At 40.3% G+C, this 288,358-nt stretch overlaps 4 protein-coding genes across 4 annotated transcripts; 1 reads left to right on the top strand and 3 right to left on the bottom strand.

Annotated features, from left to right (window-relative positions):
• Positions 1-150,270: 150,270 nt before the first annotated feature.
• SUDS3 (SDS3 homolog, SIN3A corepressor complex component) lies at positions 150,271-163,880 on the bottom strand. The gene is made up of 13 exons (XM_053473410.1): positions 163,710-163,880; positions 161,508-161,884; positions 161,129-161,198; positions 160,728-160,783; positions 159,766-159,837; positions 159,081-159,100; positions 158,840-158,996; positions 158,052-158,147; positions 157,421-157,482; positions 156,262-156,283; positions 156,043-156,148; positions 151,522-151,606; positions 150,271-150,966 (listed from the first exon to the last, which is right to left on the bottom strand). The coding sequence occupies exons 2-13, from the start codon at positions 161,629-161,631 to the stop codon at positions 150,868-150,870; spliced, it is 969 nt and encodes a 322-aa protein (XP_053329385.1). The 5' UTR covers positions 161,632-161,884; positions 163,710-163,880; the 3' UTR covers positions 150,271-150,867.
• On the top strand, positions 163,676-235,517 carry TAOK3 (TAO kinase 3). The gene is made up of 21 exons (XM_053473354.1): positions 163,676-163,803; positions 176,551-176,642; positions 177,233-177,441; positions 178,149-178,220; positions 178,309-178,410; positions 178,988-179,033; positions 181,147-181,243; positions 183,224-183,337; positions 184,083-184,174; positions 184,907-185,000; positions 185,679-185,760; positions 191,340-191,507; positions 193,595-193,801; positions 197,467-197,601; positions 216,436-216,672; positions 222,897-223,025; positions 223,748-223,951; positions 224,436-224,675; positions 225,290-225,502; positions 229,967-230,149; positions 234,038-235,517. Exons 3-21 carry the CDS (start codon positions 177,295-177,297, stop codon positions 234,197-234,199), a joined length of 2,724 nt encoding a protein of 907 aa, XP_053329329.1. The 5' UTR covers positions 163,676-163,803; positions 176,551-176,642; positions 177,233-177,294; the 3' UTR covers positions 234,200-235,517.
• A 10,383-nt stretch (positions 235,518-245,900) lies between these two features.
• Positions 245,901-250,743, bottom strand: LOC128503353 (phosphatidylethanolamine-binding protein 1-like). The gene is made up of 4 exons (XM_053473422.1): positions 250,536-250,743; positions 248,185-248,294; positions 247,479-247,579; positions 245,901-246,731 (listed from the first exon to the last, which is right to left on the bottom strand). The coding sequence occupies exons 1-4, from the start codon at positions 250,668-250,670 to the stop codon at positions 246,517-246,519; spliced, it is 561 nt and encodes a 186-aa protein (XP_053329397.1). The 5' UTR covers positions 250,671-250,743; the 3' UTR covers positions 245,901-246,516.
• Positions 250,744-255,022: 4,279 nt separating this feature from the next.
• LOC128503363 (phosphatidylethanolamine-binding protein 1-like) lies at positions 255,023-261,857 on the bottom strand. The gene is made up of 4 exons (XM_053473434.1): positions 261,495-261,857; positions 258,889-258,995; positions 257,712-257,812; positions 255,023-255,588 (listed from the first exon to the last, which is right to left on the bottom strand). The coding sequence occupies exons 1-4, from the start codon at positions 261,627-261,629 to the stop codon at positions 255,371-255,373; spliced, it is 561 nt and encodes a 186-aa protein (XP_053329409.1). The 5' UTR covers positions 261,630-261,857; the 3' UTR covers positions 255,023-255,370.
• Positions 261,858-288,358: the final 26,501 nt, after the last annotated feature.

Raw genomic sequence — 288,358 nt, 5'->3', positions numbered from 1 at the left:
GGGTGCGGCCTATAATCGGGGTTTAGCGTAATTCATATCGCGGTGCAGGTGTTTTTTCTTTTCCTTTTCATGTAGCCCTGCTGTGGGCAACCAGCAGGGTGAGGATCCAAATCCCCCCACGGCGCTGCAGGGGACCTGGATCCGCCTCTCCGGCAGCCGGTGGACGTCTGTGCAGACAACCCTGTTGCTTCTGGCATAGAAGCCCCGGCGGATGTGACGATAAGCAGCAGATGTTGTTTACGCGCATCGTGCAGACGTACACCAGCTGCCCTCACTAGACACCAGGGAGCCTGGGGATGCATTGGTAAGTTGGGGGGTTAGAGTGGCATATCTGCGGGGGCATAAAGCATATTGGGAGGCAGAGTGGCAAATCAGGAGGTAGGGTGGCATATCTATGCTGACTATGCTGCATAATAGATACCAATAATTTTAAAATACATGTATTCCTGTTCATTAGATGAAATACTGTTTAACATTCCACTAATGTGTATATTTTCTTTAAAAATAAATGTATCTTTAAAATAGCACCAACCTTTAAGAGCCAATACGGTATAATGGTAGTAAGCATTAATTAATTCATTAACGGTAATTAAAAGTATGCACTGGTGCTTATTAGATTGTGATTTTTTTGGTATTGATCTCTGGTATTACTCTGGTAATAATTTGCTTATGTTTTTTTTCTTTATTTATTATTAATCTTTATTATGTGATCTTGGCTGCCGATCTCACGCGGGCCGCACCTCGAGGTCACGCGGGACGCATTTGGCCCGCAGGCCGCATGTTGGACACCCCTGGCATATACTCATTTGTTTCTTGATGTCCATGCAGTTTTCACCTTCTTTAAATGTTTTATTGATGTGTTTGTGTGTGAGAGAGACTGCCTGAGCCTGTGTGTGTGTTAGAGAGACTGCCTTAGTCTCTGTGTGTGTGCGAGACTGCCTGAGATTCTGTGTGTGAGAGAAACTACATAAGTCTATGTGTGTGTGTGTTTGTGCGTGTGTGTGAGACTGTCCGAATCTGTATGTGTGTGAGGTTTTTTTTGTAGTAAGGAAACTTGGAAGTGGTTACTAAAAAAATTGAATCCTACTGCTGTAAATATATGTATGAACAGAAGTTAAGAACTTAGCATTAAGCAAGTAACTATGCAAGTTAATTTTTAAGTGCCTTTTTTTACATTAAATTTTACTTATTTGTGTGACTGTCTGAGTCTGTGTGTGTGTGTGTATGAGATTGCCTGAGTCTGTTTGTGTGTCAGAGAGACGGCTTGAGTCTGTGTGTGTGAGTGAGACTGCCTGAGTCTGTGTGTGTGAGAGAGACTGCCTGAGTCTGTGTGTGTGTCAGAGAGACTGCTTGAGTCTGTGTGTGTGTGAGTGAGACTGCCTGAGTCTGTGTGTGTGTGAGAGAGAAACTGCCTGAATCTCTTTGCGTGTGACTGTCTGAGTCTGTGTGTGGTAGAGAGACTGTCTGAGTCTCTGTGTGTGTGAGACTGCTTGAGTCTGTGTAAGAGAGACTGCCTGTGTCTCTGTGCGTGTGTGTGAGATTGTCTGAGACTCTGTGTGTGTGAGAGAGACTGCATGAGTCTGTGTGTGTGTGTGTATGAGACTGCCCGAGTCTGTGTGTGAGGTTTTTTTTTTGTAGTGAGAAAGCTTGGAAGTGGTTACTAAAAGATTTGAATCCCACTACTGTGTATATATATATATATATATATATATATATATATATACACCTATATAAAAACAGAAATGAAGCAAGTAACTATACAAGTAAATTTTCTCCATACTACACACGAACAGCTTCAGATTTGTATCTAATAACTTCTATTAGTGGTCTGGTCCAAAACACTGAGTTATCCATAGTTAAATGAATGTACTACCCAGGAAAAGGTTAAAAATTCATTTTAAAACCCATTACTTTGTGCAGAGAATTCGCCACACGCATAGTTAAGGTGTCAATGAGCTCTCACCTTGCCAGATTAATCCTTTTCTCCTCTAAAAGATCACATTCTCCAGCACAGCTGTCTGTCAATGGTGAAAGAAATGTTAGTGAGGGGAATGCAAGTACCCATGACAGAAGCTCAACTGATGGGATAACCGCCCTTGGTTTTGTCATCTAAGACTCTTGATGAAGCAGAACTGGACAGTGACAAGTCAAACTGATGAAGTTGTCAGTCAAATGAGACAAAGTGTGAGGGATGCATACAAAAACACTATAATATTTAGGTAGCTAATAACAAAGTTGGGCTTACACTCTGTTTTAATGAAACCATTTAGGTGATCTGCAAGGTCATATATATGGGTATAATTCAATCACAGTTGTTAAGCCTGTGTACAGCTCCACACCAGTTGAGTTGCTAACCAACCTGATAGCTGCTGGATCTATTTGGTCTTATGGAAAGGCACAATTACAGATGTGTTCAAAATTTTGCATACCCTCGCAGAAATTGTGAAATCTTGTCATTCATTTTGAAAATATGGCTGATCATGCCAAAAAATAGTCTTTTTTTTAAGGGTAGTGATCAAATGAAGCCACTTATTATCACATAGTTGTTTGGCTTCTTTTTAAATCATAATGATAACTGATATCCAGGCCTGGACTGGGACAAAAAAATAGGCCCAGGCATTTAAAACTGAGCAGCCCATTTTAAATATATAATAAATGAATCATAACGTCATCAATTTATAAAGTGCTATATCTTTAATGAAAGATTGAAAACAGTAACTAATCTTTGACCGTTTAGTGTGGCACTCCTTGGGCCTTGGCTGGTCAGATCACCCTTACGATGAGTGAGTCTGCCAACCCCAACTGGGAATAGCGAGATGGCCGTCTTTCAAAATGAAAGACGGCCAAAACTAGCTATGGATTTATTTATTTTTTTGCCAAATACAATTTAGCTGGGCCAACTGAGCGCAACTGAGCACCGCAATCGTGGATGTGATCGCATATGTGGCTGGCTCAGTTGGCCTGATCTGAAGTCTGAGTTCCTCCTTACAGTGCTGTATGGCCCAACTGAGCCTGCCACATCACGCTCAGCCAATCCTCTACTTCCCTCATTCATATTTACATATACTCATTCACAAACATTCATTCACTCTGTCACAGATACTCATTAATTCACTCACTCATTCAATCTCACATACTCCTTCATACAGCCTCCCCCACCCCTTACCTGAACTGAAGATGTATGTGCCTATTGCAGGGGCCTTCTGCTTCACTCTGTGCAAACAACCTGTTTTACTACACAGGGGAAGCAGACGCGCGGCAGGGTCATGTGACGTACATAATGTGACTTTGTTTGATTCCTGTGCCCCCCTGGCGGTAGAAGAGATGTTGCTCGCGCGCATCTACCAAGTAGCAGGCCCCTGCGGAATTGATCGTGGGGTTGCCCGAGCCCCCTAGAGTGGCGGGCCCAGTCTAAGTTGTGGCGACCGCAGTTGCTGCGGGCTTAAGGGGCAGGTACCCCTTTTGCCCTGCGTTAAGGACAGCCGTAGAGGCCGCAAAGGCCCAGTCAGTCCGGTCCTGACTGGGCCTGTTTTAAGGTAGGGGCCTGGAGCTGCAGCTCCATCAGCCCCTACGTTAATCAGGGCCTGCTGATATCACCCAAATGGCCCAGATCAGAAGTTTATATCCCCTTCAATGGTTAGCCTTGTTACAGACACACAAGGTGACACACACTGGTTAAAATGGCAATAAAAGGTTAATTTCCCACACCTGTGCCTTTTTAAATTGCAATTAGTGTCTGTGTATCAATTGTCAGTATGTTTGCTAGCTCTCACCATTACAAGGTAATGGAACTTTATAATGATGGAAAAGGATATAAAAAGATATTGAAACCCTTGAAAATGCCAGTCATTACTGTTCAATCAATTATTAAGATGTGGAAACTTAGCCAAGATCAGGTAGACCAAGAAAGATTTCAGCCACAACTGCCAGAAGAATTGTTGGGGATACAAAGAAAACCCCACAGGTAACCTCAGGAGAAATACAGGCTGCAATTATAATAATACTTGAATAAAAATGAGCTGCATGGTCGAGTTGCCAGAAAGAAGCCTTTACTGAGCCAATGCCACAAAAAATCCCAGTTACAATATGCCCGACAACACCTTGACATGCCTCACAGCTTCTGGCACGCTGTAATTTGGAGTGACAAGACCAAAATTGAGCTTTATGGTCAGAAACATAAGCGCAATGCAATATAAAATACATCTTAATTACCTATAATACCAGTACTCCAGTGCCAAGGCTGCTTGCACAGTATATAACTTGAACTCAGGGCAATATGGCGGCACCCCCGGTGACATAATCTGCCCAATCCTCAGTCAAGGAGGGAGCTCCTGCCTCTGAACCACGGATTCTTCTACCTGAGGAATTGTCTGGGGACAGATCCCAATACCAGACTTTTATCACTGCCTGCTGAGTAATGTTTCTTTAATATTCCATTTGGGTCTGTCAGATAATTAAAAAGACAAACTTGCCAGAGTGGGGGCACCTTCCTTCCTGGAGGCACTAGTTGACCTTCCCAAACAGATATGGGAACACAGGCAAGAACGTGCTATGGGTTACAGTACCCTGACACACTGTCCACAGCTTTTCACAAACCATTCAGCTTTTTTCCCTCTTCTGCCTCTACAGAGAATACTCTGAATACAGAGGAAACCCATGCAGCTTGGTCTCTTTAGAAGCTCCCTTTGCACACCAGGCATTGCACTCTACATCTATACCTCTATTCTGGCAAAGTAGCTCTGCAACTGTCCAGAAAGACCATCTAACTCTAGAGGTAAGCTGTTGACCTGGAGAGTCCCCCTGGCACTTCCTATATTTCTCCTCAACCGTTTGTCTCTCTCTTGCTGCAGTGGAAAGAACTTTCTATGAGAACCTCCTCTATGAAAGATTCAAGAGCCAGTGTCAATTTTATGGATCTCTCTTTTGCCACACAACATCAAATACCATGCCATAACAAGTAGACAATGTTTCTTATCCACCTCGTAGATGGTAACCCTCTGGTGCACCTGGGAACTGGGCATATGGACCTGTTACAATTCAACTTGGTCTAGTCTCCTTTGTTTCCAGTTATTCTGGGCCTCCTGTGGCAGAAATGCCAACAATCTTGCATCAACTGGGATACTGGTTCCTTGTCCTTTTTATTCTACTATTGTAATAACTACTCATGATGGAGAGCTCCACAGCTACTGATATAACTCATCCTACTCAGGCATAATTGAGCTTCCACCATACAACTAGGGCTGCCCCATAAATCTCCTATCCAGTGCACCACTTGCTTATGGTCGTATAGACCCTCTATCTGGACCAGAGTTACTCCACTTTAAATAATACATAGATGATTCCCTGCAAAAAGGCTTCATTCATCCTTCCGCTTCTCCGACTGGTGCTGGGATCTACTTTGTAAAAATGAGTCTATGCTCATGTGTTAACTATCAGGCTCTTAATGCCATCAGCGTAAAGAACAGCTATCCATTATTCCTGATATCCGAACAAATGGATCCCCTGTGTCCTGTGCACATCTACTCTAAGATTGATCTACAGGGAGCCTACAGAATCTAGTGAAAATATGAGAAGGGAACCAATGGAAAACAGCATTCTGCTCTCGTTATGGTAACTAAGAATATACAGTGATGGCTTTTGGGCTGTGTAACACCATCGCTACTTTCCAGAGTTTTCTGAAAGACATGTTTCGGGACTACCTTGATATTTTTATGATCACATATCTTCATGACATTTTATGGCACTTTCAGTAATGTCCTCTGATTGGAGGATCAGGGTGAGAAGACATCAACGGAAGCGCTGCCATTTTGCCCTATGGTGAACTTCTGCCAAAATCATGGTGCTTTCTGTTAGACTTGTGCATTCGTCTTTGGGCGAACATGGAAACGAACACGAAGAGTGCGTTTTCGTGTTCGTTCCGAAGACACGCCGAAGAGAAGACGGCGGCGGTAAAACGTAGGCGAAGACGAAGACACACACCACGAAGATCTTCGTGATTGTCTTCGTCTTCGTCTACCATTCCCCCCTTCTATCTTACCTTGTCTTGTCTTCGCGGCTTCACGGCTTCACGGCAGTTCCCGGAAGTGGAAATCCGCAGGTTCGCCGTCACGGGTTACAGGGCAGTGCGAATGAGCCTATTGGTCTCCTACAGGGACCTCCTCTGGCATCAACCAATTGGTTGATGCCAGAGGAAGACCCTGCAGGTGACCAATAGGCTCACTCGCACGGTCTTTGTAACCCCTGACAGCGAACCTATGGATTTCCGCTCCCGTTAACCCCTTCGAAGCTGCGTTAACGGGAGCGGAAATCCATAGGTTAAAGGGCCGTGCAAGCGACCAATAGGCTCACTTGCACGGCCCCTTAACCCTTAAGTTAACCCCTAACTAATTGAACAGGGAGGGAGACCAGTGGCATCGGTCTCCCTTCCTGTTCAATTAGTTAAAGACCAGTGGCATCGGCAGGGCAAGTTGCAGCATTGGGGTTTTAAAACCCCAATGCTGCAACTTACCCTGCCGATGCCACTGGTCTCCCTCCCTGTTCAGATAGTTAAATGTCCGTACGAGCGACTTTATTGGTCGCTCGTACGGACATTTAACCCGGCACAGACTAACTTATTGAACAGGGAGGGAGCCCAGTGGCATCGGTCTCCCTCCCTGTTCAATTAGTTAAAGACCAGTGGCATCGGCAGGGCAAGTTGCAACATTGGGGTTTTAAAACCCCAATGCTGCAACTTACCCTGCCAATGCCACTGGTCTCCCTCCCTGTTCAGATAGTTAAATGTCCGTACGAGCGACTTTATTGGTCGCTCGTACGGACATTTAACCCGGCACAGACTAACTAATTGAACAGGGAGGGAGACCAGTGGCATCGGTCTCCCTCCCTGTTCAATTAGTTAAAGACCAGTGGCATCAGCAGGGCAAGTTGAAGCATTGGGGTTTTAAAACCTCAATGCTGCAACTTACCCTGCCGATGCCACTGGTCTCCCTCCCTGTTCAATTAGTTACATGTCCATACGAGCGACTTTATTGTTCGCTCGTACGGACATTTAATTAATTGAACAGGGAGGGAGACCAGTGGGATGTGCCGGGTAAGTTGTAGCATTGGGGTTTTAAAAGTCTGCACGAGCGACCAACAGAGTCGCTGGTGCAGACTTTTAAAACCCCAATGCTGCAACTTACCCGGCACATCCCACTGGTCTCCCTGTTCTATCAGTTAAATGTCCGTACGAACGACTTTATTGGTCGCTCGTACGGACATTTAACTGATAGAACAGGGAGACCAGTGGGATGTGCCGGGTAAGTTACAGCATCAGGAGCCTAAAAGTCTGTACGAGCGACCAACTGAGTTGCTCGTGCAGACTTTTAAAATCCCAATGCTGCAACTTACCCGGCAGATCCCACTGGTCTCCCTGTTCGATCAGTTAATAAATGATAGAACAGGGAGACCAGCGGGATCTGCCGAACAATTACGGCACCAGGAGTATAACAGTCTGTACGAGCGACCCTATTGGTCGCCAGCAGGGGGCTCGTCTGCCATCAACCAATGGCAGACGAGCCCCCTGCTGACGACCAATAGAGTTGCTCATACGGACATTTAAACTCCTGGCGCCAGAGCGGCTTTAACCCCGTTTTAACCCCTTAACCGGGGAAAACGAAGAAAACCCGAGCACGAAGAATGTCCGTGAATATTCGCCCGAAGAGAAGACAGGACCAGGCGAATATTCTCGGAATACGAAGTTTTTTTTTGCCGAAGACGAGCACGAAGACGAACACGAAGAGCCCCCTGGTGCCCAAGTCTACTTTCTGTGACATAGTCTCCTCAATGCTCCAATCAGGGGAGGGGATGTCGCCAAAAGCACCGCCTAAGGTGAACTTCTGCCAAAATGATGGCGCTTCTGGTGACGTCCTCCTATGATTGGAGGATCAGAAAGAAGACATCACCGAAAGGGTCGTCATTTCGATTCACGCCAGGTTATGTCAGCGGAGATGCAGATGAAGATAGATGATTAGAGATAGCAGATGAAAGAGAGAAAAGAGAACATGAAGAACAAGAAGATGTGGAAGAGGAAGCAGAGGCGAAAATTGTAGGCAGAGAAGGTAGGGAAACACTTAGAGAGTGTAAGGGTTTTTCTGTGGATGAGGTTCAGGTTAGAGGGTAAGAGGGTGAGTTTTATCACAGGTCGCCAGGGAGAGATTCATGTTGTCAGGGACAATGATTTATCAGGTGTTTCTTTAGCGTGAGATGTTAAATGTCACCTGCTGCAGCAGTGGACATGTTTTCTTAAGATTATTATGGTTGCTCCAACAATACCCCTCAATTGTTCAGGAGGGTCCAAAGTCATTATAATGTGTCAACAGGGCTAGAACAAAAATGAATAAAGAAGTCTCAGGTTTGTGAGTCTTTCTGGGTGCTTTGTTATAGCACATTGTGGTCTGGATGGTGAGGATGCCTCCAGTTAAGAAAGCATGGGTTGCTTTGATGAATATTAGTACAGATGTTTGGCTTCTGGATGTTAGGGAGAGCTTGGAAAAGCAGTAGTATTGTGAAGGAGTCATGCTATATTCTGTGCATAGGTTGGCTGCATGTGATGTAATATTCTGTGCACATGCTACGTTCTCTGCACATTGATAGTAAGTTTTTCTATTACTTTGTTTTCACTGGTCTTCAAAGGGAAAAGTATACTTTATTGCCCCTTTAAGAGTGATAACCAACATTGTTTAAAATTAGTTTTGGCTTGTGGTATTTTATCACATTTATTTACGTAACCCCTATAATTTGTCATTGATTTTAAGAAGCAGTAGGCATTAGGGATAGAAGGCCATAAACTCCTTCTGTCTCCTTAACTCAAGGCATATTGTTTTATAAGACAGAATGAAATATGATTAAAAAAATATATAAATGTTGCAAAATACAGAGTGCCCTGTTGACCCAATCTGATGTGTGATAAAACAACTTTATTTGCAGCATATAGAAAAAAGATTTGCTTACAGGCATCCTACATCCTTAGTGAATACTGTTTCAAAAGCAGAGATTCTGTGTAAAAATCCCCCAAGTAACTAAACATATTCTGCTCTCATAACATATTTTAAAATTCCCATCAAATATATTCAGCAACACCTTCTATTCATAATGTGATCACTAAGGAAATGAAATCAATGTAGTTTCTTACAAATAGTGACAAGCTTTTAACCCCAACAGAGTGCCAGAACATGATTCATGACTGACAATTTAATTTAATATCTATTCACATAGGAAAAGAAAGTGATAGAGATGTCATAGGCTTAAAATCTTCTACCCCTTCTCTACAAATTATGTCCTCTTGGAAATGGCACAGGCAGGCTTTTTGAGGGACAAAAATGTCACAGGTATATAGTTTGGGGCAGAAATGGCACAGGCAGACTGAGGCTGCAATGGCACAGGAAATCTGTTTGGAGGGCAAAGATGGCACAGGCAGACTGTTTGAGGGGCAGGCGTGGCACTCAACTGTTTGTGGACAAAGATAGCAGTTTCCACAGGTACTCATTAAGGCCTTTTAATACTTTTGGTTCCTGATATTTTAAAAATAATGTGGTACTCAGCCATCATCAAAGAACTTTAATATTGTTCTATATAACGATTTATATGTAAACATAACGATTTATATGTAGAAACATAACGATTTATATGTATAAATATAAAAATAAATATAAATATAAAATAGTGTTACTCAAATAGGTATGAATAAAGTGTGTGACAGCAGTCTGCCCATCAGAGTGTATAATTCAATCTCAAAATGGAGGCTGCAGTTATTGAACAGGTAAATAAGTACAACACCTCCAAATCAGTGTGCTTTGATCGGATCTCCATGGGACAGCAAGACAACATGCCAACAAATGTGTGGATGACTTTCGGTATAAAATCAAGGCATGGAAACAACATACGTGCAGGAAAATCGCACTATTGCATATTCACAATTTGATAAGGCAAGGGCAGGGTAAAGTATTCCTAGAAACCTAATTTAAGGCAAACAGTGCCTCACATCATGTAAAATACCCCAAAAACTTAAAATCTCAGAATGTAATATGAATTGTTGTCCATTTAAAGAAGAATTAAAATATTTAAATAAATGTATCTATTTTATTTTATTTTATTTTGTTTTTACATTTTTTTATTGGCAAGTGGGGATGTGGAATGCACCTATATTGTCACAATCACTGATTCCTGCATTTTTGCAGGGATCAGGTTTATTGTCATCATGCTAGACAGCTAATCTTATAATAGAGCAGCTGGCAGCATCCTTCCACTGCAGCCATCAGACTTTACTTTTAAATCTAGTTGTAGAAGCTACCAATTGGCCTGTTACTGATCAACATCTTTCTTATTTAAGGAAAGTCTTGTATATACCAAAAAGAAACGCAAGACTCTGTCTGGGAGAGGGAAGATGTTAACCTCCCATGGTATAGAAACATTTTTAGCGATCGCAGAGAGGGGACCACTATATATGAAATATGTGGTTGTCTTCATGCGTCCACTTTGCCAATCATGTATCACATACTTGGCAAAAGAGTTAAGAACTATGTTGAAGAGGAGACCTTGGCTTTAAGTGTGTGGATTGGTCATTTGGCACACCCAACTTTTAATCCTAAGAGGTAACGCATTTCCACCTCACCTTATGTTGGGAAGACAGTATAATATCGATTAGTATACCTGTGACCCCCAACAGACCCATTAACACTATGGAGGATTGTGTTGAGTTGACTCACCCTACATAGATTACATCCACCTGGCAATGTGAATATCGACTGTGATCGCACTGCCCTGGGCCTTTAGATTTGGATTGCATGTTAAGGCAATCATGGAATTATGTAACGCTAATTAAGGAATGTTGGCACTGTTTTTTATAGCTTCTGCTTCCATAATTGATTAAAGTAGAACATAGACTTAAGTAAATGAAGAAACGCAGTGTTTAGCTTTGATTCTTACTCCCCAGGTATCTACTGGTCCTTTAATTTCATCTAACTAAAAAGCCATTTTTCAAATGGATATATTTTTCTAGAGGGAGCTTTCCGAATCGCCCATACTTGGCAAGCAGTACCTGCTAGCATAACAAGGGCTCTCATATTGATTATAAAATTGGTAGAGCAGTGAGCCAAGACACAGGTGGAAGTAATGAGCCAACAGTGACAAACATTAGACTTTAAATAATCTCTATGTGCGGGCTAAAAATATACTGAAGAAAAACCGAAGAATTTACAGACACAATTTCACCTTACCAGATACAAGCTCATTGTAAAGGAGTGAAACATAAATACATCTTTATTTTTCTTCTCGATGGTCCCATCAACTATAAACTGTGTTTAAACGTTTTCATGTTGCCTAGCAACAATGCCCTGTCCATCAATGGTATTTGTTAGATCACTGCAAGAATGCCATTTGCAATTCTTCCCACTTGCCCCATGCATGTAAAGATTAGTTCCATGTTGCTGTTTAATTAAGACCATTTCATAATGTATTTAAACTATCACACTTTTGCAGATTCTTTGTTAGACATTACCTGGAGTACTGTTTAGAGTTCTGTAGACCCACAATTCCAAGTTTATTGGGATTCATTTTCATTATCAGTTCATGAAATGCCCCCATGTTCTTGTCTGGGCTTTTATTAAGGGTATTTTTCACGCTAAAGAAATCAGTCAAGAATTATGGTGGTCCAGAGGATGAGCCTCCTTCAGTAACATATGAAGGCAGTTCATTTAGAAATGCAGAACATAGTTGTAGAGTTAATGTATTAATTGAATAGAACATTTTTGCACATGGAGTTTAATGCTAGGCATAAAGCAATTTCTATTAAATGAATAAACAACTTTATGGATACACATAGCAGATACTTTCAAAAAGGTCTTAAAAAGTAATCATAGAAAAGAGATGTAAGCTTTCGCTTCATTTGAAGTATAAGCTGGTTCTATGGCACAGTAGGAGATACAGCACGATTGAGTACTTATAAGATAGAAATATGCCTCATATTCGGATGTTTTTCCAAGCTTTCGTACAGACCAATGATCTGGGTTAAATAATGTCAATAGTAATTCTATCCTTCTGATGACCTGGGATTGCATAGACCCAAAGACTAGATGTTAGAGGTTATAATAAATCAACGATATTTCACATGTACCTCATGTAATGAAAAACAGGAAGTGTCACTAGCTGCCAATGGCCTTATGAACCCTTCTTGCACTAGGGCTCAATTCATTTCTTCATAGTATTTCAAAGGTCTCCTGCCTATTGAAAGGTTGGGGACCCCTTAAATCAGTTTTAATGGAACTTACAGTTATGAAGAGGCCACATGTTATTGGTAACTCGTACACAACCGTGCATAGAGCCTGAGAAGTGTTTGTGAATTGGGAGTACCAATTTTGATTTAGGTCATTGAGTCAGTTATTACCTTGTCTCTTCCCCAACACAGCAAAGAACTTAAGACGGTGGACTGATGCTACAGTTGGCATGACACAAAAAACATATCATCTAATAACATATTAAAGCGTAGCAGACCAGGAAGCTGGAAGCTCCTGAGGTGAAATGATTTATTTGTTCATGGATTACTGTTCCTAAAGAAGAATAAAGATTCATAGTGTAGAAAATATTATACATTGCAGATCATACTTGTTTACATGTTTTTAATCTTTTTGCTGTTTTATAATAAGCACATCCATACAATATGCATTTGATAGCTAAGTGTTCCATTTAAATTATTGTTTTCTATCCCTTGCATGGAGTGATTGCACAGAATGTCCCCAGCAACTTGGCTTACAAGACATGCACACTTGCCATATTCCCAGGTTTGGGAGCTTTTCCCAGTACTTCAGTGTTATATTTCAGGAATTTAGCAGTTGTGGGTGTCAGATCACAGCTCTCCCTCTACCCAGCCCAAAATTAAGGAAGCCCTCCCTAACACTGTATGCCGGTGATTGATGCTGAGCACCCGGATATGACATCATATCAGCATGGAGGTTGCGCACACAGGCAGGGAGTGCTGAAGAATAACAGATCTTGCCCTCCCACCACAGCTTGTGACACAGCAAGAAGAAAGGAGAAAGGTAAGATATGGGAATAGGGGGTCCAGGGAAGAAAAGTAAGAGATTAGTGAAAAAGGGGAGGTAGATGCTAGAGAGAAAGCTACAAAGAAATGAGAGAAAGTCAGAAGGAGAGATAAAAAGTAAGGAGAGAGACAGTGAAAAAGGGAGGCATTAATGAGAAACAATGGAGATACAAGAGATAGGGATAGAAAAAGAAGAGAGATAAAGAAAAGGTGGAGGGGTAATGTGAAAGAGTAGTTGCCTGACAACGTGTGCCCCATCTGTGGGGTTCCAGCCATGTTCCTGTTATGGACCCTGCCAGAGGAAGGCTTAAGGCTCATGTCCTGCCAGAGGGCTTCAGTCGAGTCCCAGTCTGTGTGGGCTATTCAGTTTCAGCAGCCCATTCGTGGACTTTCCTAGATCTGTATCATGGACCGGGTACACAGGTAGGGCAGGAGCCCAGGTGCAGGGGATACTACAGACAGACGGAAAGAAACGAACAACAGACTGATTATGATAATATGGTTTGTATTGCCGAAGAGAGTATAAACATATACAGATGGCAAGCCTCCAGGCTGGAAGCCTGCTAGCGGGGCGCACTTATAGTAGCACGCTGGACGGGACGCATGCGGCAGGAAGCCCTCTGGATGGGGCGCACACGGCAGGAAGCCCTCTGGATGGGGCGCACACAGCAGGAAGCCCTCTGGATGGGGCGCACACGGCAGGAAGCCCTCTGGATGGGGCGCACACGGCAGGAAGCCCTCTGGATGGGGCGCACACGGCAGGAAGCCCTCTGGATGGGGCATACACAGCAGGAAGCCCTCTGGATGGGGCGCACACGGCAGGAAGCCCTCTGGATGGGGCATACACAGCAGGAAGCCCTCTGGATGGGGCGCACACGGCAGGAAGCCCTCTGGATGGGGCATACACAGCAGGAAGCCCTCTGGATGGGGCGCACACAACAGAAATCCCTCAGGATGGGGCGCACACAGATAGTAGCCCTCTGGGTGGGGCACACACGGATAGTAGCCCTCTGGATGGGGTGCACATGGATAGTACCTCTCTGGATGGGGCGCACATGGATAGTACCTCTCTGGATGGGGCGCACATGGATAGTAGCCCTGTGGATGGGGCGCACATGGATAGTAGCCCTCTGGATGGGGCGCACATGGATAGTAGCCTTCTGGATGGGGTGCACATGGATAGTAACCCTCTGGATGGGGCGCACACGGATAGTAGCCCTCTGGATGGGGCACACATGGATAGTAGCCCTCTGGATGGGGCGCACATGGATAGTACCTCTCTGGATGGGGCGCACATGGATAGTAGCCCTCTGGATGGGGCGCACATGGATAGTAGCCCTCTGGATGTGGTGCACACGGATAGTAGCCCTCTGGATGGGGCGCACACGGATAGTAGCCCTCTGGATGGGGCACACATGGATAGTAGCCTTCTGGATGGGGCGTACACTGATAGTAGCCCTCTGAGTGGGGCGCACACGGATAGTAGCCCTCTGGATGGGGCACACACAGATAGTAGCCCTCTAGATGGGGCCCACACAGATAGTATCCCTCTAGATGGGGCGCACACGACAGGTAGCCCTCTGGATGGGGCGCACACAACAAGTTGCATACTTGCAGGGCATACGGCAGATTGCCCACTTACAGGGTACTCAGCTTGGGAGTCTGCTTGCAGGGCACTCGGCTTGGGAGTCCACTTGTGGGGCGCTGGACGCAACCCAGGAACAGGAACAGATCAGGTACAGGATCAGAACAGATCAGGTACAGGATCAGAACAGATCAGGTACAGGATCAGAATAGGTAGTCCAGAAACATTAATGTCAAGGCCCAGACTGAATGGCTGGGCAGGTTGATAAAGGCTGTGTAATACAGGAAATAAGGTGCAGCTGGACATGTCAATCAGGTCTGAGTGCTGCAGAGCGACAAGGGCGGCCACTAGTGGTTGGCAAAGAAAATGAGCAGCACAGAGTGTAAAGAATTTCAGACAGTGAAGGGTGAAACGTTACAATCTGTGTACCATGCCTGTGCCAAGTTCCAAAATCGGCTCCAAAATCTGTACTCTCTCGGCTCCAATATCCGTCTCCGAAGTCCGTATCCTGCCATTGTTTGTTCGTTATCCCCACTGTGTGAAACAGTTCTGTTTGTATTTACCCGATCTGCCAGCATACTCCAATATAGATTGTTGCCTATATACAGAATATCTCCAGCTTCATGTGTTTTCTATTTGCCTGTCTGTACCTACCTACCAGTCATTATGCATCAGACAGAGCCCCTAGTATCCCCTACAACTGGGCTTTGACTCGACCTACTTACTTGAATCCTGACGGTATGTGATTAAGGGCAGTGTACAGGGTGTGTATGGGCAGGCATGTGTAAGGGCAGTGTATATGGCCAGTATATGTGTATGTGTGTGTGTACATGGTCAGGCGTTTGTAAGGCCAGTGTATGTGTATCTGTGTGTATTTTGACAGTCTATCCATACTATTACTGGTTTGTTCCTAAAGTGTATATAATGATTCACTGTAACACACGTTTAACCTGTGGTCGATATGTAGTGTTGTTTAAAGAAAAAAAGTCCATCAACTGTGAAAAAGTCCACTGTGAACCATGTCTGTGCCTATCATTGGTTAAAATGAGTGTGTGACTGTGGGTGTCAATGTACAAGGTTAAAATATGTCAGTATACAGGATTAGAATAAGTGTGTGTACTGACACACTGTGTTAGGTGTTAGTGTATGTTGTTAGATAAGGGTGTATAGGGGTGTCAGTGTATTGTGTTAGACTGATTGGTGTCCATGAACAGTGGATAAGTATATGATGTAAAAGTGAGTGTGTTTATTTGCATATCGTGTTAGAGTGCATGGTCAGAGTGGTAGAAGCCAGCCTGGAGATTACTGGCCTTCTGCCGCCAGAGGAACTTACTCCAGCTACAATAGTCATATACAAAATTAACATCTACACTGATCCATTTGATGTTACTTTAATGGGTAAAATTTATTCACTCATTTTGTTAAATGATAATGAATAAACTATTAACATGTCTATTTTTCAAAGCAATTTTACATACCTGCCAAAAACTTTTTACAGTATTGTATATATTACAGTTGTCATAGTGTGCAGTTCAACATTTAGTAGGTCCTTTGTATACGTTGGAGTTCCCAGAAAACATGAGTCTTTATTAGAATCAGAACAGCTTGCCTGAAGGCACTAAGAAAAAGGACAGTTTACAATTTGAGGGATGGATCCTTCAGTATAATTTCTTAGAAAATGCATCAGCAACATTACTTGTCTTTTTTCTTCATTTGAAAGGGTTATTAATCAAAGTGTCACAGACTGTCCTGTTTCATAAGTCAACTTTATGATGAAAAAGCAGAGTAGATTTTCTCTCACAATCACCATTGCACTGAAATTTGAGATGTTCTGATGAAGTTTATTATTATTATATTATCTAATGTTTTATATAGCACCATCATATCCTTCAAAGCTGTACAAAGGGTAAATAGGACATAAGTAACATATAACATAACAATTTGACAAGAGGTAAGGAGGGCCCTGCTCATACAGGCTAACAATCTAAATTGAGTTAATGTGTATTACTAAGCAGTGTCGTTAGTCCATCCCTAACAAAAGTGCCACTAACTAGCAAAGGTTTACTAAAGGAAGATGGGAGTCCTGAAGGATTGAAGGCAGGTATAAAGATGAATAGACTGGGAGAGGACATTCCAGAAGATAGGGGCAGCCCTTGCATGTGTGCATGAGAGCTAGAAATCAGAGCTCAGAACAGACAGAGATTATTGGATGAGCAGAGAGACTGGATAGGAGTGTATTTAGAGATGAATGAGGTGATGTAAGTAGGGGACCCTCTATAATGCCCTTTGAAAGTAAGAGTAAGGATTTTAAAATGAAGTGAAGAGACTGACAAAGGGGAGAGGTGTTAATAAATTGATGGGTGAGGAGGATAATTCTGACAGCAGTGTCTATGATGGATTGAAGGGGTGAAACAGGTATGAGGGAGACCAGCTAAGACAGTCAAGGCAGGAGATAATGAAGGCATGAACAAGAGCTTTAGTGGCATCTTGTGTTAGGAAGGGACAAATGCTGGCAATGTTGATACGACGGAGATGGCATGGCACTGGATGTGGTGGGTGAAGGAAATGGAGTTAAGGGTGACATCAAGGCAGCAAGCATGAGGGGACGCGGAGTTGATTGCACTATTGACATTGAGGGAAACTTGGAAAATGTTAGCATTGGAGGGAAGGAAGATATAAAGTTTGGTTTCAGTGAGATTGCGTTTTTAGGAATCCTGCAGACACCCAGTCAGACAAAGACAAGGCAGTTAGTTACATGATCTAAAGAGAGAGGGAGAGAGATCAGGAGAGGATAAGTTGATCTGGGTGTCATCTGCTTACACTTGGTATTAAAAGGCAAAGATTGTGATGGTCCGGTAGGATAAGCACAGAGTAGTGGCCCTTGTGTAGGTCATTAGTAACATTAGTAAGGATGTCCCCAGTAGAATATCGAGAGCAGAATCCAGAGTCATAGAAGCCGCAGCGGAAGTACTGTCCAGCAGCAGCGGATGTCTGCATTGCACAGACCTTCACTGGCTGCCCACTAGACACCAGGGAGTCTGAACAAAACAGGGGGTTAAAATGCATGTCAGGGAGGCAGAGTGGCATATAGTGGTGTATAGGGCATATCTGGGGGGCAGAGTGGCAAATAGGGGGTTTGAAAGCATACATGGGAGCAGAGTGGCTTATTAGGGAGGCAGAGTGGCATTTAGGGGTTATAAGGCATATCTGGGGGGCAGATGTGCAAAATTGGGGCAGAGTGGCAAATAAAAGAAAATAAAAACAAAAAATTTTTTTTTCAATCATAGTTTTTATTAAATATGAAAAAATAGTTTTACATGTGAATTAATATTTTCTACTAAAAAAATTTCTTATAGGATAGTCTTATATTCAGGCTTTTTCTTTTTTCCCTAAATTAATATTATTAATTAATATTAATATAATACCGTATTTGCTCGATTATAAAACGGCCCTGATTATAAGACGACCCCCCAAAATCTGAATATTAATTTAAGCCTGAATATAAGACATGTTAATTCATGTAAACTATGTGAACATTTTTTTTAATAAAACTTACGATTGAGAAAAATATTTTGTTTTTATTTCCTTTTTTTCAACCTGCCCCCCCAGTTATGCACATCTGCCCCAGAAATGCCTTATACCCACTATATGCCACTGTGCCCCATGATATGCCTTTTGACCCCCTATGTGCCACTCTGCCTCCAGAATTGCCTTATACCCCTATATGCCACTCTGGCATTTAGGGGGTAAAAAGGCATATTATGGGGCAGAGTGGCATATAGGGAGGTATAAGGCATTTCAGGAGGCAGAGTGGCGTATAGAGGGTTAAAAGACATTTCTGGAGGCAGAGTGGCATTAAGGGGGTTAAAAGGCATTTCACAGAGCACTCTGCCTCCAGAAATGCCTTATGCCCCCATTTAACACTCCCTCTCCCCCTCCCTTCTCCAAACTTACCGGTGCTTCTGAGTCCCCGGTGCGTATTCCGGGCAGCGTGTAGAGCTCTACGCGATTCGCGTAGACAACTTCCGCTGCAGCCAGGAGGAGGTGCGGGGAACTCTGATCTCTGACAGCCGGGGAAGGTCTGCCCGATGGACGCAGACAACCCCCACTGCTAACCACACCTCCTCCTGGCTGCAGCGGAAGTTGTGTACGCGAATTGCATAGAGCGCTACACGCTGCCCGGTGCTTAGACCAGGCAGCGTGTAGAGCTCTACGCGAATCGCGTAGAGATCTACACGCTGCCCGGACCAAGCACCGGGGACTCAGAAGTACCGGTAAGTGTGGGGGGGGGATCCAGGTCCCCTGCATCGCTGCGGGGGATCTGGATCTTAGTCTCATAGTCAGACCTAGTTGAGGTCTGATTATAAGACGATCCCGATTATAAAACGAGGGGGATTTTTCAGAGCATTTGCTCTGGAGAAAAACTCGTCTTATAATCAAGTTAATACGGTACTTAGTTGGGTGTATGAGAAGGGCATTGAAAGTACTAAAGAGGCATTCAGGTTTATGAGCAAGGGTGAGGCAGAGTGGTAGGAATATAGCATGAATTCAGTGTGGTGTGCCAGGGTTGGAAAGATGAGTATAGTAAAAAGTAGTAGTTGGGGCTACATCCTCAAGAGCAGATGTGAGAGTTGAGTTATATAGAGAGGTTGATAGGTTAGGGCATGACACGTTTTGAGATGGGAGAGAAGAGAGGAAGTAAATCTCTGGTAAAGTCTCTGGTTTGGCGTTGTTGTTGGGAAAAAAATAAATGAGTAAGCGCCAATGCGAGACAGCAGGATAGAAAGTAATGATCAGTGAGAGGAAAATCGGAAGTTAATGAAAGAGCACATGCTAAAGAAAAGGTACAGAGTGTGACCATCACCATGAGTAGGGCAGTTAGTATGCTGTATGACCTCAAAGGGGAGGTAATGAAAAAGAATTACAAAGCCACGGGACTCAAGAGGGTGTCTACTGGGATGTTGAAGTCTCCAAGGATGACAGAGGGGACATCAGATGAGAGGAAGTGGGGATACTAAGGAGAAGTCGTCAAGAAAGATATTAGGATGGCCAAAGGGACAGTATACAACAGAAATGCATAAATAGATGGGATTAAATGACCAATGGGCATGAACTTCAAATGAGAAGAAAGAAAGTGTGGTGGAGGCCACCATGAGTGAGGGTAGTGGAAGAGGTAATGTTAGATGAGGTTTCAGTTAGAGTGAGATGGTGCAGGGAACAAGAGGTGGAGTGGTTGTGTATGGCTGTTAATTTGTAACACGCAGGACGTGCATGCCAGAGATACGAGAGAAAAGGATACGATTATTAAGATTTCTGGAACCTTGAACGACAGAACAAAGGGAGCACTAGGAGTGATTTTGAGAGTTACCCCCAGCTGCTAAAATCATAAGAAGACAGAGTGGGAGACAGTGGGAAAGGGACTTGTGGGAGCTGAGAGATTGCTGAGCACAGGGGGAGGTGAGGAAGGTGAAGGTGAAAAGTTTCTAATTAAAATGAAAAATTAAAATACTAAGATGCAACCATACTCAAACATTGAAGAGCCTAGGGTTATCGCATACACTAACATGCAAACACTAACACAGTCTAACACCATACACTAACTCTCACTTTCAGCATACACTCACACATGTTAACATCCTATGTTTAAACACATGGTAACACAAGATAGTTACATACATGCTTTAACACCATACAGAAACACAGACACACACAGACTTCCACCAGAAGTAACAAACTCTCACCACACACTTACATCATCATAATCACTTCAGCTCTTACAGCTCCCAACTCCTTACCTCTCCCAGAGCCCCTGTCTTAACTGCATCTTGCACTCTGCAGCCCTACTACTGTGAAGTCACCTGCAGCACCCGGGCGCCTTAGCGTGTCCCTGTGTCCAAAGGTAGGCAACAAGATCAATGATGGACTTTTGACTCAAACATACCAAATTCACTATGGGCATGCATAGGCCTTGTCACAGACGCTGGTGTCCTTGTACAGTAACAATTGCCCACCTTTGCTCAGTCACTTACCTTTGTCAGTGCTATGTATAAGTCACCGTCACATCACTTAAACTAATCATACACTGTGGTGTAATAAAAGGGTTTAAATCGTCTGCACGTCTCCTAAATGCTTGTTTTACCCAATGACAGTACGATGACAGAGTTTGGACCTATCTACAAATTTTTAAACATGGCTGTTGATTGTCTGAAAGATCTGGCTAAGATGTATTAGTTCTACATGAGCCAATTTCTATTGAACAATTTAAGTGCAAATACTTCCACTGTAGTATTTTTTTAGCAGTCGTCTGGATTCTACCCCTAAGAATTTTTTTAGACAGGTCATTGAATCAAATACATAAAATACGTAAGGTGTAGCTAGGTCATTGAACTGAGCCCATTGTCTCTGGATGAATAATTTAGCCATCTAATTTTATTTACACTAAACAGTATTAAAATAGCCCATGCAACAACATAGCTTTTCCCTCTGGTGGTTTACTTTAATGGATTTATTTAGAAATATTATAGCAGGAAAAATCCAGGAGCCAGGTAGCTGCAGGGAGACAATTTTTTAGGTTTGATATTTTATGCATTTTTGTATAATTTTCTATGGGTATGTCCCATCTAAAAATTAAGATGGCTAAAAGAAATGTTTCATACTCATTGTAAACATTACAGACTACCACGGGCTTATCGGGGGATTTCACCCCTAACCATGTAACATTGATTAACAACCTCAAGGCATATAAACAACAGGGTCTGGGCATTCAAGACGGAAAGAGCTGGAACATGTGGCATGCCCAAGCGAGGCCTTGCCTACAGTGTCAAGGCATAGTTCATAATACATTTCATTTTACTTAAGGGGTGTTAGCATGTTGTGTAGTACCAATACAATACTACAGCTATCAATCATTTATACTGACCTAGAGTATGTGTAATGTAATGTAAATTGATGGCTGATTGGCAAGTGATAGATAATACCAAAGCTATAAAATATACTGCACTAATGCAAAAATATTTCATTTTGCATCTAGACTTGATAGTTTACATAAAGGTTCATGAATTTGCTTATTTGGTTCTTATTTTATCTTACAATTTTTTAGACTTGTGCACTCGTATTAAGGCGAACATGAAAACGAACACAAAGGGTGTGTTTTCGTTGTTCAGCACAAATATCGAAGAAACGAACATGGCGGTGGCAAAACGTTTACGAAGACAAAGACATGAAGAATTGTCGTGTTTGCCTTTGTTTATTAACCCCTTAAGGACAATGGGCGGTCCCTAAACCCATTGAAAACAATGCATTTTGAGCCTGTAAATATACAGGCTGGAGCCAAAGCTGCTGCCTAGTGCGTACCGCATTAACCCCGTATTAACCCCTTCTACAAAAGACCAACACGAAGAGTTAGCCGGCACCCAAGTCTAGTAATTATTAATAAGTTGCACACATTTTACTCAAAAATTACATATTCTATATATTGTGCTAAGTGCTGGTTTTCACCATGCATATAGCAGCTGTTGGGTGAATTACAAGTCTGTGTTCTCATTTAATAGTACAAAACAAGATGTAATTCAGTGTTAAATTAAAGCTTGCAGCGACCTGCTCCCAAATTATTTCTGCTTTCTGACATTGTCACCAGATACACTTTAACTCCCAGAGGACTTAGCAGCAGTTTAAGCAGTGGAGGTAACAATTAGCAATAAACTTTTGCCAGCATGTCAGGCCCAAATTAGGCATTGATTTTTTCATTAAAGTTACACTTGGGAGCATTAAACATGTCTGTAAAGACTGTTTTGATGACAAAAGATAGGAAAGGGTTGGCAAGGGGGGAAAGGGAAGTAACTACTACCCAAGATGGTCTGATTTGAAAAATTTGGATCACAGCCAGAACCCCTTTTTTTATTAGTTGCAATTTCATAAACAGCCAATAGGGTGCCTGGAATAATAAGCACACTGTGCTGCAGATACACCCTAACTTTTTTTCCTGTGCCTTTTTATGAGGTTTCCTTTTCCTTTTTTATGAGGATGTGTATTTGACAGGATTCAATTTTGAGCATTAAGTGATTTGTCTGCAACTATTTGGTGATTTATCTGGCTGGGCCACTAAACTAAACCTACCTACTACCCTCCCCTAAAGACAAAGAATGTTTACAGACCACTTCCCATATATCAACCTTTTATTGTGTTAGTACATTTGTAGTTTCATACCCTAACAGACTTTGTCCTTTTTTCAGATTTTTGTCATTTTAAATCTTAGAAAATGTAGAAAATGATTATGTAGAAAATGATTATGTAGAAAATGTGATTATGTAAGAAAATTCTTACCTGGGAATTCCTTTTCCTAGTGCATCCTTAGGCAGCACTCGCAGACGAGAGATATCAACCTGAATGTAGGACAAGAAGAACAAACCTGTAAAAGACACTTGCCCATAATAACCATATGTATATACTATGTACTATTGTGTGGGAAAATAGTGCTGCCCAAGGATGTGCTAAGAAAAGGAATTCCTAGGTAAGAATTCACAGTTTCCTAGATATCTTATCTCTTAGTTAGGAGATATACGAAATATAAAAAGGCAGATAATATATCAGCTTGAAAGATAGGTCCATCTGGTAGTGATTAACAAAATAATGGATATATTTCCAAGTAACTGCTTTGAAAATCTGCTCAGGAGAAACTTAAACATTCTTAGCCCAAGACAGTGCCATGGCTCTAGTGGAATGAGCTATGGCACCATCTTGGGCCAAGAAGGCGCAATGGCTCTGGAGGGATGAGCTCTAATAGCACGAGGAAGTTATTTTCCAGCTGATTTATAGTTTTTTTTTTTGATGGCAAGAGCTATCCATGGACATACAGTGGATCTAAAAATCTTAACCAGGTTAGAAGATTCAGGATCCAGTCCTCAATAAATGTATATCCAAGGACCACTTCACGAGTGTGTAGGCAAGAACAACATCTTGCCTTTTAAGTATGAGCACACATTAGGAATTAACTCCATAGGCAGAGATCTGAGTGAAATTGCAGGAAGGAATAAAGCAAAGTAAGTTAAGTTAATTACTGTATGTGGGGGAAAAGTTTGGGGTCTCAACCATAAATCTCACAGGAGGCCTGAGTAGAGAGGCAGTGGCGCGGCAACTCGCATAGAGAATGCGAGCTGCATACGAGAGAGAACTCATCTAGGTAAAAGAGTGCGTTTGTGTGTGTAGGTATGTACTGCACTGTAGTATATGGTGTTAGATTCAGTGGTTGTGTGAATGTATGATGTTAGTGTATGTAAGTGTATGGTGTTACTGTATGGTATTAACATGAGTGTGTATATCCACATGTAGTGATGTGTATATGTATTGGTGTTTGGAGTTAGCATGCCTGTGCATGTGTGTAAGGTGTATGTGTTAGTATGTATGTGTGTTACTATAAGGTGTTAGTTTTGTAAGCATATGAGTGGGTGTCTGTTACTATATAGTGTCAGAGTGTATAAGTTAGCGAATGGTGTAAGCATGAGTGCATGTTTTCGTATTTGGTGTGGGTGGTTGTCAGTGTATAATTTTATCTTATGTTTGCGTATCAGAGTTTGATATGTCAGTCTAAGCCTAGGGTTAGTGGTGGAAGAAGAAGAAGAGCAGGGGAAAGAATGTTTATGTATGTAAGCGTACAGAGTGACCAGGTGTTAGATCATGTTTGTGTGTTAGTATGTATGCATCTTAGTTATAAGGGAGCCCTTGAAGAAACACTGCGCCCATGTACCACTAACCTAGACTTGCCCCTGTTCTCATGTGTTCTCCTTATGGGAGGATCTTAAGACTAAGTGATGGGTGGAACAATGCTTGGGACAATGGGATGAAAATCGGGTGGGCTGATGGGAAGGGCATGCTGAGAGGCATCACTTTATAAATCGTATCTACATAAAATGCTAAATATATGTTTTGCACCTAACATTTTCACCACCATCCAGCTTTTTTTGTTAAAGTCACTCTTTAGGACCCAAATCCTTCTAGGCCTGCTGACCAGCCAGATTTGCAAGTATTTTAGTTCCTTTCCTTGTGAATGTCCTTTTTCTGTTTACCATTTATGATGTTATTACCTCAGTGAAGTCACTTACCTATGCTTTTTTCCTAGCGTCCTACCAAACATTATTTCCTATTCATACACATACAAACTCTCTCTGATAACAGCAGCCACCAAGACACCATACAAAAGACCTGCACTTTTTTCATGGGGTTTCAATCTGTGCCCTATTGATAGGTATCTTTGTACCTGCCATGAAGCATTTACAATAAAAATAATGTATTTCATTTGCACAATTTTATTCTAAACATATCTTCTTATGATTTTTACCCTAACTTTATGGCTGTAGAATACAGATATAATTATGCTCAACATATATTCTTAGTTCATAGAAAAGAAGGACAGAGGCATATGTGTACCAAAAATGGACACTTTGCATGTGTGATGCACACTAAGTCTGAGGTACATGACGCTCTCTCTCTTTAACATACATACACACACTCTAGCATACATAAAAATACCTTCATAAGTAACATAAAATGAAACCTTCATTGGTCATGAAGCTGAATTCGGGCCTGCCTCTTTTGGTATGGTCCACATGTACCTCACATAGCCAGGCTTATGTCATAAAGCAGTGGAGCCATTTTTTCATTCCGGTACACTGTATGATTCTGGAATAAGGTTACCCAGGCGTAGGAACAATGTCTCTCATACCAGGACTGTGCTGAGCTATCAAGATTGTATTGGTCACTCCAATGCCTCAGTACTTTGGATTATTGTAAATGTTTGTCTCTGTACCCATGAATCGCTGCAATAAAGCTCATTCTGCCACAGAATGAAAAAGACAAGCCAAATTCAGCAGATGCTAATTTTAAAAGCCTATTTTATTAATTGCTAATTAAAAAGGGGAAAATTATCAGCTTATAACGAAATTAAAAGTTAATATCTAATCAACGGTTCATTGTGCATAAGTTTAGATTTTGTGCTCTGCATACCAGTCCTGCTATCAGAAAATTGATAATCTCCATCAAGAGAGTTCTTGCAAACAGTTTGTCTCTCTGCTTCCTCTAGGAGACCACAACCATCAATGATAGTAATATATTTTCTCCAAGCAGGGAGACTAAGATATGTTATAATTTTAATAATAATTTAAATTTCTGGTAAGAGGAGGTTACTGTCAAAATGTTAATTTTATATTTTATACGATAATGCTGACACAAGTTATTTTGAGTCCTCAAGAGCTATTGCTGTGCATTATTTTTCTTTGACAGATGACTGCAAGTCAGCATCTGTCTCTAGCAATTTCAATAAATCATGAAACAAAGAAAAAATTGTTTACAGACGTAATTACTGCGTGAGTGGCTCCTTTGATACCACATAAGGTAATTTGTAAGAGTCTAAAAAGAGACTTGGCAATTATATAAATATATATTAAACTTGTGTAAATTGCAAATTTACAGAATTTTGGTAAATTCTGCCATTCATACAAAGCCTCAAAAAATAGGCCACACACCCCTGAATTGGATTCAGTCTCTCTCTTATGCTCTCTAAATGTTTCTGTCACGTCTACCACAAGCCAGAGCACTCACCGCGGAAGTTCTTCTCCTGGAGGAGTGCGCAGAGACGCAACCCCAGGTATTCGATGATCCCAACAGTGAGGAGGCCCCAGAGTAGGTAGATATGGAGAGGTAGATAGTCTCTGGGTACAGCTGGAGAGATCTCCACCAAAATAGTGTAGGAGGAGAGCTAAACAAGCGCAGAGTCAGACGAGCCAGGGGTCATACACGGGACAGGTAGTCAGCCAGAAGGTGAGTCAGATCCGAAGCGGGTAGTCAGACGAGCCAGGTCATACACAGGACGGGTAGTCAGCCAGAAGGTGGGTCAGATCCAAAGCAGGTAGTCAGACGAGCCAGGTCATACACAGGACGGGTAGTCAGCCAGAAGGTGGGTCAGATCCAAAGCAGGTAGTCAGACGATCCAGGTCATACACGTAGAGGAACAAACACAGCCAAATCGTAGAGCAGAGGGTAGTCAGGACAAGCCAAAGGGTCAGATAACTCATAGAACGCAGAACAACGGTAACCAGCAAAAGACCACACCAGGGTACCGGTAACAGGGCTTCCGGATTTTTAAATTTGGCGCCAGTAGACACCACGCCCCCAACGCTGACGTCACACGCGCCCCCTACCTGCCAAAACGCAGCAGCTGCAGCTAAACCTAGCGTGACCACAATGCCGAGCACCCGGCCGACGCTTCCTCCTGACCTCGCCACGAGGTAAGTGTAGCGGCGAGCCGGGAGCCGAGCGGACGGACGCAGGACGACGGGGGACCGCGGGAGCGGGTGACAGTTTCCCTACCTTCTCTGCTGACTTCCGCTTCTCATGACCACTACCGCTTCTGCATCTTCTTCTTCTGTCTTCTCTCATCTATCTTAAATCTTCAATCCTTAATCTTCTGCCAAAATGGTGGCACTAGGGTGACATCCTTCCCGATCCTCCAATCGGGGAAGAGGATGACAAAGAAAGTGCCAACTGGGAGTAATATGGTGACACTTGGGCTGAACTTCCAATCGAGCAGAGGACGTCGCATGAGGGCAAAATGATGGCGCTTGCAGTAACGTCCTCTCCTCCAATTGGAGGACTGGGGAGAGGACGTCACCACACTGCCACCATACTGCCCTCAGTTGAAGATAGAGAAGAGAAAAGGGAGAAGAGAAGGGAGAAGATAGAAGATGCGGAAGTGGTCGGCAGATGCAAAAGTGGTCGGCAGAGAAGGTAGGGAAACATTTAGAGAGGGTGAGAGAGACAGTTTGAGAGAGTAAAAGTGTGAGAAAGTGAGTGAATGTGGGCACCGGGCAAAAGATTTCGGCTGGACCCAATGGGCAGTGAACGAAAATTGTTGCCCGAAAATGAATGGGCCAAAATGAAATTGTAGGGATCTACACAAGAAAAAAGGACCAATGAATTCAGATTTGATACTTCTTTACTAATAAATACATTTGTTCCCAGAGAAGTCTGTATGTATCTAGTGTTCTTATCTTGAGAATAGAGGTTTTTGCTATTTTGTTTATTACTGTAATATAGATAACATTTCTTAGAGCCGACAGATATAAATGCACAGTATATCATCTGTTGGGAAATGAACATGTTTGTCATACATAACAAGATGGACATCAGTTAGTAGATATGTGTATAAAAAAATATAGTGATTAATGTATGTATTTTTTTCTAACTTTGCATATTGAAAGTTAATCACCCACTGTTTTCAGAAATCTGTTGTCACCAATTATCAGTCTTACAGTCATGTATTGCTGGTCCTGTGTACATGTTAGTTCACAAAATGAGCAGTTGTGTATTTACCATGGACGGGAGAACTGCTGGCATCCTAGTTAACTGACTGAAAACCTACTACAGCTCTATGTTTAATGAGAGTTACAGATTATTTATTGATTTATAAAATGCTATCCCATTCCACAGAGCTGTACAATGAGTAAACAGTACACTTGTGCAAACGAACCAAAAATGATTCAGATTCATTATTTTGGCCACAACCTCTCCCCTTTTCCTCCAGTTGGGGGAAAGTGTGTGCCCAGAGGCCCTGCCCTTTTGCAAAGGTGCCTCAGGAGGCCAAGTTCACAGAGAATCGGATGAAGAAAGAAGACATGAGGAGAAACAGATTTGGAAACTCGTACAATTTGACAAAATTGGAAAATTTTCAGACAAATGTTTTGTTTCTTTTTTTAGTAATTAATTCTCGGGGAAACAAATCTCATTTTCTGACCGTTTGTTTTGGGGGCCTTTTTCAATTCAGAAATGAAATCCAGGGGACAAAAACATGTCTCTCTGTCCCCTAATACTATCTGTGCCCCCCCCCACCTGCTTATTTACTTTCTCCAGCTGTTTCATATCTTCACTGATTTTTTAGCAGACACAGAGATCATGCTAACAGGGAGCAGGAAGAAGGGGGTCTGTAAGTACAACAATGTCCTGCTGCATAGGAAAAAAGTGTATGCATAAGTGTGAGGGTTACACTTGACTTTACCTGCTCCCTCGGCCAGAAGGTTCCAGCCCTCCCTTGAGCAGAAGGGTAATGTAAGGAGTATAAACGTAAAACAAACCTTATTTGAAAGTGGTAAATTAAATGTTCATATTAATATTTTATCTGGTACATTTATTAACTTAAATGGAGTACTGACTGGAGGAAAGAATGTATAATCAAGGTGTGAATGGAACAGCATAGGAAAGTAGTAGTAATTGCCTAGCTTCCGGCTTGTACACCATAAAGGCTCTGAATAAATTTAGCCCAGTGAACAGGCATAATATATTTGCAGCACACCAGGCTTGAATTTTCATATGAGTTTACATTCTCACCCCAAGCAGCAGCACCCCATACAGGTGCATCATATCCTCTGCCTTTAATGCATTTTGGGAAAATGGAGACCATATTTCAAATACAAAGTAGGAAACAAATTCCTACACCTAATATTGACCCTTTAAAAAAACTGATGCCAATACAAGGCTTCACAATTGAAATAATATATTTTTATTCCTTACTGTTAGAAAAGGATGGTATTATAATAACAATTAAATTGTAAGTGAAATGGACATGATCCTCTGTACTTCTCCACTCCTAGGAAAAAGTAAGTAAGTACTTACACACTGGCCAATATCAGTTAACCTTCAGTTACTGTGATATTCATTTAGGAGAATTATCCACAATTGACATATACACTATATGGACAAAAGTATTGGGACACTTACATCAACAGGGACTTTGATGACATAACATTGACATTAATATGAAGTTGATACCCCTTTGCAGCTATAACAGCTTCCCCTGGGAAGGCTTTACACAAGTCTTTCTGTAGGATTTTTTGCCCATTTATCCAGTAGAGCATTTCCGAGGTCACACACTAATGTTGGACGAGAAGCTCTGGCTCGCAATCTCCATTCCAGTTCATCATAAAGGTGTTCTATGGAGTTAGGGTCAGGGCTCTGTGTGGGCTAGTCAAGCTTTTCAACACCAAACTCATCCAACCATGTCTTTATGGACCTTGCTTTGTGCGTGGGGGGACACACAGTCAAGCTGGAATAGAAAAGGACCCACAAACTTGGAAGCATAGCATTGTCCAAAACATCTTGGTATGCTAAAGCATTAAGATTTTCCTTCACTGGAAAAAAAGTAAGGGGTCTAGCCCAAAACCATGATTTCAATAATTAAGGTAATAAGATAATATGAGGTGTGTCCGAATACTTTTGTCCAGTGGTCCTCAAAGCAAGGTCCTATGTCTATGCATTTAGAATGCAATGTCATAAAAGTCCATGTGAGTGTAATGATCAGGTGTCCTGATACTTTTGTCCATATAGTGTACATTGTTTCACAAATGGTAATAGGAAGAAGGAGGGTAAAATGTTTTTTTTCAGTAAAGAAAATCTATTTCTATTAATTAAGTGCAGACTAACTATTCTTGGTAATGATGAATAATTGATCCATAGAAGACAGTCTCCAGCTTCAATGGAATAGAGACAATAAACCCTCTCTGGTAATTTAAGGGTAAATTCAGAAAGGAGTGATTTTTCTAGAAAGATAAGAATCAAAGCCGGAAAAACAGAATGTCTAAGGATGATGAAAGCTGTGATCTAAAATCAATAAGCCATTTTATGCGCTGTTATTGCTGGCAGTGATGTGTCTGTACTTTTGCTGGCTGATGGTTTGGAAATATAACATAACACATAAGCACCAGTGAAGGACAGGGAAATATTTTCATCCCTGGGGTTTAGGTGCCCCAGTCAAACTCAAGAACAAACTGAGTTACTGAGGTGATTTCAGCTTACTAGTGATCTATCCTGCAGTCAAAGGGGATATTTACTAACAGAAATGCTGTATGGCAAATAAGACCAAAAAGCATGGCAACATTATTCACAAATGGTTTTATTTACAAATTAGAGGGGAGTAATAGGTGCAAATTGGGCACAAGTATCTAGGAACTAAATGCCAGAAAGCTGTTACCTTAGGGTTTCTGCCCTAAGATTTTTTCTACTGGCTACCTCTTATTTCTTTCATAGTTTCTGCCCTAAGCCTAAACCAGTGCAGCTGCCCCAAAGCCTGCAATTACATGTGGACCCTTTACTGGTCTTCTTTGAGTAGAGCACCCAACTACTCGGCTAGTTTCAGAGTAGGTCTTTGATCTCTCTAACCTTTAATTTGTCTCTATCAGTGATTGGCACTCTAACCAGTGGTTCCCAACCCTGTCCTCGAGGTACACCTACGGTCTTGGTTTTATGAATTTGTTTATTGGACATGAATGTGGTAATTATTAAATCTTGCTCTGTCATGTGGAATGGGTTGGGAATTTCTATATTTGTATAGGTTAGTAAGCCAGGCTATTTTACTTATGGGGAAACTGATCCTAAGTGATGTGCCCAATAAATGATTATAATGTTCAGAGGAAAATATGAGCTGATCTGTATTTAAATCAAGTAAAATATTTATTTCATACTGTGGTAACTTGTCTTGTCTTAATGATCTCCATAAACAAAGCAAACCGGCTTAGGTAGGTGGTCTAAGAATCCTTCCTTCACTCCCACAGTGCTTAAAGGAACTAATGCATGAATACAATGGAAACAGGATGTGATGTGAAATGCATCATATCAGCTAGCATATAATATAATACCACACAAAATTTCCTCCTGTTTTCATTTTCCTCCATGGTGGATGAGGTAAGAGTCAGCTCCCAACAGTGAGCTATTCTCAGATGTGGAGGCCTAACAATGGGTGAGATGAAAGTGTGTGGAATGGATGGAGCTGGTGATGGAAATGGGCTGGGACAGGACTGGAAGTAGACAGGGCTTGTACCAGAGGTGGGTGGGCTCTAAGTGGTGTTAGGGCAAAAGACTACCTGTAAGGACTTACCTGCCTCTCCGGCCCCGCTCCATGGCTGCTCCCACGACGCTTCCTCAGGCGGCTTCCCGGGCAGCGAGTACCACCGCTACCCGGTCGGCGTCTTCACCGCATGGCCGACCACGCGGTAAACGGGTACCACAGCGCCACCGTGTGGTCAAAAGTTAATATTGCACGTTACATTTGTAACATGCTTTTATAACCTTGGCTGACCTCTTAATGCAGGACACGCCTCCTCCTCTCCCTATTTAAACCCGGAATTCCTCTTCTGGATCACCCTTGGTTGGTGTATTTTGCTATTTGCTTGTGCATTGCTTGTGACTACTGCTCCGGTTTGACTTGGCTTGTTGACCTCGTTCCTGTCTCCTGATTCGGCTCCTGATTCCTGCTCACCTGGTATTGATTCGGCTTGTTGACCTCGTCTCTGGATTCTGATTTGGCTTATCCTGATTACCTGTCTGACCCGGTTGGTTCTCTGACTTTCTGGTTCCTGTTTGGCCTGGCTACCTCCGCCATCTGGGGTCCTGCCTCATCATACCATTACACTACCACAGATGGAAGTCTATTTGATCGTTTGCACAGATTTCTTCAATAACCCTTCATCTCTCATGGCCTCCACATCACCTGCTGGGCTCCCAGCAGCAGGTGCACTCGGATTGCAAGAGAGGACACATTAGTTGAGGTATCTGCAAATGGCTGCACATAGCTCCAATTTTATGGTCAAAGGTACATTTGGGTTGGAAGCAGATGAGTGAACTATGGTGATTAACCAGTTACTGTTAGACAAAACACTCTGTAAGGGTGTGAAAGAAGTAGAGAGGACTAACTTACTGTCAGGGTACCAGTGAATCAGGGCGGAGGCAAAAAGGTACTGGTCAAAATGTTTATTAAAATAAAATAATAACAAGGATCCAAAACTTAAGACAAGCGGGTGGTCGTAGAACAAGCCAAGGTCAGGAGCCAGAACGGGTAGTCATACGAGCCAAGGTCAGGAGTCCAGAAATCAAAGTAGTCCAAAAGCAGGCAGGAGTCAGACAGGCCGGGTCATACACAAGAATCAAACACTGGAAGGAAGCACACACTCACAGGTCCGGAACCACGAAAGGGCAACCAGCAACTGAACTAGCTGGCTAATATAGTCACAGCCTGCAGGAAGAGGAGGGGTTAACTTGGACATAAAGTTGGAAGAGGAAGGGGGCGCGGCCTAACAAACAGAGAGCCATGAGGAGGAAAGCCAGTGCAGGTAGGCCGAAACCCTGACACTTACTTAGTGATGCCAAAAGCTGTGCTGGTTATTCCACTTTAAAGTTGGAACCCTTAATATGGATCCTCTCACTGGCCTTAGTGTAAATTTGCTGATCCTCTTACATTCATTAATATTACTACTATTAAAATGATCTTCATTCGTTTTGAGATAATTCTGATAATTATGTTCCCTGTCAGTCTTAAAAGCTTGAAAACCAGCCACGTGTCATTACATTCCATCTACCTCATGAGAATCTATTTCTTTTCATTCCTGGGCAGCAAAACAAATGCATACAGTTTAAGCACAGATAATACATGCATTAAATATTAAAACGATTTTCTGAATAAACATTTCTATAGATAAAGTCACTACTTTTGGAGTCACAATTAAAGTCTGCCTGCAGTTTACATAACCAAATTCTTTGTTCTGTTGTCTGCAAACTCAATTTCATTTGCTGTAACTCCTTGGAGTCCTTTGGTAACAACCAATCAGAATTAAGATCCAGATATCGATAGAAAAATTCCATAGCAACCTGGAGGATATGCAATAAATCAATGTACAATGTTTTTATTACCACATATTTTGCAGCTCAATGAAGAAGAAGAGCCAACGTTAAATGTTATATTAAACAAATAGTGCCTTTGAAATATTATTTATCTGGTCCACTAGGACACTACTTACATCAAAAGAAACCTGTATATTTTGCAAAAATGCCACAGAATGTAAAAAAAAAAATATGGCACTCCAACAGGAAAAGGTATTCATGAATTCAGAGTAACCAAGGAATGAATAGTCTTGTTTGTATCCATGCAATACGACTCACTTGGACGCTGGTGTTAAGAGACTCCAGTACACAGTACTACACACACAGCACACTGTAGTAGGTAATGCAAAGGCATATTCAGATGACATGCAGGCATGGCAAACATGAGCAAAGAACCAGGATACAGGCAAAACAAGGATACAAACAAACACACATGCTATCTCCAGGACCTGACACTAACGAAAACATGTGATGGTTTTTGTTCATCATATGGCCATAAGATGTAAGCTTGCCACCACTGCACAGTACTTCACAACAGGCAAGTACTAACACTAATCGTAAGCTAAAAAATAGAACACCACAACCCAAACAGGGCTAACAAAACCAAGGTCCTGAACTGGAGTGGAAAGATGAACAGGGTGGAGAGAGTAACACAAAATAAGGAACAAACACACAAGGAACTGGATGCACATTATTCAATACATGGAGCCTTACACCAGGCCTCCCCTGACAGCCAGGGTGTTCTTACTTGTTACATGACTCTGTAAGGATTTCTAGGTCTCTGTCAATATTAGATGGCACCTTGGAATTTTGGAAAGTGGTTCCTCATTCCTGAACTTCATGGGCTCTGCTCCAGGTGTTACAGACTCTCCATTATCCATTTCTCATAGCTTCTGGAGCCAAACGCAGTGCACATAGGCAACTGCTATGGAGCACAGCTATCATAATGTTACTGTACCTCAGAGGTAGCCCCTAATCAGCTACCAGAGCTATCTGGTTACTGTTCTGCCTGACAGCTAGGCAGAACAGTAACACCATGGCAAGACTTGCTGGAAAGGGGTAGGCAAAGTGTCTGTGGATTGATTACTGTGTCTGTAACAAGGCCTATCCAACTGATATACCATCTTTCTGTTTATATAGCCTCATCATTTTTTAATCCAAAACCAGATGCATTCTCCATTGTCTTTCCAGTGTTATATTTACATAATTATTGATGAAAATCCTAAACCGTGCATGATGCTGCATGGTGCTGCATGCCATGCCCCCTTCCTCTCTCATACACATATTCACTGCTCGGCTGTTTTAACGGTTGAGCTCACTGTGTTACCTGTGTTACCTGATACATGATTACTCTCTGCCTGATACCTGTTGCCGGACCTTGCTTGTTACCTGACTACTTTCTGCCTGATACCTGTTGCTGGACCCTGCTTGTTACCTGACCACTCCTTACCTGATACCCGTTGCCGGACCTTGCTTGTTACCTGATTACTCTCTGACTGATACCAGTTGCCAAACCTCGCTTGATACCTGACTACTCTCAACCTGATACCTGTTGCCGGACCTTGCTTGTTACCTGACCGCTCTCTACCTGATACCTGTTGCTGGACTTTGCCTACATCAGGCTACACTCCTCGCTCCTATCCCTGCATACTGGTTTCCTCACCTGTCCCCTTGGTAATAGAGACATTCAGAGAGGGAAAGTGGGAAAGAGCTTTTTGCTTAGTTTTCATCCCTTTTGTGGCGGGTCTGGCCTTGTTTTCTGAGACTTGTACGATTTGACGAGAATTTTTGTTAATTTTTGCAATTTGTACAAATCCCAATGCACACGTTTCGTGAGTAAGAGAAAGTGTCACGAACCGGGTGAACAGGTCTGATAGGAGCCCAGGTGCCGGGGATACAAGGGGCTCCATCTGTACCCCACGATGCATGATGGCTTGGGGTTGTTCCAGACAGGCGCAGGAAACAAACCACAGACAGAATATGCAGATAAGATCTATATTGCAGATGATGGTAAAACAACATATACAGATGGAAAGTCTCTTGGCTGGAAGCCCGCTGGCGGGGCGCACGGATAGTAGCCCTCTGGATGGGGCGCACGCGGATAGTAGCCCTCAGGATGGGGCGCACACCGATAGTAGCCCTCTGGATGGGGCGCACACGGATAGTAGCCCTCTGGATGGGGCGCACACGACAGGTAGCCCTCTGGATGAGGCGCACACAACAGGTAGCCCTCTGGATGGGGCGCACACGACAGGTAGCCCTCTTGCAGGGCACTCAGCTTTGGAGTCGACTTACAGGACACTCAGCTTTGGAGTCCAGATCAGGAACAGATCAGATCAGGAACAAAAACAGGTGGTCCTATAACGTTAATGTCAAGGCCCAGACTGAAGGGCTGGGCAGGTTTATAAAGGCAGTGTAATCCAGGTAAAAAGGTGCAGCTGGACATGATAATCAGGTCTGAGTGCTTCAGAGTGCCAAGGGCGGCCACTAGTGGTTGGTAACGGAAAATGAGCAGCACAGAGTGAAAGGAATTCCAGACTGCAAAGGGTGGAATATTACAGAAAGTGACTGAGAGAGTGAATTTAGTTTCTAAATTGAAAACAAATATGGCCAAAAACTAAAAATTTGCCTAAATCGTTTTTGGTCTATATACAAAAATCTACAAAATACATCTCTGTATTAAGTATGCAAGTACCAAATAACCACATTAATTTAAAGCATAAGAAGCATAATCTACAGGTAGCTTTAATAAATGTAATAATGCTAACAGTCATGTAGATGACAGTTCTTGTTTAACCTCCTTGTTTAACTCTAGTGTGTATAAGCAAAAACTTAAGCAGATAGAATTATAAACACATAATGCAATCTAAGAAGCTTTTTATATTGATATGACAACAAGGCAATTTAAAATATCAAAAACCTTGTATTTGTCACATGAATATAGTCAAGAAGTAAGCACCTTCTGAGAAAATATACATTTTACAAAATGCAAAATGATCAATGAACTTTTTCTGCCCATAGTTTAATACAAATTAGCACACTTAATGTGTGCATTCTATAAATGTTAATTATTCATTTCCAAAATGCACAGCTCAAGTAAATTTCCCCATATCTAAAAGATAATATTATGTGTTGTCGCACAACTGCTCTTGTTTTAGGGTTTTCAATGTGTGTTTAAGGAAATTGTCAAGAGATTAAAGGATTTACATTCATATCACCTGTGCCCTGTTACACATCACAACAGTAGATTGATTTGTCACTCTGATTTCTTAAGTCTAGCGTTCCAAGGTAGGTCTCAGCAAAGCGAGTAAAAGGTCACCCTCTGACGAGCATTAAGCAGACACACTTCTCTTAAGCTCTTTTCACCATTGTCAGACCTTGCTGATAAGTTCACTTCAATCACCCAGTTTTACTGTATCGTAATGTCATTATTTAGCCATATGATTCCTGAAGGAAATATGATTTCTGTGCCAATTACCAAGACCAAATGGCCCATGGGATGTCTGCAGAGACACCAAGACTTTGCCTTTCATCTTTGATTTTGCTAATATTACATTCTGAGCACATAAAAAGAGAACCGGAGCCAGATTTGAGATTGTGCTTCAATACTATACAGAAAATGAAAGTGACAGTGAAGCTTAAAACCTTGCATTGAAACAGTTTTCAATATGTCTGATAATTCACATATTGTATAAATAAGACCAAACCTATATAGTGGTGCATTTGTTTTTCTTTCAAAATTTAAACTGTAAGGACTTAGAAAAAGACTTACACGGTAAGTAAGGATAATGAGAAGTAGGGAGAGGGGGTAGATAGTGAGAAGGGGCAGAGGGGGGGCAGTGAGAAGGGGCAGAGGGGGGGAAGGCAGTGAGAAGGGGCATGGGGGGAAGGCAGTGAGAAGGGGCAGAGGGGGGAAGGCAGTAAGAAGGGGCAGAGGTGGTAGATAGTGAGAAGGGGCAGAGGTGGTAGATAGTGAGAAGGGGCAGAGGGGGGAAGGCAGTGAGAAGGGGCAGAGGTGGTAGATAGTGAGAAGGGTCATAGGGGAAGGCAGTGAGAAAAGGGAAGAGGGGTTAGATAGTAAGAAAGGGGGGAGGGGTTAGATAGTGAGAATGGGGAGAGGGGGTACATATTGAGAAAGGGGGAAGGCAGTGAGAAGGGGAGAGGGGGTACATAGTGAGAAGGGGCAGATAATAATAAGAGGAGGGGTAGATGGGGTAGTGTGAATGCATACGGGAATGAATTAATGTGTGGATGAATTGTGTGAATGCGTACGAGAATTAATTAATTAATGTGTGGATGAATTGCTTGAATGATTTGTGAGACTGCATTAATGAATATGTGTAAATGATTCATGTTAATGAGTGAGTAACTGTGTAAGTGTTTGTGTCATGGGCGTTTAAGTGATTTGGGGAAATGCAAAGATGGCACATGAAGGGTGGGCTGTTTGCCGACAAAGATGTCTTACACTGGGCTGTTAGGGGACCAGGTTGGTTCCGGCTTGACTTTAATATGTGTGTAATCTGGGTGCTGATCAGGTTCTATGTGGGCAATGTGGACACCAGGACTGGCTTTGGGGTGTGCAACCTGTGATCTATGCTTGTAATTTAGGGGGTTATCTGTACCTTAATGCTGAGTTTATATGTGAATTCCAATTGATTTATATCTGCAAAGCTGGGTGTGTGTTATTCTGTTGATCTGTGTCAGGTACGCTCTGTTTCCACACAGTATTATTGTACACCTACAAATAGAAGTTTTGTATGTCTGACTCTGTGTATTTGTCTTCCCCTAATCTGCAGTCAGTGTGGCAATTTTTTTTTTTGGTGTGGTAGCGGAGGGAGTGATTGCATGCTAAGGAGCGTGGATCGGGGCCCACGGAAATGCTTTCCGGGGTCCAATTTTTTCAATATTTAAAAAAATGTTTTTGTTACAGCAGATTAGCTGTTTTTTCCTTGCATTTAATGTATATTATTGTTTCCATTGTTTCCAGTTATATAGTACTGTACTTGTTTGCACTTGCACATCTTTAATGAAAGCTAGTTGTTTGTTACAAGATTTTTTTCCTTTCTTTTTTGGGGGGTTGGGGGGTGCCAGAGGAGTAGTCGGCACAGGGCGCGAGAACACTTAAGGCCGACTCTGACCCTGATTATAAGACAACCCCCCAAAATTTGAAAAGAAAAAGCCTGAATGTAAGACTACCCTATAGAAAAAAAGTTTAACTAGTAAATATTCATTCACATGTAAACTATTTTTTTCAAATGTAATAAATGCTATGATTGAGAAAAATGCATTTTTTGTTTTTATTTCCTTTTATTTGACAACCTGCCCCTGAGTTATGCACATCTGCCCCCAGTTATGCACATCTGCCCCAGCTTGCCACTCTGCCCCCCAGATATGCCTTATACGCCCTTATATGCCACTCTGCCCCTCAGTTGTGCCTTATACCGCTATATGCCACTCTTCACCCAGATATGCCTTATACCCCTATATGCCACTCTGCCCCCCTGTTATGCCACTCTCCCCCAGACTTACGTATGCATCCCCAGACTTGTCCCCCGTGCTTCAGACTCCCCAGACAACCTCTGCTGCTACCCGGCACCTCTGCCAGGGCTTCTATGACTGGGCACCGGAAGGTCATGTCATGCTGGCGCTCCGTCATAGAAGCCCCAGCGAAGTGTCGGGCAGCAGCAGAGGCTCTCTGCACACATCGCACAGACGTTCGCTGGCTGCCAGAGAGGAGGATCGAGGTCCCCTGCAGCTCTAAAGCTCTAAATTTGTGAATCCACATTCACTTATGTTCTGACTCATTCTCTCACACTTGCATTCTCGTTCACTCTCTCACGATCTCTAAATGTCCAGAAGCATAATTCAGCGGGAACTTCTGCCGAAATGGCAGTGCTTGTGTTGATGTCCTAGTCGATCCTCCAATCGAGAGAGTAGGGAAACATTGAGAGAGCGTGACAGAGAGAGTGAACAAGAATGAGAGTGTGACAACACCAGACAACAAATTAAAAATGCCGAACCGTATAGGCAGGGAACATGAAGTGTGGAATAACTCAAGTGTCTTACATAGAACCATGACCTTAAACCTATTGAACACCTTTAGGATGAATTGAAATGTCGATTTCAAGCCAGGTCTTATCCCAATATGTTACATTGACCAATGGAAATTTTTAACAAGACATGCCCCATGATACTATGGCATTATTCTGCAGTTCTATACAGAGGTACATTTACAGGAGAAAAGCTTCTGTTGAGTTTTTGTAATAGTGACCTCTTCAATAATAACAAGAGTTGCCAATTAACAAATTAATGCCTTACTGTGCTAGGAAAAAAGAATCAAATAAGTTTTGCCAAGAAAGTAAGTTACGTGCTGAGATAATTATAAAGAGCAGTTCCGCTGGTTTACTTGTGGATCTGTGAGCTTACCATGCATATTTCAGTCCGCAGCCTTTTCCTGTCTCAGAGAGAGAATCTTTAGCAGCTAGTGTCTTGTTGGCATTCCTGTTTTAATCATTCCTTGGGGTATGTTCCTGTTTAGTAACATTTGCATCAAAGTTCTCACCTTTGATCCTATTTTAAATAGTCTTTATATGTTCTTGTGTAAGACACTTATGAAACAACATCTCTGTGTTTGTGCATTCTGTTGAAGAGCAAGAGAGCAAGCTAGACTTGAGCTTATGGATGCACCAATCTTAATAAAGTTCATAGGAAGTGCAGAATGACTGTGCCCTTTTTGTGCTGAAGCATGCCTACTCAAAATTACCAACTTTCAGCTGTGCCACAGAAGAGCTTTCTTTGTCACTGTGGGAGTTTGTGGACCCTTTGAAGTTCCCAGCTTTGAGTGTAGTGTAAGTAAAGAAGAGACACATCCAGGACCCAAATCACATTAAATGGGATATGTCACTTTTACCAAATCCTGTATTTTATAGTTCTATACACTAAAAATAACCTATGATAGGATGCTTACAAATTAAAATACCGTATTGGCTCGAATATAGGCCGCACTTTTTTCCCCCACTTTAAGTCTTTAAAGTGGGGGTGCGGCCTATATTCGGGGTCTAGCGCCCGACTGCATGTCCCGGGCGCAGGGCAGGCAGCGGGGTTAGGATACAGATCCCCCGCAGCAGTGCAGGGGACCTGCATCATACTCCCCAATACGCTCAGACAGCCTCCCCTGCCAGCACTTCCCACGGGGGGGGTTGCCGGCACGGGAGGTTGTCTAAGCGCATCGTCCGCACGATGCGTTTTACCACCCCCCGGGGACTTACCGGAGCAGACTCCCGGGTGTCTTGCGGGGGCCGGCGGGGGACATCTACGCAATACGCGTATACAACTTCCGGTGCCGGCACATCCAGTGCCGGCACCGGAAGTTGTATTGCGTAGATGTCCCCCAACGGCCACGCAAGACAACCGGGAGTCTTCTCCGGTAAGTCGGGGGGGCAGAGGAGGACAGTGGTAGCATATCTCGGGGAGGGAGGACAGTGGTAGCATATCTCGGGGAGGGAGGACAGTGGCAGCATATCTCGGGGAGGGAGGACAGTGGCAGCATATCTCGGGGGGGCAGAGTGGCAGCATGTTTTTTTGGTGCTTTTTTAAAGAAAAAAACGTTTTCTTTAAAAAAGCACCAAAATTTTAGGGGGCGGCCTATATACGGGGGCGGCCTATATCCGAGCCAATACGGTACATACAGAGAAAAGTAGCTCTACTTTATTTTCTGGTAAACAACATAATCATTATGGTATTTTTCCCTATTGTTAAGGTGCTGACTGGTTAAGGCTGCCTTTACAAGGATGATCAGGCTGGACCTTGTTGGATGAAGCTGTTGCCGCCCTTAACTTCTATGGGGTTAACACTGGCTGAAAACAAAAAGTGCAGGCTATACATACAGTAGTTATATATTTCCAGTTCTCAAAAGTCTCATTCTAACCTACTAATATGTGTAGTAAAGGTTAAAAGAGCTCAGTTAAGCATACGGAGAGACACATTCGTCTATTTAGTACCTCCTATTCTGCTTTACTGATCTTAAAAACAGAGATGCATTGTAATACCTCCTGTTCTTTATGTATTTTTTTGTGGGTCAAATCTGCATCTTTTCTCTATTTACGGCAAGTCTGCAAGTCTCTTTATCACTCTAATGCCTAATCAGAGCCCGAAGAGAGACTGTCTGTGTTTTGTTATCTATGGAATAGGGAATTCTCATAACAGCATATTTTTATCTTTAAGTCCTGTTGTGTTGAATGGAGCTCTGAGTTTAAAAAAAACATGACCCACTAAGCTTGCAGTCTGAATTAATAGAGCCAACTCAAAAAATACAGAAAAAACAAATAGTGTTAATAATTGTTTAACAATAATTTAAGACTAAACCACCTTAAAAAGACTATTTCTTTACTGAGGGCATAATGTACCCAACAACGTAGAGGTTTTTTTTTTGCGTTTTTACATTTATTCAGCTGCTTTTTCATTTTTAATGTACCCACACAAATTATACATTGTTTTTTTTCCCAAGGACAGGTGGGCATTACTTTTGATAATCTTGTAGATGTTTAGTACAACATTTACTACTAAAAAACTAAATTTTTGTATGATTTTGGCCTATAAGAAGAGTCGTTTGGTAGAACAAAATATACCCATATATATTAATGTCTTGAGTTTGGAAATATCTTATATGTGTAGAATCCCCATATCCTTGTGGCATTTACTGTATAGAGCAAATCCTAGAGGGTATACATTGCTGTTTTCCTTGCATTATTTTTACAGTTAGTTTACCGGTTGTAATGGTAATCATGAAAAAAAACTATAAATAACCTATATAGTATATATATTTCTGGAAAGTAGACACTACTGGGGTGTTTCACTGTTTAGGCTCTTGTCATGCAAGCGTTTGGCCACCAATTTTGTCATTATTAATTTTTGTTTTTTTCACTTTGGTTAGCATTTTTTTTGTGTAGGTTATGTGCAAGTGCACAAAAAAATCATCAAAAAATATTATATTACAGAATTATCCCACGTATATAAGTTATTTTAAAAGACACATTTTTCCAAGTGTGCCAGCCTTTTGCACATCTGGTACACCAGCTTTTGTAGACTACAACTCCCATCAACCTCATCAGCAGCCTGGTTGATGTTTAGTTTTTACCAGCCAGCCTGCTACATTAACTACAAATCGTCTTGCAACCTGCTGATAAACTTCTTTTTTTTTTTTTTTTTTTTTTTTTTTTTACTTTTGCTGGCATGGTAGCAGGCAGCCATAGAAGGCTGTCTGCTCCATGTAATGATTGCTATCTTTAGACAGCAATCATTTAAAAACATTTACACATGATTGCACTAGACTTCTGATGCGAGGAGGGTCAGTAATGGCTGCTTTGGGTGAAAGTCATCCTCCTGCACCAGGATCCATTGGGTAGCAGTGTTCACAGACACACACCACTATTGAAGTCATGGTGTTCCATGCCATCATGGCAGGCTTTTTGGCACCCATTTCCATGCCAGTATCGAATGTCATGACTGTGTTAAGGGGTTAATGTCCCATTGAGTCCCACCAACAAAGACTGCATATTAAAGTATTTTTTAAGTAAGTAAAGGTGTGCCAACATTGGAGCTGGCTGGTGGTGATTATACTATGCAAGCACACTGGTAAGCAATGAGCTTGGGACAGGAAAATAGAGCAAATGCATAAAAGAGCTGCATTCCCCATGCACTAGCAAGGGACAAATGCATTAATTGAAAGGGAGCACAGCTATCATATGCATAAAACTGTAAATGTATGTATTGGTGCTTATTAGTACAATAGTTTGTAATGTTTTTAGTGCTAAAATGTGCTGTTTTACACCCTGATATATTTCCCATTCATATGATGTATTAACCCTGCTGGGCAATACCTTAAAATGGGCATTTGTGGAGTATTCCCTGCAGAATTAGCCCACAGCTTCTTATCACAACATCTCTCTGAGCAACAAAATCTTTGTGCTTGTTAATACATTAATCCTACTTGGTGTGCTGATGAACTGTATGCTGATGGCCTTGTTTGCAATCCCCAGCGTCATTGAAGAGGCAATATCTGTCCTTTTAAATTATCTTGTCAGATTCCCCCACTGGCTGCATTGGCTGCCGCAGGCATTGCAGAGCACGGCCTGACCTAGTTACAGTTTAGGAGGAAGAGAAGAAAACTCCAAAGGGCTGGGAGATTATGGAAGTGGGAGACCAACTGTGAAATGCCATAGAGGAGAGCTGATTTAACCCTTCCAACTGACAAATAGTCTTTACAAGTATGACAATTTACTGCAATGCCTAATAGGTGCATAGAACTATTTGGCTGTGATTTAGGAAGGGATAGAGGGGATATGTCAATTACTGCCCACATTTCAAATAAGGTGACTAAGTGACTATTTAACTGATTCTATATGTAACACACACTTTATATAGATAACAATATAAATAACATTTTATGTTTAAGAGTGTTGAGGTTTGTCTTAGGGGGGTGCAGATCACATTCTTGGATGATCAGGCTTCTGGTGAACTGCCTCTCTCCTCATCTATGCCAATTAATGCCTTAACAAACTGCTTTAATAGTTAATCTGAGTACATTACATCTATTTTCAAATATACATTTCATATTACTAAACAAGTCACTTTAGAGCATTGACTAGTTTAGGCCTAATTTTCCAACCCCCCCCCCAAAAAAAAAAAAAACTAGCAAGGAGGCACAGAGACATTACTCATGGTTATATAAAATACAGTGAGAAATACTTCATATATATTATTATTTACTTTGTCCTCACACCACACTTAAAAAAACAAACCCATCTTCCTCAAAAGAATGGCATACCGTACTTTAATTCAAAAGGAGAAATAATGTCGGAGAATCATTCACATTTCGAAAAAAACAGGAAGCTAAGATGATTGCTTCTAATGTATGCCCATAAGGGTTATTTTTAAATCAGTTGAAACGGTATGTAATTGTTATCCATGAATTTAGAGATGAAGATTATTGAAATTCAAAAAGGCAACATTGTATATAGAAAAGAAAAACAGTAACTATGAATTTGGAAAATATGGTACTTGCTGATTTCAGTCTTATGCCGGTTTAAAATATCATATTAGTGACCATACAATGTTCCCAAAAATATCTTCATATATAATTTTCGAAGTAAATAAAGCTTTTAAAGGCATACAGCTGGTAGATTGTGTTTATCAATTGCTAACAGATTTACTTTAACATTTTACAGTATAATAAGATGGGAAGTGCATTATGTACTGTCATATAATAAGTAAAAGAGTCTACATAATACCTAAAAGAGCCTACAGGCCTTTTGATTGAGGTATTATAGGTGTAATAGGTTAAAAAAACATATCTCTATACCCATAGACTTTAAATAAAATTCAAACTTTAAAATAAAAGCTTCTGAACCAGAAGATGGATTTAGTTTTGTTTTTTTAAGTCAAGTTACCCGAAAAGTAGACTATTGAGAGGAAATACAGTATGTACAAGAGTAAAAACATTAAAAACAATTTAGTACACCTAACACCTATATCATGATGTTAAAACATTAAAAACAAATTGGGCACGTCTTCATGATGTCCTGTTTCAGGATTAGTGCTGTCATTCCTATTATTTTACCCTTTGTGTTGTGTATAATTTGAGTTTAAATGTTGTTAAAGGCTTATAATTAGAAATAAGAAATGAAACTGCTAATCAACCAGTTTTTCATTCACTTTACTTTTTTATCTCTAAAGTGGTGCATTGTTGATTTACAGGCTTGTTGACAAAAGAAAAATAAAACGGCAAAAAAAAATAATGTAAAAAATCAACAAGCATAAGGAGCTATATTATGGTATGTACAATTGAAATGCTTCCACTCTAGAGAGCTATTTGATGAAAGTCAACCTGTAAATGCTGTAACATATTAAAGGGGATAAAAAGAACTGTTTCTGTCTGTGTATTCTTCTTATTCAAGCCTTTAATTTATTTGGACTATAAATAAAAAGTACATTTTAGTTATTGCTAAGTGATGACGACATATAGTTCTTCACTTCTTACAATAAGAGATTGTATTTTAGAAGGTTTGAGGGACAGTGGGTAGTAGTGCAAGCACTATATTTAGCATTTTACCCCATGGTCCTGATAAAATTGCTAATAAGCCGTGTTAAGAAATCCTGGGGCACTGAACTATTTTCCAGCACTACATATCCATACCTCTACACAGTCATGGTTTTTGTGGGACTTATTTTCAGGCAATCTCCCACCTTTCTGGGGAGATGATGTGACTATTCTTGCATCAACATACCTACACTTGAATCTATCAGGGACATATTCCCAAAAATGGAAATCTGCATGTAGATTTATCCTTTTCAGTTTACAATTATTAAGGCCAGCCCTAGAGTTTCTGGCAAGAAGAACTGGCCATGTTTGGTGTATAGTTAATGTGGTCTTTCTTTAAAGTAGCCTCACTTAATTAACTTTGTCTTAGTATCAGCTCAGCCTGTCTTGCGGAAAAAACTCATTAGAAAAACACCCTAATCTACATTTCCTCTCTATTCTAACTCGCCTCACCCAGTGTCTTTCTGGAATTGCATCACGGATGGCATCACTACCTGAAGCTAAACATCTCAAAGACTGAGCTTATGGTTATCCTGCCATCCTTTCAGTCCACAATTCCTGAAATTTCTAGTACTATTGATAACTCCACCATCCAACCAACAGGCCAAGTTCTCTGTCTTGGTGTCACACTTGACTCTGCACTCTCTTTCATTCTTTACATTTAGTCCCTCATTAAATCCTGCCTTCATCTGAAAAACATCTCCTGATTTTGCCAATTACTTACCTAAGAAACAACCAAAATGTTAATTTGCTTCCTTGTGATATCCCCCTCTACCACCTTTCACCTCCCCAATCAGACCTTAACACTGCAACTAGACTAAACTTTCTCTGTTACTGTTTCTCATCTGCTGCTTCACTCTACCATCTGCTCCATTGGCTCCCCATACCCTCCAGAATCAAATTCTATCTTCTGATCTAAAGCGCCATTAACAACTCCGCGTCCTCTACATCTTCATCCTCATATCCAAATACACCCTAACCGCCCTCTTAGTTCCTCTCATGACATGTGCTCCTCTTCTAAAATCATTACCTCTTACCACTCCAGTATTCAGAATGCTGCTAACCCTTTTATAAAATCTCCCTGACTAAATTGTGCATTACACATGGCTTAACCAAGTGCTTATTGCAGGAGACGTTCACTATAGTTAGACCTTCATAATGTATATTGTCAAAACGTATAAAGTAAGTAGAAAAGTATCACATCTCCTTAAAACTTTTCTGTTGGCTCCCATTTTAGAGAATAAATTCTAGAAAGCTCAGTCTTGCCAAGTCCTTGGCTCTAGATACTGTAGGGGAAAGCCTGCAAGGCAATTGAACAAAACTGGTGCTGAAGAAGGGCATCTGTCTCAGGAGCTCTTAATGTTCTTTAACCTATTTTATATACTGCACTAATACATAGATGCAAGATAGCTTCATTACCAAGCCACCCTAGACCTACCTTGACTTTGTCTTTTCTGTGCTGAGTGCTGAGCTATAACTTCACACTCCAGTTGTACTCTAACAAATATGTTGGTCTATGACAGAATATGTCACTGTAAATACCTGCAAACAGATCTGGTCCTGCACCCAAAGGTACATTAAACAAAAAAGCTTTATTAGAACAGGCCCTCTTTGCAACTCAATTAAGTTCTTCCTGGACAAATTTTGATATGAAAATGATCTCTTTCTCTTTTAAATTTAAAACATACAGATTTTCAAGATGATGTTCTGATCCATATTAAACATAAATATAGTGACTTCAATGCCAGTGTATTGCAGCACAAATGTTTGAAGCACTGAGTTACTTCTGATTTTAACTACTCTGTAGATCCCTATGGGGTATCAAATGTCTTGTTTCCAGCACAGAAAATATTGTAGCAGACACCAAAGGCTACAGTGAAACCATCTCCTAACACTGCCTCCGTTTCGTGTAATGAAATTCCCCATGTTAAGAGAACAGTATATTTTCTCTATAATTCTTTATATAGCATGTAACATGGCAGGCAATACGTCATGTATTCATTTACTCACTTATAATTATCTGCTGTTTGAAACAATAATTATGTGCCATGGTACAGTTATAACCAACATATAATTATTGTTTCTCCTGAAGGACTTCCCTGCTTTTGTGTGGCTCCACTAAGTTATAACTAGCCTTCTGAGCTTTTCACGAAGAAAATGTTACTTTCATTCTGTTTAATACACCAGGGATTTTTAAGCTTTTTGGTGGATAAGAAGATAGAGGAGATACGTTCTAAAGCAAACTGCTTGACATGTTTTATGCTGCTGCATATAGCACCCTTTATTATGTTCTGAATTATTAATTAGTCAGAAATACTCTGCTATTTTTTTCTTAATCACTATCTGAAAATAATGAAGTGAAATGTCAGACTTCTAGAAAAATAAAATGTATGACAGAATGCCAGAATAATATATGAATGTTTCCTTGATATGGTTTTTCCAGATGAGTGTTTCTCGCAATCCTTCAAAGTACCCCGTGACCTCAATACTCCAACCCAATCATCTATCCCGGATATTAAACATTTTCTTTAGTATGCACCTCAGGGCCTATACTATTTTTTTAGGAAATGCCATTAACTTAAGAAATCATATATATTTAGAAGTACCAAGGAACCCATTATAAGTACACTGATGGGCTCATCTATCATTATTATAGATTAGTACCCAATCTCTTTGACCACTCAACCCCTTGCAACAATCTAATCAATTTACAGAAAAGGGAACTGCGCCCAAATAACATAGTAAGGGTGATAAAGACACAAGTCAATTTAATTGAACCCATCTACTCTATACCTAATTGCATTGATCCAGATTTTAAAAGAGCATTTTCATGCCATGTTGTTTTCTTTTTTTCAACATCATTTGGTTTTAGTCCTGTTTTTACTCAATAACAAGGGTCATCTATATCTAAGACATTAAATAGTTGTTTACTAGTACTGGAGCAAACAGTAGCATATCAGAAAAACCAAGCAAGAATGTTGCTCATACCCAGCGAATACAGTTCATAAAACACATAAGGCATAAGTATTGGGGATTCCGTCACACTATATGGCCATATATTGCTTAGCCCGTTGCTTTAAATTGCTTGAGAATTTTATTTGGGTTAAAATGCACTGCAGTCTGATTGATTCAGCTAATTGGTAAGCAATATAGCCATGATCGATGGTGCCTTCTCCTGCAAATCTTCTAATGTGGTATACCTTATTATGTGGGCAAAGTTTCCAACAGCCCTCTATGTGAGTGAAACAGGCCAGCCATTGCATAAAAGGTTTAATTCACACAGATTCAACATCAAGAGAGCAGAGACACCAGTGGGAGAACATTTTTGCCAAAATGGACATAGCATCAGAGACATCAGACTGGCTGTATTAATGGGACTGTTCAAAACTCAGAGGGATAGAAAAATATAGGAGGTTAAATTAATACTCAAAATTAACTCTTTCAGTGCTGGCCTCAACCAGGGGAGGGCTGGCAGCCTAAGGCCTGGGGGGCAAGTCTAGTCAACTGGCCCATTGCACCATCAAAGCGGCTGCGAGCGACATTGAAAGCGGTCAATGTGTGCCTATACATTGAGCCAGACACCGACAACCCCTATCACTATATACTAAGCCAAACATTGATGTGGTGTAGGCTTACCACTTTAGTGACTGGCATAGTATATAGTAGGGATGCACCGAAATGAAAATTCTGTACTGAAACTGAAAATTCACCATTCACTTGGCCAAAACTGAAAAAAAACTTTAAAATACTTTATTAAAAGTAACACAAAAAATAAAACAAAAAAATCAACAACAAAATTAACATATTTATATATATATATATATATATATATATATACACACACATATATATATAACAACAATCACAATCCTATCATGCCCAGGTTCTAGCATGTGCTGGCTGACTTAGCATGATAGGAGTGTGATTGCTGTTTGCAATTATATATATATATATATATATATATATATATATATATATATATATATACTGAATTATTCTGTCCAATAAAAGTGTTAACACACCGAAGTTGGACCAAAAAATAATTTATAACAGCAATCACACTCCTATCATGCCTACGCAGCCACTACATGCTGGAATCTGGGCATGAAAGGAATGTGATTACGGACTCCCTATGCCAAGCTATCCCCCAACACTTACACATCCATGCTATCTGAAACCCTCATTCACAAACATTCAGCATAACACCCATCACTCTCACACACTTACATTTAGCATAACACCCATCACTCTTACACACTTACATTCAGCATAACACCCATCACTCTCACACACTTACATTCAGCATAACACCCATCACTCTCACACACTTACTAATCCACTCTCTCCTACCTTTTCTTCTTTCACTCTCACTTTTCTTCTTCCTCCTCCTCTTCTTCTTCTTCTTCTTCTACTTCTTCTTCTTCTTCTTCTTCTTCCTGTCCTTCCAGTGTACTGAGCGCGCAAGACGGTGGGCGTGGCTTCAGTGTTGTGCGCCGGGATTTGAAATCAAGTCCCGGCGCACAGCCACAGTTGCCGGCATGGTGGCACCCCTCAGATGAGCGGCAGCCGGGGCGGACCGCCCCCCCCCCGCCCGCCAGGTACGCATGACGGCCGCATTCAATCCTGCTCGCGGCCGCTTAGTTTTTAACTTTGCGGCCGCAGCCGCATTGAATGCTCATCTGCCCATCGTCAGTCCGGCCCACAGGCCCGGATTAAGGGCGGCCTGGGGGGCAATTGCCCCCCTGCCCCCCGGCCCAGCCCGCCCCTGGCCTCAACCCAGGATAGGGAATTTGTATCCCATTATCACTTTGTGGATCAACAAACCAGACATGCACACAACCTGACCCGGCTAGAGGTGTGAATACCTCCTGACACCTCCATTTGATGACTCCAATCCACATCTGATTTTAACACTATTGACTGATCAAAGAACCTTGCCTTAGACTTTTTGATGTTATCTGCTTCCCACTCTAAACCATGTTATTTGACTGATACTTAAAGAGAGGTTTTCCACATTTTTGTATAACATGCCTGATGAAGGGACCTGAGAGGTCTTGAAAGCTTGCAATTTATCTTTACTCAGTTAGTGTCATGTACAAGTAGTAGGAGACACCGTGGTCAGGTAGGACTCCAGAACAGAACAAGGTCAACAAGCCAAGGTCAGGATTCCGGAGAGCAGGATAGTCAAAAAACGTAGCCGAGGTCAGGATTCAGGAGATCAGGATAAACGGTAAACGTAGCCGAGGTCAGGATTCAGGAAAACAACGAAGTCACGCAAGCCAGGATCAAACACAGGAAAACAGTATAAAAAACGCTATCTGGGTACTAGCACAAGGCATAGACAACCATCGGAAGGCAACGTATGACTGAACTGAAGAGGTTAAAATAGGGAACCTCAAGGGAAGTTTGAATCTCCCGCCAAACTGTTATGATGAGGGGGATCTCCCTCTCCTCTTTGGCGGCTGCAGTGGAGGTGGCCGTGCGTTGGAGGGAGGTCTCCCTTTCCTCCGTGGCGGCTGCAGTGGAGGTGGCCGTGCATTGGAGGGGGGTCTCCCTCTCCTCCGTGGCAGCTGCTGTGGAGGTGGCCGTACGTTGGAGGGGGGTCTCCCTCTCCTTCGCGGCGGTTGTTGCCGCAACGTGGGAACCGAGGACAGGTGAGTAACAGTTAGCCAATAAAGGTATCGTTCAAACTCCACTTGTCTCATGAAAAATTAGATAGGGGTACTTTGATGTAGTGTAAATGCCCTGGTTTGTCTATTTTTTTTCAGAAATATATAGTTTTGTAAGGCAGTTTTAGTTTCTGTGGCAACTACTGAAGTTACAGCACTGGTATACTAAATTTGATAACTTTGCACCTTAATCATGTAATATGTTCCCTGTTATTGCAAACATAGATGGATATACTTTTGTGTATGGGGTTGTTTCCATATCCGGAAATGAAATTGAATATATCTTGGGGTAATTTTCTTCAGAAAGTTGTGTGGAAATATTAAAAGCAAAACTTTGAAAATGTGATTATTTTCTTAAATTTCTTCCATTTTGTATGTATTACTCAGTATTTGTTATGGGTTACATATACCTACACTGTATGACACCTGACCAGCACACCTATATGAGCTTGTGCATGGACCGAGGGCCCGGGAGGGTTGGGGGTGCGCAAGGGTCGGAGAACTGCGAGGGTCCCAGTCAGTGGCATCGGTGGGGGGACAGAGGGGGCCATGGCCCCCCTACAGCATGCTGTGCCCCTCCATATGCCCCCCAATTGAAATGCCATCCATTTTTTTTGATTGATACGGAAGAGAGAGAGGGTACTAATATATATTAAAGTAAACTATATTGAAATAAATAAATAGTGAAAATGAGTGAGAGAGTTAATGAATTAATGTATGGATACATTGTGTGAATGAGTGAGAGTATGAATTAATGTGAGTGAATTGTGTGAATGAGTAAGAGTATGAATTAATGTGAGAATGCATTAATGAATATGTGTAAATAATTTGTGTGAAAGAGTGAGAGAATAAATGATTGTGTAAATAAATTCTGTGAAGTGTGAATTAATGAAAGTGAGTGACTGTAAAAGTGTTTGTGTGTATCATAGATGTATAATTGATTTGCACAAAGGCAAAGATGGCACAAGAAGGGTGTTTAAGCCTTGGGGACCAATATGGCACAGGCAGGGTGTTTATGGGACAAAGATGGCACAGGTAGCATGTTTATGGGACAAAGATGGCACAGGGTGGGCTGTTTGGGGACAAAGTTGACTCATGCTGGGCTGTTTCGGGACAAAGATGGCAAATCCTATGTGTGTAATGTGGGTGCTGGTCAGGTTCTATGTTGGCAATGTGGATGCCAGGGCTGGCATTTGGGGTGTGCAACTTGTGATCTATGCCTGTAATTTAGGTGGCTTTATCTATACCTTTAATGCTGAGTTTTATGTGAATTCCAATTGATCTATACCTGCAGATCTGGGTTTTTGTGTTATTCTGTTGGTCCATATCTGCTATGCTATGTTTCTATACATTATTTATGTATACCTGCAAATACAGGCTTTGTTTGTCTTATTAAGTTGATCAATACCTGCAGTGCTGTTTCCATGTGTTGTTTATTTGATCTATACCCTCAGTGCTGAGTTTACATGTGATTTCCAGTTGATCTATACCTGCAATGCTGGGTTTGTGTGTTCTGTTGATCTATATCACAGTAGAGTCAGAAATAGGGTAGACTGCACTGACTCTCAGTCTTCCCCTAATCTACGGTCAGTGTGGCAAAAAAAATTGGTGTGTGGTATTGGACGGAGTGATTGCATCATAGGGAGCGTGGAGTGGGGCCCAAGGAAATGCTTTCCTGGGGTCTATTTTTTAATATAAAATATATTGTCAGCATTGGCAAATATTTATATAAATCGGCAGCAGGGGCTAATATTTATATGAATATATTGTCAGCAGGAGCTAATATTTATTAGACTTGTGCATTCGTCTTCGGGCGAACATGAAAACGAACACGAAGAGTGCGTTTTCGTGTTCGTTCCGAAGACACGCCGAAGAGAAAACGGCGTCGGTAAAACGTAGGTGAAGACGAAGACACACACCACGAAGATCTCCGTGATTGTCTTCGTCTTCGTCTACCATCCCCCCCCTTCTAACTTACCTTGTCTTCGCGGCATCGCGGCAGTTCCCGGAAGTGAAAATCCGCAGGTTCGCCGTCACGGGTTACAGGGCAGTGCGAATGAGCCTATTGGTCGCCTACAGGGACCTCCTCTGGCATCAACCAATTGTTTTAGAACGACTCTGTTGGTCGCTCGTGCAGACTTTTAAAACCCCAATGCTCCAACTTACCCGGCACATCCCACTGGTCTACCTTTGGTCGCTTGTACGGACATTTAACTGATAGAACAGGGAGACCAGTGGGATCTGCCGGGTGAGTTACAGCACCAGGAGCCTAAAAGTCTGTACGAGCGACCAACAGAGTCGCTCGTACAGACTTTTAAAATCCCAATGCTGCAATTTACCCGGCAGATCCCACTGGTCTCCCTGTTCTATCAGTTAATAAATGCTAGAACAGGGAGACCAGTGGGATCTGCCGGACAAGTTACGGCACCAGGAGTTTAGCAGTCTGTACGAGCGACCCTATTGGTCGCCAGCAGGGGGCTCGTCTCCCATCAACCAATGGCAGACGAGCCCCCTGCTGACGACCAATAGAGTTGCTCATACGGACATTTAAACTCCTGGCGCCAGAGCGGCTTTAACCCTGTATTAACCCCTTAACCTGGGAAAACGGAGAAAAAACGAACACGAAGAATGTCCACGAATATTCGCCCGAAGAGAAGACAGGACCAGGCGAATATTCGCGGAATACAAAGTTTTTTTTTTCCCGAAGACGAACACAAAGAGCCCCCTGGTGCCCAAGTCTAATATTTATATATATATTGTCAGCAGGGGGTAATATTAATATATATTGGCAGCAGGGGCTAATATTCATTTATGTTGGCAGCAGGGTCTAATATTTATATATATTGGCAGCAGGGTCTTATATTAATATATATATTGGCAGTAGGGTCTAATATTAAAGAATAAAAACCAACTGCCAGTCCAGCTGATGTTTTGAAATCATATTTCAATCACAGACTTTACTTCACAGAGATAAGTACATGTAGTTAAAAATGCATGTCTAATGCATATATATAGATATATATATTGTGTATGTAGCGTTTTATAATTTCCCCCTACTTTGCTCCCTGTCCCCCCATGTGCCCCCCTAAGTATGAAAGCTAGAGATGCCACTGGGCCCGGAAGGGGTATGGTCAGAATAGGATGTGGCTAAGGAGGGCATCACCACAAGGGGCCCATGGCTTTTTGTTGTCCAGGTCCCTGGATGGTCTCAGTCCTTCCCTGAATGCGTGCCCATTTAACAAAAAGAGCATTTGTGAGATCAGGCATTGATGATGAACAAGAAGGCCTTGCTCGCAATCTGCTTCAATTCAGTCTATGCAGCCACTCAAGTACCTTCCCGGGAAACAGGTCAAACCATGTCTTTATATACCTTGCTTTGTGCACAGGGACATAGTAATGCTGGAACTAGAAAAAGGCTTTCTTCAAATGTGTGCTTGTGTGCTATGGAAACCCATTTTATAGAGCTTCTGACCCAGGGTGCTTGTGCTGATATTGTGATGTTTTACGTGCTTCAGCACAAAGTGGCTCCATAGTGTTCATTGGGAAATTCTGGATGCAGGAGTAGGAATGATTGATGATGGTAGAAGAAAGACGAAGATCATTACATTACATTTATTTATAAAGCGCCGGCCGATTCCGCAGCGCTGTTACATTCATTAGAACAATTTATAAACACATACAATAACACATAAAAAAACAAACTGGTGCAAAGGAGAAGAGGGCCCTGCTCTTGCAAGCTTACAATCTAGTCGGTGGTTGAGGGGAGTGAGACAATAGGAGAGGACTGCTTGGATGGGGATGAGTTGATCTGGTTGTGATGATGTGTTGAAGCTGTTTGTTCCGATGGCTTTGATTAGGATGATGGTTGGGAGCACTGTAAAGGAATGTTGTACGCTTCCCTGAACAAGTGGGTTTTCAGAGAGGTTTTGAAAGTTGCGAGGTTTTGAAGACCATGAGAGGAATTAAGAGGGGAGGTTAGTGGTGTATTTGGATAGGAGGGTAGAGATTCAGGAAATGTTTTTCAGGTGAAGGTGTCAGGATTTGGTGAGGGACTGGATGTGAGAGAGGAAGGAGGGAGCAGAGTCAAGTGTGATCCCAAGGTTGCATAGTGAAGTTGGCAATAGTGATAGAGATGTAAGGAATTGTGGAAAGAGTGAATGTTGGGATTACCATAATTTTGGTCTTGGAGATATTGAACTTCAATTCATGCAATGCCATCCATGATGCATTTCCATAAAGATAGTTGGTGGGGTGAGTTAGAAGAGAGGGTGAAAGGTCAGGAGAGGAGATATAGATTAGGGTGTCATCTGTGTTTAGGTGGTATTGGAAACCAAAGTGAGATATAAGTTGTCCAATTGAAGAGGTGTAGAGTAGAGGCCCAAGAACTGATTCCAGTGAAGGAAACACTAAAAGTCCAGGCAGACAGGTAGGATTTGAACCAGAAAAGAGCTGTGTCATGAATGACATCAGCATGAAGGGTTTGTAGAAGGAAGGGGTAGTCAACTGTAGCAAAGATAGTAGAGAGGTCAAGAGTATGAGTAATGAGAACTGGCCTTTTGTTTTAGTGGTGCTCAATTCCACAGTTCAAAACATCTACATACAGAAGCAACTAATATAACAGTGCTTCTCAAAGATTCATCATTGGTGGGTTTGTGTTATAGCATAAGCTATAGGTAGTTTTAATTAATAGACTTAGACTAAAAGCTATGACAGCAACCATTAACCTTTAGGACAATCCTACAGTTATTATATAATCAGATAATGATTGATAAAAATAAATAGATAGATAGATAGATAGATAGATAGATAGATAGATAGATAGATAATTAAAGTTGCCATATAACAATTTGTATAAGGAACATTTTCAATAGAGTCTCTTATTAAGGTGAGTATATGAAAGCTCAAGTAAAAATGAACACATTTATCTGAAGATAACTTTAAACATGCATCCAGTTGGTCTGATGAACACATGGGCATGATGAATCCTTCTGTTTAACTGAACAGAAAACCTATGAACTATTGAAAAATAGTAAAGTAGAAAACCATTAGCAACAATTGAGCACTTTTGTTATAGCACAAATGTGGTCAATGTGTCTTTTCCATTATGATTTTATTTTCCATTTTATGTTGATATAAAGGAATATGAAATGTGAAGATGGGTGCTTTTTTCATATATATTATGTCAATTTAGATTCCTGGCTTCCTGCATCAGAACAGCAAAATCTAGGTCTGGATAAAATTTGCCAGTTAGTTTGAATGCCACTTCACATCTCATATGGGTGATTCTTGGAGACGTTTATAATGCAAACTATAAGAGAAGCACTTCAGAAAGTTCACTCAGCAATTCATAAATACATATCTCTTTCGTCTTTCCTCTTACACATATACACTCAAATTCCAAAGAGTTAGATAAAACACTATGATGACTGATAGTCTGCCCGCTAAGTGGTCTGGTGGGATCTAACACCTTGCCTGGGTAAAAGGATTTTTGAAATGTTTTATAAAGGAATGACTTAATGTTTGTATCTATTTATATGTGTGCTTTATGTTTTAGCATTTAACGCCCTGCATTTTGTTGTTGGTCAACATTATTTGTCCTGTAAATACAGTATTTATTTTTCATTTCTTTGGATTTCACAAACTTCACTGTGAGATACCTAAAACGGCGAAGTAGAGAATGTTTTCAGAGAAGTCTAACATAGATATAGAGTTTTATGAGCTGTTTAAGATTGCAGCAAAAACAAAAAGTGGTATAAATGAAACATTGAATTTATTTTTTATATCTTGAAAATATCTTAGACATGCTACAATCCAATCACATTGGATTAGTTACAGTAATGCGTGGAGAAACAGCATATGTGCTTTAAACCTGTATTTTTTTTAAATAAAATCTTTTATCAACAGGTTGCAAAAAATGTCTTGTTAAAGCCATGTTTACTAGCAATACCCCTCAATATGGCTTCAAAAAAAGTCTGTTCATAGCCATTTAAAGGTGTGAGGGATAGTAAACAAACATGATTTGAAACAAACCTTTCTTTTTTTCTTTAACCTGAATGCAGATACAATACTCAGGTCTTGCATTGCCCCAAGGTCTTGTTGAAATTGAAATGTCGTAATAATGATGAGGTTGAATCTATTTGTTTCTCACTCAGGAGTAACTTACTGTGATAATATTTGCTAATTTCTAAAAAGACTTAGTTTCATATTAGCAGCCTTTTTGTTAAATAGACCTTGCAAGAATTTAGAAAGTGAGGCCGAGAAGCTTCACACTTGAGAAGGGCCAAGTTGCCTCTACACTCTGTAGCGAATATCATTTTCCTTTGAAGTCAAGCTTCAGTCAAGTTGATGAGAAAACACAGGTGATAAATACCCTGACTGCGATGTCTGTTTAAACCACAGGTTGCAGGTCCAAATACTGACATGGTCAGATCAATCCTTCCTTCGGATGTTGGTAAATGAGTACTGTTGATTGCGTAATAATTAGACTTGGGCACTGGCGGAAAGTTCATGTTCGAGTTTGTTTTCAGGGGGAAATTTTCTTCGTATTTTTTCTAAATTCGTCCGTCTTTGTATTCGACAAAATTTGTCAACAATTTTTGCTTTCAAAAATCCCATTCATTCGTCTGGTTGCCACGGAGACAAGAAATAAACGTGTAAAATAAGTTCAATAGGGAATTTGAGACCAATGGATGGAAGAAAGAGGGTAAAAATTAGCTTAGAGTTATAGGGTTTAGGATAGTGGTGGACTGGTCAAATGATGTTACTTAAATTAATTAATTTAATTCATTAATTTTATTAAGTAATGATTTTAGACACTGTGAGTAATGGCAGGCTGAGACTCACCAAGTCTCACACAGAAGAATCTCACTCTGTAAAATGCTCAGATGCAGCACACCAGTGTCACATAAAGCAGTCACAGTGAAATGAGCAAATCCCCTGCCTACTCTGCTCTTATATAGGCTCTCTTCATTACTAGTCTGCTTTTTTTCTCGGAAAGATGTAGCACAGCCATTGGACAAGCCCTCGGCATGATGTGATAGGAGTGAGCTGGTTGGACAAATGAAGATCAGCTCACTCAATGTCCCTCCTTTTTAGTGCAGGCAAAATGGTAAGATTCTCCTCTTCTTAGTGTAGTTAACATAGCGGCCGTGCCAACGGAACGAACAAACGAAGATTTTCACACTGTGCACATTCGTTTTTTCGTTCAATGTTGCGTTCGTTTGTTAGTCGGACAAATGGACAGCATGAAAACACATTTGTCCAAAAACTAATGCGTAAGTCTAATAATGACATCTTTTACCGATATGGTTAATTCTAAGACTATGTGCTAAAAGTGCTTTCAGTTCCCCTAGGGAGGAAGGTGCTTTATAAATACTAGCTGTTATGTTAAATGAACCAATAAAATTGAAAACCTATTTGATTTAAAATGTTTGACCTTTTTTAGTACTTTACTAATAAACTACTTCATTATTTTAGTAGTACTAGTAGTCAGTTATGTTGATTTATGTTGAGTTATCAGAGACTAAAGCAGTAGAAAAATTTGATCAGTGTAAGGACTTACCTTCCACGCCATTCCCGCTCCTTGGCTGCTCCAGCGACGCGTCCACAGCAGGCGGCTTCCCGCACTGCTTCTAGACCTTTCCGGGTACCGCTACACGTCCGGTATCTTCACCGCATGGTCGGCCTTGAGGCAAATCACTACCACAGCGCCTTCATGTGGTCAAAACCTGATGTTGCACATTCCTTACTTGCTCTTGTAACCTCGGGTGACCTCTACCCTCAGGAAACACCTCATCTCTCCCTATTTAAGCCTGGGACTTCCACTTCTGGGTTAACCTTGGTTGGTGTATCTGCTTTTTGCTAGTGCATGATTACTGAGACTGATTTCCGCGTTTTGACCTGGCTTGTTGACCTTGCTCCTGTTCTGCTGATTTGGCTCCTGGTACCTGAACTTCTGGTATTACCTCAGCTAGTTGAATTCTCCTCTGGATTCTGATTTGGCTTGTTTCGCTTTCCAGATTTGACCCGGCTAATTCTCTAGACGGCTTCTCGGTTCATGACTCTCCTGGCACTCTTCGCCCTCCGGGGTCCTACCTCACCAGTTATTACAATCAGAACATAAGAATTGTGGTCAGAATACCACAAGGACAGCTTTGATGTAAAGATTTTATTAAGGTCATACAAATGTTAAAGGGACACCAGAGGTAAATTTCATCTGCAGAAGCAATAAAGACTAAGGTAAGTAAATCAATTTAAGGATCCAATAAACCACACTCTAACATCTATATATATTATAACTTCAGGATTATTCCAGATCATTTATTGTTCATCCCTAGAACATAGAATCTGACATGTTTGAAAACACAAAATGATACAAAGTGCTATGATATAAACAACACTGAATTGGGTTTCAGCACATGGGTGAAAATGCTTTATTTTTTGGCCACGATACAAAGAAAAAAATGAACAATATGCTAATATTCACAGAAGAGTAAATTCACAAAAAATGTATTTGCCTGGTCTGGGAAATGAAAGCAGATTATTCAACCCAATCCATTATAGCTACTTGCAATAATTCACTCTGTTTCTGCATTGTCATCGTAATGTGAATGGTATAAGGTATTCTTCCTAGCTCGAAAATCCTTTTAAATAATGGCTGGAAAAGAAAGTTTTGGACTGTGGAAGTAAATCACAGGCACATATATTTTGGCTAACACAACACACTGTAGACGATACCATCTTGTCTTATAATGTGTGGCATTAGATTTTCATGCTGGGATTATTATTATGATTATTTATTGTTTTTATATAGCACCAGCAGATTCCACAGTGCTGTACAAAGGGTGCACAGGACATAACACAACATGTCATAGAGAAACAACTGGTGAGGAGAGTTTACAATTAACTCTTTAATTTGTTTTTCATATAAATTTTACTTACCGTAATCTTTTTTCAACATGGCTGATGGGCTAATGATCTTTATCCCTACATTCTCCTACACCCTACTAGTCTGCGTGTATACTGGGGATTAAGGCAGATCGTATAGTAAACCAATGCTATGTGTCACAGAAACAGGCTGGGGCAAGATATTTCAGCACCAATGAATCAACCTAAGACATATCTCTTGTATCCAATCCGTTAAATGAGGGAAGCAGCAAACAGGGTAAGAAGTGGTTTGCATTGTCACATGGTTGTCAAATTAGCAATCCAATAATTATATTAAAGATAAGCAGATGTACCTACCATAGAAGGAAAATGTACCCTTTATGAGAGGTGTTATTAATTCAGGTTATATGTTTATTCAGTTTAAACATATAAGACCATTTTCAGAAGTACAGGTTGGAGTTACTGTTATAAAGATGTTTTTTTCAGTGAAATGATTCCCCGTTGTCATTCTTGCATCATGTCTGTTTTGTGGGCACAGATGTGTGACGAGGACCGCCATCCAATGAAGCAAAGCTGGAGTGATGAATGATGGATTTCCTTAAGACCTACTCTAATGATATGGATATTTTAGATGGCAGCTCTGCACTGTGCGCTCCATCAGTTCTCAATGACACCTGCTTCTGGTTACTTCTCTGGGAACATTGAACCCCTTGTGTGCTCAGTAAAGAAGCATTTAATATGTTCTACATCAGGCTGAAGCATGGTAGGTCTTCATAGGAGAATACAAATTGTCACCTAAGCTCGTGTATAACATAAAGCACTTTAAGGTAGATTATTATAGAGTGAATTGCGTCCTATGTGTAATCTCTGGGATTCACAATTTGAACAGTGTACTCCCTTTTCCCTGAGTTTTAATAGAGTGCTTAGTGAATAGATCCCTTAAGTGTTTGGCTAACACCATCTTTTGTCACAAAACAACACCATCTTTAAAAAGGTAATATTCCTATGATTGTTCATATGAATTTCAGTTTCATTCTATTAGATCTTAGAAAGCATTTACATTTTTCATTTAATCACAAAGGAAAAAATAGCTAATTTACTGGAAAGTACACATGTCCCATTTATTTTGGAAAATATACATATATGTATTCAGGGCTGTATTAAGAGCATCATGGGCCTGGTGCTGAGGATTTTAGTGGGCCTTTTTATGGAAATAAAATAATAATTGTTGGAAATTGTTTGAACAATTGTGAATGTTAGGAACAGTGTTTCTAACACTAAATTTAATTGTAAAAGTGTGGTAATCAGCAGAGCGAAAGGTTAACAGTTAAAAAAGTGGTTAATTATTTGTCATGCAATAAATGCATATCTAATGGAGTCTATTCCATTGAGAATTTCATGTAATAAATTAGCATGACAAGAAATTAAAGATTAGTCTTTTGTGTATTACAGAACATATGTGTTGCTTTCATCACTTTGTCCCAGGTTTAGAGTCAATGTCCTCCAAAAGATACCATTATAGCACCCCGAGATGTGCCTAACCAAGCCTTGACTATCTTCAAAAGATCATCAGCATACAGCTGGACAAGTAAGAGTTCCGTTCAGCTTGTCAACGAGCAGAAAAGGTGAGTTAGAGACAGGTGCAAGGATTTTCCTTATTCCTGGTCAAATCTATATTTCCTCTCACACAAGCCAGACTCTGGGTATGGCTCAGGTCTTAGCTTCACTTTGCGCCCCACCAGCAGGTGGCTCTTCCTCCTCTACTGCATACAATTGATAATCAATAATCTCATTTCATGTGAACTTTAATCAGAACAGATTTTCCTGAAAAACATGTTTATACTCCCACCGTACTGCAGATTCACATTCCTTTAGCAATAACTTTCACTTTCCTAACTTAGTCATGCAGCTCTCTCCCCTACTTCTCTTTGCATTCCCTGCCGCTCTTCCCTCACAGCATTTTGGCAGTGCCGTAGGAGTTCAATCATAGGGTAAAAACTCTGAGCTCTGCAGGTTAGAGAAGTTCATCTGCATGCCAAATAGGTGAGGTAGCAACCCCCCCACCACAACCACAAACACTTGATGAAATGCTTATAGGGGATAATACTTTCCCCATCGACCAGGCATAAAACATATGGATTATTCTGGAAGCAATCACTGTGCTGCTGTGCATGATCTGTTTCTTCGTGGGGGTATAACTATACTTTGTTTTCCGCCTTCATTGCTGACAATATCTATGCGGTTGTTTTTTTTAAATCGACTTTGTTATTCATGCACTGCATCCTGTGTATATGCCAAATGGCTCACCACTTGACATGTCATTAAATTCATGAAGAATAGATACAAAATCCTATCATTATGCACACGCACATGGGTCTTATGTATCAATATGATTATGTTGATACTGCACAAAAACAGGAATGTGTTATTTAAAGGGAAAATCACACTGTATTTCTGTATTATACTGCTATAATTCTAACACATTCTCTGTAACAGTTTTACACTAACATGTCTCACTTAGGGCCCACTGCGGGACCCATCTGTTGTGTTTGACTTTGGCTGACCTATCCTAAGTAAGAACATCAAGATAATCTACGTAGATTATGATAGCGTTTTAATAAATCCCTCGATGTTTTATTAAAATTTTCCAGCAACAGATAATTACCATGTTGGGGAAATATGCTCATATCTGGATAGTACATGCCTTTAATGCAAAAACGCTTGTCCTGGAGAAAGGAGTAAGTAGACAAGGACAAGCAGCCATTCATTTATTTAAAGAATGCCAGCAGACTCCATAGTGCCGTTATGCTGTTACTGTAGGGGGAGAATGAAAATTTACTATAACGTTAAAATTGACAAAAGATTTTAACACACATTAATACAAATTGGTACAGAAGGAGAAACTGGCTCTGTTCCTGTACGCTTTCAATCTATTAGGTTGTATTATTTAAACTGGTATTGAAGTATTGCCTCATATCACTGGATGTTCCGCTATGCAGTATTTATATCATAGGTTGCAAAACTCTGCCTTGAACTCCAAAATGGCAAACTGATTTCTCACTGGATCAACAAGCTATAACTATTCCTGTCCTTATAACTAGTTATATTCCTGCCTATTCTCATATACTAAAAACTCAGCTAGTGCATATTTAAATACATCTATTGAATTTCATAGCACATCTGTAGGTAGTGAATTCCATATTCATATTCTTGATGTTTTAGGTAAAAAAAGGAACTAGAAGCTTCTTACTGAGTGAGATACTTGTTCTGGTTTCTTGGAGAAAAAGACTAAACAAGGCCACTAACTACCAGGAAAAATGTAGGTGTGTGAGACTGCAAAACAGTGCCTAATTAAGACACGCCAGGGGAGCCTAGGTTCAGCGCATACACACAAATATGCATACATATATATATGTACTCGCCTACACACAAAAACCTCTCAAGTGAATGGATCCACACCAGTGTATTGTATTGCTGACCGGTATGATCCATGCAGAATTTAACGTGAAAGGCAGTACCTACTGCTGCCTTTGCCTAGGTGGAAAAGGATGAGTTATGAGGAAAACCTGTGTACCGGCAAGGATTCATTATAATTAAATCTTCTCCAGAACCTGCCCTGACAAGGCCAGATTAAATTTTTTGTTGCGCCCGACTATTTTTCTGCGTCAACACAAGTAAAAAATAATATTTAGACAACGAGGTGCCAATTTGTTGTGACACTGAACAGGACACATAACACCTTGCCAAAGCGGTCCCATTAATACCAAGACAACAGGCAAAAATATAGTATGGGGCATAACATAATATTACATATACCACATAGTGTAGGGCAAGAAAACACTAGGCACTTAACCTTTCTAAGCTGACCTACAACTGCTATCAGCCATTGCAATTCAAGACTGTCCCTTGTTGTCTGCAGTCCTCTCATCAGCAGAGGACAAGCTGCTGTTCAGCCTGTAACTAGTCACACACGCAAATGTAACATGGAGGGAAAGTAAAGGAAGGGCAATGAAGCAAAGGAAGATGAAGGAGAACAGCCAATCAGAGTGAATTATCTGATCTAAAGCTCTCCCACTCTTCCTTTCTGAGTGTAGATGGATACTGGGACATTGGATCTGACTGTGCACTGGAATAATCAGATCTCTGCTGTAGAGCTGACTCCTTTCTGCTGGTGTCTGACAGCCCCTCAGATTAAGCTCGGTCTAACAGGCAGCACAGGTTATCACAGCAGATCAAGCAGGTCCACAACAGGATGAGAGCTCATGGTGTGGTAACACAGGTGCCGTTGGTACCTGGGGATGCTCATGCATTACATGTCACTGAGGTAGTAGCAAGGCAGAGCCACATCATGGGATTGGGTATTAGAGCGTATTTACATATTAATATGAATGCTTTGTGAGAGAAGAAATATTGAACCCAGATCCCACCAACCTTAAGCTTACCTTTGCTCTTGTGGTCATTGCATAAAAATAAGAAAGCTATAGGAAATACCTCCTGTATATGTGGTAATACATGATTGCAGAAGTCATTAGTAAAAGGTATCATTAATACCAACTTCAAGCGAGCCTCATGTATGCAAACAAGCCTCAGGTCTTAAAGGATCTATGTTGGAACCAATAAATAAAGATATGACAACATCAAAATAAAGTAATTTTGTCCTTCCAGATTTCATCCAAAAGACTGACATGATGAGCAGTAATGATAGTTTAAGATAAATGTATCTTATTTAAATATGATGCAAAGACTTCTTATGAAAAAAAGTCATCATTACACCATTCTGTTAGCAGTGGCAGGTTCCCTACTTATGTAAATATAACTTATGTTTTGCAATTCCAAACTGTCACTGGCTCAAGCAATTCCAAACCTGTGTTATGTTCATTGTTCAATTATATGTATAGAGTAGCAGGCATTTGCAAATAAGTGAGCCCTCATAACTGTACATAACGAACTAGAATTCCTGCGGTTCTCTGGCAGCATTGTACATTTTTGAATTTAGAGCAGGATGGTTTATTAACACATATAATCACTTAAATTTATGGAGGAAGCCTACTAGAAACAAATAATTTTCTCATTGAACTTAAAACACAGTTCTGTAATGTAGGAAAGCGTTGACAAAATCTTAGCTTTACCTGTTTTCTGCCAATACATTCCCTTTATCTGCAGATCTGGAAAGGTATACTGCAGGAATTCAGAGACCGTAATCTTTGGACATTGGGACCTGCCTTAAAACTTGCTGCCTTTCACCATTACTGCAGACTCCATGAAGACCCGAGAGAGATGGCATTTCCTTGCAATCCTGAGAAGGCTTATTGAGTAAAGTCAAACAGAATGCTGGATTATGGAGCTTCAGAGACCTCACAACTGAGGGGGAAAAAAACAAATTTCTTCACTTGTATCTATCTGTCCTAGACATAGGCTCTGCTGGTTATGGTCGGTTGACCAACACAGTTTTCTACCTCATCTGGGGTGAAGAGCACACTCTTGTACAATTGTGTTAAATTCTGAGAGCCTTGGTTGTGTGCAGCTATGTGTTAAAGTCTATGAGAAATATCATAAATAACTCCATGTCTCGCTTTTGTTAGCTGCCCTTGTAGAGGAGTCTTTAATGGGCCTATTGCAACTGGAATGCACCCTGGTTTTACCTGGATGTTATAATGTTCGTGATGACATCAGTTGGAGGAAGTTAAACCAGACTTGTACTCCCTTAGGGTGATCCATAAGTTCAATAGAGCCCAGTACACGATGGACCAGATTCCAAAACCCCCTGCCACAGCAGAGACTGTTTGGACTAAAATTGCATCATGCAGGCTGACTAATTGACAAACGGACATGGAATGGCTAACCATTAAAGGAGGTCTCACCTTATGCACATTTCTGCATCTTTGGGTCCTGTGCAGTTTTAGACAATGTCCATAGTGCATTGTGGTGAAGGAGACTTCACTACATTTGTTGTGGCAGTCTTTTTGCTCAGCCTTTGCTGACATCACTGTAAAAGCACCTCAAAGAAAGTTCTCTCCCATCATTCAGTTTTGTGTGGACTCTCAGAAGAAGTCTGACACATATGTTGTATTAAGGACACGTTGGGGTTTGCTAGGAACTGCTATATCTTAACTAGGGAGCATGTTACTATCTGAGACAGTTGCAAGTGATACTTCATCTGGACACAGTATTTCTTCAATGTCCCTATAACTAAAATACATGTATATACTCATGCAAACTCACTCTAACATCCATTTGTTCTAACACCATACACCCAGTGAAATGCCAGATTTATGGCAGTAATAATAATAATAAAACATTTATGTTGTCCACAACTTAGAGGTTTGGCTGAGAGCATAAAGAGGCAACTGTCTTAAACTACTCAGGGACAGGTTTTCAATTTTATACAACTAAAATACAGTCGTTCAGTAAAATGCCTGGTTTTGTCACCAATATTTATCAATGAAGAATAATATATTATAAGGTATAGCAATAATAACTACAAAATTGTGTTGTCCACAAATTTTGTCACAAATATTTTTGACCAAAAACTAGAGGTTTTACCTAAGTTAACTGAGCATCAATCTCAGTTTCTGCTAAGCTAACTAACCATCACTGTCCCTGACTGCCTCACACTCCAACTCTTATCATTTTTAACTGCTACTGACCAGTTAAGATGGTGTCAGCACACTTCTAATGCTTGTCAATTTCCTTAGAAAATGCTGATTGACCAGAGTGAAAAAAGAAAGCAAAAGTCCCCACAGGTTGTTAGACACATCAATCACACCCATCATAATTAATGTGACCCCCCTTTTTTGGCTACTTCTACCTATCAGTCATTGATATATACCTTCCAATGCCCCACTTTACCTCATCAAGGAGCACCAAAACATTTTTCTTCATCAGTTTTGTTGGGGGTCACCCTCGTTATTGCAAATTTATACAAACACACGAAATGGACAATTTTGTTAAAAACAAACAAAACAAGTTTGTATTTTTTATTGTGTGATGATACATCTTATAATCTATCTGACTTCACTGACACTCAGTGAAGTCAGAAGAGATACTTTGTAGCTGTGTTCTTTCATGTCTTTCACTTAAAGACAGTACTTTTTATGAATTCGGATTTGTACGAATTTTAATTTTAGCAAACAACTTCATTCAGATTTCCGAAACATGGGCAGGGATCCCCAAGAAAACAAATGAAACAAATGTTTGTTTGTCTGTTGTAGCTCAATGCTCCCTCTCCACCCCTCTCACAATTCCTGTGAGCTTTGCATGCTCTTAAATAGCAGCTGTTACATTTCAAAGCTTAACAGCCTATAATTGTCTTTATGGCAAAGCTCCCAGAAAATCTGGGCAAGGTTTCAAGTGCTTACCTGATAAGCTTTTATGACTCAAAGAAATGTAATGGCTGATAATTAACTGTTGGCAGCCTGCCCAGTTACCTTACCAGTGGGTAACTAAATACAATGAAAAGAAAAATAAGAACATTTTCACGAAATCTAACAAACTCCTTATATTAGGATACTAATTTGGTATTTGGAGTTGGTATACTCGATTGAAAATAGGGATAGATTTATAGATTTTAATTTCTTTTCATTAAGTTTTAGATTTCTTTTTTTATTTTTATTTTCACTGTATTGGAAGAAGAGGCTATCACCGGCTTCTCCCCTTTCAAGCTTCATTCTTTTTTCTTCTCCTTCATCTTCTCCGCTGGTTCTCTTCTCCTGGATCTATGCTGCTCCATAAAGGAGAGGTTGTCCCTGTGTACAGAGGCTCCATTCTCATGCAGAAGTAGGTGGAAGAGGCCAAAATAATGAAGACATCAGCAGAGACGGAGGAAATGGTGCAGGTGAAGCAAACCAACAGAGAAGATAAAGGAGAAACGGTTGTCAGAGAAGGCAGGGAGACATTGAGAGAGAATGAATGAGTGACAAGTAATTTTATTTCAAAATTTAAAAAGTCCTCAGAATTTCCTCCAAAATGAAAGGGCAGGAAATGGAATACTTTGTCTGAAATGGACCAAAAATGAAACAAAAAGTACTGTTTTATTAGAATTAACTGTACACACATGTTATGCCTGTATATAATGTGTTAAGTTGTCAATTTACTGTGTTTTAGTCTATCTTGTGTATAATAGGTACGTTTTGTGTTTGAATAAATTCAATAAAGCAGACCTGGAGGATGTCATTACTGTCAGTCATATGATACTCTGGGAGACTTTGTCTGCTCAAACACCTGCCCACACTAGACTGAGCTGATTCTTTATAGCAAAGGTTCTTCCATAGACTTCCATTAGTCAGGGTGTCCAGCAGAGTCATTCTATTGCTTACCACAAGGCATAAGTGATAAGGAGTCACGGTGTTTGTCTAAAAGATGAAAATTCCCCTTTAGCTAGTCATAAACATTGGCAGTGTATTGCTATGCTTAATTTGACATGTCCTTTTCAAATAGTGACGGTGCCTTCTAGAGCACATCATTTACACGATTTAAATGCATTTGCAAATTAATTTGCAGCTATTGAAAAAAAGGCCAGAAAGTTAATTGAAGTCTTCTCACAATAAAAATTGGGAAAGAAGAGAATAAAATGAAATAAAGACAATCTTTATTTTAGATTTCCTATTTTTCATAATGACGGCATTATTTTCCACATAATGGCTCTCCACATGTTAAAATCATCTAAATAAGCTAGCCCTTAAACCTCATCACAAAATATCTTTAGAGTTGTAGTAAACAGTTGTTTTGACCTGTTTAAGGAAATTACAACTTGTCGGAATATAACCCTTAAAAAGCACCTATATTCAAGTAGGGTATTAATTATGGCAAACTATAAGAATAACAATTCTTCTTCATCCAGAAATCTCCATGTTATAAGAATATAATACACTAATACAGATAGTAGAGACACTGTCATAAAGGTTTCAGGGTAAACTTGAAAAAGAAATCAAATTAGTTATAAATAGCATACTACTACCATAGTTATCATGTATCAATTTATGTCTCAGTATCTCACTGAACTTTACTGTATGTGTAGCTTAAATGATGAGGACTCAAACTACTGGGTGTCACTTCATTTCAACATAATTTGCATAAATCATCAATAGCTCATATACCTACCCAAGACCAGGGAATATGGGCAGAATTGCATGATTACTGAATTAACAGTAAAAAGTACAGGTGCTGAGAATTTTCATTGCCACATATAAGCAGCTAGCTTCAGGTGTGAGCATAGGGTTAGTGGTGCCTGTGTGTAGTATTTCTTCTGCCCATCCCCACTAACTAAAACACATAATAACATGAATATACCCTCTAATACCCTATACTGACAACTACATACTGAAACACCATATACTTAAACATACACCTACACACTTCTCTACTTCTCTCCCTGTCCAGTTCATTTTCCCTGGCCCCAGGGGCCACTAACTATTGGATCCACTGACACTGTAACACCATATGCTGACACACACTCATACAAACACAATATACTAACACCCACCCACACTAATACCAATTACTAACACACACTCATTCTAAGACCATCAACACCATATGCTTACAAACTAACTATATACACACACATGCATACATTCAAACACATACAAGCACACACACTCACCTTAACACCATACACTTACACACACTTTCTCTCTCACTCTCCCTCTCTTCCCACCTTCTCTCATCTTTAGTGCACTTTACCTCATGTGGAGCACTCTCTTCAGTGCAGCTAACAGTCTCTATGTGAGCTGCTGAGTGACTACTTCAGGGTCACATAACACGTATTATGTGACCTCACTGGATTCCTATGTTACTGGGGAGCCTTGGTGCCATGCACCTACTCCACCTGCCTTAGCATGTCCCTGGCCATATTTCTCTAGTCATGTTAGTCTAAGGTGTCCTTGGAAGATTGGAGGTTCTTCAAACTTGAAATATTGCATAAATGCTGAAGGTTATTTGAACAAAAGGCATTGTCCCTAGTTAGTTATATGAGAATGTCAGATACAGTAAAAGTTAAAATGCATTAGAGATGGATCTGAAATTTGAAATCACAAAGTTGTGATATATTCACTTGAGAGATTTTTTTGATCGGTTCATCTTATTAACAGCAATTCAAAAAAAAATCTAATATATTCTATCATGCAGCCAGTGATAGTAGGATGACTCCTATAACATGGACACATTTTAAGCATGCATGTTCTCTTGCCATAATACGAATGCCATCATGCAGTTTTATGGAATCTGTATAAATGACTGCAAATCTATTGTAATTCATAAGCAAATATTTGCCATCTGGATAATTTGTTGGCAAGAAAGGGTATTCAGAGGTACGGGCCAATTATTGTTTGAGGAATTATTCTGACTTCTCATGAAATGTAGACATAATTTCTTCTCTGATAAATGCAACTATATAACTATTTGCTTTGTATGTGAAATATTCTTACACCAAGCAATGCAGAGTTAACATTGTGGTATAATGGTAGTAAGCATACAATCAGGGCTGTCCTTTGGTTTTTGCAAAATGAGACATGCCTAATGTGCCCAGCAGGGCGACAAAATGTAACATGACCCCTAAGTAGAGGTGCAGCAGAATGTCAGTGACACTGATGACAGGACTTTAAGCCAGGTGGGGGTATGAGAGATAGGGAGATATGTAGAGGTGAGGAGGTAGAGATTCAGTAGGGGAGAATGAAAAATGAAAAGGGAGAGCTATGGATGAGGAAAGGGAGAGCTGTAAGGTAGGAAAAGTTGAGAAAAAAAGTTTTTCCATCAATGGCACTTAACTTGTGCAAATATTTTCTGTTTTTTTCCCTACATATTACTCATACTATGTGATGCCCTATACATAAAAAGAAACAGACCTTGTGCTCCCAAACTGTGGCACAGGACATAAATAAGAAGAAAGCAGAGGCAGAAAGGTGGATGAACAGAGGGAGAAATGTAAAATAATGGGGAAAAGATGCTACTGAGAAATGGAATAGCTAAAGAGAAATAAGAGGAGAGATGAAGACAATGGAGAGAGTAAGTGAGAAGGGGCATATAATAAGAAAGAAGAGGGATGGGGAGAAAGGGAAAGGTAATGAGAAATGGGGGAATATAATAAAAGAGATAACAATGTGTGTGACTGTGGATGTCAGTGTACAGGGTTAAAATGTGCGTGACAGTAAAAAAATTCTGTGAGTGTAAAATGTTAGACTGTGTGTCATATAGTTTATGTGAAGGAGTGTACAGGTGTGGTGCACCCTGTGTACATGGCTTAGCTGCCCCGATAAGAAATAATTGCTCATACTCTGTATGACTTTTTCACTGCTCCATCTTTCTAGGCATTATAAATATTGCCATATATGTAAAAAAAAATGGCGTTGCAACTACTAAAATGAAGACCACTAAAAGGAAGATGAATCTAGGTTAAGTAACATTACGTAAACTCAGAGCTCTGCTACATTGAATAATAGTCTGAGGCAGGGTAAGTGAGTGGCGCGAGTGCATTTTAATGTGTGTCTGGGTAAGTTATTGTCTATGCATGTTATTGTGGACATTTGTTTTTCTGGGTATGTATCTGAATATGTCATTGTGTGTGTATGTGTGTTTCTGGTAATGTGAGTGTTTGTGTGTAATTAAATTACCTATTTTAAGTTATTTACTTAGTTTCAGGTGCTATCTTTACCTGAAAGAATCTCCCAAATTTGCCCAATCCTCACACAAGAAACTTCCAAAATATTAATCCACTCCCTTGGGATATCCTGCATGAATTATTGAAACTCCTTAGTAACTGGTTCTGACTTTCCTCCCTCCTGCCTCCAGTATTTCAACTGTGCTGTGACCCTTCTGTGGAATTCCCTTCCCCATTCTGTCAGATTTTCTTCCTCATATGCAAATTTCAAAAGAACTCTGAAAACCTTTTACAAGAAGCATACAACCTTTCCTTATAACCATGCCAGCATCCTGTCTAAGCCATCTAAACAACCAACAACCTTTACAGTTCATCCTGACTCAACAAACGCATCCCATTCCAAGCATTTCTCTCCTACTGTTTCATTTCTCCATCAACAACTAGATTGTAACATCAGAAGAGCAGGGTCCTCTTCTTCTTTTGTATCAGTTTGTTTTTGTTTTTAAATGTATTCTACAAACTCTGATTGTAAAGCCCTAAGGAATCTGCTGGCGCTATTTAAATAAATGTAATGTATACTGTAGGGACCATTTTGTGTTAATTTTTAATATATTATATGAACTAATTATATATTGTGAGAGTTAATGCTCTGGTAATTAGTGTTACCATATTAAAAATGACACCGCTACCGAATAAATATTTTTTTGTTTTTCAATATTTTTTATCCTTTATGTTTTTGCCAGTAGCTCTGACATTCACAAGATTTATGCCGGATAACTTGCATCATGCCTTATATCAGTATTCTGTATAAAAGTAGTATGTGCAAATAATATCTGTATAACAGAAGTAGAATAATGCAAAGGAGTGGACTACAAATCCCAGAAAGCTTACAGGATGGTGCTCGAACAACATTTTGCATTTATTTATACACATTAATTATACAAGCATAAATGGAATTTGTTTGCTCGGTTGATGTAAATGATTTATTAATAATATGTACAGTTAATACAGCCTGCCTTTAAGTACACAGAGTGAAATTTATAGGGATAATAATCCTGCAGGGTATTGGAAACACAACTCAGCAATGACTGCAAGCACCTGAGCCTTTTCGAAGGTTTTCATTAGCCCTGGTGAATGTAGTATAATCATGTTCTCATCAAGCTATGTGCATGCATAAAGGACCGTAAAAGAAATAAACATCAGCTTTGTAAAAATGTAGATTTAATTGGCCTCAGCAGTGATAAAGTAGAAGTGCACCAGTGATCAAAGCCTGTACCAAAGTAACACAAGAGGATAAGGATCCACTACTAACAATCAGACTGGGGGCTATCCTAGGCCTGATCCACAGCACCACCCCTGCTCCCTCCAACACTCATCTCTTTTCTGCCATTGTCTTTGCTAACCGATGGGATATGATGTCATATCCCAGAGCCCTGTGCAGACAGTGGATTCTGCATGCTATGGAGCCTGTGCTGTTGGCAGTACGCAGCCAATTAAGTAAGCAGTACACAGATGAGTTTGACTTTATTGGACAATTGGGTTTGCAAAAAAGGGATGGCCTCTCCTCAGACCTAAGCCTTATGTCTAAGCTGATTTTTTTTAAGACGTGACATATTAACATGAAGTATAGTAGCACTGATGCACTGAAACCCAAGAGCATCTGTTCTGCACTCTCTGTAGTCCATTTTCTTAACATCTATTGAGTAAGCAGGGGAAGTATACTTTAGTGGCACATATCTCTTTCCTGCTCTTTCAGCAGTGTTCTCAGTGTCAGTGACAGCTCAGTATATAATGTCCACTCCCACTGAAAGTAAGAGGGGCCTGCAAGGAAAAGAGATTGGTGTTACTAAGCCATGGATTTCTCTGTGGACATACAGACAAACATATAACCTATAAAAAGAAAAAGGGTAAACCCTAAATGCTACCTCTGTTTACCTCTGAACATTGTATACCAGTCAGCTACAATACAATAAAATCTATCTCATTATTATATATGTCCATACATGCCTAATAAAATCAGTACTTTGGTTTAAATACTCCATGAGCAATGGGTTTCTATTCCTTGCAAATTCCAGAGAAGCTATAAGTAGCTTTACATTATTAATTGACATAGACGTACCTACAAATATAGCCACCAATATTGTTTTAGAAGCCAAAAATGAGTATACCTGAACTTTAAGGGCCCTTAATGGGCAAACATAAATTCAGTGAGATGTTGTTTTATGATACAAAGATCTCATTTGTCATAAAGTGTAAATATCAAACTCAAAATGATGAAGCACATAATAAAATGTTTTGTAACCAGAAAAAAATCTCTTGTGGACTATAATTTACAAGAGCAATGTCAATAACAGTATGTAAGTACTGCTGTCAAAGAATGGAATGAAGTTGTTTGAAGATGGAAAGTTATTGCCAGCATCTCAGCGATGAGGTCCACTACAGCCTACACCACTTTTATAGCCATATCATTTATTGTTGTATGCATAATTACTTTACCCAATAGGTAATTGTGGGATGCCAAAATTTGTACCTACCTTTTGTGCAATTCTTTTTTACCATATAATGCTTTTCAACTTACTTGCATGCTTGTGGTTAGCCCTAGCTGTTGCAGCCTACTCATTCTAAAGCTCACTCTTACCAAACACACACTCATTATAACACCCATATACTTACTCTAACATACACTTACACATACATCCACTCTATCTCATTCTCCCCCTTCCCTTCTCCCATATACCACTTCACCTCTGACACCATATGCTATCTCTCATGCTAACACCATACACTTAAACCCACCAATAGAATGTCAGCTAAGTCTTATACCATCACACACACACACACTAACACCAAATACTAACACACATACACTCATGCTAAAACCATACACTAACACACATGATAACAGCATACACTCACAAATATACATGCTAACATCATACACTAACTCATACTCTGTAACACCATACAGTAACATATATATATATATATATATATATATATATATATATGTACACGTGTTCACTCTCCCTCTCAGTTCTTTCTCCATCTCACGTGGAGCCCTGTATTCACTGCAGATAATACTCTCTGTGTGAGCTGCCACTATTGCAATCATGTATTGTGTATTATGAGACTTTGCTTAGTGCCTTGGCTGCCTGCTGGGAATCCTGGAGTCCGGAAATGGACTGAGGGATGAATCAGCTTCAGAAATAGTTTCAGAGACTCATGGCTGGAGCGATACAGAGAAAGGGGAGAAAAGAGAGATAAAGAGAAAGTGAAGAGAGAAAGAGGATGAGAGATAGAGAGAAAGGTGGGATAATAAAGAAAACAAAAAGATAAATAAGAAAGGGAAGAGATAAACAGAAAATTAAGAGATAGAAAAGACGAGATGAAGAGAAAGAGTAGGAGAGAATGGGGTCCAGAGAGAAGAGGGATAGATAAAGAAAATGGGAGAGATAAAAGAGAAATGGGAGAGAGAGGGAGAAAATTGAGAGATAAAGGGAAATAAGAGGAGCGCTAAAGATCAAAGAGAAAGCTGAGGTAAAAAGCAATGGAAGAGATAATGAGAAAGGGGATGATCAAGAGGAGACCAGACACTTTGAGAGGAGACCACTGTGGGTGCAATCTGGGTATGGGGTGAGTTCTTTGGATGCAATCTAGGCAAATCTTGTGGGTGTAATCCAAGTGCTGGAGCAAGCCCTTATATATCATAGAATTAAAATAGGATGTCTAAAACGTATAGACCTGGCTGCATATTTCACAGAGGTTGCTGGAAATTAAGAAATCAGAATTTTGTTAATTCAGAAATGTTTTGCAAATATTTGTGTGTTTGTATGTGCAGTGTGCGCGGTCATCACTCCTAAAGTGGAAACCACTGCTAATAAATCTGCTGTGGGCTCTGGATCTTTTGGAGACCTAGCAACACCCCTGCTGAGACTAGAGGTCTTTATGGCACAACAGGTGTCTGTGCAGCTGCTAACACAGACCTCTACAATATTGAGTCCTCCTTCATGGTTTGTATTTGCCTGATATTGATGAGCACCAAGATTTGATATCATATCCTGGAGCCCCACATTGGAAGGCGACCAAACTACAAAGGGGGAATCAATAATATAGGTGGTTTGTGGTGGCAGCTACAGAAGGCTTTTTGTATAGTATACCACCAGTTCGTACAAATGCACAGTGGGGTCCACTGGGGTAGGCTTGCCCTGGGCCCTACCATGAGAGCAAATGGACCTGAAAGTACAAAATGTCTTAGGAGAGGGCAAAATGACCAGAAAAAAATAACTACTTTAACGCCTCTTTACATAAGATAAAACTTGATAGATTGATTGCATATCAATGTGCATGTCCAGTTGGTATTACACTGAAAAAAATATATGTGTGAAGCTAATTATACCATTTTTTGTATAAATCATAGACTTTGACAGTATTTTGAAAATGTTTTGAGATTAGAAGTGCCATTAACTAAAGAAAAAGTAAATTGGACCATACGCCCAGACTAATGAGACCTTTCATGACAATCACTTTATTTTCTAAGCTGCCATTCATTGGTATATAGCCCATTAAGCATAGTGTAGGAATGGGAAATGAAGGGTCCAAATAAATGATAGCTGTACACATAATATGCGTATCCAATATACATGATGATGTGGAATATATTAGGGGTTATTAATAAGAAAGAAGTATTCTTCTGTATATATATATGTACATATACAATGTATGAATGTTTTTTTAGGTTCTGTGATTGCTGTGAAGCCTACTTTGGCTCACATTCCAAGGGCCACAGTTGTGCTTAACAGAGTGTGTGCCTCAATTGCTTAATACATTGTAAAAAAAATAGGAAATGCAGGATATCTCATTCTAGATTTTGGGAATGGGTACTCACATATATTGTAAAACTATAAAAACTTCAAAGGATTTTATTGTTATGCTGCATGAAGAGTCTATCAGATGTCTCAGGTCTGGGGAAAGTCTTATCAACAATAGCATGTAACTAATGTGTTACAGCTCATATATATTTATATTGCTCTCACTAGTGTAGTACTATTGTACTGTCCGAGCATAGTGTGAAAAGAACCGCTGAATGCAAACCAGGCTGGTCTCTGAAGATTAAGAGTAATCTGCTTGAAGATTAGATGTTGGCTTTAAACTTAGATGATCAGAACACAAACACCTGGACATCAACCTCTAAATTTGTCAGAGTTGTTCTTCTGCTGATTATCCATTATCAATAAAGCTATGGGATCAGACGAACCAAAGGCATTTGCTTTTAACCTTACTGCTACCTCTGCAATGTCAACTGTACGTCAATGTCATTTGTATTTGTAGATTAAATTATCATTGCTTTTTATGACAGATAATTATAGGCTAACCACAGCCATTACATTGCACAATTATTGTAACTAAAGAGTGGGTTGTTGGCAACTATTGCTATCGTTGCTATTATTATTATTATTATAATTATTATGTGTTTTAAAAGGCCAACTTTACCTTTATTGGTTGACTAGGCGCAGACTGGTCATCTGGCAAACCAGACAAATGCCGAGTGGGCCAATGCCAGATGAAACAGGTCACTTACGTTTCCTCATGTTCTTGCAACAGTTTTTTCCCCCAATCCAGGCCTGGGGTGGAATTTTTTTATTGCCTTATGTAATGTGTCGAATAACCTATAACATACAAGTGAATAACCCATGTTGGGAGAGCTAGATTATTTATCATGACAAAAATGTCACTTTAAGGCAATTTTCAGATTGACATACTGATTATAGTATATGCATTTTTTAACTATATGCATGTTTAATCACTGGTTTGGAATGGCACACATACTTTTATTTAAAAAAAAATACTGTAATGAATTGAAATGAAACATGAATGTTTGTGTGATATTTCATTCATATTTTCTCCTTACTCTCTCCCTATTTTTCCTTCCATGGTGTTCTCTTGCTTCTAGTGGTTTAATTATTTATTTCTCTTTCTATGATAATGTCTTTGAAAGCTTTAGAAAGTAGATGGATGTACCATGTCAGCTAAGTTTAAAAGGGATATCCATTTTATGCCATCACTGAAAATATTCTGGAATAAGGACTGTGGCCGCTCATACCATTACTGGTAATTAAATAATTCCTAAATTACTTATTCTCAAAAGAATACCCAAAATGCCATCATAAATATGAGCAGGCATATGATGGCAAGGCCTTGATCTCTGTTTAAATAAATGGACTTTCTATGACTAAATACATTTTTTGGATGGCAGAAAATAATTATACTTGCTAAATTACAATTAAATTAAAATATTTCATTTTGCAAGGTAAATGTAAATTGAGCACCAAGTTACTGAACTGAGTTACTGAACTAAAAACTAAATGTTAAGAACTATAACTGTAGCCAGTTTAATGAGCTGTAAAAAAAAACATGCCTGCAGACTCCCAGGTGGGACTGCAGATTCAAAGTGAACGTTCCCATTACCAGTAGACTGACTTTGTAGTAGGTTTCCAACCTTAAGCATCAGCAAATTATAATGTTCATCCCCGATTTGCAGCATGCACATCTTTTTCAAGTATGTGGAGGTATTTCTATGTATTTATGTAGAAGCCCAGAGTATTTCTATGTATTTATTTTTTATAGAAATTATAAATACTTCTTCCCCCTCATTTTGTCGACAACATTCAGTGTTCTAAAGGATGCATTATGGAATATAAATGTCAGTTTTCTGCTATTTTGTTACGTTCATACAAATAATTATTTATAAATGTAACTAATACACTATTCTTACACTTTAAAAGTACAAAGAATCTTTCTGATGACAAAAATGTATCCATCTCCTATCGATCTGCTATTTCCAGCAATTTATGAGATTCATAATTTATTTACTAAAGGGTGAGTTGAAATAACATAAAAAAAACACAAATTACCACTTACTAATGTCCAGGTAGCCAACATTGGTTACCTTCCAAGACACGGGAGTAGGTAAGTACCCATTCCCAGACCAAGATTAAGCCTGTTAGATGGTTGTCTACACTAGTCTCTCACAATAGCAGTAAAAGCTACAGTCATTTTTATACATTGCGATCATTTTTTTCTCCATATAATGTAATTTTGGAGCACATCAGAACCCATTATGACCTTAAATTAGAAATATATCTATGGTTGCACAGCGTTAAGCGATCCTATTATTATAAATCATTTCAAACAACTAGCTTAGAACATGACTTCTTCAGTTTATTAAATGCCAACCACAGCATATGTTTAATTTAAGCTGAGCTCAACTTGGCTCCTAAAAGATTATGCTTAACTAATATCTTTTTTCTAGAATTATGTACCCTGCTTTGTGTGTCATACCCATCTTAAAAGCACTCAAGAGATGGAAAAATATATACCCAGTGGCAATATAGCTTGCATAGAGGACAGCAAATGGATTCACTGTCTGCTAGATTGCATCCATCCCATTGAAATAATGACATCACATCCATCACATTTCAAGCACTGCCTGCAATACACACTACATACTCCTTCTTATTTCTCTAATCACAATACAAAACTGTAAACACATTTGTGGGATTGCACTTGTTTCTCAAATAATTATACCTTATTCCCCATGGATTTTTCAGTTATGTCACATATACCCTCCCTAAATAATTAACATATCCTATTCTGAGTTAATGTGACAACACCACAAGAGATATAAATGCAAAACCCTATTACTCTTCATTAAAGGCGACTTCATCAGACACATGGAACAGAGAACACCACACATTGAAAGCTTTGTACGTTAAGCAGACAAGGAAAGCAAAGCCCCGGGAGACTCAGGCAACCTGTTGCAGACACACTGCCTGTGTACCAAGGCAAATTAGCAGTTAAATTGTGTATAGAGAGACATTTTATTTTCTGCCTCTTTCATTTAAATTGCTCTGATCCTATTTTCCCTGTAACTCAGAAAACAGTGACAGGAAGGAGAATGGACTAAAATTACAAATTGTTGCAGATGTGTAAATATAGTACCATTAATTTGTCAGACATTTTAGAGTAGTTACTTCCCTGTGCATTCCTACAAAGGTTATTTTCATCTTAAAACAGTGTTTCGTTTGTGGTTTGTTTGCTACACTCTGTGTAATAGAACATTATTATCCACTAGTTGTACATGAAAATGAATGATACGACATGATCTGAGATGTTTGCTGGTTCTTCTGCATGCATAACTACGGTATAGAGTGTTGCTTATTTGGTGTAGTGGATACACCTGGATAAAGTAAGTGTTTCTTACATTCGATCGAACTACCAATGCTTACTAAGAAGATGCCATGATTGCCATATTTTGAAGCCATTCAACATATAGCCTTACAAAATTGTGTGTGTTTAAAGGAAAGAACCACATTCACGCCTCGTAAATTTACACGTATCAGCCCTTCTTTTTAGTTTTTCATACAAAATGTGACTTTCCCCTCATCCCCTGCTGATGCTTCAGGAAAATCCAGTGACCAACTGTCGCTCATTCAAACGCTTTCTCCTTGGTGGGACACAAAAGTAGGGAGAAAACACTGGAGAGTAGAACGGGGAGGCTAATGAAATGTTGAAGATTAAATGGAGGAAGGGAAAGCATCAAAGAAGGTAAAATGGCAGTAGAAGGTAAGGAGAGGTAAAAGTCCAGGGTGAAAGCTGTGAAGGCTGAGTTGGCAGAGGAAGAAGCATGGGGAAAGGGATCTAAAGTCTAAAGCCTGAGATATGGTAACAGGAAGAAAAATGATACCGGTGTGACAGAAGAAGATCTGGGTGCCAGTGGAACTTTAAAACAGCTTTAAAGTTGGGGGGGTACAAAGTAACACAAACCTCAACCTTTTAACACTCAGATAATAGTTAAAAGTGCCAAGAGTACAGCCGAAGAGAAAGAGTAGTGAAGTAGTGAAGTGAAGTAATGAAGCTATAGCTGTGTACTCACTAACTGTGTAGTTAGGAAAAGTATTGACTTCTGTCTAGTATGTTGTCAGCTCACCCCTGGCAAAGAAACACTTACTTAATTTATCAGGCCGCCAAAGGGTCAGCTGCATTAAAATTGCCTCATATGTGAGTCTCCAGTGACTATTATGAGGTATATAGGTGTGTCTCTGAGCCATGTAGAAAAAGGCGGAATTCTGAAACATCATGGTGAGAATAAGAGGCACATAAAGTCTGCAGTCCACTGACACATGAAGAGGATATATCAGGCATCATTTGTGGAGTGTTGCAGTCTCCTTGACATATCTGCCCTCTCGACTCTAGACAGTGTGGCATGGGAGAGTCAAGCTTTGTCTCCTAACAGCCTTTCTCTATCTCCAGCCACTGTGTAAATTGGTATCTGCGTGTGTAGCTGTCATGCTATTCTTCCTCTATCCATGTCTTTATCAGTCACGCAGCTGCCAAGCTCATTGCGTCTCATCACAGATTTCTAGTCAAGTCCAGTTTTCAGAAAACTGTAGGAGAACAGAATCTATCAACACAGAGATGAAGAAACCAGGACTGGGTTTAAATCAGTTGAGAAATGTATTACAGCTCCCACTGTTTTTAAATTACATTAGACATTAAAGGCTGTAGGTTTACATGCGAAGCAGATGATCACTGGCTATTTCACCTAATCCCCACATGGAATAAAATAATAGAAATAATCTAAAACGGATGATAAGGGTTAGAGAAAATGTGCCTAATTGTAGAATTGTAAAATTACTTACCAAAGAAAGCAAATCATCATGTGAATACAAAAAGGACATTTGCAAGGTATACTTTACATTCTGAGTCTCAAACTGATTTGTTATATAGCCAGGGAATGCAAAAAAACTACTTCCAAAGAAAGGAAGGCATAGTGGAAGTTCTGTTTATATGCAAAGTTAATCTCTATCTAAAGGTTTCCTAACAATTGAATATTTTTATTGTTCTTATTTGAAAATTATTTTTTCATGTTTCTCCTAGATTAGGGGGAAGCTTCTAGATAAAGGCTATTGCAATTATGCATTGATCTTCTATATGTAAAAACACTCTATTAAAGGGAGCTTCTGGTGCATTGTTTTAGTAGGCAAACTCTTTGTCCAGGGTAACAATACATGGCCAAGCCATTTGGATAGTGAAAAGCCGGAGGGATGCTGTCCAATGGTGAAGGGTGACTATTGCTATGCTGGGCTCCTCTGGCATGATTTTGGGCCAGATGTTTCTTGTGTGCAGTTGTGTTTTTACCTGCAATTCTGCACTTATCTACTAGGTGCCAACCATGACTGGGTCCTTACTGTGTTTCTTTTTTAGATGTCCTATGCATTCACTTTGGGTGAATGTTGGACAGGATGGGACATTTACCGGTACATGCTTTGTTCCTGGTTAATTTAGCTGCTATCACTCCTCCACGAGAAAGCTAAACATACTCAGCTATTCAGCATATTATTCCTTTAGGAATAATATATAGTTGCACCTCTGTATAATAAGGTGCTAAATCAGAAGCAACTTAAAGCACTTATGGAAGAGTTTTCCCTTCATAGACTAGTTGCTTTCATCAGCATCTCTAAACGCATGTCAACACCACAGGACTATGACATGTTGATGTATGATGTTAGTTTCAAGGACACCAGATGCCAGATGTGTGACCATGATTTCATTAATATTGTTCATTTTTTTATTACATTATTGACAGTAGGTGTTATTATTATCATTCATTGATAGTATTATGGATATTTTTATGTGCAATATGTTGCATAGTATGTACAAAGAAGATGAAGAGGTAGCACAACTGGAAAGAGACGTGTGGTATAAAGCTTGCTGAATCTACGGATGATGGTGGCATCTGTGAAAATTTGGATTGGAATAGAAATGGCAACCACCAAATGTGAAATTTACACTACATTCAGAATTATTCGAACCAATGACCAGTGTGTGACCATGCTTATTAACTGCACCACTTTCTAGCTATGTACTATTATTTCTCTATCTACTATAAGGAGTATTCGATTATATGAATACTGATTGAGCAGCATACACAAACGTGTTATAGGGGTAATCAAAATGTTACAATTTGTAAATGTAGTTGAAACGATTGCCTTGGAACAATACAAATCAATTCTTATGGAACACCAATGGAAATATAAGACGTAAGAACTACGGTAATTTTACTCAGTTAAAGACATGGTATATTTTATTTCTACAGATAAAACACTAACCCTATGAATTAGTTTTGTGTATTATACATTTATGAAATATTTTAGTTTTAATTTTGACATAATGAAAAATATAATAGCGTGCTTTCAGTGCTCTATGAAATGTAGTATACATTATGAAATCATGATACACATAAAATTATGATTCTGTAACAACTACTCTGCTGAACATAACACTTTTATAGCTGAATACAACAAAAGGAGCAAAATTCATATTTCTTGCAATAACCCAAACCACTTTAAGGATTTGATTGGAGAATAGTGAACTTTGCACATGATAAGGATGTAATTAAACCATTTTACGACTCCTACGCGCACAGTGTTGCCTTAATACTCATTATAAAGTATGAAGTTTACTCAGTCTTTCTGTGCTGAACAAACATGTAAATGGTTGCATTTCCTCACTATTTACAGGTCATGTTACTCCATCTAATTAAACAGTTATATGTAGTAGGGGCATGGTTGATGGTGATTGTCCATCACTGTCCATCATTGTCCATCTGTTTTGAGCCCCATCATCCAACAGCCAATTCGTTCCCTAATGTCCTTCTCATTCATTTCATAGCTGGGGTTTTTTTAATTATTTTTTTTTGGATGTTTTCTTTTTCCATTTACTGTGTTTGCATAGTGAGGATTAATGTTCTTTTTATATATTTGGCTAACAAAATGCCCTTACATGATTCATGTAAAATATATTGAACGTTTGTTCATTAGACTAAAGCCATATATAATCTATACAGGATTATTATGATGTACAGAACCAATATCCATACAGCAATTAACATGATAAATATCAGCTGCTACTTTATGGATGTGTGTATTGAATTTGTATTAAAGTGAATGATAATTACCAAATTGAAATGGTGACTACAAACAGGGATTTATTTAAGACATTTTAAGACCACATTTTTATTGTGAAAAGAGGCCCAATAGTATATATATATGCTTGTATTAACCTTAATTATGATTTTTTTTTACTAGTGTTTGATTTAAATTCAAAAGTATTGTGCTGTTTAATTTTTAAAAAAAATCTAGCGTTTTCAGACGGGTGCAGCAAAAGTTAAAAAACAAAAAAATGTCAATGCTAACCTACTGTCCATAACTGCATACAGCGCCGTATTTTATGCTTATGCTATTTTTTCCACATGGGTCTTTAACTCTACCATAGTACTATCTGGGACCTAAAAGGGTCAAATTGTGTTATATACAGAGAGCTGTTGTAGTGTAATGTGATGAAAGTAGTACAGACACCATGGGAAATTGGAAACCAATGGAATGTTCCATATGGATATTACTGTAGAGCGAGTATCAACTTTCAGATTGATATATTAAGGTGTATATGTACTAAGTGAAAAGCTGACACAACCTTACACAATTAAAATGATTGCAATTCCTTAGGGCAGTACTTATAAGACCAAGCACTATCTTCAGCTTATGGTCTGACATTAGTTGAGCTTATTTAAACTTAACTGACGAAAGTATGTTAATGAGATGCTCCAGAGAACTTAAGTTGGGCTATCCTTCAAACCTTGTCTGTTTTTAAGTTATTTATTCAGTTAACCTTTGAACTTGCCCTTGTACTCAGGCATTGCTATCGGGTTTGCTGAAAGATTCTAGTAGAAAGGATATTTTTCCTACTTTTCAGACCTCCCAAAAGTTTATTGGTTGAAAAGAAAAAAGTATGCATTATTTATTTCATAACACAGCAAATTTAAAATTAAGAACTACACAAAAGAAATCAAACCGTCATTCCTTCAACACCACTGATTTCCTTTCAGCACCGATTTGAAATCATAGAATTTGACGGCAGATAAGAAGCATTCGGCCCATTCTTTTGCTCCTGCCGTTTGTTTGGAATTTGTTTGATTCAGGATATCAGCAAATGGATAGGGCTGCACCTCTAGAATCTTTGAATATAGGGCTATTAGGGTGACTATTTAATTAGGTATAGGAATTATTTTACTCTAAATAAGGGAATCATAGGAGATGAATTGAGTTAATGCCTGTGCCAGAAATGAAGATCCACCCGGGTTGAGATAGTGGTGGAATTCATGCTTGAAATGGAACCAGCATTTATTTTTTTCCCCTCACTAATAGAACTACCCTTTTTTAGGATTTACCCACCATTTATTAATTTATACATTTTAACAGTAGTTTTTTCTTTTCTTTTTAGAATTTGTGGGATTCCCATTAATAACATGCACTTTGAGATTGGTAGGGGGCTGGTGGTATTTTTCTTTTTGTTTAGCATTCCACCTATCTAGTCTGCTCATTTGTCCTGATGTACTGAGACTCAGACTTTAATCAGTCATTGTTCTTGTCTAAGATTCAGGATAGTTGTATGGCTATGCCATGTATGTTTAAATTATCTTGGTGGATTAGCTTCTATCACTTCTGATGAGAGCCTGTTCCATTTATCTACCAACCTCTCTGTAAAGTGAAAACTTTCTTACATTAGATCTAAACCAATTCTCAACCAAAAATAAACTTCCCTCCTGTAACTCCCTTTAACTACTTAAATGTTTATATCACATATCCCTAGCTCTTCTTTCATCTGAGCTATACATATTTGCCCTTAGTCTTTCCTGATAATTTCTATCCTGCAGACATTTTATCATCTTTGTAGCAGTCCTCTGAACTCGCTCGAATGTGTCAATATCCTTCTGCAGATTCCGGAACTCTACATGATGCTCTAGGCCACAAATTAACAAATTAGTAGATGTTTGCTATTTTATATTATTTGGATATAATACGTCATGAAACCTCCAACCTCAAAAGGGGTAAAAGTAGATGTGCAAACCTTTGCATGAGTGTCTCTTACAAATAACAGCCAATAGCCTCATTGCTATATACCAACAACCATTACTTTCAAGATGAAGAATTCTGCCTTACATAAACAGTCACTGGGGGAATTAAATGAGTCTTTCTTCCCTGGTGCTATTAACATGTTTTATATGCTGCCACTAATGGCTGTTGACTACCTTACATAATAGACATCAGGTAATGACTTACCAGCAACCAAGCCTACAGGTATCCAGCCTAAAACTATTTTCCTAGTATTCACAGTCTAAAATGCTGCATTCTCAACATATGTTCGAATACAGAAAGAAAAGTGTCAGTGCCAGGCTGGTTCGTGATAGCCAGTAGCAGCCTGCTCTTGGTGCAGCCAACTTGCAGGAAATAAAACAGAAAAAGGCAATAGAAACACAGAAGGCAAAGTTTGAGGCAGCCTCTAGTAGTCATAACATATATATGTTTCTATAAAGTATATTCAGGACTAATTGGTTACCAGATAAATGAGTTCCGTGACACTGTCCTTGAATTTATCCATCTCACAAAACAAACAAACTGATAAATAGTGTTTTTAATTTGTTTAGTTGTTTGTTTGAAAGTGTTTATTATAGGGGCTGTACCATGCACTGAAGCTGCTCCCATTGAATTCAATCAGTGGTGCGAAATGTAGGGACACAGAGGGGGCAGGGAGCTGCAGCTTCTCCTTAAGGTAAGTCATTGGGATTTTTTTAGGTTTAATGAATGTGTATGGAAGTACTTACAAAATACTTTCATATACATTCATTAAGGAGTATACCTGGAACTTTTTAACAGAATGGATTGCTTTGTATAAAGCATATTAAAATAAGCGACTAGACTCAGAGCTGTCTATTATGCAGGACCAGGACTATTCTTTTAGAGAAATTTGGCATGGATGGCCCTTTATAATTGAAACTGAAATCAGTTGAAACACTGTTGCACTGCAAACCCTCATTCCAACTCACACTTAGCGGATAAACCCCGAATAGTTTCAGGTATGGACACATTCAAAATTTAAGCCTGGGACAGCTGGCAGCACAGATCAAGTAATTTGCCTCCCTCTCTTCTGCTGCCTACAAATCTGTGTGTGTAGTTTTGAAACAGCTGGTCACCCCTACTCTGTGTCTCACAACAGCAAAACAAATAAATTAAATACATGCTATGCCTCGCTTATCAAAACAAAGGGGAGCTGCCAATATATCAGAACCTCCTGTCTGCATATTACTCATAAGTCAGGTTGCCAACCATCACAAATGAGCAGTTGTAAAATATTATTCAAATAGTTTTTATATGGAGGCGATACACTGCGTCTTGTGGATTGCAAAGGACAAATATTCAGTTTTTTTAAATTAAAAGTGAAAATAAGACTTATGTTTGTTTTACATGGGTTGCCATCAAGTCAGGAAAGAAAATCCACCTTAATCCCTATATAGATTGCATATTGGTTACTACTGGGCATCAAACCCTGCGAGATTATAAACAACATGGGTTTACTTCTGTGAAATCAAACAGCTTTTTCTCTCCTTTAACCAAGAAAGTAGTAGAGATGGTCAGACAGGCCATCTGGCATACTGAGCAAATGCCTGGTGGTCCTGTTGGCCACAGGTTTATTGATACTGCTGCTGGGGATCAGGTCCTGCAGTGTGCAGCCACCAGCTCGTTACAGAGGACAGCACACTGCGAGAGTATAAAACCATAACATGCAGATGCACATATCTAGCACTGGTCTTTAAGTGCCAGGACAGTGTAGCCATTCCAAGTCAGGGCCCTGGTTGTAGACATAGCTTATCTAGATGATATAAGGCTTTTCTGCAGTGGCTGAGTGACAAGGAGAATATTCAGATATGTGTTACCAGAGTCTGTTATGTTTAATATTTTGAAAATCTATTTGTTAGTGATATTATAAAACTTAAAATGTGTAACTTTTTGGTGATGACAGAAAGATTGACAACAGAGTGGACATTCCCAGGGGAATAAGACAAATGACAAATGATTTGGGTAAATTAGGAGAAAGGGCAAGGTTGAAGTAACTGCCTTTTAATGTGAATAAATGTAGAGTAATGTATTTGACACACACAGGCAGCATTTATCAAAGTGCAGTACCAGCCTTGACAAAGGCACTTGGGAATAATTATTTCTGATGACTTAAAGGTAGGCAAACAATGTTACAAGGAGCTATAAATACAAGCTCATTGCTCACAATTTAGTTTCCAACCATCACAAACAAGCAGTTGTATAAGAAGAAGCATTGTTAGCCTCAAGAGATGTTCATCTCACTTGATAGATCTCTGGTCAAGTTTCACACTTTTGTGTAAAGTATTGTAGACTCATCTCCAGACGGATAAAGATTTACTGGAGCACATCTAACTAAAATGGTGTTAAAGGACATTAAAATAATTCACAAAATGAGAAATGTTAGGACAGGAGGCAAGGGTGGGCTAATCATATAGGTAACCTATGAGGCATTCTAAGGCACCAAACTGGTGGCGTTGCCATCATGAGGTTCTATTGTTAGCATGCAGGTGCATGTGGAAGCGGGGGCACCTGATACCGGGGACAGCTGTTATAAGAGATCATAGTCTACAGGGCACATGTTTTCTTTTAGGAGGATTTTAAAACCCTTCACCATCACTCTTTGCTCATTCTCGGTCAAGACTCAGGATGGAAGGAAACAGTGAAAATGTAAGACTGTAACTCCCTGTGGGTATGTAAACTTTAGGCTTGATATCTTAAATGTACCACTGCTTCTATCCTACTTTATCTGTAGTAGATTCTACATTTTGTCCCTTGTTTTTACAAAAAGGAGGGATTATCCTACTATTATGGCAATCAACCTGTTAATATTCAGGGAGAATTTGAAAACTAAAAAAAAACTAAACTAAAAAGTAGTTTAACAGTTAAATAACTGCACAATATAAACCATTGAAATCTTGCTTAAATCTTTTATGCTGTGAAACTTCATTAGCCCTGGAGAAATCTAAGTGTGCGCTGTTTATATGTAGAACATAATGAACTCCTAATGAAATCCTTAAAACATTAAGCGTAATGATGATTCAGTCACTGCATTTTTACTATATATCCAAGTCTGTTTCCGTTATTAGATATGCCTCTGTGATGTTTTGATTATTCAGGATTCTTAGTATAAATAAACCTTTGGACTATAGATATACCAAATGTTAACAATTCACTGTGTAACATTAATGACCAAATTAAGGTTTATTTACTAAATCCCTAGTACTGATTAACACATTAACTGTATAAAATGTTAAAGCAATAGTATCCCTAGGATTCGTATTTTTTGGGCACAGATGGCACAGATAGGATGATACTGGGTTTATTAATAAATGCATCCACTAGAAGGGAAAGCGGTGGGAGAGTATGCATGCTGTGAGTGCCTGTACATAGGCAGCTACCCAGTGCTCCTGAAAGACAAGCTGTGAGGAGGCAGCCAGTAGAGAAGTTACAGAGCACCATTTCTCAACCCTCCTCTTTCTCCTTCATAAATCCCTTCTAACTCTTTCCTTTGGATCCACATATGTATACCTTGTATCAGTTTTAACCTCAAACACTTTTGACAATCTTTTTTACCCCATCTAACCGTACATGTTTGAAAAGTAGACACCCTAGGGTATTTCAATTGCTAGTATTTTAACTCTTTCCATGCTCTAATTCTATTGCCAGCTGTTGTCAAAGTTTGTGGTAGTATTTTTACACACACATTGCAATTCAGGTATGAACTTACAACTCCTAATATATGTCACTGTCAAACAACACCTCACTATGTGTTCAGCAAAATCTCAGGTTATTTCAAATGCTGGTATTTTAACTCTTTATATGCACTCATTCTTCCACCAGCCACTACTTCTGGTAGTATTTTTGTCACTACCAAACAACACCTCATTATGTTCAGCAATATCTACTGAGTACAGTGTTACCACCCATGCATAGGTTTGTTAAGTTGTTTGGGGGATAAAAAGCAACATCAGGGGTACACATTTTTCAGCTTGGAATTTTGACATCTGGTCATCCTGCGCCAATTTCCTTTTTGGGACATCTTTGAAGCCAGACAAATCAATTTACCCCATCAAACCAAACCATGTTTAAAAACTAGACACCACAGGGTATTTCAATGCTGGTATTTAAACTCTTTACCTGAAAACATTTTACTACTTGTCAAAGTTTACAGTAGTATTTTGTCCTGTGTTTTTTTTTTTCCACACACATTCTACTTTAGGTACTAATTTACAGCTCCTGGCATGTGTCACTGTCAAACACCTAAATATGTGTTCAGCAACAACAGTGATACCACCCATGCATACGTTTGTTGGGTTCTTTTGAGGTAAAAGGCCACATTTGGGACATGCACAATTCATTTTTTTCAAATTGGGATGTTGACATGTGGTCGTTATGTCACCATGTCCTATTTGGGACATCTTGGAACCTGGCCATTTTAATTTACCCCGTCAAACCCCAATGTATTTCAAATTCTGGTATCTTTACCCATTCCATGCACATTAATATATTTTTGGACTTTTCTTTACATGTTGGAATTGAATGGTTTACTAGATGGTCACATCACAGGCTCATTGGGTTTTGGTGCCGTTGAATTCCTTGATATTGAGACATTTCAGCAACAACATTTGAGCTTAGGAGCTGATTAATTTCTTTAACAGGAGGCGGCCGGCACCATATTTAATATGGCGCACGTTGATGCCTCGAAGCAGTACAGCAACACCGTTTGGTAGAAGAAAGCTATCTTTACTAAGCCCCCTCCATTATGGCTACTTTCCCAGTACAGGGGGACACTGGGCAAAAAGCCCTGGGAAGTTTCCAGGAATGGGTAATGTGTAATAGGGTAAAGGGAATTGATTGATTGTGTGTGAAGTCCTGTGTGACACTTCAGTGTACTGGTGTGTGGAAAGTCTTGACCCACTGACACACTGAAGGAGTCCAGCTTGAGGGAAAGCTGATTAAGCAATGCATTTCCTTCAAGTTGGGTAACCTTGTGGGTGCCATCCAATCATATTGTACTGACCTTAGTGTGGCTAAATGTTTTTACCCAAGAATTTTCATGTATTTTAAGATTAATGAATAAATACCTTAGACTATGCATAGTGAGAAATGATATGTTAATTTTATCAGGAGCATGTTTCTTAATATTAATATGCTATTTCTTAATAGAGATTAAAAATTGGTAATTTAAGTAACTGCATGTGTTTAGTAAACCAGAGTTAGGCAATATTTGACACTCCTATAGCTCCCATTCACACACCAAAAGGAGAGTTGTGTTTTACACGTGTTGTAGTCCACAACAAATTGAATGCCATAGAATTAGGCCTGTTATTAAACTTAAAGTTCACTATCTAATGTCAAATATGGATGAAGTTCTAAGAAAAGATTGAAAGTAAGGTGAGGAAAAGTAGGAATGAGTTGGCTTGAAGACAAACGAGACTCATTTAAATGAAGAATTCGTACTCATCGGGTGTGAAATTCAACAAATTACTGCAGGCTGTGTTCTGGTTCCCAATTCTTCCAATTTCCTGTGCTGATGTGAATCTTACAGGGTATGATAAACATTCTCTATCAGGGGGACATGATTTATTTCACTGTTAATATCATCCTGGGATGTCCAGATGTTGTTGGAGGAGTTTTTATTGGGTCCTTTGAGGCTTTTTTTTCTGACTACCTTCCCATCTGGCTGTCAGAATGAATGGCCTCCGGTACCTTCAGCCTTATCCTTTCCTAATAACTCTTGCATATTTAGGCCAATCACTGCAAGACAGCAAATAAATAGGATCCTGGTGTTGCTGAATCTTTAGCACTGCTAAAGGCGTAGACATGTACTAACTTTTTTTATATTATTATAGTTGCCATGTAATTCTCCCTTAAGGGACTTGTGGCTGTGAGTTTCTTTAATTCAAAGTTTTATTAAATCACTTGTAATTACTTGGTTAAAAAACTCACAAGCAGAGTAAACGATCATAAGTGATATTTTGATAACAGGTTCCTCTTTTTCACTATAGCTCAGATTCAAAAAGCATAAATTACATATTAAACAGAAATATACACAATAAGATGTCTGGTTCATCCCGTCAAAATAGGCAGCACAGGTGGGCGGCCATCTTGTTACTCATTAAAACAGCTATTTGCTTGGGGTTTTCAATAGGTTGGTGTGCTCTTTACTCACCAACACAGACACACTTATTAACTTATTTTATCATGAGGCTGTAGCTGGCACCTCTGTCAATATACATATCAAAAATAAAACTATATCTATAAAATGTATTTTCAGAACTCAAAGAGCAACTCACTTCTGTATAAAATAATAAAAGTCAACTATAACAAAAAGGTGAAAAGTAAATCAGCTCTGATAAAATAAACCCCTCTTTGTATAAAAAAGTGATTACACTTTCCTGTTCCAGGATATTCTGGGAATTTTTTCCCACCATGTTTCTGTTGTGCATAATTTGCAAATCTCTAAAACCCATTTATGTATCTTTAAAGATATTTTCTATTCTCTATATAATGCAGGTACAGTGCTTTTTTGTCAGTTTGTTGCAGAAGTCTGTTCCCATACACTGGATAATGTAAGGCGTGTCTTGGATAAAGGAATAAATAGTTTTATACTGAAGATAAATTCCTGTTACCCAAGGAAAGGGTTTACAATATCACAAAATGTCATTGATACAGTTTTATAAGCATGAGGAACAGAATGACTGCAGTTAAATAAATTAAATTACAATTTTTCATTTCAGGGAGAGCTCTGAAACCCACAAGTGGACTGCAGGGTTCTTACTCCAGAGCCACAGCTTCTGTGTTCTTATAAGAAGGATACCAGATAAAGTATAAAACCTCTCTATGCTCAGTTAATTGGTATCCTCAGCAAGGGCCAAGTCCAGCTTGTCTGAGAGAAAGACAATTTCCATGTGCATCGACTGAATGGTATAATCTTCAACCCCTAGGCAGGAATTTGAAGAAGAAAAAAATCAATACATTCTACTGCTTACCATAGTACATTTCTATTTGAAGATTTCACAATCGAACAGACAAATGATGGGTTATTTGGCAACATTTTTAACCTCCATTGGGTGTTTTTTATAAAGTAAAAGCAAAACTATTAGCATTTAATGTAACATATTATAAATAAGACACTGCACAGCTGATCCGACTAATAGAGTTTAAATGATATATCAACAAGAGGGGCACATGAACATGTGGGAAAAAAATATATACAACACAATAGTGTAATAAATTAAAAAAATATATGTGTAGTGAATAATGTACTGCACTCACAAAAATAACTTGATAGAGAGGCTCATCAGAAAAAAACTTTTCTTCATAAGGTCTGCAATGCAAATGAGAAACCACAAATGGTGCAGTATTATCAAGCAAATATTTAATAAGAAGAGCGGATCAACTTACAAACAAGTTGGCATAACGATCATGTTATGCATATGCACAATGGAAAGATAAAAGTCCAGTAGATAAAAAATGTCCGTGTGACGGAATCTCAATCTCAACGCGTTTCGCCAAACTCCGTCGGCTTCTTCAGGAGAAAAGGTATTTAAAATACGAATGTATGTGGTAAAGCTGCAGTCTGTGTGTCCTTATCCTTGGGCTTTGTTTTTAAAAAGGCTCCCGATAGCGTCCTCGCACAGTTACGTATTGACATGATCGCGCCCTCGCATGACCACATGCTTTCCGTCGAATGGGCGGAGAGTGTAATAGAGTTTAAATGAATTGTCAATGTACCTTTTACAAAACCTAGGAAAAATAGGACAGCCAATTTATAAATGTACATTTTGACAACAAATGATTGTGCCAATAGGAGTTGCAAAGGAATGTCACAATGGTTTTTGGAGGCCAAAATTAATTCAGTCAATTGAAGATTGCAAAAATTGTTTTACTAACATGAGAAAAAAATTACCAACATTACACCAGACCCAGCTCAGCAGATGTCACATAATGGGTGACGTGAGCCCAATATCTCCAATAGGCTGTGATTTTATATATTTTTCTTTTACTGGAACAGCGCCAGCGACTTTGCTTCTTGGACCATATTAACTTCCTGGGTGAGCAAAAAGAAAACACTTTTAATAGTGTTTTATAATGATATTCAGAAAGGAGTGAGTGTCACTGTATGCTGCTTGTGACATGTACTATGGAAAAATGTGCATGCTGTAACACTTCAAAAGGCCTTTACTACTGTCAAAGAATTATGAGAACATAAAGAAATCTTGGTTAAAAGCAGCGGTAGTTGCAGGGGAGGGCACGGCAGGGGCAAAGAGGACAATAAGCAGATGAGGCCGGCTGGGGGAAAGGATGTAAATGAGGGGGAGAGTCGATGAGGAGGAGACAGAGGATGAATGGGGTAGAGGGATACTACAAGGAGACATTAAGGTAAGCATATAAGATGGGGGACAATGAGACAGAGAAGTACGGCAAAGTGGATGAGAAAGAGATGGGCTAGTGAGGTAAAGACTTCTATGAAGAGGACAATAAGGAAACTGGGGGAGGCAAAGACCATAATGGGAAGACATAGGAGGGAGATATAGCCAAGGGGTCAGAGACGTTGAAAAAGGAGGGGCAAAGGGTGACAAGAACAAGGAGGGGCAAAGAGATTGACGAGGAGGGAGTATGAGACTAAGTAGGTGGGCAAAGACACAGACAAGAGGAGAAGAATGACGGAAAGAGGAGGTGGGCAAAATAGCGATTCCAGATGGCAGGGAGCGTAAGGTACATAAAAAGAAAGTTGGCAGTTTTTTCTTTGTAATGGTTAGCAGACAGTGTAATAAAAAGCAGTTACATATTGGAATGGTCATTGCATTATTACGTTATTAAGCACATAACACATTCTGCACATGGTCTGTGGGGTAATGGGAGACAGCACCCATCAGCAGTCTTCTGGGTTACATGTGATCCTCTAGAGCTCTATGTTATTCTTTATCACACACCATTACAATTATTTTTAAATGTATGTGGTCTGTTGGTATTATGGGACTTTTTTCAACTAGGCAGGCTGTTCCAACCCACATTTGCAACTTGTCAAGGATTGAGGGTATATAGGGCTCACCAAATATTCAACTGATTTTTCTCTTTTATATTAAGGGGACATATGATGATGAAGCATCACCTGACAAGGCGGAGGGGGATATGACAGAAACATTAACTATAGCAAGGAGTAAAACAACAGTCCAAGGGGGGAGCATCTTGAAAATAAAAACATGATTGGAAAATATTGGCTCCTACATTTGCTGACTGGCCCCTAAATTCAAACCAAATATATACAGTTTTATAAACATATATATATAACATACGTTTGTTTTATTATATTATTTCATGTCTTCATCAGTAAAAAAAAGAAAATAAATGAAAATTTATGGAAGAAAATGGCTGATCCACCTTGTATTATGGTAATATTCCCAGACTGAGACATACTATGTAGGCGATTGAAGTGTGTTTGTTTTCTTATTCACAATGTGTTTTGTTACTGTGTATGCTACACTTGTGCCATTCAGTACCATTGTTAATTTCCGGTCATTTTAATTAAAGGTAGCATGGAATGTAAACAGACAGAATACATTTCCCAAGTCAGTACTGGTAGCTGTCCTTGGTACTGAATACTATTCCAGAGGCTTCCCGCAGTGCAGTGTTTTCAAAGCCCATATTATTACTGGTTGACAGTGAGAGAAGAAAAAAAGCAGATATACTAAAAAAAAAAAAAAAAAAAAAAAAACTGAAACGCACATTTCTTTAGACAATGGCTTGATACAGTCTAAGAGCCATCACTACATTTGAAAGAAATAACAGAAGAAAAACAGGAGCTTAGTATGATTTCTTGATCTTATGTTTGCTCAAAAATTGTATTTTAAATCCAACTTGGGTTGCTGAAATTATTCTTGGAAATGTAATAGAACTATGATAGTAACAGAAAGATGGGTGTACTGTGACATTCATTTCATTGGACGTGATGCATCATTTATTTTCAATTAAAAGGCTAGAGTGGCATTTCTTTATTCTCCCCATCATGTTGCAGAATCACATGAATGTCTGAACAAGTATACTACCGAATGTTGGAGGGGAAGGATGCGCTATGAGCATGCAAGTGGATAATGATTTGTAAGCATTGTTTGCACGTACCCTTACAAATGTCATTGGGCATATGTTATGTTCCCATATGGTAAAAGACTCTGACTACACTATCATAAATTTATAAATTAAGCTTTGGTGTGTTTGAAGACGTTAAGACGTAAAATTATTAAATTAAATCTGCCAAGTGTTGCAGTCACTATCTAATAACTGTAGTACCAGTACTTTACAGCAGTATAATTAATAAGGCTATTAATAAAGACTAGGCTTAGCAAGCTTTGACATTTATATAATTATAAATCATTTACTCAAGCTTTATTAACAATGCCGGGTGGTTTTTTTTTTATCTCATCCCCAGCATTGAGTGTACTGTCCTACATTATTATACTGAAAGATTTAATGCCACCGGAGCATACATGAGCAAATTATAGCAGCAGGTAAGCACTGATCAGAGACTTGCTCCGCTATGTATTTCTGTGTATTCTCATTGCCATGATAAGCAGTTAAAATGCCAGCTCCCTTAATAATTATCAAAGGCACTGTATACCTAGCATTAAACACAAAAATATTTTCAGAAGATATATATACATAAAGAAAACTTTAAGTTTATTTTAGGCATCCATTTGTAAGTTCATGGGCCCTGTTAATAACACAGACAATTCAAATGTCCATGGTTAAAAAACTAATTTTCCTCATACCTACTGGACGACATTATCTCTTCTGTTTCCAGATACATTGTCAATGGCTAATTTTATGTTGTCACTATGCCTCTGTATCATGTCCACATGTCTTTGGAAATCACCCTCTGTACTTACCATATAAAATATAATAAAATACTTCTAAAAAAAAAAAAAAACTCTAACTAGAAATTATAATTTATAAAACGACATTGTACTATGAGGTGATCAGTCATTTTGGTCATTCAAGGAATTCAATTAATAGTGCATAACTTCCCTGAAATGCAAAAGTGTAATGTTACCATTCCCTCCCACTTCTTTCCTTTTGTTGTCACATTACATATTGTGTTGTTTCCCTAATGCTGAACACTGCATTGTAATTATTATTATTATTATTGGGTTTTTCCACTAACCCATGCTATTTATGTCCCTCAAGAGCATGAGGCAAAATTACAGCTTGTATAGAGACAATGTCAGACTACTGTAATAACAGCAAGTGGGACAATACATGACACCGCTCCAAATGACAGCACCAACACTTTGCCACTTTTTTTGAGAACTGAAATCCCTTAAACAATCTTGAAGAATCAGTATCAACAACCACTCCAACTTATGTATTCCCCAGACTATCTCATAAGATAATGATGCATTTTGTTTTCTCTGTAGACTTACCATTGACAATTATTATTCGCCCTAAAATCACCAAAATCTATACAACAGAATATCCTCATCACCAAGGAAATCCCTTCCACGTTTGTGATAATAATAAGAGAAAAAGGAAGGGCTGGCAACAAAGTAAAGGACTAAAATAATGTTGCAAAACATCTGGCTAACAGTGACAATGCGGCCCGCTGGACTTCGAGGTGCGGCCCGTGTGAGCAGTGGTCCTGCAGATCATCATCGGTCTGTGGCAGAGCCTGTCCTGGTGTGTGTGTTTGGCTGTCGGTGTGGCAGAGCCTGTCCTGATGTGTGTGTTTGGGTATTGGTGGGGCAGAGCCTGTCCTGATGTGTGTGTTTGGGTGTTGGTGGGGCAGAGCCTGTACTGGTGTGTGTGTTTGGCTGTCGGTGCAACAGAGCCTGTCCTGGTGTGTGTCACACTTACCTCTTCGCTGCCGCACGCACGCGAGCAGAAGACTGCTCGCACGCGGCAGCGGCTTCGGTACACCCCTTCGTTGCCGCACGCACGCGAGCAGAAGACTGCTCGCGCGCGGCAGCAGCCTTCCGATACCCCTTCAGTGCCGCACGCACGCGTGCAGAGAACTGCTCGCGCGCGGCGGTCTTCCGGGGACCATATTAACCCCACCGATGCGGGTGGTCGAATATCCGACCACCGGCATCGGGGACGGAGTTCTGGAGCTGGGAGTCTCGATTCTGCCGGACACCCTATGGTCCGACGAAGCAGTGACTCCCAGCATTTGGTACTTACCCGGGCTCGCTCTTCAGCCATTCCTCCTGCTTGTCCTGTAGGGGGAATGGCGAGTCTGCCTCAAAGGCGGGGTTCTGGGAGATCCTCCCGTACTATTGGGTCTCGGGCTGGGGGGCGGAGCTTGTGATTTTGGCGCCGGTTTTAAATACCCCGGATATGCTTAGTCTGGTACCCTGTTGTGGTCCTTGTTGCAGTGTGATCCCTTACGTTTTTGCTATTTGTTATCTCTGGATTTTTGACCTTTTGCTCGCCTGACCACCCTTTGCCTGCCGATTTTGTACCGTACTTGCTCCGTTGCTGACCCGGCTTGTTGGACTACCCGCTCCGTTGCTGACCCGGCTTGTTGGACTACCCGCTCTGTTGCTGACCCGGCTTGTTGGACTACCCGCTCCGTTGCTGACCCGGCTTGTTGGACTTCCCGCTCCGTTGCTGACCCGGCCTGTTGGACTACCCGGTTTCTCTTGTATATTGTTCGTGTCTGTTTGGCATAGCTGTTTTGACTCCCTTCCGTATCTGCTGTTCATATCCTTGTACCCAACTCGTTCCTATATTATCCGCTTTCACCTAGCCTCCTCACTGTTGGGATCATCTAAGTCCCTGCTCCCGGTCACTAAGGGTTTCCTTTGGTGATAGGGTCCCGGGCAGAATAACTCCTGCGGTGTGCGCTATTGTGTCAGTGGTCGTGACAGTGTGTGTGTTTGGCTGTCGGTGTGGCAGAGCCTGTCCTGGTGTGTGTGTGTGTTTGGGTGTCGGTGTGGCAGAGCCAGTACTGATGTGTGTGTGTTTTGGTGTTGATGTGGCAGAGCCTGTCCTAGTGTGTGTGCATGTGTGTGTTTGGGTGTCGGTGTGACAGAGCCTGTCCTGGTGTGTGTGTGTTTGGTTGTCGGTGTGGCAGAGCCTGTCCTGGTGTGTGTGTGTGTTTGGGGGTCGGTGTGGCAGAGCCTGTCCTGGTGTGTGTGTATGGAGGTCGGTGTGGCAGAGCCTGTCCTGGTGTGTGTGTTTGGGTGTCGGTATGGCAGGGCCTGTTCTGGTGTGTGTGTTTGGGTGTCAGTCTGGCAGAGCCTGTCCTGGTGTGTGTGCTTGGGTGTCAGTGTGGCAGAGCCTGTCTTGTTGTGTGTTTGGGTGTCGGTGTGGCAGAGCCTGTCCTGGTGTGTGTTTGGGTGTCAGTGTGGCAGAACCTGTCCTGGTGTGTGTGTGTGTTTGGGGGTCGATGTGACAGAGCCTGGTGTGTGTGTTTTTGGGTGTCAGTGTGGCAGAGCCTGTCCTGGCGTGTGCGTGTTTGAAGGTCGGTGTGACAGAGCCTGTCCTAGTGTGTGTGTGTTTGGGTGTCTTAATCTGGCCCTGCCTCCAGTGTGCATCAGCCATCTTGTACCCACAGCCTTGTGCAGTTTTAAAAACTTGGACACCCCTGCTCTAAGAAGACTTAATTCTATCTATATCCTGTTGACTAGATTCTTTTAACAATTTGATGATACATGAAACTTATTTATTTTCCTGTAACAAGATGTTTGTTTACGAACTTGTAGTGTAGTAAAAGTAAATAGTATATACTCAATTTGAACCTTATCAGGTCATATTATTATACATACACTTCTATTTCAATTTGTCTGAACTCTGTGTTAGAGACTCTTTAAGTGCATTATTAACACACAGATAAACATGCAGGAGTTATATCAGTTGAAATATTCCCGTGGGTACTACGCCTTATACACCGTATAATGGCAGAAGGATGGAAACAGAGCAGAATGTTATCTAGGACAAGGGCTAAGAAAGATATATCACTACAATGCCAAACTGGGTTAAGAGCAAGTTATATAACTAGCATTATTTCTTCTGTTGGACATTTCTTATGAAAACAACTAATGCAGTCATCTGGAATCCATTAAGCACTGTGCTCGGACAGGAAGGTTCATATTTTCTATGTAGATTTCACTTTTTACCTTAAAATAAAATGTGCATAACTTAAATCACACCGCAGGCCATCAGTGCCATTTCTGAAGGTATGCAATGCAAATCCTCGGGGAAGATATGAAGGATAAAGTTTAACATTTTGCTATAATCCTTTGAGTTTACCCTGCAGACTTCAGCTATTAGACAAACCACGATCGGAAATAAGAGCCAACCTAATACTTTCATTATCTGTACTTAGCAGCATGATAGGAATGTAGAGCCACAAGCATGTGTGAATGACAGGAAACATTTGGGTAGCCAATAATTCTACTTATATTAAAAAAAAATAACAAAGAAAAATCACACCTTACTTTCTTGCCAATAAAACGCAACAATCTGGGAAAGACAATCTACTATTTTGGATTTAGACTTACACACCTTTAAATATGAGATAGTATAGGTTTGGAATCCATATGTAGTAATTGGCTTTGTCTCCCACTGACAATACACTAACACGCAGTTTTATAGCATTCAATATATGTTTCAGGTTTAACATGCTCTGGAGACTTGCTGTAATGCTTGGTAGAATCTGCATCTCGTATATCTTTCTTAAGTTTTTAAGTTTGTGTTTCTGGTGCTTTACACCTGAAACTTGTATGGGTCTTTGTACGGACAGTGGCTTGGATATAGCTTCTGTCATGGTCTGACTCCAAACTTGCTCTACCTACATGTGTCCATGATACGGCTTGGGGTAGTCTGTGGAACATATGGAGAACTTGCTGGAAAGTTTATCAGTGGTATTTGAGGCCATGTATGGGATACCCTCCCACACACACACTTTAGATTAACACTTTTCTGAGAACTGGGGATGTACCGGTATATAGGCCTTTAATTTAACACCTCCTAAAATATTCTTACTTTATCATGTATTAAGTCAATTATATTCATTGACAAAGGTGAAAATATATTACCTGTCACCAACCTGGATCAGCGGCCGCTGGTACGAAGGAGACCACCTTCTGCTAGTCTCCAGCCACAGCTGCCTCCACGGAGGAGAGGGAGACCTCCCTCTGTCAGCCAGCAGCCACAGCAGCCTCCAAGGAGGAGAGGGAGACCTCCCTCTGTCAGTCAGCAGCCACAGCAGCCTCCAAGGAGGAGCGGGAGACTCCCTTCTGCTAGCTACCAGTCACAGCAACCTCCACAGAGGAGAGGAAGACCGCCATCTACCTCCGCACGCCCTCTGGTGGTTAGACCAAGAACCGCAGGCACCTATACTTAAAGGCTAAGGTCTAGCCACACTCAAGATGGCTGCCGGATTCCACCAGTGACATCGGCCTGTTCAAATTTGGGCGCCAATTGCTCCAATTGGTGCCTAGTCACTTCCTCTTCCTTTATAAACTCCCAGTGGACATTCAGACCTTGCCTTCTGATGGTCGTACCTATTCCTATAGTGTTACTCCTCAGTGCGCGTTCTGGTTCGTGTTTCCTGTTATTGACCCCGGCTTGTTATTCGTTTCTCCTGACCTCTGGATTCCTGACCTCGGCTTGTCATTCGTATTTCGTGATCTCTGGAACCCCGACCTCGGCTTGAACCTGACCTTGTACTTATCCGTGCCTTGTGTCCTACCTGCTCCTCCGTCTCCCACCTCGCTGTGCGTGACAGTATCAGAGGGCCTTTATGAGACGGGCATCAGTAGGACAGCAGGGTTCCTGCGAGGGTCGCCTAGATGAGATGGACCATCGTTTGGATCAGTACGCCCAATCGCTCCAGACCCTGTTACAGCGCTCTGATACAGCTCTCCAAGTGACACAGTCCTCCACAGCCTCCACCAGCTCGTTACGGAGGTGATCCTGCCGCTTGTCGTGGGTTCTTGAACCAATGCGAGATCCACTTCGAACTGTCTCCTTATGCATTCCCTACCGACCGGGCCAAGGTGGGTTACATTATCTCTTTACTCTCGGACAAAGCCTTGGCTTGGGCCTCTCCACTCTGGGAAAGAGACAATCCGGTAGTTCATTCCTACGCTGAATTTGTGGCCTCACTACGCTCAGTATTTGATCTTTTCTGGGAGGCGGATTACTGCGTCATCATCTCTCTTCACCATCCCCCAGGGGTCTCGTTCTCTTCTGGACTATGCCATAGAATGCCGCACTCTCATGGCAGAGGTGAACTTGACCAATGAGGCACTGGTCGCCGCATTTCTAAATGGACTTTCTGAGACTCTAAAAGATGAGATTGCGGCTAGAGACTTACCTGTGGAGTTGGAGAATGTGATAGCGTACGTTTCCCAAATCGATCTCCGACAGACAAGCACAGAGGGAGGAGACGAGGAACAGAGAGAGACCCAGGCGACCCAATATATGTCTAGCTCTATGTTTCATTCCCCCGGCAGTTTCAACTATGAGCCCTGAAGAACCTATGCAAGTGGGGGCTACCAGACTTTCTGAGCAAGAAAGAAACCGTAGGAGACAGGAGGGTCTCTGTATGTATTGTGGCCAGACTGGACATCTTGTGAGAAATTGTCCCAAGAAGCCGGGAAACGCCCGCACCTAAGCAGGCTCAGGGGACCTGCCATAGGTGTATTAGATGTTTCCTCTGATTTGCTAGTTTCCCGCATGACAGTTCCTGTTCGTCTATACTGGTCCTCCGGTCACATCTCTACTGAGGCATTTCTAGATTCCGGAGCGGCGGGTAACTTCATAGACTCTACGTTTTGTCAACAAGCCGGCATTCCTACTGAACCCCGAGCGGTTCCCCTCATCGTAGAAGCCATTGATGGGAGACCCCTTCAACTGTATACTGTGACCCATTCTAGGTGACCACTCACGCTAACTGTCGGGCTCCTACACGAGGAACAGCTGTCTTTCCACGTCATCCGTTCCCCCACTATATCACTCATTCTGGGGTTTCCGTGGTTACAGTCTCATAACCCCACCATAGACTGGAGTTCCAGACAGATCACGGCATGGGATAAGGATTGTGTCAAGCATTGCCACAGTCCGATCCGCCTCGCCTCCTTGTCCCCAGCTTCAAAACCTCCAGTGTTGCTGCCTGAACCATACCAACAGTTCGCAGACGTCTTTGACAAGAAGGAGGCAGAGAGATTACCACCACACAGGCCATATGATCTACTTATTACCCGGGACTATGCCTCCTGGCCGTGTCTACCCACTATCCCTTCCTGAGACACGAGCTATGGAGTCTTATATCGAGGAGAACCTTAAACAAGGCTTTATTCAGCGATCTACGTCACCCGCAGGGGCAGGCTTCTTCTTCGTACGGAAAAAAGGATGGGGACCTACGCCCCTGCATAGATTATCGAGGTCTCAACAAGATCACTCGACGTAATACATACCCGATACCTCTGATCACCGAACTTTTCGACAGACTGCGTGATGCCAAAATATATACCAAGTTGGACCTGCGAGGAGTGTACAATCTCGTCAGGATTCGACCCGGTGATGAGTGGAAGACCGCCTTCAACACTCGGTCCGGCCATTACAAGTATAACGTTATGCCCTTCGGACTATGTAATGCCCCGGCAGTCTTCCAGGAGTTCATTAATGATTGTCTTCGAGATTTTCTTCCACAGTTCGTAGTGGTATACCTGGACGACATTCTGATATACTCTCCTGACCTCCAGACTCATCGGAGACACGTGTGCAGTGTCTTAGCTCGATTGAGACTTCATGGACTTTACGCTAAGTTAGAAAAATGCTCCTTCGAGGTACGCAAAGTGAAGTTCTTAGGGTATGTCATAACCCCAGAGGCAGGGCCGGTCCTACAATGGAGCCGACTGGGGCAATTGCCCCAGGCAGCACTTTAGAAGGGGCGGCACTTTGCCGCCCCAAGCATTTTTTTTGGTTGTTTGTTTTGAAGCGGAGGAGAGAGAGAGGGGCGCCGAGTAGTTTTCGCTTACCCGCTCGGCGCCCCTCTCTCTCTCCTCTGCGGCGAGTCTCCCTGTTCAGTCTCGGTGCCGGCTTGTAATGATGAGCGCTGGAAGTGGCGTCAATTTCCGGCGCTCAGCATTACAAAACGGCACCGTGGCAGAGCAGGGAGACTCGCCGGCAGGACTCTTTAAAGGTAAGTACCGGGGGGGGAATAATGGCGTCAGTGAAGTTTAAAATGACGCCCCCCCCGCGTCGGCGGGGGGGGGCGGCATTTTAAACTTCGCCCCAGGCGGCGTTAAGTCTTCGGCCGTTCCTGCCCAGAGGGGTTCGAGATGGACCCAACTAAGGTCCAAGTGATCGAGGAATGGCCTCAACCAATAGGGCTGAAACCTCTTCAACGCTTCCTGGGGTTTTCCAACTACTATCGGAAATTCATTCGAGATTACTCTAAGATCGTTGCACCGCTCACGGCCCTTACCAAGAAGGGTTCCAACACACAATCTTGGACACCTGAGACGATTCAAGCCTTCACTTGCTTTAAAGACAAGTTCATCACTGCTCCAGTACTCAGACATCCTGACCCACAGCAACCCTTCGTGTTGGAGGTTGACGCATCTGAGATTGGTGTAGGAGCAGTACTATCCAAAAGAGCCTCCTACAGTGGCCCGTTGCACCCTTGCGGGTACTTTTCTAAACGATTCACACCAGCTGAAAGAAACTATGACGTGGGTAACTACTAGCAGTTATTTTCGCCTTGGAGGAGTGGCGTCATCTGCTCGAGGGGGTTCATGTGCCCACTACAATATTGACTGATCATAAGAACTTACAATATATCGGGTCCACTAAGTGCCTTAAGCCTCGTCAAGCCAGATGGGCGCTTTTTCTGTCTCGATTCCCTTTCGTGCTTACTTACAGACCTGGGACAAAGAACGCCAAAGCCGACGCCCTTTCACGCATGTTCACCATACCGGAGGAGGAGGAGGAGAACCGGGTTCCAGAATCCATCATTCCATCAGGCAAACTCGTGGCACCTGTACAACTCTGCTGTCTAACTCCCCTGATTGACCAACTCTCAGGCATGCAGAATGGAGCTCCATCAGCCTTACCTGCGGGCAAACTATATGTACCGTTAGAGCTGAGAACTGAGGTTCTGAGTCTTTGCCATGGTTCTAAGACGGCTGGTCATCCGGGAACAGCCTGTACGAAAGAGCTGGTCTCCCGAACCTTCTGGTGGCCAGATTGGAGTAAGGACACCACAAAATATGTCAAAGCGTGTACAGCTTGTGCTGCTAATAAGGCTTCCAGACGACCACCTGCCGGTCTGCTTCAACCTCTTCCTCGTCCCTCTGCTCCATGGACTCATCTGGCAATGGACTTTATTGTTGATTTACTCAGTTCCTGGGGTCACACCTTGATCCTTATGATTGTGGACAGCTTCTCGAAGATGGCACACATGGTACCACTGAGACGCTCGCCACACCCTACCTACTCTCCAGGAGACAGGGTGTGGTTGTCCACCAGGTACCTGAGGCATAGAGTTCCTACCATGAAGTTGGCGCCGCGCTTCATCGGCCCTTTTTCAATTGTCCGACGTGTCAATGCTGTGGCTTATGAACTCTCCTTGCCCAGGACCCTCCGTATTCCAAGGGTCTTCCACGTCTCCCTACTCAAACCACTCGTGTGCAATCGATACACCGTGCATCCATGACCCCAGTGGAGCAGGAGGGGGAACGCGTTGCCCAGGCCATCCTTGACTCCAGGAGACAACAAGGGAGTCTCCAGTACCTTGTCCATTGGAGGGGACATGGGCCTTAAGAACGCTCCTGGGTTCCCACAGCACGGCTCAATGCACCTTCTTTGATTCGGTACTTCCACTCACGGAGGCCAGCATGTCCGGGCGTAGGTTGTCCTGGGGCCGCCCCTTTAAGGGGGGTACTGTCACCAACCTGGATCAGCGGCCGCTGGTACGAAGGAGAGGGAGACCACCTTCTGCTAGTCTCCAGCCACAGCTGCCTCCAAGGAGGAGAGGGAGACCTCCCTCTGTCAGCCAGCAGTCACATCAGCCTCCAAGGAGGAGAGGGCGACCCCCTTCTGCTAGCTACCAGCCACAGCAACCTCCACGGAGGAGAGGAAGACCTCCATCTACCTCTGCACGCCCTCTGGTGGTTAGACCCAGAACCGCAGGCACCTATACTTATAGGCTAAGGTCTAGCCACACTCAAGATGGTTGCCCGATTCCTCCAAACAGGAAGTGATATCAGCCTGTTCAAATTTTGGCGCCAATTGCTCCAATTGGTGCCTAGTCACTTCCTCTTCCTTTATAAACACCCAGTGGACATTCAGACCTTGCCCTCTGATGGTCGTATCTATTCCTATAGTGTTACTCCTCAATGCGCGTTCTGGTTCGTGTTTCCTGTTATTGACCCCTGCTTGTTATTCGTTTCTCCTGACCTCTGGATTCCTGACCTCGGCTTGTCATTCGTATTTTGTGATCTCTGGTACCCTGACCTCGGCTTGAACCTGACCTTGTACTTATCCGTGCCTTGTGTCCTACCTGCTCCTCCGTCTCCTACCTCGCTGTGCGTGACATTACCTTTGCTTTTCTATATATATATATATATATACAGTATATACATATGAGCAGATGGTTGTTTACATCATCTTTTTTAGTCATAGTCTTCATTACTTCAAAAAAGAGATCTTTCATAATTTGACTGGACTCCTTCATGGATATAACCAAATTAATTTTAAAACAGGTGACTGCTTCATGAGGAGTCTATAGGTGTAAGTTTACATTCAGAATTCAAATCCGTGAAATGATTAATAGACACAAACTTCAGGAATCTCAGTGAAATCTACAGACTTACTGTAATAACATGTTGATTAACTTTTGCAAACTAATAAAAACTAAGGTAACACAGTTGAGACTGACAATTCTTACTGTATAAGCACACTCAAAGTGTTTGTGATTATTTGCTTTGTGATTATTTATTGACGAGCATTGCAATGGAGGTTTCCTGTTCCTAAATCTACCGAGGGCTATTCCGATAAAACTTCGCTGATCAGTGAGTACTTAACCATAATGTGAGTCAACCCATCATAGCTGGACCCTAGTTGGCTGGCCCTGGTCTCATATTAAGTGATAGCTGTAATCACTTAAATGTTTCTATTGGAAGTATTCCAGCTTAGCTCTGAATGTAGCTTGAAAGGCTGTCGTTTCAGGCATACATAAGATACCTCTGTGTTTTTCTGACTACTTTTTGCCGCGCCAAACTCTGTAATTTCCTATCTTCTTTAATTACCCAAACTCATTTTAAGACCTCTTTCCTTTTGCATTTTCTTAATGAAAATCTTATCTGCAACTGCAGATAAGGCTGAAAATAATTAGTGCTTAATGATGTTAACTCAAACACTAAAGGGATACTATTGTTCATATGGTGTTAACCCTTCTGCTGATAAGGGGGGATACAATACCATACAGGTTTATTATATATTGTCTTGTAAATAAGCCTTGGAATGTTACTGTTTATAAGTATATGACTCTAAATGGATTGCCGATCTGTGCAGACAGCATGAAACTGTTCTTAAGCCCCCATAAAGGGTTAGCAAGGTGAACTGTCGAAATAAACATAAAGTCTCTCCATCTTTCCGGCCTCAGATTTCAAAGAAGCCCTGCTGCCTTCTAACAAAGGCAACACCTATTTCTTTCTGCATGCCATGTTTTTTTCCACTCCTTGAAATGTAATTACGTCTATGCGATTTCAACCTAAAAGCTCCAGCAGCCAGCATGGGTTACAACCGAGATTTAACCTATGCATCGACATTTCAGTCAAAATCACCTCCGCTCTTCCAAGAAGATCTGTTTAAAATGCACACATTTTAATATGTGCTGTATATATGCTTCAATATCAATGTAATTATTTTTATATACATTTTTGTTATAGGATTTATTATATGAAAGGTAGAGAATATAAAATTATCCACAAACAGAACCGCTAATTTTATCTTAAAATGTAAGAGTTACTTGGACCGTATAGGTTGTCCAAAATATATTTACAATAGCTATAATGGGTAGTTATGTTTAACAGTCCTTTTTTATCATTAATTTGGATTAAGATTTATTTAATACAATTCTATTAACTTGGAGTAGATGCATAGCTAGGAATATTAGTAGCTAGACTATTAATTGTATTTTAAGCTTAGAAACATATTTCATATACATGAAAACAAAATACTTCATATACATTTAATAATCACTTAAGCCAAATATACAAAATTACAATATTACACATTTCAAAACATTTTTATTTTTGAACAAAATGTTCATTATTAGTTTTGGGGTGATTGACAAAAGGCAGTCTTTTCCACAATTTAACCCTAACAGTAAAGAAACCATCCATGTTTAAGACTAAAGCTTCTTTTTTTCCAGTCATGTGTTGTCAGAAAGGTACAATTTATAAAAAGATCTTTGTATCGATCTTGAACATACGTAAATTATTATATACCCACAAAGATGTTATCCTATTCTGTGAAGTTCTTAAAGGTATTTTCTTTTTTAAATGGACAGTATTCTGTCCCATCCAGACTCACTTTCAAATAATGCATGTTAAGGTACTTTGTAAGTATTGTACTATACACTCTTTACCTGTAGAAAGAAAACAATAAAGGCATTTACCTATAAGATAAGCTGCAGCTCCGGGGGTTGCAATGCATGGCCCCACTACATACTGAATTTCAAACCATTTTGGGCAGCTTGAAGCGGCAAATAAGCGACAGGCAGGTGGTCCCATTTAACTCAATGGGAGCACTTTCCGCACATACACAGGGTGACTCTAGACTTTACAAATGAACCAGCAGTGGGACTTGTAGGTCGAAAGTATAGTTCGAGTGATTCATTTAGCTATCACATTTACTTAAACTGCATGTCATGGCTTGGGCATCCCTTAAAAATGAATATTCCTTGTTACATCTATGCAATGCAATCGTTTTTAATTATATGTCGGGCAATGGACCTAAAAAGCTGAAATACTGTATGTGTCTCTGGATAAACAAGTGTCTCGTCCTCTTGTTATATGAGATGCACTGTATGTAATATGTTTTCTTTGCAGGCTGCAAGAGCTAATTAACTGTAGCTGTTGTTGTGCTTTATCTGGAGGGAGTATAAAAACACTTTACTATAGCTGACAGAATGACATCTTTGCATCTTGAAGAGACTCGATAGAGAAATACACCGATAGCCTTCATCACAGCACAGAAACTTACAGCACATTTGGAGACGATTGGATTAATCTTTTTTTTTTTGGTCCACAAGAGAGGGAGAAGCATGGTGCAATTTGCATATAATCAATACTATAAATCAAACTGAAGCTATTACAGCAATATGTTATTTCGGTGTTGTTATTTTGGCAGTAAGACAACAGTGAGGCTGGATTACAAATGCAAAATGATAATATTGCCGTTTCCACCGAGTCAATTCTATAACAAGCAATAAGGTTAAAGAGGACTGATCGCAGATTGCCTCGTAACACCCCAGGTTGAGCCACTAGGGAGTCTGTAGTACTGGACAAGCATGGCTATACATGTAAGTAACCATGTAGCATTTGTGACATGTTGCCACAGTACAGAGAGACAGAGTGCATACATTTGGGGCATGGTTGCTCCTTTTAATGCAAACTGTAACATGATCAATGCAGGAGCAGAATACCTAGGAAGTCTTCTCTCGGAGTTCTCCCAGCCAACACTCGAATCCTGTGGGACACCCAACTCCCCGCCCATTTACATGAAAATGCCCACTGACATCAGCTGGACTGCCCACTGAAATCAGTAGGACCGGCCACTGACATCAGTGGGCAGTCGTAGCTGCGTCTCACAAGGGTAGGCTCCAGGTAGCCGGGGCCCGCAAGTTCCCAGGTATTCAAACCACCTATGAAACTCGTACTTAAAAGGGCATATACTGAAAATGAAAACAAAAACGCTACATACTAAAGTTCTTGTGTAGATACTACACGTGAAAGTCAAACAAATCCAGATTTCCACAAGATCTGTAAAAGTTCCAAAAAGTCCCTTTAAACATTGAATTATACATTATACAAGGTCAGCTTAGACCTTCTTGCTGGAAAAAACTTGATAGTGATGAAGTGCAAGTATGGATTAAGCTGGGCCTTACTGTGTGGCAAGTAGGTATATAGTTGTACAGTGTTAGCCATGGAAAGAAAATAAACAAATTTGATAAAGATGATGCTTTTGAGACTACTTAGGTCTTAAGCCAAAGAAGAGACCTAAGTAGTCTCAAACGTTTGCAATCTCTACTCCTAGCAGCTATAGGTAGGACCACAGAAAACACTGTTACTATTGTTACTCTTGTAATTACAACAAATCCACCTCCTTGAAGTCGGACAAACCCTCCATATATGAAGATGCAGACATTATTTTCCATCAAGAGTAGAAAGAAAAAAAACAATTTTTACAGAGGAATTAGCTAATATGTTTGGCCACATGAGGACAGAGATGTGATTTTGTTTGCATATAATCACCACTTTAAATCAAGTAGCAGCAGTGTTTGTGGGCGCAATTACATTCTCAGCTTCTAAGTCAGTGGAATGGAGGAAACACATCAAGACGATAAGATAAATTGCATTTTTTTATTTTGAGATCTATGAAAAATGAAATCTAAAGCAATCTTGATTTGTTTAATTCACCTTTACAAAAAAGCATTGGCTTTGTAAACATAAAGCTCAAATCCTTGTTATTATGTAATTAAAATACAATTCCTCATTTAAATTACTTAATTTGAATATACGTAAAATGGGTTATATAGATTTAGAACATTTGAAATACTAGGGTTATTGTAATACTGTCAGGGTCCTACCTCAATCCCCTGGCGGCGGCGGCAGAGGTCTCTGTCCAATGGCGGAGTCGTGGGGCGCCCGTGGGACGGTCGCGTGCAACGGAGCCGCGTGGTATACTCCACTCCAGCCTACGTTAGGCCGCATCCTCGGACTCCAGTGCGGGGAATGGAGTGATGGCGGGGAGGCGTGGCCTGCGCCTCCGATGACGTAGAGGTCCTGGCTAGGGGTGGGACGAGTAGTGATTGACAGTCACTACTCCATTGAGACATATTGATGAGGGATGGGTCTCTGTAACTGGTGGGAGGAGCTGGTTCCTAAAGGGCTATTTAAACCCACAGCAGGATTTTAAATGTCCATATGAGCAACTCTATTGGTTGCTGGCAGAGGCCTCCTCTGCCATCAACCAATGAAGTGCACCTGTACTTCATTGGTTGATGGCAGACGAGCCCCCTGCTGGCAACCAATAGAGTCACTCGTACAGACTTTTAAAATCCTGGTGCCTCAACTTGGCCCGGGAGAGACCACTGGCCTCCCTGCTCCAAGACTTAAAGGCCTGTACGAGCAACTCTATTGGTCACCAGCAGGGAGCTCCTCTGTCATTGGTTGATGGCAGAGGAGCCCCCTGCCGGCGACCAATAGAGTCGCTCGTACAGACTTTTAAAATCCTGGTGCCGCAACTTGGCCACTCCAAGAGTTAACCAATAGAGCCGCTCGTACGGACCTTTACCATGGTCTCCCCAGGCCAAGTTCCGCCGTCAGGAGTTGAAGGGCCGTGGAAGTGAGTCTATTGGTCGCCTGCAGGGGCCTCCTCTGGCATCAACCAATTGGTCGGTCGCATGGCCCTTTAACTCCTGGTGGCGAAACTACAGATTTCCGCTCCCCTACGATGCTGCGTAGATAAGGTAGGCTAGATGGGGAAGGGACCAGGGAGATTAGTAAACAAAGACGTACAGGAAGATTTTTCATGTTGTGTGTCTTCGTATATATATATTTTTTGCCGCTGCCATGTTCGTATGTTCGGTATTCGGGTTGAACAACGAAAAAGCTCCTTCCTGTTTGTTTTCATGTTCGCCCGAATATAAATGCACAAGTCTAATATTTACACAAGAGCCATCTAACTTGCTGGTAGCATGGAATAAGATCTGATGGATGGTTTTAAAAGTGGAAACCATAATCCAAGTATTTCTGACAGACCACAGAAACATGATAAGTTCCTTTTTCATTTCCAGTCTATTGTTCCCTTCCAACAATTAGCAACCGCTTCTATGTTATGGAGAATAAGACTTGTGGCACTTGTGGCAAAACCTGGTTAACAAATTGCTTTTTTGCAAGGGGGTTAGTGGCTGCGCTCTCACGGATGTGTATGAGATATATAAAAGAAAGAAAAACACAATAGTGCAATATGTCTCAAAGCTTATTTTTGTTTGAAATGAAGGCCACAAAGGGCTACTCACATTTGGTAGGGGCTTCTTCAGTTAGCCCCAAAGTATACGCTTGGGCGATATAATCCTCGCCTTAAAGATTTCTTTGGCAGCACTATGTAATATGGGCTTCTTCAGTTAGCCCCAAGATGTGCATTTAGGTGGTATAATCCTTGCCTTGGAATTTCTTTAGCCTTTGAAGCCTTTGAAGCAGTCTGGAGTGTCCACAGTTCCTTTTTGGTGAGCGATGATAGAGTTGCTCACTCCTCAGCGCATAGGTGGTAAAATCCCCACCAAGGATATAGTTGTGGCTGACAAGATATTTTGTCTTATAAATTAAAAAAGGTCCAGGAGCAAGATAAAAAAGTTTACACTCTGAGGAAGCCTGTGCTAGGCGAAACGCGTTTGTGTATTATTTTATATTAACCCTTTGTTGGTTTTTATTGTTTTTTATTACCAAAAGTTTAAAATAAATAAGTTTTTTTAAAAACTTTTTTATCTTGCTCCTGGACCTTTTTTAATTTATAAGACAAAATATCTTGTCAGCCACAACTATATCCTTGGTGGGGATTTTACCACCTATGCGCTGAGGAGTGAGCAACTCTATCATTGCTCACCAAAAAGGAACTGTGGACACTCCAGACTGCTTCAAAGGCTGAGGCTAAAGAAATTCCAAGGCAAGGATTATACCACCTAAATGCACATCTTGGGGCTAACTGAAGAAGCCCATATTACATAGTGCTGCCAAAGAAATCTTTAAGGCGAGGATTATATCGCCCAAGCGTATACTTTGGGGCTAACTGAAGAAGCCCCTACCAAATGTGAGTAGCCCTTTGTGGCCTTCATTTCAAACAAAAATAAGCTTTGAGACATATTGCACTATTGTGTTTTTCTTTCTTTTATATATCTCATACACATCCGTGAGAGCGCAGCCACTAACCCCCTTGTGAACTACTCTACCCGTCTAAGCCAAGAAGAGGAAACCTTGGCAAGTGGTTCTGCTGCTACATCATCATCTATAATAACTTTGTTTTAAAAAGGACTTTTTTTTTTTTTTTTTTTTTTTTTTCGTTTTTTGTTGTTGTTGCTTTTAGCGCTTTTATCCTACCCCTTTTAAAATTGCTTTTTTGACTGAAAATAAGTTTACTTCCCTCTCAGTCCACACAGAGGTGCAGTTGTTTCATAAAGTAAAATAACCATGTAAACCCGGTTACAGGCATATAGGTAACAGTTTATGCTGGTATGGTGGATTTCTTTTATGTGTTCGTCATCAAAATTGTTTTATAAAGGGTAGAGGGCTACAGTTTTTTAACTGAGGTAGTAAAATGCACTGTAAAATCTACTTATAGCCTCACCTCCAGTCCAGACCTATTCAATATTTTGATGGCATGTGTTTATGGTAACATGACACAAGGGAGACACCTAATGGCAAATGCAAGCATCATGACATAGGAGCTTCTAATCAATAAATATTACAAATGTTGGAAATCATCTACAAAATGACCATTAGGGTATAAGAAACGAGAAGTACCTTTTTATATATCTGATTTATCTGAAAATATTGTGGAATCCATTATTTGCTGTCTGGAAGGACATCTACTTAATAAAAAATCTGGCTTATGAGAAATCTAGTGCTGGACATGGCACACACGTTTAACAAGTTACTCTTATGTTTGTTAAGTAGATATTCTCAGTGGCAGTTTTACTGCAGTTGTTCCAAGCATGCCTACCAAGAAGACTTTTGGGCATATGTACAACAAAAGTGATTTGTGTTGAAAGCTTGTTACCATACAGACCAATGAAAAGGTCCAAACAGCAGTAGCACATTTTGTTTCTTGCCCGTTCAGTTTGGATGAAATTTGGAGGGCTTTTTCCATTTGGAAACAACATTTGTTGTCACTAACCCTCATTCATGCTCTCTCACACTCTCACTCTCTCATACTCGCACTCACAATATAATTCACTCTCATGCTCTCTCTCAATGTTTCCCTACCTTCTCCACTGGCCATTTCTGTATCCCTGCTTCTTGTCTTGCCTCTTCTTGTCATTCTGTCTTCTTTTTTTGTCTGCTTCTCAGTGGTATCAGCTCCATTAACCAGGCCTTCCACAGTGCTTCCATAAATGGGCGTAGCCTACGTGCACACCTCCTCCCTTGATTGATGGAATGGGGAGAGGCCCACCATGGCTCCACCCTTTTGTGGAAGTACTCCAAGTGGTCAAAATAATGCAGATGTAATCACAGAAAAAGAGAAGAATTTCTGTACCCCTCTTTCTCTGCAAATCCGTCAGCATTATTTTGGCCCCTTCAAGTACTTCTGCCTTTTTGCCAGAAGTACCAGAAGGCCTGGTTATTGGCACCAATACCGGGGAGAAGCAGACAAAAAAAGAAGACAGAAGAACAAGAAGAGGAAGTGAAGCTGTGTAAAAAGAGACAGGGACACAGAAGCGGTCAGTGGAGACAGTAGGTAGGCATTGAGAGAGAGCATGAGATAGAGAGAATGACAGCGTGAGAAGGTGTGAGAAAGCTTGAGTAAGAGTGAGGAAAAAAGCAAGGGTTTCATTGAGGGTCCCTACTTGTTTTCAGACATTCGTGCGAAATTTACAAATTTCATTTAAATTAATATTTGTACAAATCGGAAGTACACTATGCACCAGAATAAGTTATTATACAAAATCTCCACTGAATCAACTATACTAATAGATTTTACAAATCTAGAGGCGCCATTTTTATAGTCAAAAAGCTGACAACACATCTAAATGACTGCATTTAAGGGTATAGAGTTCTATTTTAGCCTGGATAGTCTCCAAAGGAGTAAAATCATATCTTAGCAAGAACACATTTTTAAGGTTCCACAGAACAGAATCATATAATTGCCGTTGCATCACTGGCCTTCGTTGCAGCTCTCACATGGCCACCTTAGATGCTCTAAAGTTGAGAGTCCCAAGGTGGCTCTTCAGGGGAAGGGTAGGTGGGTGGCTGCATCCACTTCAGGAACCCGTCATGTCAATCCAGGCCAGCATATCAGGAAACTTTCCAGGTATGCCAAATCTGATCGTTCATACCTCAAATGAAATGAGCATATGAGGTATTTTACCAAGTAGTGTCAGATATGTATTGCTTATGTAAATAAAAAGCACATAATAATACTTCAGCGATGAAAAGCAGAAGAACAAGAGACATCTATGGAGAAAATGGTATGCTGTAAGAAGGGATTTTCAATTCAGATTGAATGCCATACATCAATTAAAATAATCAATGGAATTTCCAAGCTAAATTAAACACTGGGTAGCAGTGGAGCCAGTGTTTCCTACTTCCCAAGCTGAGATATTAAGAAAGCAGTACCTTGGAATTCATTTCTCCAACATGAGGTTAAACAATCCATCTTTGAACATATCAGTTCTCCCAGCTGTTATAAAACTAATTGAAAAAGGAGGAGAGAATCCTCCGGGAATTCTTATAAATGGTTCGAAATGCAAATAAAAATACCATTTAAATATCATTAACAAACGTTCTTAGCCTGTTGGGTAATGCAAGGAAATTGAATTTATATGGCGCAGAGAAATAACTGCCTGTTGGTGGAATAATCTTAAGAAGCTCGCATGAAATACTGAGCATGGTTAAAGGATTCAGCTTTTTTACACCACAGTAGTCAAAATTGCACATCCCCCTCTGTATGATACAGCAAAGACATAGAGCAAGAGAAGGGAAACTGGAGCCCTTCACAGAGTGTACTTTAACTCCCAGATGGAATTAACTACAGTGTTCTTTATTTTTTTAAACGTTATGCTACATTAACAATGAACATGTTACAAAATATTGTTAAAATATAAGGGGTAAAATTTTGTTTGGGTGCGGGTTCCTGCTACTGCATGACTTCTACTCCAATATGGCTTCTACTTCTTAGGGTCGCTTCTCCACCTTCAGCCAGTAGGGGCAGCAGATTGATGATCCAGTAGGTTTATAGACATTTTCAGACATATGAACTAACAGGCCATTAGAGCCCACTAACTTTACATATTGTAATTTCAGATAACTGGACTCAGGTCTCCTTAGATTTATCAGGCTGTTCCATGATCACTCCCATGATTAATTTCCAGCCTGAAACCCAAGAAAAAAATTGTCTTCCCCTGGACTGGTGAAAATAGTTCCATAGTTATAGTCTTAGATGAATTCATATGCCAGCCTGACCAGATCCATTTGCCCGTACCCATCACTCCTTTCCTGTGCATGAGATGTGTGTGGCCGAACAAATCTTCCTACATGTCAGATACTTAACTCCACTCTGGTCCAGCGATGCCTCGCTGAATGCTGCGGGCAGGGCTCTGTGCATGTGTGGCAGACCCCTACCATTGATTGCAATGGAAGTGCTTTCCTGCCACTTCAAGCATCCAATCAGTACTAAGAATTGTCGGACCACCGAGGAGGGCACCTGCAACAACAGGGCTGAAACCTCTAAGTGAGTTAAGTTTTTTATTAATGTATTTATGTTGAGGAATGCAATTTAAAATATTGACAAATTACTTTAATATTTATAAAAAATGAGAGTCGGTACAGGTTAATTACAGGAGACAAGTGGAGTTTGAATGATACCTTTATTGGCTAACGGAGTAAATTTAGCCAATATTATTCTTTAACGTGGTTGCCATGAGCATTCTTTGGGAACAACTGTGTGGTTAACATAGCTAAAATGGAAGAACTGTGCCTTTAAAAGTTAATAACAATATCATAAAAGAACAGTAAGACCTCCCTTTTGCGACCTCCCTTGACAGAGTAAACCACAGTTGCATGGTGCCTCTATACATGATGGCTCTATGAGTATTAGTCATAGTGCTGGGCAGTGTATCCAATAACTATCATCTCAGCTTCTGGGGCTTATTTGTATGAGGTATTTATAGACCTTTTGTCATTCTTTGAACTATTCCCTTGTAAGAATGTTAACCTGTGCTTTGCCTGGGTAACCTGTAATATAAACTATTTCATTGCCTATTCACATGCACTCAGCAGCAGGTACATGCGTTTGTGATGGTAACCTACTTAGCAGGGTTCATCTGCAAAACATCGTCCATTTCCATTTTATAATCATCATAGTTGCTTCACTGATCCCCCCAAAAAATATTACTGCTCCTTTAAGGAAGAAAACATCTCTAGCAACATATAAAAAAAATAACACTTGGAAGTAAACACTCATCTCTGTGCTATATGTGGGCAGAGATAACTGAAGGAAACATGATAACATGTGGTTGTATGGTGCAGTAATTGAAACAAAATGTAACAATGTAATAAATAAATGACACTGAAACCAATTTTGTGGATAAACAAAGGCCGTGGTCTTTTATTTAGCTTATAACCAATTTATTACAAAATAACCAAACCAGAAACTTTTACATCAACCACTTACAACTGAATATCAAATGAACCGAAAAACTCTTGGCCCAAACCACAGAGTTATAAACAATCAAAAACAAAGCCAACTGCCCCAAAAGCCGGTCGGCCTTACACCTTACAAATACCCCCAACCTTGTTCACCCTCTAAAAGAGAGCAACTCAACCCCAATAAAAGCCACGACATAATTATTCTCTTTATTTATTTTTTTTTTTTTTTTTATATTTATTTATTATTTTTTTTTTTTTTTTTTTTTTTTAACATCACAAAAAACATAGCTCCTTAGGGAGGGCGGGAGGGAGACAATTCAGCAGCTCTTCCATGCTGCTCCCCGTGGCTCTTGCTGAAAACCGCCGCTCACCAGACTCGGAGGTCAGTGCAGTCGGTTAACGCAGCCAGGGTAAGTGCCACAGGTACCTCAGAACCTCTTCTTATATAGGTGCAAATCCCGCCCAAAACTAGCGCGAGCTAACACCTAGCGCAGCCAATTAGAAAAAAGCGCGGGCAAACTAAGCGGCGCGAGCTGCTCGCGAGCGCAAATTACCTCAAAAAAGGGGCGTTAAACTAAGCAGCGCGAGGCATTCCAGAGCATTCCCCAGCTGTCCTTTTCTTGACCTTTGAAATTAACCCCTACACTGCCACTAATCTCCCCAACAACCACATGCAACCCTGCGCTATTTGCACAGGGTTTTTTCATGTGGTTGTATGGTGCAGTAATTGAAACAAAATGTAACAATGTAATAAATAAATGACACTGAAACCAATTTTGTGGATAAACAAAGGCCGTGGTCTTTTATTTAGCTTATAACCAATTTATTACAAAATAACCAAACCAGAAACTTTTACATCAACCACTTACAACTGAATATCAAATGAACCGAAAAACTCTTGGCCCAAACCACAGAGTTATAAACAATCAAAAACAAAGCCAACTGCCCCAAAAGCCGGTCGGCCTTACACCTTACAAATACCCCCACCTGCCACAAATGGATATTTAAAAACCATTTGTGGCCCCTTCCACAAAAACCACGGCCTTCTCCACCATATTTTGTAACTCAGCATTAAAAATATCACAACCGATTGCAGATAAATGTATGCCATCACTTCTATAGAGGCCAACGCAGCCCCCCTCTAAATCAAAATGTCTGAAACTTAAACCTCCTTCCAGAACCATAAATTTTTCAATGGATCTATTAAATTTTCTGCGCACCCTTTCCAAAGCTTTAAAGTCTTGGCGATGGAGCCAAATTAAGCGTGGCACAATTTCGGACCATACAAACGTTGTACCCAAAAATATATCCTTTAACTGCACCATTATACCCTTAAAGTCCATTAATAATTGAACAGATTTAACTCTCCCCAGATCATTCCCCCCACAATGAATTATCATAACATCTGGCCACGGAAAAACACCAATACAATTAAATACATTGGCCTTTAACTGATAGATACTTAAACCCCTGATACCCAACCAATAAATAACGATGTTTCCTGAGCTGAAACCGAGATTTTCTCCATAACAACGCTCAGCAGCTCTTCGTTGTGCCCAGAAAATAAAAGAATGTCCTACTATCCAAACCACTGTTGGACGTTTACCTGCAAAAAATTGATGTTAATACAATAGGTGAGTCACAGTAAATGGGGTCTTATATATAACTTGAAACGATCAGAATCCCAACGACCCAACCGCTTAATGATGGAATTATCAAGGCCCAATAACGCTGCTTCTGTTGCGGCACCAATCCGGAATGAGTGCGAAGATATCTTTTCAGCTCCCAAACCTAAACTATTTAGACAGTTTTGCAAAACCTTTTTGAACTGAAACAGCGTCACAGGCAAACCGGATCGATGAATTAACCAATTACCCGGGAAATCTGGCCTAAAACTATTAAAAACTACTGCCGCTTGAACTGGACAAACCGCACAGTTTAACACTTTATTCAATTTAACCCAGCAACCTTTCCCGGATTTGTCCGTTTTAGATGATCTCAAATAAATCAACAATTTATCATTACAAAAAACATCCTCATGCCTAATACCCGACCCACCTCGTTTATTTGCTGCCACCAATTCGCTAACACGAAAGGCGCCAAAAAATGCTATAATAAAAGCTGTTCTGAATAACAATGCCTCATATTCATCCCAGCAATTATCCTGCACCACTCCAACCAGACTCTGAAGTAAATTAAAAGAAATAGGTTTACGATTATCCAAAGCTTTTTGCTTCCTACTGAGACCTTTCAATATCTGCCTTGTTAGGAAATCTTTTCCAATAGGTTGTTTACCCGCTAACTTCAAAAAGAAAGAAACACCCAATAAATAACTATCAATTCTGCTTCGAGAAAACCCTTTTTTTAGTAACATCAGCACAAACTCTAACGATCTTTCCATATTAGCATCAAATTCACTTATCTTCTTTTCATGCATAAAAGTAACCCATTCCCTCCAAGCCTTAGCGTAGCTAACCCAGGTAGCTTTGGAGAGAGAGTTATATAAATATTGACTTAACTCGGCGATGTCCAATGCCAAACCTCCCCCGGAACTTCCAATCCCTCCTTGTCCGCCCTCGGTGCCACACTTCTGAAAACCTTAAATTCAAATCGAGACAGAGCGTCAGCGATAACATTTTTAACACCCTCAATATGCTTAGCTTTCAACCATATATTAAATCGCAGGCATAGAAACACCAAATGCCGAAGCAGGTTAATCACCGGAATAGATTTCGCCCTCAGCGTGTTGATCACCCATACAACGCCCATGTTGTCACAATTCAATATGATTCTTTTGTTAGCCCAACTCTTACCCCAAAGATAAACAGCCACCACCACCGGAAATAATTCAAGCAAAACTAAATTTTTTGTCCAACCCGCAGAAAACCAAGATGATGGCCATCTCTCCGCAGCCCATTGACCCTGCCAATAAATTCCGAAACCAACAGACCCAGCCGCATCGGTATAAAATTCTAACTCACCAGCATTAACAAAATCCTCCTGCCAAACCGTAGCCCCATTGAAATCTTCAAGGAACATTTTCCATACTCTCAAATCTTCCTTGATCTGATTGTTAACCCTAACCCTATGATGGCCTATCTTCTTCCCAGCTATACATCTTGACATATGTCGAGAAAAAACCCTGCCCATGGGCATAATTCTACCCGCAAAATTAAGCTGACCCAATAACGATTGAAATTTGGTAACCGACACTTTCTTCGCAGATAAAACCTCATTAATCACCACTTTCAATTTATACACCTTTTCACAAGGAAGACGAAACTCCATGTTAACCGTATCGATCTCAATACCCAAAAACTGAAGGCAAGTAGTGGGAAAAACAGTTTTATCCTTAGCTAGTGGAATACCTAAAAACTCAGAAATTTCTAAAAAACAATTCAACAACTTATTACAATCACCAGAACCATTCTTACCTATGAACAAAAAATCATCCAAATAATGAACAACTGAATTACAACCAGCAACTTCCCTCACAAACCATTCTAAAAACCCCGAAAAAGCCTCAAAATAAAAACATGAAATTGAGCAACCCATTGGTAAACATTTGTCAAAATAAAACTCCCCTTCAAACTGAAAACCTAAAGAATGAAAACAATCTGGGTGAATTGGCAACAATCTAAACGCCGCTTCCACATCCACCTTAGATAACAACGCCTCCTTGCCACAACGCCTAACCCAGTATAATGCATCATCAAAAGACGCATACTTAACAGGAAAATCCTCCACACAAATTTGATCATTAAGTGAATCACCTTTCGGGTAAGATAAATGGTGAATTAGCCGAAAAGAACCCTTTTCTTTTTTAGGTACCAAGCCCAAAGGCGACAACCGAAACTTCTGAAAAGGAGGACACTTAAAAGGACCTTCAATCCTTCCCAAAGCTAACTCTTTTACAAGCTTTTCACGTACCACTGAAACATTTTCACCAACTGATTTTAGATTATCCACCCAAATGAAACCTTCAACATCATAAACCGGAATCCTAAAACCATCTTTAAAACCATAAAACAATAATTCAGCCGTCTGCCTGTTTGGGAAGCTGCTTAAACAGCGAAGTAGTCTTGGCACTATCACTGGTGTCATTGCTTTTTTGAAAAGATTCCCTCCCGCTGGAATTCCCACTATTTCTGCGAAAACATCTTGCACCTGAGTGATTACCTCCACAAAACGAGCACTCATGCTTAAACTTACAAGCATTCAAAAATTTGCATTGAGCTTCATTGAAAGCCCAACAGACCCCTTTCTGGCGCATTTGGTTAGAGTTAGTAGACTGAAACCTATTAGTATAATTATAACGTTGGGGTAACATTATACTCACCCACGTACCCACATCCTTCATACCAAATTTTAAATGTTTATGCACTGCCAATTTTTGACGAAATATCTCATCATAATTAAACCAGGACATGCCCCCGAAGTTCTTATAAGCCTCGAGGACAGATTCAAGATGCTGGAACAACCCCGAGCTACTATCCTTATGCTTCTCACAGTACACACTTGAATATATGCAGAAAGCCTGCAACCAGTTATTAAAAGACCTAGGTACAGGTCTTCTTCTATCCTCTTCCTTATCCTGCTTCGCTAAAAAGTCTTTAGACGCTGGAAGCAATGATAAAATGTCAATATATTCATTGTTCCAAATTTTTTCTTTTAAAACCCTGGACAGATGAAAACCCAAGGGTGACATTTCGCATGATAAAGCCTCCTTCATATTAGCTTCATGCACCAAATTTCTCTTACTGACTACATCTGACCCTTCCCAAGCCTGAGCCGGACTAGGGCCTTGCCATTCTTTTAATAAATTAAATAAAGAGCCTACCATTGCGCTCAACTGATTTAAATCCCCTTTTGGGAACTCACCCACAGCTGTCCCTGTCTCAGTCTGTCCTGAAGAGGGCCCGGGCTGCTCACCGACCTCTTGAGAAACCGGAGCCGATGCAGCCAGAGACTGACGCCTACATCCAGAGTCATGACGACCCTGACGCTCCTCTTCATCCTCCTGTTGATGCCGCTTGCGTTTTTTGCAGGGCTGCTTGCCTCTAAGCGCCCTGGAAGCTTGAGACCGCTGCACCGTAGAAGTTCTGCTGGACCTTCTTCCGCATTCGGCGCCTACAAATGACGTCGACGCGCCAGCTTCATGCTCCCGCGATGATGCACCATCTCGCGAGAACGAGACAGCATTCAAGGAACCGGCGACATCTTCCCCGATCGTTGACTCCTCCTCCGCGGCGTCACCAGCTCCAACAGGCTCGATGGCAGCATCAAATTCGTCCGCAACCGGAGCAGATGAAAGACAAGTCTTCAGCCAATCTTCAAATCCTCTTCTCCCGGCTCGCTCTCGCAGACAATTCAGCAGCTCTTCCATGCTGCTCCCCGTGGCTCTTGCTGAAAACCGCCGCTCACCAGACTCGGAGGTCAGTGCAGTCGGTTAACGCAGCCAGGGTAAGTGCCACAGGTACCTCAGAACCTCTTCTTATATAGGTGCAAATCCCGCCCAAAACTAGCGCGAGCTAACACCTAGCGCAGCCAATTAGAAAAAAGCGCGGGCAAACTAAGCGGCGCGAGCTGCTCGCGAGCGCAAATTACCTCAAAAAAGGGGCGTTAAACTAAGCAGCGCGAGGCATTCCAGAGCATTCCCCAGCTGTCCTTTTCTTGACCTTTGAAATTAACCCCTACACTGCCACTAATCTCCCCAACAACCACATGCAACCCTGCGCTATTTGCACAGGGTTTTTTCATTCCTTGAAAAACAAAATAGAAACATTAATATCTGTCAGAGCAATGCTTCAAGGCTAAATATATGGCGCTGTTATAAAATGCACCTTTTCTCTATTTATCCAGCAATGGGTCACAGTGCATTCCACTAACTGGTAATTTATTTTTTCAACTATAAAAAAAAGTTTTTCTGCTCTTCTATCCAATGCAGAAATATGCAGAGGAGATGTGTAAAGAGTCTTTTCTCATTCCTCTTGAACTCATGCGTATAAACAACTGGAGGACCTATAAAATGAAATAGGAAGAATGAAAAAAAAATCGTAATCCCTCTATTATGAAATAATAATAATATTATAAGAGGTATATACCAGTACTCTACTTTCCTAGTACCCCACAACAGGAAGAAACATATACAAAACGATGAAGAAGATGTGCGCTTAAAAGATGCTTGATAAATAATGTCCAACAGTAAAAACATGCTATGCAAAATAAAAAGTAGACACTTCTCTCAGCTTATGTAGCAAGATCAGTTCTCCTTTACAAAGGATCAGAACCTCACAAGAAAATAAATAATAATAAAGAATAAAGAGCATAATGCAGTATAGTCTGTTTCAAAATAGGCAGATATTAATAAAAATGTATTGCACTCATGCTTTATACAGCTCACTATATCCAGTGCTCATGATCAGATCTCTCAGGTTTCTATATCAAATATGAGATGCCACACTTCACCAGTCTTCATTTTTAAATAGAGAAACAGAGAAGCATTCAAGTAAATGGGATTGTTATTTTATTACATAAAAAAATGGGTCACTCAGTTCCCTACTCTCAATTCCTTCAGGCCGCCACTGTATAGAGGAAGCGGTTCTATAACTTAGGATAGAATGTCATTGCTCTCCAAAAAAACAGCTTTTAATGTGTTTACATGTATCCCATTAATAAGGGGTTTTTAGGACATGTCAACAGAGGAGTCCAAGTGCCACTGGGTAGAAGGTACTCACCAGGTATGTAAACATGGCCCCATAATTAAAGTGCATTTAAATATGGAATCCATATATAATACTTAACTGTTATGTAGTCTCCTATTTGAAAGATTTCTGTCTGATACAGAAGCAAGACTTTTGTATTGACCAGCGTTGACACTGTTTCAGAAATTTGCTATATTGTGTCCTCCCATCTGACAATAAAAGATGGCAAATATAATTTGTCTGCCAACATATTGTGTGGAATATAAATTATGTTGATTATTAAATATCAGTAACTATATTGATAGTTGTTCCTTTATCTGTTTACACAATTATGTTTATTTATGAATTCATATTTTTTTACACAACACACAATATAAATGAAGTGGAGCTTCATGTTGAATAAATTTGTCACTGTTATATTAAAAAAAAATACAAAGGTTTCAAGTGAGGATTCCTTACTTCTATGAATTCCATCTCTCCCAGGTTCTTTTACAAACCTATTCACACACATGGCTTGCATAAATGGATGATCACTTATTAAAAGCTACAGATTTTTTATTTTGAGTTTACAGAACATGTAAAAGAAATGAGTACAGCTAGTACAGCAAAAAGATTAAAATAAAAACATCTGTGTTCACAAACTATAAAGCATATATAAACAAACCATGTTGATGAGCCAATGGATATTATTTTAACAGAAGTATATTGCCAATGGCAAGAAAAATAAATGTTCCATTATCATCAATAAAAAGAACAATATCAAGCGAGCCATATACCAAGTTAAAATTATAAGATGTTGGTCATTCCTTAAAGTTCAATCTAACTTATTTGATCTATTGCTTTTCCCAGATTTTCCCTGCATTTTATAGTACGACAATCTAACTAAACTTATTTTATGTTTTTACATTTTGCATTGGATGAGTAAAACCCCCGAGTACAGTGTCATGTGTACAGGTATACACTTGCAAGACCAAACCCAGTCTGTTAATCAGACCGGACCCCCACTACCTTCTATTTTATCCACTCATTCGTCACCACTCACATAGCTGTGACAAAATAAACCTACCCACCTATTACCAGGGCGAGTGGGCAGACGGCGTGTTCTCTAAGCAAAATTATTTAATGAGGGTGAGTCACTGTCCCCTTGGTGTCCTTTATACACTTCACAAATCCGGTGAAGTAGCCCCACTCACTTCCTCATTGCTCCCACCAACCTATAACAGCTTAACCCTTTCCAGGTCAGGCTGTACAGCCCTGTCATGCAGCCCCTTTTGCTCAGGCATCTCGAGGGCTTCATTTCTCTGGGCATGGGGATGGTGGTTAAACACACACACTCACCACCCACTGAAGGCTGTTTAAGGTTAATCCCGCTTCCATGCACAGGTAGACCCACCCCTCTCAAAGCCATTCAAGAGCCCGAGGACAGTCTACCCGTAGACATTAACCAGTGTGCCCATAATCCTCTCTTTTTTTACAAAAAGGACCACACAGCATCCTGTTCTGCTGCCTAGAAGAGCCCTCCACACTACTATATTTGCAAATTATGTCATAGATGTAAAAGGAAACTTGAGAATTACATTTCCCTTACATTTGCTAGTGTGTTGCAGGCATCCTGTATTTTTTTATGACAGCATGTCTGCTTTGGACTGGAAGTGCCATTATTCTGCTACAACCTCTGTGCTGCATTGCCTAGAAATGGCTCTAGATGCTGTTCTATACCACAATTGTTGTATACACAGGCTTGGATGGGGCTTGAGAGAAACATTGCTTAAACTAGCACTTAAGTGATTTGCAGTAAGCTGCTTTCGCTTTCTGTAGATTCAGGAAAAACTCTGACCTACAGCACCTGCAATACACACTAAAAATCAGCAAAGATTTCCCCAGAGCACCGTCCATTTCTAGCTGTTTACTTTGTACAGTGTTCCTGTGTGATATAAATCAAATACTATTTATGACTTCGCCGGTTCTTCAATTTGATTTTTTTTAATCTGTAACAGAGACATAAATGTTTTATATCATGAAGTATTTGAAAGCATTGGGACAGTTCTATATATTTGATTCTTTACACATCCATCAACCAGAAAATAATATTGGGTCTTTTTATGGCAGGAAACTGTCAAATTTGATCTTTAAATGTCATGAATGAAAAATGTTAATACTGAGTTTCTAAGCACTGAGAGCTGCAGGTAATGTTGATTCTAACACTCTAACCATTTACATGCAGGGCCGGACTGGGACCGAAAAGCAGCCCTGGAAAAATTTGGAGACCAGCCCCATATAGTTTATCTCACGGTGAAGCTCTTATACCCACACGCACCCCTTATACACACCCGAGTCACACTATGTGCCATTCTTTTTATCTCGTTATTTGTATTAAAATGCCAGAAAGCAAAAGTGTTAAAAGGCCCTAATAAATGAAATACATTACACATAATGGGATCAAAACATTTACTACTGCCAACATTTTTTGATGAAAGAGTTCCATTTTATTCAGTGGAACAAAACACTGATCACATTATTCTTCACGATATTCTGGTAAGAAACTTTTATTTCTTTATTAATTCATGTAGACTATTTTTTTCCATATTTAATAAAAGCTATGATTGAGACATGTTTGGTTTTTATTTCCTTTCATTTGACAACCTACCCCCGAGTTTTGCAACTCTGCCCCATGATATGCCTTTTGACCCCCTATATGCCACTCTGCCTCCAGAAATGCCTTATACCCCATATATGCCACTCTGTCCCATGATATGCCTTCTAACCCCCTATATGCCACTCTGCCATATAGGGGGTTAAAAGGCATATCATGGGACAGAGTGGCATATAGCGGGTATAAGGCATTCATGGAGGCAGAGTGGCATGAAGGGGGTTAAAAGGCATATCATGGGGCACTCTGCCTCCAGAAAAGCCTTATGCCCCCTATATGCCACTCTGCCTCCCTGATATGCTTTATACCCTCCTATATGCCACTCTGCCCCATAATATGCCTTTTAATCCCCTATATGCCACTCTGCCTCCAGAAATGCCTTATACCCCATATATGCCACTCTGTCCCATGATATGCCTTCTAACCCCCTATATGCCACTCTGCCATTTAGGGGGTTAAAAGGCATATCATGGGACAGAGCGGCATATAGGGGGGTATAAGGCATTTCTGGAGGCAGAGTGGCATAAAGGTGGTTAAAAGGCATATCATGGGGCACTCTGCCTACAGAAAAGCCTTATGCCCCCTATATGCCACTCTGCCTCCCCAATATGCTTTATACCCTCCTATATGCCCCTCTGCCCCATGACATCCCTTTTAACTCCCTTTATGCCACTCTGCCTCCAGATATGCCGTTGACCCCCTATATGTCACTCTGCATCCAGAAATGCCTTATACCCCTATATGCCACTCTGGCATATAGGGGGTTAAAAGGCATATCATGGGACAGAGTGGCATATAGGGGGGTATAAGGCATTTCTGGAGGCAGAGTGGCATAAAGGGGATGAAAAGGCATATCATGAGGCACTCTGCCTCCAGAAAAGCCTTATACCCCCCTATATGCCACTCTGCCTCCCTGATATGCCTCAACCCTCCTATATGCCACTCTGTCCCATGATATGCCTTCTAACCCCCTATATGCCACTCTGCCATATAGGAGGTTAAAAGGCATTTCATGGGACATTTTTGTTTACTTTATATGGCAAGCCGATCCATTTTGCCATATTAAATAAAAAATAATATATGCCACTCTGTCCCATGATATGCCTTCTAACCCCCTATATGGCAGAGTGGCATATAGGGGGTTAAAAGGCATATCATGGGACAGAGTGGCATATAGGGGGTATAAGGCATTTCTGGAGGCAGAGTGGCATGAAGGGGGTTAAAAGGCATATCATGGGGCACTCTGCCTCCAGAAAAGCCTTATGCCCCCTATATGCCACTCTGCCTCCCCGATATGCTTTATACCCTCCTATATGCTCCTCTGCCCCATGATATACCTTTTAACCCCCTTTATGCCACTCTGCCTCCAGATATGCCTTTTGACCCCCTATATGTCACTCTGCATCCAGAAATGCCTTATACCCCTATATGCAACTCTGGCATATAGGGGGTTCAAAGGCATATCATGGGACAGAGTGGCATATAGGGGGGTATAAGGCATTTCTGGAGGCAGAGTGGCATATAGGGGGACACACTTACATACACACACATGCCGATTTTTTTGGTTTTTAACAAATACAAAAAACATTATACAGTACAAAAAATACATTATTTTACTCACCTTCTACTTCTCTTGACTTCCTGGTAGTTGCACACTGTTCTCCTCTGTGCTGACAGGATGCCACTGACCTGACATCCGGTGCTGCAGCAGTCTGAGCGCGAGGGGGCGGAGCTTCCACCTCACGCGGCTCCCATCACTATGCAGCCATCAGACTGCTGGGAATGTAATCTAAACGGCCGGTGCGTGCTGATGCCGCCGGCCGGAGCTACTTTAACACTTTTTTTTTTTTTATATGGTAAGCTGGATCGGCTCGCCATATAAAGTAAAAAAAAAGTATTAAAGCAGAGGCGGCCGGCGGCATCAGCACGCATCGGCCGTTCAGATTACATTCCCAGCAATCTGATGGCCGCATAGTGATGGGAGCAGCTTGAGGGGTGAAAGGTCAGTGCGAGGGGGCGGAGCTTTCACCCCTCACACTGCTCCCATCACTAGACGGCCATCGCACACGGCTGCTGGGTGCTGATGCCGGCCGGCCGCCCGCATCAGCACCCAGCGGCCGCTTTGATTAGATTTCGGGCAGCCTGGGGGGCAGCTCAGCGGCTGTCTTCATGGCCGCCCAGCCCACGGACCTTCCGGCCCACCGGGAAATTTCCCGGTATCCCGGTGGGCCAGTCCGGCCCTGTTTACATGGCAAACAAAGCCTACTTGCTTCAACCAATATACGTAATTGTATTTTTAATTTAATGAAAATGAATTGTTTTTTGTAATGGTTTAACAGCAGGGTTCCAGTTTAAGTATTAATATTATTTATATTATTTTTATCCATTTGTCTTGCTCAGACAGATTCCCAATGATGCAGTAGCTGCTAGAATATACACAAAGCAGGTCTATTCATAACAGCTTTTGGTTTTAAAGAAAAAACATATTAGTGTCCCATGCAGGATCAGATCAGGACATCCAAAGTCTATCATCTTTAAAAAAAAAAACACAAAGATAGATTCAATGTTGGGCGCAAAAAAAGGGTTGAGGTTCTGCCGTGGTGGTTGAACCTCAATGTACGCAATGGCCCAAAAGCACAGACTAGATTGCTAATTGCATGAGAACTGAAGCATTGAAAGTGTGGTTATTTAAAGGAATTCTTTGTCATGTGGCGCCGAGATTCTCAAAGGCGTGTTTATGTTAATATGGCCAGACCCTGCTGCCTTCATTCTGATTAGTAACTTGATTTATGACTTTACCACTATTGAGTTATACTATGGTTTGATGAGCGGATACCACTTGAGGAGTGGATATCAATGTGAAGGCATGTGCAAGATACCTGCCAAAAGCCGTTACATCCAGTGTCCACTACAGCTGTGTGTCATCTTTCCTAGCATGAGCTGACATGAGAGTCACCATACATTAAGCCAGGGCACTGTTACAAATACAAACAGATTTTACTACTTTTGTGACACTACGTGCAAAGGCAGTTTAAGGCACTTGGGGCCCCACAGCATTTATACAAAAGGTCCAATTATTTTTCTACATCAACAGAAATAAATCATAATCGATGTAAAACAAAAACAAAATGAGGTTGCAGGTTCCTCTACACTCCTTCATAATGTCACACCTTGTTTATATTATACAATCGCCCTCCTGCCCCTTGGACTACCCCGCGCCTAATCAGCTCCTATGTGCTCAGTTTCCAGGTCAGACCTCACAAAATTCCTAGGTGTGTACATGCATGTACATATGGGGAAGGATCAGAATTGGCTAAAATCTGCCTCCCAACATTTCAGCTGTCCAAATCAGGACTCCTGTCCAGAGGCGGCTTGGCTGGGGGGGGGCAATTTCCGCTCGGGCCTGTCACATATTCTTTGAAAAGAGCTGGTCTGACTTGGATTGGCCCACTCACTGAGGAAGGCACTAGGCAGGGTCACAAAACGCGATGTTACAATAATATTGTAGGCTCGTTTGAGCAGAGCCCTCTTTGTCTTTTGTTTCTCTAAGTCCAAATTGATTTGTAATGCACTACTTTTTATTTCTTGTTTACCCATTGTATAGTGCTGCGGTATATGATGATGGTGCTTTAGCAAATCAATGAATAATAACAACATATATGTTGTTGCTTAACTAATATTACCAGACAAATGCTAAATTCATAGCCGAAAAAGATATGTCAGGCTTTTGTCATACTATATCCAAAGTGTCTATATAGTCTACAGAGGCATATACATTGAAGTTATCTTGTCCAATTGTTACTCCAGCAGAACATCACTCACATAATACCTTTTTTATAGTCCTAGTTTGTGTGAAAAAATCCCACCGGATCTCTTCCACAACATTATTATTTTAAATCCTAAGAATTTAGGAAGATATGTGTTATTTGCATAGAACAAATGCCCCCTCTTTGTAAGCTGTGGCTTGAGATGAATCAGTTTAAATCACCGGGATATCCAGGGGATCATTGTATTGACACAAAGAAAATCCAAGTGTAATTCAGGGCAAGCTCCAATATATAATGGTGTGAAACCCTTGGTCAGGACTGACAGCAGGGACTTGAAATTGTACAAGCAGGAACAATCTCAGAGCAGTCAAAAGCAAGATAACGATGAGAAAATGCTGCAGTTTATAAACAAATAATAAGATAGGAGGATCTGCTGTCAGTAGTTTACTTTCTGAAGTCAACTCGAAATTAGGTCTTGAGTACCCATAAACCATAAGGTGGGAAATAAAAGTTCTTAGTGGGTCTGTATTATTGCCTGGGGTAATCAATAAGCCAAGGATTAGAATGAGTTTAATTTCTAAAAGATATATATAGGATGGCTAGAGTATACCTTTAAGCAAGTGATTTGAAAATGTTCACCACCCTTTTTTAAAGGGACACTACAGCCATCCTATAAACTTTAAATTTTAATTTGGTCCCCATAGTAAATGCAAGGAGGGCAGTGTTCCTTCTAAGCTGTTCGCTCGTGCACGCGCACATAGTTTTTTTAGAGAGCGCACATGTCCAAAAATTGTGCGCACAACAGTTTTTTTTCAAAAAAAAGAAAATAATCATTTTTTGGAAACTTTATGCGGCGCGGATATTGTGCGCACAAAATTTTTGCTCTGTGAAACTTTTTGCACAAGAGAAATTTTCTGCGCACGCCAACTAAGAAAAATTAGACGGAACATTGACGAAGGGATACCTTCAAAGCCCCCAGCTGCTAGTCTTGCAGAAGATGTGTTTGGCAGAACACATATCTTTCTGCCTGTGCTAATGTAATATACTCACTGCCAGTTGGCTCTTGAACTTTCTCAGCAGAGGTGCGCAATCACAGTAAGCATTCCTGTTTTTATTATTATTATTATTATACTATATTTATAAAGCGCCGACAGATTCTGCAGCGCTGTACAAGGTAAAAATTTTACAGATAACGTCAAGTACAAAATGACAAGCAAGTGACATACAGATGCAAGAGGAATGGAGGGCCCTGTTCCCGCAGGAACTTACATTCCTGCTATTGATTGGTTGCATAAAGTAGCCAATCAGTGGTGCTAAACAGGACCATGGAATGAGAGTTGTATTGCTTTAACTATGCATTAGGAAGGGTAAACCAAAGTTTCTCCTGCAAAATGAGCTTAATTCCCTGTTCCCCTGCAAGTAAAAGTTTAGTGAATAAATACAATGTAAGGAGAATGTCAGTGTCTGAGCCAGGGATATGAGAACCAAAAGAAAAAGGCAGAATACAGTATAAAAGGACAATACAGAATTAAAAAATATGGGACTGAAAAATTCAACAAGCAGAAAATAACTTCACAGAATATTGAACAAGTGATTCAGACATTACTTCATAGGCCATAAAATCATATGACGTACTGCATTCCCGGAACCGTTGAAACTGGGGCTAAATTAAGTTCATTCAAATTCCATAAATCTTTTGTATCACTTAAGCAATAGGTACGTACCATAAGTACATTGTGCAAGACAAAATATGCAACATTAAAATGTAAATGAAATGCTTAGTAGTGTAAAACATGATCAAGGCACTGGATACATTTGTGGGCCATGGTGAAGAGCAAAGATTAAAATAATACATAAAGACAGACAACCGATTGGATTGTGAAAAGGCCACAGTTTTATTTATAATGAATACAGTGATGCGTAAAAACGTTATTAAAATTTGTAACAACTTAAAACATACATCTATTGTAACCTGTGTAACCTCCAATCTTAATGTCCCAACCGCCCGATTACAACTCTTTTACACCCTGGAGTTTACAACCCCAGACCGTGTGACAACAACATGACCTAACATTGGTTCATCATCACATCGGGAACTCAAACGAACATGTTGCCACGTACACCAACCACGAGCCGTAAACCGCACTAGCACATGTGTAAACACACTGGCCCCTTCTTTCCCATGGGACCCTGCCCGTAGGAAAAGGCCCATCAAAATTCTCAACAACCACAGTCGCCATACCTCGGATGAGAAACCACGGCAAGTTCACCCACGTACTATGAATAAACCAGCCATAAAAAACCTGACGGGAACCTCAGTTCCCCCCACACCAAACAAGTAGAAAAACAAAGGGAGGGAGGGAAAAAACTTTGTTCTGCCTCTCCTTCGTGTCTGAGCACAAACAGGAAGAGGACCAGAACACGACCCTATTTTATAGGACATTAACCCCACGTCCACCATAACCCTGACCTATCTAAGACTATCCATAATGTGATCATGCCCCCCTAGCATGATCCATGCCTGATCATGCAGCCCCTCCTTTGATTTTTTGTCTATCCGGGGCCCATTTAATAATCCTATGTGCAGCTGTTCAATGAGCAGACAATTGTCTGAGATGGATTCATAATGGATGGAATAGTTATTGTCCAAACTCTTTGCACAAAACACAACCCTTGAACTCAATAGAACTGACCTTTTTTATTTTCACATCTCTTAGTGTTATTGGCATTAAGTCTCACAATTTAATGAGGCAAATTACTAGGGAAATAATCTTGGTTGCGAACACAGCTGGAAATCACCTTTGTGTAGGAAATATTGAATGGGTACAAAAATTGATTTCCACTTTCAGCTTTGTTTTTTCAATTGTTCTCTTGCAGCAGGCTCATAAAAGATAAAATACCTTACATATAACGAGACCTTTTCTCCTGTTTTAAATTTAGGTGGACAGACAGCAATCAATGCGGAAGTTTGAGGGTTTGGTTTTAAGCCAGGCTACCTTTTTTCTTTGATTCCTTGCAGAAAATAATAGAACAGCCGCACAAAAGTCATCCATCACTGAAACAGCAATGATTAGAAGACTGATGTTAAGAGTTTTATATAAAGTTAAGGGCCCAGAATACAGATCAAACAGAATAAAAGATAAAATAAAATAGTTAAAGATCTTCCCAAGTCCTAAAGAAAACATATTTCATGGTGTTTTCATTAAATCTTCAGCCTTTTATTCATTTGTGTGTATCAACAGATGACATGACAAGATAAATAATAATATTTTTGGAATAATTTTTCTGTTTTGTTTTTTTTTACTAATTTGTTTTCGGGCAACAAAATTTTGTTTTCTGCCCTTTTGTTTCAGACGAAATTCAGGGGCTTTTTCAATTCTGAAACAAAATTTGGGGGCCAAAAACCTGTCTCTCTCTGTCCCCAGTCCTGTGTGTGCCCCTGCACCTCCCCCCTGCCTTGTATCTGCCCCCTACCTTCTCACGTACCTTCTCTAGCCGTTTTCTTATCTCCGCTGATTTCTTGGTAGATGCAGAGACCATGCTGACAGGCAGCGGGGAAGAGGGGGGTCAGTATGTGAGACAATATCCTGCTGCATAGAAATAAACACTGAAGAAGGGAAGGGATGTGTAGTGCACACATGCAGTGCCTGCAATAGAAACTGCTCTAAATTATAATATAATCATTGCTTGTTTGTAGAGGTAAATTAATGCACTGCTTTCCTTACAGACATTGGAATGGTAAATTGTCATTTGCATATTAATTATGTTCTTTCTGAGATTTTTTGCTTTTATTTAATGTAATAAAGTTTTATTTCATTTAAGGAAGACTTGCTGTTTACTATGAGTGTGGTAAATGTGTGGAAAAGCTTTCCAGTAGAACTAAGTTGAGCTCCACATAACCCCTGAGATCTTTATTTTTCTTTTCCTCATGTTTGCACCTCTCTAGTATAAGTTTGGGGTTTTGGTTGATATTTTTATCAAGTGATCTGATATGGGATTTTTCCAGTATAGATAACTCTGCCATTGCAATGGTTAACTATAGCCTTTTTTTTTTTGCTGTCTGTAACCTTTTGCAACCTGTCCTTGATTGTTTCTTGTGGCATTAGCAGTTGCTAATACTAAGCAGCACCTGTTGGATTTATTTGCTTCTGAATGCTTAATACATGCGCCTACTTTGAACCTTAGCCACACTATCTGGGAATGCTGCCAAAAATGCTAATCATAGCTTCTTTAAGCTTGAATGAACCCCAGATAATCCAGGCATATTATAATTATTGGCATCCATCCCATGAAATGTATGAAAGGGAGATGATAACTCACCTATAGCAGGCAAACAAATGAATGAATTTAACAAAATGTTAGAAGTTTCGCAATTCGTTTTCGTTAGTTTCGTCAGGGATTGCCTTGTTTTCAGAGATTTTCAATAAAAAACATTTGTACAAAACTGAATGCACAAGCCTATTACCAAAAGTCACAATTCCTAAAATTCCCAGACAGTACTTGGCTGCCCACAGACTGGGTAAAAATCATAAGAGCTTTAGTTTGCCCATAGGCAGAGAGATAATTGCTGACAACCTCTGGCATTAATAAATGTAGATAGACCCCCTGGGAAAATAGTTTCTTTCCTTGAACTTGTGAGAGTAGGAATCCAAAACAGCCATGGGATTGGCTATGGCATTTCCCGAAAATATTGTGTACAGTCTATTGAATTTCACATTTGCAGATTGTAGAATCACAAGAATCCAGCCTTTTATTGTATGAATGTGAAATGAACAATGTCATCAGGGGATTTTGTGAAACTGTTGACTAGAAAACACTGTGTCAGCACCAAAATAAAAATGAGGGTGCTTTTTTGCTAATAATTTCCTTTATGGAAATGCTTCCCTGCCTACCCAAGATGTTGAATGTATGTTGCATTCATTAGATGCCTTTCTGGAGTGCAGTATATTAAAAGCTGTTTTCTTCCTATCAGCGTTAGCATTTAATATATTACAATGTAATTGATTTCTGTAAAACTAGCATTAAAGAAAAGAAGTTTATTTTTAGTTGTTGATTAAATTTTTTAAAGAAAACTGTCACGCTGCATATTATCCCCAGCCCTGATGCTAACATTGATATACTACTAATTTATCACTCTTTTAATTTAAATATCAATAACAAAAATTACCTGTTATTTTTCTGTTATGTTGTATGATACCTTGTTGACTAACAGGCTCCCTTGGGTTACAAATGAGAGGGTCAACACAGGGAAAGTTAGGTACATTACTTAGGTTATTTAAATCAAAACAGCACAACATCTAGATGTTTAACACCTTAAGGACCAAGTTGTTTTTCTTATTTTTGTACCGTTCTGGGCCAAAGCTGTTTTTACATTTTTGTGGTTTAGCTGTAATTTTCTTTTCTCTCATTTAGTGAACCCACGCAAGTTATTTATTGGTTGTTGTTTTTTCAGAGCAAGAAGGTCTTTCTTTAGATACCATTATTTTGATCGTATCAAATAATTTCCTATAAAAAAAATAAAATAATCATTTACTCATCTATAAAAGCTAATGAAAAAACACGCTAAATAGATTCTATGATTTGAGCCAATAATTTTATGTTTTATTGCAAGTTATAGGACAATAAATACAAGTAGCACTTCACCATTTCAAAACAATTGTTTCAGATCTGGTAATTCTGTCCCCATGTCCTATTTGTGACATCTTTGAACTTGGATCAGTTTACTTTACCCCATCAAACCATATATTTTTATTGTCTAAAACTAGACAATGTGAGGTATTTCAAATGGTGGTATTTTAACACTTTCCATGCACTAATTATACTACCAGCCTTTGTCAAACTTTGTGTTAGTAATTTATTTTGTGGTTCTTCTTTCACCAAAATTGTCATTCAGATATAAATTTACACCCCAATAGTTGTTCAGCAACATCTCTTGAGTACAGCAATACCATCCTTGTATGGGTTTTTCATGTTATTTGGGGGCTAAAAGGCCATATTTGGGGCATGTGCAATTCAGTTAATTAATACATGGCCAAAAATTATTTTATATAACAAAAATGTCAAAAGGCATACTGTGTATATAGATATATATATATATATATATATATATATATATATATATATATATATATATATATATATATATATATATATATATTTCAACTTACGTGGGATGGACTGCAGAGTCCTATGGGGGTGATCATTGAGCTGCCATATTGCTCCTGCTCGATTGCTCCATGATACTGCAGCGTTAACCCCTTCAATACCGTGTCTATGATGTGATCACAGCAGTTTATGGGTTAATGTTTGTTCCCAAATCATAGTCATAGTCAGCTGGATTCAAGGAAAAAAAGGCATACATACAAATAATGAATTAAAAAAACAAAACATTTTATTTTTTAATACATAAATATTACAACCTAATCACGTATTAGTGACAATATACACTCACCAGCCACTTTTAGGTACACCTTGCTAGTACTGGGTCGGACCCTTTTTTGCCTTCAGAACTGCCTTCATATTTTCTACAAGGTGCCAGAAACGTTCCTCAGAGATTTTGGTCCAAATGGATATGATGGCATCACGCAGTTGCTGCAGATTTGCCGGCTACACATCCATGATGCGAATCTCCCATTCCACCACATCCCAAAGGTGCTCTATTGGATTGAGATCTGGTGACTGTGGAGGCCATTGGAGTACAGTGAACTCATTGTCATGTTCAAGAAACCAGTTTGGGATGATGTGAGGTTTGTAACATGGTGCATTATCCTGCTGGAAGTAGCCATCAAAAGATGGGTACACTGTGGTCATAAAGGGATGGACATGGTCAGCAACAATACTTAGGTAGGCTGTCACGTTTAATTGTTACAAAGGGGCCCAAACTGTGCCAAGAAAATGTTCCCTACACCATGACACCACCACTATAAGCCTGAACCGCTGATACAAGGCAGTATGGATCCATGCTTTTCTCTGGGACAGTACTGCCCCTATGGCATTGTCAGAGGCATCCGTCTCCACATGGAAAGGGTGCTGTGTGTGGTTTTTTTAAGGATTGGGGCTTGTATGTAACATTGCTTAAGAGTCTCAAAAGCTTGCTGGGCCACCGGGGTCCACAGGAAGGAGACGGTCTTCTTGGTGAGAGACGTTATAGGGGCTATAATCTTGGAGAAATTACAAATGAATCGTCGGTAAAAGTTTGCAAATCTAACAAACTGTTGGACCATGTGTCTGTTCTTTGGAGGTGGCCAATCTACGATCCAGAACTTTACATAATATTTACCAGTTGTACATCATTCCTGAATATGTTGATGCTATATAAAACAATAAATATTAATAACCTGAGTCACATAACAGGTATGAATTTAGAGTTATATAAATGTGGGAAACAAAGGGAAGACAGCATAATGTATATATGCAACTGTAGCTTCCTTTGGAGTGAAATATGCATCTTGGTTTACACATCAGTCATCTTTTTCAAACTATCACTTATTCTAGTTGCACTCTGAATATAACTAGTTAAAATACTCACATGTATTGAGATCAACTGTGTGCTTATTTCTGAACATTAATTATGGTTCTTTTATTCTCCCATTAATATTTTCATAAAATACAAGTTGATGGATATACCTTTGTGCTTAATGTTCTTCATCTAATGAAATAAAAAGAAAAACATTGATTACAAACCTTCTGCATTCTGATGCAGATGCAGACACGGCAAGTAAATAGGCACAAAAAATAAATAAAACACAGCATCTTTTTTTATTAATACACTTCTTTATACCTCTCCACGTTTTAATCTACTCCACTTCTGACAATGAGCAATGTACTTTAAATTTGTTGCAAAGCTCTTTGAGACAGTTATAAGTTTGTGGTAGTAATGTTTGTGTATTTTTTAGCACACATTGTAATTTAGGTATGATTTTACAATCTTGAGTATGTGTCACTGACAAACAACACCCAATATGTGCTCATTCATCGTTGATCGCCTCCTAAGCTCTTTTAAAGCAGATGGCATATTGTACATGGCACACGTTATCGCCCCGGGAAGCAATCACATAGGACCCCTGTAGCAGTTTTCGGTGTTGCTGAATGCCTTGGTATCAGCTGTTGAAGTTGGGAGGGCCATGGGGCAATTTTCGCACCAGGGTCCTGTGGTTTCTAGTTATGCCTTTGCTTCCTGTGCTTCCTGTTAAATCCCTTTTAGTATTTAAATGTTTCTATTGTATCATCCCTCTCTTTTCTTTCCTCCAAGCAACACATAATAGGATTCCTTTAGTCTTTCCTGATAATTTCTATCTTGTAAACCACTCCCCTTTTTTGCAGCTCTCCACTGAACTCTCGTCAATGTGTCAATATACTTTTGGAGATGGGATCCCCAGAACTGTACACAATACTCTAGGTGAGGTTTAGACCAGAGATCTGTAATTCTGAAGCTCAATGGCCAGGGCCAGCCCGACAATGGAGCCGAGTGGGGCAACCGCTCCAGGCCGCCCCAAGCCCCTTTTTTTAAGCCGAGAAGAGAGAGAGAGGGGGCGCCGAGTGGTTTTATCTTACCAAGTTGTCAGTACCCACTCGACGCTCCTCTCTCTCTCCTCTGTGAGCCCTCTAGCTTGGTCTCGGTGCCGGCTTGTAATGTTGAGCGCCGGAAGATTACGTCATTTCCGGCGCTCAGCATTACAAGCCGGCACCGAGACCGAGCAGGGAGACTCACCGCAGGACTGCTGAAAGGTAAGTACAGGGGGAGGAAGGGTAGATAATGGGGGGGGGGCGGCAGGGAAAGGAAGGGTAGATAAGGGGGGCGGCATTTTAAACTTCGCCCCAGGCGGCATTTTGTCTTGGGCCGGCCCTGTCAATGGCACTGTGCTACAAATGTGTTAAAACGTTGTACATGGGCAAACAGAAGGATTCCAATACAATCACTCATGGGGAATCATTAAAATAATTAAGCAAATGATGTCTTAGTTTCAGTCCGTGATTCCATAATGGCTTTATCCTAAGTGTGTAATTTCCTCGTTAAATTATTGGCTAGCGATAGTATATGTTGCCTGACTTGTTTTAGATTCTAAAGGGCAAATATTTGATCCAGTGCTCAAAAACACATCATCATCTATATTATTGGAATTTACCGCGTTCTGTAACCCATGGAGCATCACACAGAATTCCTTTCTTTAGCACCTGAAATGCAAATTTTTTTGAAAAATGCAAATATTCTAAAATTCACAGGAAAACAAATTACATTTCAAGAAAGACTAGAGGCATTCAGGCAAAATGGTTGAAAACATCAGTTGACCTTTACATATGATCATAAATCAAACTAGAATTGACATCATTAATTGTTACATAATACATTTATAAATAGTCTGGCTAACCGGCTTTTCTGAAAATAGGTGTGTTTTATGACTACATGTAGCTTTAATATGATGATTTTATTATTTGATTACATTAATGATGCTGATTTGATTACATTATTTTATGTATGTGCTCAGGGCCGGCCGAAGACTTAACGCCGCCTGGGGCGAAGTTTAAAACGCCGCCCCCCCCCCGCCGACGCCGGGGGGGGGGCGGCATTTTAAACTTCGCCGACTCTATAATCTACGATCCCCCCCGGTACTTACCTTTAAACAGTCCTGCGGCGAGTCTCCCTGCTCTGCCACGGTGCCGGCTTGTAATGCTGAGCGCCGGAAATTGACGTCACTTCCGGCGCTCTGCATTACAAGCCGGCACCGGGACCGAACAGGGAGACTCGCCGCAGAGGAGAGAGAGAGAGAGGGGCGCCGAGCGGGTAAGCGAAAACCACTCGGTGCCCCTCTCTCTCCTCCGCTTCAAAAAATAAACAAAAAAAAAACCGCTTGGGGCGGCAAAGTGCCGCCCCTTCTAAAGTGCCGCCTGGGGCAATTGCCCCAGTCTGCCCCATTATAGGGCCGGCCCTGTATGTGCTTTCAATTAGAATTAGCTTTACAGCAAGCAATTAAAAATAAATGGATAGATTCCTTTTTGGATTCCCAATGAAGTAAATGTTCTTTAGTTGCAGGAACAGATTTCATGCATTGCCCATGTCTCTTGTAAATGAGGTACCTGTTCCAGTAATTCCAACAAATTGTACTGAAGAATCTTGGCGTTGAGGGATAAAGTGGCAAGGAAATATTAACTGGCTTCCTATAGACCATCCATATGATCCACTTGATTTCAACATAGATATGTAAAAATATGTAAAGAGGGGTGACTGATTTCAGTAGAAAATATCAGGATTGAGACTTGAGACTATGGTTACTTGCCCCAAGAATTGTCTCCTGCAACCCTCATAATTTAAAGGTAAATTATATTTTATTAATTAATGGCTTTATACTAATTTATCTTACTGTATAATACCCTTAAGAATAACACCAGTGATACTGAATGTGATACAAAAATACTTATTTATATCTCAGAACAAACATCTATTTATTTATTACTGATACATTTCATTTTCATTCCACCAAATACAGTGTATACTCCCCTGCTCCATTTCTGTAATTTATTTGAAGCATATAAAAAAGCATTAACCAATAAAAAAATGTTTATGGAAATAAGAATTTATGTATGTTTAAATTCCCTATGTGTAAGACAATATATGTTCTGCCAATCTATTTTACTTAAAACAGAAATATTTTCATACATCACATCTAAGCTTCTGACCTTCTAATCTTAGTCTGTGACATAACATTTCCCTCAGCTGAACCATACTTCCTACCTACAATAATTAAACCCAATATAAATGTCTCTTTTTTCCATAAATATCATTTTATTGAATAGCAACTCCCACGATCCTATGACAGTTACAGAAAATACACTTAAAAGTACAAAATTGAAGCCAAAATACAAATAGTATCACAATAATATAGCAACAATGGGATGGATACAAATGTTTCTATTGTATTGTCTCTTGTCTTTCTTACAGATTCTAAAGGAAGATAGACTAGTCTTTCTGGAGTTTCTCCCCCAGAAGGACAAGATGTCCGATTGAAAGGAATGTTTAAAATAAGGAATCTATTAACAGCAGTCAGTCATAGGTGGATCGATAAGGTAATACTGTTGGAGAACACTTCAGCTATTGCACTTTTCATACATTTCAATGTATTTGACTGCACAAAAATTGGTGCAGCCATTCTCTAGTCACTGAAGTTAGAAAATGAGACTTCTGCCTCGTTTTCTTCCACGCCCGGCTGCTTTTACTGCCTCTACTACCATCAGTTAGACCTAATGATGTATTTTAGAATCAGAAAGCTATATGTTTTCCCTAGGCAGGTTGCTGGATTGTATGGCTAGAGGCATTAGAGCGAGATGGTTCTGCCACTTTAGAGATCTATGGTCAGACGTCATCTAGAGTATGGTGTACAGTTCTGAAGACCTCATGTCCAGTAGGATATTGACATACTGAAGACTGCTACCAAAATGATAAATGGTTTGCAGGATAAAAATTATCTGGAAAGACCAAGGGATTGTAAAATTAATAGTTTGGAAGAAAGAAGTGGGATGGGAGACATGATAGAAACATTATTTCATAGGAGAAATGTTAGAACAAGAGGCTTTAGTCTAAAGCCAGGGGGTCAGAGGTTTAAGTGTAATGTAGGGAAGTTTTAGTTTACTGAGGATGGTAGATGAATGGAACAACCACCCATCAGAAATGATAGAGGCTAATACAGTGAGGGAATTTTAAAATACATTGGATAAGCATAAAGCTATCCTGAATCTAAGACAAGATCAAAACTGATTGATGTGTGAGTCTCTATGCTTCTTATCTGATGTCAAATTCTAGTTTCTATATTTCAGTACCTATGTACTACTTGTGGCCTGCTACCCATGTTTGGTTCCTAGGGACAAATGACACAGGATGGGCCAGTGGAAGCAACATGGAGTCTGACTAGGAAGGGGAGCCATTTCTTTAGGTTTGTACTTGGCCCTAAGATTTATGATGCCAGCACTGGTTATAAAGACCCAGTTAAACATGTAAGAATGCTACATACAAGTGAATGGAACAATTTTTTAAAATGAATGTTAAAAATATGAAAACAAATAATTTGCTATTAGCGCTAATTTTGCTATCATTATATGTAATGTGTTAGGTGCTGCATAACTGGTTATGATTAGCAATTTATTCTCCTCTACTGAGTAGTCCTCTGTCTAGAGACAGCACAGGCTCAGGGACAAAAAAAAAGTTAAAATGCTGAGACTTTTTTCTGATTGACTGGCTGAATATTACCTGCAAATGAAATTCACTGTGATGAACGACAGCTACAATGGCAATTCTGCTATAATTCAATTTTTTTACAACTCGTTCTCAATGAAATATAATCTCGTTCATTTTAAAAAGTGTTTACTTTGTGGAAATGTGATATAACGGTGACTTTCTGTGACAGTCGTTGAATGTGACAAGCATTTAGTGTCACAGATTATGTAGTTGTACCTTTTCCTACAACAAATAAAGTAGCTAAATCCAATGTTTTCCATTTTGATATAATAATAGTTCCACCTCTGACCTTAAAACTTGTGGGTCAGTAAAAAATCCAAATATACATTCAGAGCTGGATTTACTTACTAGGCACCCTTAGGAAGAACTAAGGAAATAAGAGAGTCTTCAAGAACCTAAAAAATAAAGTGTGTGTAACAAAGGTCATATGCCAGATGGGGACAGGGCATGGGCAAGGTATAGACAAGGTATAGCAGAAGAAATAGCCGTGTTGGGTTGACCACTATGAAGCCATACTGACTTGACTTGAGCTGTAGGTGACGATTTAACAAAATGTTTATATGGTGAGGAAATTGAAACATGCATGGGATAGAGATATGATAATTCTAGAGTGAGACCTGGGACCGATGAAAGAGTCTTTAGAGTCTTTACAGAATGAACAATGGGCAGACTAAAGTCAAGTAAAGTAATCTTCCATACATTAAATCACATCTAAACTTTTGTTTAGAGTGTATCAAAGAGTTTGAAGAAATGCGCCTTACAATTTTAATGCATGTATAAAAGGCTGGAGATGAGTACATTATTATGTTTTTTACTTGACGTAATAACATGGGTAAACAGGCCATAAACAGTAGTATATGACATAACAATTTGACTTAGAGAAACAAGAGGTAAGGAGGGCCCTGTTCAAATTAGGTAAACAGAATAGCTAAAGGTGCCACTGTTAAGGATGGACCAGCCACATTAGTTTTAGTATTGTCTAAAGGCATCCTATATTCTTCTTCACATGGAAAGGGTGGCTATGGGGAGCAATTTTCCTAATTCTCCAAGTAAGCCTGTGGGGGACATTTCAATTTATTTGCCAAAAGGGGGCAGCCTTTCTCGTTATACGATGTATATTAGAGCACTCCTAGAAGAGGCCACAATCATATGATCATTCATCAGCTGTGCTGTCTCATGTCTGTTACTATGAGTACAAATACTTTTGTGAAGACTTATGACAGATAAGACTGTTTCTGAAAAATGTGTTTAGGGAGTGTTAATTCATAATTAGGGGTTAGAAAAACAGATGAGTAACCCCTGCTTCTTGGAATTCTTATGGAACCTCTCGCAGGACAGCTTTTTGAAAGTGGAGAAAATTCATTAAGGTTTGGGCAACTGTGTAACCTGAAGCATACATGAATGATACCATAGTTGTTCTTGTAGCCTATGTCTGTCATACCAAGCACCCATGTGTTGGTAGTGATAGTTTGCCTGGGGCGCAAGCCCAACACCTGGCATCATAGCTGGGAATTACTAGGGTTGAAGAATACAGCCATGCTGGTTTTGTGAGATCTTCCTCTGCTTGATCTTGGAAGCCCTGCAGCGGGTCCCCTCTCTATATGTCCCAACTCTGAGCCAAATAATACTAACCTTTCAAATGGCATAAATCATAGTTTAACCTTGTATGTAGAGTTTGCTACTCAAGGGTTAAACCTGAGGACATGCCGAGCTACAGTAGAAAGTTCTGAGATCATAAATTACATCTACACAAACATAATAACTAGATGTGAGGTCTGTAATACCTCTTACCGGAAGGAATCCAAACTGCAGGAATGAACACGCTTGCTTGACACGGAACAAGCACTGGGAGGCCTGGACACTCTTGTGGGGTTACCGTAAGCACGGGGGATCGGATAACAAGCCGGGTCAGGATACCAGAGGTCACGGGTGGGCGTATAACAAGCCGGGGTCAGGATACCAGAGGTCACGGGTGGTCCTATAAAAAGCCGGGGTCAGGCTACCAGAGGTCATGGGTGGTCATATAACATCCACTTCTGTGTTCAGAAGGGACAAATGCGGGCAATGTTTTTGAGATGACGTTAGCAGATTTTTGAGTCAAGGGTGATACCAAGACTTCGAGCACTAGAGGACAGGGGGATGATTGCACCAATGACATTGTGGAAAACCTATAAGGGAATTTTAGCATTGAAGGGTTTTTTGAGAGATTGAGTTTTAGGAATCGTGCAGACATCCAGTTAGAGGCAGGGCAGTTATTTACACGATCTAAGTGGGAGAGGAATCAGGAGAGGATAGGTAGATGTGGGTGTCGTCGGCATACAGGTGGTATTGAAAGCCAAAAAAGATCTACCAGTGATGAATCGTTTTCTTTACTATAGTCTATAAATGATTAACAAAACAATGTCTATTTTATTTGAAATTCCCAGAGGAAATGGCACATATGGGAAATTTGGACTATTTCTCATATGTTTTCTTCATTCAATGCACATGAAGTGATTGTTCAAATTTAATAAACATATTTACCTAAGATTTTGAATATTTAATTCTGCGGTTCATGCATGGATGCACTCACATAAAACCATAATAAAACAAATCCATGCCATTTTACTTTGTGGGTTGGAGCTCCATCTGCTTGCATAATAGGAAAGTACAGCTTTATCTTGATATACCCAAACATAACCTCCTCATCAATTCATTTTTTAGATTTGCAGCTAGTACCCTTAACTAAATAGGATTTACCATATTAGTTGAACTTTAGCAGAAGAATAACTCTCTCTTGTACCAAATTAAACATGCTAACATTTCTTTATTGCTCCATACCAGACTTATACTAAACATATTTTTCACCTCTGGAAAATGAGTATCCCATACTTATTGGCCAATTTACAATATGCACGTGTTTTTCAAGATTCTGGGCTTGTAACCAAGCATAGTCCTGAGTGTTTTGTAAACACACACAGTTGTAGGACCGTCTTGTTATGGGGGGTCTTCCCCATCTAGTAAATAATACCCACAGGCATTACATGTTAAGGCCAATATTTGAATGTATGCATTACAATTCTTAGGAATTGTAGAAGGAAGAGTAACAGCAGAAGGACCCAAATGTTTCTCTCTAAACAAGCAGAAGGGTATATTTCAATTTTACTACAACTGTGTGAGGCTTGCTTACTGGTAAGGAGAGAATCACAGAAAGAGAAAAGCTTAGATTACGGTATCTATTATAGACCTTCCGGCTTCTATGTAGTTCCCAAAAACCTTTCCCAGTCTTTCAGAATGATGGCACAAACTTGGGTGTAATTGGCCAATAGGGTGTAATCATTATTAAACTTCTAGACTTTGACCTTATTTTTTGGAGAACCTCGAGAATCACAGGTAGGTGTAAAACAAAGACAATCCAGTGGCTTTGCCAAGGGAACCGCTTGTATTAAAATACTCATGAGACTGAGCAGGGACATCCTGCAGACAGAAGCTGTGGTGAGCTCTCCAAACTTTGAAAAAACAACCTGTAATTTTGTCTTGAGGTAGAAAGGTCTTTCATCATAGGATGTCAAGAAGTCCAAAACGTCTTTCATGTATCCCGGATCAAACTGAAACTTTGAAGAGGATTGGGAGGCGTCCTAATTTTTTCTTCACGGGAAGGGGTGGTAATGGGAAGCAATTGCTCCCAGGCCAGTCCTAGTTCTCCAAATAATTCTGGCCCACCTGCAGATGAAGGCTTCAGCTGTGTAAAGTGATATGTACGAGGTTCCCTGAAGACTCAAAGTCTGTGGAAGGTAAGTGAGTGTGTACTACAATGAATATGTGAATGCAAATGTGTGTGTTAGTGTGGTGGTGGTGGTGGTGGGGGCATTTGAATGTACTTGCCAAAAGGTGCCAGCCCCCAAAGTTACACCATATACATTAGGGCACTCCTAGAATAGGCCACAATCATATCATCCAGTTATGGGATAATCATCCCCCTGTGCTGTCTCATGGCTGCTACTATGACTAAAAATACTCGTAAAGACCTTCAAGGACTAGGAAAGGCCTCAGATGTAAAACTGGAGATGCCAGACATGAGAGACCATCTAGGTTGCATTCCTTAAAAAGGAGGAAAAACTAAAATGTACACATATGCATTTTGTATCTACAATGTTATGGAAGAGATGTATGACTGTTTCTGTTTTAAACTTCTAATATCTGATAAATTCATTTAGGAAGTGTTAATTCACAATTAGGTGTTAGAAAAATTTATGAGTACCCCCTGCTACTCTTATGTAACCTCTTGCAGGACAGCTTTTTGAAAGTGGAGAAAATTCCAGCTGGGATTTGGGCACCTGTGTAAACAGAAGCATTCATAAATGGGTACTGTGGTTGTGCTTGTAGCCTATGCCTGTAATACCAAGCACCCAGGTGTTGGTAGTGATATTTTGCCATAGAGAAAGCCTGAGGCACAAGCCCAGCGGACACCTGGCATTATAGCTGGGAATTCCTAGGGTTGAAGAATACCGTTATGCTGGGTTTTGTGAAATCTTCCTCTGCTTCATCCTTGAAGGCCCTGCAGCGGGTTCCCTCTCTATAGGAAGGTCACAAAATTTGTCCTGTGGAAGTCTAGTGCACTTCCCTGGTTTCTCAGTGAGTTGTTCCAAGTCTGAGCCAAACAATACTAAGCATTCAAATGCAATAAATAATAGCTTAACCTTGTATGTAGAGTTTGCTACCCAAGGTTTCAACCAGAAGGCATGTCGAGCTACAGTAGAAAGGTCAGAGGTCATAAATGACATCTACACAAACATAATAACTAGCCAGACAGATGCTAAATATGGATTCCAGTAGATATTTTATGGAGGTACCCAAAGTTATAGCGGATTCCAGCTTGCTTAGCCACAGCCTGAGAGATCTGGCAACAAATTCAGTGGCAACTGAAGGCTTTAAGAGGGAGGTAGTTATCTCCCAACTCCTATACAAGCCTGTATCCACAAGCAACCTTACTTTCATGGGGTCTTTGAGACAGGCACCATCCTCAGTGGGGATAGTAGCTCTGCAAGACAAACGGGCAACTTGAAAATCTACATTAGGCTCTCCCCAACCTTTTGTATCAGAGGGGGGGAAACTAAAACATCTGGGCATAATCTTTTGCTTGACTTACATTCTCTGAGGATAACTTCTTTAAGAATGTCATAAACAGGGAAAATGATTTCCATGAGCTACTAAAAGCATAGCAGTCCAAATTCATAAAAACTTAGTTTTGACTAGATGGTCAAAATCAAGTGCAGAAATATATACTCCCTCTTTGACTGTGATTTCCTGATAAGGTCTGGGACCCCCCCCTCTGAATGAGATGAAAACAAGGAGTCAAGAGGGCCTCTGGCATCCCATAGTATCAAACAACAGTCTCTTTAACAAATGGTTGCAGCCATGATATAAACTAGACTTTGTTATTTGAGCAATCATTCACGTTTCAGCTTGAAGGCCAAGGTTTCTTCTTCCATAATTTATGCAGCTTGGTGCTGCAACCTAAGCCGACTGGCTCCTCATAAGTGGAAACACAATGCAAAGAGGGAGAGGTAACAGTGACCCAACCTCATCAATCCTCCTGTTTACTACCAGTTGCCCTGCAGTACAAATAAGGCTTCCTACCAGTGTAACTGGTAGAAAGGCGTGAGGAGGCAGCGAGAACTTGGTCTCCCGTGGAAAAAACAAACTCACAGATAGCAAAGAGGAAGAAATATAGCTTCCAACATTCACCCAGATTGCCTACCCCTAGGGTGAACCCTGGTAAGTGAAGGAAGCCTTTCTGTCCTACATACAGGGGAAAATCACATTTGCTTCATTAGGTTTAATTAAAAAAAATAGCATATTGCTAAGGGCCCCCCAAAAATCAAGAATGTTTATACTACTGCTTCAACAGAGAACAGCTTTGCAAAGAGAGCAAATACAATTGTTTTATTTAAAATGCCATAAAAACGATCCAGTAACATATAAAGCCTGAAAGCATTTTTGAATCATTGTTACTCAATATTTCTGGAACACTAATCTAAAGCACAACCATCAGATGTGTAGTGGGGTTTAAAGGCTTTTTTTTTTTTACCCTCAAACATCATGGTAGCTTCTGCTAGTTTGAAGGGAGTAGCAAATTACATTGGAAAAATAACTTTCCCATCATTATATAGGTAGAGTGGTTTCATACCTTGTTATAAAATGGAGGCAACGCTAAAGGTGATTTCTTATCCACCTGTAGAAACATCTGCATGCACATCTTAGCGAGATGCAGCAGACATGATCTTAAATGACCATATTAACACGTTTTCACAAAAGTTACCCAGGGGATAATTATATACAAATACTTGCATGTCCTGCATTTAATATGGGCAGCACCAAACATTCTAATAGAACCTTGCTAACACTTCAACTCACAGCACCATCAATTTCAGTCAACGTTTTGGTTAAAAACACCAGCCCCGAGCACCGTATATAACTGTGTATAGGAACATCTAGGATGATGGTCCCATAAAGTAATGTGCACTAACTGTTTAAACTAGTTCAATATATTTGTTTTACAATATTTCAGCCAGCCTCCAGTTGGTGGTCTTTACAGCACACTTCATATTAAGCTTCAATTTTCTTGGAAGACCTACTTCCTACTACTACTACTACTACTACTACTATTTGTAGGTGTATCATTCCGGGACAGAAGCACAGGAGCACAATGATAAATATAAGACATTGTTCATTGACATGATGGCACCTGGGCAGATGTGCTGAGCTACATTAAAAAAACTATTTTACAATGCACAAGACCAATGTCAAATAGTTTTAATGTAGTGAAGCTACTTGAACGTGTTTTCTGTATATGTTGTTAACTACACTGGGGTGGATATCTGCAGTTTCAACTCTTTCACTTCAGTAGGTCCAAACCCAACGAGCTTCTGTCCCAGAAGAGCTTGGCCGGCCTGTATAATTTATAGCTAAATTAGTTAGATTTTGTTAAAGTCTCCTCACAAAGCCCTTCTAGCTGAGAAACCTTTTAAGTGTTGGCCCATCATAATGAATAGTGAAGTAAAAGGAGTTGAAACTCCTTCTCTCATTCCATCACTCCCTCGGTTGTTAAGTTACCATGGATTTCAGCAGGAGAATACCACCGCACTTCTTATTCATAGCAAAGAACTGTAGTGAGTGGTTTATCTTCATTACTGAATTTTCACAAGTGACAAAAGGAAAGTCATAGGCAGTTTGGTTTAAGTATTGATGACACAGTTTTCAATACGGTAAAAAAAAACAAACCAAAACAATAAAACAAGCAAACAAAGCTGTGCTAGAAATAATAATGCTAATGTTACTAACCTCTGAAAGCAAATGATCTTACTAGGCTATTTGTAATCTACGGTTTCTAAAGCTTCTAATACAAGATGAAGCAAATAATTAAAATATACCCCCCCTCTCCAAAAAAAACCCAAAACACTGATACAGTGACTTAAAAATGAGTAAGAATTACCAGACGTGGTTCCTTGAAACAATGAGTCAATTTAAACTACTTGTACATGTTGCACTTTCCACAAAATGGCTAGTTTAGCAAGGAACTGTGTTTAAACTGCAATATCTGAATATATATATATATATATATATATATATATATATATATATTCCTCCTTTTGAATTAATGAGCTTTTTGTTTACTAAAACATTCTGACCTACCAAGAAGGCAGTTTTGGTTTTGCCTATACAAACTAAATTAAAAGTTTTTGCTGAACTAAACATTTTTCATTAAGAGCAGATGCCAATTAATTTTATTGTACGTCAAAAGCAAAAATTGCCCAGTACAGTGTAGGGTGGAGGCAAATGCTATATTAAATAAAAACGGGGGTCATTTTAAATGGAAAATATACACAAAATACAATATGTACTTTTTAAGTTTCACTTTGGCAGAGATTTTGTTTAAAAATAAAGGGCCAACATGTGTGACAGGACCGATATATATATATGGCAAAACAAAAACAAAAAAACGTACAGGGCAATGGGCCCTGGGACCCACACCATCATATACGAAATACAAGATTTCTGAGTAGCTTTACATTTTATAAGACAATGTGGTTATTGAAGAGAATCACTGAGTAAAGTCGGTTTCCGATCAAAGTCCATCAATCTTGAGGAATTGTCTCCAAGTTCAAAGCTATACGTCTGCCATGGGATTCAACTGTCCCCACTTGACAATTAGTTTAAAGTCTTTTTATATATGCAAGGACCAGCTGATAGCATTCCTTACTGCAGACCCAATAAGTTAATGTTCACCAATCCTTGTTGGTCAGTGCTGATGGATAATTTGTTTTCCTTGTTGTTAAAGAGTCTGGCCACTTTCACGCTGCTGAACGCCGGCGGATGACAAATAAACCCCTCTGCAGCTGACCCAGATAGATCCTCATCTTTGTGCTGTCGCTACTTTTCCTCACCCAGATCTGCACAAAAAAATATGTGAATAAAACTGACATTGTGTAAAGCCAGAAAGCAGGAAAACATCAAATTATATCCTGGTGCTAAAATCATTAATTTATTAAATTATGCTTAGTATAAATATAAGGAAATGACAGGAAATTATTATTTTTAATCCCGTAATTTGTTCTCCAAAGCGGTTCAGTTGTTTTTTTGCTGGTTTTAAAAAATAAGTAATGAGCATTTCTAATCTTAGTTAAGTGTAAAAAAAGGTGTTTACATTTTACATGCTCTTGTCCGTTTGAAAGGTTTTGACTTTAAAACATTAAATAATGAATCTTAGGTACTTCTATTTTCAGAATCAAAGAATGGTTGGCTGCCAGCAGAGGGCAGACATGCATGACAAAGCATTAATAAACTATAACCAATATAACAGACTATATATATATAAACAAAACATTAAGGGGATGAACACAGCAACATTATTTGAAACTATTAAGTTCATTGAAAACACATTTAGACAAAAACGCACCCAGCCATTGGTTACGCAACTAATGATGTAAAAAGCCACACACAATTACCTCATTAGTTCCCACAGAACTGATGACACAGCTGATTTTTGTATTGTCTTTTGATTCTAGGTATATTGCCTGACTCTTGTGGTACCTGAAGGAGACAAAGCAAGAGTGAACAATGGTGGCAGATAGCATTCGCTTCCTGTTACATTAAAGGTAGTGTGTAATTCTCTTTTAAAATGTCATACACACACACATGCTATATATAAAAATGTATCCCCCCCCAAAAAAAAAAAAACAAACAAACATATGCTGGGGTACTGGATCAGGTTTTCTGAAAATATTCTATGTATGCTTTTTTAGCAATAAAGTGCACTTAAACGTACAGATCCCTTTGAGTTAAACACGCCACACATGAAATATCAAAACTTGTAACTCAAACATCATGATCAGATGGCACTGGAAGCAAAGTCTTAACCTTGGAGAATTAAACTACATACATACATATATATCTATATATATACACACAACCTGCTGGTTGTAGCAAAATATTTAATTCTACGGCGATGCTTGTATTGTTTGACAGTTCTGAACTGTGTAAGGCTATAAGCTCAGCTGTTCGCCCTTAAACGATTTGTAAGAAACAAAACCAAACCGAAACTGATAAATGCAATGACTATTTGGCAGCTGCTGGACTCCAATTCCACAATACTCAGACAGCCATAAAGAATCGTCAGGAAGCATTTCTCTTTCTTTCACAAGAGGAGAAAACATTTTACTCTTCTAAACTCTTGAGATGAATCAAATTGATCCAAAATCACAAACTGTTACAAAGCACATGGCTGGAAATCATTTGGGCAACTCTAGATAATAAGCTAGAAATGGACTTTCAGAATCTGCTCTAGTTACTATGGATTTCAATCAAAATATGCAGTACGGGTTTCAGAAGAAGCTTATTACAACTATCTTAAAGAAATATATAGAAGTCATGGCATTATTAGTAAACAAAGTAGACTAGGAGACAGTAGTTTGTAGTATTGAAGCAGGATTTAGTGATCCATAAAATCTACTGTTTAATACACAATGCATACCAAAAAACATTTTGCTACAAATAAGGTTTCTAAAGTTGCACTTAGTTACAACGGTGTTTACTTTCAGCAGAAAAGGTGGAATAAACTTCTGCTGTTTTTATGTGATTCTACCTTCAGAGGAATGACAGGTCTGCTAAGGTTTGTTTAACATGCTAAGGAGCTTAATTAATGTTTTGTCTAAGGGCAACATCACCTTTAATCTGCCAAGAAGAGCAGTAACTCATGGATATGTAATTATTTATCTGTATTAAAGATCAAATAATTGCTACTAATGATTCAGCAACAAAAGGCCTGCGGGCCGCAGCCAACCATTTCACGCAAACATCCTTGTCAATATTTTTAGTTTAGAAATTAAATATCTCTTGTAGGAGACTATCCCTTATTTGAGTTGATGTTTACACATACGATTCATCCTATTAATGCAGTTTTATCTGTTGATTTCGGTTTCATTATCCTTCTCTAAATAATGCAATGCTGGTCATTGCCTTATTATATAGCGACACCTAGTGGACAAACTCTGCAGAACATTTTCATAAAAACTAAGTAAAGCAATAAATTGATGAATTTGTTATGCAGTCAGATAGTACGTTTCATGTTTTGTTGAATATCATCTTAAGTTTATCACATAAGGGCTTTCCCTTTCATCTTCGTTAAATGGAAACTCATAGCTTTTAGCAGAAATACATCCTATTATCCAATCTACCCGTAGCTTGGGCTTTTTGTTTGTCAACCAATGTTTGATTGTTTTATAGATAATTTGTTTAGACTAAAACCTAGTGAAAGCAGAGATATGTAGCAATCAGGTGCACAGCTATTATTTATCCCCTTCAGGACCGGGTTTTTGATACTAAGGTGATACTAAGGTGGCGCTAAAAGACCGGAGCCATTTTTGTTTTTTGCTATGTCTTTCTTCAACTGTAATTTTTCTCTTTCAATTAGTGCACCCACACAAATCATATATTGTTTTTTTCAGCACAAGTAGGACTTTCATTTGAAACCATATTAAGCTGGGTAGTACATTGTTTTGTTTGAAATAAACTGGAAAAAGTGGGGGGGGTGAAAAAAAATCTTTTTTTTTTTTTTTTTTTTTTTTTTTACAGTTTTGTATACATACAAATTGTACACACATTGAACCAATGGGAAAAAAATATTCAAAATATATTAACTTGTCCTGATTTGGAAACCACCCAATATGGCCAGGATTTTCATCTATTTTGACCAGTATAGGGCAAATATTGCAAGGCATGCATCACGTTTTTAAAATGTAACTTTTTCAAATTTGTCATGGTAGGCTAATAACTGCAATATTTGTCACAGATACTGATTATCTCCCCAAAATTATATGTTTATGAACAGTAGATAAGTCAAGGTGTACAACTAGGGTCATTTTGACACTTTTCAAACAGGGATTTTATCGCCAATTGCTGCCAAATTTTGAGGTATTTTTATATATATTTATTTTTTTGCATATGTTGCAATGTTGCTTTAGATTTCATATTTCATATTTTGTATAGAATATGTGCAACTGCAGAAAAAACACCAAATTGTGTTCACCAACATCCCCCAGTTCCAACAAGGCCTCACATGCATGGTTCATGCATTTTTTGAGGAAGCTATGAGGGCAAAACTGGAACATGCGCATTTTAGTTTTCAAATTTGGAATTTTCAGAAATTGGTTTACTGGGCCCATATCCCATTTGGGACATTTTGGAACCCCCCCACTGTAAATTACCCCATAAAAGTATATGTTTATGAACAGCAGACAAGTCAAGGTGTTCAACTAGGGTAATTTTGACAGTTTTCAGGCAGCCATTTCTTCAATGATGTCTGCCAAACGTCACAGGGAAATTATTTGATTGCGTTTTTAACGCATACATCTCAATGTTGCATTGAATTTCTTGCACACATAAGTACAACAGTGGAAGAAAAGGCCACATTTTGTTCACCAACATCCCCGGACTCCAACAAGGCCTCACATGCATGGTTCATGCATTTTTTGAGGAAGCCATGAGGCCAAAACTGGAACATTTTCAGAAATTGGTTTACTGGGCCCATATCCCACTTGGGACATTTTGGAAGCCCCCACTGTAAATTACCCCATAAAAGTATATGTTTATGAACAGCAGACAAGTCAAGGTGTTCAACTAGGGTAATTTTGACAGCTTTCAGGCTTGTTAGTGACGGGTTTAGGCCACTGACATTGATATGGGGGACTGATCAATAATCAGTGACTTAAAATGTCACCGACAAGTGATCAGGTAATAATTATGTATTTTTTATTAATATTTTTTTTCCACAATTACCCTAGATGACCCCTCACTCTTTCTAAGGCAGTGTCAACCAGGGGCTGCCATAATGATCAGATCACTCCTATTGGTCAGGAGTGATCTGATCATCAGCTGACTTTCTAAACTCACACCATTTGACCTGGAAGCAGCCTGGATTTTTAGGTCAGTGCTGTTATTTTATTTTTTTTTAACTCTTTCAATGCTGATGCTCCATTGGAGCACAGCATTGACGGATATTTAGTCCCCACAAGCTTGTGGGGACAAATGTTAACCCCTGCAATGCCGCGATTGTGTCATACACATAGCAGCATTGAAGGAGTTAACATTGCACTGTCACTCTCATGGAGCAATCAGGCAGCAGGGGAGGGTTGGGACTGGTCTCCACACTCATGTGGCGACAGAAGAACCCTCTCCCCCTGTCCCTGATCTGCCTCTGGCAGCTGGGACGCAATTGCTGCTCTATAGACCAGCCATTGCAGGGGGAGTCTCTTTGATGACTCCTGTAGGCTTCCATGCCTACAGGAGTCATCAAAGGGCTTGTGGGGGCTCGTTTTTGCTGTTGCTGGTCTGCCTGGAAGACCACCAGCAGCAGAGCCCCGTACAGAATGGGAATTAACCCCTAAAATGTCACAGCATTGAAGGGATTAACGCTGCACTTTCGCTCTCAACCCCCTTTCCTGAAGCTGCCTGTGGCAGCTGAAAACGCGATTGCTGGTTTTCCTGCAATCGCGTTTTCAACCTACAGAATCACTCCGTGGGAGTGATCACGGGCTCGGGGGCGGGTTCGGAGTGGCTGTGCTGGTCTTCCCAGACACCTGGGCAGATCGCAGCAGCAGCGCCCCCGCGATCACCACGTTTGCGGCGATGTGGGGGCGTTTTTGGGGGATGACGTACCTGGTACGTCCCGGTCTGGTGGTGACATGTGACCAGGAAGTACCAGGTACGTCCCGGTCCGGAAGGGGTTAATCACTGTTCTGAGTTTCATAATATGTATGGATAAACAATCAAATCCTGAGAAATGGCTACAATTATCCAAAAATCAAACGACAAAACATGTTAGTGTGTGAAAAAATGAGTAGCAAGTTTCAATTATCTATTAGTGATACTTTACGAGAGAAATTACATTTTGATGGCGAGTGTTACTGCCAATGTTTACTATAACCTCCAATATGTGGTCTTCTCTTTGCATGCCATGCAGGAAAACCTACCATCTTTTGTCATAATAGAGCTTCCCATCTTCTATTCGAGCTTCAAAGCGCTGGGCTGGCGATTCTACTTGAGCTGCTGGAAGATGCTCTGGAGTTGATGGTGATGCTGCAGTGCAAACACAGAAAGCCATAGTGAGTTTACAAATGAAGAATATGAAGCGTTATATTACAAAGAGTATGTGGAACAGGACCCATGCGATTGACTTATATATAACTTACCAGGTCTCTTAGGAGATTTTAACTGTTTGGAATAAAGAAAGAAAAAAAAAAAGAAACAGGTAAGTAGCATGAATAAATGCAGAAATTAACAGTTGTGAATGATGTAACTGTTTACTACAAAAACTGATAGAGAATACATTGAATAAACCACGTTTTCCAGCATTTCCTGCAATACAAGCTACTTGTGATCAGTGATAACAGAAAAAGTAAAAAATGTAAAAGCTATTAAAATTTATCTAAAAATGCATTTTAGAGGTTAAGAATATATTTTAAACATCAAATACATTTTTTATAAATGCTATTCTAAGGGTTTGTTGCATTAGAATTGATACATGTGCCACCTGTCCATCCCAGATAAATTGTGTGCCCCTCTCTCTGGCAAGGTGGTAGCAAGCTACTGAATGCAGCAGTGAGGCTACTGGGAGTTCATGAGATACCTGCGGGAGACACATGATTTGAACAAATGGATCTGTCTGCTCAGAAATGCCACTAGAGGTTCATTGTATGACGGAGTCACCTTATGATTATTGACATTAAAGAAAAAAAGGCTAAAGAAGCTCTATTAAAAGAGATCAAATGGTGCTTGAACAGGCAGGAAAGTACACACAAGTGACAAAATAAGAACATGATCGGGGGAAAAAGTCTGTTTCCGTTTTTTATTGTTAAATGTTATCTAAAGCTACAGTTTTGAAAAACTCTCATAATTTACATTGTGGATTTAAGAGTCGCTTGTTCTTCAAAACATTCCCATGCAATTGTGAGGTTGAAAGAAGTTACTTGGCAAATATTACAATTACGTAAGGTCCACTACATGTCCATGACCGATACAGCAGACACAAACGCACCTTCCATTCATCCGTGCATTTCCCGGTCTGTGAGAACAACCCAGAACCCATGCACAATACGGTGGAGTTTTTACACCATTACATTCACTGCATGACTGTTTAAAGCATGATTACAGCACATGCATTCCATTTCTTTTGAAACAGTGACATGGTTATAGCCTGAAACTGCAGGGATTAGCAAATCGGGGGATTTTTACACATACTGGTTGTGTGTCTCCAAGAGGTTTTTGCTTAGATAGAGTGCCACTTAAATAAGTCTCTGCTAATGAGACAGTAAACAGTTGAATTACCTCATATGTACGAACAAGTCATACCTTGTTTAATGTCCTTAAATCTTCCATGATCTGTTCATCCGTTAACAAATAATTAAGCTGAGGTGCAGTGAATCAAGGGAAAATCGGATAGAGGGAAATAAACGTGCTGGATTATTAGAACTAGAATTGCATTAATATATATTAAGTTAAGTTGTCAATAGAAAAGGAAAGGCTACAGTAATTGGGTATATGACAACGTATTTCAGCAAGTGACTGCTGACTACATTGCAATCAGACTAAATCCACTTAGTTTCATTATTACATTAAAATTTTTCCTTTTCTTAAATCCTGAGGCCAACGTTTTAGACAAAAAAACAAAATTAAAAACACAGACTGTCCTGTATTGTATACTTTTAGAACTAAATGCAGCATTTTGATTTTACGTGTAATCCAGCACACAAATCAAACTGAATTTCAAAATGTTTTGTGAGCTCAAAAACGTACATTAGGGATAAGTCTCCTGATCAAAACAGCACAAGAATTATTCAAAGAAAAGCAAATCTGTCAAGGAAGCATGACACCGACCGATATATGAAATATATACAATTTCCGGTATGTCCAAAAATCGTAAGGATTACAGATTATATAGATAGGGCAAGAGCAATTGTTATGCGTAACACAGAAAGGATATCAGGTGCGGGTTTTCGCCTTTTGTCGGGAATGGGGACAGGATCGTTGGGTCGACGTCTTAACTTGCGGGTCATGATAGGTTTCACTTCCATGGAATCTGTAAATAAAAGGTAATATGTAAAACCAGGGAGAGCTAAATATCTTACGTACTAAACTTAGTATCCAGCATTTCTAACATTTTGAATTAACATAAATCCAGCTGAGACACTACTTGAATAATAAGAAGAATGTGTATTTGCTCATTATAAACCAATTCATGATTTTCAGGAAGTTAAGAGACGCAGTATCCTTTTCTTATTAACATATACTTTTAGGAAATCTAGAATGAAGTTAGATAAACGGCAAATAATAAACCTAGCTGAACCAAGACACACAGGACAATGTTCATAAAGAGTCATTTTCCTTAAGATAAATAACGGGCAACCTGCAGCGATATCTCACTGGTTTCCATTGTGACTATTACCTCACATTGAGTAACAGTATCAATTAATACAAATCATGCCACACTGATCAAATAAAGTGAATTTAACCTAGTAGAAGAATAACAGAAAAACAGATGGCATTAAAGACTGTTAGTATAACTAAATTAATTTAAAACCACCTATGGTCTGCATATTGGTAGCTAATTTAGTAGTAATTTAGTTGAAAGCCAAGATCCGTGTCATGAAATACTTCAGTTCAGTAGCATTATCCATCTAACCAATTTTCTTTTATGGTATCATCTTTCTTCTACCCCTAACCCACCCTTACAGAGGCTGCCTGAACCATTTTAGGATAGAGGTATCATACCGCCTGTCAGCTCCATGGTTAACTTCTCGTTTTCAATCATTTTCTTCTTTTCCTCCAGTTCTGCAATAAGATTCTCTTTCAGTTCAATCTTCTTATCTTCAAATTCTTTAACAGCTGCTTTTTTCTCCTTGATGTAGTTCCTTTCTACCTGCTCAGTCTGTGCATTTAAACAAAAAATTATCTCCAAGGAATGGCAAGCCAAAGGCAAAAAATGAACTAAGTACGAATAAATAATACTTACTTCCAGTTGCAAGAAAAGCTCTGGAAAAAAATAAAATAAAAAAACAAGTCAAAAAGGGTGCCCCTGTCATAAGTAACATTACTATCCCTGACTATAAAATACAAGATAATAAAATAAATGTAAAAGTAATAGTGAAATCAAAAGAGTAGATCTAGAAAACTGTGCTTTTCCTGGTTAACTCTTTGGAACTCTGGCTGACACTTTCAACAGCTGATTTTTCCTTTGAATGTTAGAGTATTTACGTACTATCACAACAACAAAAAATGTAACAATCATACACGTGTACGTATAAACCGTTATTCCTAATGAATGTTTGTTTGCTACACTGCTACAGGTTACATTTAGCCACAACTGGAAAAGCTGTGTATATAAATATAATGGGAATCAAACAAACACCAATTCTGGTGTAAGAGCAAAGTGGAGCAACCAAAAACAATCCCAGTGCTGCACCACCGTAACTACTTTACACTAAACTTTCTGTTTATAAACAAGACCCAATATTTCTGAGTTGATCCACATCAACTTTACTTCAGTTGACACATGGGTACCACAAAATAAGATGGTGCTATATTATATTAATAAATAATAACACTGTCAGACACATATAAAGTTGATCTACTTGTGTTATCATATGTTAGCAATACGACAAGTATATGGCACCAACAACATATATTCTTATTCTTACCAGCATTTCGTAACCTCTCTTTATATTGCTGATCTAACTTTTTCATACGTTTCTGGTATTCTTGTAGTGTGCCTGTTTGAATGTGAAGTACAAAGCTTTATTAACGAACACACATTTACTGCTACTAACCATTCATCAGGAAAGCTAATGTATTAACACAGAGCTTACGGTACACTCTACACCAGCAAACCAAGCAATTAACATGTGACATCTAGCTGAAGTGCCGTATTTGCTCTAATATAAGACAAGGTTTTTTTCAGAGCAAATACTCTAAAAAATACCCCTCGTCTTTTAACCTGACCTCAAGTGGAGGACTGACTATACGACTAAGATCCAGATCCCTCGCGACGCTGCAGGGGACCTGGATCCTTCTTTCTGGCAGCGGCCGGCACTCCCGCTGGGGCTTTTATGACAGAGCACTGGCGTGACATGACCTTCCGGTGCTCCAATCACGCAATGGATTGTCTACGCACATGACCCGGAGGTCCACCAGCTGCCCCTACTAGACACCAGGGAGTCTGGAGCACGGGAGCAAGTCTGGGGATGCATTGGTAAGTCTGGGGGCCAGAGTGGCATATAGGCGTATAAGGCATATCTGGGGGCAGAGTGGCAAGCTAAGGGGGGGGGTCAGATATGTATAACTGGGGGCAGGTTGGCAAATAAAGGGAAATAAAAACAAGAAATTTTTCTCAATCATAGATTTTACTAAATATGAAAAATCCTTTACTAGTAAACCTATTGGGTAGTCTTATATTTAGGCTTTCTTTTTTTACTAAATTAATAATCACATTTTTTGAGGGGGGAGTCGTCTTATAATCGAGTAAATATGGTACTTGTTATCAAACCTACTGTCAGTTATTGCTTGTGTTCATAGCAGCTGGTTTGGGAACTAATCCTTTCATCCAATATATGGAAATATAAGGAAAATAAAGATCTTAAACTATGTTCCCCGTGCCTCTTACCTTCCTGAAGTTGTTGTAACTGTCTCTTGAGAGATGCAAGCTTATCCTGATACATCCTGCCAAAAGATATTTTTAACACTTTTATTTCGTTAACATTTACAGAATTCATATAGTTTTCCAGCAAAGGTATTTCTTATGTAACTATCATAGGAGGCAAGGCTCCCCAGGCTAAAGATGGCCATGCTCTTATTGTTTAGTATAACATTAACTTTTTGTTCAGCGAATATACTCAGTGTCTAAATGAAATATAGATGTCGGCCGAGACACGGGACAAGTTAAAATTCTAATACAATGACAGAGAGAGCAGATCAGTCAACCAGATGACCATCCAATCTTCAGAAAATAAGTTTTATATACTTGTGCTTAATGTGTTGTCTCGTAATACAAAAGCGGATACATACTGTTCTTTCATTTCCACATAGTCTACACTATCATGCTTTGCCAAGTCGGTCTCGCTGGCATCCTCTGTATCTAAACAAAGAAAGAAAAAGTGGTTACCTTCAAAACAAAACGATTGCCAATCTTGATGAATTTTAACTTTAGTATAGCGGATGTAAATGAAGTTAAAGAGAGACAGGCTGCATTTCAAAACATGCAACTCCAACCCCAAAATATAAATAACATTGTGAATGGTCAAACCTGACATAAAAATCTCCGGTAATTAACGATATCATAATATCATATGGAGCCAAACGCGTGCAGGTGCCATCAATATTAAAACCATGAGGTCTCAGGGCAACCACATGCCAGTCTCCTGGGTATAATGCCATGTAAGCTCACCCTCATCGGAGTCCCGTCCTCTAAAGCTACGGTCATCATCTTCCTCCGCACTCTCGAGCTCTTCTTCCTCGTAGTAATCATTGGCAGCGGCTGCGGCCGGAGACATAACACCCGCCGAAGCCATGGTACACGGGAAATAGAATTACCCAATAGACCAGCCGGCCCTGCCCTCTACCTTCCGCCCGCAATTACGTTACAAACGGCCAGAGGCGATCATGTAATTGCGATCCCGGTAACAGACAAAATAATTAACAATAAAAATGAAAGTCCATCTACGCGCGAGAGCCGTCAAAGCTTCAATACAACCGCAGCACAGCAACGGGGTCCTCCACGAGTCTCACTTCCTGTAAGTTCTATCGGGCTGGCCGCGGCAGTGCCTGAAAATAAATACAAATCTATTGCAGATTAAACAGCACTATACCACGTAAAATAGTAACAAAAACTCGGCACTGTGTCTCATTAATAATTTTAAATGATACGGATGCCGCTAATGAATATATGTAGAAACATAATAACTTTATGGAACTGGCACAAACTATGTCACCCTCTATTAAAAAAATAAACGGGTAGTCGTGGTCCTCCATGCGGGATTCCTGTTTGTTTCCCCAGGGGACATGGTGGATGAACATTTGTCTGAATTATTAATAAATCACACCATCAGGACAGTACAATTACGATATAATATTAATAAAAGATGATCGTGATCAGAGTAAAGTATGCGGGAGCCGGGCAGCGTGCTAAAAATAACAACACGGTTTTAGACGGACTTGACTATAGACATCTCAATAAAGCCAGGTTCAGGGAATGTGTTAATGTGTTTCATTGTAACACGATGTCGTCATCAATTCTGTTTCACGGTGGATTGTGGTGTTTGTTTGTTCCGTATGTTCTTTTTGGCAGTTTTTTTATTGTATGAATATTGTTGGGGAAATATTAACCCCCCCTACTGTGTTATTCGACCAATAAAAGGCGTTCTGCGTGAAAATATGCTTTCCACTTTCGGCTACTGACACTTCCCCCGCCAAGAAAAAGAGGATGTAGGAAGTGAAATCGAAAAGCAGGGGGCAGTAAAGGAGACGCTTAGTGGTACTCGGTATAATTCAAGCAGCAGAAATCAGGCCGATTTGTTTTCGTTGCATGACCCACTTTCCTCAACGTACGCCCCCATAGCTGACTGTACAATGTACTTGTCAAGCTGCTTCGCTTACGGAGAGCTTCACTGTATCACAGTTTATGAAATCATGTAACATTATATTTGATTAATAACGTCTGATCTTTGTTGGCAGTTTTATCTAAAAGCCCTAGTGATTCTAAACGTGTTAGAGGATTGCAAAATCACGTGTGTGTTGTCTGTGACATATACAATAATAAATGCTACTAAAATTATTAGCATGTAAAAGCTGAAAAAGCGCCCTTGACTTTGTCAATGATTGGGTTAACAAGTAAGCTCATGGGCTAAAAATAGCCATGGCTGTTAACACAGACTCCAGAATGTCACTGAACAAGGAGGAGCCTGTAGCCTCACGTGGTCTCCAAAAATGTAATAACACAAGAAGCACGCACTTCCCCATTCCGAGTGGCTAGAGCAATCGTATAAATAATCATTGATCGGCGGTGGTTCTTAGAACGGAAGTCCCATCGACGCTCGATTGGTTCGGACTAGGGAGCTACTCGGTCCTTGCGCAGAGGATTCCATTTTTTTCTTTTTTTTTTCTCTCAGTAAACTCTCCCTCAGGAAGGATGGGGGCCGTGAGGGGTCAAAAAGGTTCAGCTAAACCTGCCGCGTAACACTGACAGGAGCGTAAAGCACTTGCACGCAACTGAGGGCAGGACAACAAAGCGGGAAAGCTCTCATCTGGGACAAGCTTAGTACGGAGACTCCGAGACTCTGAAACAGTCCCTCATGCCCAGCTGTCAGAAGCCGAAGCCTTACGTATCCATTCACACTTACCACTGACAGGAGCCGGACCCTCCTCCTCCTTAATGAGCCCTGACCCTCCCTCCCCCTTTCCTCAGAGCTGACAGGAGCCGGGACCCCCGCCCCCTCATCTTTCACCCCGAGTTCAGAGGAACCGCTCACCCTGCTGACTTCGCACCGCGACTTCCGTGGCCCCTTCGCCTTCTTTCAAGGAAAGCTGCGAGGAGCTCCCTTGACTAATTTCTCCACTCAGGACGGTGTAGCCCGGTCCCCTCTCCACTCACCGCCTCTAACCGCCTTCTTGAGACTTCTCTTCGGTGGTGACCGGGCACTTTCCCCGCTCGGACCCTGACAGGACTTGGCGAATCACATTTCCAGGTAAGCGCTGCCCTTTAACTGCGACTGCCCTGAACTCCTCCGAACGCGGGGAACTTTCGCACTCCGCTACAATGTATCAATCACTTGGGCGAGATCCCCCCCGGGACTTTCCTTAAACCTGTGCTGCGCTTCAGCGGGCTTAACCCTGTCACTGCCGGTGAAGGTTCGCTACAGCTTTGGCATTGAAAGGGTTCATTAAGACATGCTATTCCGCGGTGACGATCGCACACAGTCATGGGATTGGAAGTGAGGAATTTACCAAGTATAGATTGAATGACTCACTCCGATGCAGTTCTTCTGCTCAACAAACACGTCTTGTGCTGGTGTCACCTCAGCTTTTGGTGCTCTGCGTAGTTGCTCATTTCTTTCTTTTTTCTTTCCTTTTCTCCCCTCCAAACGCGAGCTGTATTTGAGGATGTGCATGTATTGTATACACCCTCGCAGGCTTGAGACGATTTCATCACACTAATTCGCCATTAAAAGTCCGTGTGATGATCACTCAGACTCTGCCAGATCCCAGTGGTTCTAGAAGCCTACTTTAACCCATTAGGCGACAGGTAAGAGTGCATGAGAGGTTACGTTTGTACATGTCGCTTTATAGCAACTTTGTTATTGATAGCAGAGCCGTCTTGGATTTTGAAAGCAGAGCATCGAGGCAGAAACGGATGCTCTTAAGACATATTAAAATCCGTTCGGAAGGCATCGTTCAAGTAATGCTGAAATCATTTGCTTAGCCCATTGACCCATTCACCAAATGACTCTCCTCCCATTCTCTGTAGAAGCTCCAGCACTGTGTGAGATCCCACAGAGGAACCCTGCTGTGCCCAAACAAGTTGATGAGAATGCTATACTTTTTCTTTCCTTTTCTTTAGCTTTTTCTTTCCTCATGATTAGTGTTATCAGCTGACTTGCAATCACAAACAGGATATCCAGGTTGGGGGTGTATATATGTTTGTGTGTGTGTAGATATATATAAAAAAAAAATATATATATATATATATATATATATATATATATATATATATATATATATATATATATATATATATATATATATATATATATATATATATACACACACATAGTTATTGCAACTCTTTCCTGGGCTTTGTTTAAAGGCTGTAGTACATCAGCCATTTGTACTAAAGGGATCCATGTATAAAGTGGATATAGAGGTTAGAAAAATGTGGTCCTTGTTTGCATTTGCCTACCCAGAATCCCCTGCAGTAGTGGTGGTAGCATTACAAGATCTCTGTAGTTTAATAATGCTTCTGCTATTAAATATATATTTAAAAATATGTACATGGTGTAGAACATATAGGCCTGTCTTAATTGTACTATTATCCCTGAACTTTTTGTTGGTGTCATTGCTTGCTGGCTGTACTACCTTGTCAATGATGACCCAAGCAATGTGAGCTTAAAGGAGCCGGCACTGTTTTTTTTTGTGGAGTGTGCCACCCAAAACACTTACTAATGTTCTGTTATAATTTCCAAACCTTGCACTTAAATGTAATGGAGCAGTCATTCTGCAAATGTTATGTTATTAAAAAGAGACAATCCATTTTCACACGTATATCTCGTATCGCGCTTCTGGATGTGTTAATATGAGTTAGTAGGCGAATCTAGCAGTGAGTCAACTCTGTTTGGCATTTGATTTGAATCATTCTGTATTATCGATCTATATCACAATTTTCTATTTTTGAAACTTCATCGGAATGTATAATATGTACAAAGTCCAGTGTCGTCTTTTAATTATTATATATATATATATATATAATATATATATATATATATAATTTATTTTTTTTCAGTATAATAACTTATTTATGAGTTTCACACAGTATGGAGTATGACAAATTAAAATTACAAAACAGGGCCCTGCTCGCATATAGACCATTATAATTTATGTAGCTCCAAATATTTAATTAACACTACTTTTAATACATAGATTCAAAGTGTAAAACGCAACTATGACAGGCAAAGACCAACTTATACTATGGTGAAGAGGGGCCTTCATACCTCAAACCAGGGAAAAAGTGAAACCGTTATTAGCAAAAAATAATCTTTGCAGGAGGAATAGATTTCACGACTTGGCGCACCTCAAGAGAAACATCTGACAGGTTGCTTATCTACGTATTAATGTTCTTTGTTTTACCGCGGTCCAGGAAAATGCTGTCATAAAACAGAATTGCACAAGGCGAGGCATTATTTAATTTCCTGCTGGCAGACACGTACGTGAATCTGGCATTGCCTTGCGTTTAGCATTTTGTTCCTGGGTCTAATACCCCTGCCATGTATAAGCCAGTTGAGGTTCCATTCAGAACCTTGCTTATCATGCTTCTCCCAACCGCTTTGTAAGGACTGTGAGGTTACATGCAGTGAGCTGATCGGTATAGTTGCATACTTGTAGAAGGAAATTAAATTTGTTCACACCCAGATCACATCTGTCAGAGGATCCAGAGGCATATTCCCCCCCCCCTTTTTTTTTCTTTCTTCAGTAGATCAGCACATTTTTTCATACAGAGCACTTGAGACCTAAGCATAACTTGACAGTATAATATATTAATATAGATTATTATATAGAACAGCTTAATTGGATTTCTGTTCACTTTGATACTTTATTCTGCTTCGCATGTGTGTTTTTACTTTAAGTATGTTATCCTATTTGAATCTCAATTATGAATAGTTTCTGTTGGGTCTCTGAAGAAGTGGAGAAATATATTTTTACAATGCTAATGGAAGACACAATAACCGCTGTTTCACTGTAACATCACAGATGGATATTTAGCTGTAATGTAGGATGCCTTTGAAGACGCTGCACATTTAATGGAAAGCGGACTTGGATGTAGGTGCGGCTCTGCTGGATTCCTTAACTTTTTCTCCTCCTTTGTTTCCTGCATCAAGACGTTTCTTAAGAGAGGACAGTTAAAGAAGCAGAGGGCCTGCTGATGAAGATATGATTAGAGTTGTTCCTATTGCAAAGTGAGATGTGACGAAACACTGCTGAGCAAAGCAACTTTTTCTAAACACGGATTCTAGGTGAAAATTCTAAATGTAACTAGAACTAAGGTCAATTGTCATAAATAAACTCAGGCCCTGTAATGTCAAATCTATGCATTTTAACTAAATTACAAATGTGCCGCAACTCTGCTAGTTATTTGGGGAGCAGCAGAAAGTAACAATTTCTACTGTTTATTGAAGTTTAAAGGGAACAAATGTTTCAATGGTGTGACAATCCTACGAAGATCGCCCTATTCCTTATTGTGTTTTTTATGTAACATTTTCAATAATTTTACTCTTTGGCAGTATACTTTTTTTTTATTCTTCCTTTCACATATTGGGATGCAAAATTAAAAACCAATTTTCCTTCATTTACTATAAAGATTTAAGATTTCTGCATTAACATGAGTTTTTCCTGACATACGGTATGCGTACAGGAATATCCATGCTCCTCATAGACGATACAAAGGAATACCTGGGCCTTCTGCTCCTTTTAAGTGCTAAGACATAAACCATATCTATGTTGCATTATGTGTCAACATGAAGCTTGTAGAGTTTCAATACCTCAAATCACATCCATTTGATTTCAATAATGAAAATGAAATGTGTGGGTTTTTTTTGTTTTTTTTTTTTTTCTCTATACATGGATGGCCAAATAATATGGGTCCAGTATCTAAAAGAGAATACGGCTACAGAACTGTAGATGCAGTGAATAATGTGAAAATACGCATGATGTACTATTACGTCCTGGTGGTCTTTGTAAACATGTTTTGTTTTTCAGGACGTTTTTGTATATTTGAGAATAGTTAAAGCGACACTCTAGTACTCCAGACAGCCTCCTTCATAGTGAATGCAAAGTGCTTTAGCATGTGTTCATTAAACAAGCAAAAAAGATAACTTACCTTTTTAGAAGAAGCTGCAGTGAAACGGCTCGTTTGTGTTTCGATGTTTTTATGCTTCTAGCAGCCAGAGGCAGGAAAGCCCTTCCATTGAAATCACTGTGAATCCCTTTTTCACACCAGGGGGTCTCATTAGACTCCTCGGGACTCTCGCTGAGCTGGCTGGGGGGGGCACGGAAAATGATATGGGGGGGGATTCCTATTAGTGCTTATAAGTTAGAGGGAAAAAAGGGAACTTGTGCTGGAGTTGTGAGGATGTGAAAGTTGTTTGATTCAGCCTTAAAACAAATTAGGAATGCAAAGTTGACAGCCGCTTCTTTATTTAAACACCTTGAAGATACCAGATGGGTGTTGATTGGCACCCTAATTAACTGCCTTTTGGTTATATTTTATTAATGCTTCTCCTAGTTGCTGTGTCACGATTGTTTATGGTTGATGGTACATACTACAATATCCTTGCTGTGTGTGTGTTTAATAATTTATTTTAAACAAATGCACAAACACAAATCAAGGAGAAACAATGTGCACTCACGATCAAAATATTAATAAAACACTATTAGGAGTTCATAGAAACTAGTATGTGTTTTTTGTTTGGGAGCAATATATTTTTCTAAAAGCTTAATATTGTCTTTGAAGAGATGTCTCAGCGAGTGACACAGAAGGATACATAGTTACAGAGTTAGGCTGAAAAAATACATGCGTCCATCTAGTTCAGCCTTTCCCATATCTGTTTATTTCTTGCAGTTGGCTCTTTCCAATTTTGCACAAACTAGGAAACAAATTCCTTCTTGACCCCAGAATGGCAGTCCGATTTCTCCTTGGATCAAGAAGCTGTTTCCCCATAATTTAAAAATGATATCCCTGAATATTATGTTTTTGCAAGTATACATCCAGTTGCTGTTTAAATGTCTGTAGAGACTCTGATAAAACTACCTCTGATAAAAAAAACCCTTTCCTTTGCCTTAGACTAAATCTCCTTTCTTCCAGTCTAAATGCATGACCACGTGTCCTATGCATAGTCCTGTTTATGAATCAGTTTCCAGACAATGGTTTGTATTGGCCCCAAATATATTCATATAATGATGCTCAGGGTTATACGGGTGTTCCATATTTTTTTTTTTTAAATGTTTAGAATAACAGCTAACATTTGCCAGTTAAAAGGATGTCCCTTAATGAACGTGTGTACGACTGCAGGTCTCAAAATAATTTAAAGGGACGAGAGTCTTGGCATGTTAATGGGTGCATGGGCAAGAGCTATGTTTGTTCGTTTTGGAGACCGCGTTGGGAGGAGGTGCATAACAACATATTACATTAAAAGGATAGTAATAAGTAATTTAATGTTGCTGCACAACCTCTGCTGACCTGAATGGATTTGAGCAGGTGGCGTGAGAAGGCCTAGATTTTGGTATTGTCCTAGAGATGCTACTAAATGAAATGGAAATGACTCCAGCAGGAGATTACTCTTAAGCTTGAGGGTACAACTTATTCCAATGTTATTTATGGAGATATTCATTTATTTCCTTCTTTAAAAAATTGGAATTTATAACTTTTTTTTTTTTAACTCTAGTTATACAAGGTTTAGCTGTGGCACAAGTGTATTATTCTTAATTGAAAGGGCGGGGGAACCTGAAATAGCTTTCACCAGATGTAGAGCATGGTTTACATCTTAAAGTCTGCTAGATGGAATAAATGGCAATATTTTTTTTTTTATACAAAGAAACGTACTCTTTTCTATGGTGCGCCAGGTAATTGCGTACGTGTGGGACCCTCTCTAGTAACCATAGTACTTAAGGATTTTTTCCCTCCCCTGGGTCAATTCCCTTCGATACTCTGAGAGCACATGCGTTGCTGTCACGGCGAATCATTTTGCTTTTCTTTGGTATGTTCTTAAACAGGTCTGACTGCTCAGTGATGTTTAATGGCTCTTTCTTGGTTTTGTGCCAATTCCTGATGGGAAACAAACAGTGACATATGATTGGTATGTGTGAGCGTGAGTAAGGGCAGAGGTTAAATGTCTATATATATTTCATTGTGCTTTCAGGTTTATTTAAGATTCACCTTTTCCCTTTAGAAAATTCCATCCCATTTTAATGCTCAAAGCCGTCTGTTGGGATAACACTGGGTTTTATCGTGTATTGCAATGGCGGTGCATCTGCTGATGTAAGCATTAATTCAAAGAAAACTGACCAGATCGGTGTCTTTTTCTCTAAGCGGGAAAATATGCTGAAACTCTGCAGCTCTCCTGTAATGTAATATGTCTGGTTTATGATCAAATCATTAAGTTACTGCCATGAAGATGATGACATTGATGTTTTACATGCGTTGACCTCATCACTATGAAGGCAGTCATACTTTCATATACAAATCTGTGCTTCAGACCTGGACCTGCCTTAGGCTTCCTCTAATTAATAATATAAGTAGTCAATCAACATTGTGCTTTCGTGAGCAACGTATTGCTAGTCTCGGGCTGGACAAACCTGCCATAACTTAAGAGTGATGCTGTATGTTATTCATGACAATTGGCTTTTATACATGTTTGCAGATAGACTGTCCCATTGGCACACTGTACAGTAACATTTAACATATTTTCTTGTACAATTTTGTTTTGAGTAGTTATAGTCAACAGGAACACAAGTATAATGCATACCAGCAGTCTGACTAGTTAAGACGGGTGTAGCAATGCAGTATGAATGGATACCTAGGTCTCTTAAGTGAGCAGAGTGCGACATGATGTCATAACATCCGTATTCTAGGCACATCCAAATATTGGCATTTTGAGCGTGTCCAGATGAAAAGTTTCAAGAGATGTATATCTCTAAGAAAGACGAGATGCTCCATATTTAATACCCCTAAGTAGGAGGCACTACCTGGTGGAAACAAACTTACAACGGTGTCTCCACTGGTTTTCAACATTTGGATTGTTTAATTAGATCCAAAATTTGACCCATTTACCCTGAAACAGCTTGAGACCTGTTTCCAAGTCTTGCAAACTATTCCTAATTTAATTTAGGTCTGGGCCTGTAAAGGTCGATTCCAAGACCCACAACTCCAGACTAAAGTGACTTTGGTGAGTCTACACTTAAGGTGAATGTTTTATCTCACAATATATTAAGTGCTAGATCTAGTGAGTTTGACTGCAGTGTGACCTGCAGTTACATCAGCAAGATGCCTTGATAAATCTCCCTGCCTTAGAAAACACAATTATGTGTTGTTGAGTGGTGCACAATCTGTGGAATGTGTTAGGACAAAGCTGACGATAGTTGTTGCCTAACCCAAGGCAAAGGAGGTCATCCACTGGTCGGCGCCAGAAACAAAGATGGCTGCAGCATCTGCTTTGTATTTGGGAATGGATAACGATGGAAGATGGGTCTACTCTTTCACACGTGCTGGGATTTGTACCCAACCACGAGTTTAACCTGTGAAGACCTCACAAATGAAGCCGTGTGACGGATTAACAATGATGTTGTTTCTAATAATATGGCATAAATGAGGACTGTATATCAAGCAAAGGAGACTTATTCCCCGTACTTAAATATCATTTATGCTTTTGTCCTATGCTGTGTTGTGTATTCTGTATTCTGATTTTATATATTATGCTAGTTCTCAAATCATGGAAGCCTCTCGGAGATGGGAATGTAGCATTGATCGTGACATAGTGTGCAACAATTATGTAAACATTTGTGCCGCATATGGCATCAAATATTTTTATAAAAAAATTGACAAAACTGGTCTATGTTTAAGGCAAAACTATAGGCTGTTCAGACTAATACCACCTGTTAGCGTCTGACGCCCTGCATACAAATTCCACTGGGAACCCAAGTTTTTGCAACGGTGTCCCTTTTTGTTTCTACTTTTCTGCTTCAAATAACAAAAAGCAACTCGGGCCCACACCGCTAGGTACCCCAATGACTATATGACACCTACACAAAACCAACAAAAAAGGCTGCTGTTGAGGCTAATTCTGTTTTCGCGACTGGATAGGATCTCTTGAATAATCCTGCCAAACGACAGCAGCCAAAGACAAGCTTTTATATAGGAGATGAAGCCAAATCAAATGTCTGACTCTTTGGGATTCCCAGACCAAGACTTAAAAAAATAAAGCCATCGATCGTTGTATTCTTTATCGGCCATGCGGTAGAAACCCGATTGCGCGTTATTTCCTTGCGGTGATATCCGCGGTGCTTTTGGAACCCTATAAACAGGTTTATCAGATTGTTGTTGCTTCTGTGAAATGTAGACTTGGAATGTATTTTAATGTTTATTACACAGTAAATACCTAACATGGTTAACCTCTTAATTGGGTAACATCTCCCTTAATCACAGTCTTTATTACTAAATATTGCCTTATCTCTGCTAGACCTTGGAACTGAAATATTTGCCCTTTAAATAATTTATCCACATAAGCACTTAAGCTAAGGATGGTGTAAAAACATCTAGTCCGTTGACGCTAGTAATGAGCAGACCTGTAAGAATAATGCGTTCAATGACTGTACTGCCAATTGCATTTATTTTGGGGACTACGCTGTTTCCCCGCCGGCACCGTATGGTTCAAACATAGCGTTGTTTGGAAGAGGGAACACTTCGCTTGTACACCGGCTCCACGGTGACAAGGACAAGGTCTTCGAAAAAGCTTAGTATCAGAAGCTAAACAATGTTAGGTATTTGCACTCCGATAAACTTTTAAAAGGACAAATTCCAAATAGTTGTGTTGCAGAGCAAACACATTGCGGGTGTGTTTCAGCAAAACGGGTAACGTTGTGTATTCTTCACTAGGTAGATAACAGACACACACAGTCCGGGCAGCTAAAAGTTATTTATATACCGGATTGGCTCGATTATAGGCTGCACCCTTAAAGTTTGGTGCTATTTTAAAGAAAAAATACACATTAGTGGAAAGGTAAAGCAAAATTTTATCTAATGAACAAGAATACATGTATTGTAACATTTTTGGTATCCGTTAGTCAGCATGTTATATACAAACAAAAACCCAATAGGCATTTTAAGCCCCCCCCCTTACTTCATAATGCACCTTACTTATAGATCTGCCCCTCTGCCCCTGATATGCTTTATAACCCCTGATATGCTTTATGCCACCTAGACGTGCCCCCACTGGCTGTGGCGATGCGTGCAAACAACCTCCGCTGCCAGCACTTCTGCCAGGGCTTGTATGGTGGAGCACCGGAAGGTTATGTCACACCGGTGCTCAGCCATAGAAGCCCCGGTGGAAGTGCCGGCAGCGGAGGTTCTCTAGGCTCATCGCGCAGACGTCCACGGTTGCCGGAGAGGAGGATCAAGGTCCCCTGCAGCGCTGCTGGGGAATCTGGATCCTAACCCTGCTGCTTCCCTGCAGCAGGGATAAATGGGGGAAAAAAAACACTGCGCCTGGACTAGGTCTGTTAAACACCTTCAATTTTGTTTCTTTTGGGCCAGCAAGAGGTGGACTTGCTTGTGTGCTTCTGATCTTTGTCCTGCCGCGTAACCCAACTGTGCTTGAAATTGCATTTTGACTCGGGTTACCTTTATTTGTTTCAGATCAAACCAATTTTAATACTAAAGTCTGTCAAATATGCAAACATTTGAAAATTGAGAAGTGTGTGTGTTCCAAAGTGTATAATTTTGTTGCAAAAGGTGCACGTGAAGGCTGGAGTCCCTTTTAGGCTATATTATGGATTATCATTTATATAGCTTGTTCCTTAGCTTTTAGAATTACTGTAAAAGCATTTTTGCTCCAAAAATTTGTGAGTGACCTTCTGGTAACAAAGGAGACGTTTGATAGACCTAAATGTTGTAAATGAATAGGTTGATGTTTTGGTCTAACCCCATTGAGGGAAGTTTCCCGATGAAATGTTTTATTGTGGAATTAATAGTCGTTTGGATCCTCAAAAAGGTATATGAAGAAATTGGGCCATTCAATCGCCTTATTAAGACTTTTGCAGACTATCGTGTTTACGAAATGGTCCTTTTCTAGTGCAAAAATTTGTAAAAAGTAACAGATTCAGGATTTGTGTGAAAAGAGCAAATTTGTTTATGTTGTGTGAAATACCTAAAAAGAATGTTAATCATTGTAATCCTAGCCATTTATTTTTAATTAGGTTTGGCTATCATTTGAGTCCTTTTTGCTTGATCCTATTATTTTTTTTTTCTCGGCTGCGTGGAAACGTCTTTGCTGAAACGGTCCATCTGCGGGTTTTCTTACTTCCTGTACGAGACCCGGCAGTCTGCTGCCGCTTTCGTTGTTATGTGCAGAGAGCTTTTGTTTTCCGTAAGATGATGGATCTGGCCGGTAGTTTGTTTTTTTTTTTTTTTTATTATTATTATACGACAATTTCCTTTTGTCATTCAAGCTTCAAAAAAATAATAGCCCAGTTTTGTACGAAACCCTGTAGCCGCCTGCGATAGTGTTTGGGGAAAGTCACGCAAATCTTTTAACATTAACTACGTTCTGAATGGGACTCAAGGAAGTTCACTGTATACACAGAAGACCTCCGGCACAAAGTAAACCTACGGCACCCTTCTGTACTCGTAACGCATGCCCTTGTCTGTGCTTCCTGTCTTGACTAACTTTGTCTCTTAGCCCTGAGAAGGTTTTTTTTTTTTGTGTTTTTCTGTTTTTTTTTTTTTTCTTTTCTCTCTCATTGAATTAATTTTGCTGCTGGATCTAATGGGGCAACTTAATTATACACACAGAACCCGTCTGTCTTTGTTCTGGTTCAGAAAAACACTGATACCGAACATTATTCCGAACTTTCATTGCTGCCAAAATAGATCTGAACTGCGTAGCTGAAGTGGTCCAGTAATTAAACTTCCATAAAGTTTTCTGAGATCATCCTTGCCCCAAAGGGGAAAAAAACCCTGATGATTGGTTATTTTGAAATTGAATGCATCGTTTTCTTGGTTGCTGCTGGAGAAATTGTTGTTCGTAAAAAAATTAAGAAACTCCTTCACGTGGCAGGTTCTTTATGCTGAAGTTCCTGAAATTGTATTTTTGTTCCATGCGGTATTGCTGATGATGTTGCATGTGACTTTCCGTATTCCTGAACCCGCAATCACATCTATGCTTTAGTAATACAAGACCAGAGAAACCCTAGGAATCAGATGATGGCTGTGAAAATTGTATTAAAGTCCAAGGATATGTCTTTTGTGACGCTCATAACTAGTCCTGGCACATTTGTCAAGTGGTTTATAGTTTGTGTTTTAACAGACCAGTCGTGCAAGTCCAATAAGAGTTTGTATATGGCAGGAATGTTTTTTTTTTTATTATTTTATTTTTTTTTAACCTTCCTACTGCTATATAAACCAAAATGCTATGCTTTATTTTCATGCTGGATTAAAATGAACAGCCATGAAATACAATTTTTTTTTTTTTTCTTTTTTTTTTTTTTTTAAATCTTGGGATATTTTAGATTTTCAAATGTTTAATAGTAAAACTAGAATTCTTTCCTTTTGAGATTTGATTGGTTTTCACAATGCAGACATTTTAAATATAATTTTTGATCATGCACACTATAAATGTATGCTCTATACCTAATGTTTTAGGAAAAATTATGATGCCTATATTTTGACAATAGCTACAACATTTTGTGCCGTTCCGACCCCTTTTTTGCCACACTCTCATACAGAACATACCTGGTCTATTATCGTAGCTGCAGGGGTGTATATACCGATCAGCCATAACACTATGACCTCTGGTAGGTGAAGGGAATAACACTGATAATTTTGTTATTATGGCACATGTCGGTGGATGAAATATATTAGGCAGCAAGTGAAAATTTTGTCCTCATAGTTGATGTGTTAGAAGCAGAAAAAATGGGCAAGCGTAAGGATCTGAGTGACTTTGACGAGGGCCAAATTGTGATGGCTAGAAGACTGGGTCAGAGCATCTCCAAACCGGCAGCTCTTGTGAAGTCTGCAGTGGTCATTAACTATCAAAAGTTGTCCAAGGACAGAGAAGTGGTGAACCGGCGACAGGCTTATGGGCGGCTAAGGTTCATTGATGCACATGAGGTTGAAGGCGGCCCACGTGGTCAAATCCAACATACAAGCTACTGTAGCTCAAATAGCTGAAAAAGTTAATGTTTATTCTGAGAGAAAGGTGTCAGAACACACAGTGCATCGCGGTTTGTTGTGTATGGAGCTGTGTAGCCGCAGACCAGTCAGGGTGCCCATGCCGACCCCTGCTGAAAGCACCTACAATGGGCACAAGTGTATAAGAACTGGACCACGGAGCAATGGAAGAAGGTGGCCCGAATGAATAGAATGAATCCTGTTTTGTTTTACATCACGTGGATGACCGGGTGCATCGCTTACCTGGAGAACACATGGAACCTGGATAGCTCTATGGAGGCCTCACCTCGCAACTTACAGGACTTAAATGATCTGCTGCCGTCGTCTTGGTGCCAGATACCAGAGCACACCTTCAGAGGCCTAGGGGAAGTCCATGCCACAACGGGTCAGGGCTGTTTTGGCAACCAAAAAGGGGACCTACACAATAATAGGCAGGTGGTCATGTTATGGCTGATCGGTGTATGTTATAGAATAGAACTCTCACTCCCTCGTACTTATCGGCTATATGTAAAATTTCTGGAAGGGAAGTCTTAGTGCAAAACTACTCTGTAGGTTTCTTTTTCTGAAATGCCCTGTAGTAGTAATTTGACAGCATTAAAGGAATATTTTGAAGGAGAGGATTATTTATTTTATACTAATAAAGTATTTACAATATACAATGTATTGCCCGTTAGGTTCACTTTATTACAGAACTATAAAGCAACTGCTCTAAAACTGTCTGCAGAATATGACTTATAGCAATGCTTTAATTTTCAGTAACTTTTTGTTAAATTTTCTTTTACAGACCAAACTGTGAACCCCTGAGCAGCAGGAAGATGACATCACCGTCCATGAATACGGAATAATCGAGCATGATTTATGCTGCAGACGTTCCAGGTATCTGGTTGTGAACTTGCATGTAGCATTTGTTTTCTGAAGCGCGCGGATGACTTCTCTCTTCCTTATCCTCGCGTGCGCTCCTGTTTTTATATCGCATTGCCGTGTGTGTGTGTGTGTGTGTATATATATATGTATGTGTATGTGTATATGTGTGTATATATATATATATATATATATATATACATATACAAAATGTGAGAATAGTGAATAATGGTGTATTAGTCTAATTGGCTGAACGAGTTGATTATTCTCATTGTCCTAGATTATGCATATTCTTAAAATGCTGCCTGATGAGGCTAGTTAAGGTCATGGTTGTAAGAATCTTTGCTCTGTATGTTTTTGGATCCCGAACACTCACTCTGGAGAGCTGCAAAGTAGATAATGTGTTTTAAGAACATACAATAGTTGGATGGTGTTGGGAGTTAATGGCTTTAAAATTCTTTTCCCCTCGCTACGTCTTGCATTATCCAATCATAAGTTTTACGCTCCAAATATTTGTTCCCTGTTTCAGCAGTCTCGCTTTTAAGATACTTTTCCGCAGTCTACCATGTTTGAATTATTCTGACGTGTGCACTCTGCTTCTCTAGGTGCTGGTCTTAAATCCAGATATACATTCCATGTGGCGTGAACTCAACCGGAGATTTAAAGGATGAATGAAGTTACAATACCATCCAAAATGCGCAAGGGGCTGCAAAAGGACCCCGACCTAGCAGATCTGTTCTGTAATGATGATCCAGAGAAAGTATTTGTGGATCTACACGAAATTGGACATGGAAGCTTTGGTGCCGTTTATTTTGTAAGAACCTGTTGCTTTTTTGAAACAAAAAAATATTGCAGTTTCTAAAATGGGATGATCCTCAATCCTAACTCTTAAACGTGCGGTACATACAATATATAATTCATTTTCTGCTCGCATACGTAAAAACATGGAAATAACAGGGATATTTGTGTGAAAACTGCATAAAACATCCTGGAAACAATATCCAGGGTTGTCTATTTTTTTTTTTTTAAAAAGAAATTATATTTTGTTTGGCCGAAGGGTGTCAAATTGAAACCTCATACTGCCTTAAATAAGATGCAGGTCTGGACAATTGATCTGTAAAGATTCCAAGTTTAAAAACCTGGATTTTGCATACTTATATATCTTAAAACATGACATATCTATGTATGTGAAATAATTTGAGAATGTTATTTTCTTCCTTAGCAACAATAAAATGGATAAAACTATGGAATTTTTCTTTCTTTGCCCGCTTTTTTTGTAATGGTTTTTCTCCATACTAAATAATATTATATGAATGAGAATGGTTTTGGAAGAAACTCTTAATTGTAACAATATATGGTTTGTGTGGGTACACTCAACGAGAGAGCGAGAAATTGTAGTTGCACAAAGACAAAAATGATGAAACCCCTTTCATCCTTAATTGTAAAATAAATGTCAATATATAGATCTTCATCTGACTAATTATCCTTTTATTTAAATCTGTCACTGTCTTTAATATGTAGGCTACTAATGTTGGGACCAGTGAAGTGGTGGCCATTAAGAAAATGTCCTACAGCGGGAAGCAGATGAATGAGGTAGGCTACTTTGCGCTTTGTATGTAATGCAGAACTAGATTTTATTTATGGCGATACAGCAGGCTGTTTTATTTTTCTTTTCATACAGAAATGGCAGGATATAATCAAGGAAGTAAAGTTTCTAAAACAGCTGAAACACCCCAATATCATCGATTACAAAGGATGCTATTTGAAAGAACATACAGCATGGGTGAGTACAATCCCTGAGCAGGATTATGTCATCCCGCAGCCCACGGAATAGTACCAGAGACCCAAAAGACAGGAACTACGATCGTGGGAAGGTAGTATATATCTTCTCCCTGACGTTTACTGCTGGAAGAGAAGTCGTGATGTCCTGCGAAACTGCACTCTTGGGATTCAATGCCATGCAACCTAAAAGACACTTTAAATTAGTTCCCCTGATTAACTAAAATTGTATTGAAAGCTGTATATCAGATGGAGTTGTTTTTGCGATCATTGTTTAAAAAATATATGGAGTAGAACGGACACTTGATAAGCTAGTAAAGCTAATCGGCTAGCATATAGATGAGTGTCGGTCTTGTTTTTCAGTAATCTCCCTCTGCTTTTTTTTGTCTTTGTTTTTATAACGCAATCCCCTGTTTTCCTATGATAAAACAATCTGATGTACTATTCTCTTCTCACTTCTTGCTTGAGATACACTGTCCTTGGTAAACCTTTTGTCACACCGCTGTTTGTGACAGATACACACGTTCTACTGCGCTTGGTACATTTGTTTTCCTACAAATTTTTTTTTTTACTTTTTGCAGCTGGTGATGGAATACTGCCTGGGGTCTGCTTCAGATTTGCTAGAGGGTAAGATATTTATTGTGCAAGTCTATGATGGGTTTTAAAATGGAACCACATACAATGTAAACATTAATGTAAGTATTGCATTGTTGTAATGTTAACCTTAGAGAAGGACTGTAATCTTTGTAGAATGGTATAGCTCCAGTGCTGAACTAGCTGCTTTTGGCACCAGTTCTGTGTCTGTGGTGGGATTCTCTAACCTGCTGGAAACCCCATGTTAGCCAGTGTGTACCTAGATGCCTTGGGAAACATCCGAGATATTAATTTCCTGGTGTTTATTTTTACAGAATGCTCCAAAAGAGGTTATGGTGGAGCATCGCCCATCCTTTAAATAAAACACTCCTTGTGATACAGGGTTATTCATTTGATTATCCAGTCAAGAATTTAACATCTGGAATCCGTGCAACTTTTCCAAAAGTTTGCATAGTGTATAAAGCGTTATAAAGGGCCTACCTGGCCAATTCCTTTTGCTGAAGGGTCTATACATAGTTCGGATGCTGAGAGAAAATAAACTGCATTATGCAGGGCTCACTCGGGTTTGCTTTCGGGATAACCTCTTTTGGGTCAGCCCTTCATAATTTCTGATGAAGTTGGTAAGATGAATTGTTATAGTTCAGTTTAGTGAATACACTTTCATGAGTCTGTACTTCTTAATAGCAAATACAACAGAAAGATTTACTGATCAAGTAACTTGTTTGTCTCATTGCAAAGTACCCCTTTTTAATGTAACAATGGTGTGGTCGCTGATTGACAATTTTCCCTGTTTTTAGGCATAATTAAAGTGGGTCTTTTTATTAGCAGTCTTTAGCTGCAGTAGAAGTAAAATGCTCTGTATGAGAACATGGACCTTTCCAAGCATGTAATTTATTGCCTGTAGCTTCGGAACAAATTATAGGTTTGTTTCATAGATGCCACGAAGGTCTTTTGAAGATCTGTGTGACATTGCAAATTACTTTTTCCCCGTTTTGTGTATTTATTTTTTGTTAATGCAATTGTTATTGTGTGGATTGGCTTTTGGTAACTTTGCAAAATGGCACCCAGCATAAAATTATAAGATTTGTATCATCACACTAGGGGAATATTTAATTCTTTAAATACTACTTCATGGCATATGAATGGGACACGAGCCTGAAGCCACAAGGCTAACAGTTGGTGTCATTTAACTGTCAAATTGAATAAACACATATTACATGGTGTTTTAGCACAAATATTGGACTAGAGTATTGATAAGCAAAAGTGAGTTTATTGAGAGCAGATTTTTCTGTGATCAAGCAGATACCTACTATAAATCTAGATCTCGAGCAGTAAAGAGAGCGATCGACCACAATTCTAGCCAAATCCTTCTAGATGTAATATATTAGTAGTTACATTTGAAGACCCTGATGTCATTTAGTCTGTACTGAACGCGGTCCTCTGCAGCGGCATCGTCTGATCCCACACAATGGATGTCCAGCTGGTTACTTAAAACAGGGATTTCCCCAAACCCCACATTTTACACTTATGTTAATAATGTAAGCCTAAATAATTGTGTTTCCAGATAAAAATAAGCCATACCTGTTAAAAAGACACCTTATGTGTATACTATGGGAAAATATTCCTTCACTTCCTTGTTTCAGGATTTGTATTTATCTTTCTTCCCCATTAAGTTGCTGATTGTTGTTGGCTGGTTCAGGCCAATGGATTAGTGGCTCTGCCACTCTTGAGACATCGACAATTTCGTGTGTTTGGCTTTTAAATTAAATATCTCCACAATTGAGGATTTTTCACTTGAGGGAGAGTTTTGATTTCTACTCCCTTACTACCCTATTCATCGCAGAGAGCTGCCGATAATACAGAAGTTTTACGTTATTGAGAGGGCGTGGATAAGGTATAAGACAAGACCAAGGACCAAGTTAAGTTAGGATTTTGATGGGCAGAATGGTTCTTATCTGCAATTCTATGTTTTTGTAGTAGTCCTGGCCACTCCATATCTGCATGAGGGGGTGATATATGCATCAGAACACTGTAAACATTAGTAGTTTTAAAATGCTGGTTGAATTAAATAAGTTTTTTTTTATTTATTCATACTATATATCTATGGATATAAGCAATGTAATATTTTTTTTGCTTTTCTGCGCAGTTCACAAGAAACCACTTCAGGAAGTAGAGATAGCTGCCGTTACCCATGGTGCCTTGCAGGGGCTGGCCTACCTGCATTCCCACAATATGATTCACAGGTAAATACATTCTTTATGTACTATCATAGCAATTCTTTTCCACTGCAGCCATTGCCTATGTATAGATAAAACCTTTACACAGGTGTGTTAAAAATGTTGCTACCCAACTACATACCTGGGAACTCTTTGGGTTTGACCCGGAGATTGCCAGGTGAGCGCTGCATCTCCGGGTCAAGCCCCGCTTCCCGCCTGTTTTGCCTTTAATTGGTGGTGTTTTCTGCTGCCGCCAGCAGGACCGCCCACCAACACAAGCGGCAGTCCTGGCCGCGTCCCACAAGGGAAGGCTCCGGGTAGCTGGAGCCCAGAAGTTCCCAGGTATGCCCAACTACTATCAACTAAGAAATATGAATATTTGGGGGGAAATTGGGAGTAGCTGGAGACAGGGTTCCTCTTCTGTGGTTGGAATCTCACAAAAATGAATCGCTGTTTTGGGGCTATTCTGCACTAGAACTCTGATTTCTCCACGCCTGTATTACATTGTCTCGGTTTCTGTCATCAGTTATTTTGTCTCAGTTTTTACATTCTTAGGTTCAAATGCTTTGAGAACACCATCCTCCATGAGGCATTCATATCCAACATCTTTAAGGAAGTTATACCCAACAATTGAGGACAGTTAGCTTTATTTTATGTGTCTTTTTCCGCCTATTGGCATATTTTTCGTTGAATCTTATGAGAAATACAAGCTGTCAGGATTGAAACTCTTCCAGTTGTTGTGTTTGAAGAGACCAGCTGTCAAAGTCAGAGTTGGTTTTCGCTGTTCACCGTGTGTGTCAGTTTTGATTTTCTGTGACACATGTTTTTTGGTACAAGAGGATAGTCTGTGGGCTAGGATGCCCTTTGGCTGTAAGGGGCTGTATCTTGAGGTGCTTACACTTGACCTGCAAATTCTACTTATGCATGCCTGAGTTGGTCTTTTAACACATCACTGAAAAACATTCTTCCATCTTCCTCTTCGGACTCTCGTATCATTAAAATCTTTAAAAAAAATGCCACCAACCTATCACAAGATAACTTGTCCTCTTCACGTGAAGAATAGGCATGGAACGTTCAGATTTCGTTGGACGCGGATATAAAAATGAGTTGGACATTATCATTATTTTAAGTTCAGGCACGTCTCTCTTGCAGTCTTAGACTTGATTAGGGAGTAAAGTTATAGGATTTTCTTCAACATTGTTCAACTGTTTACAACAAAATTTTTGTCACAGAATAAGGAAGGATGAAATACTGATTACTCCGAGAAGCTGTTGGATAAATGGAACAGCCTCCCATCAGAGGTAGTCCTCTACTACCTCTGATGGGAGGCTGTTCCATTTATCCAACAGCTTCTCTGAGTAATCAGTATTTCATCCTTCCTTATTCTGTGACAAAAATTTTGTTGTAAACAGTTGAACAATGTTGAAGAAAATCCTATAACACAGTGAGGGAATTAAAATATACACGCAGTAGGCATACAGCTTTCCTGAATCTAAGACAAGACTGCGGCCTGATTACTATTACTCAAGATGTTACTATTTATCCCCCCCCTCCAGCTGTAGGTAAAATTTATCAAATTGACAATGCTTAGATCTCTACTGCAGCACATGAGAGCTGAAACCTTCAATGGATGAAGTGACTAAATGGTGTTGACTGTTAACATCTGGATAACATACGAGCCGTTTTAATCCGTTACAAATATTTATACGAAGCATGGACGCTTTGATGTTTCTGTTGTCGTGATGGCATCTGAGACCCTTAAACACTACATATAAGTCTAAGGAACTTGATAGCTATACAGTAGGTATGACTACAACCCCCTCTAGTGGAAGTTTTTCTTTTATATTGATCTTCTTGGAATACTCATTAGACTATTGGTTCATCTTATATCTTAAATCAAACATTTTGCCAAAACTATGTACATATTTCAGCTGTCTTTATAAGGTTGTGTGTCATTAGCTTTAAAAAAAATCTCTATGCCTAATTTTCTCCTTTCTTTTATTTTAGGGACGTTAAAGCTGGAAATATTTTGCTTACTGAGCCAGGTCAGGTCAAACTTGCAGATTTTGGATCTGCCTCAATAGCGTCGCCCGCCAATTCCTTCGTTGGAACTCCTTACTGGTATATTGATTTCTGTACTTTTTATAAAAGCTTGCATGGCGCACCTGTAGCTGTGGCATAAGCCTTCTCTACACTCATGTCTTATAGACACTCTAACGTGTGTGTTTTTCTGATTATGTGACCCTGAAAATGTTACCATGTCTGTGCTGCAATTGCTGGTGGATGTAAGTTACCCACAGAAGGTCTGCATTTGTATGCGTTATCATTATCATAGGGGGCAGGAACACAAGATTAGTTATAGTGAGATTCAGGCTGTTGGAATGATATATTTGGGTGGCATGCTAACATTTTGAGCTCTATCACAGGTAAGCTATAGAGCAAGAGTGTTAAAATTGTTCTGTGTTTGCACATAGACTGGTTCACAGTGCTCTGCAAGGTATGTTCTGTTATTGGGGCTGGCTTGCTCAATTAAGGGTTATTTCCAATTCGAAATGTTTTTCTTTGCTAATCAGAAACGTTGCATTTAGTTTCAATGCTTTTATGATAGGGTTTGTAATTTCCACTACAGAGTTCCAGGATTCATCAACTCTTCCTCCAGATTAAGGGAAAACTGAAAATATCTGGCTCATTGTATTTACCATCAAAATGCCATTGTAAAAACGGTCTTTATTTTATACTTTTTTGTTTAGTTTTTTTTCCAGGACGTACTTTAAGATGAGAAAAATCTCAATGTATTCTTCACGGTAAAACATTTTCCAAATAAAATAAAATGAGTGTCACATCACTGCTTGTTTCTTATCACCAGGATGGCCCCAGAAGTTATCTTAGCTATGGATGAGGGGCAGTATGAAGGGAAAGTTGATATTTGGTCCCTTGGTATTACATGTATTGAGTTAGGTAAGTTGTAATGCATACGTTTATATTTTGTTTTTGGTTTTTTTCTTTTTGGTAGGCTTACTTTTGTAGATTTTCCTATTTTATGAACGGTCCTCCTTGATTTTCTTTTCTTACCAGATCTGTAGAGGAGATCCAGATAAAATGCTCTGGAGTCAATGTGATAGACTTTTCAAAGAAAAAATATAATAAATATGTATATATATAATTATCCTGATTGGCTTAATAGATGCATTTTCTTTAAATCTGGTAGCATATTATAGATTAATATTTTTCCCCTCTTCCAAGGAATCAAAGTTAAAGGTTTACTCAGCGGTGCAGCTCTTGACAGTAACTGGGCATCTATGTAGAAGCTTAATTCAAATTTTTATTGGATACCTGCTAAAACTCACGGATGATTAGGCTATTTTTTTTTTTAGGATAGTTCTACAAATGTGCTTTAGATGCAATACTATGTCTAGCGTACCCATATTTTACAGTGGAGGAACAGAAAATAAACTTGGTTATTTACCATTAATAAGGATATACTTAGTAGACTTCCTGATTTTATTTTTTGGTGCCTGGCATAATGACAGCTTTCATGGAATGTCATCCCTCGAATGACCTAAGAGATTAAAATAATTGGATTAGGTAGTATGACGACACTAAAGAGCTCTTAATTTTATCAGCAACACCTTACTGTTACTACATGTGCCTAACTCATCTCTCATTCTCGCATAAATGTCTCCCACGCAGCTGAAAGGAAGCCTCCCTTATTTAACATGAATGCAATGAGTGCCTTATATCACATAGCCCAGAATGAGTCTCCAACACTACAGTCCAGTGAATGGTAAGCAAAATGTGGGGTCAACCACGGCAAATACTGTTAATTGTTAATATTGATGCCAAAATGTATACAAAATGGCAGCAACTCGCCTTTTATCGTTACAGCATCCTTGGATGTTGGTATTTCTTTGAAGCGTCACTGTCTTCAGTAGTACATTCTTTGATGTTAGCCTGCCATTACTAGCCAAAGACATTTGACCGCTGCCAATGGGAGCTGGAAATTGTCTGTGCCAGATGCAGGGAGAATTCTGTGTACAAATATAGCGCCTATTTGTTTAAAATGTCTGCATTTTTTTTTTTTTTTTTTTTCCCCGGCTGTTCCCTTAATTTTCGATTGTCCATCACTTTAGAAATGCACGTGTAAATCCGTACTTGGTTAGTGCATTTATTCTATTGGCATGGAATAACTTTTATTTTAGTAGCAAACAAATTGCTAAATTTTAATATCATTTAATATTTAATATCATTTGAATGGTATTGTGAAAATAAATGATGTTGTAAATCTGTACAACTTTGCACTACAAATAACATGGCAAAAAGCTGCTATAGTATGTTTTTATTCAGTTGTTGCAGTACTCGTGTTATTCTTCACTCACTTTGACCTTGTTTCATAAAGTTACTCCCAAACAAGGCAGAACAAAAAAAACCCCTACAATTTAACCTATTATGTTTTAATCAACAGGACAGATCCATTCAGGGGTTTTGTGGACTACTGCTTGCAAAAAATACCTCAGGAACGACCAACGTCAGCAGAATTATTGCGGGTAAATATGATTCTAATTTCTCTTGGCAAAGCTTTCTAATAAACCAGTTTCTTTTTCAGGGCAAGTAATACTTTAATGCACTCTTAGATTTGTTGCTTCATGCAGCCAAGAACAAAATCTGTTACTGAAATTAAAATGTATTTTAGGGGTGACGGTATGACCATCCCTTGTGGAAACTTGATGTTTAAAGAATTTAACCCCTTGATGACAATTGCCGGTCCGGGCACGTCACGGAAAAACAAGTCGTTTACGACAAATGATGTGCCAGGACCGTCATTTGTTAAAACGGGTGAAAAAAAAATCGATCCGTGATTTTTTTTTTTATTTATTTATTTTTTCTTCACCCAAACGGCGTTGCTGTAATGCCTCGACCTCGAGGCATTCAGCAACGCCACGATCGGCACCAGGGGCCATGTCTACTGTCAACATCCACCATACAATGTATGGCGGCGGGCGCCCGTTTTAAAAGCGTTTAGGAGGCGATCAACGATCTAAAATATATGGCTTTATTGGGCATGCTGAAATGGCCCGGCTCAAAGATGTACCAAATAGGACATGGACAGTTGATCGCCAAACGCCAAAGTTCAACATTGAAAATGCGCATGCCCCAAATGTGGCCCTTTTGCCCCCAAACAGCCAGGCAACATCATTCATGTGAGGTATCGCTGTACTCAGGAGATGTTGCTTAACACATATTGCGGTGTTTTGTGATAGTGACATATACGAGAACCTTTTAATTCATACCTGAAGTAAAATTGCTACCATAAAGTTTGACAAAGGCTGATGGTAGAATTAGTGCTTGGAAAGGGTTAAAATACTAACATTTGGAATACCCTGGGCTGTCTAGTTTTCAAAAATAAATGATTTGATGGGGTAAATTGCATTGGCCGGCTTCAAAGATACCCGAAATGGCACATGGGGGGAAGAATTAGTAGAATCTATTTAGCAGGTTTTTTCGTTACCTTTTATAGATGAGTAAAAGATTTTTCAACTAAAATTTAGAATTTTATTTTATACTTTTTTTAATACTAAATAATATGATACAATCAAAACAATGTAATCTAAAGAAAGCCCTTCTTGTCCTGAAAAAAACAATATCTAATGTGTGTGGGTTCAGTAAACAGGAAAGAAGAAAATTACAGCTAAACACGAGCAGCGCAGAAATGTTAAAACTGACATTGTCACGAAGGGTACAAAAAGTAAAATCAGCCTTTGTCTCAAAGGGGTTAAACAACGAGGTGCTATTTGGAAAACTACAAGTCAATGTAGGATATCAAGTTGTCCTGTCTAGACTGCCTGTGCCAGATAATGTCCAATAACCCAGTGCATCTATACAGTACAGTGTTACCTTCAGTTACTATATACACAAAGCTCCAATGTATGGTGGCATTGAAGCGCTATAGGCAGAGTAATGTAACTTTTTGAACGCTTTTATCCATAGGCTGTTTTTTTTTATTATATTTTTGCCGCGTGAAGTATTCCATTGGTTGCTGTGGTGATAAAACCAATTTACAAACTTTGTACCAAAATGGGTCTTTCTAAGTAACCCTCGTTTCTAAGTTTAGAACTCCTGGTTTTTGAGAATAACTTCTTTATGTGGCATAAGCATAAGCCAGATAAATGTTATTCTTGGTTTACTAGAAAACCTATCTCTGCAAGAACTACCCATTGTTTGCTAGGCATGTATCTGAATGTTTTGTCTCTAATAAGGAAAAATAAGTCTTTAAGATGATACCATAGAAGAAAGTGTAGAGTGTTGTAGGCATTCAGGATATCTGAGATCTCTTCATATAATGTGAATCACAGTAGCCATTGTATCCGATGTACATATCCCCCTGAGGATCCTTTAGGATTGAACAGGAGGACTGTAGAAAGGCATTAGCGCCAGTTAGTGCGCTGCATCTCCTGGCCACCATCAGCTCACAAGGCTTTTTCTCCCCATCTCGGTGAGGCAATCTAATTCTGGGAGAACATTTGATTGCTTAGGTATTAAGGGGAGTATAGCTCTAAACTTGGAGTTCAAACCTGTGTGAAAATTGAGAGCCTTGGCTGTGATACTCTTTTTGTACTAATATTAGGTTCTACATTTTAGTAAAATGCAATCATGAACATGCACTTTGAAGATAATGCTCCACACACCCTGCTGTATTTAACACAAATATAGTGTTAAAACAACATTCCTATTACAGCTAAACTCCTATGCACTCTTATCCTTCCCAAAAGTATTTATTTGAAAGATTGTGTCTGTCTAATCATATTTTCCATGGACTTTTAATGCTTATGTGACAAAAAAGCAGACCATGAAAGGATGTTGCCATACAAATGTAAGAGTTTCTTAGGTGTGTGTGTGTGTGTGTGTGAAACTGTGGCTTAAAAAGATTTTGGCATGATTCCCTTTGTGTATGTGCTGTGAAACACGTCTTCTTCTGAGCTCCTACTTTGTTCTTTGGTTACCCATGCTGCACACACGGCTAATCCGTTAACAGGCTCATAGGTTTAAATATTTCTGGGTAGTTGATTTATGTGCCTGGCAATCCCTTTGCTGTCTAGTAAATGTGAAGGTTCATTATCGTTTTATCTTCATGCGAAATGCATGTCAGCATTGAATGCAACTAATGTGCGCTGTTCATTTGGAAAAAAAATATTTTACACATGGAAAGGGGTCCAGCTGATTTCTGTTTTATGTCCCTTCTTCGTTATATATAATGAGCTGGTGGTGGTAGTAGGTGTTTGCTTTGTGAGGAACATAGAAACAACCGACATTCTGGAAGACACTCAAGCTTAAGGAGTGACTAGCATAGTCCCTAGATGGCCGCAGTGCAGTTCCAAGATTTGTCTCAGGCATATTTAAACTGAATTAATAAATTACGCTTGTTTATCACTGAATAATAAAGTGCAAAATGTCATGTGTGAAGTTGAAGAGCAGTCAACTGCCTGGGAGGTTGTTGCTTGAACCCTGTACATGGCACTTTGGACCTTGGTACTTTCAGCTTGTAGATGACAAAAAAGTGAGGCACCCTCTGTAGCGTTGACCCATACACTCCAGTGAACTTCTCTGCAAAATAGTGACTCTCAAGCTAGCTTATGGTGCTAGATTTGGCTTTGTGCATTTTCTCTTGACCGTGTAGTTCCTGGGCAGGCTAACTGTATGGAACCCATAGAGACTGTAGTGCAAATGGTTTGGTGTTCTGATATTCTTGCTCACATGTGGTTCTGCGTATGTACTAAATGCACATGTTGACTGGTTAAGATGATCCTGTTCTAGTATACCTTTATGTGTGGACACTGTTTTGCTGAATTCTGTCAAGTAGCGGCACTTAATTTTAATGCGCCAACTTGCCAAGGAAGTTTAGCTAGTGGGTGTGTAGTATGAAAGTATGTATGAGCCTTCTAACTGTTGTTTTTCTAGATTTGGGAAAGTATAGATACAAAATAATCCTTTTCAGTTGATTGGAAAAGGCATAAGTGTCTCCTGCCTAAGATATAAACCGATGCTTTACCATAAGTCAACTTATTTCTTGTCCCTGGAAGATCTTACAAAGAAAGCTCTCCCTCATTTGTGCTGCAAAATGATCATGACAGAGATTTCAGTTTTGATGATGAGATGCCAACTGTTTTTTTACAAATTTTAGTAGCGCTTACTCCAGGATGCTATCGAGCATGAATTCGTTCTTAAAAGTAAAGAGAGAATGATAAGTTCTGCCTTCGTGCCAAACAAGTGTGATTGAGAATGTTAAAACTTTCTAAATCTGTGTTCACATCTAACCAAGTGTCCGTTTACTTGCGTACGCCTGTATGAAAATCATTTTAGATTCAGTGTTATGTATATTTTTTTTTATATATTTCATTCACATTTTGTTTACTTTATTGAACCCAGAAACTGGGGACATAACTGCCCTTTCGTAAAACTACCCAATAACATGCTGTCATTTTTGGTGAGATTCTGTCGAATAGTACTTTCTAAGTGCAGGAAATGGCCAGTGTGGTGGAATTGTCCTACTAACAATTGGTATAACACACATTGTCAGTGTTTCCATCTTTAGCCCCAGCATACCAATGTTCTGTGTAGGCTTTCTAAGAGAAACTCTCAGGACAGCCACTTATCCCCTCTCTGCTGCTCCTGTCACCTTGGCTACAGAGCAAATACATGATGGACCACTGCTTACTTTAATACGCCGAGCCAAGGCACAAGGATGAGAGGTAGTAAACGTGTGTAAACTTGCGCATTCACGTAGGCAGAGACATGACACTCCTGACATATAAGCTTTAAACAACTGAGAGGCATATCTCTCTGATTGCACAGAAACTGGGAGGATTTCAAGTTTGTGTTACTGCTTTTCGATATACACTATATCACCAAAAGCATATGGACAAATTAAGTTTTTGTTTCAGCCACACCCATTGCTAACTTGTATATAAAATCTAGCACATAGGCAGCCAACTCCATAGACAAACATTGGCAGTAGAATGAGTGGTACTGAAGAACTTGGATGCCACCTTTTCCTACAAGTGAGTTTGTGAAACTTCTGCCCTGTTAGATCTGACCCACTCCACTGTAAGTGGTATTATTGTGAAGTGGAAGTGTCTAGGAGTAAAGGCTCAGCCACAGAGCAGGAGACCATCTGGATTTGGTGGATGGCGGGAGTACGCTACCTACCTAAATGCATGGTTCCTGTTTTACAGTTTGGTGGAGGAGGTATGGTCTGGGGCTGTGTTTAGTTCCTTAGTTCCAGTGAAATGTAATGTTAATGGTACAGCATACAAAGACACTTTAGATAATTTCATGCTTCCAACTTTGTGGCACCAGTTTAGTGAAGGCCCTTTGCTGTCCCAGCATGACTGTGCCCCAGTATACAAAGCAAGGTCCATAAAGACATGGTTAGAGTGTGGAGGAACAGAGCTGGCCGCACAGAGCCCTGACCTCAACCCCACTGAACACCTTTGGGATAAACTGGAATGGAGATTGCGAGCCAGGCTTCTTTGTCCAACGTAATTGCCTGACCTTACCAGTGCTCTTGTGTCACAAGTTTCCACATTCCAAAATCTTGTAGCCTCAAAGGGGGGGCAGGTGTCCACAGTCTTCTGGTCATATAGCATGTGGGAAAAAATGTAGATACATTTTGGTATTCAGGCTATTGGCATATAATGTTTGATAAATTATTTTTTACAAAAATGTGTATCTAAACATCTTCCCAATAAAACACACAGTTGAAATGTGTCTAAAAATGAGGAAATGTATAATTTGTGTTTTTAGTTTGTGTGTTTTTCTTAGAACAAGTATATAGTGTAACATTAAATATAAATAATGCCAATATTGATCTAATTGTAACTTCCAAAATTCATAATACATTACAAAGCACTATACCTGGAAAGTTGCTCCTGTACAAAGGGATGGGCTGGCCCTGAATAATGCATAGTTGAACTGTCTAGGTGATAAATGAATGTCCCTGATTTTTAAGTATGCATTGTAACTAATTTGGTGACTTGAAACTACCCCAACTCCTAATTTAGTGAATATTCCCAAGTTTCCCTTTTTATTTTTCTCCATAACATTTTTTCTTTTTGTCCTTGAATTCCAGCATGAATTTGTGCGAAGAGAGCGCCCATCACGTGTACTCATAGACCTAATCCAGAGAACAAAAGATGCTGTAAGAGAGCTGGACAATTTACAATATAGGAAAATGAAAAAAATACTCTTCCAAGAGTCCCGAAATGGACCCTTAAATGAATCTCAAGAAGATGATGAGGTAAGAGTATTGCATAAATATAGTAAAGATTGACTGACACGATCAAACAGGCCTTGCCCCATGGCAAAATGAATGTATTGATTGAGCAGGGGACCTCCATGTCTTTCCACAAATGCAAGCGTGTGTCCTGAAGGGAACCCTTCTTGCTGAAAGACAGATTAACTGATTTTAGAGGTATCTTAGTGTCCCAGGAAGCCAACCCCACAAAGAATGCATATTCAAGTACTTTTAATATGCGTTCTTCAACCTGCAAGAGAACATATTAACTTGACCCTCCAGATCTACAGCGAAACACCTACTCCATGAGTACATTTAGGTTCCGCTAATTAGCTGCTTAAAGTAGGCAATCAGTGGGAGAAAAGCACTGCCATTGATAAGAGTGGGAAGTTTACACACACTTACCACTCACCATGCTGTCGGTGAATATACCAGGTGTGCACAGGCGGCATAATAACATGTGGAGCACACATTGTGCCTGTAAAAAAAAAAAAAGCCACTAAAGGTAGTGATATAAATCAAGATACATATCTAGCCATCTGCTACTAATTAACTAAATACCTCTCATCAGATTTTACAGAGGAAGGTGAGCAGAAAAGGGACATATGTAAAGCATGTGTTTACAGAGGAAAATGTTCTAGTTGAGTTCTCCAAAGTAAAAACCGACAAACCCAATGGTATACACCTAAAGTTATTAAAGGGGCTTTGGAGTGTTCTGGCAATACTGTAATCAGACTTATTTAATCAGTTGCTTTTGAGTATTTCCAGAAGATTGGAAGTTGACACTCGTAGTACCACTTTGCAAAAAGGGTAGCAGGGAAAGACTGTCTATAGTTGGGAATGGAAACATCCGGAACCCTGACAAACAAGCATTCATGTCTCTAACCGGGACATACTACAAAGTCTCACCCTAATCTGCAAAGAACAAAGCACAGGAAGTAGGCAGGTCTCTGTGAAGGCATAGAATTAAAATTAATTTATTGTGTATCAGCACACAAAGCCTGACGCGTTTCATGCTACATCTAGCCCTTAATCATAGGCCTAAACATTTTTGGTCCATTTGCTCTAGTCTAGTGTATATTCAGAGGAAGGTCTTCATCACGGATTAGTACTGGGACTCATACACTATTTATTGGTGATATTACAAAAGGGCTGCGACAAGGTAGACATTACTGTTGAAAAGCCAAGTGTCGGAAAAAGCAAGAGGCATTAGTAGCAGGAAGAGGGAGGAGGTTCTGCCACTTTACAGGTCAATGGTCAGAGCTCGCCTAGAGAAGTGTTCCTCAATCCCAAGGTACACGTAACAATCCAGGGTTTAGGTATTATTCAGGTCTGTCTAAGGTGTTGCAAATTTGAAAAAAAACAATTAAATACCTTAGACACAACTGAATAACACCTAAACCCTGGACTGTTGGGTCTGCCTTGAGGAGAGGGTTGAGGAACACTGATCTAGAACATTGACTACTGGGGACCCCATTTCCACAAGGATATTGACATACTGGAGAGCGTTCAGAGAAGTGCTACTAAAATGAGGTTTGAAACACTAGTTCAGGAGGGATGTTTATTTAAAAGGGGAAGAAATGTTAGAATAAGAGATCATAATCCAAGACTAGAGGGTCAGAGGTTAGATGTAACAGAAGGAAGTTTCTAAAAAGGTGATGGAGAAATGGAACAGCCCCCCCCCCCCAGCAGAAGCTAATACAGGGGATTTAAACATGCGTGAGATAATAATTATCATAATAATTGTCCCGAATCTAAGACACTACCAAGGACTGGTTAAGGTCTGAGTGTTTAGAAAAGTGGGCACACTAGATGGGCTAAATGGTTCATATCTGCCATCAAATCATGTGGTTTAATTCTATATCTTGGTGCTGAGCAGAGAGGTAATCCTGTACATGTTTATTTGGTTAAGTTTCCATTTTATGCAACTTTAACAAATGTGTTTTGTTTTTTTTTTTTGCTTTTTTTCCCGAAGAAATAAACTACCCCTTTGTTTGCTCTACTGTGGCTTAAATATTAAAGCATAAAAGGGGGAAATAAGACAAGATATATGTATATATGGGCAGCAAGTAACAAATTATATCCTATAGGACAGCGAGCATGGAACCAGTCTGACCAGGAAAATGGACAGTCTTGGCAGCAACCATTCCATCCCAAGTATGTCTGTCAGTACAGGTAGCAAGAGCAGCAGTTTGAACAGCATGCAAGAGGTCATTGATAATGGGAGTCCTGACCTCATCATGATGCAAGGATACAGCTACAGCTATGATTCAACATCTTCCCTTGTTCCTAAAAAGGTAAGTTTTGTGTGTGTAAAATGGGCGATAGGAGTAAAAGCATATTGCTACAAGTGGTGTTCAAACACATGCCAGTGTAAAGAACTGGCACATTAAAGTACATTCTCAATGGACTCCAATAAAAATGCATGCAGGGGTGTCTATATATAAACACAGGACAAGGCCTTGGGCTCAGGCTTACCTTAGGAGCCCACCTGTCCCCTTCAACACCTACATTGTAATACTCCCCCTGTGTATGCACAATGGCTGTACACTGTGTGATGGAGGAGTTACTGTGACTCACTAACTGCAGAATGGTCACACTGGATGGATGTGCGCAGGGCCCTTTATTATTATTAAAGACTGTCCTGAATGCATATATATGTGTGTGTTTTCAATAAACTACTCCTGGAGTGCATGGAAAATGAATTTCAGTGGGTATTTTATATTTGCATATGTCTGGGGGTGTACTTTGACAGTACTTTATCCTATCTTGGGTAAAATGGCTAATAATATTGGTATTTTTTGTTAAATTTTGTGAGTATTAAAGGAAAAGTATACACAAGACTAGGATGAACCCACTTGAAATTCCATACATTCACCAGTTTAAGATTTGACGAGGCATTGGAAGCACCTACTGATTTATATTATATATATAATTATATAATATGTTGTGTGCGATTCTTAATATACCCACATAGTTACATAGTCCATCAAGTTTAACCATTCTACCTAACCCTCCTACTCTTGATCCAAAAGAAGGCAAAAAAAAAAACCCCCAATTAAGCTACTTCGAATCCTGCCTTTAGGGGGGAAATTTCTTGACTCCAAAAGGCAATCAGATGCCTCCTGAATCAAGAAGCTCTAAAATATTAATTCTGTTTATAGCCCTGTATGTCACGTCTTTCTAAAAACATATCCAGACCCCTTTTGAAGGCATCTAATGTATTTGATAACACCACCTCCCTTGGCAGTGAATTCCACACCTTTATTGTCCTTACTGTGAAGAATCCCTTCCTTGTTGTCTATGAAATCTCTGCTCTTCCAGTCTCGGAGGGTGACCTCTTATTCTTTGTACATTTCACTGAAGAGCTCTTTATATTGGCCCTGTGTATATTTATATAATGCTGTTTTTCTGGTGTATATAATTTAAATTTTTTTTTTCTCTCCATAACTATTATCATCCAATCTCCTTATTAATTTTGTAGCCCTAATTTGGACTTTTTCTAGTTCCATGATGTCCTTAAAAAGGACCAGAGCCCAGAATTGTACCGTATATTCAAGGTGAGGTCTTGAGGCAAGATGATATCCTCCTTCTGTGAATTGATACCTCTTTTTATGCAAGCCAAAACCGTATTTGCCCTCGCAGCTGCTTGCTGGCATTGCACACTGTTGCCAAGTCTGTTGTCTACTGTTATTCTTAAGTCCTTCTCATTGGCAGTTTTCCCCAGGGATATTCCATTCATAGTATAGGTTGCATTGTTGTTTTTTTTGCCATAATGCATAACTTTGCATTTATCTATGTTGAACCTCCAACATAACAGAGACATTTTTAAATGCACTAGCCCATAGTTGCCTCCAACTATTTACCCTTTAATGGACCATTATAAAGATTGCGTGGCAACCAAGTCACCAAGAAATCCATCACGTGGGGTGAGGTCTTGGGGTGTAAAAAAATAAATAAATAATAATAAAAAATATATATATATACTTTGCCTCTATTCAAGTAGGGATGTACCAATGAGAAATGTACCTAGTGGGGTTCTCTGGTATTAGTAATAGAATACGAAAGAGTATGGCTCCAGGTTGTGTGACCCAATATGTCAATTCAATCCTGAAAGTTAGGGGCACTGGGGATCCCCATGTATTGGTAATTGTATTTTTGGGGTGAATGAGTATATGCACACCAAACTAAGGGGAAGTTGCCTTGTGAAAACAAAGACTGGGCTGTTATTGGCCACGACAAGGCAAAGATGAGTGTATACTAGTAATCTCCAGGACACACTCAATAGACTTAATCTTAGACAGGATATTGCCTCACATGAGATACATAGAAAATAAAAGCCTCCAAAAGGTCCATGTTCTCCAAAAATTAATTTAGGGTAGAGCATTATACATTCATGCCGATGCCATTAACCCTATCCTGTGTATACTCTTACCTTTTACTTGCATTCTCTACAGACCTCACCCTTACCACAAAAGCTCACCTGTTTGTCAGTATGTGCACTTGCTGAGCATCCAAGAAACCTTAGGTTCTAGAATCCTAGATACAGGCAACAGAGGCCCAAGATGGTAGTTCTGTTGCTGTGTTGTGTGGTAAGGAGGAGTATCAGACATTGGCCTTTTGGATATCATTCCCAGAATCCTTGGCCTCTCCTTAGGAAGCCTCATCATTGATCTGTCAAGACATGAATAATGCCACCCTAATCTTTAATCCAAGATATTAAATGTATCAAACTGGGAGGAGGGTTCTCCCAGCAATATGGCAGAATTATGTGTACTTATATAATTTTTATATTTATATGTGTGTAAAATAATCGGTGCTCGCACTGTCTCTTTAAAAAGAAAATGTACTGAGCCCTCGTTAGCGGGGCTGGAATGTGCTAGAACTGAGCAGGGTCTGGAGTAGCGATCGCTCAGCATCTGCTGGAACCGAGGCGCAGCGGCGGCGGCCACGGCATCCGCTACACCTGCAGCTAGTCTGCACGGACATGGGCCGGCCCTGTGCATCAGACCTATAGCCACCCCAAAAAAAAGGCAGCAGCTCGACGAGGGGAGGAGACTGCAAAACCAAACCCCCAAAAATATAGCATCAAAAAGAGACAAAAGGAAGAAGGGGTGGAGGGGTGGCCAGGAGCCACCCGGCTCTGCAAAGAGGAAGGAGAAAAAAAAGGAGGGAAGCATTCAGCTGAATGGACCAGAGGGGCTTTTTTTCCTTCATTTTTTTTATTCTCTGGATGCTATATCGGGAAAAGGGGGAGGAAGAAACCCAGAGCGTTCCATAAATGGGTGCAATATATTTTTTAATCCAGCAGGTGTTTTGCCATTGCTGGCTGCCAGGCTCGTGTATGTGTGTGTGCGTGTAGCTGCAGCCGGCCTGATTTCTGTGTAGCAATTGGGTTATTTAGTGTGTGTGTGTGTGTGTGTGTGTACGTGTGGGATATAAATAAATATATCTACATAGATTCCCTCCCCATCCCCTCCTCCTCCTCTTCTTCTTCCTCCTCCTCCTCCGGCTGGATGGGATTGTGGAGGTAGGGAAGCTGCCTGGACCCACACAAGCATCTCTTTAAAGGATCAGCTGACCCCGCCGAGCTCCAGCTGCAATGGGCTGCTTCTGCTTCTCCTCCCCGACGCCCGGTGGGAGCTGCAGGGACTGAACCCGCCTGGACCATACAATACATTATTGGGGTTTTTTTTGTTTTTTTTTTTAACGCTACTTTTTTTTTTTTTTTTATAAATATACATTTTTTTTTTTCCACGCGTTAAAAGAAAATCTGGGAAAAAAAGGAAAAACGGAGAAAAGGGGAGTGAGACAGCGGGAGAGACGAGCAGGGGGGAGGGAGGGGGGAATCACGTTAAACTATGCATCTCATACAGCCGTGCTGGCGCGGATGGAGGGCTGAGAGAGAGGCAGCCGGGGCTACACGCCACTTCTTTCTCCTGCTTTTCACCCCTTCCTGCAGGATCATGCATTCATAAGGGATGAGGCGGACCACAGGGATCCCAGGCCTGAGCTGCGGCCTACCCAGTCAGTGCAAAGTCAGGCACTTCATTACCGGACCCGCGAGCGATTCGCTACAATCAAATCAGCATCTTTGGTAAGCAAACGTCTTTATGCCTTTTTTCCCCCCTTTTTTTCTTCTTCTCCTTCTTCCATCCTTTCACCCATTCCTCCCCTCACCCCACCCCCCACCTCTTCTTGCTGCTGCACCTTCCCCTCACCTCATCCTGGCACCCTCAACCCCATCACCCCTCCCTCCATAAAAAAAGGAGATTTGCATCTCTTGGTTACCCTCCCCCGTCCCCTATCTGTCGTTCATGTTTTAATGTTTGTTGGCATAGCAACCAGGGCTTGCAAAGGAGGAATTCTAGCCCTGTGCATGGAATACAAAAATCCCCTGATATTGTATTTTTTTTTTTTTTATGCATGCCCCTGTGTGCAATCTGACATAGAGGTATTCGGGGAATGGTTGATTTGTGAGCATACTGCAATATTAAATGGAAGCTGGGCAGGGAGACATCTCGGGGAAGATGGATCTCTTTGTGTGTTTTTTATATCACCTGTGTGTATCAGTGCCCTCCGTTATACCTTTTCATCTGTGTGTATCTACGGCTTCTTAATGATGGGTGTTGAGTTTTGCATTGGTTGACCCTCCCTGACTGGTTAGGGGTGGTGTATGTCTAGCATATTGAAGGTATATGAAGACATACATGTATGTGTTGTGATGACACGGGATAATGGCTTTCTCCTTGCTGCTGTTACAGGCTGTGCCATATCTTATTTGCGAGGTCAGTGGTGTTTGCAAAAATACAACGTGCATATTCATAAAGGAATCGTTTGCCGAATCCTCCAGATTTTCCCTCCAAGCTAACTGGGTGTCCTTGCAAAGAAAAAAGGGGCATGTGTCACACCCCTTCACCGGCTCCCTTCCCTCCCATTTGTTATATGTATAAAAAAAAATTTGGGGGGGGGGTAATCTTTTATTTTGCATCCTATATTCATCAAAAACTAGTTAGAAAAATCTGTCGTCTCGTTGAGATAATCAGTGCTTCTATTATGGCATCAAGAGGCTTAACCAGATTCTGTCGACATCCAGTGATGCTGGGTGGCACAAGGATATTCAGATCTCGTATTTGAATATCGATTCTGGTTATTCCACAGATTGGAATGTGCTAGTGGCACACAATATTACACATCTTAATTGTTTGTATATGCTGTTCAATACGGTCAAGCATTTGCAGTTCTGATGATTTACAATTAGGATCTTCTGACATCATGGCCTGCAAAAAAGTAGTCCCTTTCAGTTGCTGGTAATATACATACATTTTTGTTTTGTAATCCCCAGAATTTCACATTGAAGTGTGTAGTACTCTTGACCCTTTCCAGATATGTTTATTGATGTGTAATAAAAAGTGGCAACATAGTTTTTGTTCTCCTCAAAGTAAAATGCTTACTCATGTAAAAAAAAAAAAAAAGTGTGTGTGTGTGTGTGTGTGTGTATATATATATATATATATATATATATATATATATATATATATATATATATATATATATATATATATATATATATATATATATATATATATATATATATATATGTATATATATATGTATCAAAGATTAAAATGAGTTGAGGTAGCACCCACCAGATTTAAACAATATCTATGTTTAGTTGTACACATGTTTATCCTGCATACAATGGGAACATTGATGCCCCCCCCGTCAAGACAAAAAAGTATTGTGCCAAATCTAAGAATTTCCCCTGTGTCTTGGAACTTTAGACATTGGTAAACATGAGTGACCTTCTCCTGCCAGTCAAATATCTAATTGAACATGGCCAATTCTGCATCCTGAGTAGACTTGCCAATTCTCTTCTACTCTTGCTTATTTATATTCTTCTTTTTTCTTGACGTGTGATATTGATATTGTCACGGGTAAGGTTTTTGTAATATGCCTTGTCATCAGGACCCTTTGAAATGTAGATAATTGACTTCTCTTAATGTGGCCTTTGGTCTCTATTTGTATTTAGAGTGTGTTGTACTTGGCTCTTAAACTTATCCAAATGAACTGTGGGCCACTTCGTTAATTAATGATACCATAAACTCTTTTAATCTTTGGAAATGTATGTTGGCCAATTGTTCTATGTATGCATGTCGGACGCGTTCACCTAACCAAAGCTGTATTTTTTTCACAAAACACACACTACAGCACCATCTTAATTCTTCCCTCCATCTCGCTGGTATCTGTAGGCCCTTTGCACTTTCCCTGTCTTTTAATCTCTCTTGACCTCCTGGGCTTTTGCACACCTTAATTACTTCATACCATGATGTAACCTGTTGGCTGTGGAATTCTGGGCATCAACACGCTGTACTAATTATCGCTTTGTAAAGCCTCACAGCCTGTTAGTGGTAGCCATGGATACATTTGTGGTTAGAAGAAGGCATCATTTGTGTGATACCCAAGGTTGGTTTTTATTTTTGTCTGCTAGTTTCCCATTTCTATCCAGTAATCGGTCCATTTTTTTTCCTAGTCTTAAATATTTCACTCTGACAAGGAAAAAAAATCAGTGACTAGTGTAGAATTTATGATATCGGCAAACCTTCTGTAGTCTTTGGATCTCCTTCTTCAACAATTTCAATGACAGCTTGAGTTTGGCCCCAGCTGTTCAGAATGGTCTCCTCTTTGCTCATACCTCTTTATTCATGTTTTGCCATTCCCCCTCCAACTGAAATAACTTGAAATTTGTGGAATAGACCTCTGTTGTGAAGTAGATTATAAATTGTTCAAAGTTACCAATTAAAAATATTTAATTGGGGAAAAGTATTTAATGCACAATGTTCTATGAGCACCTCTTTACGGAATAAATAATGGGTTCATGGGTGCATCCCAGTACTGGAAGTCAACACAGATGTAGCAGTTATTGTAATCCTTTTGGGGCTCCGAGCACATGTAAGCGCCGGCAGGGTTCAGCATTGTATCCATGTATGGATGAATTCTTGGTGTTTGAGTGTGACGCTTGGTCAGGAGGTTTAATTCAGTGCATACCTGTGTTTGCACAATGTATTGGTACTGTAGTCCACACACTTACAAAGCAGTATATATAACCTTTCTGTCCTTTGACACTTTGGTGATATGCTTCTTTCCTGAAATGTATCAAACTGCTAATTATTTATTCTGCCAATGAGCATATGCAAACATTGACTTTAATAAAGATTACAAATATAGTATAGTGTGTGTGTGTGTGTGTGTGTTTAGCATGAAGCAACATGTGAGTTTCCCCAATCTTTCTTAACAGCAGTTGTTATAAGTAAGTAGGCATGCAGTGAATATTGCACTAAAGAAAATAATTAACTGAACGAAGCTATCACTATTTCCAAGACTGAGCAAATACCAACAGCCAGGTAGCCACGGTTTTCAAAGATTTAGGGTTGATGCTTAACTTTGTGCTCTTTTAATATGGAATGCTATATACACCATTTCTAGGCTTCTAAAAATGAAGATGGCTACTAAATCTATGTGTATAATTCTATATAATATATGACACAGAGAGGGAGATTTACAAAGCACTGTGTATCTTAATAAGACATACAGGAGAATGCAAGAGTTATACTTATTCCCATTTACGTCCTTTTAAGGGGTTGTAAATCAAAACGTCTCTGTTTAACGTACCCCAATATTTTGTGATTATTAATTAGAAGAGATTTGGATATTATGACTGAACTCGGATTGATGGGCTTTTTTTTTTGTTTTCATTGGTTTGTTGGTCACCCATGAGTTAACATCATGAAAGGTATTTTGGTTGCATAACCCACTAACCAGAATAAGAGGAGTTCTCTGTATAACTAAATCATACTAATGTACAAACTGCAAGGTAAAATTACAAAAACCTTTCCCAGTACTGTTATATTGGAGTTCGGTTTACCTTTCCACTTAAATAACACAGAGAGGATTGATCCTTTGCTTTATGAATCATACTACGTTCCAGTCGTTCCCTGTTCAAACTGCTGCCTGCCCCTGTACTCTGTGAGCATGTTTAATGTGCATTTTCCTCAAAAGGAAAAAATAAACACCTGTCAGAAGCTTTTGCCCCATGGTTGCAAACACTTTCTTACTCCATGATCTGAAATTTCTTGGCCCTCATTGGCCGCCTAAACTGTCAGTCAGTGACAGTAAAGTACTTCCAAAGAAAATATTGGGAGTATGGTTGTCACTGACAGCTTAAGCAGCCAATCGGTGGCAGGAAAGTGCTCCCATCGAAACCAATAGGGTCTAAATGGATACCTGCATGCAGCTTTCAGCAGAACTAGCTCTGGAGCCGACTAGAGAGGAATGCATAATGTGCAGGGAGATGGATTTCCTGCAGGGCATTTAAGGTAGTGGGTTGGGAAAAGGGGGAAATTCATTTGGGGGGTATTTTACAGGCTCATCACATGTAAAACGGACCACATTAAAATTTAAGGGGACCGTGTGGCTATCATCATATGCATTAGTACATATGCTGGCTCAAGTGTGCCTTTTTAATACAAATATTGGACTCCACTTGCGTCAGATGACTTTGGAAGATCATGTGCTTATTCTGGTTTGGACAAATCAATGCCTAATTTAGAACCCAGGCATATAGATATGTTTTTTAACAGGACAAAGTAAAAAAAAAAATAGCATTGCGATTTCTTCCCAACAGTGCCTATCCAGTCTTCTGGTAGGTGGCATCTTTAGTACAAGCACACTGACTTTGCTCCCAGTGCATTATATCTTATGGCTCTGTTTAAGATTTTAACCCAGGGCATGACCTCCGTCGCTTTGACATTCTGGTTTACTAATCGGAGTAGTGATCAAGGGAAGAGGAGAGGCCAAGCTGCTCTGCAGAACTTTTTACATGGAAACGCTTTGTAGAGTCCACACTTTAGGGAGGCTTTCAATGAATTCACATTTATTTTTTGCCAAGAAAAGTCATATCTGTTTACTAATATACTTATGATCCATTAACTGCTTGGGTTTTCCAGCTCTGAACAAACTCATTTGATACCCAAGCATCTGCCCACCTGTAGAGCCTTCCATAACGTTGTAAGTGAAATAATCGCTTCGATGAATGTTGACGGTTAACTCTACTCCCAGGAGGGACGCTTATTTTATCATTGTTAGACTGAAAAGATATTAAGACCATAGAGTTAAACTCATCAATTTTCTCAAAAACCGCTAACCTAAAATATGACAAACAAGCCATGTCCCACGCAGAAGTGCTTTTCAATTTTTAAAAACATGACTTTTTAAAGTTCTAGGGAACGGGGGTGTTCTCAATAGGTTAATGCATTTCTTTTTCTCTCACCTTTTTATAGACTATTTGATAATGTATAGAATAGATTAGAACCAAGGAGGTGCCATTATGGTTAAGTGTGTCCTACCTTTTTTTGTTCTATATAATTTTGTAGTTTTAGTCCATATGGTTTTAAACATACATTTATAGTATTGTTTTCCTACCACTACATATTCTCTGTTAGAAGGTATAAGCTTTTCCTCCTAAAATTACGCTTAGTGTGGTGCTCTTTGATGGGTTGGGGCAAATTCCACATAAACCGCTATTAACCTTAAAATATCAGCTCAATCTCATTTGTATAATTTAAGGCACATTAAAATGTGGGGAAATTCCTGCAAGGGTCTGATAACATTACATTTATTTATAGAGCACCAGCAGATGCCTAATGCCAATATGCAATTTGACAATAGAGAGCTTTCAATCTATTAGAGGATTGATGGAGAATGAGGGACTACTTGAGTGAGGATTTTTTTGATTGTTGTTAGCGTCACAAGGAGGTCTTGAAGGTAGGTGGAAGGTTGATGTCTTCTGGATCTAGGTTTATTAGAAGAGGTAGGTTGAAGGTGTCTTAAAAAAAAAAAAAAACCTAAAAAAATGTGTATTCAACTTTGTGGGTTTTTTATTTTAATAAAGTTAAAATAAGTAGAGGAAGATCCTCCTAAGCAGGCTATCAATGCTTAAACCGCATTGAAAGAAAATGGTGGCGATTTTTTTATTTTTCATGCATTCTCATGCCTGAGCAATCTAGCATTGGGATTTTATAATGAAGCTCGGAACTGTTTTTGTGTTTCTTCCATAATAGAGCTATAGGTGAAGGTGCCTGTGATATATGGGAAGCAGTATAGGATATTTGATATGTTGTTGTGAAGGCTAAAACATCAGGTAACTATAGAATATTTTTACATGGCTCTTAATTTCTTCAAGACCACAAATACAAAGGTACAAATCAACAAAAGATAAAAATATGAGCCCTGCTCGTTTCGCTTGTGGATTATTATTATTCTAGGAGTCTGGCCCATCTATTCTGTTCATTTTGCTACCTGCAGTAAGACCTCAAGCCTAATTTTGTCCTTGGTTTTATGTTCAGCAGAGCCTGATACCTACCACATACATGATTAAATTCTCTTATATTAATCTTTACTATGTCTGCTGGACTATCATTCCACGTTTCCTTTGTTATCTTCTTACATTGTGTGCATGCAAACACTATATGGCCAAATATATGTTGATACACCTAATTACTGAGTTTGTGTTTCAGCCACACCCATTGCTAACGGGTAACATAATTAGGGCTGCAACTAACGATTATTTTAATAATCGATTAATCGGCCGATTATTTTTTCGATTAATCGATTAATCGGATAAAAAAAACAATATGCAAATTTTTCGTTTATTTAAAAGAATTTAATGAACTGGATGTTAAAAAACAACTTAAAATTTACATTAACATTCTTATTTTGTTATGATGTAATAAAAAACAATATTTTCAAAGTACAAGAACCCAAACACAATATTTATGAAACAAAATAACCCCAAACATTCTGAAAAGAGGTGGACTATTACTGTTCAAGAAACTTTGCCCCAGCACTTTGCACTTTGCACCCAGCACTTTGCACCCAGCACTTTGCACCCAGCCCTGGCACTTTGCACCCAGCACTTTGCCCCCAGCACTTTGCCCCAGCCCTGGCACTTTGCATCCAGCACTTTGCACCCAGCATTCAGCACTTTGCACCAGCACTTTGCACCCAGCCCTGGCACTTTGCACCCAGCACTTTGTACCCAGCACTCAGCACCCAGCACTTTGCCCCAGTCCTGGCACTTTGCATCCAGCACTTTGCACCCAGCACTTTGCACCAGCACTTTGCACTTTGCACCCAGCACTTTGTACCCAGCACTCAGCACTTTGCGCCCAGCACTTTGCCCCAGCCCTGGCACTTTGCACCCAGCACTTTGCACCCAGCCCTGGCACTTTGCACCCAGCCCTGGCACTTTGCACCCAGCACTGGCACTTTGCACCCAGCACTTTGCACTGTGCCCCTGCACCCAGTCTCCAACTCTGCCCTGCACCCAGCCCTGCCCCCACATTCTGCCCTGCCCCCACACTCACACTCTGCCCTGCACCCACTCTGCCCTGCACCCACTCTGCCCTGCACCCACACTCACACCCTGCCCTGCATCCCCACCCCCACTCTGCCCTGCACCCAGTCTCCCACTCTGCTCTGCACCCACACTCACACCCTGCATCCCCACCCCCACTCTGCCCTGCACCCAGTCTCCTGCCCTGCACCCCCCACCCCCACTCTGCCCTGCACCCCCACCCCCACTCTGCCCTGCACCCCCACCCCCACTCTGCCCTGCACCCACACTCACACCCTGCCCTGCATCCCCTGAAACCCCACTCCCACCCCGCCGTGGACCCCCACCCCCGCGAATCGCTCTGTGCGAATGGATCCATTCGCACAGAGCGAACCGCTCTGTGCGAATGGAGCCACTCGCACAGAGCGAACCGCTCTGTGCGAATGGAGCCACTCGCACAGAGCGAACCGCTCTGTGCGAATGGAGCCACTCGCACCGAGCGAACCGCTCTGTGCGAGTGGAGCCACTCGCACAGAGCGAACCGGAACACGTCACATCCGTCACGTAGCTAGAAGAAGGCGGAGACTGCAGAGCGTGTAGCAGAAGCGGGGAACGCTCGCGGAGGTAAGTAAAAGGAGCCGAGTGCTCCAACAACGAATTGATCACTCGATTAATCGATAACGGAAATCGTTATCGATGATTTCCGTTATCGATTATTATCGATTTTATCGATTCGTTGTTTCAGCTCTAAACATAATAACAGTTAAGATGAAATCTAGCACATAAGCAGCCATCTCCACAGACAAACAATATGCGCAAAGCCATGCTTGGGCCTGAGTTGTGTAAAGACTGCCACCGGAAACCTGTTCTCTGGAGCGATGAATCGCGCTTCATGTCTGGCGGGACAATTCTGGGTTTGGTGGATACCAGAAGAATGGCACTTACCGGAATGCATGGGGGCTACTGTATAGTTGGTTGGAGGAGGGATAATCTGCGGATGTTTTTCAGAGTTTAGGCCCCTAAGTATTAATGAGGGATAGTGTTATTGCTACTGCATACAAAGTCATTTTAGACAATTGTATGGTTTCAACTTTGTGGGAATAGTTATGGGAAGGCCCTTTTCTATCCCAGCACGAATAGGTCAGGTTTCTACATACTTTTGGTTATGTGATGTATGTATAGAAAACTAATATGAATTATTTGTATATTCTTTAAGCAGAATGTTTCTTTTCAGTAATTTCAACATTTATGTATGAACATTTAATGTACATACAAGCATATCTTGGGATAGTAGATGGAAAGAGGTTTTAGTTTCAGAATATGCTCGTAACTTGTTTGTATACACATCTCATGGACCAATAAGGATTGTCTACATATGGGGAAGAGATTGAGGATTGAAATGGTCACAGCAAACCAAGTATAAAACAACCTGACAACCTTTTAATGGGAAATCAAATGCATACAGATTTGGTATTCCCTGTGTTTTGAAACACAAAACCTTGTATATAAATTTTCTTTTCACCAGTATTGACAATGTGAGACTACATCAGACTCTTAGAGCCTTTTGCTTTACTATTTTATTGCCTTCACTGGTGCCTTCATAGTACATTTGAGGCAATCATCCCTTAAGAATGCAGAATGGCTTCCCTCCAAGGCTCCAGTGTGGCACTGGCAACTCCAATGAAGGATTTAGAGTCGTGCATACAATTTTAGGAGCCAGTTTGGCATTTTAGTAGCAAAGATGGGATGCACCTGTAGAGACCAATAACACAAAGTTTATTAGTCAACAGTAAACATTTTTGACTAGTTTACTGGCTTCTGGGACGAGTCTAAAGGGGCTTAGAAGGTATACTGCTGTGAACCACAGTTTAGATATCTTTATCTGTACGTATACAAGACATCCCATCCATCAAATATTTGATTTTTAGGTTTACCTCACCTAAACCGTAAAAAAGGCTGAGGCAGACTGAAAGTTTTAATTTATTTCAAGTATGCAAATGTTGCCCCTATTGTTTCAGATGCATATCTCTTTAAGGGTCACCTTTTTTGTATGGCATTGGGGAATCGCACAAAGGCTTCCATTGACTCAATATTGTTTGTACATATCCCATGGCATACTTGGTTGTTTTAGCTGCACGCACTTCTAGATTTTTCTTGCATCATTTTGTAGAGAAATCTACGTACTTGGAGCTGTTGTACGATCTTCCTTAATATTTAATGCCAACTTTTTGTTTTTTTTTAAACTTTTGAGGTTCAAGTAGTTTGAGAATTTATAAGCTTGGCTTGGCAAAGGCATACTAGATGGGCCCCACAGGTTTGTACTGCCTGACGCTTTCTTTATTTCTTAGACTCATGAAGGGTTAGGAACATACTGCATAATGATTAGTTAGTATTTGGGCCTGGGATACTTGTGGAAATATATTCCTGCAAGATGTCTTTAAAAAACAACAACAAAAACCCACTGGTGGCAACATGCCACTTAGTTTCCTCCTTCCATCACACACAATGAGTTTTCACCTTATATAATGCCATTAGTAATCTTTCCACTCACTAATCCAGCTTGATGCTTCCATTAGTAAGATAAAGTGCTTCTCAAACCGGTTATCAAGCTGTAAATTCTAGTCTGATATCATGGACGGTAATCAGCTGCTTTGCACACAGGAGTGATGCTGTATGTGTACGATATCGTTTCATACTGGTGGTCATTGTGTTTGCTCCCAAACAGGGAATTAAGAGGCAGTTTCCCTCGCTAAATCACAAATCAGAGCCATGTGTATACATTGTACAATCCGTATTGAATATCAAACAATGTACTATAGCATTATATTTCATGTATTTAAACAATTTTGTGTAGGTCATGTTCTAAGGAGCGAAATAGCCATGGATGGTGACATTTCCAGCTTGTGTTACTTTGGAATAAATGGATAATCCCATTTATGCCCCCTAGGATGTTAAAGCTTGAGTATAATTGTGGATACAGTTTATATATTAGACATACATGTGACTACTCCAACTGCTTTATGGATGCATGGTGTAGATAAAGCTATTCTTCTTTACTCAGACTTTGTTGCCCTCTTTTTTTGTTTGTTTGTACCGAGCGGGAAACCTGTTGTCTAGATCTTCCTGATGGCTCTCAGATCAATAATGCACTGTAGAGTAGATGGGAAGTATCTTCTACGTACGAGGGCCATGTAGCAGTAGACTATACATTATTTGAAGTTTTTGTAGACCTTGTCATCACGTTGTGTGTGTGTGTGTGTGTGTGTGTGTGTTTTTTTTTTTTTTTTTTTTCTTCTTGTTCTGCCCTACCTTTCTGGTGTTATAGAACCACTGGATGCTCAATCACTAATGAATAAGCTTCTTCAATTAACTTAATGTTATATTGGTTTGTAATTTATTTATAAAATATTGATTTACCTGCAAACCATGACTCTTTAGATTTTCATAGAGCCTTATTAATTTTGTCTGTCCCCTACCTACTACATTCTACAGCATACTCAAAGGTTTTCTAAATGGATTGCGTTTGTATTTTTTGTAACATTTCATTGCTTTTACATATATATGTGTATACACACACATACATATGTCTGGTTATCAGACATGGCAATGGAAAGCTTCTGCCATCATATCATGTTCTTAAGATCTAGGATGCTATTGGATTCCTAGCCCAGTAGCCGTCCACATGCTACAATTCGCCATGGGGGGGTAAAAAAAAAGATAAAAAGCCCATTCAATAGCAAATGGCATAGCAACATTTGTTTTAGTGAATTGTCTCTAAAATGGTTGCCCTTTTATAGACTAGTTCCCCTTGCGTCCCCCAAGAAACAAACCATTTATGGACAAGATGTTAAGCCATGCCAACTCATGAAATACAGTATGTTAAGCTCATTACTTATCACGTTTTCTTTGTTTCCATTGTTACTTGTGCAATGGCAGCTTTTGCTTGAGTTGTCAAGTTTTCTATGGGCTACTGTTCCAAGTGTGATCTGGATTTTCCCGTCTTCCAAAATAGGGATGCTGCAAAATAATTTTTCGTGGTGAAGGGTTGATGAGGAGTTATCTGTGTTACGCTTATCTATTTCCACCTGGACCATCCTCTGTTGCCTGACTCTCTCGCAGTGTCATGGTTTTATATGCAGAGGTTTACCGTGATTAAACAGCTTTTTGTTTCTTTTCTGTCAAACTTGCTGTTGCTTATTTCTTTGCATATTGTTTAGATAGTGTATAGATCATCCATTGTTCTTTTCCATGTGCATAGCACTACGATAGACTCATTAGTTATTTGATAAATAATCTGTAACTGAAAGCTACTGTTTTAAAGGAGCTGTTGCCCATGGGGGTCTCTTAAAATATTCGTAGATACATTCTGGATCATGTAGAGGGAAGTTAAAAAAAAAAAAAAAAAAAAAAAGCTGTTATTTTGTTTTTCTCTTTAATGTTCCCTGTCCCCTGTCCATTAAAAACTGTAAAAATAATAAATAAATAAATAATTGAAATACTAAAGTGGCCTAGCAACAGAGTCGTGTCGCTCCTCCAAAGCCCTCTTCTGTGTATTACATGGCAGCAGTCTGACCACTAGCAGCCGCTCCCAGCTGCCATTTTATGCTCATGGATGGGAAACCACAAAGTTCTACAGATCGGTGAATGTGATTGAGTAAGGCCTTCCGTGTCATAGGTGTGATGAGACTTATCAGAAGAGCTTAAAGCCCCTTCTGTGATGTCAGATGGGCAGGCTTAGCAATGAACACGAGCCTCATTCAGAGGACCTGCACTTTGTTCACAATTCTTGATGACCTTGGATAACCTCTGAAGCAGGGAGGGTCATGACTTGAAGTTACAGGGTAGAAGGCTGATGATTCATGTGAGCGTTGTACTTTACAGAAAGTGTAGTAGATGTGTAGAATAACCTTCCAGCAGTAGTAGTAGCACAACGAAACACAGTATAGGCATTCAAGAAAGTGTGAGATATGTATAATGCTATCTTAAAAAATAAAAGTAAGTAGTGTATTTCTACAAGAGTAGATAAGGTGGACGTGCATTTTTCTTGTTACAACCGGTGTCTGGCTCTGTCCCTGACAAGTATTTTAATGAGTTTAGTATCCTGTGCAGCCTCAGTAGAAGGCATGTTTTAATACTCTGATTCATCGATGGATTGTATGGTGTACTAGGCTGCCCAGTTTATTAGATGTTCTTGGTATGTTTACTCCGTTTTGCCCAAAAGACCATGGTCTGTAACCTTGGACAAAGATGCAGTAGCCTGACCTGAGTGGATGCTGAGTAAGCCACATATACTCTGCATGATAAGGCTGGATGTTAGAAGTAAAAGGGCTTACTGTTCTCCAGCGTCCCCTTGCAGATATAAAATAATGTTTTTGGTTTTTTTTTTTACTAATGCATGGGTTGTTTTATGCATTTTACAGTAGTGTATTACTTACATTGCACTAAATAAACCTTTTGGTTTGCAGCTTAAAAAAAGTAAATTATAGCTCCAGTAACGCTACATTTATGTGTGCATCATGGGACTTCCCTGTTCAAAGAATTAAAAGAAGAACTCCCACCAACAATTGTTATTACTAACATCAGTTTTCAAAAGTTCTGCATTATTTTTTTTATTTTATTTTAACAGTACTAGTTTAACAACGAGCCTTTCTATTGTTTATCACCCAGCTTAACACTTGGGTTAATGAAACTCCATGGAGGAAAGGATTTCACTGTACAATAAGAGTAAAAAAAAAAAAAAAAAAAAAAAAAGTAAAAAATAAGAGTGTAAGTTCAGAATACTCTTCTAGAATCACGTGATTTACAGCAATGGCCGCATCCATGTCATAGTTTTTATTATTTTTGTGCGGAAGGAGATTTTCACAGGACTTCGAATAGTTGTTCCTCACCGCTAAGTAATTATTTACTTTTTATGGAAGCCTTTTTAAGAATGGATTCAACATAAGGGGGGGGACCTAAGAGCAGGGAAATAAATAACGTTGGTCGTTCTACCTTTTGCCAGAGAGCCTAACTACCAAGAGGTAAAATAGTACCTTACTTTTGAACTAAATATCTCTGAAATAATTATACTGAAAACAAGGTAGGCAATTCTAAAACTAAATGTAATGATGCTGGTTAAGCGATACACTCCTTTTTATATGCAGTGTGAGGGGTATTTATTTAGACCCAGGCCAGCACCATAAAATTAAGAAGCCAAGCATACTTTTTAAGGAGCTGTGATTGCTTGGCTCTCTCGTCGCGTCCAATTGCTTGTCTAAGAAAATAAAGGGATAATGTTGCTCGCCACTAAATGTAATGCCTCTAAACTGTCCCCTGATTGGGGTGAAGAGGTTTTGGTGCATTTCTAATTTTTAGAGGTGTCAAGTTGGAAACAGAGCAGTATTTTGCCATGTAACGTTGGCCTACTGTTTATAGAATTTGAGAGGTTTATTCTTTCTCGTAAAGCTGTTGCTTCTCTGTTAAGTTATTGCCTGATGCATTCAATCAGCATTTGTAAGGGCGGGCCAGGAACGTTATTTGCATGCAATGGCATATTGCAAAGCAAAAGGCACAAGGTGAAGGTAGATGGATATAACTGAATGTACAGTATTTAAGCTTAAAGCTGTGAGGGTGACAATTCCCGTTTACGTCTTCATGGTTTCTGCCAATACTTCCAAATAAATGATCTAAACGAAGATGGCAGGTACTGATACAAAACAGTGTTCTCCTTCAACAAAACATTATGTATATAGATTTTGAAACAATATTGGGGAGAAGTGTACATTGCTGCAAGAGAATTAATACAAAATTAATTCTTTCAAAATGGATACAGGCATCATACAGATTCCATGCAATAGTTACTGATACAAAATATGCACTGAATGCATATACAGTTTTTCAGGTGCTATAGCGGAGCTGGTAACCTGGCCTTACCTGATCATAAAGTCTATTTGCATCATCCCAATACTACCAATGCATACATTGTATAAAAGTGGACAGTAATAAACCAGCATCAAAAGCAAATGTGCTTTTAATATGCCTGAAACAGCTATAGCATTTTCTGTAACTTCTAATAACTTTTTTCCAACCCTTCATTTAACATCTAAAATGCGTGGATGCTTGATGTGTTTCTGGTGTACATGCAGCCAACGCAATCAGACCTAGTGTGATCATAAGTAAAGCTTGTCTCTAATACCGGTATGTGTATCCATGAAAATTCCATATAACAGTAAAGCGTTTCTACTGAGTGCTCAAAGCAAATGTATTACAACATACAACTTTGTTTGAAATGACTTGTGAAGTATCGTTTACAAGCAGTAGGTATCCTCCGTACAACACTGACACATGGGTTCTGAAACCTTTGACTGCTAGGGGAGAGTTGATGGCTATTTTATCAACCAGTAGACATCGTTCGATGATCCTTGTTGCCTGTTGAACAGAAGGTTACCTTCAGTGTTTCGGCTGAATATGGCAGTTATTTGTTTGGCATCAAAATACTTAATGTCTACTGGCCATCAGGTGCTGCACCATGAACATCTATATTCTTATCATATCCATGTTAGCAGTCTTCAAATTGTGAAATTGAGCTAAGCGTATGGTATGCCATGTAAAAACGATCTGGGCCAGGTCAGCATAGCATCCATAGTAGGAAAGAACTGTTAAGATGCCATCCATGAAGTTGTTTTATGCAACAATAGCGTTAATAATAAATATGGTTTTATGAGTAATAGGTCATGTCAGCTAACTTGTTTGCTTTTTATAAACTGTAAGCCACAATTAGGACCAGGGAGATTCAATGGATGTGGGCTACGTGAATTTCACTAAGTAGTTGCTCTTAGAAAGCTGCTTAACAGATAAAATATAGAGGGTTGTTGTTAACGGAACATTTCCAGTTGGACAAATGTTTTGAGTGGCGTAAAAAAACCAAAAACGGCTATTTTAATTTTAGTGAAATGGGATCGGGCGTTGAATTTTGAAACCTTAATATTTGCGGATGACGCAAATTTTGTGGCCTCTGCAAAGGTAATTAAACCAGAAATGAATGTAGCCTCCATACAGAGGGATTTAGACAAAATAAAAAGTTGGGCAGTAAAACAACAAAAAAACCTGAAAAATTATGCATTTGGACAAACGCACAAGCCAAGTATAAGCAGAATGGCTGCTTGTTGTGTGAGAGTTGTTATCCTGGGGAGTGAGTACATGATATATTGCCTCTTTATACTCTATCTCATGGTATATGTGTGTGTGTGATGTGTATGAAACTAAAAAATTTAGAGACTGGCAAAAACTATTAAAGGGATTGGCTGGATAGACCAAGTTTGCAAAGTGGGCAGATTTTGGAGGAAAGGACCAATTTTCCTGCGGTGTTGGCTGTGAGATTTCCCTTAGTGTATTTTGTGTATTGGAGACCCTGCAATGTCTGGTTATATAAAATGATCAGGAAAGCAGGACACTGTGGCCTTTCCACTCTACAAATAACATATGATTTTTATTTAGATATTTTTTACTTTTTAAAAATACTTTTGTGGGATAGTCTCGGAATCTGCGCAATTAAGACTATATTCCCAGAACAGCAAAATTTGACATCTTAGTAAACCTTCCTGTCCTAAAATGACAAACATTTATATACTATTATTTACTAATTTTGTAAAATATACAATTACATATACGATACAATTTTATTTTAATTTTCACCCAGCTCAAGGCCCTTGATCCGGTAATCAAGTCATTATCACTGCTCTTGCAAAGAGCCATTTGTTGCTAACATCTTTTAGCTTGTGTCTCAGCCCTGGGACAGGGATCTCTCGCAGCTCTCCTTCGATGAGACACTCTTTCAGAGTTGGTTGAAGCGATCTACTCAAAATTGATTATAGAGTAGAAAGTTGTTGCTCGTTGCAGCTACATCAGAAATCATTCATGACAATTGGGCAATCAGACATACCCCCCCAGAAGCTATTAAAAACAATGTGCCAATGAATGCCCTCCCTTGTCGCACAACAACAATTGTATCCATGCTGGCATAAAGATAAAAACTACAAACATGCCTGCCTGCACCATGGACCTACTTGCTGCATTTGAGTATTTCAGAGAAGCTGATGATTGGTCATAGACTCGGCCCTTCTTGGTGAAGAAGTCTGCCACAGTTTGCCCTTCATAATTAATACTGATGTGAGGGAGCTAGAACCACAACTCTCCTGCAAAGTCTTCTAGCAACATTTCCTTGTGAATAAATCCCAGAGACTTCACAACTTCCACAACCATTCTGCTGAGCAGGTACAGTGGAGAAGGTGTTTGAGTTGAGCTGTGGTCGTGGATTCGAATGAGTCAAGGCTGGAGCAGGGACACTCATTTGTATATGAAGAGAAGTGGAACCAGAATCGATCCATGAGGTTCCACACTTATAACTATAGCAGAGCATGTGCCATTTACATCTTTCAGTTCCCTTTCATGTCCCTTTCGGTCCTATCATGAATGGAGTCATATAATTGTCTTTCAGTATTGCCCTTCCCAAATGCAAATGTTTTTAATTCCCAGTTAATATAAGGGAGGTTGAAATCCCCCTAACTGCAACATGCACGTTTTAAGCAGATTTACCCGTTTTGGGCTTCATCAGGTTCACTAATATTAGGTGATTGATAACAAATACCCAGTATCTGTGAAGGCTTCAAGACACTTCAAGTCTACTTTTACATTAGGGATTGAATTGGGTTATATTTACAGCCCAGTAATGTTACATCTACATCTTATTTTGGCATCCTGAAAAACTGATTTCTCCTTATAAAAAAAAAAAAAAAATGTACCCTCGAAAATTCAGCCCAGTGTGTCGATATCCCAAACTCCTTCCTCCTAATGCTTTGAGCTGTGCATTTAGCTCCCTAAGCATTCTTTCATCATATGTTGCTTGTTTCAGAGAGGTTCTCATGCATACTAAAACGGGGCACCTTCCAACAAGCTCATATAGGGGGCTTGGAAATGCTACTCCCATAAAACTGACTTTTCACACTGTTTCTTATCCCTTTTCCCTCTACCTACAGGAGATTACTTGATCTGTGCCCCCTTTTAATCAGGTAATTTTTAAACTAAACTCTCGGCAAAATTATTGGATTATTGTTCTATGGACCAGCCTATTTAAAGGCTAGTGCTTCCTTTGTGCTAGAGTACATTATCATGTCTGTTCTGGCTTCCCCTTTGACACCCTGAAACCATGAAATAGGAGTTCAATATTGCATTGTCCCCTATGGCCTTAAATGTTAAAAATATAAATGTACCTGCTGGTCTGTAACTAAGTCTTCTGTCACATTGAGAGCAGAGGACCCCCAATCATTTTATGTATGCCTATGTCTCAAAAGCAGCATTTTATGCGGGAGGTTTTGATCAATCTCTTTGATCCATCAGTTTGTTGCCCAAGTTATCGCTTACACTTGTAGTAATCCATCCTTTCAAAAGCCAATCAAGGAATCCTGAACTAAGGTCCTACTCTCATTTCTGCTTTGTATGACCATTTCTATTTATAGCCCGTTTGTGATTCATTGATGACTAATTTGGGAGATGTTTTGCGAAAAGATACAGAAAGGCTATTTATTTTTATTATTTTGTGTAACTTTATTTTGTGGATAATTCCAGGTGATTTAAATGTGAGAAATAACCTGAGACAAAATGAAACTCGCTCCTCATTGTCTTTCCCATCTCCTGACTGTCCATTATGGACATGTGCCCAAAGGCCACCTATTTGAGGTGTTATCTCCCATGATTCCAGACCATTTCAAAGACTTATTGAGAATCTTGATGACTGCACTTCAACAAAAGAAAAGCAGAAATATATATATATATATATATATATATATATAATTTAATTTTTTTTTTTATGTGATACATTTTAAAACTGGGTGGGGATCTTAAATTGTTGAATTTCACCTTTTTAAACTACCTCCAACTGTTACATTTCTTCTGTAACCCTTTCACCAATATTAAATTTGTGAGTATGCAATTGACTGTGTACGTTTTTAAGCTTGATTATCTCAACAAAGTAAGCGTTATTTGCGTGCCTTTCCAAGCCCTACTTTAAATCCTGATGTCTACATACTTTATCTACCAGCATCTCAACATTTTATCATGGGCTCTCCATGACATCTTTCCCGGCCCATACAAATTCACTATTCTTGGCTAGTCGGCATATATTTGTATAAAAAATCCACTATCGTAAGCAGACTTCGACATTTAAGGGCCTCAAATGAGGTTCCTTGAAACACCTATGCAACTTAGGTGGTGCTAGAATCTATACAAATTGGACAAACCACCTTCTGAACAGGAAACTGTTTAGCATTGTCTTTATATTCCACCAAACATGAACACTATTCAAAATTATGGACCCATTTAAAAAAAAAAAAAGAAAAAAAAAAAACCTAGATGCTCAATAGATCTCCACCTAAAAGGATAGAGCTTTAATAATAAGCCCCAAACATGGTTTTATGCACAAGCGCACCATCATGATAGATTAGAACACTTTTGAAACAAATGCCATTGTAATTATTTAATATATATATATATTTGTATCTGTAGGTTACAAGGCAGATCCATGAGCATGAGCAGGAGAACGAGTTGCGGGAACAGATGTCAGGATATAAGCGGATGCGGCGCCAGCACCAGAAGCAGCTGATCGCCCTGGAGAATAAGCTGAAGGCTGAGATGGACGAGCACCGCCTTAAGCTGCAGAAGGAGGTGGAGACTCATGCCAACAACGCGTCCATCGAGCTGGAAAAGCTTTCCAAGAGGCAAATAGTAGGCATGGATAAAGAGGTAGGTCATACTTCTAGGTTGAAATTTAAACATATTTATTAAAATTAGATTAGGTTTAAGGTATGACAAAAATCATTCCTTCAGTAAGAAGAGCTTGCTGCTATAGAAAAGGTAACGGTCAAGTTTTGAAAGTAGTCTGTATTTGAAAGTAAACACGTTCTTCAAAAGTGGACAAGCAACCACTAAGGTCTTAAAACTTAAATAGCAAACTTCTTCTTCATTAGGATAAATTCTGCAACGTCCATTTTTTCCAGAGAAATACATGAAGTATGTTCTCCATGGTGTTTGACATAATTGCAACCCAGAAAATGGCTGCTTTTCTGTAATTTCTCTTACTTGAAAATACAGGTCCTCATATAAAAGTCATAAGTAATATTGTTCTTAGGGCTGTTAAATGACAGCAAATTTCATTTATCACTCCCTTTTTCCTCGACATTGGCCAGTATCACCTTTGTCACTGTTTTACATGCCTATAGTACACTGGCAGTTGTGAGCATGCTTCATATTTGTATAGCTGATGTTTTAATCTATAGATTGTAAGAAGATACCTGAATATATATTAGGCTTGCTGACATACCCCAAATACCTTGTTCTTGGCAAAATACCACAGTTTGTCCTAAAGGAGCTTTGCTTTTACGAGAGTAATTATCCTCTATATTTACTGGTGTCACCTTTTTGGTCCCAAAGACAAAATACCTGATGGTCCTGTATAATGTCCCGGACAGCCCTACCAAAATAGAATGCATACGAAAGTACTTTTTAATAAAAATTCCTTAAACGCTGACTTTGGTAGGACTAGCTGTTTAAATCAGCCAGTTGGTGGCAAGAAAATGATCCCTTTGAAACAATGGAAGCATTTTCCACACACATACGTGGGGGGGTCTTATTAGACTGCATCACCCCCATGCTTTTACAGGGGTGACACAGTGATAATTCAAACGGGTCTGAGATATTTTGTACATTAAAATGCGTATGATGGCACAGTGTTCCTTTCAGTTCTCTTGCCCTGGATGCTTTCTCCCTCTTACCCATAAGGGGGAAAAAAAGTAACAAATTCAAATCGGTGATGGGTAGAAGACATTCTAAGCAAAATTGCAAAAAAAAGTTATTTAACATTTTTCTATAGTTTTATTTATTTAAGATACTAGCACTTTTTTTTATGGGTTTCTATGGTTTCAAACTAAAGCCCTATTTTTTTTTAAGTTACAAAAAGATGTATAAGTTGTGGGTACATCAAACATGGAAAAGGGGAATACTCTTTAAATCCCCATATGGTATAGTATGTAGGGTATTAACAAATACCAATAGTGAAAGGGTTAATATATAAACCGGCCCCAATGGTGGTATATCATCACGTTACTGTGGTTTTAGCTTCATTTTATTATCACCCCCTTTTCTTTTCTTGGTCTAACCATGCATTTTTAGTTGCATAACTTCCAATTACTCTTTCCATGAACACACATTATCTTGTATCTGAATTAAGTCTTCTGCTGCAGCTTTATCCCCCTCAACCCCCCCCCCACGCCAACCCCAGCAGCTGAAATCCTGTCTGAATGTGAGCGCTAAGCTTGCCTTATCACCTTTTATCCCCTTCACTGTCACCCACTGCTCTCATCATGGTCAGATTAAGTTGTCACAGAATTTGATAAACAACGCCATTGTGTCTCGACAAAAAAAAAAAAATTACCTTAACCCAAATGTTTAGTAGGTGTCGCGTAACTTCACAACTGCATATGATATTGCAGAGTTATCTGCAAAAAACATTCTGTTACTTGTGGTTTCTATTTGTGGTTGTTTGCTTTGCCTTTTAAGCTGACCGGTCACCTGGGTCTTTAGATGACTTGGTGTGACAATGTTTCAACTCCTTCATATTCCTATTCATTATGAGGATCTGACAGTTGCAAGTTTCTCCATAATTCAATGGATAAGGAGCCGCTGAAGAAATTAATAGTTAAGTGATGGAGTTCAAACCACAAATCTCTCTTTAGTGAAGAGTCCCAATTGTGGGGCACGTATTAAGATAACATACTATATCAATTATCCCAATACTTTTAAATTCCCAGACTATACCCAGAAATAATAATGAAATTGTGTTAACATTTTGACTATGCATATTTTCTCAGGGAATGCCTCTTTATAGTATAGTCATTTAAGAAGAGGTCACTGCCATGGCAAAAGTCTTCTCCTTTGATTGATCTAACTACCCCCTTGCCCGTTTCATGTAGATACACTCGCCAGAGCGGCTTGGAATGCCATTTTGCTAGATTAATGCAAGTTTAACTGTAAACACTCCCTTCTAGGCAAAACAAAAACAATCATTAGAGCTCAGGGTTCCCACCTTTTCCTCAAAAAAGCTGCCCATATTTGTGCCTCAGGTCAGCACTACAAAAGGGTTGGGCCACAAAGGATGGATCCAGAGCTAACTGAGGAGAAATGATCTCAATAAGACCGAGGTCACTCCGCTTCAATGCACAGGCTGTCTGCAGCCAACCTTTCGGCCTGTTAGAAGTGTTCACCAGATCCCAGCGCGACTCAATCTCTCTGTGGACTCAACAGCTTGCTTAGCAACCACGCATCTTACAAGCGTTTCCTACCAGAACTTGGCCACCAATCAGGGGATGGCATCAGGAAGGTTGGGGGGGGGGACTAGGATGTGCGCGGTGGCTATACTGATACTCCCGCACCTGGCAGGGTTTAGTGAGAGGCTTCTGTTAAAGGGAGTGTAAAAAGTGTAGTGTGCAGACCCCTATAGTGTCAACCATTGCTCCAGCATTTCATATTCATTAAGCCTTATGAGTTTTTTTTCTGGAAATTAAGTTGCTCGTGTTAAGAGGCGGGAAATGCTCTCATATGTCCCGTTTAGCTTGCCGATATGTCCAGCTGAGCTGCAGACCCCACTGCGCAAAAAAAAATACTGGCTTTTGCATTGCCGGATGGTAAAATACCAGCCAGTGGCAACCCTACTCTGGTTATGCTCAAAAATGTGGTCGAGATCATTTGAGAAAAGAAAAAAAAAAGCACAACCCAGCAGATGCACGGGTTTAAGAGCTTGCATGTTCTTACCACAAATACTGGGGCATTTTAGACGCTTACCAGATGATGATTAGTTTTGTAGTAATACCAGCTGGGTGCTGGGGAGGCGTTTCAATGGTAGAATGATAGCATATCTATTTTAATTGACAAACACTGTTAATAGATTGTGAAATTTGTGTTTCTCTATAATTCACAATTGAGCTCCTTGTCTGTCTCCTGTTTCAGATAATTTGGTATCTACCCGCACCCTCATGGCATAACGTGAACTAAAGCACCCGGCGTGCACGCGTTGGTCTGCCGGCTCATAGACCAGCGGGTGGGCAGGCAAACCAACGCGTGCACGCCGGGTGCTTTAGTTTTATTAGGCGGCCGGCTTGCACACACACACCCTGCTCGCATGGGCCGCACGTTGGACGCTCCTGACCTAGGCGCCAGGACAAAATTCTCAGTCACCATGGCGACCTCGAATTTGTCGAGCCCTGCATTAGTAAATGCTCTGTGCTCCACTTGCTGCCGAATATTTATAATTATTTGACGTTATCTGTTAAAGGTAGAAAAGTATACATGTCTGATGCAAAGATGACATACTACTTTTAAAGGAAGCCATTTCCTATAACACAGGTAAGAAGAGTTCAGCATACAGAATACAAGCGTGCTTACTGATTTACATATCTACGTAAACTGATCCCAACGCGTTTGACAGCTGATCACAAAGAATCTATTGTAGCTCCGTAATGGTGGCATTTAAATGGCTGCAATAACGTCACTTCTTATATGGAGGTCTTTTGTATGCAATCTAAAGGCTAAACAGAATTGTCTCCTGTGTTGATGAGAGGGTAAACCCGTGACATAGGCACCAATCAGGGTAAAATATAAGTCTGTCCCTGAGACTCTGGGGGGGACTTGGGTTCAAGTTTGCTTTTTGTTACACATGCGGGCATACGTTTGCTGTTTTGTCATGTTTTGATCTTGTTTGCTGCTAGTGCGTGTGCTATTTTCCTTTTAGTAACTTGGGGCTCATAACTGTTAAACAATTCACAAACGTTTGATCTTACTCCTTTTAGCCTGAACAATGACTTCTGCATCCCCCCCCCTTTAAGTGTGGTCCATTTAACTATTTGTAGTCCATCGTTTTATTATGTGCCAGTTGTGTGCTCTAATGAAATACTGGTTAGGTAGAAGTCCTATGAATGTATAGCTGTCTCTGGAATTCTCTGAGACTGAATAAATAAATTGGCCAACATGACAGAGAGGATGTTGCTTGCTTCATGTGAACTTCTTGTCTAGACATGTCTTATTCAGATTTTTTTTTTAAAAAGGCACCATTGCCCTGTGTGCGATTATTCAAATTAATATCCCCCCAAGCAAAATGTACATCTTCTTATACCATAGGTGTTTTATACACAGTGCTCAGAAATGGAGCAATAGGGCTCAAGTTGTTGTTGTCATGGATACGCTGAACCTTAAGTTGTCAAAACAGTTCTTGGATTGTACCATTCGCCTGCCGCTTGTAGGGGTAATTGTGTTATTTTGGTTTTAATGGAAGCATTATAGTAATAGTAATTGACAGAAACCCCTTAAAGCAAAAGGACAGTGGGGACACTATGAATCAGTATCTTTTTTTGGGGTGGGGGCGGAGCTTTTCTCCCATGATCCATGGCTAGGTAGCCGTGGATGCTGCAAAGCCACCGATCACGGTGATGCAGGTATCTGACAGCAGCCTGTACATGTGTGGGCTTTGTCACGAATGCATTGCATCGTGAGTCTGTGCAAAGTCCAAAATGTTCAAAGTGGATTCTGATGAATGCAGACACTCAGCTATCCTATGCATTAAAGCGTATTCAATGGCAAGGATGTACTTTTAGGTTTTTCTGCTGACAAGTTGTCGTCTCTTTGTTCATATAACTTGACCAACTGTAACTAGCAAAAGATTTCACTGTAACATATATGCTAACAGCATTGATAGTTTTGTGGAAACCTTGCTTGCTCCTTAATTGTTTCCTTATATTACGTGTCATTTGGATTGAATCAGTGAATATCGTGCATATGAACCATGTGTGCCGCTATGTCTACTTTACTTATGTGAATCATGGGGAACATAGTTAACCAAAAGCTGCGCATATACTAATGGGCAGATGTGTGTGTGTGTGTGTGTGTGTGTGTGTGTACTATATAAATATATATTACATATACATTTATATTTTATAAACCTTATGTGTAATATATATATTTATATAACATAATCTGCCAGATATAATATAACACACGCATGCCCATTATCACGTGTCCAAAAATCAAATGTGAAGACCTCCTTGGCGTGAGCCACTGTATAGCAGCCATAATCACGTATATATTTATATAAACATGAGAGATAGATATGTAACCCAGTGTACAGCGCTGGCATCAGAGAGGTGAGTGCCAGTTCAGCTCCCTGTAAAAGCACATGCGGACAAGGTGTTGGAACTTCTTTTACAGCGGTGTTACATCAGCTTTAGCATGTCCCAGCTGTCTATACTATAAGATAAAGGAACAAAAAGCAGTGTTTTCATTGAGTCTTAGCATCTGTAAAAGTTTAAATTACTATGGGAAATAACATACCTTTTATATATATCCAATATGTCCCAACACAAAGCTCTATAACAAAAGTCAGTGTTAACTTATTTAAATGACTTCAACTGTCAAAGGCACAAGAATTCAGCATTGCCCTTTCATTTTGTCATTTTTTTACCCCTCTGGGGTAATCTGTAAACTCTCTTAATGTTGCATCACATAGTTGTTCTATTTAGAACTGTACTGCCGATGGAAAATCCCACACGCGTTTTCTGTGACAGATTCCAATGTTTGGTTTGCAGGCCTTGTTTGCAAAACCCGTTAATACGGGTTAATACTGCTTGGTAGTCAGCAGTGTATAGTTGCCAATGTGCATTAAGTATGTGGGATTGCAGCAATAATGGTTTAAGGCAAACCTCAACACAACTAGTATTTTGTGTGGGATGAATGACGTTCCTACAGCTGTATCAACGATGCATTTGTCTGATATAGAAAATGTTAGATTTCTTCACAATAAATGCTTTTGTGACTTAATTCTGAGATTATTACTATTTTTTATTTTCTTGTCCAATATGCAAAGTCTGATGCTAAATTTCTTAACATAATTTTTTTTGTTTTGCAAAAAAAATCTGTTTCTGTAGGCAAAGATGGCTGCAGCGGAGGAGAGGAGATTTCAGCAACAGATTGTAGCCCAACAAAAGAAAGACTTAGCATCCTTTTTAGAAAGTCAGAAGAAGCAGTACAAGATTTGCAAAGAAAAGATAAAAGAAGTAAGATTTTATAGCCAAAAATAATGATTACATTCTAAGTTCTGTTCTTAGAAATAGCCATTCATTATGGACATGTATGCCGGAGACTTTGACTGCCTGTCTAAACTGTTATACTATTGCTTTTTGACCACTTTTTTCATTTTTTGAGGTATTGATTGTATATGAAGTAAGTGTGTGTGCAATAATTCAATAATAATGTAAATTATATCCCTCAGAAAAAATGCCCTAATGTGACTCGATAAACTGGTGACTCAAACTGCAGTCTTACAGTTCAAAAGAGTCGAGGGCTTGTAATAGATGGAATGGCAAATGTTCAAATAGCTATTAAAACAAAAAAGTGTACAACATACATAAAAGAATGTAAAACATTTTATTTTCTGTTTATTCATGTAGTTGAAGTTCATAATTTTAAGTCATTATGCTCAATATAAACCAATGGCCCCTAATGGGTTGTAAATCATAATAAATGTAGTATTTCCATTCATTTTAAGATTGTATGGAAAATATATTAAGAACATTGTTGTGTACAGAAAACTTTTTTGGGAAGTTTATTTTATTTGCAAAATTTTTTCTCACCAATTTAAATTAATTGTGCTGTATATTTACATTAATTAACAAAAAATAGGTTTTTATTATTTATGGAAAGGTTGCATCCAGTATCCTCATCTTTTACTACGTATTCCTAATTATTGATTGACTTTCTACCGCTACTCAACACTCAGGAGATGAATGAGGACCATAGCACGCCCAAGAAGGAGAAACAAGAACGTATATCAAAGCATAAAGAGAACCTCCAGCACACACAGGCTGAGGAAGAAGCTCAACTCCTTAGCCAACAGAGACTGTACTATGAGAAAAACTGCCGACTCTTCAAGAGGAAGATAATGATTAAGAGGCATGAAGTTGAGCAGCAGCACATCCGTGAGGTATTCCTTTCTCTGTGTACTTTCAGACAGCCTTATTTTGGGGTTTGTGTTGGCAAAATATAATAATTAATATCACTTAAGATGTTACTCTTGGTTTTAGAACAAACTTCTCAAACCCAGAATTCATTAGACAAGACGAGGGTTTTATTAGGAACCAATGGGATGGGTGTTTTATAGGTTAACTTATTTGAAAGTACTTTGTACAGAAGGAAAAGCACAGCTAACCTAAAGGAAGTCACACATAATATAAGTTTGACGCTAATCAGGAGTGTCAGATGTCTTTCATGTTCTAGGGAATGTTGGAGGTGATGCAGGTCTTGTTTCTATACCTTTTATGTGATATCATAACTGTTAATGTCAGTGATGCAATTTTTGAGATGGTTATTTCAAGAATGGATGGCTGGGTTATGGCTTCTTGTACCACTTTTGTTTCTAGTATGTCTTATGTACGTTTAGTTAAATTTCACATCATTTCCTTATTCAGGAGCTCAACAAAAAGAGAACCCAGAAGGAGATGGAGCATGCCATGTTAATCCGGCACGATGAGTCTACTCGAGAGTTGGAGTACCGACAGCTACACATGCTGCAAAAGCTTCGAATGGACTTAATACGTCTGCAGCATCAAACAGAACTGGAGAACCAGTTGGAATATAACAAACGCAGGGAAAGGGAGTTGCACAGAAAACATGTGATGGAACTTCGGCAGCAGCCCAAGAATCTAAAGGTCTTTTCTAAATCTGAACAATGCTGCTCTAGGAATTGTTTCGATTTATATATGTGGCTATTTTGAGTATGTTTAAACTCTTTGTCCAAAATACTGGTCACAGCACGTATAGGAGATGTAGTAGTATCATGGGTTTATGTAGTAAACCCTATACTTTTTAAATATAAATATATAGTGTATCTGTGTATGTGTGTTTATATATGTATTTATATATATATATGTATTTATATATATATATATATATATATATATATATATATATATATATATATAATGTCTTAATTATAGCTCATTCCTTGTAAAGGCTTTCAGACTGAGTTCATACCAAGTTGTTTCAGGAAATAAGTGGCATATACTTTTTTTTACTATTTTATTTCAGCATGTTTATACTAGTTACATTACAACTCAATCAAACTAGAGTAAAATGTGCTAGTGATACTTGTTTTCCACGTTTCCATGTTGGGCTGTAACATGGAACTTATAGAGACTTTTTTTTTCTTATATTCCTTCTGTTATAGTTAAAATGAGTTGATGGGTTTGTGTGTGTTTTGGATAAAACAGGAAAGTATTTAGGGGCACAAAGCTAAAATTTCCTTTTCTCTTCACAATCACAGGTGATGGAAATGCAGATAAAGAAACAGTTTCAGGACACATGCAAAGTGCAGACCAAGCAGTACAAAGCCCTGAAGAATCACCAGCTGGAGGTATCCCCAAAGTGTGAGCACAAGACAATACTCAAGTCCCTAAAGGACGAGCAGACACGCAAATTGGCCATTCTGGCTGAACAGTATGAGCAAAGCATCAATGAAATGATGGCTTCACAGGCGGTAAGCAATGAAAAAAGTAAAAAAACAAAACCCCTCTTCTGTAATGTTGTTATAACAACTTTAAAACATTATTGTACTAATTGGTCTAAAGAATCCAGTGTGGAACCAGAAGTTAGAGACACGCTATGCCTGCTTAGAGTTGGCAAGCCATGAAATAGCTGTCACATAACGATTTGTGTTAAAGACACTTCGTGGTTTGCTAGGAACCGCCTGATCCCGAGAAGGGAACAGATCACTGTCCAAGACTATGGCAGGTTGATTCTTGGCTTGCTTAGACTGCTCAATCATTGACAGGAGGAACACTGACCTCCACATCACCTCTCATCTGATTCTCTCAACCCAAGGTGTCACTTCTTCCATAATACCTCTGTAACTGTTTCCACGTTCTTACTATTTCTATGACATGCCTCTTTATAATATATTAGGTTTATGTATGAGATTGTTGGTGATGTGCTGCAATATCTTGATTGTACAAATATTATTATATACAGTTGTGTGAACAAGAAAGTACACCCTTTGAAATCTGTTTTTACATATCAGGGCATAATAATCTGTTCCTGAGCAAGTCTAAAAGATTTGGTAAATACAATCCAGATGAACAACATATTACACCATTTAATGATTTATTTAACAAAAAATAAAGCTAAACTGGAGAAGCCATGTGTGAAAAATGAAGCACATCTTTACTGCTTCAATCTGAATTATGATTCTAAGTAGCAGACAGGTGCTGCCAATCAAATGCTCTTGATTAATTGATCATCAGCAAGTGTGACCAGCTCTAAGTTTGCAGATCTGGAGCATGCAGGTGTGTATTAACACAATAACAAGGATGAGACATCAGCAATGATCCTAAAGAAGCAATTGTTCCTGTCCATCAATCTGGGAAGGGTTATAAACCCACTTCTAAACAATGTTAAATCCATCGTTCTACAGCGATAGATTATTTAAAAGCCTAAAACTTTCAACACAGTTGCCAATCTTAACAGGACTGGACGTCCCAGCAGATTAACCCCAAGGTCACACCGAGAGGTGCAGAACCTTTTCTTCTTCTGTGACTCTCTGCAATATTTTGGCTTCTTGGAGTACATCTACAAAAGGGCAGAGCCATGGCGCCCACCACGGGGACATATCCCTTGTTCCTCCAATCATGGGATATGCTGTCCCCGTGGTGGGCGAAAAGGTCTCCGCCCTTTTGCAGAAGTACCTTGATAACAGGCGATACTTGGGAGAAAGGGACAACCAACGCAGACGGAAGAACAAAAAGCGCCACTATAGAAAAGGTAGGGAGACATTGAGGGAGGGTGAGAGACAAGCCCCCCTAGGCTTTGTCGGCTATTCCACTGATCTGAAGTCTGAATAAAAGACTACCTCTGTTATAAGACAAGGTGTTTTTTTTTTCTTCTTTTCTCTTCAGATGATATTCTTATAAGGTGGGTTTAAAATACATTATTCGATTATAACTAGACCATTGGCTGGGGCGTCTTAACTTGTTTTTGTAAAATTTGTATTTGTAAAATTACTCAACCCGTTTGTTAAGTTACTGTTCTTCTGATGGTAACTGATGATCTGAAAAGAAGCAAAATATCTTTAGATCAGGAAGTTAACCGACATGCTGTTTCTTCCACCTTTTGCCTTAGAACTCAGCCAGAACTCAACTCGGCTTAGAACTCAGCTGTGATAAAATAGTCCCTTAAGGTTTGGGTACGGGCAACAAAAAATGTACATTATTCAGGATAATAATCGTAGTAGGTTCTGGTAGATACATGTTTGTCTTAAGCACAGTCCTTCTTTCTTCTTAATGCCCTAACATTCAGCACAGATGGAGAGTCTGCCACATAACTATGTTCATGCACTCTGCAGTGTTACAGTAATTGAGGGACACTGCAGTGGCTTCATGTTTTAAGGAGCACTGAGATTTCTGTCTTTCTCATTGTATGATGAATGGATATATATATATATATAGATATATATATCTATATAGATATAGATATATATATAATTGCATAGCTTTCACACTATGCAGTTATATTTATAAGCGACCCTCTAGGACAGGGGTGGGCAATTAATTTTCCCATGGGGCCACATGAGAAATTGGAATGGTTTTAGAGGGCCAGACCTCTACAAACTACAAACTCCGAAGCCTTGTCCATTTTGTTAACTTATGTGCTGTTTAATAAAGTTATTCAAGCCTACGTCATTGGTAGAGGTGCTTGAATAAGTAAGGCCTGAATAACTATTAGCACAGCACAGAAGTGAACAAAATGAACAAGGCTTCGGAGTGCATACCGTATTTTTCGCTCTATAAGACGCACCTGCTGATAAGACGCACCTAGATTTTAGAGGAGAAAAAAAAGGAAAAAATATTTTGAGCTAAAAAATGGGCTAAAATATTTATTACAATAACTGAATAAGCTATGAACACAGTAAGACACACGCAGTAAGACACACACAGACACAGTAAGACACACAGACACAGTGAGACACACACAGACACAGTGAGACACACACAGACACAGTGAGACACACACAGACACAGTGAGACACACACAGACACAGTAAGACACACACAGACACAGTGAGACACACACAGACACAGTAAGATACACACACACACACAGTAAGACACACACACACAAACACAGTAAGACACACACACACAGTAAGACCTCCCTCCCTAACCCCCCTTCTCAGTATCTCCCCTCTAACTCCCTAACCCCCCCTTCTCAGTATCTCCCCTCTAACTCCCTAACCCCCCCTTCTCAGGATCTCCCCCCCCCCGCCCCGGTCACTTACCTTAAACTCCTGTGTTGGAAGCGTGAGGCGTTTGTCTCGGGTGCCGGCGCTTCACTGCTGAGCGCCGGCGTCTGACGTCATATGCCGGCGCCCAGCGTAAAGCGCCGGCACCCGAGACAAACGCTTCCAACACAGGAGTTTAAGGTAAGTGACCGGGGCGGGGGGGGACACCGGACTCATTGGTGAGTCACCAGGACACTCTTTGCGGGCCGGTCCGAGCTATTCAGCGGGCCGGATGTGGCCCGCGGGCCGTGCTTTGCCCAGGTCTGCTCTAGGACCAGAGCATTTTTTAAGTGTCTTTGTTCACATTAAGTTACTTTGTTTCTCATTAACTGAAATTATGACAAACGTGTTTGTCTTCTAATTCAATACTTTAATAAACGGGGGTTCACTTTAAAGTTGTGTGTTTGAACATAGTGCATTAGTGCAGAAACCTGTCTTAAAAATGTAGTAATTAACACCCAATTGTGTGATTACTTGTATGCCTTAGACAGTCAGCTCTTTACTCTCATTTAAGGGGCAAAATGATAAATATCCCAAGGTAATTATTACTCGTTTCATGCTGCAGTTGGACTCATATTTGCCAAATATTAGCACTAATATGTATGGGGTTTTTTTTGTCACAGACACATTTTTGTTGTTTTGATTGCCTGAGCATGTGTATAGGTTCCTTACAATGTTTGGGAGATTCAGGAGGCCAAACTGGGAATATGGAAATTTTGGTTTTCAAAATGTGAATTTTTACAGACTTTTGGCTTGGCCCTTGTCTCATTTGTAGTGGTTTAGCTGTGCAGCTGGACATGAGGTAGGCAAGTGTCATGGGGCCTGACCTTTTGTGTGTGTTTTGTTAATGTATATCTGCAGAGCCTCTGTTTCCTTTTTTGAGGGGGGGGGGGTTCTGAATTATAAACTGAAAAAAAAAAGTCATTGAGATCCAAGGATTTTCCTAATCACTCAAGTGCAGAATGCTCATAGAAAGCTGGGTAAAAACGTAAGCTTTCAATGTTTTTGAAAACAGACTGCTGCATGAGAGACAAAATGTATGGATCTCAGATCTGCGCCAGTAACCAAGAGATGTATATTATATCTCAATTGTAGTACATGTATCTAATTGCTTAGTTTAGGACCTTAAATATTGGTCCCACACGACAGTGATATTGTAGAGTGCAAACAGCCTTGTTTGTAGTGGTCTTGCAAGGACGTAGCCCTGCTGGTGCGAAGGCAACATTACGATTAAACACCTGTAATAAGTGACTGCCATGGCATGTCATCTGTCTGAGTCTTTAATGTGTAATATTTTCTGTAATTCGTGTTTAGCACTGTTTTTTAACCTAGGATAGTGTCCTATCAACCCATGTAGTGTTCTTAATGCTTTAATTTTACAGTCGTCTACTCTAAACAGCATCAGCAAGTTCTTTCGCTCTGTATTGTTCATTGGAATGAAATGTTGGTTTGTCAGTCGGGATTTGTTAATGGAGGCCCTGTTTGTAAAAAGTATTAGAGGACTTGTGAGTTAAATGGGGGATCTGTATTCTTCTTAAAGGTTGCTGGGTAGGTGAAATGGGTGGGTAGGCTTCTACCAGATTCTGTATAAATGTATGCCGGCAGAACATCATGTTAAGTCTTATTTTTTTTTTTCTTCTTTTTTATTTACGTCTATTGGGGATACAGCTGCGGTTGGATGAGGCACAGGAAGCAGAATGCCAAGCTCTTAGGCAGCAACTTCAGCAGGAGATGGAGCTGCTGAATGCTTACCAGAGCAAGATAAAGATGCAGACAGAGGCACAGCATGAGCGTGAGCTGCAGAAGCTGGAGCAGAGGGTATCCCTCCGCAGAGCGCACCTGGAACAGAAGGTAACAAGTTTATCACTAGTGAAGTTGAAGACTGTAATGATGTTTCTGTGAAAGAAATCCTTTTTAATTATTTGTGGTTGTTTAAAAATACATACCATGAAATATGAAACCTACTTCCCTTGAAACATGAATTACCCTAATGATCTATCTCGGAGATCAGCCTGTTGTTAGAATATATATTTACTGGGCCTATTGGTGTTATATTTAACACTTTACCAATGGTACTTTTATATCTGGAAAAACTAGCCTTTTTAGGATCTTACAATAGGTTTGAACAAAAAAACGTACATTGCTTATTTTTTAAAGGTTAGATGTATAGTCCAATTGTATGGCGTGTGTGTGTGTGTGTGTGTGTGTGTGTGTGTACACTATATGGGCGAAGTATTGTAACACACCATTTAATTATTGAACCAAGTCAGAGAGTCACCAACGCTCTGACGGTTCCATAGCGGAAGAGTTCCAAACTTAACATTGGCACAAAAACTGTGCGGCAGGAACTTTATGGAGTCGCTTTTCATGGCTCACATCACCAAGTAAAATGCCAAGCGCCTGATCGAGTGATGGAAAGCAGGTCGCCAATGAACTCTAGAGCAGTGGAAACCTGTTCTGTGGAGTGACAAATAACGCTTCCCTGTTTGGCAGTCTGATGGGGGAGTCTGGCCTTGGCGGATGCCAGGTGACAGATACCTGCCTGACTGCATTGTGCCGGCTTTAAAGTTTGGTGGAGGATGGATAATGGTATGGTGCTGTTTTTAAGGGTTGGGCTAGGCCTCTTCCAGTGAAGGAAAATCTCAGTAATAACATACCAAGACATTTTGGACAATGCTTCCAATTTTGTGGGAACAGTTTGAGGAAGGCCCTTTTCTATTCCAGCATGACATGTGCCCCTGTGGACAAAGCAAGGTCCACAAAGACATGATTTGATGAGTTTGTTATGGAAGAACCTGACTTGGAAGAATGAAGATTGCAACCCAGGTCTTCTCGTCCAACATCAGTGTCTGACATCCAAAAAAACTCTACTGGATGAATGGCCAAAAAATCCCAAAGAAACACTCGAAAATCACATGGGGGGGGGAAGCTGCTGTTAGGGAAAAGTCAAGGCTTACAATTGTGTTGTCAGGATCCAGCAGCCTGCAGACACAGATGATCGGTGCATGTATTGGCATTGGACCAATGGGTATGGCAGTTGGTGGCAAGTTTATGTGGGGATGTCTTTGTATAAATGCTTGTAGTTGTCCCTCTTAAGTGACTGTGTATTTGTATGATGTCTTTGTAGTATCTCTGCTTCCCGGACATGTAAAGATTTATTTTTATACTAGCTTGTCTTACATGCGCTTGGATACATTTGGATGTTACGTTACCTGTTACAACTTCCATGCAGTTCTTTGTACTCCCCTTTAAGGGGCAGTTTAATGTCTCTGACAGACAATGCATAATAATGCTCTCTTGAAGCAGCCAATCTTGTCAAGAAACAGCTCAGACTGATATCAGTAAACATATCATGTGAATGGAGAGGTGTTAGGCCGACTAGAAACAGCTGGATTTATATACATATACTTATATATCAGCCATAACATTACCACCTGCCCCCTCTAGGCATGGACTCCATTAGACCTCTGAAGTTGTGCTGTGGTATCTGACACCAAGATGTTAGCAGCAGATCCTTTAACCCCTTCAGGACCGGCATTGGCAAACTGCGTCTTTCCTTGAAGACCGCAGTTTTTTTGTAAATATTTAAATTCCGTGCTCATGATTCGCTTCAGAGCGGTCAGTAGCAGCCGCCCCTCGCGATCCCAGCGTTCATAGCGACGCTGGATCGCGCATCATCGATGACATACCAGGTACGTCCCGGTCTGCCGGTGACCATTGACCAGGAAGTACCAGGTATGTCCCGGTCTTGAAGGGGTTAAGTCCTGTGAAGGCACATGGAAGCCTCCTGGTCACTCGATTCACTGCGAGTATGTATGTATGGAGTCAGTCTGTGAGTATGTGTATACTGTAGTATCAGTGTGTGTCTGTACTGCATGTATGGGGCTGGAGTCAGTGTGTGTGTAAATGTATAGGCACCAAGTAGGATATTATATGAAAAAAATATATATTGGGGGCTCATTGTAACAGTGTTGCCACCAGTGAATAATCCCGATAGAAAAACTAATTGGAGCACTGTAGATAGGTTATTTTGCTTATATTAAAACGTTGAGGGTAACCGATGATATTATGGTGATTGGATCTGCACCTGTTGAAAACAACAAACCCAAAACATAAGTAAATCAACAAAACAGGCCAGTTGCTGCAGACTGCAGGAAGGGTTTAGCCACCTGGTGGAGCCAGATTCAGATTCTCATTCTAGGAGTGGCTCTCAGATTCACAGCCTTTACAGTACTGCAGCCTTCCACTAATCTCATGGAGCTCTACTGTACACATGCACTATTTTGTCAGGAGTGTTTGCATTAGGAAATGTGTCTCAGAGTATACAGATTGTTGTTCGTAACAATCTTACCTCATTGATGCCTCATGATCATGATCTAACGCTAAGCAGACTTGTATGGAACTACTTCCTACAGCCCAGACAGCATATGCTCGATTTACCTTTTGGCTTTCAATTTAGATTGTTGTGTTGGGTTATGGTGTACATTTTTATTCTTGTATTTTTGGAAACCAAATTTTCAAGTATAAATCTTTCAGGAAACTTTGACCTGGACCAGTTTTCCGCCATGTGAAGGGCTGCAGTTTAGTGAAACCGTACATGCAGGTTAAACTTTGAAACATAGAGTGAATGATGTAATAGTCCAAAAACAACAAATAAAGTAGTTATAATATATGGAAAATATCACTCATCCTGGTGTCTTAATGCTTGCTAGAACCAACCAATAGATCAAATGAATTGCTAGTGATTATATTTTTTTATATAATTAATTTAGTTTTTAGAAATTAGTTCCATTTGTAAGCACAATGTAACACTGTAAGATATGGTAAGATGTAGCTGAGAAAACTACCACCTCTGTAAAGGGTTAAAGAGGCATTAACCAATAGAATTGCCTACTTGTTGGACCTTCCGATTAGCCCACCAGCCATGTTTGACTGGAGGCAAACATATGAGATAGGGAAACCAATGCCATACGGTTGACATTAGGGATTGAGGCAATATGGTCCAAACACCCCCACAACTTTGTGAGAACCCATGCCTTTCACTTGTAAAACTATAACTAGTAAGTTTGAGGAAATTATCTGTGTACACTGCATATATTAAATAAATAAAAAAAGTACTTGCCTTAGCTTGAAACTGCAGCTCCTGTCCCGGTATTCCCCACCACTGCTTCAAGTAGTCAATCATTGGCTTTCTAGGCATGTGAACAGATCCCCACCACCACCACTCACCACTTTTGGTGAGCTGGCGTTAGGTCATATGTTCAGATGAACTCCTCCCCTGCATGGAAAATGGGGGTGGGGGGCATATGATGGCTGGAGTGCCAATGTAAGATCAGTTGTGGTACATGAAAGGTTTAACACAGGATAACATGAGACTAGGTGCAAATTTTGAAGAGCCACGGCTACATGGCTTGTGCAATTTATACAGCTTGATTTCCGCAAGGTACACCTTGTATTCTCCAGTAGTTTCCCACCAGGATTTTCAAAATCAAAATCTTTTGATCAAAATGTGTTGGTTTTAAGGGGTTTGTTGTAAAATGTATTGTTTGGATATTTTTCATTTAAGGTAAGAGCATTTAATTGTCATTTTAAAGTATATAGAGCCATCGTATAACACAATGTTGTAGAATACATTTTGATCTATGACCTTTTCCTTTAATTTCTTGTATTTTAAAATCAAAAAATATTTTGGCATTAATTCTAATGTTTACTGAACATTTTTGTTTCTCCTTTTCTCAGATTGAAGAGGAATTAGCCGCCCTTCAAAAGGAGCGTAGCGAGCGGATTAAGCATCTTTTTGAACGCCAGGAAAGGGAAATTGAGACCTTCGACATGGAAAGTTTACGGATGGGCTTTGGAAATCTGGTGACGTTAGAATATCCCAAGGAGGACTATAGATGAGAGAGGCCAGTTTTTGCCATTCAGATAAAATAACAATAATAATATTAACAATGACAGCAAGGAGAACCTGCAAAACGTACATTCCCCATTTTAACGGGCGTGCTCTCTCTCTCTTCTCTCCCTCCCTCTCTGTCTCTTTCTATCTCTGACGTCCGTCGGACACTAGTGCCTGTAATTCTTTTTACTCACCAGGGTGCCTCTGGGCAAATCTGAGCACGGAGTGAGCTCCCTGGCATACCTCTCAAGTGTCCCTGATTGTCACTCAAATTTTTAAACATCAGAAAACATTGGTGCTTGTTATACAAACCGAAGATTCAAACAGCGGGAAGGAGTCTTGAAATAACAGTTGTGTTTTGTGTTGAAACTCTTCCTTTACTCATAACCCATTTTGTGGAAAGCGATAACTTGATTATTGTCCATAATATTCCTTGGGGAAGATCGTGAGAAGTATGTGTCCTTTATCTCAGTGTGAGGATCAGGAGGTATGGATCCTCTGTACCTCTTCAGGAAGGCTTGCAAGGGTTATGTCATTCAAGCTTTCTTTGGGAGAAGCTATGGGTGTGTGTACCTGATGCATCAGAGTACTCTGAGGGGGTGAAAGGTCTATGTTCATGGTTCCTCTACTGAGGCTAAAAGATATATGTTCCTGCTGTATGGTGAGACATTTTCCTTCTTGTGTTTTGGTTTGTTTTTATTTTTTTTTATTTTATTTTTTTTTTTGTAAGAGATGGTTGTCAACAATTTTAGTCTATTGTATCCCATGATGCACAACAGTTGTCAGAATCTCTGATTAACCTCTTCAACCCTGAGCAAGTAATGTGGCAGTGTTCTGTTATATGATGGTGACTTCTGCTTTTGTCTAAATGTTGGGCTCTTTCATGGCACTTTGAGAAGTTTGGTTACTACGAGGTAGTCAATTCTGAATTACTGGATAAGTATCCAGGAACGGTGCCATGCTTCTAAAGTGTCTGAAGCTTAAAAACTGGAAGAGAAACTCAGGGATGAAGTGATTAATTTATTGATGTTCAATAACTTTTCATGAGAGACTAGAGAGTATTGTGGAGATCAAGTAGAACAAAAACCAACAAAAATGTGAAAAAGGTGTTGGTTACAACAAACCTTTTTATTCTGTTCAAGTACAAGCAAAAAAAAAAAATCTATATATAAATATATATATATATATTATTTAATGCATAAGAGAGAGAGAAGCATAAAACTGCAGCCTTAAGGTTACTGCTGCTGCGTTAAACATTGTTGTTTTTTTGGTATTTGTTCGTCAGGAATTAAAAAAAAAAAAATGAAAAGAAAAAAAAGAAGAGATTTTATTAAACTATTGAGGTTTGATACATTTTACAGAAACCAATCATGTTGTATATATATATAGACATATTGTTTGGGGATGGGGGGAGAAGCAGAAATTTGGGGAGGGGTTGTTGGGCAGATGGGGAGGGTAGAATGTCTTGTGATAATATATATATTTTTTTTATTTTGTTTTTTGGGGGGTGTTTTTTTTCTTTTTTTCTTTTTTTAAACTAATTATGCTGGCAGGAGCAGAAATTGTCTATGAATTTTCATTGCACCTTTAACAACCCTAATCAGCCTTGCTTTTATTCCAGTCCTGGTTTTCTTGTATATGTGCTACAATGTAATGTGAATTTTTCTTTTTTCTGGCATCTCTAGATCCCAAGATCAAAAGCCACACATTTCTCAATGGCTTGGCATTTGATTGTGCCAAACATTTGCTTTCTTCTATGTTTGAATTAGCTTTTTTATTATTATTTGCTAATTATAATTTAACCATACTATTTTTACTGATTAACTCTGAAAAAAAAAAAAAAATGTTATACCAACCACTTGTGTACTAAAAACTGTACATCCTGCTTCCCAAGTGTAAAAACAAAAAATAAGTGTATTTTAATGAGGCGAGAAAACATTATAATGGTTAATTTATCTTGAGGACAAGTAGAATACTAGTGTACCATTGGTCGGTTTTCTTTGTATGACTTTTTTTTTTTTTTCTTTTTAAGAAATGGTGTAGACCTTGGTCCCAAAATATTGCACTTTTGTACACCATGTGTCTTTGTTGCCAGTAAGTTTCAAGATTTTTTTTTTAAACAGCTGGCTTTATGTAGACATTAAGTAGCATTATGGGCATCATTTTGTTGATTTATAGCCAAAAGTATATTTTTTTTTTTTGTCTGTTTTCTTAACCAAGTTGTGGTGCCATTCTAACTTATGCACCACCATGTGTGCTAAAATAGGCTGTTGGGTATAAACCACCAAAGTGATACTGCCTATACTATGCAATTTCCTGCTCAAACCAGTGGTGCTGTACATGAAAATGAGCTCACTGTAACTATTGGAAATGGCAAAGGTGACAGTTTGTTGGGTTTTTTTTTTTTTTTTTTTTTTTTTTAATACCGTGTTGAATTTGGAATCTAAGTACCTGAAGGGAATCTGGTATTTTTTAAAGTCATATTATGTTGTGGACTGCTGTATTTGAATTAAATCCTCTGTGATATGTGTTACTCTTAACTTCCTTATGACACGCCATAAACTCCTCCGTAATCATACATTTCTCATGTGCTATGAAAAAAAAAAACTGGTGGTTTGGGATGTTTCAAATTAGATAGTTTGAGGTAAGATCTCATCAGTGTGATTGAGGATGGAAGAAAGTCCTCACGTTTTGCTTCTGTGTTATGGAATAGTTAATCTAGAATTGGAGTGTTTTCATGAAAAATTCAACCTGCCTGCCCACTATTCAAACGACAATTCCGCCATGGTGGCCTAATAATCTATTCTGTATGCTGTGATTCCGAGCAAATAAGCTCTTTGATTTAAAAAAAAAAGTCAGTAGTTGGGGTACGAATTCGTGAAGACACTCCTAGATATAATATATGTACATAATGAAAACAAAATTATATATATTTTTTATGATTTCACTTGTAAGGTAAATTAACCATTATTGGGAAATGAATGAAAATCCCCCAAAGCCTACATCGACATATGTATTATTGGTGGTGTTTGAAATACTTGCAAAAGGATGACCAGGTCCCTTTTCTTGAAACATTAAGAGTTGTTTAATTGTGTTTTTTGCATGATTTCAAGTCTGGACAAAACCACAATGTAGTTGGCGTGTTATTGACTAATATATTATTTTTTTATGATGCAAGAGAAGGAATATGTAAAACCAGGACTGGGAATATATTATTACTTTGTCATGCAGTTGACATGTTCAGCGCATTATTTCTTGCTATCGTAACACCTCTGCTACTGTATTGTACTGTGCTCATTTGGGCCCCACTCTCTTTCGAAAAGAAATGTATGCTAAACCATTGCTGCCGGCTTCTCTGTCACCTTACTCCTGGTAGCTTAGACTTACTCATTGCTTAAATCATGGTACTGTAACTTTTCCACTGCTATTGGAAGGTACGATAACTGAGCAGCAGTGCTTTTTCTCTACAGGAAGACAACTGTAAAACAATGCTATATGCATCTGTGCTAAATTTACGGTGCTAAAATTGTAGGATTTTTTTTTTATATATTCTTTGTGGCGATTTTGGTTTGCTTGAGATGCTCTAGGGGTAAAAGTAGGGAGCCTATCGATTACAATTCTATCATAGCACTTACTTTCATTCATGTGAAAGTTAATGCTTATTTGTGTGCATCATTTTACTGATGATGTAGGGTCTACTTTATGCTGGGCCAAATTTCCCGTACGTAAGAAGCAAGTATCTGAATTGATCACATCAGCGATTGATGGAGTGATTGCATAATAAAACTTGCAAGACAATACTGACCAATTAAACAGGGCAATGGGAAAACCATTAAAAGCATTAACATACATGTGAAGGCACTTTAACCTTTAGTTCCTATGGTGATTGAAGGACTTTGTGGAAGACAATCTCCAGACCTTGCTGTGGCAGTCAAACTGCTTACATGTGCTTTTTAATGGCTCTTTACATGTTCTCTTGGCAGCAAAATACCTTGTTACAGAATTATGGCACAGGTGCATCTAGTATCTTTTTATGCATTACAATGTTAATGCCAGGGTCTTGCAAAGAGATGGACTTATGGGTGTCTGTGTGATTGGCGGGGGTTTATTACTCCTCGTAAGCACCAACGCTGAAGTAGATTAGAAGGAATCAGACCCCTGTCTTTCTCTTTCTGCCTAACCAAATCCTTAGCTGTAGGATTACAAAGTTGGACCACAGATCCCAGCACTACATGTTTTAGGGCAATTCAGATGTAGAGAGGTGGGTTTTATTGGTCATACCAAACCAGATCAATAGAAAAAGATGCTCTCAAACTGGCTGGCTGATAAAAGTGCAGTTTCTCTGTAGTGAAAACCAGTGATCAAGTACAGAAGCCTTGATGAGGCTTCAAAAAGATTGGCACACCTGGCCTGGAATTTTTATTTACACTGCTTAAAATATGATTTGAATACTTGTTTAAATAAAATGTCATTCTATATTACACAAGACCATTCTAAAACGTAAATGGGGTTATATGATGTATAATTGACAAAGGCAGAAGCCGGTGTCAACTGACGGTACCTACCGAAGCACAGACGGGCATACACATATAAAACATGCACTGCTTGGGAAGTTGAAGGACCAACTCGTATCAGCCTGCCTTAACCTGTGCACAAGGACCTTAGAAACTCACGCAGATATTGTAAGTTAGATTTTATTTTGGGATTTCTGCATTATGTCTCACATGTCCGAAACAAGTGTTAAATGATGGGTAGATTCAAATATGTCAGACACCCTCCATTGTATTTCCCCTCTTGTAAACTACTCTTAATTAGCTGCACTAAAATTAGCTGTCTGAAAAGAAAACAAAACCTCACTTTCTGGGACCATCTGCTGGTATAGGTGAATGCTCCAGTCACATAGAAATGTATGTGTAGCAGTGATGAGCAGATTAACAGGAGGGGAAAAAGGTAAAGGGGGGACATATTATTCCTAGTGTCCGTTTGGTTGAACATTTTGATCCAATAGAATTTTGTTTTCCTTCAGTGTGTCATTTTAATTAAAAATTATTTTTCTTTGAGAGCACTAAATTCCTGGTGTTTGGCTGATGTCCATATCCTTCCTGGTTGCTTGACCAATGTATGATCCTTGTGTTTCCCAAAGCAAAAAGTGCTTGTGAGCTATAAATTACAAACTGTATAGTAGTTACTAGCACATATTCTCTATTATAGGATACATCAGCGTACAAACTTGATCATGTCCACTAAGCCAACAGAAGACAAGACAAACTGAATCAAAGGTGGGGTGTTTAACTGGGGTACTGGGTCTATAATGTCCCCTGTTAAACTTTTAATTACAGTGAACAATACACTTAAAATATTTTTTCTTAAAGTCTAAGAAAGAAATCACATGGCACCTTGTGTTTTACAATACTCTAATTGGTGTTTTCCTCATTGTCTGCATCATAATACTATGTATTATCTTTTGTTGATTGAATGTTTGAAAAGATATGCGCCTAAAGGGTGGATGTTGCTTCGTTGGAAGGCCTAGGTCCTCATGCTGCCCATCATAATAAATGGAGAAGTTTACCTTTGTGCTTGCATTTGGTCAATTATTGCACTGAATCATACCGAAGTCAGGATAATTTGTACTGCTGTTCTGCACAGAACAAATGTTCGCTAGTCTTTTTGTGGGCGCATAACTGCCTCTGGCCCTCCATAGCTAGTGCACATACTGTATACGTTCTTTCATGCCTCTAGAGCAGTGCTGAAAGTAGTGTTCAGGGGTGTGATGGTGCTCATTGCCAATACAGTTTGCTGCCTGAAAAAAAGCTCTGGAAAAAAAAGCAAATCTGTTTTTTTTTTGGTTTTTTTTTTTTGTAAAGGTCTCCTTGTGCAAGATTTTTTCCTCCGTAGCATAAAGACTAATGTGGAAAAGAAATTGGATAGAGAGTGGACTCTGAGTAAGCACAGTCCATTCAAAGCAATGCTATTCTCCCTTGATTTTGCTGCTGTAACTATTGTTAAGCAGAGGGTGTGTGCGCACAGCATCCCAGGGCCTACTGTCCTACTAGCACAAAAACCACATAGGGACTGTGGCCAAAATCATGTATTTTCTGTATAGAATGAATTAATGGAGAGATTTTACATATTTTCTTATTGTATTTTAACAGATGTTTCTCAAATCTGAGAATTAACCTTTTATCTCTCTCCCTATTTTTTTTCTTTTCTAATTTGCGGAAACTTTATTTTTTAAATTTAGTTTTACTTCTAGATATGATTTTTGGGATGAGGGTTTTTCCAATTCAGTATTTCAATACGAAAACAAAAGATGATCTCAACGTGATCAGCCCAGTCTTTTTATTTATTATTCCTGTGCCCTCCCTGTCTTGTTTGGTCTTTTCAATATTACATTATCCACGTTTTCAAGCTGTGTATTTTCTTACAATAAAAAGAAAACATTTAAAAAAAAAAAAAAAAAATCCATGAAACAAAACAAAGGCTTTTAATTCTTTTTTGCATGCACTTTAAATAAAAAGAAATGCGTTTCAGGTCCTTGGTGGGGGAGGGGAGCAGGTGTGACTCACTGTCGGAGATATTTTAGTATATTTGTAAATAAAAAATGTTCATCACCTGTCTGATTCATTTTTTTTCTTTTATTGAAATGTTTGGTTATCACATTATAGTTTTTTTTTGTTTTTTACTACACCTTCCTATGTAAGGCAAACATTACAAATTACTTATTAACTTATTTAAAAATGACTTGTTAAAAATATCAAAGCCCCATACTTCAGGTAAGTTTTTATATCGTCACCCTTTGATTTTTACTTCACTGTCCTTGACCTACAGGTAGCTTTTAAAAAAAAAAAATAAAAAAATTTATATATATATTATAATATAATGCTATTGCAATGCAATAATGTGATTACCCATCCTTTAGAACATCCATGGTATGAAATCTGATAAAACATTGGTTGAATTCTCGGGGTGGAACAGATCGGGGAGCTTGAAGATAGTCGCCACTTTGTACAACCACCTTTTTTAACTGGCTACATTATCACCTAATTTCCCCTTTCTTACATGTGCTTTAGGTTGAGTAAGAAGTGGACACTACCTGGTCCTTTAACTTTTCTACAGGAGGACCATGCTTCGGAAATAGCCAGCTTGATCCAAGTGGCTATAGTAGGTCTTAAGACCTTACATACCTTGGTATCTGTTCTTCAAGTTTCTGTTCAGTAAACGCCTGCAGACTGGCGACCAAAGTATGAAGCTTCCTTTCTAGGTCAGACGAAGGTTTAGCAGAAAGTGTATGTAACTGTATCTCCTAATGCCAGTGAAATTGTGACACTTTAGGCATAAACTCTGGTGGTAGCGAGAAGACCTTTTCAGTAGAAGAAAGGGCTTTCTGTATAATAGAAGGCAATCAAGAAACCAGACTTGAGTGTCAAACTGTAGAGGCACTTTATTCATTGGTTCAAAGAAGATGCTATCATTTGGGTGAGAACCAAGATCATCCCTTCCATCTTATCTTGGGGCAAAGACTGGTGGTGGCCTGTATGTACCGCTCTAGTAAAGGATTTTCCACCAGTTTCCTATTTAGGAACACAGTGAGAGCTGACAGTTAGCCCTTAAGAGATTCAGAAATCTCAGAACATCTGAAAGATGGAGTGGAATAATTTTCTGTGCCAGGCACTATGAGGAGAGGCATTTCCACACCTTCCAGTATCTTAACAATGTGACTTTTTTTTTTACAGCAATTCATGAGAGTATCTACAGCTGGCCCAGAAATACCCTTTTGGATTAAAATCTACCTTTCAGAACCTGTGCTCTTAGCTTCAGGCTTGCTGGGGAGGAATTATTTACTGGGACCTGCATCAGTAGGTGTGGGTGCAGGCACAGAGCAAAAAAGGACCACCGAGATCCTCACCAGATCAAAGTACCAGAGACTCTAGGCCAGTTCAGGGTTATAAAAGCTACCCTTGTCTTGCTTCATGTTCTTGAGGACCCTGGGCAGAAGAGAAAAAGGAGGGGAGGTGTCAGCCAGCTGGAAGAAAGGACAGGGCATCTATACCCACTAGAGATCTCTCTTGATTTAGGGAGAAAAAAAACAAGGACGTATGTTATTCTTGTGGCCATCAGACCCATCTCCAGGTCGTTGTGTAGCAAAATGTAGCGATGTTTAAAAAAAATAAAAAAATTGATGTTGCCTCTGTTGTTTCGATGTGGACTGCAGTTTTTTTTTAAAAAAAAAATGCCCATTGAGCAATGTGAGATCAGATTTATACTTCATCCCTGCTTGTTCAGGTAGGTGGCAGTAGCAATGTTGTCCGACAATTTTTTTTTTTTTTGCAAATTTTACCCAAAAATTTTCGCCAGTGCTTTAAGACCATCTAGACTGCCAGAAGCTCCTGATCATTGGATGGCACAAGGACTCTTCCCCCATATGAAGTCCCCAGCCCCAAAAAACATGCTATGTGGTGTATGGAAGATCTTTGAAGAAGAAAAGACTATGTGTGTTAGAGCCCAAGGAACACTGGGCAAAGATGCTCAAAACACAGCGGTCTGAGGTGATTTCTTGTCAGCTTTGATGAAAATACATAAGAAGCGCCCCTAGCGGAGAAAGACTTGGGTCTGAATTTATGGGAAGATGGGTTGTCACTCCCTCTTCCTCTGCCATGTTCCATGTGCCCTCTGGAGATTTAGGGCTTGTCGCTTGCAGACCTTCTAGCTTCTTCCTTAGCGCCAAATTCCCAAAAAGACACTTTCTTCTGAAAATGCTTCTTCTGGGAAAGACAAAACTTGCATACAAAGGGCATAGTACACAATCTGCTCTTAAAGGCATTGTCTGTGGACTGGGATAGCAGCCATCGCGTTCTTCTAGTATTGACACAAAGCTCCCGCACAAGTTGTCATTCTTACAAAAAGTGTGTAGCTGAGGAAATGGCAGAAAGGTTCCTCTCTATCCCTTCATTAGTTAGTTATTCCTCAACTAAAGCCAAAAGTTAATAGAACGAGCCACAGAGCGAAAGCAATCTTGGTCTTGAAACTAAAAGGCCCATTCTGCTTTACGGTCTATGGGATCTGCCAAATCGGATCCTCATCTTCGAAAAGAAAAACAGAATACCTATAAAACACGAGAAACTGGAAGACTCGGCAATAAATAGCAAGATACTCCCAAAATCTAATTATGTAACCAATAAAAGGGAGGGAAGTATGTACTGCCACTATACTGGGGAAAAGAGAAATTACGTAGTAAAAATTTCTGTTCCCTACGTATAGTGGCAGTACGTATGGGATATAGCAAGATCCCTTACGTGGGAGGGACTCAGGAATTAACAGCTTGAAGGACATGACGCCCAAAGGCAGCTTCGGGGGCAGAGGCAACGTCCAGTCTGTAATGCTTAATGAGCGTATTCCAGGAGGACCAAGTGGCTGCTTTGCAAATGTCCTCTGGGGAAGCAGATGCCTTTGCTGCCCAAGAAACGGAAATGGACCATGTGGAGTGAGCATTAACAGGTGAAGGAAGAACCGCTTCACAGGAATCACAGGCCAACAGTATAGTATCTGTGAGCTAAAGTAGACTTGGACACCGCATGTCCTGATGACATACCATGAAATTGAGCAAACAGATGATCTGACAAGCGACAAGATGATGGCTAGATGGGAAGAGCTCATTTAACATCCAAGGTGTGCCATGATAATCCTACCTCACTGGAGGAAGTCGGATAAAAGGAGGGAAGAACTATAGGTTGGTTTATGCCGACTTGAGACAAAACTTTTGGAAGAAACGAAGGTACTAAGGTACATAACTACTTTTTATCCTGGTGAAAAATAAGGAATTCATCTGAAGCAGAGAGCGCTTGGAGTTCCCTAACTCTTCGAGCTGATGTAATGGCAACTAAAAATGCAGAATTTCTAACCGACCCTGATAGGAGACAGGTATCCTCGGGGATATGGACATTCTCCTCCAAAATCAGCCCTGCAGTAGCCACGCCGTCAATCGGAACATCTGGATGGTGTGTAGATGAATATTGTGGTTTACCAGCAGATTTGCAGACACCGGAAGTTCCCGATGAGCCAAGGCCATCTGAAGAAGGTCTAAAAACCAACCCCTCTTTGGCCAGAAAGGAAGGATCGCTAGAACTCGTGCTTTGTCTTTCTTGGCTTTTTGAAGAAGACGAGGAATAAGGGCCACAGGGGGAAACACGTAAGCCAGTCTGAACCGCCACTTCAGAGCCAGCCCGTCCAGAAAGTGAGGGTAGTCCATCTTGTACAAGGAGGCAAAAAGAGGTATTTTCCGGTTTAATCTTAGCAAGTTCGGTCTCCCAGAAGTAAACTAAAGAGCGCCTGAAATGCATCTTCTTGCTTAAGCTCATTTTTCAGAGTTGCATGCACTGTAGAAGTTAGCTTTCCTACCTCTCCAACAGGGAACAAACTGGTTTATTCAATAAATTTCCCTTCCTTTCGCTGTAGACAAAGCTTCATAGGAGAGAATGTCTAGCTCTGACTAGATCTGAATCCTGTGTTGCAAAACTGGAAGGCTGAGAGGTGAATGATATAGCCTGAATATGGAGAACCGTAGACTGAAGTTAATACTGTCATGCGCAAATTATTTAGCTCTAAGACATGCCATACAGCGGGACCTTTTGGAAGCCTACAACGTCTTTAAAAGCAAAATGAGCATGCAGAGCATTAAGGCTTAGTGGATCTTCTGAAGACTTGGGCTCAGTTGACACCATTAAAGAAAACAGTAAATCATATGAAAATGTGTCTAAAACCCAAAAAGTATAAACTGTGCCTGCTTGGACAGATGTGGGCAATAAAACCCCCCCACAGAACTGGAAGCGCAGGAACCACACCACAGCCAGCAGATAAGATATTAAATAAAAACCTGGAAGAAAAAAAGTCCTTCACATATGCCTAGGGGCCAAAAAACCTCACCAGCATAACTCCACATGCTCCATAAGAGAACTAATCAGAGGAGTCCCCGCATATGCATAAGCTCTTAACCGCTTGACAATGCTACACCTAGCTAGCCTCAGACAAGTGAACATAATTTGTGGTAGTAACTGCGTGGCCAGAAGCTGAAAAAATACAGGAGAACAGGTAGCAGGAAGTGTCCCCGTAGGTACCAAGGTCCTTATAGAAAAATGCTTTTCCTCATACTCAGGCTTAAGTACCAAAGAAGAACCATCAGTAGTATACACCTCCTGGATTATCTATGCTATCCACCTATTGGTGGATTCTCTGCTAAACCTTAAATCATTTCTGGACTCCCACCAAAGAAATAAACTGAACAGGTCCATAGATCTACAGAACTGAGCCTTCTCCAAATTAGTAGAACTATAACATCCATGGTATGCAGTTTGATCTCTCTTTGTCAGACAAGAGGATGGTAAAATAATGTGCCCATTGGCATGAAAATACTTTTTTTTTTTTTTTGTTTTGGAGGCTGGAAAGACGGGGCTTGCAGTTCAGAAACCCTCTGGGTAAATGTAATGCCAACTAAAAATACCACCTTCAATGCCAGGAAAACATGAACATGTGTCACAGCAATAATGCTCCTGGAGGCAGTAAAGCAAGCCAACAAAATTTACAATTCTAGAATACCCATTTCTAAACATACATGTATTTGTTGCTCTGGATAGGTTTTGTGAACATCCAACCGTAATTATGTTGGCATAGTTAAGGCATGTATGTTTCTGAATAAACAAAAGCAAAACGAGAAACATCTATTTTGATTTATTGGCAATGCATGTATGCAATTATGTAAACACATCAAAACATCAGCGTTAACGTATTCACTGCTGCAGATATCTACAAAATCCTTCATATGTCTTTTTGATCTAATAGTGCAGAAACGAAAAAACAATCACATTTTGTGTTGAATAAGGCAATGCATAGCACTGATTTACAAATGGCTTCATATAAACAAGTACATAATGGGTGGTGGATATTACTCTGCTCTCCTCATTTAGACAATGCATTCTTTTCTGGAAGAAATGGGATAATGACACTTGTATCCCTCTTCCTTTAACATATAAAGTAAAATTTCTGCGCTATTGCTGTGTAAGAACTACGAAGACTATTGTCAGCAGCCAGTCCCCAGTTCTTCTGCTGTTGAGATACGAGCCATGAGCTGGCCAAGCATCATTGGGTGGAAGGTCAAAGCCAGCTTGAGCACTAAAGGTTTGTTACACCTAGATTTGTCTTATTGATTTTGATTATAAAGGGCAAGGGAGATTACCATTGACAAGCTAGCCCTAGGAACACAACTGGTAAACTAAAAAAATGAAGTGCTTTGTTTTTAAAGGCTTACAAAATGAAACAACTCATTTGTATCTTAGGACCCAAGCTGCTCATATAGTTTGGGTACGTAGTCATCCCACTCAGCCTGGTAACAGTTACCAGCAATGGGACTCACAAGCTTATACTTCTGGCGGAAGGAAGACACTTTAAATAACCCTCTATGTTGCCCAGAGCGGTTGCACAGAATACGCTCATCGCACTTTACCGGCTCAGACTGTTCATAGACCAGCCAGACATAACGATGGAGACCTGTTTAGAAAGGGGGGAAAAAAAATCTTGTACTGATTAAGGTCCAATCAAAATGCCTAATTTCATTACAAAAAAAAAAAAAAAAAAACTACATTCTCAGAAATATTTGAACATAGTACAAGGCATCCACACTCATTTAATATACTGTATTTATAGGCGCAGACCACGCACCGGGGTATAACACGCACCCCGGACCGGAAGAGAGGGACACGCGACTGCAAATCGTGCAGCTCTAGGATTTATTGGAGTATAAAAAGCTGGTAGGGTTTCTGATTCTTATTTTAGTTATAAAAGCGTGTGGTATACGCCGATAAATACGGTAATTGTCACTGGAAAATCACTTGGTCTTATTTTGGTTTCTGAGTTTCTTAGCCCTTAGTAGCCAAACAAATCTCATGGCCAATAAAGCAAATACTAGGTCACATGGTGATAATACCTGGAAGTGACATATTCAGAAACATTAGTTCACAGCTATTCACATATAGCAAAATTTTGTTTTTCCTCAACAAAATACCAAGTTTAATAACCTGGGCTGTCTAGCTTTGCGGTAATTTATTACTCGCCTATAGTCTATTTCTAGTGATGCGCATATTTATGCACTACTTAACAATAGGTTTCCTAACCCTGATATGCCCTGAAAAACCTAATTCATGGACCCATAAATATATGGACACATTTATATAAGCTTCATTTAACAGGGTTATCCTATTTTTAACATTTAAACAGGTTTTAACTGGTATTACTCACCTGTTCCTTTTGGAGGTCCTGAACCAATGTAATCAGACAGGACGCATCCGCTACCGATATCATTTCCTTTCATGTTCACTACTAGAAAGTGATGCCATTCCCTAAAATTCATGGAGAATACAAAAATCATACACTTATATATACGTTACTGTAGGTATAACTGCAGGTCTTCGGTTACAAATAAGTTATTTCAGGGAACATTGAGAGAAGCCTGTAGTGTTCAGAGCTACATATTCCAGGAGGGCAGAAGTAAAGAGTCAGAATTAGAGGCAACTGCGACTGACTTGATTTGCCCTCCAATTATTGTGTGATACTCTAATGTATTACATCAGCCACATGCTGACATTGAGTGAGCACTGGTGTTTATGTCCAGTAATTGTTTCACTGATGCCCTTTAGTCATTGAACTGATGAGTGTTTACTTCACTAATGGCTGCTGCACATCTCTGGCAAGCCAATCTGCCAAGTTTGTGCGAGCGCTCTTTCAGAGCATGATATATGGGGCTGAACACTGCTGCATCATCCGGGACAATGACATTCTATCCTGCAAAAAAAGGCAAATAAGCCAATAAACCAAATTGGCAGAGTTGTTCCTTTAATAAATCATTGACATGTTTGGGATATTCTTAAATTTGGCAACAGGCTTGTAATGTCCTGCAGAGAAAGTTTTGATCAGTTACGAACATTGCAGTACTGCTGGTGCGAACCTGAATTTTGGATTCTTCCTACTTGGTGCATCAGGGTCTGTGAGCACAAGGGTGTAGAGCTTGTTGGGATCCATCCCATCCCATTCAATGCTTGTTGGGCGATTCTGAACCTATAGTTTACAAAAAGATACATTTAAAAAATACACACACTTTCATGTTCTGTCAGGTTTATGCTTGAAGAAACTTCAGACCATGGTCTATAATAGCTTCCACATTCAGATATTCAATTTATTATCTAAAGGATTCCATAGCTTATTCTATAGTAGCTGCCAACACATGTTCAGTGCTGAGACATCTCGTCTGAAGGCACTCGAATGGTGCATAAGAAAAATAATGGGGGAGGGGACGAAACTGCTTATACTATGTGGTTTTATTTGAAGACGAACGGAAGAAAAAAAAAATAAAAAAATATATACATACACACACAAAGTCTGTAAGTGTAATTATCATGCTTAATTAAGAGTGCTTGCCATCAAGATTTTACTTCAATTCAACCACTTGAGATATATGGATTGACTGTCCAATGACATCAGTTTTTTTATTATTTCACCTTCTGAGGCAAAATAAACTATAAGCTCTTGAAATGTGTTATGTAAGTACAGTTTAAAGTTTTATTAAAAACCAGACAGAAAGTTCATTGCAGTTCATACTAGCAATGATACCAAGGTCTAAATGGCACATACGTTAATAAGCAAAGGTGACTTTACGTACAAGCTCTGCATTTCACAGGATCAATGCAGTTTTACGTATCTGCAGGTCTAAGACTGCTGACCTTACAGAGACTTTGTCAACTGGATCCATGCAGGAGCATAGACACAACCGGGTCTATTCACAAACGGGAGAGTTGTCAAGAGTTGTGTTTCGGCTCCTTGACTTCACTATCCACTATGAAGTTTTTAAATCCCAATAAGCTGCTGCAGAAGCCCTTTAAAATGTATAGTTAAATTAGGGAAATGAGTTCACCCTTTGAAATATGCATTATACAGGACCAGCTCAGCTGTTTGTTGGATAAACTTACTAGTGCCTGCACTTTAGAATGTGTAGTGAATGAGACAAGTAAAACCCCATCTCTCCCTTTAGTGAATAAACTCTTAGGTGCTGCACCTTACTGGTGCCATGAAGTAAAGCATCAGTCACCACAATCGGGGCTGGACACAACACAGATCTAAAAATGTTACATCTTTTGGACTCCTAAAACCGCCTGAAGCTTATGTTCCTCATAGATTAGTCAACTCTGTAAAATGTAGCTGGCCTTCAGTATGTCAAAGACAGTCTCCTAGTTATTTCATCATTTCAAAGGCAAATATAGTAAAAGTCTTATTTGAGTCCCAAAACATTTTTAAGCACTTGAGCTTGGTGACTGCATTAGTATTTTTATCTGACCCAACAAATTACTAGCTCCAGCCTCTGGTGGAGGATAAAACCTCAGGCAGCTAAGAGTTACTGATTAAACAGCTAATTTTAGCAATAAATATTTTTGCGGTCATCGTCGTCCTGTTACTTGTGCACACCAGCCCAGCTCTTTAAAGGGAACACTGCTGCAGTTGCCCTTATTAGTCAGACAATACTTGCCACTGACTGGCACCAATCGTATGCATCAATGTGCAAAGGACGGTTGGAGGGTCCCTTTTATTAAAGGAATAGGTTTACTCTATTAAGAGAGCTGCAGAGTTAAACTTTCATTTTACCCGCTTTACTATACGTTGCAACTCTATAAAAGCTATCCAAAACCTGATGTATGGGTCGATTTTAGTTTGTCAATTCTAATTTTATCACACCCCTTGAATGTAGGTACTGAAGAAGCACTGCCTAAATTGTTGGCGCTATAAACGATAACAATTTGCATCAAGAAGCATTAAGAATGACTCACCTGCTACAATCTGTCCATCACAACCCATAGATTAACGAGCAACCAATTTATGATTTTTCTTTTTAGGTTACAGAAGCCACAGGCATCACATTCACACATAAGCCTGGGCTTTATCGCTTTCTCAGGCACATGAATGAAAAAGTTGTATCTGTTCCCTTTAAAAAGGGGCGTGACATCTCTGTTCAAGTCATTGAGCCTCATCGTAAACCGTTTAAACTAACCCCAATTACCTCACCCGCAGGCGCCAGTACTCAGCACCCTCCCGGCTGTGCCAGGTCTGCCTCAGATAAAGCATGTGTGTAAACCGTCCTTATCACTGGTACCATCATTATGTGGCGTATGACGTTAAAGCGCACGTTCCTGTGGATAGTACACGCACACTGGGGAACGCGCATCACCGAGGGCTCGGGGTGCAGGGGGACACGGTGTATGCGTTATAACGCCTAGCAGAGTATGCACAGATATCTCCCACGACCACTACCTGAGTGGGTGTCAGCACTTGCCCCAGTTCCTCTATGTGCAGGGGGCCATAGCTCACGCTGAGTGGATGCGCTGGCTTCTCCTCCACCTCATTAAGGGCCAGAGGACCGCTCCACTGAGAGATATCCACGGGCATCCTGCAGACTAACTTGCAGTTTTGCGCAGACAGACACGCAAGAAGAACTGAGACAGAAAGAGAAGGTCATACATCCGGGACACTCGGTTGCTCAGCTAATCAGAGAGGAGGGCGGGCAGCGCCTCTTGAATTCCATTGGTGGAAATACATCACCCGTGTTTGGGTTAGCTGTGATTGGCAGCCGCCTCTGCTGCACTGTCGAGACGGTTGGCAGTGTGTGTGGTTTTATATGTTACCTGAGGCTGAAAAGCCTGCCGCATTGCCACATGCTGCACATATACCCTGTCCCCGGGCAAATACTTCCCAGCCGCGTGCAATTCAACTGCCGCCACGCTTCCACCTGTGTGTTCGCCCGTGACACGCGTGTTACCGCAATAGTGGTGGTTTTTAGGTAGTCAAGACTTTCCTAAGGCTTATTAATGCTTCCATAATTGACCTATTGATCGCTTATTTTCCATAGATAAGAGATTTCTGTTATTTGCCCTGCCCTTAAACACACATCCATGTATATTATATATATATATATTATTGTTTTATATAGCGCCCTCAGATTCTGCAGCGCTGTACTAATTACAGACAGGACAAAACAATCTGTATAAAATATAACGATGAGATACTTAAACAGGTGAGGAGGGCCCTGCTGAAGTGAGCTTACAATCTATGTGTGTGTGTATATATATGTACATAAATATAAAATTAACCCCTTAAGGACACACTCATTTATACTGGTTTACACTTCGGGATAAATGAGGTTTTAGCATTTTTGAGCGTGTCTAAGTTCCCTCTCGTTTAGTATACACAAAACGTATTTTTTTTAGGACAGCGGGCTTGCTTCTCAAACCATTCACAAACATTTAATATAAAGGAAAACGTGGGCAAAAACGGAAAGAATGACTTATTTTCACAGTATTGCAGTGCATTTTTAAACAAATTACATGCGCTTTGAAGCAATGTCCCACATCTGTAGTTATGTCATATTTTTGGGATGTTCTGGGCCTCCATTTTATTGATTTACTCAGTATAGTGGTCCCATATTTCAGTTTAACCCGATAAAACTATATATATTTGTGAAAAAAAATGTGCAGTTTCACCATTGTTTTCAGACTGGATATATAAAGGATTAAACAAAGCTCTCAAGACAAACCAAGCATAACTGTGCCCCAGTGCACAAAGCAAGGTCCATAAAGACATGGTTGGATGAGTTTGGTGTGGAAGAACTTGACTGACCGCACAGAGCCCTGACCTTAACACCATTGAATATCTTTGGGATGGACTGGAATGACAATTGATAGCCAGGCTCAGGTAAAAATTCCCACAGAAACACTCCAAAATCTTGTGGAAAGCCTTCCCAGAAGAGGGGGGAACAACTACATATTAATGTCTATTAAAAATACCCCAGTCCTCATTCTGTTTCATTGTATGTCTATGCTGCATGCAGGCTAGAAGGAAATGGTCAATGTAGAGTAGATATTGAACATGTATATCCATAGAGACTTAGCTGTCGTTCACAAACTTTCAGGAACATGGTAAGACATTCCCCAAGAATGGAAATCACCATTCTATTTGACAAGAATGCTTGGCACTGGAGTATACTATAGACAGTCTTGTATTTATGAAAATACAGCAAGCCTCCATAGATCATATCCACCACACTGCTGAAATAGAAAAGGGCCTTTCCCAAACTATTCCCACAAAGTTGGAAGCATAGCATTTTCCAAAACGTCTTGGTATGCTGAAGCATTAAGGTTTCCCTTCACTGGAAGTAAGGGGTCTAGACCAACCCCTAAAAAGCAGCCCCATTCCATTATCCCTCTTTCACCACAGTTGGTACAATGCAATCAGGCAGGTGATATTCCCCTGGCATTCGCCAAACCCAGAGTTGCCCATCAGCCAAACAGAGAAGCGTGATCTGTTACTCCATGGAGTCCAATGACTTTACAGTGCTTTACATCACTCGCTCAGACGATTGGCATTGTACTTGGTGATGTGAGGCTTGCATTCAGTTCCTCGACCATGGAAAACCATTCCATGAAGCTCCCGCTGCACAGTTTTTGTACTGAGATCTTTGGAATCAGCAGAACGTTTTTACACACCATGCGCCTCAGCACTCGGTGACCCCGATCTGTGAATTTATATCTGAATTTGACTTCTGCTTTGTAGCTGAGTTGCTGCTGTTCCTAAACTCTCCCTCTTTCCAAAAATGTCACTTACAGTTGAACATGGAATATCACAAATGATGAAATTTCACAAAATGACTTATTGCAAAGGTGGCATCCTATCACAGTACCACGGTCTGATTGAAACACCTGAATTAAATAATTAAGAGGTGTGTGCCAATAAATATGTCCATATGAGTATGAGTTAGATAACAGCAATTGGGTTAGTTTTTAAGGATTAGGGGTACCTCTTTTGGGGTTCATCTCTTAACCCAATGCCTCAAGGCATGTGAAATACAGTATCTCACAAAAGTGAGTACACCCCTCACATTTTTGTAAGTATTTTATATCTTTTCATGTGACAACACTGAAGACATGCCACTCTGCTACAATGTAAAGTAGTGAGTGTACAGCCTGTATACAGTGTAAATTTGGTTTTCCCATCAAAATAACACACACCCATTAATGTCTAAACCTTGGCAACAAAAGTGAGTACACCCCTAAATGGAAATGTCCTAATTGGGCCCAATTAGCCATTTCCGCTCCGAGGTCATGTGGCTCGTTAGTGTTATAAGGTCGCAGGTGTGTTAAATTTGATGTCATCGCTCTCACACTCTCATACTGGTCACTGGAAGTTCAACATGGCACCTCATCCTCTCTGAGGATCTAAAAAAAAAGAATTGTTGCTCTACATAAAGATGGCCTAGGCTACAAGAAGATTGCCAACGCCCTGAAATGGAGCTGCAGCACAGTGGGCAAGACCATACAGCGGTTTCCCAGGACATGTTCCGCTCAGAACAGGCCTCGCCATGGTCGATCAAAGAAGTTGAGTGCACATGCTGAGCGTCATATCCAGAGGTTGTCTTTGGGAAATAAACGTACGAGTGCTGCTGGCATTGCTGTAGAAGTTGAAGGGGTGGGGGGTCAGCCTGTCAGTGCTAAGACCATACGCCGCACACTGCATCAAATTGATGTGCATGGCTGTTGTCCCAGAAGGAAGCCTCTTCTAAAGATGATCCACAAGAAAGCCCGCAAACAGTTTGCTGAAGACAAGCAGACTAAGGACATGGATTACTGGAACCCATGAGACCAAGATAAACTTATTTGGTTCAGATGGTGTCACGCGTGTGTGGCGACAACCAGGTGAGGAGTACAAAGACAAGTGTTTCCTGCCTACAGTCAAGCATGGTGGTGGGAGTGTCGTGGTCTGGGCCTGCATGAGTGCTGCCAGCACTGGGGAGCTACAGTTCATTGAGGGAACCGTGAATGCCAACATGTACTGTGACATACTGAAACAGAGCATGATTCCCTCCCTTCAGGGACTGGGCTGCAGGGCAGTATTCCAACATGATAACAACCCCAAACACACCTCCAAGACGACCACTGGCTTGCTAAAGAAACTGAGGGTAAAGGTGATGGACTGGCTAAGCATGTCTCCAGACCGAAACCCTATTGAGCATCTGTGGGGCATCCTCAACTGGAGCGCAAGGTCTCTAACATCCACCAGCTCGTCATGGAGGAGTGGAAGAGGACTCCAGTGCCAACCAGTGAAGCTCTGGTGAACTCCATGCCCAAGAGGGTTAAGGCAGTGCTGGAAAATAATGGTGGCCACACAAAATATTGACACTTTGGGCCCAATTTGGACATTTACGGGTGTACTCACTTTTGTTGCCAAGGGTTAGGCATTAATGGCTGTGTTGAGTTATTTTGATGGAAAAAAACAAAAAAAAATCACTGTTATACATGCTGTAGACTCACTACTTTATTTGATTGAGGCAGCCCAATTTCACATCAAATCTACAGTATGCTCAACTTTTTATATAGTAACCACTAGTTTAGGTTCAGAGCACTCAACATGTTTCCTGTGGTGAGATGGACACTTGGAGAGATACACAGTATGCTTCATTAGACAGTAAGCAGACCTGTAAATGAAGTTTGTATAACATAAGAGCTGAATAGGTACAGTATCTGTACCTGTTAGGTATGAGAACGCAGGCATAGCTTTCTAGTACAGATTTCTGCATCCAGTTATTTTTTTCAAGGCACCATCCTGCAAGACGTCAAGTCTTGGTCTCCTAGTCCACTGCTTCCCAAACACTTATACATACTACATGGACAAGGTGTATTCAATCTGTTGCACCTATTCAATCACCTACTAGAAACATCTTTAAATAATTCACAATTTTCTTCAACTGGTGCATTTAGGTTTATGTTTATTTAATTAGAATCAAAATACATCAAAGCCATATGCCGCATGAAATGCATTACTCTTAAAAGCAGAAGTAAACGGAGAAGTAGTATTCTAAAACATAAGGTAAAATACATAATCTGATTTGCTTTATTTGGAATTGTCATGCAGATTGTGGTCTTGTGTTGTGTACTTTTAAAAATAAACTAAAGGGCTTACTTCCTGGGAGTCAGACAACATTTCAGGCAGTATAAATGGGGCATTTTTACCTTCATATTAGAAAAACAGACATTACCGCTAGTACTAAAGTTGCAAAGCAGCATAATGAATAAAGTTGGAAGTGCTTGTATGTTCAGTCACAGTACACCTAACTGTTTATACAGATTAGGTACAAAGTCATCCCACTCAGCCTGATAGCAGACACCAGCAACTGGAGCACCAAGCTTGTACTTTTTGCGGAAAGATGAGACTTTAAATTTTTCCCGCTTCTCTGCAGAGGCTGTGCCCAAAATTGGCTCATCACATTTCAATGGCCCAGTCTGTTCATAAACAAGCCACGTGTATCTGTGAAGACCTGGAAAAAATCCAATGCAAAAAGACAGGACACCTGTTATGATCTATGCGCATATGTTTAGAACATTGTTGATATTAACAACATTCTAAAACACATTTGGAATGAGTATCATAATGCCTTGGGCAGAGATGTATCTTGGCTGCCAGTCGCCCCCTACAACTAATCTCCATGGCTGCCGTCGTTTCCCAGCCTTTCATTTTAGGTCGAGTACCTGTAACACAGTGAAAGCTTAATCCTCTGGCTTTCAGTTTCAGAATGCAGAGAAGCCCAAGGTGTTCCTATGAAACCCTCAGGCAAGGTCTTCCTGGATGCTCCCCACAAGTGTTTTGGGTGGGGGTAAACCTTCATACAAACTGTGGTTGGGCTGGTAGAAGCACCTTAGATATATGGGCATTTCCCCTGCACTTTTTTTTTATTTTCACACTGGCCTGGCCTAAGGCTGTCCAGTCACACTGCACTTCTTTGTTTTTGTGCATATATGTATGTCCTTTTTTTCCCCCCAAGGCTTGATTGGGTTTTTACTCGCACAGATTTTGAATGTACTGGAAATGCCACAGTGGAGCCAACAAGCTCAAGCTTTACTATGTTTTTCTAGGGAGGAAAGGAAGGGGCTATATAACCCTTTAGGGAGTGTGGCATCAAGAAAAGAAAACCAGATACCCGGTATTGCCAATCGCCCTACATGGTGCACTGGCACCATTACCATCTTCACTGACATTGGTTAAAGCAGGGCATCTGTGGCTTTTAACTAAAAATTTAACTTCATTTGAAGGCAGAAAAGAAACATTTGGCCCATCTAGTCTGCTTATTTCTTTCCTGCTGTAAAAACCTCAAACCTTATTACATTTAGAGACTAGAATGCCAGGCATTTAAAATAATAGAGTTTTACGTGTACTCCTTTCAGTTGTAATTCCTTTCAACTGATTTCAGTTTTAGGGTTACATCATTAGCAAGATTATCATTTTGACTACACAGTGATATTGGCCTAATTACAAAAAAAAATTAAATAAGGAACAAGATACTCTTTTTTGTATAAAGGGGCACTTCTACCATTTTTGGTAACCCACATTACCGTATACAGCACTGCATTTTATGCTCAAGGAGAAAATATGTTTTTCCATGGCACACCCCTGTAACTTTCATAATAAAGCTTGCATCTGTTGACCGAGACCAGTGGCGGAACTACCGGGGTTGCGCCTGCGACCGGGCCCTGGAGTTCTGCCAGTCAGGCAGCCCTTCTGCCAGTCAGACAGCCCTTCTCTCTCCTCTGCTCCCTGCCGTCGCCGGCTGCCTCAGCGCTGCCTTGACTGCAGTGGTGGGAGCATGAGGCGTCTGTCTCAGGTGCCTGCGGTTCACGCTGAGCGCCGGCGTATGACGTCATATGACGACAGAGGCCTCGTGCCCCCACCATAGGACTGCACGGTAATTGACCTACAAAGGGGGGTAAAGAGAGGGTAGATAGTGAGAAGGGGGGGTAGGGAGAGGGTTGATAGTGAGAAGGGGGGTAGGGAGAGGGTAGATAGTGAGAGGGGGTTAGGGAGCGGGTAGATAGTGAGAGGGGGTTAGGGAGCGGGTAGATAGTGAGAGGGGGGGTAGGGAGAGGGTAGATAGTGAGAAGGGGGGTAGGGAGAGAGTAGATAGTGAGAAGGGGGAGAGAGGGTAGATAGCCTGAGAAGGGGGGAGAGGGTGTGAGAAGGGGGTAGATTGGGGTGGGGGGGTGCGCCTTAACAGAATCTCGCACCGGGGCCCTGAGGCCTCTAGTTACACCCCTGACCCAGACATTAAAAGCGACAGTCCCTGACACCCCTACAATAGAAGAATACATATTAAAAGTTTTTTTATGAGTACTTTAATATGCATTCTTCCATAACAAAAAAATAAAACACTAACCTGACACAGAATTTCCGGATTTGTATTCTGCAGAATCCCTCGTATGCATTTGCAAAACAGACTACACTTACATTTAAAGGGACCACATCCCTATCATATGCATTAAAGTTAATATTACTTCAGATTAGTTTGGTCCTTGATGAGATCTACAATGAGATGCTCTCTGAGAAAATAAAAGCATGGTGGCAACATGATAAAGGCAATGAATTTGCGATTCACTGTGTTTTACTTACCTGTTCCTTTTCCAGGTGCTGAGCCAACATAAGCAGTGAGAATGCAGCCACTACTGAGGTCATTTCCTTTAACATTAACCGCCAGGAAGTGATGCCATTCCCTAATAAGATAGATGATAATTAAAATTCTGCATACACAGAACGCTAGGGATATCAATAACAACATTTTGAGTTTGGAATAAATTCACCCCTACTATTTCTATGTTGTCTGATACTGAAGGCATAGGGATGGAGACTACATACATTTCTTCTGAGTGTACTGTGCATGTATTCCTCTATCTGTGCTAGAGCAGAATGCAATTAGGGTGGGTGCAAATGCCCACAGGGCACCCAGACAACCATAGCAGACCGGATTCAAAACTGGCATTGCAAACTAGAATGTTTATTACTATTATCTTTTATTTATATAGCACCAACAGTCTACCAAGTATATAAAAATAGACCTAAACTAGTTACAGCCTCTTCTATATCCTGTATATTTACACAAAATAGTATTTTTCTTTAAGTAAAGTTTAACACAATGCTACCATGAAAACAAATGTAGTTCCTGCTTGTAGGAATGTGTAACATATTATTATTTCTTTTGTTTTACATATGTCCCTTATGTTATGACTGCTTGTCTAACTTATTAACCATAACCTTTACTTTACATTTAAAAAGTCGTCACATAGAATTTAGGTTTGGTTTATATAGCATAAAAATGAATTATATCATTCTGCCCAATAATTTGTAATAGCAATAAGATGTGTAGGTGGCAACACTGACTTGAATTTATGGTTTACTTAGTTTTACATTACATTTATTTATATAGCGCCAGCAGATTCCTTAGCGCTGTTACAATCAGGGGAATAATTTAAAATCAAACACAAGCCCTGCTTTTCCGAGCTTGCAATATAATCAATGCTTGAGGGGGGGAGTGAAACAATAGAAGAGGACTGCTTGGATGGGGATGAGATGATAGGGTCCAGATGATCTGTAGAGGTGGTTGATCATTTAGATGGCTTGATGATGGCTGGGGGTGTTAGGAAGAAAAGGTTGTACGCTTCTGGGAAAAAAAAGTGGGTTTTCAGAGAGCAGACAGATATTTAATATTGTGATTTGTAGGGATGGGATGCCTTCCTCTGGGAGTGATTAGTGGTGTGGAGGGTGAGTAAAGGAGAGAATGGCACATACATACCCGAGATGGCGGTCTTTTCTGCTTGGAACATCAGGATCAGTAAGTACCACAGTATACAGTTTGTTATGGTCCATGCCCTCCCACTCAATAGTTGGGCAGTGCGGAACCTAAGCTCAGAAAAAAAAAGATTATACACAATCTCGTCATAAGCAGGGGAAATTGAAAAAGTATGTGTGCAAATCAGCCAAGTAAACATGGCTACAATCAACGTCTGGCAGCAAAGTATGCAAAATTATGTGGATAATAAACAAAATCTCTGGCAAAAGCACAATATATACAAATATAAGCTGCATGATGAGGGATACTGCCAGATAATATGTGCTGTACTGGCATTGTTTTCAATCAGATATAAGAAAAATATCCTAATATTGTAGACCTTTTTCTTCCTACCCGTGTAGATACTGAGAGTAAGTCCCACTTTCCTAACCCTTAGGCTGGAAAATATAATTCATTTAATTATAATAATTGTTAAAGGGACACTCCAGCCATCATATGCACTTTAACCCCTTAAGGACAGAGATGTTTTTAAAATGTTGCACCCTATGCTTTGTGACAATGGCTATTTTAACATTTTTTGTGGTATTTGTGATTAGCTGTAATTTTCTCCTTTCTCATTCAGTGTACCCACACAAATTATATATATATATATATATATATATATATACACACACACACACATTTTTTTTCTTCTTTATATACCATTATTTTGATGATATCATCCGATTTACTAATCGGACAAAACAATAAAATTTGGTTAAAAAATTTTTCAAACACTTTCTATTTGAAAAATATTTTACCCACTTACAAAAGCTAAATAGATTAATATATTTGCCCTGTTGTCATTGATCGTTTTCTATGCTCGTTTAATCCAATGACGTGCCTGGCATGACAAGCTGAATACATATGAATGCTGAGAGGTTCCTTTTGCAGAATCCCCGTATTTGCTCCTTTCCACAACCCCGGCTATTACTGGAAACACAGCTCCTTCTGCGTGATATACTTCAGCCCTGGGTTTTGAAACACTCTGGACAGGGGACTCCAAATCACATATGTAGAAATCACTCCCATTAATTTCAATAGAAGCGCTTTCCTAACACCGATTGGCAGTTTAAAGGAGCCAATCAGTGGCGTGAAAAGTCAGACAGCAGAGGAGCCAAAGAGCTGCAACTTCCCCTAAGCTACAGAGTACTTTCATATGCATTGTCTGTTCAGGGGCTGTCTGGGACACTGAGGTGCCCTGTTAAGATTGTTACATAAAGATTGCTAGAATGGTGAGGAGAATAACCAGCAGGTACATTTTTCACCAATGAGGTAGAATCCAGTTTGAAAATTGCTTATACATTGAAAACCAATTAATTCATTTCCAAAAATAATAATATGAGAAAATACATCAGCTTCATGTCACTGGGGACTGATCCAGATCATGCAACCTCTCACTCACAGATCCCGTCAGTGTTTATCCAATGGATGCTGATGCAAATTTGAAACAAATCTTATGTCCATTGCAACCAGCGGAATGTTCCTGATATTTGGGCCATTCTATTCTAACAGTAATAAGAGATCTTATTAAAACTTTGCACATTAATCATATTTTATACAGCATACCCAATGAAGAGATCCATAAGCTGCTTTTTTGTTTTGCATGCAAACATTGTTTCTAGACTAGAACCACAACATAACGGCTACTTTCCCATGTTTAACAAGAGGGCAATGCCAACATGCGCCACACCCATTCAGGTACATACAGTATAGTCCATAGTCAAATATATGCTCCCAATCTAAAGACAATAGATATTATCATTATATATTGTTGTATATCATATTCCATAGATAATTTTTTTATTACTTTGCAACACAATTACTGTATTTACAAAAACTCCAATACAGCAAGGGTTAAAATGAAGGTTTTCTTTTTCATCTGGGCCATAGGCAAGCTGTCCAAAGTTTTAAAATTTGAATAATTGACATACTGTGAGATGAAGTCTGAAACACCAATAGCTCATAAAAAGAATTATTATTCAATTGTGTTGCTATCAAGATTATAGAGAGGCATAAGCAAAGCACTAAGTATACTGACAGCACTGCCTAACCTCAAATTACTTTTAAAAGTACTAATTCTCTAAGTATATTCTCTGCGAGCTCCGCATTGCTGCTTTCATATGTCATAGCATAAATATAAACACCTGTATTTGTTGGAACAGGGAAAGCGCTTTAGTTACACTCCGTAACCTTATGCCATTAGAAAAAAGAATTCACTGCAAGGTATCTTATACTACTGGTATTTACTTAATACAATAAATCAATAAAACAAATACTGTAACAAATCAAGTTTAACTGTATAGGATCTTGACTCTCCTGCGTGGACTGCATTAAGAAGCAAACTCCATGATGTCACAAGTTCTGTGTGATGCAAAAACTAGACACATGTTAATACTATATGTTGACAAATGGCTATGGATACAAAGTTTCACTGATCCCTCTGTGCGTCCTGAGAGTGCTGAGACTCAATGGAACCGGGTACAGTAATCTGACTGCCAGTGGCAGTGAAATGCTTAATTGTCCCGTGACAGGCATTAATGAAGCAGGCTATAGGGAGGGCTGTGTACCTGGGTGGGTGTCAGCACTTGTCCCAGCTCCTCGATGCATAGCGGTCCGTAGCGGACTTTCAGAGGACATGCGGGCTTCTCGTCCACTTCATAGAGGGCCAGCGGCCCGTCCCACCGGGAGATCTCTACTGGCATCTCGGTCACCAGGCGCTATAACGCGGAGTAGCCGCTCAGCGGCTCTTATGAGCTCCGGTTCCAATCACACAACAGCCGGGCCTCCCATCCCGCTATTCAGCCAATTGGAAGCCTCCGTGGCCTCACCGGGGAAGCACAATAAACACCGTCCTCTTTTGGCTCTGGATGTGGACCAAATATTCCCGGCAATCCATCCTTTCATGCCTTTTGTTTTCTTTGAGATTAGTGAACTAGCTGCTCTTTGTTAACTATCATTCCCAGAGTCCATAACAGTTTGGCTACATTGACCCAAAAGCCGACAAATGCTTTAATCTTAAGTGATATTTGAATACATAAAACAATAAATGAAAAAAAATCATACATCTACTACAGTTTATTTGTAGCAGTTGTAGTATGTACTTAACATGAATTAAAGGGACCCTGCAGTGTTCTGCGCAGTTTCCTTAACAAATAAAACATATTAAAGTACCTTGATATGCAATCTTTTAAACCTGCAATATCACTTACTGTACTTACTGTTACTGTTAGTAGAAGCTGCAGTTCACACCCTCTTCTGTGTTTTGAAGTTTTGTTTCAATAAGTCTTGAAGTTTTGTTTCTTCTTTTCTCTTTACACTTCCCCCAAACATTTGCCAAGACGGTATTCTGCAGACAAAATACTGGAGGGGGGATTCTGCATTTGCAAGGGAGGGCATCATGAAAAATGTACATGGACCACACAGCTATCATGTTCCTCAAAGTGCTTGTGGTGGCTGGAGTGTGCCATGAACAATAAGTGTCTGTGGATAGGGTCAGAGACACTGTAAGGCGAGTGCCTTGGTACACAAGTAACATGTGTTGCAGCCTGGTAGCTTGCACAAAAATGCAAAATGCAGTGAAGACAGGGCTCTAGCAAGATAAAATGCTGAGGGAGATGGAGCTGTGTGAGCGGCATTGGTGATGGGATGAAGAGTGTGTGGGTGTATGTATATGTAAGTGCCATTGCCAGTTACTTCAGTCATTGACAATTTATTTTTGCTGTTACCCCTACATACCAAGTCAACAACATGTATGCTGGATCCAGAGGTGTAACAAAATGTTTTACCCATAAGCTGTGTTTAGAGTCCTTCCCATCCACATATCTTATTGTGAATCTTATTGCCTGTGTCTGTAAATATTCAATTCCAATTGTCAAATTACTAGATGCGGACATGGCAAGAAGAATCTGGACAAAATGTGGACAATGTGGCACCTTTGTTTACAGACAAAAAAGGGCTAGATTTTTAATTGCAGAGCCACCTCCACCAGCAACTCTACACCAATAGATATACACAACAAAATGACACCAATTATTGATATTAATCCCACAGAGTAAGGGAGGTGACAGAGAGACAGTAACAATAGCAGCAGTAGGAAAACGGACAGGCACTTATGGAAAGACACATCCAGCCACATGGCATAGGAATCCCCCCCATAATTGGAGCATATTCATGAATTGATCCCTAACAGTAAGTAAGATGTTGGAACGGCAACAGCAGTATGTTAATGGACAGGCACTGGCAGACACATCCAGCCATATGGTATGGGGCTGAAATAATTTTCCTAGTTACAGTGTATCTATTACATTGCATGCAGCCTGCTGACAAAGAAGAGGATGCAGTCTCCCTGTGTTTACTTTCAAATGGAGCATCACTTGGTGCCAGCTCTGTCACCTGTCAATGAGGTGCCAGGTTTGCTGCTCCTCTGTCAAAGAGGTGACCAGGCTATCAGAATACAGCTTTCTCCCTTCAGAAAACATCTCTCTATATCTGCCTTGACTTGGAAAACTCAGCCCTGCACAATGCATTGGCAATGTGGGGAGATTACTGTATGTCATATCTATAATTTAACTATGCATAATGGGGGACTAGCACATCCCTTCTCAAGGGAGCAGAGGCAATAGCCTTGGCCAGTCTTTTCTCTTATTTTGAGGGTTGCAGCTGAACTCCCATGCAGTTTGCAGATAGTGACAAGACTAGGGAGCCAGATGCTGGTTCAGTGGTTCAGATAAAACTACCTCTTCCAACAAGCTATAGCCTCTATACTTATTTCCACAACAAACCCTCTCTCATAGGCTTTATTTTTAATAATTGGTCTTAAAAAAGGGCCCTAGCTATTACTACACTTTATTCTTTATCAGGATGTATAACTCTTTCTTATCTGTCTGGTACCTAATACTGTTAAATGTTTTGCTTTTCCCATCCATAATACTCACAATGTATAATAATTAAAATATTGTGTTGACATGAACCCTTTGAGTGTCAAATACATGTTTTTAAGCTGAGGCCTCGCTATGGTAGGCCAAGGAGGTTGTCGCCCTGATAATTTTTATGGGCCACCCCAAATAGGGACTCGAGTCTCTGGAGCTGCACTTGGAAAGGGCCTGAAGGAAGAATCAAAGTCCCTCATTCTCACCTGTCCTGCTGCTAGCTTCCCAGGCGTGGTCACGCAACACACATTACGAAACCCAGCAGTAAAAACTGCAAATGATTTTTTTTTGTGATTCTTTAAAGCCATATTTATACATATAAGAAATAAAATGTTAAAAACAGGGAAAAAATATATTCTTGTAATTTTGTTTAATGTTTCTGCCTTAGGATAGTTGCCACCTAATTTATGTTTTATATTGTTTATACTAATGAGGTGCTAATGGTATTTACAGAAATTATACTTTTGCATAATAGTTGGCTAATACTAGAGGAATCCAAAGGAAAGTTAGACAAAATTTGTATTAATATAGAGCCTGGATATAATGGAATCTTCTGTGGTTCTTGGTGACCTCTATCCTCTATAGTGCCACAGTACTAGAAAAAGCCACTGTAATACTACTGCTTACAAAAGGACCATGACTGCAGCCTGGGAATAACATACCAGTAACGCAAATAGCATCAGTAGGAAAATATATATATGTTTAATGTAAAAAACAACAACTTAACTTGTCAGACTATTGCTGCCTCTAAGTGTGATGGGCCTTCTTGGTCTTTGGGAGGAGATTGTGTGCAAGAATAATTGACCCTGGATAGCAGAAGAACTTGATGGTTACTCTTCTTGGGTAAGAAAAGGGAAAACATTATGGTGGAAGATGGTGAAGTTATAAATATTTTTTTCATAAATGAATGCAATGTATTTGAGATTTGCAAGTGTGCAAGCTACCCTATGAGTTCTTTGGCCGAAAAGGCCCAAACTGTACTCTTAATCATGGTGCAGTTTTTTTGTATTGTACAGCTAACTATGACATTGCAGTTTTTGCTTCTTCCTGATTAGGGATCTCCGTGTGTGATCAACATTTCATTATATTTCCTCCCATACTGAACTTGATAAACACACTTAGAATGTTTTCATCAAATGTATGCCCAGAAACTAATCTCCTTATTAACCCCTTAATGACAAAGCCCGTACATGTACGGGATCAAAATGCATTGTTTTCACACATTTACCAATCCACACATATACTAATCCACACGTATACCAATCCACACGTATACCAATCCACATGTATACCAATCCACATGTATACCAATCCACACGTATACACCAATCCACTAATCCACACATATATACCAATCCACACACATACCAATCCACACATACTAATCCACACATTCTAATCCACACATTCTAATCCACACATACTAATCCACACATATACCAATCCACACACATACCAATCCACACATATACCAATCCACACACATACCAATCCACACATACACTAATCCACACATACACTAATCCACACATATACCAATCCACACATATACCAATCCACACATATACACTAATCCACACATATATACCAATCCACACATATATACCAATCCACACACATACCAATCCACACATACTAATCCCCACATATACCAATCCACACATATACCAATCCACACATACACTAATCCACACATATACCAATCCACTCTCACTCTCACTGAATGCTTTCCTACCTTTCCTCTTTTCTCCTTACAGCTCCTTTTCCTTCTCTTTGCTCCTCTTCTTCAGTTCTTCTATCTTCTTCCGGGTCAGAGGGCACGGACAGCGGTGGGCACGGCTTCAGTGTTGTGCGCCAGGATCTGACAACAAACCCCGGCGCACAGCAGCTGTTGCCGCGCGGATCACAAGGGAGCGGTATCGGAGGTCTTTAACAGACCTCCGGCTCCCTTGAGTGATTTTAAACCGGGTTCAAGGGAGATCCTTGAACCGTCTTAAAATCACTCAAGGGAGCCGGAGGTCTGTTAAAGACCTCCGATACCGCTCCCTTGCGAGCCTGCTCCTCCAGCGGCGGACATTACTGTCCGTCTCTGGAGGGGTGCCGGGTGCCCCCCTGATGAGCGGCACCCAGTGCTGACCGCCCCCCCGCTAGGTACGCTACTGGCGGCAGCGGACCCCGCGGTGGCCGCGGCGGCAGCGGACCCCGTGGTGGCGGCGGCGGCGCCCCCTGGAGTGTGGCGCCCTGTGCGGTCGCACAGGTCGCACACCCCAAAGGCCGGCCCTGGCAAAAATACAATGGCCACAAAATGTCTTAAAATATGATATGATCTTCATCTAAGTAACAATAACAGGCAAATTATTATATTGTTTTTGTCCATATGAATACACCATTCAAACATTCACAGTGTGGGTTGGGGGAAAAGTATGTGAATCCCTAAGCTAATCACTTTAACAAAAGCTGATTGGAGTCACGAGTTAGCAAACCTGGAGTCCAATCAATGAAACGGGATTGGGAGTGTGTTTTAGAACTACCGTATTGGCTCGGATATAGGCCGCCCCCGTATATAGGCCGCACCCTAAAAGTTTGGTGCTTTTTTAAAGAAAAAGTTTTTTTGCCACTCTGTCTCCCCCCCCCCGAGATATGCTACCACTGTCCTCCCCCCCGAGATATGCTGCCACTGTCCTCCTCCCCCCGAGATATGCTGCCACTGTCCTCCCTCCCCGAGATATACTGCCACTGTCCTCCTCCCCCCGAGATATGCTGCCACTGTCCTCCTCCTCCTCCTCCCCCCCCCCGACTCACCGGAGCAGACTCCCGGGTGTCTTGCGGGGCCGGCGGGGGGCATCTACGCAATACGCGTATACAACCGGAAGTTGTATACGCGTATTGCGTAGATGTCCCCCGCCGGCGCCCCGCAAGACACCCGGGAGTCTGCTCCGGTAAGTCTTGGGGGCAGAGGTAAAACGCATCGTGTGGACGGTCACCGGCTGCGGCGATGCGGGTAAACAACCCGGAGGCTGTTTACCCGCATCGCTGCAGCCGGTGACCGTCCAGACGATGCGCTTAGACAACCTCCCGTGCCGGCCCCCCCCCCCCGTGGAAAGTGCTGGCAGGGGAGGCTGTCTGAGGACATCCGAGAGTAGGATGCAGGTCCCCTGCACCGTTGCGGGGGATCTGTATCCTAACCCCGCTGCCTGCCCGGCGCCCGGGACTGCATGTCCCGGGCGTCGGGCACTAGACCCCGAATATAGGCCGCACCCCCACTTTAAAGTGTTAAAGTGGGGGAAAAAAGTGCGGCCTATATTCGAGCCAATACGGTACTTTGACACAAAAAAACAGTCAAACATTTTGAGTTTTTAATTATCAATTCTGCTGAAGTAAACCAAGGAAAAGGTTAAAAGTAATCTCAAAGAGTTTACATATTCATCATCTCACATTTAGACACATTGTTTATAAATGTACATGATTTAGCACAGTGGCATTCGGATTCGTACAAACATTTTTCTTTTCCAAAGAAAATTGCCTATTTAAAATCTCACAGCTGACATTCGTTAGGTTTCGTTTATTCGTGTGCCTGATATAGATAAGTCATCTCTCCCTCTCGCACATTTTCTGGGAAGGTAGACAGTAATTACAAGATGTTTTTTTTTTCTGGGGTCAGGCAGGCTTAAACAAGATGTGATTAACATTTTTGGTGCTGCTTATTAAGTATTAGAAAATGCAAACTACCCAGAAAACAATCAAGGACAGGGTGCAAAAGGTTACATACAGTAAAAGAAAAAGAAATGTTAACCATTAAAAAAGCCACATATATCTATACTAAAATAAATTATTTCTCCAATCACTAAACCTATTAATAATAATATCTTGAAAAATCATAAATAAAACACCAACTTATAATAGAGAAGTGCAAAGATGAGGAAAGAAAAGGTTCTGTGAGGAAAGGTCATGTGGACTTCAAGTAACTTCTGCTGTGAGGGTGTTTTACATATCCACCACTCCCTCAGTAAAGTAAATCTTCCTTACATTAAGTAAAACCTTATAACATTAAAAATGTACAAATCTCAGGGGTTCCTTGGACCTCAAACATCCCCCGCTTGGAGGCTGCTCCACATATCCATCACCCCCTCTGTAATGTAAATCTCCCTTTCATAAATTAAGACTTTATTAGATTGAATAAAAGTGCAAACCACAGAGTTCCTGTGGACCTCAACCGTCTTCTGGTTGAAGGCTGTTCAGCATATCCACCATCTCATTATCCACCACCACATTAAATAAAAGCACAAATCTCAGGGGTTCTGTGGACCTTAAACTTTTTCCGCTGAGGGGCTGTTCTATATAACAACCAACCCATCAATAATGTAAGTCTTCCTTTCATTGAGTAAATTTGAGTTAATTTCATTTATTACATTAAATACAAAGTACACATCTCATGGTAACATTGCTCCTCCTTTCAAATAAGCTTACCTTTTGTAGTTTGTTAAATCCCTTTAAATATTTAAATGTTTCTATTGTATCCCCTCTCTCTCTTCTTTCCTCCAAATACATATTACGATCCTTTTCTAGTCCTTAGTCTTTTCTGATTTATATTTAAAAATGTATATTGTGCAAATGACTTACCATTTTTGTAGCCCTCCTCAGAACTCTGTACAGTGTGTCAATACCCTTCTGGAGATGGGGGTCTCTAGAACTGTACACAATACTCTACAGATCTTTGGTCAGGCCTCACCTAAAGTGGCAAATCCCACCTCTCTCTTCCTGCTGCCGATGCCTCTAGCCATACAACCCAGCACCCTGCTTGCTTTCTCCAAGGCTTTATTGCATTGTCTGCTTACCTTTAAGTCATCAGCAATAATTGCTATTGTCACTGACAAGACAGTGTCCCCAATGCTATATTCTGCCCTGCTATTTTTACATATGTGCCACTGCATATACATGTTACTGGGGGAGAGGCAAGGAAAAGTTTCCAGACATAATAATGACAGGGAAAAAAAAGAAATAAATTATGAAGAGGGGGGGGTATGGGGACAAAGGAGAGAAATATAGAAAAAGAAGAGAGATTGAAATAGGAAGATACTAGGAACTAGGAGGGATAATGGGAAGGGGATAAATAATGGGTGGTGGGCAAGATAGGGAGAAAAAGAGAGAGAGATAAAGGAAAATCAGAGGAGCGATAAATAGAAATGGAAAATATGAGATAAAAAAAGAAGATATATAATGAGCGGGTGATCAAAGGAAAGGGAGGGAGATAAAAAAGAAAATGGAGAGAGAAAGAAGAGAGTCCATAAAGAGGAGGAGAAAGAAAGAGAGGATATATATATATATATACAAAAAAGTGGAAAGATAAGACAAAAGGTGAGGTGACGAGAAATAGGAAGAGCGATAAAGAAAAAAGGGGAGAAAGAGAGAAAAATAAGAGATATTTTAAGATAAAGATATAAACAGAAAGGTAAGAGATAAGGAGAAAGAGGAGGATAGATAACGAGAAGGGAATCAAAGAGAAGGGAGAGTGATAAAGAAAAATGGGAGAAATTAAGAGAAATGGGTGAGATAAAAATTAGAAAGATAAAGGTGAAAGAAGAGGAGAGCTAAAGAGCAAAGGGAGAGCTGAGATACAGAGGAATGGAAGAGATAATGAGAAAGGGGAGGTTCAAGAGGAGACCTGAAACTCTGAGAGGAGGCCACTGTGGGTGCCAGGTAAGTCCTGTGGTTACAAACTAGGTGCTGGAGCAAATCTTATGGTACAATTAGATGCTGGGGTAAGTACTTGTGTACATATTATAGAGTCAAAATTGGATGTCTAAAGCAGATATACTTTATGTTTATCTTATAGTTGCTCCTATCTTTCTCATTTTGTGTCTGTTTTTAGATCCTAAAAGCTAGTTTATTTTCTGCCATCTCTATCCTTTCTGTATAACATGTATCCTGGTAAAGCAGTAACGCCAATAAATACACATTATCACTTCTTACCAATAGAGTAAGTGCAGGGATTTTATTCCCTAAACTACAAGTGTTTGTACACATCACTATCCAGCTGTCATTTTTTAACCTATGTGTGGTTTAGCTTTTTCTGTATCTCTGCTGATCTCAACATTCCTAAATTCTGACCTGAACCTACTCTAACTATGATATCTTCACCCCCCCCACACACACTCATGTTCTCCCCCAGTAACACAGCCCCCTCATTATTGAAGTACAGCCCAACCCTGCTACAGAGTCTGTAGTGGACCACAAAGTCTGCTCAGTTCTCTAAAACCCAAGTCCCTCCTATCTATACCACTTTTGCAGCCATGCATTCATTCCTGAAAAATATTACCTTGAAGGTCCTTTGCCTTCATGTTTGTCACCTCGTGCCATAAAATCTTTAAGAACCCCTACCTATCATCAACTTTGTCATTATTAAAAAAAATCGAGTGCTGGTTCATCACCAGCCCCTCCCAACAATCTGTCCACAACATGCCATACCTGAGCACCCAGGAGACAGAAAACGGTTCAGCATTCATGGTCTTGGCAGTAGATTGTGGTATCTACTTTCCTAAAAAGTAGTCCCCTACCAACACAACCTTTCTATCCTTCCCAGCCTTTTCTTTCCCAATCTGTACTACAGAGGCTACTCACCTGCTAGGTGCCCTAGTAATGCCAGATCCGAGCGGATCTCACCAGCTGGCAATTAGCAAAAATGCTGAGTCTAGAGCTAGTCTAGAGCTAGTCTCCCTAAACCTAATGACCCTATTGCCCAAATTTCCCAACTCTGTGTTCTAGACACCTCCTGTACCCCATCTCTACCCTCATCAGCACTGACACCAGTCAGTGCTTGCTCAGTAACAAGTAGGCTTCTCTCCATATTATCAATGTCCCTAACTGTTGCCACTTGCTCTCTTACAGCCAATATTTTGCATTCCAAGTGGGCTACTTGCTCACACGTCTCACAACAATACAGCACCTGGATAACTTGCTCCAGGAATGCATAAATGGGATGTGCACGGAGTAGCATTTCCCAACCTGCTATCACCAGTGTAACATGACAAAGTTAACAGAAAAGTTAAAAGAATGCAGGCCCGCAGCTTCGCGCTGTGGAGCTCGCACACTACACCAGGAAACTCTCTTTTCCTGCCCAGGTTCCTGCTGGGTGGCACAGCTGTAAGCTGCAGGCCCACACTAGGCAGCCTTCGGGCCTCATAGACAGTCAGTGATGCTCAGTCGGCTCCCGGACAAGTGAAATCTGCAAGAGAGCTAATGAGTGAGTGAGTGTTTAAGGCCAGAGGGAGAGTCAGGCTGCTTGGCGGGGCAGAGGCAGGCAGTTAATGGGCAGAATTGGCACAGGCAGACTGTTCAGGGGGGCTCAGGGGCAGAGGTAGTACAGGCAGGCTGCTATCACCATGTAAAAATTACCTAATTAATTTACCTACACTGTCTTTATGTAGCCTCAGACAGGTTTTAAGTGAAAAAAAAACCGGCAACACAACTGTAATAGATTGTGTTACCATGAATTCCTACTTGCTTAATTAAATGGGAACCTGGTTTAATATCCAAAATACTCAACCACTATAAATATAGAAGCACGTAGGAGAAGAACGTGCATCCTGTTGGTGACCTGGTGTAACTTTCTGTTACTGTCACAAATTGATTATATTTTGCAAGCCTCAGATTCAGGCTTTTCACTGGATCTCTGGATTAAACAAATCTCTCGCTGTTGAGCACATGTTTTCCATACTCTAACCTCCCCATTTCTACATGTGCCTCTCTCCTCACATGAACTCCGACACACCCTTGTGGTTGGATCTTAGCCAAATTGGCCAACAAACTCCATTTTACATTGCTTTGTAAGTGTGTGTTTGAAGCTACTCAGAATTACTTTTGTAGGGGGTGATATAAATCCATGGTATAGTTTTTGAATTACTGTATGTTAAATACGGTATATCCAAGTAATTAATTTCACAGTGCTGATCCAAATTTAACACCTTTGTAACTAAATGCAGCATTAGAAACATCATTCATGGTACTATTGAATGCCTTTGCTAGAAATAATTATTTAATCATGCAAAATGTTGCCTTGTGACAATTAATTGTCATGTGCTTTTAAACGTTAATGAAAAGTTTGTGTTGCTTTCATGTGATTAAACCTTTAGAAGAAATCAGATCTGTTAATATTTATTTGCTTAGCATAGTGAAAGATGCAATTAATGCAACTTTAGCTATCTAATGAAATTGGCTTTATAAAGTACATTTTTCTGTAAAAGAAGATTTTAAAGAATACGTTCAACAACAAAATTATTATTTAATTAAATGGTATAACCTCTTCGTGACTGATTTTATATTTTGTATCCTTCGTGACAATGGCGATTTTAACATTTCTGCAGTGCTTAATGTTTAGCTGTGATTTTCTTCTCTCTCATATACTGTACCCACACAAGTTACATATTGGTTTGTTTTTGTTTGTTTGTTTTTTTTTAAGGACAAGAAGGGCAAACGCTACTAGAAAAAACCTGCTAAATAGATTCTAATATTTGTCCTGAGTTTAGAAATACCCAAAGTTTTTATGTTTTTTTTGCATGTTATAGGGCAAGAGGGCAAGTACAAGTAGCATATCGCTGTTTCAAACTTTTTTTTCTCCAATATGGACATATAGCCCCATGTCCTATTTGGGACATCTTTGAAGCTGGCCACTTCAATTTATTTACTCCATCAAACCTTATATGGTTGAAAACTATTTCAAATGCACTAATTCTGCCACCAGCCTTTATCAAGCTTTATGGTAATTTTTTGTGTTTTTTTCCACACACCTTTTAATTCAGGTGTGAATTTACAGCATATGCTACTGTAAAACAACACCGTGATATGTGTTCAGCAACATTTCCTGAGTACATTGATATCACCCATGCATGGGTTTATTGGGTTATATGGGTGTAGTATGTCACATTTGGGACATGGGCAATTCAGTTTTTCATCTTGGAACGCTCACAGTGCATCCAGGGATGGGGTTTCGGTGTCACTGGATGTCTTGCCAGCTTCCGAAGAGGACGCTGCGAGCATCCTCAAGTTCTCCAACTAGATCAAGGACCGTTTTTCTGCAGGAATCCCTAATGTGACAGCCAGAGAATCCACCATGAACCCCAAGAAAGGGATCGACTAAGAAGGTGTAAGGATAGATTTTTCTGACAAAATCAAGAGTAAGGAACAGGGACAGAACAAAACGCATATCCGTTAGGAGAGTATTCCTGGACAGGTTGACGATTAGGAGATCTTTTAAGTAAATGATGCAAGAAGCGCTGAGCAACCACTCCCCTCCTCATTCTGGATAAGGAATACAGAAAGGAAAGGGGAAATACCATAACATTTCACTGGAAGATGCAGCCTTTCCAGTGTAGCCTTAGTAAGCTGGGGAGGATAAATTAAAATAGACTATAAAACATCCTGTAGTTTGATCTTGACCATCCAAGACCACTGGGATAAAATATTTGGGGAATCTTTAAGACTTTCCATCCGAAAAGGTTTCAAGTGAAGTAATGAGTTGAGCCTCTTTAAGCTTAGGACAGGATGAACTGATTCGGTGACAGGGAACACGTGGTCAGCTAACCCTTTTTGAAAGGTTTGCCTTCTTTATTCTGCGGGCAGTATGGGCCTCATACCCATGGGAGAGGCCTTTCTTTACCGTACCCACATGTCTGAGGTGATCATTTCCATTGAGCCACTCTGCCCAGTATGGAAGGACACAAAGGCAAACTTACTGAAAGTGCTTCTTTGCTCTGAGCTTAGCTGGAGGTTTACACTAAGGAAAGGATCTTCTAGACAGCCTTAACATCTGCTGTAAAAGCAGGGTCAAAGAGATGGGATGAGGAGAGGTTTGGAAACTATATCTTTAGGGGTTATATCAGCGATTTTAATAGTTTGAACCTTCTCATGGTAGAGACCAAATAAAAGGTCTGCCCTAATAAAATAGTAGTTTTACTAATGCTATTAAGGAAGCTCTGGGTAAACAATCAACATGATTGCCCTCTTTCTCTGCTTTATCTAAGATTAAGGCTATCTTGATTAGTTTGTGGAGTGAGAAGAACTAGGCAGAGCCGTAGCTAGCTCCTTCTGCACCCAAGGCAAGAATGGAAAATTGTGCCCCCCCACTATATTTTAACAAAGGCTTTTTTATTTACACTTCTCTTACACAGGAATGCCTATATACACATATAGACACTATCCTTACAAACATATGCCCATTTATACACATACCTGCCCATACACATATATAAAATGCCCATATACACACATACATATACACTGCGCTTACACACATGTACACTGCCCAATACAGGTCTCCCCATATACACACATACATATACTGGTAGCTTACAGCACCCCTTTGTCTACATCATCTACCTCCTTGCTTCCCAATCACACACCCCTTTCCTCACTATCCCCTTTTCCCTCTTCCTTGCTACTGCTCATTCCTTGTCATGGGCGCGTGAGGTCTGTGTTTGTTGCTTCAGATCTCTCCTGTGCTGCACCCTGGCACTGTGCACATCAATTGATGCTGAGCGCCCAGATATAACATCATGTCCTGGCGTTCGGCATCAATTCGGAGCATGAAAGCCGAGGTCTGATGTGACAGGCCTTAAGCTCCCTTAATGTTGGGCCGGTTAGAGGGAGATGAGTGATTCTCCCAACCCATGCCTCCCAACTGCACCCCTTTGTGTGCGACAGGCACAATTTTTCTCCTCTATCCCACTGAGCTCCACCTCTGTCCCGCTTTTGGGGGATCACTCGCCTCACCCTTAATTTAAGGAAGTCATAAACCTCTCAACTTGGATCCAGAGTCCATCTCACTTTCTGGAGGGATAAAGCCAAGCAGGCTAACACTGGCCATCTGCATTGGGCTTCAGGGTCTCCTAAGGAATATGAAGGTGAGACAGTCAACCAACCTGGGCTGAGGATGTGAAGCACTGCTAGTATATGTAGTGCACAAGTTGTCCGAACAGCCACTCCTGGCACCTTTGGGGGAAGGAGAAGAGGAGGAGGAGGAGGAAGAGTTATACAAGACAGAACACTTCCTTTGCATGCACCTTCCACCTCTAAAGGAAAATCCCCTCTTTTTGAGTTTTGTGACTGGTAAGAAAACCAGTCGGTAAGTAACAGTAATAGAACAGCTGTCCTCCATTCCCTGCCCTGAAGAAAAATCAGACAGTGCTAGGCACAGGCCATGTAATGTGATGCAAACACACCCGTGCGCACACCTGCTTCCATTGTGGACAAATGTTTGTCTGTGGTAGTCAAGCCTCCCGAAGAACAAAAGCTACAGCCTTTCTCCAGTCCAGTTTTTCTCTTGTTTATTTATTTTTTTATTTATTTTTGGTATCCTCACTTAAGAGTTCTTAATCAGGTCACCTGAAATTATATAAAATGGTTTGTTAGTTTTAAAAAAAATATATAATAATCTAGTTCTTAGCCAAATGGTTCTTATCTGCCATGACATTATATATTTCTGTCTGAAATATTGGCACACACGCTGTAGTTCTATACACATGGCAAAATGATGATTGACAATGGCCAGAAAAAGTAAAACAAAAAATATATTTTGAACTCTAAATTCTCTCTCTCTCTCTCAACACTGTATGAGAGTTTAAAAAAAAAAAACATGCTCATACAATATTATTAACCCAGCAAAAGGTTTGCTTTAGTCATGATGAGTTTGCAGTTTAATAAAACAGCCCTGTGCTTTTCATTTCAGTCAGTGCTTCCCAACTGGGGTATCATGGTGCCAAGCTACACAGTTTAGGATCCAGTTTAGTCTTGCTGTTCATTTACTTTATTATAATTTGATATACAAATTGTAACTCAACTGCAAAACCACAGTAGATGACAAACAGTGACTCACAACGAAAAAGTATTACTGCCAAGACATTTCAATTTGACAAGTCACACTTGCTAAGACTTCTGCATTTAGTATAAAAACATTAGCATTAGCCAATTCCCAAGGCCATTAACATTCATTGTGCACCTACCCAAGATGCAGAAAAGCTCAATACCAGCTATTTTTTATATTGTTTGACTGCCACTAGAATGTAACATCAGCATGTCAGGGCATACCTAATCCTATTTTGATTGGAAAATCTGGCAAATGTTCAAACATCCTGGCATTGTACTGTACTACTTACTTACTATTCAATTAAGTTGTTTTTTTTGTAACTGTGATTCAGATTTCTATTTTTCTTATTCTTTATCCCTGTCGTTTGCCTGTTCTGCCATGTTTCGAGTTAATCTATGAACTCTAAACATGGTTTCTTAATTGAGCTTGAACATAATTTTTTTTCAGGGAAATTGTGGGGTTTATTCACTAGAGAGTGGGTTGGCAGAGAAGTTAGAACAGCCCCGGAGGGAAAGAATTGGACAAAGGGGCCACATGAATGTGTGCGGACGAGGTACCCTTGATCAAGCCTGTTTAAAGGGTTAAGGCATGACTAAGCAAAAATTTTGCCGCTGAAAAGCTGAGGTATTTGGTGGCAGGTGCAGGGCCAGAGGGGGAGGGGGTAATTAGTTAATTACCCTCCCTAGGGGGGTATATAAGGAAGGGTCGTGGCCTATAGTGGCAACCATTTTCAGAAAAATTTTACCTTTTGTCTTGCAGGTTCCTGATGGTATCCAGTATGGAATCCCTGCTTCAAGAGCTTCAGGAGGCTGCCGGTGGTGATGTGGAGTGGCTCCGTGAGCGCCTGTCCGGGGTCCTGTCGTCCTTGCCGGTTCCGGGACCGTCATCTGCTCCGGGGTCATCTAGGTACGGCCGGTCCAGGGTCTCCCGTCCCCCCGTTCGGCTGAGCCCGGAGGTGTCCGGCCGGAGAGTGGCTGCCGCGTCTCCGGCCCGCACTGAGTCCAGTGCAGGACCTACCAAGCGCCGGAGTTCCCGTCTGGCGAGATCCGGGAGGGCTGGCAGGCCTCGCCCGGAGGTGCAGCCGAATCGTCCGTCCCATCCAGTCTCCATCCAGCTCCGGTGAGGAGCGGGGCGGCGGGGTTGTCAGCTCCGCTGCCGGTGCGTCCGGGGCTTCAGGAGCCGCCGGTGCGGTTTCCTTGCGGTCCGGCGGTACAGGCCGCGACCGCGGCATCGATTTCAGGCGCCCCAGTGCTCGCGCCCGGGTGCGATCTTCGCGGGAGGCTGCTTCATCGCCGAGAGCTCCAACCCCTACGCAGGCCGTGTCGCGGCCTAGCTTGCAGGCCGGTGCTGAGTCCCAGGGAGTGCTGAGTGGCTGCGGCGAGGCTGGAGGGGGTGCTGCTGGCCGTCGCTCAGTTGCTCCACGCACTGAGCCTGAAGATGATCTGCTGGACACTCCTGCTGTTTTCCGGCCTGGTGCTTCTGCTGCAAATTTTCCGGAGGCTATGCCTTCTACATCCACTGCTGGGAGCGCTGCATCTCAGGGTGAGCATATTGTTTCATTATTTTCTCCTCTTTCTTCACACTCTGCACCTGTTAGTGGGTTGGCTGGGAGTAGTGGGAGTTCTTCTGTTTTGATGGGGAACACACCTGCTGTTTCTGGGGATAGTTCGGCAGTTGCGCTCCAATTGCTTTCAGTGTTCCGTGATCTGGTGGCGACATGTGGTTTGGGGGGTCAGGGTGCGTCGCCGGCGCAGGTTTGGGGTTCGAGTGGTGCGCCTGGGGGTCTCGGTGCTTTGGGGAGTGGTAGTGTAGCACCAGCTGCGCCTGTCACTGCGCCTGTCACTGCGCCTGTCACTGCGCCTGTCACTGCGCCTGTCACTGCGCCTGTTGGCGCTAGCAGCGTTCCTGCCGACTCGGCCGCTGGGGGTTCGTGCTCTGACGTTGATTCCGTTCGGCTGGCTGACGCTGCCCGTGGAGAGGTGTATGTTTGTTTTGAGGCTCCATTGGGTACGCATTTGAAGCAAGAAGTGCGGGACAAGATTTGGAAGGGGGAATATGTGGAAATCTTTTCGCTCCTTCCTCTGGAGAAGTTTAATTTGGATAGGCCGTCTAAAAATGAGGCCACTAAAAAAGAGGATGAGGAGAAGCGACGATACCGTTTGATTCCTCGCACCTTTTCTAATTGGCTGCAGGCTTTTGCAATTTTGGCCAGTGTCATTGGTCAGAAAGCGCCTGAGCATTGTTCGGGGTTATTTTGCTACCTTGACTCGATTGGGGAAGCGTATCGGGTTTATGGTGGGCAGGCGTGGCTACGGTATGATGAGCAGTTCCGTCAGCGCATGGCGGTGCGTCCTGGGGTCCGTTGGGACCATAAAGATATAGCACTGTGGCTGCGCGTTATGACGCCGGGTCGTCCTGGGTCTCAGCCTTTTCAGACGGGAGCCGGCACTTCCGGATCAGGGGTGTCGGCTGGGCAACAGAAAGGATACTGCTGGAAGTTTAATGAGGGGCAGTGCAAGTGGGGCACATTGTGTCGCTTTAAGAATGAGTGCTCCGGCTGTAGCGGTGCACACCCGCTTACTAAGTGCCTCAAGCGGCAGAGAGGGGGTAAGGCCGGTGCTGGAAAAAGGGGAGACTCCGGTGCGGCTGGAGATGATGCTGCCGTGGCTGATTAAATACCCCGATCGGGATGCTGCCCGGTTGCTGGAGGGGGGTTTTCGGGAAGGTTTTCGCATTCCGTCTAAAGTTGAGGGTTTATCTGCTCGGTCGCGTAACCTTAAATTGGCGCTTGCCAATCCGTCTGTTGTTTCTGACAAGTTGCTAAAAGAGGTGCGTTTGGGCAGGATGGCGGGTCCGTTTCCTTCCCCCCCTATCCCTGATTTGCGGGTGTCCCCGTTGGGCCTGCTTCCCAAAAAGGAACCGAACAAGTTCCGGTTGATCCATCATCTGTCGTATCCGAAAGGGCAGTCGGTGAATGATGGTATTGTCCCGGCTCTGTGTACGGTCTCGTATGCGTCTTTTGATAGGGCGTCACATTGGGTGAGGGTGTCTGGTAGGGGGGCGTTGTTGGCAAAGGTTGATATTGAGGCTGCCTTCCGTCTCCTTCCTGTTCATCCGGAAAGTTTTCATTTGTTGGGGTGTTTTTGGGGTGATGGGTTTTTTGTTGACAGGTGCCTCCCGATGGGTTGCTCCATTTCTTGCTCGTACTTTGAGACGTTTAGCACGTTCCTGGAGTGGGTGGTTAGGGAAGTTGCGGGTCTCCCTTCTATTATTCATTATTTGGATGATTTTTTGTGTGTTGGTCCGGCGGGTTCTTCTCAGTGTGCGGTTTTGTTGGCCACAATGCAACAGGTGGCGCGTCTTTTTGGTGTCCCGTTGGCACCTGATAAGACTGAGGGGCCGTGTAGTTCCTTGTGTTTCTTGGGTATTGAAATTGATTCGGGGGACATGTCTTATCGGCTCCCTGAGGCGAAAGTGGTTGAGCTTCGTTTTTTGGTTGCGAGTTTTCGGCGGCTGCACAAGGTCACTTTGCGGCAATTGCAGTCCTTGTTGGGAAAGTTGAATTTTGCGTCTCGGGTTATGCCGATGGGCAGGGTTTTTTCGAGGCGTTTGTCTTTAGCGACTGCTGGTGTATCGGCCCCGCATCATTTTGTGCGGCTTACGAGATCCCTGAAGGAGGATCTTGAGGTGTGGGATTTGTTTCTGTGTGATTATAATGGTCGGACGTTGTGGATGGAGGAGCCGGTCACTAACGCGGACCTGGAGTTGTGGACGGATGCCGCGGGTGCGGTGGGGTTCGGTGCTTATTTTGGGGGTAGTTGGTGTGTGGGGAGCTGGCCGGCCGGCTGGGCTCGTGCGGGTTTAACTAAGAATTTAACTTTCTTGGAGTTGTTTCCCATTTTGGTGGCGGTCGAGGTGTGGGGTGATCGTCTCGCTAATCGCCAGGTTCGTTTTTGGTGTGACAACCTTGCCGTGGTTCAGGCGATTTCTAATCTCACCTCCTCTTCGGTTCCCGTGTTGCGCTTGTTGCGGCGCTTGGTGTTGCGTTGTCTTCAGCTTAATATGTGCCTCAGGGCTTCTCATGTTCCTGGTGTTGACAATTGTATAGCTGACTCCCTTTCTCGTTTGCAGTGGGACCGATTCTTCGCTTTGGCGCCCGGGGCGGACAAGGTGGGCACGGATTTTCCGGCTTGGATGTGGAGTCTGGGCGAGCTGGAGTAGAGGTCCTTCTACAACGTTCTCTGGTCCCTGCTACTCGTGGTTTTTACGATCAGGTTTGGGGTGAATGGACTGCTTTTTGGGCCGAGGCGTCCGCCTTGGAACAGGGTCTTAGTAGGGCCTGTTGTGGCTGGTGGGTTATTGGTTTAGTAGTGGGGTGTCTGTTGCGGGTTTGGGTCGCCGGATGGCGGCGCTTGCTTTCCATTTTAAGGCTGGGGGTGAGCCTGATTTCACTAAAAACTTTATGGTCCGTCAGGGTCTGCGGGGGTATCGGCGGGGTGCTGCTAGGCGTGATTCTAGGAGGCCGGTTTCCTACCCTCTGCTGTTGGATTTGGTGGCGTTTCTAGACGGGGCTTGTGTGTCACGGGAGGAGTTCTTGTTGTTTCGGCTGGCGTTTGTCCTCGCCTTTTTTGGTGCCTTCCGTATTGGTGAGCTTGTGAGCCCCAGCAAGTCTGTCCCTGGGGGCCTGCTGTTTGATGATGTTTTGCTGTCCGGTGGGGGGGTCCGGTTGGGTCTTCGGAGGTCCAAGACGGACCAGGAGGGCAGGGGTCGTTTTGTTGTTTTGCAGTCTCTTCCCGGTTCTTCGGTTTGCCCGCACGCCTGTATGGTGGCTTATCTTGCAGTGCGGCCTCAGGTCGGGGGGCCTTTGCTGGTGCATATGGACGGTTCCCATCTGTCCCGGTTTCAGTTCATTGCCTTGTTTAAGCGGGCCCTGGCGAACCTCGGCTTGTCGGTTAATGAGTATGGGTCCCATTCCTTCCGGATTGGGGCGGCTACGGAAGCTGCGCGGTGGGGGTTGCGTCAGGAGGTGATTATGAGGTTGGGCAGGTGGGAGTCTAGCCGTTTTCTGTCGTATGTTCGTCCTCATTTGCTGTGAAGGTTGGTTTCTTGACGTTTGTTTTCTTTGTTTGTTTTTTAGGAGTGGTTTGGATCCTGGGGCACTCCTATGTTTTCTGGGCGGCGAGACGGGCTGCTGTGCGTCCGAATGGGAGGCAGCTGGGTCTTGATCCCGCGCAGTTGACGGTCCGCTGGCTCGGCATTTTTGTTTCAGAAATATGCCTTAATCCCCCCCTTTAATAAAAAAAAGGCTCTGTGTACTAAACAATGTGTGCTGAATCACATTGGACTTGGAAAGGTTAAATTCAACAGTGAAGTATTTTATTAACTCAATTCATTTCATGAGCATATTGAATAGGTTCATTCTCTGTAGAGCCATAATGTGGCTTTTGAATACCGCCTGAATTTTTGGCACTGAGCAGTATCTCTACCCTGCAGCTGCACCGTTCCTTGTTGCTGATCATTTGTATACCAACCAAAGGTAACATTGAAGTTACTCTATCACCTTAAAATTATACCAGTATTACTGAAATCTTGTGTTATAAGGACACTGTAGTTTTCCAGGGGAAAACTGGAGTGGCCCTTTGTAAGTACTTTCATATGCATATATTTAACCTACAAAAAAACAAAACACAATAATATTTACCTAAGGGAGAACAAGCAGTTTCTAACCTGTGTGACAGAACCCTCCATCACTGGGGTCCCTGGAGAGGCCTGAGAGCCAGCCTCCTCCCTATCGACTATGGGCCCAGGCCTTATAGAGACTTCTGTGTGTGGATACAGGAGTTCAGTTTCTGCTGATGTTCCCCATGTTTTAGCACTCAGTGTCTCAAAACTGTAATGTCAGCTGGACATCCTGTGGTAGGAAGAAGGCTGATTGTCTTAGCATTGTTAATTGTATAGGTGTGAAGTGTTTCCCCTGTTATTGTGTGAGTTCGCCCTTGTCTTAAGACCCCCTGTAGGTATGACTAGGTGTCACTGCTGCATACCTAACTATCAATTACATAACAGGTAGCTGTTAATCCTGTGAGCTCCTGTTATCCCTGTGTCCTGGCCATTGTCTGTCTTAAACCAATTATATGTCTATCGTCATTCCACATCTACGTCCCCAGTAAATGTAATTATTTATGTCTCGTGTCATCCTATTGTGTTGCAGGATTTGATCTAATTACTTTCTTCCTGACGTGGTAATTAGATCATGTGATATTTGTCTTGCCCCTTTTCTTACTTGTGTATATATAACTCTGTATTTGTATTTAATAAATGAGTCCTGTTTTCACCTCAACATGAGTGTTGACTGATGTTTGGGGTGGGCTGTGGCCTCGCTGTGTAGCTAAGCTTCGGATAGCCACAGTGCCAATGCAGCTACGGTACAGCGACGTCCCCCCTTCTATCTACAACGCTGGTTCTGCCCGGTGCTGAAGGGGTTACTTGTCGGTGTCCCGTCAGGAGGAAGCAACGTTTGGCGGGAGTACCCAGTCGGGGTACAGGTCGGTCCCGTCACAACCTGTATACAATATAGTGCAGGGTAGACACATATATGAAGGTGTTGAATTCCATAATCATGCTAAAGGCACAAACTCTAGGTAGAAACTACATACACTTGCAACTATGCCAATCTATTTCTGCCTCTGGTGAACCAGCTTTTCAGGACAATTACCTTAACTCTCATCAGTATTATGGCTGAGAAAGTGATGAGGATTTAAGTGCACAAAAAATTAGCACATTTTTATTTAAAAATAATTAACATACATTTTGATACATTTATAAAGGGTGTAGGACAAGTTTATTAGAGTAGGGGGCACCCAAGACAGAAATCCCTGGACCCTGTCTGATAGCAGGGATTAGGCTTCCAGCATACTGGACATCTGATGTCACACGAAATCTGCAATTGGATTTTTTACTTTCTGTTTGGAAAAGTAGTTGTCCGTGACCAATCTGCAACATTCGTGTCTATTCAGAGAAAGCCAGCACTTAACAGAACACTATCAGCTTTCCTCTTCAACATAACATTCATGCATATTGTTAAACATACAAGACTTCTGCCTGGAGCTGGCAAGATGGGTGATGGTCGGCTTAGGAGCAAGGACCCCACGTGTAATCAGGGGCATACCTAGAGTATTTGGCACCTGGGCCGGATCCAGTGGTGGGATTGAATTTTTTTAGTAACCACTTCCGAGATTTCGTACTAAAAAATGAAAACCTCACACACACTCAGGCAGACTCTCTCACATGCACACAGAGACTGAGGCAGTCTCACACACACACACACACACACACACACACACACACACACACACACACACACACACACACACACACACACACACACACACACACACACACACACACACACACACACACACACACACACACACACACACACACACTCTCTCTCTCTCACACACACAGAGACTCTGGCAGTCTCTCTCACACACAGAGACTCTGGCAGTCTCTCTCACACACAGAGACTCAGGCAGTCACACATAAATATGCACTTTGAACAATTTTAAGCTTTTTAGCAAATTATATATATATATATATATATATATATATATATATATATATATATATATATATATATATATAAAGCAGTTAATCAAAGTGTTCAATAGAAGTCTGGAAAAAGTATGCACTGGTGCTTTTCAGATAATTGATTGTGAATTGTTTATGTGACAAATGCTATTAATAAAACAAAGAGCCACTGAACATTTTTATAAATCTACTTCTTGAAAACAAGGTGAAAACTGCAAGAAACTGTTTGACTAAAATTGGTATATGCCGTTTTCACCTTTTTTTCCAAAAAGTATTATTTTTTTTTTTTTTTTACAAATCTATGATGCCTCCTTTGATGTTTTATTAATTGCATTTGTCACATTAAAAAAAATCTCAAGCAATCATCTAAAAAGCACCAGTGCATACTTTTAATTACCTATTAACTCTGTCCCCAGTTTCCCATAGGCCTCTTTGTCACTAAACATGGGACTATGGGAGGCTATTTAGTGACAAGGATGCATATATGAAACTGGGGACAGAATTTGCCTTTGCCTCCAGTTTCCCAGAGGCATCTTTGTTACTAAACATGGGACTATGGGAAGCTATTTAGTAAAAAAGATACCTAAAGGAAACTGGGGACAAAGGCAAACTCTGTCCCCAATTTCCCATAGGCCTCTTTGTCACTAAACATGGGACTATGGGAGGCTATTTAGTGACAAAGATGCCTATAGGAAACTGGGGACAAAGGCAAACTCTGTCCCCAGTTTCCCATAGGCATTTTTGTCACTAAACATGGGACTATGGGAAGCAATTTAGTGACAAAGATGCCTATAGGAAATTGGGGACAGAGTTTGTCTTTGCCCCCAGTCTCTCATAGCCATCTTTGTCCCAGCCTCCCACTGCCAAGCATGCCCCCAGCTACTTCAACTTACCTGACTGAAGACCCCGATGTGCACTCTGCTGGATTCCCGCTGTCAAACATCTGTGTGATGGAGGCAACCACCTCTGCTGCTGCCGGCGGCTCCACCCATCCTCCTCCTCACTGAACGGGGCTGGCACTGCCCACAAAAGGTCATTGAGCAGCGCTGGTGCCGCCCACGAAAGTTATTGAGCGGCGCCGGCTGACACTTCTATTTCGAATCGACAGGGGTGGCATTTTAAGATACCGTTCCCGTTGATCCGAAATAGAATTGAGTCAGCTGGCCAGCGCGACTCAGTGACCTTCGTGGGCGGTGACAGCCTCGTTCAGTGAGGAGGGTGGGCGGAGCCGCCGGCAGCAGCGGGGTTGTCTGCATCGCACAGACGTTCGCTGCTGCCGGAAAGGAGGATCCAAGTCCCCTGCAGCGCCGCGGGGGATCTGGATCCTAAACACAATTATAGGCTGCACAACCACTTTAAGTGGGGGGAAAGTGCAGCCTATAATAGGGTAATTAAGAAACGGTTCGCGCGAACCGGCTGAATCCCACCACTGGGCGGATCCTGTATGTGGCACCCCCCCCACACACACACACTTTAAAACTGCATAGCTTCTATCATTAGGCAAACATTGACAGGGGTAAAACATAACTTATTATATACTGAAGTCGACATTGATGGGGGTACAGCATAACTCCTATCACTATATATTGAGGCAGATATTGATGGTGGTACACCATAACTGTTATCATTATATACTGAGGCAAACATTGACGGTGTAACTGCATAACTGCTATCATTATTTATTGAGGCAAACATTGACGGGGGTACAGCATAACACCGATCACTATATACTGAGGCACACATTGACGGTGGTACAGCATAACACCTATCACTATATACGAAGCCAAACATTGATGTGGTGTAGGCCTACCACTTCAGTGTCTGGCTTAGTATATAGCAGGGATGCACCAAAATAAAAATTCTAGACCGAAACCGAAAATTCAGCATTCACTTGGCCGAATCGAAAAATGACCCCCCCACACACACCTTTACAAACAAAAAAAAACCACTTATTAAAAGTAAGTAACACACCAAAAAAAAAAATCAAACTATTATTCTTAACAGCAATCGCAATCCTATTATGCCCGGGCATACACATATTCTACCAGCATGTACTGGCTGATTTAGCATGATAGGAGTGTGATTTCTGTGTGTGTGTGTATATATATATATATATATATATATATATATATATATACATATATATATATACACACACACACACATACATATATACATACACACACACATACATATATTAACCCCTTGGCTGCTAAGCCATTTCACACCCTGGTGCTAAGCTAGTTTTCGGCATTTTGGTGCATCTCACGTTTAAACGTGTTTCAAGTAAATTTCTTGGGAATAAACTATACAAACCATATATTGTTTTTTTTCAGCACACCCAGCAGATTCCAAATATACCATTTTTATATGTGTATGTCTCATTAGGTTTGCAAAATACAACCAAAAATGGGAAAAAAAGTGTAATTTTTCACTTTTAACTCAATAAAAACTAGTTTGTAATGTTATTTTTCTAAACTCTAATATCAAAACCTGTGTTGCTAAATATTTGTAGTAGGTAACCGGTCTAAAATAAACAGACATTGAGAACAGTAGACTGTGTTTTTCTAATATTTTATTGCTAAAAGTTAAATTTATTAGACTATCACAAAATTCATCTTTAAATTTAATGCATGGCTGCGTCAATTAAACAGCTCTAGCTGCCCGGGATGTTAAAATATGCCAACAAAACTATATATTTTTAGAAACTACACCCCCAGCCGCAGCAAATGAGGTCTTATTTGTATTTGTATCACAAATCTGACTTGCACAACAAATAAGTGAATATCACACAAATAAAAATAAAAAATAAATAAAATTAAAAGCGACAAGTTCATTTATGTCTTCCGCACTCCAGGTTTGTCCTAGAAACACATGCAGCCCCTCATTTGATGCGCCAAGGGGTTTAGTTTCTGAAAATATGTACTTTTTGTGCCATAATTTAACTTCCCAGCTGTCTAGAGCTGTCTAAATGCAGGCATCACCCCTAAATGTTTTAAGACAATTTTTTAACAAGATTCTCCAATCTTCCATATCTGAAGTTAAGGTGGTCTAGACATCTGGGAAGTTAAATTAGGGTACATAAAGTACACATTTCAAGAAACTACACCCCTTGGAGCTTCAAATGAGGGGTTACATGTATTTCTAGGACAAAAGTTAAGTTCACAGATAATGATGGAATATGTCGCTTTGGCTAGAAAATATGTTTTTTCTAACCATAGCGACATGTTCATTTGTGTCTTGCGCACTCCAGGTTTGTCCTAGAAACACATGCAGCCCCTCATTTGATGCGCCGAGGGGTGTAGTTTTTGAAAATATGTACTTTTTGTGCCATAATTTAACTTCTTACGTGAGCAGTAATGCCACGTCAAGGCTTCAACCCTAATTACTGACCATTCACACGCTTTTCATATCTCCATTCACTCGCAGAAGCACACACCATACTTTCCATACATTCACTCGCAGAAGCACACACACCATTCTTTCCCCTTACAATCCCAAAGAGATGATCGTAAAGGGAGAAAAAAATCACTTTTACAGCAAAAAATAAGTTTTGCAGTAAAAATGCAAGGGGCTCCAGGGATGACATGGTTAACTTACGTACTACAGGCTATACGGCTGATTTTTGCAGTTCATCTGGATTTCAAAAATTGCCTTCCTCTACCATTGGCTAAATTTAACCCCATGATCAAAGGGATCATGGGGTTAAAATTTAGTATCGGCCATTTTTAAAAAGGCAATGTGACTTTTTATAGCTGTATGATCACTGTGGTAACATTGGCTACCACAGTGATCATTTAGCTAGAATACTTAAACTTTTTTTTTTAAAAAAGTTAAACCAGTTTATGTTTAGATAATTTAATTTGGGGGTCTCTAGGCAATTTTGATCTTTATTTATCTGCCTTTAGAGACCCCCAAATAATTTTTTTTACTTTTTGTGTACATTTTTATTTTTTTAACATAATATTTTTTATTCTTTTTTTACAAGCATCATACCGTTGGAAAGGTGAGGCGATTACCTTTCCAACGGTATATGTTGGGGGTCTGTAGCTGCTCAGATGCCTGAGATACAGGCATCTAAGCAGCATGCCCCCATACCGTGAAAACTGACAATTGTCAGTTTTCAATAAAGTTGCGCAGTGACGTCATCGCGTCATTACGCGCGACGTCACCGGCCGGATCGGGTGGTCCCAGTGATGCCCTTCAAAATGAGGGGCAGATCGCCGGGGTAGGTGGTGATGGGGGTCCACAGACCCCCATCAAGGTAGGAGAGTGCTAGCGACGGCATGGTGCCGTCGTTAGCACCTGACTGGGACTGCTAGCGACGGCACCATGCCGTCGTTAGCAGTCAAGGGGTTAATATTGAATTTTTATGTCCAATTTTGGTGTGTTACTTACTTTTAATAAAAGTGTGGTTGGACCAAAATTGGACAAAAACATCAACAACATACTAATATATAATTGCTAACAGCAATCACACTCCTATCATGCCCAGACAGCCAGTACATGCTGGAACCTGGGCATGATAGGAATGTGATTACAGCCTCCTTATGCCATGCTACCCCCCCCACACACACACACTTACACATCCATGCTATCACACACACTCATTCACAAACATTCAGCATAAACTACAGCATAACACCCATCACTCTCACACACATACTAATCCACTGAATATTTTCCTACCTTTTCTCCGTCACTTTCCCTCATCCTCTTCGTTCTTCCTCTTGGCTCTTCTCCCTCTTTTTCTGGATCTCAGCTTCCATGAGATAAACATTTTAACTACATATCACCAAAACAGTTAAACATGTATACTAAGTTTCTAATTGATGAAGTTAGTTATCCTAAATGATGTTATGTGACAACTGAGCTGTGTCTAGGCTAACTCACAGCTTTTGAAAAAATAAACTTTCTTGGCTTCGCCTTTCTCAATATATAGTTAAGTAAATGAGACTAATTATCTTAACTCACCTTTTACCGGCAGTTTTATGAACAATATCCCTCTCATTCAGATGCAGTGTACAGTTTGAGCTGCCAGATGGTATTGTTAAAA

The sequence above is a fragment of the Spea bombifrons genome, chromosome 1, assembly GCF_027358695.1.
Source record: "Spea bombifrons isolate aSpeBom1 chromosome 1, aSpeBom1.2.pri, whole genome shotgun sequence".
Classification (NCBI taxonomy): domain Eukaryota; kingdom Metazoa; phylum Chordata; class Amphibia; order Anura; family Pelobatidae; genus Spea; species Spea bombifrons.
The sequence above is the reverse complement of the archived record's forward strand: the minus strand, read 5'-3'. Positions and strand labels throughout refer to the sequence as shown.

Bases quoted from the DNA above. Each gene is read 5' to 3' on its own strand.
- SUDS3 (XM_053473410.1), bottom strand. From the start codon at position 161,631: ATGGCTTCGGCGGGTGTTATGTCTCCGGCCGCAGCCGCTGCCAATGAT. The intron at 160,784-161,128 runs GTATGTATCCGC...ATCTTTTGGCAG, and splicing joins TATGTGGAAATGAAAGAACA to GATGTATCAGGATAAGCTTG. The intron at 156,149-156,261 runs GTAAGTTATATA...TTTGCACTGCAG, and splicing joins AAAATCTCCTAAGAGACCTG to CATCACCATCAACTCCAGAG.
- TAOK3 (XM_053473354.1), top strand. From the start codon at position 177,295: ATGAATGAAGTTACAATACCATCCAAAATGCGCAAGGGGCTGCAAAAG. The intron at 178,411-178,987 runs GTGAGTACAATC...TACTTTTTGCAG, and splicing joins TGAAAGAACATACAGCATGG to CTGGTGATGGAATACTGCCT. The intron at 185,761-191,339 runs GTAAATATGATT...CTTGAATTCCAG, and splicing joins CGTCAGCAGAATTATTGCGG to CATGAATTTGTGCGAAGAGA.
- LOC128503353 (XM_053473422.1), bottom strand. From the start codon at position 250,670: ATGCCCGTGGATATCTCTCAGTGGAGCGGTCCTCTGGCCCTTAATGAG. The intron at 248,295-250,535 runs GTAGTGGTCGTG...TGTAAACTATAG, and splicing joins AAGTGCTGACACCCACTCAG to GTTCAGAATCGCCCAACAAG. The intron at 246,732-247,478 runs GTGAGTAATACC...CTTTCTAAACAG, and splicing joins AGGACCTCCAAAAGGAACAG to GTCTCCATCGTTATGTCTGG.
- LOC128503363 (XM_053473434.1), bottom strand. From the start codon at position 261,629: ATGCCAGTAGAGATCTCCCGGTGGGACGGGCCGCTGGCCCTCTATGAA. The intron at 258,996-261,494 runs GTACACAGCCCT...TTCTGAGCTTAG, and splicing joins AAGTGCTGACACCCACCCAG to GTTCCGCACTGCCCAACTAT. The intron at 257,813-258,888 runs GTATGTATGTGC...CTATCTTATTAG, and splicing joins AGAAAAGACCGCCATCTCGG to GGAATGGCATCACTTCCTGG.